The 253,105-nt window shown below is 34.7% G+C and overlaps 1 protein-coding gene and 1 long non-coding RNA gene across 4 annotated transcripts; one reads left to right on the top strand and one right to left on the bottom strand.

Moving 5' to 3' along the window:
• Positions 1–38,023: 38,023 nt before the first annotated feature.
• Positions 38,024–222,930, top strand: LOC141543285 (uncharacterized). The gene is made up of 4 exons (XR_012482401.1): positions 38,024–38,113; positions 40,884–40,992; positions 202,023–202,185; positions 222,815–222,930. It is a non-coding gene; the product is annotated as an uncharacterized LOC141543285 (long non-coding RNA).
• GPR85 (G protein-coupled receptor 85) lies at positions 218,572–222,868 on the bottom strand. 3 transcript variants are annotated; one of them, XM_074268267.1, is made up of 3 exons: positions 222,730–222,868; positions 222,460–222,573; positions 218,572–221,228 (listed from the first exon to the last, which is right to left on the bottom strand). In XM_074268267.1, exon 3 carries the CDS (start codon positions 221,055–221,057, stop codon positions 219,945–219,947), a length of 1,113 nt encoding a protein of 370 aa, XP_074124368.1. In that variant the 5' UTR covers positions 221,058–221,228; positions 222,460–222,573; positions 222,730–222,868; the 3' UTR covers positions 218,572–219,944. The 3 variants fall into 3 exon arrangements, with proteins under 3 accessions (XP_074124368.1, XP_074124369.1, XP_074124370.1); XM_074268268.1 differs by having other exon boundaries at positions 218,572–221,208; XM_074268269.1 differs by lacking the exon at positions 222,460–222,573 and having other exon boundaries at positions 222,730–222,854.
• Positions 222,931–253,105: the final 30,175 nt, after the last annotated feature.

The following is a 253,105-nucleotide window of genomic DNA, read 5'->3' as shown; positions in this document are numbered from 1 at the left end:
TATAGAAATATGTTTAAAAGAATTTATACATGAATCACGTTGCTTGCTGTTTTGTGGAGGAGGGAGTTAAAAGGGGGAGGGAGAAAAAATTTGGAACACAAAATCATACAAAAATGAGTGTGGAAAACTATTTTTACCTGTATTTAGAAAAATAAATACTATTAAGAAAAAATAAAATAATGTGGTCTTTCCTGTTAATAGCTGATAGAAGACCAATAATTAAAAATTTCCATTTGAATTCATTTGCCATGTAATTCAAGTCATCTACTTTGAGGAGATTGAGCTAGGAAAACATTTTTAAAGTTACTCAACATTGCTATCAGACTTTTATCCCCTGTTTAGTCTCTGATCTTTGTATTATCATGTGAAACTTGTAAAACTATTAGTTAAGGTTTAAATTTTCTTGTCTTTTAAGTTGATTCAAGAAAATTCCTAGTATTTAATTTTACTTGTTGAAAATGGGAGAAAATGTGAATTGGTGTGAATGCTTTATTGTCCTAAATTCCATGAATTTTTTTCTTCTTTATTTCCCCAGCCCAAAGCCCAGATTTAATAGTTGTCTAAATAATTATGAAGATCATTGAATTCTAGTAGTAAATGAATGGACTATCAAATAGACCTAAATAAATTGTAGCTGGCTTTATAAATAGGTTGAATAAAGGTTTTCTTATTTGGTATAAATTCAAAGATAAGCAGTAGATCCCTTTCCCCAAAATATCTTGCCTAATGCTATGAAGATAGCTTACTGTGGTGGGAAGATAACTGGATATGGTCTGAGAAAACTTAGGTTGAATACCAGATCTGCCATAATAAAGGCAATAACCTTTTGGCCTTGAACAGACCCACTTCATCTCCGTTGACATCAGTTTTCTCATTTGTAAAATAAACCTTCATTAGAATAATGTGCAAATTTCTTTCCAATAGTAGGTCTATGAAATTCTATTTATAGATTAGTTTCTTTTTACATCAGAAGATTTCACATTTTAAAAACTCCTTATTAAAGATATATATGGTCCAGAGATGGACATTCTTTCAGAACAAGATCTCAAGCCCTCAATTCAGCCTGGAATTGGATGCCACACTGAGGATTTAGAGTTATTAGAGGAGGGCTTCTTTGAGTACTAGTTTAATTCTGAGTCTTCAAAGGTCTGGGTTCCAAATTAATTCTCTAGTTAGATCAAGCCTTCTGACTTTGGTCAAGCCTATAATTTGCAGAGTTAAGCTCCTTAGAGCTAGAATATAACTTTTGTTTACTTATTCCTACTTTGTTACGAAGAAATTGAGACACAAAAAATATGATTTGCACAACGTCCAAAGCTATTTAATTGCAAAACTGAATAAAATCCAGATCTTAAGTAAAGATTATTATATCAAACTATTTCTCAGAATCAGCTGGCTTCCTCAAGCACTTCATTAAGGTCCATGGGTTTGGGCTAAGGTCTCCTCATAGTGACATTATAGAAGCCTATTTGTGCTAATGAACTTGCTTTCTAATCCACTATCTCCATCCAAATCCTGCTTCTCATCACCTCAGACAGGTCCTATTGCAGTAACTTCCAAATTGATCCCTTTGCTCCAACTCTTCACCACTCCAACATATCATACGTGTTGCTATCAAATCTTTCTAAAGACACCCTTTTACATGTCCTTCCCTATTACTATGTAAAACAAAATTTAAACTCAGGCTGTATTTTGAGGTCCTTCATAACTTGATCCTACTACTCCTTAGCTTTATCTCATATTATTTATTAAATGAATATTCCAAACAGACCGACGCACCACCTCCTAGTTAAATAATGCTTATTTGTACATCATATGCATTCTTCTCCCTCACATGGTCCCTTTGCATAGAATGGCCTTGTATTCGTCTCCATTTCCTTTCCTATTTAGCCTGTAAGATCCAAAGTCTAATTTCCCTTTTTCAAAGCTTTATCTTTCCAAAGCCCCAGTAAATTTGCTGTTTGTGTTGTCCTTAAACATTTAGCATATATCATGTTGTATCTTGAATGTTATTCATAATTTTATGTATATTTCTTAACTTCCCAACTAGATTTTTATGTCCCTTGAAGACTGAGAACATGTCTTGTAATTTTTTGTATGCCTGATGTCAAATACAGTGCTTTACACAAATGCTTGCTGTTATTGCTGCTGCTGCTGGAACATTGAAATATTTCAATACTGCCTAGAAAAGAGCAAGTATTGTACTACTGTTATAGAGACCCTGTATTAGTATCACTTAATTTTTTTTTATTTTTAGTTTATGGAATTAAACACACATTAATATAATATATTACAATAAAAATATGATTGTACATGAAGCTACATATCTATTCTATACAACTTGCTATGCCTTTTATATATATAATAGTTATGATATAAATTTATTTTTTCCCCTTACCTTCTTCCCTCCCTTACCACACCCTAGAGATAAAACAAACAAATGAAAAAACCTTACCCTTACCCCCTAAGGATGAGGCAGTGAACTTGAAATTTGAAAATTTGATTTGGAGTCCTGATTCTGTCACTGTTCTATCAGCTATATAATGGTGGACAAAATATTTGCCTTCTCTAAAACTCAGTTTGCTAATCTGTAAAATCAAAATAATAATCATTAGAGTATCTGCCTTAGTGGGTTGTTATAAGAAAATTAGATTATGGGGCAGCTAGGTGGTGCAGTGGATAGAGCACCAGCCTTGAATTCAGGAGGACGCAAGTTCAAATCTGGTCTCAGACACTTAACACTTCTTAGCTGTGTGACCCTGGGCAAGTCACTTAACCCCAGCCTGGGGGGGGGGAATTAGATTATAATACATATACAATTAATACATATAATATATACAATTGTGAAGGATTTTTTATCATGTATATATAAATATGTTTGTATCTATAAATAGTATTTATATACATATATGGGTACATAATTTTTAATTACATTTATCTGGACTATGAGTTTTGTTCCACATTTGTTATTTTTTTCTTTAGTCCATAGATTTTACTATTTGGGGTAATCTTTCTTACTTTGAAAGGCAGCATGGCACAGTGGACAGAGAGCTTGTCTCAAATCCACAAAGACCCAAGTTCAACTCCTATCCCTCACATATACTGACTGTCACTTTAGACTCTAACCAATCCACTTAATTTTTTAGTCCTCTAAGCAACTTTCCAAATTATAAATTGCCAACTTTCATTGATAGAGGGAATTTTCTCACCTCGGAGTTTCCTGTATCTATAAAACAACATGTCTATTGTTGCTTACTTTATATATTCCCTTTTTATGATCACTAAACCCAATGGAACATTAGTTTTAGGAGACAGTAGGTGACAGCAGTGGAGTGCTCTTGAAAATATGAAGATAAAATCAAATAGCAAGGAAATGGAGCAAAATATTCACTGAATAGTTTATTGACCCTGGTCTTGTTCATTTCAATAAATTTCTCCAAATTCGAGAAAAAAGAGTATGTCACCTTTTCTGAATCATATTATTTTTATCAATTGATAAGCATTTACAAAATATTCACTATATTCCAGGTACTGTGCTCCTTTTTTTTTTAAATCAATATAAACTTTTATTAATTTTTGTTTTCTTCTGACCTTTGTATAATTAATTCTGCTATTGCTGTGCCTAGGAAGGGTAGGAATTTCCTGTTACAATTAGAGTAAAAACTTGGAAAGGTAAAGAACTTACAAAGGAATAAAATGGTGCTGTAAAGCAATACATTCAAACTCCAAGCTTTTAACTTAAAGATGTGTCAGCAATTTCAAAAGTAGTTTCTTTTTAGGACACCACAGTGATTACGGTCTGAAGAAGTTTCTGAACTTTTAACTTAAGGTAATGAGCCAGTTAATAGGAGACTGGATTTTGTGTAGGAAGCAATTACACCGATTGATAGAAAACTTGAGAAAATGAGTGCAAGCTTTAATGAGATCGACAAAAAGGTCATGTGTCTGAAAGCTGGGATAGAAGAACAAGGTATAATGCTGGGAGAAAAATCATTAAAGACAATACTATGAAAACCAGTGAAAACAAAAATGAAGAATAATACCACTGAAGCTATCAGTGTAAAAGTTTACAGAGTTAATGTATGGAAACCTGTCTTGAGATCAGAGCCTATTTTTTAGTTGGTCTTAGTCTTTTTCTTCTCAGTAGCAAAAGGAAATGTTAGTATCTGGGGCTATAGGTGAAAGTTTCTCATTGCAAAACTGAATCAGTATAACCTAATTTGAGGGGAAGAGCTAACATGGATGGGTTTCATATTTTAGGAGAGGTTTCTAAGTTGTTGTTTTTTTAAAATATGTTTTCATATAAATAGCCAGACTAGTTTTTTGACCCAGTGTAGCTAGAACTGGAAACAGAAGACCTGAGTTTAAATTTCTGCTCTTTTATTTGCTACCTCTGTAGCAAACTCTCATTAAACATTGTAGCACTGGGTAAAAAATATAGATCTGAAATCATAGAATCCTGGATTAGGATTCCTGCTCTATTTCTTACGAGGGTTACAAAAATGGGTAAGTTATGGAGGCAGTTAGATGGCACAGGAGGTAGAGCTCTGATCCTGGAGTCTGGAGGACCTGTGTTCAAGTCCAGTCTCAGACATTTAGCACTTACTAGAAGTGTGACCTTGAGTTGTCATTTAACCTCAATTGCCTTACCAAAAAAATGGGTAAGTTATTTCTCTAGGTCTGTTTCTTTATCTCTAGAATAAGGGATTTTGACTAGAATTCTATTAAGATCCTTTTTAGTGCTAAAATTATGCTCAACTTTTATGCAAGGCAAGCTACTGGAATACAATGACACAAATCATGCAATCCTAGCCCTCAAGTAATTGATATTTCTCTACATGAGCATTGGGAACAGATTTGAAAGGGATAGGACTTAAAAAAAACAACCAGATAAATATAATGCAAAATAGGGAGGCATAGGAAAAAATATGTAATTTATATATTATTATATAAAGTGATGTAGGAAAATGTGAGAAAGGAAGGAATCAGAGGAGGCTAAAAAAAGAAGTAGCCTCTGATCTAAGCTTGAAAGAAAGATATAGTTTCTAAAAGGGGTCACTGATGATTAAGTTCTTTACAGAGGGACCAGCATGACTTGTCACAGGGTACAAAAGCTGGAGATTAGAGTAAGAATATGAGGAAATAGCAAATAATCTGGTTTGGCTGGAAATACAGAATATGTGAAGGCCTTTGACCTTCTATGTTTTCAAGTCTGCCCTAACATTAAATTCAAATCTTCCCTAATGACAACAATGACAGAGTTGCCTAGGGATGCAAAAGAAGAAAGACTAGAAAGTTTATCGTTATTAAAGGGTGTTGTGAAATAAGAGTGCAAGGTGAATGTCAGATTGTGGAGGGCCCTAAATGCCAAAATAAGGAGTTTGTATTTTATTCTTGAAGCAGTAAGAAGCTACTTGAGTTTTTGATGAAAAGGATTAACAAAGTCAAACCTGTCTCTCAGAAAAATTATTCTAGCCAACTGTATAGAGGATGAACTAAAGGTAGAAAAACTAACTGGTAATCTAGTACAGGCAAGAGGTGATGAAAATACGACTTGAATATTCAAGGATATATCATTAAACAATTAAAAGAGAATAGAAGAACACAATTTGTACAACTATGCCAGGAGGGAAAATTCTGAACTAGAGGAGGGATAGAAGTAATTATAAACGATACAAACTAAAATTTCATCACATAAAATTGAAAAGCTTATGTAGAAAGTTAATGTTGCCAAAACTAGAAGAGTGGCAATTAATTGGAGGCAAGTTCTTCCCAGTACCACCTAGGAGAAAGCAAGGTAAAATAGAAAGTGATGGAAATGGAATCAGAGGACCCAACTTTGAATTCTATATTTGCCATTTATGATTTGTGTGAAGTTGGGTAAAGCACTTAATTTGGGGGGGGCCTCAGTTTTCTCATCTGTAAAATGAAATGAATGATTAAACTCAATGACCATTAAGATTCCTTCCAGCTTTAAATCTATGACCTGTAATCCTTGATAAATTCTCACATTCAAGATACAGAGGAAATAGATACAAATATATAAGAACAAGAGATATATCCCAACAAATAAATGATCAAAATATATCTGCCTTTTATTAAGGCAGATACTGTATTAAACAATAGGAAAGGCAATAGGAATATCGACAATTTTCAGAATAGCAAATGTAAACAATCTACAACCATATAACAATGCTCTTAAATATTAATAATAAAAGGAATACAAAAACAATTTTGAGATCTTTACCTTATATCAATCAGATTAGCAAAGAAAAAAATAAAATGGTAAATGTTGAAGTGGCTGTGATAAGAAAGGCATTTTAACTAATGCATGGTTGTTAGAGGTATGAATTGGTCTAATCATTGTGGAAGACATTTTGGAATTATATGGAATAAGTAAATTAAAGTAACCATACCTTTTGACCCAGGTATGCTACTACTAGCCATAATAGTATGTCAAAGAAAGAGGGAAAGTAATAGAATGATATTGTGCCATTAAAAATGACAAATATAAATAATAGAGAAAAACTTGGGAAGATTTTTTTCAACTGATGTAAAGGGAAGTAAATAGAACTACTAGAAAAAAATATATGATAACCACTATGATTTAGAGGAAAACAAAACTGAAATACTTGGAAACTCTGGTTAGTACCTTGGTTTTATCATAACTGTTGGTGAATGAAGCATTTCTCAAGTTTCTAGTAATGAAGTAATAGACAATTGATACAGAATGAGACATTACTTTTAAAAATGGTCAATATGTTCTTTATTTTTTCTTACTGTGCTAATTTATTACAAAAGAGTGTCCTATTGGGGTGAAAGACAAATCATTGGGGTAAAAGGCAGTGATTTAAAAAAAAAGAAATGAATATCAATAAAACATTCAAAAAAAGAGAAAAAGGAGATGATGAGAATGATATATGATCAAAGAGAAGGCACCTTTATTTTATGTCATGAATGAATGAAAAAGTATTTACCTATATACCAAACCTTGGAATTACAAATAAAAATACCTCAAGGAGTATAATAGGAAGCAATATCTATGGAGCAAGTTGGGAACAAAGGACAAGTATTTTGATTTGGAAAGTTACAAGAATGGAGTAGAACTATAGGGAAGCAGATATATTTAAAAGATGTGGACCTTGAATTAGCAGGACTTGAAAATGATTAGATGTGGGAGATAATAAAGAACGAAGAATTTTAAAATAGCCCTATGATCTCAAACTTGGATGACATCTCAACAGTATAAAGTCTGGCAGAGATGCAGGTTTAAGGCTGCATATGGTGAGTTCAGTTCTGGACATATTGTGTGGAATCCATAACAATATACCTATAGAGAAATGCGGACTAGAGTTCAGAAGAGAGATTAGGATTGGATGTATTGATTTGTGAGTCATCTAAGTAGAAGTGAAAATTGAACTCGTGAAAATTGAACTCATGAAAATGGATAAGATCATCAAGAAGAAGTGGAGAGAGAGAGAGCAAGAAAAGAAGATCCTAAACAAAGACTTTCAAAAAATTTCTGAATGTTATTTTATTTTTCTAATTACATGAAAAGATAGTTTTCAACATTCATTTTTATAAGATTTTGAGTTCTGAATTTTTTCTCCCTCCCTTCTTTACCTCCTGTATCCAAGGAAATAGGTTTAAAATGGTTATACATGCATAATCTATATCAGATTGCTTGCTGCTGTATCCTGAAAGCAGCAAGCAATCTGATATAGATTATGCATGTATAACCATTTTAAACCTATTTCCTTGGAAAAGCAAACAAACAAAAAAAAATAATATGCTTCCATCTACAATTGGTTCTCTCAAGATGTGGATGGCATTTTTCCATCTCAATCTATATGAACTGTCTTGGATCACTATATTGCTGAGAAGAGCTAAGTCTAAAATATAACCAAATAATCTTGCTGTTACTGTATACAATATTCTCCTAGTCCTATTCACTTCATTCAGCATCCACTCATGTAAGTCTTTTCAGGCTTTTCTAAAATCAGCCTGCTCTTCATTTCTTACAGAACAATAATATTCCATCATATTCATATACCACAACTTCCTAAACAAAGCTTTAAAGAGACATCCAGGTTTAGGGCTTGGGAGCTGCATAATAAATTAATAAAAGAAATTAAAAAGGAACAGTCAGACCTGAAGGAATATAAAAATGTTCCTTTATATATAGGATATATCCAAGCATACTCTAATGTTTCAGAAAGTGGAATTTTAATCACATGTTAATTTAGTTTTAAAGCAAAGAAATAAAATGTAATTAAAATTAGGGTTTTTTAGTTTATTGAATTAAAACAATGTAGTTTATGATTGAAGTTGTTAAATGTTCACTTAAAAAATTATCTAAGTGCATACTCTAATGAAATGCTTTGCACAGGCCTATCAGTGGTAGGAGAACCACAGAAAGCCAGAGGAAGAGAAAGTATCTGAAAAGTAAGGGTGGTTAGTTTTCAAAAATCATAGAAAAATCCAAGAGTATAAGGCTTAAGAAAAAGCCATTGATTTAGCATATTAATAATAATGGCTGATCTCTGAAAGAATAGTTTCTGTTGAATAATTGAGAAGGAAACCAGATTATAATACTCCTATGAGTAGGAAGTAAGGAAGTAGAGCACTTTTTCTGAAAATTTGGCATTGAAAGTGAGGGAAAATATAGTATGATAGCTTGAAGGGATAGCAGGATCAAGGGAAAGATTTTTGTTTTTGTTTTTCTTTTAAAAATAGAGATCTGAATATGTTTTTAGATGGCATTGAAAGAGCCAATAGATAGGTAGAAATTGAAACTGAGGGTGAGAAAGAGGAGATATAATATATGGATCGATATTTCAAAGAAGACTGACTAGAGGGAATAGGATCAAGAACACAGAGTAGATAGCCTGAGAAAGAGGAAGGACTACTTCATCCTTTGAGACTTTTAAGTATAGGTTAAGTTCAAAAGAACTTTTGAGGTATGGTGTAGGGGAGGGAAGAGACTTCATGAATCATGGCTTCAATTTTCTCTTTTAAACAATACTTTATTGATGTTTTTTTTAAAAAGCAAAACTAAACAGGACAAATATCAGTATCACTTCCCAATGACTTGCCCCCACCTCCAAAAGAACATTCCCTTATAACAAATAAGAATAATTATATCTGTGGCATAAAACAAATTAAAATTAGGGCCATTAAACCCTTTTATAGCATATTGACTTAGGAAATCACATATTAGCATCATGTTAAAATTGTATTTTTATATTTTTTGCTAAATATTTTCCATTTACATTTTAATCTAGTTCAGGCTAGTTTAATCTTGGCACATATTTCATGGTTCTGACTTACATAAAACAAATGAACATACAGTTGTTCAGTTATTTTAGTCACATCCGACCCCACTTGGGGCTTTCTTGGCAAAGATACTGAAATTATTGCCCTTTTGTTCTCCAGCTCATTTTGTAGATTAAAAAAACTGAGGAACACAGTGTCACCCAGCTAGCTAAGTAAGTCTCTGAGGCCAGATTTGAACTCAAGAAGATGAGTGTTCTTGACTCCAGCCTGGTACTGTACTGCATGATCTAGTTGTCCTAAAGTGAACATATGGCTAGGTCTAAACATGTATGCATCATTCTGTAGCTATCTCTCACATCTCTCTTCTGAGTGGCAGGAAATCTACTTCACTGTCAGTCTTCTGAAATCATGAAAGACCATGGCATTGATCAGAATTTTGATGTTTTTCAGTATTATTTTCCTTCACATTTCTGATGTCATTCAGCACATTGTTTTCTTGGTAATATTTAACTTTGTTCTATGTTGGTTTAAAAAAAGCATCCCGTTTCTTTGAATTCTTCATATTTGACATTCCTTATGGCAGAGTAATATTCCATTTCATTTGTATAGTACAGTTTATTTAGTGACCCCAACCTGTTTAATGGGACCAGTTATGAAATCTTGAGAGCCCAAAATGTAGTAATAGTTGCATTGGGAGTCTAAGGATAGAAGAAGAGTCAAAGCAGTTACCGTGGGGAGTGTGATAAAAAGTCAATCAAAGAATAAAAGAATTGCTATGAATCAGTAACGATCCTGTTGGAATTAGATAACAAATTTCTAATCACTCTATCAATATGGTTGGAACTTCCTTCTGTATTGTTCAGAGGCTTTGAAATAGAAGTGGAAAGATAACAGAGATTAATTCAGGGTTGAGGATCAATACAATATAAACAGAAAAAGAAGAGATCAAGTGATTTAAAGGTAGAAAACAAAACTTTGTTGAACTGATGAACCATAGGATCAAGATTGAAGAGTGGAAAGTATGACAACCAATGGGATTAAGGAATTGGAGGGAAGGACAAAAGTAGGAAGATAAAGCAATGTGAGAAATGGAAGAACTGTACATTTTGATCAGAAAATTGCAGAATCCACGCTGTTGGAGGTAGAAGAATTTGGAGGGGATGATCAAGTTTACCTCTGTCATGGTAGAAGTAGCATGGAGATATAGATTATGGGATTTTAGGATGTTGGTGAACTGGGAAGCTGGGATGTTTACTAGTCTCTATACAGAATATACCATCTTCTGGCTTCATGCTCATCCTCATCACCTCTATCTTTTGAAAGCTCTACCTCTTTAGAACTTTCCTGGTTTGTTAATCTCACCTACCTTCCTCAACATTATGTATTTATTTTGTATATATCTTGTATTTAAAAGATATGTACTAACATTTGTATCCCCACCAGCAAAATGTAAACTCTTTGAAGACAAGGAACTGTCTTATTTTTGTGTTTGTACTCCCAGGACCTGGGACATGGTAAGAGCTTAATAAATGATAAATAGATTTGAATGTTTCAAAGTGAATATTCAGATAAACAAGGATGAAGGGAGAAGTTGGAGTAACCAGAAGTTTGTGAGCCAGGTACTAAATTTATTAAAATAAGGATTTACCTGGAAAATGAGGAGAGGAGTAAGACATAGACTTGACTTCCTTTCCCCTCCTCACCTCAACTGTTTTTAGTTTTTGCATGTCAGGTTTAAAAGAAAACAGATCTAAGGATAAAATATTATGGACTAAATAATAAGGTATAATTGAAAATGCTTGTTTGGAAAAGACTTGAACAAACTAGTTCTCATTACCTTATTAGATAATGTTTTAATGTTTTAACCTTTAAGCTAGAGCTGATAAGCAGCATAGATTAGTGGATAGTGTAATGGGGAGGGGAAAGGAACTGAGACATTGGGGAGTTTGTTTATGGAAAGGAAAAATGTGTTTTATGACAATGCCCTGCACTCCAATTTGGATCCTGAACAAATATTTTGCAGGTATTCAGTCTACTTATCACATGATAATGGGAGAGTGTTGATTAGTTATATAGGCTGAACTGGAATGAGCTCAAAAAGCACCAGTCAGCCAAGACTTTGTTGAGGAGAAATTGAGGGGGGGGGAAGTGAGGGGAAAAGAGAAAAAGAGAGAGAGAGAGAGAGAGAGAGAGAGAGAGAGAGAGAGAGAGAGAGAGAGAGAGAGAGAGAGAGAGAGAGAGAGAGAGAGAGAGAGAGAGAGAGAGAGAAGAGCAGAGACAGAGTGGGGGGGGGAAGAAGGGAGAAAAGGAGAGGGAGAGGGAAGGAGAGCACTTTGGCATCTTTCATCTCCCTATCAAGACTACTCTAATATAGCTCATGGCTACATTGTTGTTATTTCTGTTACTGTTATATCTTTTATTTTTCTCCTTTTAAGTGAAGGAAAAGAGAAATGATTGTAACCTTGTGAACTTTTGAGAGATCAGGAGAGTAAGCTACCAGAATCAAGATAAGAATTTTCTGGAAGTCAGTGGGTGAAGAAAAAAGTCTCAGGAATCCTACTTCTCCCAGTCAAGCAATGGACAAGATGCAGGGCCATCTATCCAGCCATCATACTGTATTTGAAGATAAATTTGGTAGGGCCTGTGCTAAGTACAACTTGCATTGTCTGAGTCCACTTTCCTCAGAGGCCAAAATCATATAGTATGTCCCTAGATGTTAGGGGGAATGCTTGTTCTTCCATTCTTGCTTTCTCTTCTCAGTTAATATAACTTTGTAAAAGTTAACTATATTAATTGATTTAATGGAATCAGACAGAAATCATAGGTAGTTAATGGGGTCATTAGAGAAGGCCTCCTACTTCAGGATGTATTTCTAGACCTTTAGAGGGATGCTTTGATCTGTGGTTGTGATTTGTCCTTCATTCTTGAAGAGGACCACGATATAAGGGAGGTGATTTAATAACATCTATGGAAAGTTCCCTACCTCAGTGAAATCACTGATCCAGACCTAAAAATGAAGGATGAAAAAAATTCTCAAACTAAGGATAACTACCTTGTTGCCAGTTAATACAAATGAGTTTTTATGAGTCACTATTTGCATTAAATCTTCTTTTATAATGAAAAGAATTGTAAAAAGAATATTATTATGCTTCGTTCTCTCTCACTGGACTACAGATCCATTCCACATCTGACCTCTCTCATTAAGAAAGCAAAGGTGAACCCTGTAGGTAAATCAGCTATTAACAGGAAACAGTATCTAGGCTTTATCATTTCATTTCACATACATGAGTAACAACTCTTTTGTAAGATTGGGACATTTTCTAGTTCCTTTGTGGTCTCTTCTGTTTAATATTGGCATTTAATTACATCCTGCACTCTTTGCAGTATTTTTCTTTGAGCATAATTGTTGTGTCCATGTGCTAATCTTATCCAGAAGTACTAAACCATTTGAATTCTACAAGTATTTCTGCATACGTGTAAATATAGATCTGTGAATGCATTACATAGTTGTTCTGTACCTCTCTCAAACACACACACGTTCTCTCTTTCTCATACACACACACACACACACACACACACACACACACACACACACACACACAAAGATGCATTTTGTAGAGAGGGGTAAATGGCCTTTTGTCAGGCATATTTTTGTGTTTTTAATGTATGATTCATCCTTGTCCATGGTAAGTACAGACCTAATGATGTCAGGGCTTGTTTGGAGAAGACAGAGATTGAGTTCTTTCTTTGTTGTGAATTTGCTGACTGAGTTCTGCTAAACTCCCTCTTACAGTTTGTTTGTTGTTTTTTTTTCCCCCTCAAAAGAGGTAGGGAGTAGAATCTTAGTAACATTTGAATGTTGAAATATGCCCTATTACAAATGAACCACTTTGAACAAATGGCCCAATGCAATTTATGCCAGTAATCTCTAACTTGCCCTGAAATGGGGAAATGAATAATTCAGGGTAATTCCAATAAGATACCAAGTTTTTCATTTCTCCACTTCTTGATTACTCATTTACAGATCATGTTAGTGGAATTTACCACCCACCAATGACTACTTAGGTTTAACCAGAAGTTCTGAGCTTACTAAGATAATTTGTTCTTATCTTATCATTGAGGAATGGACAGATATTAGGGGCAGACTTGATTCAGGCCATTACCCTGTTAGTTCAGGTTCAGTGTTGGAATGAAATGAGGTACTTGGTAGTTGTTCAACAGTTAATAAAAGGAGCCTTATTTAGTCCTAATGTACAAAAAAAAATTTCAATATTCAATATACTGTGATACTGATCTCAGGTAGATACAGCTCCCCTCAACTCCTAATGGAAATTAATCTTCTGATCAGTAGGGTAGAGGTGTAGTAACTCATGTGGCCACAGAATGCTAATCAGGTATAAAGGGCTCAAACACTACTTAGGTAGGCTTTGTTATATAAGCCACACAGTCAAAAGCTATAAGGAAGCTACACATAAAGGAAAAAAATTATTTTAGATTATTTAGTGGATTTTATGAAATATGATTCTGAAGAATTATTGAATGAGTCATAAGATCAAAAATTTAGAACTAGAAGGGAACTTAGAGGACATCTGATCCAACTGTCTCTTTTCCCAGCTGATGAAAATGAGGTCCAGAAAGTCTAACTCAAGATCACACAGGTAGTAAGTAGCAGGATGGATATTAACTACAGTTCTCTAACTCCAAATTTGGCATCTTTCTGCTGTACTACATTCCCACAACACCTGGAGAGGCAGTGTGGTGTTGTGGATAGAGAGCTGGCCTTGAAGCCAGGAAAAAAATTACATTAGAGTCCAGCCTTTAACATGTACTAGCTGTCTGATCCCAAGCAAGTCTTTCTTTCTTTCCTTTTTTTTTTTTTTTTAATTATTAAAGCTTTTTATTTTCAAAACATATGCACAGATAATTTTTCAACATTGATCCTTGCATAGCCTTGTGTTCCAAATTTTCCCTTCCTCCTCACTCCCTCCCTTAGATGGCAAGCAGTCCACTACATTTTAAAATGTTATACATGTTAAAATATGTTAAATCCAATATATGTAATCATATTTGTATAGTTATTTTGCTACACAAGAAAGATGAGATTAAAAAAAAAAGGAAAGAAAATAGGAAAACCAAATATAAACAAAGAACAACAAAAGAGTGAAAATGCTATGTTGTGAACCACATTTAATTGCCACAGTCCTCTCTCTGGGTGTAGATGGCTCTCTTCATTGTAAGATCATTGCAACTGGTTTGAATCATCTCATTGTTGAAGGGAGCCATGCCCATCAGAACTGATCATCACATAAACTTCTTATTGGTGTGTACAATGATCTCCTGGTTCTGCCCATTTCACTCAGCATAAATTCATGTAAGTCTCTCCAAACTTCTCTAAAATTATCCTGCCAGTCATTTCTTACAGAACAATAACATTCCATAACATTCATGTACCATAACTTATTCATCCATTCTCCAATTAATGGGCATCCACTCAGTTTCCAGTTTCTAGCCAATACAAAGAAGGCTGCCACAAACATTTTTGCACATGGGTCCCTTTCCCTCCTTTAAGAGCTCTTTAAGAGACCAATAGTAGCACTGCTGGATCAAAGGATATGGACAGTTTGATAACTTTTTGAGCATAGTTCCAGATCGCTCTCCAGAATGGTTGGATTCATTTACAATTCCATCAACAATGTATCAGTGTCCCAGTTTTCCCACATCCCCTCCAACATTCAACATTATCTTTTCCTGTCATCATAGCCAATCTGAAAGATGTATAGTGCTATCTCAGAGTTGTTTTAATTTGCATTTCTCTGATTAATAATGACTTGGAGCATCTTTTCATATGACTAGAAATAGTTTCAATTTCTTCATTTGAAAATTGTCTGTTCATATCCTTTGACCATTTATCAATTGGAGAATAGCTTGATTTCTTATAAATTAGAGTCAATTCTCTATATATTTTGGAAATGAGGCCTTTATCAGAACCTTTGACTGTAAAAATGTTTTCCCAGTTTATTGCTTCCCTTCTAATCTTGTCTGCATTAGTTTTGTTTGTACAAAACTTTTTAAACTTAATATAATTACAATTTTCTATTTTGTGATCTATAATGATGTCTAGTTCTTCTTTGGTCACAAATTCCCTCTTCTTCCAACAGGTCTGAGAGGTAAACTATCCTATGTTCTTCTAATTTATTTATAATCTCATTCTTTAAGTCTAAATAATGAACCATTTTGACCTTATCTTGATATACTGTGTTAAGAGTGGGTCAGCTCCTAGTTTCTGCCATACTATTTTCCAATTTTCCTAGCAGTTTTTGTCAAATAGTGAATTCTTATCCCAAAAGCTGGGGTCTTTGAGTTTGTCAAACACTAGATTGCTATAATTATTGACTATTTTGTCCTGTGAACCTAACCTATTCCACTGATCAACTAGTCTATTTCTTAGCCAATACCAAATGGTTTTGATGACTGCTGCAAAGCAAGTTTTTCAAAGCTTGTGGCAACTCAGTTTTGTAAGACTAAATTTCAGAAAAGGTCTTGCACTGGTAGAGTAAGTTTCCTTGTCTGAGAAGTTGCCTGTATCAGTGAAATCACAGGTCTCTAATCTCTATCTTTTATTCCCAGCTTCTAACAGAGGGCCTTATGCCAAATAGGCACTTAACACGTGTTTGAAAAAGGCAATTCCTGACAATGAAATGTAGTGTCTCAATCATGAACATAGTGTCATCATTCATCAGACTTCAAAATGTAACATCAGGATTATTTTGACATCAGGTAGAATCATGTGCCAACCAAGCACAATACTTCAGGGTATTAGTATAACTGGTATTAAAGTGGAAGTTTGCCTACTTTGAAATTTTTTTTTTGTAGTTTCCAGTGCAGCTACTCTGAATCTGCTGTTAGTTTTATTAACCAAAAAATGAACAATTCATTACAAAAATGTTATCTCATTTAATATTTATGATTGATTATGATTTAATTTCATAATGAAGCTTAGGCTGCTTTACTTAGGAAAAACTTTGATGTTAAAGTTGTGTTAATGTCTTTTTTTTAAACTGATAATGTCTTAGTCTCATAAAGAAAATCATCAAGTATCAAGAAAAAAGAAGCAGTTTAGTGACAAAAGAAAAATTTCATAATGATAACATCTGGATTGTTCTTTCTCTATCCATCCCAGCAACTACAGAATGCTTCCACCTCATTTGGGTTTTTCAATATCTAAAGATTCTGCTGGCAGGAAGATAGGCAGTTGCTTATGTGATAAGATTTGAAGATTTAAGTATGACAGACCTGTCCCAAAATATGTTTTTTTTTTTTGCAAATCTGCTATCCTTCCTATCCTTCAGTTACAGTCAATATTTAATGACCTTCTGGAAGAATACATTTTCAATTGATTAGAGTGAGTATGATAGCACATTAACTCAAATTCAGTTGGGGATTATTTTACCTCATTAACTGTAATGTTCTGGCTAGCTTTCTGGAGGTCCTCCGGAAGGGCCTTGGTCTCAGCATGATGGACACCATAAGAATGGTCAAGAATAGAGTCTAGATTCTTTATTCTGGCCTAGTCTTGATCTTAGTGCAGGAGCTGGTCAAAAATAGAATGTCTCTCTTCCAGTCCTTCCTAGCCCTTATATATCTTATTGTAATTATATCATTACATCATACTGATTATGTGTGCACTAAGAGAACCATTACATCACCATACTAAGTACTAATTATATGTGAACTAGAGAACAATCATCTCATCAATTCCACTGAGTTAACACCTTGTTTCAAGTATACTTCTCCAGAGTTCTGGCCCTCTATCTATATCTCTCGCTTTCTTTTGTTTAGAACATAAGTGGTCTCGACTTCCCTGACTTCTCAGGAAGAGAGGTGAAAATATCAAAAAGGAGGTGATCATGCCCTTCCTGACTTCTCAGGAAGGTGAGAACACCAAAGGGAAGTGAGAACACCAAAGGGAAAATGGGGAACCAAACCAGATATTGCTAACAGGTTTTCTCTGGGCTGAAGGGTCTTATACTCAACCCAGAGTTCCTCCACTATCTATGGCCCTTTACAATTAACATTACTTCCCAGTAGCACCCAGCAGAGGAAGGTCACCAGGGTGGGTGGGATATGAAGTAAAAAAATTTACTTGGGGTATAGTGGTAGACATAGAGAAAGTCCAAAACCTGCAGTGCTACATTTTGAGTGCCATGAGTAGCTAAAGGTTGGCATGAGGGCACTTTAAAAGTAGGGAATATACAAATATATACATATATGTAAATGTCTTTATATATATATATATGTATATATATATATATATATACACACATACATATTTATGTATATGTGTGTGAGTGTGTATATATGCACATGCATTAGAGTCCTTCAAGCCAAACTTTACAGAACATTTTTGCATATCAAAAGCCCTGCTTAAATGAGCCATTAATACTATATTTAGAATGTAACTTATAAATGTATTCATATTTTAAGGTCAGAACATATATGTTTATATACTCATATACAGATAGATAGATATACATATACATATAGATATAAAGAATAATGTATAATGTTAGGATTCATGGGTTTATTTTGTAGGTATTTTAGATTGAAACTAATAAAGAATTTGGAAAACTGATTTGAAAAAGTCACTTAGGTACCTATTTATATTTTTTTACTTTGCTTCAAAGTTTTAAGAAAAAAAATATTGATCATAGTAAAATAAGTATGTAGGGGAGTAGACTGAATCATTCAATCAATCACCCCATCTCACTAAACCCTGATTTCAATATTAGGACATAAAACATCTAAATTGAATTAATCAAACAGAGATGTTGATTATAGATATGTAAAAAGGTCTGCATATATCTACTGAATCAACCAATAAAATCAAAGGTTTCAGACTAAGTATGAAAGATTCTTGATTGATTTAAAGTCCTTGAAAGTCATTGTATGAGTACCACTGAAGTGGAAATATATTCATATTATTGAGGACTTGGTATCTCTGTGGTTCTTATATAAAATATCAAGTTAATTCAGAACCTATTCATTAGTGTATATGGTAGCTAAGTGGTAGAAGCCTTCTAATTAAGCCCAAGAGTGGATTGAGGAGGGGGAGAGGAAGAAGCCCCTTGGAACCAGAGAAGGATCTTTGATCCAGGTCTAAATATCAGTCTTTTCTCTACTCTTTGGCCAAAGTAGAACCTTATGAATTTTAGAGTTGGACTTCCCATCAGTGTCTTAGTTCTAACAGTATTTCAGAATAAAATGATGTAGTATCTGCTTTGGGAGCCACAGAAAATATGGGTAATACTGAGTAAAGGTGTATTTAAGACTCCACAAGGAATACAGCAATGAAGTCACACCATATCTAAGAGGAACATTGTGAATATCACAAAAAGGGAGCAAAAGACTTTTAGCTTCCAGGATCTGTGAATGATCCCATTTTCATATGTGCTGTAAGTTTAATCTCACTTTCCCCTGGTCTCTGTATATTTTAGTAGATGATTGTGTCACAGTCTTATGGGGGTATGGTTTTTTTTTTAATTTTATAATTATAAATTTTTGACAGTATATATGCATGAGTAATTTTTTTATAACATTATCCCTTGTATTCATTTTTCCAAATTATCCCCTCCCTCCCTCTATTCCCTCCTCTAGATGACAGGCAATCCCATACATTTTACATGTGTTACAATATAACCTAGATACAATATATGTGTGCAAATCCCATTTTCTTATTGAGCGTTAAGTATTAGATTCCGAAGGTATAAGTAACCTGGGTAGATAGACAGTAGTGCTAACAATTTACATTCATTTCCCAGTGTTCCTTCTCTGGGTGTAGTTGTTTCTGTCCATCATTGATCATCTGGAAGTGAGTTGGATCTTCTTTATGTTGAAGATATCCACTTCCATCAGAATAAATCCTCATACAGTATTGTTGTTGAAGTGTATAGTGATCTTCTGGTTCTATTCAGCATCAGTTCATGTAAATCTCTCCAAGCCTCTCTGTATTCCTCCTGCTGGTCATTTCTTACAGAACAATAATATTCCATAACCTTCATATACCATAATTTACCCAACCATTCTCCAATTGATGGACATCCATTCATCTTCCAGTTTCTGGCCACTACGAAAAGAGCTGCCACAAACATTTTGGCACATACAGGTCCCTTTCCCCTCCTCAGTATTTCTTTGGGATATAAGCCCAATAGCAGCAATGCTGGATCAAAGAGTATGCACAGTTTGATAACTTTTTGAGCATAATTCCAGATTGCTCTCCAGAATGGCTGGATTTTTTCACAACTCCACCAACAATGTATTAGTGTCCCAGTTTTCCCACATCCATGGGGGTATGTTTTAAACCAATTATTCTTATTATACCACTTTAATAAACCTATTTTATGAAAAGCTGATTAAATCTGGTTGATTACTTGCTATCAACTGATAATCACTGAAGAAAGGCATACTGATTGGGGTTCATGAGTTATACAGTTTTAGAAGTTCCAGCCCCATAGGAATACCTCTAGAAATTTGAGAAGATATGCATCAGCAGAATTTTGGGAATCTGACTTGTTAGTTTGAGTAGGGGATAGAACAGTAGTTCTAGAGCATGTACTACAATGAAATGATTTTAAAAATTTGTTAGAATCCTTCCAAATCTTAAGATGGATTCTTTTCATGTCAGGCCTGTCTCTGCCTTTCCCTATGCAAAGACAGATCCCATGAGGCCATTGCTTGGCAAGAAATTTTATGGATGCTATAGGCCAGAATGTCACTGCCCCTGGCTGGTCCAACACAGTTGATGAAGTCAGAAATTGCCTATGATTTTATGGCATGATCTTCAGGCCCTTCATCATGCCTGGTTACCCTCTGTTATGCTTCAGCTTGCCAATATCCTTTTTATGTTAGGGGACCAATAACTGAACTCCAGATGCAACCTCGTTCCTTATAATAACTCAAATTTTGAATATTTTAAGTTTTCTAAATCATTGAATGGTTTAGGTAGGTAATGTTAGGAATATTCTCTATATTTTATGGATGAAAGAACTGAGGCTCAGAGCTTCAGTCCAATTAAATTCACAATGTTTTTGAGCACCAAAATAGGTACCCTAAGGTACTATGCTGGGTGCTGGGAATAAAAAAAAATAAAAGGTACAATTCTTGTTTTTGGAGTTTACAATCTACTAGAAGCTTTTATAATACCTTGCCCGTGGTCTCACAGCCAGGATATCTTGAAGGCAGGATTTGAATCCAGGTCTCTTGACTTCAAATAAAGCACATGTTCCACTATATTAGCTGCTTTTATTTAAGGCAGCTTAATACACATGCACATTTTTGGCTGCAGTATTTTGACTGTTGACTTCTTCTGATGTTGAGATTCACTAATATCTCCCTGTCCTTCATCCTTGCCCTCTCTTTTTCTTACATAATTTAGCATTACTTTAATAATCCCTATACATATAAACACACACATATGTGCACATACTCACATATGTGTGTCTGCATTCCAAAAATCTCATATATAAGTATGTATGGACATAAAGGTGTATACAAGAACATGTATCTATATATGTGAAGTGGGATTTTGTGGTGCACAGGGGTCTCTATGTCCAAATGGAAGCATGGGTCTTGCAGGAATCTGTATGCTTCTGGGAGAAGGTATTCTGTATTTTCCTACCATGTGGATAGAAGCAGCTTCTTTCTATCCATTACATGGCCAGGACAGGCTGGAACAATCTGTCTCTTTCCTGCAGCATCTCACAAGCTCCTATTTACCTGAAGCTTAGACATCCTGCACTGATCTGAGTTCAAGAGGGAAAGGACTATCTTTCCTCCTCCTTCCCTTTGGGTCCTTTGACCCTGAGAAATGGGCTTGAGAGTTTGTTCGTTTGGTTTGGCCTTTTCAGTTCTAGGCCTGTGATAGGATGCTGGAGCTGGAGTTCCAGGAGAGATCTTGCTGTCAACCTCACAGGGAAGCCCTGAGAAGCCAGGTGTATCCTCACCAGAATAGAAAGCACCATTCGACCACATATTCTTGCTAATTGCTTCGCTTACATCCTTTAATAAAACTTATGTGAACATCACCTCATTGTGGAGGCTCTCCTATGCCTGGTCCAGTTACTATAGCCCATACAATCTTCCTAATTTGGTGCATATAGTTCTAATATAAGTTTTCATTGATTCTATATTGCCTATTAAATAAAATGTAAATGGCTCCTGGCACTCAAGCACTTCTACCAATGAATTCTAATTTATCTAGCAATTTGAGTGTCCAAAAGTGGAATGAATAGGTTTCCTTATAAGATGCTATTTGTTCATTAGTGGTGATTTTAAAGAACAGGGTAGGTAGTAAATTCTTGTTCCAGTATGGTTTAAAATAGGTAACTTCTTAGCTCCCTTCTCTCTCTGAAATCCTGCAATTCTATAATTCTGTGGGAAGAAGATGTAATCCAAGTTACTGCTGTTCTCCCTCTTTTGCCATGTTGGTACATGTTATTGTTCTCTCTAATAACTGCCTGCCTTGCATGTTCTCCCTTCCAGGGGAGGTGTGGCTTCTCCTTTTTGCCTGTGGTCTCCTTGTTTCTCTGCTGCCATGGCAACTGCCCAAAGTAGGCATTCTCTTTGATCAGTCACATGTGTACAAAGGAGAGGATTTCTTGTTTCTTACTCTTGGTTCATAGTATACAAGGGTGTGTATGAGGGATAGAAAAAGGGCCCAGTTTGGCAAGAGTACAAAGTTTGGAGCAGAATAGGATGAGATTAAAAAATAAGAAAAAAATTGTTTGAGATAGTATGGAAAGGTCAAAGGTGTGGGGAACTGTGCCATGTAATTCTTAAATGCCAACAAAGAAATTTAGAATTTACGCAGAAGGCAATATGGAGCTCTTGAAAAGTTTTGCATTTGCATAAAGAAGTCTCTGTATGAAGGTGATTCTTTTAATTGGTAAAAAGATGATTTTTCTTAAATTGGCAAAATGCTTGGATTTTGGTAATATGGGGAGAAGAAAGATTGGTAACTCTCAGGGAGGGAATTCCCCCTCACTCCAAATTAGCCTAAGGCATATGGGTGGGAGAGGGGGGAATTCTGGTAGACAATAATCTTATCACTTTTCTTTCTCTCTCCTCAAAAGGTTACCCTCCTAATTCAGGCTGTCATCACATCTTACCTGAACTATTTTAATATTTCCCTGCCTGTGACTTGGATTTATGTATCCTCTAGACTCTCTCTCTCTCTCCCCTATTTTATAAGCTTGTTTTTCTAGACTTTCACCCCTGCTTCAATCTTGTTTCCCAGCTTCCACCTACTTAAATTCTTATTATGCACTCCCTTGGTGTACTTATTCATTATAATTCTATGTGCAGTAATCAGGACTTAGTAGAAGTAGCTGAGCATGGTCAAGGTCTATAGGAGCTGCCAAAGTAATTTTCCTAAGATACAGGTCTGACCATGTCACTCCCTTTCTCAATAAACTCCAGTGATTCTCAGTAAACTCCTATTGCCTCTAGGATAAAATATAAAGTTCTTTGTTTGGCATATAAAGCCCTTCACAGCCTAGTCTTAACCTAGCTTTCCAGTCTACTTAGATATAATTTCAGTTCTCATACTTTATGGTCCATTCATAGTGACTTTCTAGCTTTTCCTCACACACAACACTTATTCTCTCATTTCTGTTCCTTTGCACTAATTATTCCTCATGCCTAGAATGCATTAATTCAACTCCACGTGCTAGAATTCTTTGTTTCTGATAAGATTCAGTTCAAATGTCATCTTTTCTACAAAGACTTCCAGTTACCTTTACCTCCTCCTAAAAATTTCTATATTCTCTCCAAAAATTACCTCTTATTATGGAGAGTATGCTTTGGTTGTCTCTCAGAGCCAGGCTTAGTATATTTGCCTCTCAGAGTGCTAGAGCACTCTAAAAGGATGAGGATATCTCTTTTCTATTGTCATCAGCTCAAGTCTCCACTGGCTGTGTTTTCCCCTTTGTTAGATTTTAGATTCTAGTGCCCCTATTTCAATTAACCACTTGACATTGGGTTACTTTTACAAAGGGGTATTTATTTCAAAGAGTATGAAAAAAATGTATAGACATTTCTTTGTTTACTGAGAATTAGTCTGATTACTCATCAGAGTCAATATACTGATGTTCAGATACTAGAGCTTACTCTTCTGACAGTTTGAAACTTCCAAGGTTGTATTCTTCTCATTTTATTTAGAAGAATAATAACAAATGAAAAGGCTGAGGACTGAAGTCTGTTTCCTGAGCCACATGAGGAAAGAAAGACCCTAGGCAGGCCTCATTGAGTGAAACTAAGGAGGAATAGGCCTTTTAAAATGCCTTTTCACTCAATTAGTGAACTTCTTCTTCAACACTTGGTTATTCAATAAGAACCATTTTTGCAATGTCCATGTATGTTCTACAGTCCAATGTACTTCCTCATGTTTCATCAAGATTCTCTTAGAAATTAGCTCAATAGTCTCTCCTTTTTTTTTTTTTACACATTAGCCCCTGATTACATTATTTTCTATTTTCAGCATATGCTTATTTATACATATTTTACAATTTAGTCTTCCTTAATAGAATATATCAGCAAGGATATTTGTTTTTGTATTACTAGCACATAGTAGTGCTTTATAAATGCTTGTTGATTGACTCCTTTCATAATTTTGTGATAGGGGTTAATTTGATAAGTTCCTCAAGTCAGTGATGAATTACAGAGCATAAACTTTCCAAGGAGTTACCTATGTGTTCTGGCACTTTGCAGAGTGGAGAAACAACTCCTTTGAGTGGTTTTCAGTCACTGATTTTAAGAGGATTTTTAAGTGAGAGTCAGGAGCATAGACTCATATTGAAAATGTCCCTTGCTCCTTCTTTCTATAAAAGAAAGCTAGTCACACTTTTCTGTGTTTCTTTCTCTTGGACTTTTAGATTGAAGCACAGCAGAAGGGGATATTCATTCTGGCAAGAAGATTCTCCTTTCTGCTCCCCTGCTTTATCAGATCAAGAATTGGAGATTTATGGCAGGAGTCAATAGCAGGAGTAAGCATGGGCTTACATGCTGTCTGAAAGATGGGTTCAAGTATAATGTTCTTGAACCAATACCTTTGGTATAGAAATGGGGAGATTTTGAATTCTCTGTGCAACATGATCAGACAGACAGGTGGCTAGATTGGCAGGCCTGGAGTTGGGAAGACATCTTCCTGAGCACAAATCTGGCCTCAGTCACTTGTAGCTATGTGGCTCTGGGCAATGCATTAATTCTGGCTACCTCACTTTCCCCATCTGTCAAATGAACCAAAAAAAGAAATGGCAAGAAAACCCCAAATGGGATTATGAAGAGTTTGGACATGATTTAAGACAATTGAATAATAACAAAACAGCACAATCCCAGAATCTAGTTCTCAGGCCAGAGAGAAAGATTTCCTGGATAGCATTGGCTTTGGGAGTTGTTAGTCGGTCAGCTAGAGTTAGAGAATTTATAATTTTAAGAGTTAAAGAAGAGGCTTATACAGTGGGATTTCTTCGGCAATGCACTTAGAAAGCAATTCAATTGCCAAGAGAATTCTGCCCTGCAGTTGTAGAACTAAAGTCATGTCTTAGTGGGGCCAGATATCTGGAGTTTCCTAAATCTTCAATTTCCATGAATTATTTGGTCAGTACAAGTCCTTAGGAAAGGGATTGGTTGTCCAGCATTTGCCAAAAGTATATGTCTTTCACGTAGGAAGAAGTCTGATAGATTATTTGATTGTTTTATATATTTTTCTGTATCTGGTTAGTCTTCTATGTGTCATTTGTATTTTATGCATTTTCTGAGGGGATGAAATAAAGACTGACCCATGCCTAATACCTTTGTGGTACACTGAATGCGACTGTGGGATTTGGGGACCTTGCTTTCCACATTTGAGGGAAATCTAAAGCCCAGTATAATTTTGGAGATTTCCTTGGAATAAAAAGTCCAGGGAATTACAGTGATAAGATCTGGCTCAGCCCTCCAGGATTGAACTTGGTTGGTATGAACCCAAAACCTTTAAGAAGCTTTGGGTCAAAGCCTTGGGCTTTCAAGACTACAAATTTTGTTGGGCTCAACTCATCCTTCTTTCTCTCCTGTTTACCCCAGCTCTTTTTCTTCAATTCCAAAATTGCTAGTAACAACAGCTTGGTTGGTAAATGACCTTTATCCCCTATTACATAGTGAATCTAAAACCTAATTCTGTTATATTAAAATTCAATATTCTAAAATTTTACTTCCTGAGTATTTCTTTCTTCAAATTCTGAAATATTGTTAGGAACCTGACTTAATTTCTATTTCCATAGATGTCAGTTTATCTTAGGCCAAAATTTACATCCTAGAAAAGATCTAGAAAAGCTCTTCTCCAAGCAGGAGAAATGAACTTAGTTACTCCCAATTCATTCTTCCCTACTATAGTTTAGATAGGATTAAAAAGGCATCCTCTGTGTGATTCATTTGGGAACTAAAGGATGTGGGAAAGTAATAGTTTAGTGCTCCCAGAGACAGAAATAAGGATCATATAGAGATTGAAAAAATGTCAATCTCCTTTAAATTCTTAATGACATGATGATATATAGTTGTTAATGCTACTGAATTAAATTTAAGATTATAAAATATGAGGGCAGAATATTATTCAGCTTTATATATCCTATTTTTAATACTATATTTAGTTTTTAGGAATTTAATCTCTTGGTCTTTGCTACTTTCTTCTTCCTTATCTTTTATTCTTCTTTGATTTCATAGATATATGAAACTTTTACTATGGGAATCCCATTCAGATGGCAATGCTGTAACTTAAGAGTTCCCTGGATCTTAGACAAATTAATTTGAATTGTCTAGGGTCATGTAGTTAGTATATGCCAAGGACAGAACTTGAATCTTAACTGAAAGGCCAGTCTTCTCTTGACTACACTAGTTATATCTTTAAAAAATAGTGATAAGTTGAAATTCATTTAAATGTTTGTTTTTGTTCATTTATATTCAACTTTATGTGACTCATTTGGGGTTTTCTTGGCAAAGATACTGTAATGGTTTGCCATTTCCTTCTCCAGCTCATTTTACAGATGAGGGAACTGAGGCAAATGTATTAAGTAACTTGCCCAGGTCACACAGTTATTAAGTATCTGAAGCTAGATTTGAACTTTGGTCTTCCTGATTCCAGGGCCAGCTTTCTATCCACTATATCACCTAGCTGCCTTCTTAAATATACCACAGATTAAAAAAAAAAAAAAGAAAAAAAAAAAAAAAAAGAAAAGAAAAGAAAAGAAAAAGGAAAAGGAAAAGATTAGGAATGGTGATATAAGCACCTAAAAAATTAGAACCAGAGAATTTGAGCTGGAAGGGACTTTATAAGTCATCTAATTGAATGCTTTCATTGTACAGATGAGGTTCAGTTTCTTAGGCCCTGATAATGACTTCTCCAAGTAGAAACATACAGCAGAAACAGGAGTTCAAATCCTGATTCACTAACTCCATATCTGGAGGAGGTAAGTATATCTTATCTGTTGTGGATTACTATTGTGTAACTATTTCTCAGGTGATGTAGATAGCTTTGCCATGCTAAAAATAGCTAACTGGTATCCAAATAGGATAATTTAAGTTAGATTAGGGAAGCTATTTTAACTGCCAACTCAGTATTTTATACAGTCAGCAAATTATGTCAGTGCTTCTTGGAGACAGATCAAAGGACCTAAACAAGCCTTTGGGTATTGCAAATTGAGAAACCAGTGGAATGCTTTACATATCCCCAGAGAAGGACTGATAGAATGCCAGGCAAAGAAACTTAGTTGGATGATGGATTCTGAACCTGACAATGATCTCAGACAGTAAAAGAGTCCAAGAAAGGATCTTTAATTCTGTTAAGTCTGAAAAAAAACAAAAAACAAATATCCATATTAGGGCATAGATTGGATCTTATGGCAGAGAACTCTAGGAGTGTTAATGACTGCAGGAAAGAAAGCAGTTAAATTCAACACATCTCCTGACTCATATATTCTTCCAATTGCATGTAGTGTTTTTCCCTGCTTTAAAAAAAGCAACACCATCATTAATTTATTATGAGTTGAAAGGTCAAAGTAAGGGAAAAAGTGATTGTTAACATGGAGAGCAAATTCCAGAACAGCAACTAAAGCTGGAGTTTTTGTATCTATTTTTGCACAATGAACAAATTTGGAGAAAACACCTTTGGGATAAAGCAGTGGTTCTCAAAGTGTGGTCCAGACAACACTGCACATCTCTGAAACCGTTTCAGAGGATTTACAAATTCAAAATTAGTTTTTATTTCTGATATGGCAAATATTTATAAATCTAACCCACATAAATAAAAACTCTTCTGACAGATTCTCAATAATTTTAGTAGTATAAAAATACTGAGAACAAGTTTGAGAACCACTGAGATAGATGTATCTTCCCGTAGTCCTCCTTATCTCTAACTGCTTCTTGTCCTCAGTGACTTGCAGTCACTGAGACAACCATTTCATATAGACAAAAGATAGAACCCCTTAAGATTTTGCACATTGGCAATTTGTTACTTAAATGATCCATTGGTTTGAGAGTATCTCAATTTTAGGCCCATGAGAAAAAGATAATCTTTTTTTGTTTAAAAAAAAAAAAAAAAAAAAAAAGATACAGAATGAGGAGTAGGAAGAAGCGGCTCCCTGCCATTATATATATTATCTGACAAGTGGTCATCCAACTTTTATGTACCTCAGATTGGAGAAATTTTATTACCTCCTAAAGCATCCAATTTAACTTGTGGATAAGTTTCCTTATTAGAAAGTTGTCTCTCACTCCCAGCCTGCATTTTGCTATTTGAAACTTCTACCCTCTCTACTCCCCACAAAAAAAACTTCTACTAAATCCATTTAATTCTGTTTTCTGAAGTCAAACAGAGTGAGTCTTTCTCTAAAAGTCTTTCTGCCCTTTAAATACTTGGAAAAAAAAACTCTCATGTTCCCTTCAGTTTTTAGGTCCTTTAACTAATATGCTCTTACTCTTCAAGAATGCAATGAATACAAGAATACATTTTTAAAATGAATATAATCTTTTTGAAATGAATTTTTTATTTTTCAAGTTAAAGAACCAAAAAAATTGGTTGTTTAAAGTACAAGTATCTGGTCTAAAAATGAACAAATGGACACTGTGGACTATCTTAAATAAGAATGGTCAACAGGAATGTATAAAATTATTTATTGAATTTTGTCAACTTAAATACAAAAAGATTGAAATGTCTTACAGAGGTTTATGTTCACTCTAACTCAGAATGTGATGTTGCAAAGAATATACACATGGATATAGAGATATATGTATATGAATATACATATAAATCTGTATGTAGACATATGTATATAGATGTACATATAAATCTGTATGTAGACATATGTATATAGATGTACATATAAATCTGTATGTAGACATATGTATATAGATGTACATATAAATCTGTATATATATAAAATCATAAGGAAATCTTACCATATTGCAGAAATCTATTTATCCCTTAATCTATTTTTAATCAATCTCTCATTTTATTGGAAATAGAAAGTGATAAATCTTACCAGGTCTCAGATTTTCTGAAAATTAGAATGGACCAATAGATGTCGATGACTCCATGAGCATGAGAAATATCAGAATAAAATCAAAAAATTGATTTTATAAACTTTTTAAACCTAAATAAAAATAAAAATAGAAAAATATTAGGTATCTGATATAAAAAACAACTCAACTGGATAAAAGTCAAATATAGTTAATTTAAGGATAATTAGACTCCTTCAAAGCCATGACAAAAAAAAAAAAAAAAAAAAAGGCTTAAGCACTATATTTAAGAAAATGCAAATGAAAATTGCCCAAATCTGTTAGACCTGGATTGCAAAATGAAGATAGAATCTATTGATTGCTTCCTGGAAAAATCTAAAAATATTCAGTTCTAGTAATGTCATAGCCAAAACCTAGAACTTCTACATCAAAGAGAAAACATTGGAAGGAGCCTGGAAGAAAAAGTTTGATTGCCAAAGAATCGAAGTCAGGATCACACAGGACCTGACAGTTTGAACAACAAATGGGAGGTGATCTTAGAATACAATATTTCTTTTTTTTTTTTTAATTAATAATTTTTATTATATATATATATTTATAATATTATCCCTTGTATTCATTTTTCCAAATTATCCCCCCCTCCCTCTATTCCCTCCCCCCGATGACAGGCAATCCCATACATTTTACATGAGAATACAATATTTCAAAAGACAAAATGTATAAGTTTACAACTAGAATAATTTAATCTGTAAACTGAATGTAATCCTGTGGAGATGGGTAAATTTGAAATGGAACAGAGACTTTCAAGTATTTCTGATGGAAAAACCAGAATCGGTTAAGAACTTTGAAATGCAGATGTGATATTAAAGAGAAACACCTTAGATCCATTCAGTTTCTTCTTCCGTTTTAGAGAGTTTATAGTAAATTTAAAGTTAAAAATAAAATAATAATCATACTGAACTCCCCACAAGGACAATGTCTACCATGTAGGCAAAGATTTGGCTCTTTGCTTTAATTAATATTTATTGATTAATATTAATATTGTTGAACCTCTGACCTCTTTGTGGTTGATGCAAAATTGAGATTATCACAAACAGTTGTGTGAAGAAGCAGTAGTGCACAGGACAGTATTTATCAATAAACAGACACCAGGAAAGAAATTGGGAGAATTAACAGATATTTTCTTAGAACTTCCCTTAGGCCTTGAGGAAGTAGGTATAATTGGCATAAGTCTGAGTTTTCTGCTTAACTTGCTTGTTAGGCCCATAGTTTACTCAATCTTTTTCCTTCACAGCTCAGTCTATGTTCTCTTTTCCCTTTCATCAATTATCCTTGTACTGATGAATCTTCCTAGTTCAGTTCATGATATTCTAACTTTGTGTTTTCTACGATCAGACTCTCTTGAGTTCTGAACAAGTTTCTTTGTTCTATATAAACCCACAAGATGCTAACAGATCCATAATCCAAATGGAATAGACTTTCTGTTGAAGTTGTCTTTGGACCTAATTTAAAAGTCTTTGATTGAATCAGGAAAGTATCCAGGCCTTGTTCACATTTAGTTCTAATTGACTGATTGATAATTTTCATCTGAGAAAGGTAATTACTTTTAAAGGGAATGAGATAATCAATGGACAAACCCACACACATGAGCAACTTACAACTTTGGTAAATGCAGGGTTTAGAAGACCTTTCTTTGTGGCTCTTTGTGGCCCAACTCTTTAGTGTCAGGGCCAGCTCTCTCTTGAGTCTGGAGCTGGCTGTTTTCTGCTACCAGAAATCTCCATTCTGGAAGCTCTTTCCTCCTTTAAAGATATAGATTAAGATGACTGGCGATGACCTTGGATGAAATGGGAGACCTTGGCCCTTTTAAGCTAAAGTCTTCAACTCTGAGTCTCAGTCTAACTGAGGCTGCACCCATTCAGTGATCAAGGCTAGGTAGAAAATTGAGGTAAAAAAACCTTCTCTTTAACCTAATCCTAAATAAATAAATAGATAGATAGATAGATAGATAGATAGATAGATAAATCTGGGAGGGGAATATTTTCAGGATTTCTGACCAAAGCAGAAATAATGCTATTTACATTCAATCTGAGTTAATCAGGATTCAAACAATGAACAAATGGGACTTGGCCCTATAGGACCTATTTGATGGCCAAGTAGAATCAGATTGGTTTTGGTTTAAGCCTGGTCCATAAGAAAGAAATCTAACCAGTAAAATCCAAGATATCTTGGAAGGGTTAAGAGATGAAAAAAGAGAAAAAAAAATGGTTTTAAGAGCATCCATAGGTAAGGATATGATACCCTATATGGTCAGAGAGAAGAAAGGAAGGAGTCTTCCAACTGACCAATTCCAGGCCAGCTTTATTCACAGAAATTGTTGTTTGTCCTTCATTCTCCCTATCTCTTTTAATTACATCTATTTTTGTTTTTGATTTTTCTTAGATCAGAATTGCTACCCCTGTTTTTTGTTTTTGCTTCAGCTGAAGCATTATAAATTCTGCTCCAGCCTTTTACCCTTAGTCTTTATGTATCTCTCTGTTTCAAATGTGTTTCTTGTAAACAACATATTGTAGGATTCTGTTTTTTAATCCACTCTGCTATTTGCTTCTGTTTTATGGGAGGGTTCATCCCATTCACATTCAGTTATTGTGTATTCACAGCTTTGTATTTCCCTCCATCCTATTTTCTCCCCTGTACATACTTTTATATTTTGAGCCAAAACTGATGAAATTAAGCTTCAGACAATGCTCATCTTCCTCCCTTCTTTCCCTCTATTGTAATAGGTTTTTGTGTCTCTTCATGTAATCTAATTTATCCTATTATACTTCCCCTTTCTCTTCTCCCAGTACAATCCTTTTTCATCCCTTAATGCATTTTTCTTTGATATCATCACGTCAGAGTCCATTGACAACAACACCCTTCATCTGTGTAAGCCCCCTCTAATTGTCCCAATACCAGATACACTTCTCAAGAATTATAGATATTTTCTTATCTAGGGAGGTAAACAGTTTAATTACTAAATCTTGAGGATTTTCCCTCCCAGATCCATTTATTTATTTAGCTGATTATTCATTTATTTAGTTTAGTTTTTTTGTTTGTTTGTTTTTGTTTTTGTTTTTTTAATGGGTGAAAGAAGAGATTCTTTGCCTCATTTGCTTCCTAGCCTTAATCACTGAATGGGTGCCTCAGTCAAACACCTGTTGAAGACCTTAGCTTAAAAAGGCCTAAGTCTCCCATCTCCAGTCATCCTGATCCATATCTGGCCATTGGACCCAGGTGGTTCTGGAGGGGAAAGTGAGACAGGGGACCTTGCACATCACTCTCTCATTTAAATCCAATTCACTTGCATGTTATGGCATCTCCTCCCTCATGTCATGGTCCTCTTTGATAATGTTGTTTGATAGCAACAATCCTCCTTTAAATGATTACCTTTCTATACTCATGTCTATGTGAATTGTGTATGTCTCTGATTTCTGCTGGATGTATTATCATTTATTGGTAGAGCAGTCTGCTTCAAAATGAAATGACCAATAAGAGCTAGGAGAGAAAGAGAGAGAAATGCTATCTCCTCTCCTCCAAGAGTGATGATCTTTCAGGGGTCAAGTTCTTTTTTCATTGCTGGCCTGAACTGACTCTCCATTTGCTGCATGGCTTACTTTTTAAAATATAAGCCCAAGGGACATGACTGATTATTTCAACCAATCACCAAATGTTTCCTGTGCTATGTCAGTTGCCTTCATCTGGTGTCAAAGGACCCATAATCTTCTCAAATTAAGTCCCTTCTTCATAACTGTTAATGAGCTTTTCTACAACCTCTTATCTTCTCCTTTATATAAATCTGGCACACACAAACACACACACACACACACACACACATATATGTATAGCATTTATACTATAGTATGTATAATATACATAAAATACTATAAGTATTATAAATATTTCATATTTCTAATATATATGTAGCATATTATATTTATATTAAAATAGAGATTATATACTAGAGACATATGTGTAATGTATAACAGATATTTTGATACTATATATGTATATATATATATATATATATATATGTATGTATATATGTAGACACACATATATGTGGAGAGTTAAAGAGAGAAAGTATGCCCCTTGGAGCAGCTAAGGATATATGGATATATGGATGCTGGAAAGGAATATTCACATATACATATGTATGTACATGGGTGTGTGTATATATATATATATATATATATATATATATATATATATATATATACACATATAATATTTATATACATATACACTCACACACACATATATGTGAATATATATATATATACATACATACATATATATATACATATATATATATATATATATATCAGTGATTCTATTGAACCAAAAGTTGACAACACAAAAGAGAAATATGGATATTTATAGCATTGTTACTGGAATTGTATCTTTTCCCTGAAAAGCTAGGAATTTATAACCACAGCTGGAACCTTGCACTTTTACAAATAGTCTGTGGGCAATGAAAAGCCTAATCTATTCCTCAGACTTTCAGAAATACTATTTCAAAATTTAAGTCAGATAGCATCTTTTAATTGGGACATTACCCTCTGCAAGTCTTCTTTATATCTTGCTTTCCAGATGACCTTTCTGCCTTCACCATGAACAAAGGAATAAAAAGAAGCTGGCTTAAGTATCAGGAAATATACTGATCATTGGGGAATGGTGGTCAAATTCCCTTCTTGTTTTTCTATTCCATCTCCACCAGAGGATCTGTGAATAAGAATAATAATTCTCAGTCATGAATGGCAAGCCAAATTTAGAGCCATGTGTGTTTATTCTTTATAGTACTATCACAGGAAGATTATCAGTCAGATCTGGAATGGATCATTACTAGGTGATCTAATTTGTAAAAACAAAATCATTTCACTTTATTGCACAAAAGGCAAAAGTTTTGAAAGAAACATTTTGGTTAGTTTTCATAGGGTGATATGATCATACATATTCTTCCTTCCCAGATGTGTTTCCCATTGTGTAGATTAGTCTAATATAATGTGGAAAAATCATAAGAGTTTTATGTTTATGAGTTAAATAATCCCAGGAGATGGCTTTGCTTTATATATTCTCATTCCTCATCTCAAGCCCTGACCAAGCCATAGAATTTCTGGGTAATTTTAAGTACATTTACAGACATAGTTGGAGCATTGCAAAATAGTTTTTCTAAATCATTTATTATTATAGACTATTAACCTAGTACATACTAAATAAACATTTAATTTGTATATATTAAAATAAATTCCTATGAAAAATAGCCATTTGACACTAAAAAAATTCCTTACTAAAATTAGCTTAAATATACAAATATAGACTGGAAACATGAAAAAAGTCTATTTAAAACAGACCATTTAAGAAATGACTTACTTGAGATATACTTAGCCAAGAAAAAGAAGTCCTTTGTCAGTGTGGATGAATTTCTCTTTCTTTCTAGAGTGCCCTCACTAGAATTAGAAAAGGGTGGAACCTGAAAGATACATTCTTAAATTTAAGTTTTATTATCCTGGTTTGAGGCCACAATTCATCCTTCTTTGCTTTTTGATTGTGATTTGATCAGTTGAGGTCAGATGATAAGGTGTTCTTTTTTCCCCTCTCACTGGTCACAGTTAAATACATACCAATGAAGTGTCCTGGCAGTTTCCCAGCATCATGTGAACCCCTTCCCATGGCTAACCCCATTGAGGCAGACACCAGTTCACATACTAGCTAAAAAGGAACTGAATTCTCTATTTGGACCAACTCTGCATCATTTTTGCCAAGGAATATAGAAAATTACCATGATTTGCCCTGTCAAGGAGGTTTAAGCAAGGACAAACAAAATCACTAGTAGCAGAATATAGCTACACTTGGCTTTTATGGAAGAAGACTGGAGGGGAAGGCTCCAGAAGCCTCCCAAGAAACCTGCTCACAGAGGGAAAGATTATACAGAAAAGAAACTTCCTCCCAGGGAAGGATTATAATTGAGAGACGACAGGACATTACAATTTTGGCGCCCAACGTGGGGCAAGGACTTATTCTGAGCCAGTTAGAGGAGCTAGCCGGGACCTTCACATGCTCTGATAGATTAATTTTGAAATTTTTATTTTGTATTCTGAAGCTATTTGGAATAGAATTTTCATTACACTTATTTTTTAGATTTTACTATTATATGGAAACATAATTATATTTATGGATACTTTATGTAACCTGCAATTTTGTTGAAGATATTATTTCAGTATCTTTACTGAGTCTCTATGATTTCTTTACTTTCATAGCATCCTCAAATGCAAATCATTTCATGTACTCTTTTTGCCCAACTTTATTTCTTTTAATTGTTCTCTAGTAATTGCTATTACTTACATTTCTAGAATTATATCAAATAATAGTGGTAAGAATATGCAAGCTTGTTTTATTCCTGTATATTTTGGAATTACATTATTATATACTCATTATAAAGGATGCTTGATATTTGGTTTTAGATATAGTTGCCTGATCCTTATAGGGTTGTTTTTTTTTTTTTTTAGCAGAAAAAAGTGTTTTGTACACTGTCAAAGACAATTTCCTCATATCTATTGACTCAATCTCATGGTCTTCAATATCTTTGTTTTATAGCAATTAATTATGTTTATTATTTTCTTAACATTATGACTATTTGGTGTTAAGATTTATTTCTGGCTACTATAAATCCAGTTTGGTAATAGTAAATTATTTCTTCAATTGTCTGACAATTTTTTGTTTACATATTTTGAAACTATTTTTGATGATATTGATCTATGATTCTTTGCTTTATTTTTCCCTTGTGATTTATGTTTTAAAATATCTGTCTAATAAAAGGAGTCAGTGCATCTTTGTCAAAAATTTTAAAATTAATGGTATAGAGAACTAAATTTAGAAGTTCTCTAGGGTTACCTGTGGTTCCCCCTTTCTTTTGTTTTTGGAGGAAGAATGAAAGAATCTAACATAGGACAACTTTCTTCAGTAGAAGGGAACAGCATCTGTGAGAACATGCCCCATCTGTGTTGCTATATGTGCTATAAGTCCCCCTGAGCATCCTCACTCTGCTCCAGCATCCCTGACAACTATCTTTGCTGCTTAATGTGGGACCTGATCTACCACTTTATGACTGTTGTTTTAACTATGCCTGTGGCAATCATCTGTACTTTTGAGTGCCAATGGCTTTGGCCATATTCCTGTAGTAGTGTTTATACTTTCATAAACATCTTTATCTCTATGAAAGGGAGTAGTTGATGGAGACTTTTCTCATTATCAATTGTCAATAAGATGATTTTTCTTTTCAAATCTGCTTTCCTCACCCTTAATTCCAACCAGATAGGAGTAATTAGAGACTTCCAGGATACTGCAGGTGAAAGCAGGCAGCCGACCAGAGTTATGGATGTTATTGGACCTGGTATAAGGAAAACATAACTTCAAATCTGGACTTAAACACTTACCAGCTGTGTAGCTCTGGGCAAGCCACTTAATTTGTTTGCCTCAATTTCCTCATGTGTAAAACTGAAGTAATAATAGAACCAGATTGTTGTGAGGATAAAATCATATGTATATATATATATATATATATATATATATATATTTTTTTTTTCTGCTGAGGTAATTGGGGTTAAGTAACTTGTCCAGGGACACACAGCTAGGAAGTGTTGAGTGTCTGAGGCCAGATTTGAACTCAGGTGCTCCTGACTGCAGGGCTGGTGCTCTATCCACTGCAGCACCTACCTGCCCCAGATAATATTTTAAGGAACTTTGCAAACCTTAAAGTATTACAGAAATACTTCTATAACAACAACTACTACTACTACCATCACTACTACTACTGCCACTACACCTCTTACCAGTGGTACTATTAATACTACTAATACAACTACATCATCTGTGTTCTATGCTATATTATTCCTAATGAAGTACTGATATGTTTTCGTAAGGATATTGATATGATTTCCAAAAGAAGGTGAATAAGATGATTAAGAGACATAAAACTATGTCAGGAACAGTTAAAGGAACTAGGTATACATCAGTTCTGATGGATGTGGCTCTTTTCAACAATGAGATGATTCCAATGCTAGTTCCAATGATTTTGGATTGAAGAAAGCCCTCTGCATCCAGAGAGAGAACTGTGGGAATTGAATGTGGTTCACAACATAATATTTTCACTCTTTTTGTTGTTTACTTGAATTTTTCTCTCTCTTTTTTTCCTTTTTGATCTGATTTTTTTGTGCAACAAGATAATTGTATAAATATGTATGTATATATTGGATTTAACATATATTTTAACATGTATAACATATATTGGATTACTTGCCATTTAGGGGAGGGGGTAGGAGGAAGGGGGGAAATTGGAACATAAGGTTTTGTAAGGGTCAATGTTGAAAAATTATCCATGCATTTGAAAATAAAAAACTTCAATAAAAAATATTTTTATCATTTCTTCCTTACGTCTTCCCTCTTAACTAAATATACCTAAACTAGGTATATTTAGTTAAGAGGGAAGACATAAGGAAGAAATGATAATTCAGCATGCTGAAGGGTTGTCACATGAAAGAAAGATTTTGCTCCTATCCAGTGTCTTAACTTGGATCAGAGGGGTAGAGTTATAGGAGGCAATGGAAGGGTCCCATCATCTCTGATCACCTTTAGCTTCTGACACATACTTGTCTGAGGGAAGGATGCTCTGAAGAGGACCTTGTGACAGATCACCATCTCCGAACCCCTCTGTGTGTCCTATGACCAAGGCTTCGGTCAGCTTTCAGCATGGCACAGTGCATGAAACTTCTCCAGGGATCACAGAAGACTAGGTAACATAAGGCACAGAGGGACACAGCCCAGGAGTCACAACAGCAACAATAACCTTGACACAGGGGGCTGCTATGTGCCAGTCACTGTGCTAAACACTTTACAATTATTATCTCATTTAATCTTCACAACTCTGGCAGGTAGGGACTTTGTGGCCCACACAATACAAATGGGCTAGTGGCAGTTGAAAATAAGGAGATGGAGTTAATTCAAGAGAGTTGCTTAAGGAGAGAAATCATGTTGTTTATATATTTTAAGACAGTATGTAACTATGAAAAACATTGTTATATAACCAGCCCTGGTTTCTGTTTTCTATGGTCTGACTCTCTGAAGCATGTTGTTAGTTTCTAGGGACACAATCTTATTTAAAGTTCACAATGCCCTGGTAATTGTGCCAGAATTTCAAGCTAAAATGCACTCTTGATCAGTTACTGAAGTTTCTAGCTTCCAGGGAGTTCTCTACAAGGTACTATTATTATTCTCTTTTTACAGATGAGGAAACTGAGGCAAACAGAAGTTAGGTAACTTGTCCTGGATCACACAGATAGTAGCTGTTGGAGGCAGGATTTGAACTCAGTCCCAATATTCTATTCACTGCCCACCAAAATGCCCTCTTTTTGTGGGGGAGGGGTTAAGGATAAAGAGTTCATTAATCAGAATTTGAAACACCAGTGAGGAGGTCTTGATTCCCTTTGCCTTTATGTAAGTAATATGGGAGTGAGGCTGATACTCTAATCAGTGCTGCTTCCTTTCCATTCTCTAGCTCAACTCTTCCTTTATTATTGTGGTAATTGGCACATTTTAAGACTATCTAAAAGAAATACTTCCTCATTTTAAAAACTGTCAAAAGTTGAAATGGGGTATTTTGGATTTAGTGAATTTTCCTTCCCTGAAGATCTTCAATTCAGGACTTTTTCTTAGCCAAGCATTAGCCAAGTAATTTTTCATGTTTCAGGGATACTCTAAACATAATTCACATTCTATATTGGGATTTCACTTGATAACTTCTGAGTTCCCTTTTAACTCTAAGGGTCAATAATTCTATGGCTGGATTCAGGATTCAGTTGTGGTAATAACTGGAAATGCGTCTGCACTGTTTTTTGTGATTTTGATGAGAACTTTGTAGGGAAAAGTGAGAATTATCTAATCAGACCAAAGCTTTGGGGTTCCACACAAATGACTTAACTCATGCTGATCTTTTTGCTTCCTTTCATTGTTCTTGGGCAATTATAATTGCATCAATAGGGGTGATGATAACTTGTGAGAGAGAAGAAAGAGCTGTTTAATTCTTACTTTGCTTCTATTTTCCCTCCAATCCAGAAGAATGACCTTTGAACTGAAAATGATAGAACAAAAATGGCTAATAACAGACTTGGATCAAAGATAATAAGGAGGTAGTAATAGAACATCTAGTTGCCCTTGATGAATTCAAGTTTCTTGGTCCATGTAATATTTGGAATATTGTGCAAAACAAAAGAGGTATCATCTAAATTGAAGTTATATTTTGTTTGCATTTTCATAAAAGAGAAGAGAAGAGAGCCTGCAAATTATAAATGAGTGAGATCAACTTCAACTCCACTTACAAGATAGGTAAGTTAGTCTAGCTAAAGCAACAAGGCACCTTGTAGGAGTGCCAAGAGACAATCAGTATGTGACAAGCAGATCAGACCATCATCATTAATGCCACTGACCAGAACTTCCTCCAAGATCCTGATGGAGACAGCCTAGGACTTTGAGCCCAAGAGTCTTTGGAATAGCAGTGATCTCTCCACCCCCAAACCACCAAATTTACTCTCAGCCTAGCCTTCACAACCACAAATTATTGTGGAGAGGGGGTCTATCTTCAGCAACAGCAATAATAATTGCTGAACAATTTCCACAAGGAATTATATGGTACCCGAGTCTTGGCACTAGAAGTGCTTCCCAGACTATCAGTCTTGCTTCTAGCCCAACCCTAAATGGGTAAGCAAATCCAGTAAGAGGGGGCCAACCATCCCAACCAATTACCATATGTAGGGCTGACAGACCAGCTTAAGAGCAAAGTGCCCTGAGGAAGACAGGATACTGCATGTGCCAGGCAAGTCAGACCACTAACACCACCTTGACCACTCTCTCCTCCCAGATCCTGTTGGAGATTCTCAGGACCTTTCACCCAAGAGAGTTTGGAATAGCATTTCTTTTATTCCAGTGGCCCTCAGCCATCATCCGGGGAAGCAACCCTTATCTAATTGCATCTTGGCAAATTGGTAGCATACTCATATTTATAGATTGCAAAAAGCTAGAAGAGATACTTAGTGTACTGGTTGACAGAGTCAAATTTCATAAAGATCTTGATATTTTAGGATATTGGGTTGAATCTAATAAGATGAAAATTTTGGTAGCAATCAATGTAATTGGGTCAAAAATTCAACTTCAAAAAAAATCAACTGTAGTAGTTTATCTGAAAAAGTTCTGGACTATAAAGTCAGAAGTTGATATAGTAGCCAAAAAAACAAAACAAAAAATAAATGTGATTTTTGGCTGTATTGAAAGAAGTTTGGGTTCCAGGCAGAAGAAAGTAAGAGATCCTCTGAACTCTGTACTAATGAGAACCACATCTAGAATATAATTTTCAATTCTGGGACCATAGCTTAAGAAAATATTGATAAACTGAAGAATATATAGTATAAGGCAACCAAAATTGTGAAATATCTTGAGTCCATGATACATGTGGGTGGATTGAAGAAACTAGTTATGTTTAGCCTAGAAAAGCCTTATAAGGGACATAATCTATTTGTTTCAGAGAACAGAAACAGGAATAATGGATGGCAGTTAAAAAGAGGTAAAATAAGGCTTGATGATATGTCAATCTTTTTAGTAATTAGAACTGTCCAAATAGGTTGCCTCAAGAAAATAGTGTTCCTTCTCCTTGAAGGAGAGGCTACATGATCATTAAATATGATATAGTAGGGATTTCTTTCATATTTAGGTTTGGTTATTCAATTTTCTTCCAACTCTAAATTTTGTTTAGATTCTGAATTCTAAAATCTAAATTTGCTCTGATTTTTTTCTCCCAACATGCTCTTATTTCTCTCTCCCAACATTATTCATAAAACAATGTGTATTAAAAATAAAAACTTGCTACAATAAAAAACAAAAACAAAAAATCTAAATTTAATAATAATGTGATATAAAAATCCTTCTGAAATTCTGATTTCATGCATTCTGAGTGGTGGGAAACATCTGATTTCCTTTAGATATGTCCACTAGACACACATGGGAAATGAAGTCAATAATGGACAAGAAGAATAAAGTCTTCAGGGCTTCAAATAGAGTGTTACTCCTATTCAACTCAACAATAGACAGGTAAAGTTTGTTGGGGAATTTGTCAACTTGGGCTTCTACAAAGTCAGACAATCTCTTTTACTAAAAATTGGTTACACTGGAAATTAAATACAATAAGTAGTTAAACTGAAAGGAAAGAACTTCATCAGAGTCTTTGGGGAAACTGCTAATAGCTAATATTCTAAATGGACAGATTTGATTTAAGTAACTTTCAACTCAGAGTGTAGGGCTAATCAACAGCATCCCAGGATGGATCAATGAAACTTAAACAAGCAATGAACTGTTAGGTTTCCTTATCTAGAAGGGTTATTGACATCTGTATGACTTCCCAGATCTGGTGGTATCAGAAACGTTACAAAAGACCTGAAAAGTCCCAAGTTGCAGGCCCAGTGGTCACAAGGTTATTGTGAAGGAGAGGAAAATTCTTGAATTGCTTAACCAGAATTATTTGAGGTAGATGATGGTCCTTGTTGATATGACTTGGTCAGTCTTAATCTTAGGTACGGACTGAGTAAGGGGTGAAGATAAAGGTAATGACACAAGGACATGGTTTTAAAGTTTAGGCAGTCAGAAACCTGAGAGATTCAAAGGCTTGTCAGTCTAAGTTCTTCCTCAAAACAAAAACTCCAGGAAGAATTTGCCAAAGGAGAAAGGGCTAGCCTAGCAGTGGCTGAAAAGGCTAAAGGATGTTGGATGTTTTGGAGTGAGACTATGGGTGAGATAAGATTGAAATCTGGCAAATTGGAAGCACAAGTAGTGAGGAGTTAATAACAGTTCTATGGTAACAACCTGGAAGACTGGAACAGAAATGATATATTAGGAAGAAGGGAGGTTTTGGGGAGAAAGACAATGAGTTCAATTTTATACATTAAATTGATAAATCTCTATATTTCTGCGTCATCCTGTTTGAAATATTCAGTGGACAATGGTTGATATTGAGCTGAACCTCAGAGGAAAAAAGTTGGGTTGATTATATCTACACATCTATATCAATACATCTCTGTAAATATAAATATATGAATATACACACAAATATATATCTGTTGTTGTTCAGTTCAGTCACATTTGACTTCTTATGATCTTAAGGAACATCTTATTCTTCTTAGCAAAGATATGGTTTGCCATTTCTTTCTCCAGTGGATTAAGGAAAACATCATATATACACATGGATCTACATACATGTTCATCCTTTATTCTCACATTTCCCTGAGGCTGGGGTTAAGTGACTTGCCCAGGGTCACACAGCTAGGAAGTGTTAAGTGTCTGAGAACAGATTTGAACTTGGGTCCTCCTGAATTCAGGGCAAGTACTCTATCCACTGCGCCACCTAGCTGCCCCCATCCTTTATTCTCAAAGAGAATAAGATAATTTCTGTATATGAACTGGGCATGAGTGAGAAAGAGTTTCATTCTTTCCTTTAGAGTATGGGTGGGGAAATTTTTTTTCTGCCATGGGCCATTTGTATATTTAGAATTTAATTTGTAGGTCATACAGAATTATCAACTTAAAGAACTCAGGCAGTGGTTGCCTTGGTACAGCCAGACCAAATGATTTTGTGGGCCTTATATGGCTCACAGACTGGACATTTCCCCACCCCTGCTCTAAAGATATCAAAATCTCTTAGCAAGACAAAGGTCAAGATGACTGCAATGGCCCACAATGCACTGAATGACCTTGGCCTTTCTAAATTTAGCACCAAGAAACTAGAGGAGAAAAGAAGATGGTCTAGGAAGGAGCCTTGAAGAATAACTGCAATTAGGTGTATGAATGATAAGGCAACATAGGAAACAGAGAGAGAGAGAAAAAAAATCAGAAGGACTCTCCACAGTTATTTGCCCAGTAGAAAAGCAGAGAACTAAACAGCATCAGTTAGAAATTACACATAGTAGAGCCAAATAAAGCAGAATTGGTGGGGATAATGTGATATCACCAGAAAACTTCAAAAGTTCTGTAATATTGCAAATATGAATTACTCTGTGTGGGTGTCATAGCTACATGGATTTCCTACCTTTATCCCCCTACATGTGTAGCCTGACCACATGTATTTCCTATGTAAATGCTATTTACAGTATACCCTAGATACAGCTTTTCCCTATAATATAATTCCTTATACATATTTTTGCCCATTCACATATATATCCTGATCATATCAGTTCCCATTGTGTGTCCCTCTCTATATGTTCCTTGATCTTATTCCCTACAAGTGTGTCTTTATTTATTTATTATCTTTTATTTATTTATTTTTAACACACATTGCTTTATGAATCGTGTTAGGAGAGAAAAATCAGTACAAAAGGGAAAAACCATGGAAGAAATTTTTTAAAGTGGGTTTGTTTTTTTTTTTTCCTCAGAGGCAATTGCAGGGTAAGTGACTTGCTCAGGGTCACACAGCTAAGCATTAAGTGTCTGAGGCTAGATCTGAAAAAAAAGTACGTGTTTTTACATGTGTGCAATGTTTACTTTTTCTCCTTATGATATGTGTGTATTTGTAAGAGAATATGACCCAGGTTTATAGGGAAAATGTTTTATTATTACTTTTTTTTGGAAAAGTGATATTCTTATATCAAATAAATGTCTTTATTTGGACCAATTTTATACTCTAACTACTAAAGGAAAGCTCCTGATTTTTGGGAGGCTCCTGAACTATTGTTTTGAGTAGATATGGGTTGACAAGGTTTCCTTTTATCTGAAGTGGCCACCTTTGGGAAACCTTCCCTGGGGAGGATGGGAAATGTTGCCAGATGCTCCATATGGATGAAACTGGATGAGGAAAAAAACAAAAGTGGAAATAAATTTATAAAGATTTATCTCTTTTCGTTGGAGGGGATGTGGGAAAACTGGGACACTAATACATTGCTGGTGGAGTTGTGAAAGAATCCAACCATTCTGGAGAGCAATTTGGAACTATGCCCCAAAAGTTATCAAACTGTGCATACCCTTTGACCCAGCCGTACTACTACTGGGCTTATATCCCAAAGAAATACTAAAGAGCAGAAAGGGATCTATATGTGCCAAAATGTTTGTGGCAGCTCTTTTCATAGTAGCTAGAAACTGGAAGATGAATGGATGTCCATCAGTTGGAGAATGGTTGGGTAAATTATGGTATATGAAGGTTATGGAATATTATTGCTCTGTAAGAAATGACCAGCAGGAGGAATACAGAGAGGCTTGGAGAGACTTACATGAACTGATGCTGAGTGAAATGAGCAGAACTAGAAGATCACTATACACTTCAACAACAATGCTGTATGAGGATGTATTCTGATGGAAGTGGAAATCTTCAACATAAAGAAGAGCCAACTCACTTCCAGTTGATCAATGATGGACAGAAATAACTACACTCAGAGAAGGAACACTGGGAAGTGAATGTAAATTGTTAGCACTAATATCTGTCTGCCCAGGTTACATGTACCTTCAGAATCTAATGCTTATTGTGCAACAAGAAAATGGTATTTACACACATGTATTGTATCTAGGTTATATTGTAACACATGTAAAATGTATGGGATTGCCTGTCATCGGGGGGAGGGCGTAAAGGGAGGGGGGGGATAATTTGGAAAAATGAATACAAGGGATAATATTATAAAAAATATATAATAAAATAAAAAAAAAGATTTATTTCTTTTCTCTATTAAAGACCAGTGAGCCACCACAACTGGGTGACATTATAATCTCTCATCTGTTAAAAGAGAAAATAGAACTCATGCTGAAGAAAACAAAAGGTTTAGAAAAAAAGGCTTAGACCAATGCAGACAAAATATGTTCTATTTTGAGGCAAAATAATTTTAAGAGTATTTATGGAATGATTCTCAAAATAAATGAAAGCAAGGAGGATATTAAAGGCTTAGAAGAGAGAAAGAGGGAGAGAAGGAGAGAGGCAGGGAGGGAGGGAGAGAGATAATGAAGAAAAAAGAGAAAGAATAAAGAAAAAAAAAAAAACCCAAACTTTATTATTACCAAAAAAACAAAGCTGAAAAATATCAATAACTATTGACTTGTAAGCCTACTTTACACAATATTTATGAGATCGATTTATACACATATCTAAGATATCCTTGAAAGTATGGGAAGGGTACAGATAATCTTTTTCAAATGATATTCTATACTGGACCACCTTTCACAGTCACCCCAAACTGATGAAAGAGTATAGAAGATAAAAGATATCTCTGTGTTTGTTGATTATTAAAAAAAAAAAAAAAAAAGATCTGACTGGGAGAACTGAGAATTTTTGTTGGCAGATAAAAAAGAATCAGCTGAAACAGATTAAAGATTCATGAAAGGAGGAGGAAGGGATAGCTATGGAAGCAAGTTCTGGGTAGGGCAGAAGAGAATGGATAGGGAGGAATTGTGGTACCTCTTCTGCTACCAAATTATGATGTTGATGAGATTTGGTGAAGTGAAAACACCCTGGATTTGGAATCAAAGAATCTAGATTTATATCCCAACTTTACCAATTACTCCTTGAGTGTTCACTTTACTCTTCTGGGATTTAGTTTCCTCATCTACAAAATGGAAGAGGGTTAGACTAATGATCTCTAAGGTTCTTTGTAGCTCACTCCAATATCAGATTAGAAACTTCGCACAAATCATAGTTGCAAAAATTTAGTTTAAGATATTTTTATTTTGAGTATGAACCACTTCATGGAATTCCCAATCCCTCTATTTTTATCCTTTTGCATTTTTTATTTCCTTCACAGGTTAATGGTATACTATTTCAAAGTCCAATTCTTTTTGGACAGTAAAGCAACTGTATGGACATGTATACATATATTGTATTTAATTTATATTTTAATATATTTAACATGTATTGGTCAACCTGCCATCTGGGGGAGAGGGTGGGGGGAAGGAGGAGAAAAATTTGGAACAAAAGGTTTTGGAATTGTCAATGCTGAAAAATTACCCATGCATATATCTTGTAAATAAAAAGCAAATATATATATATATATATATATATATATATATATATATATATATATATATATTTTTTTTTTTTTTTTTATTTTTTTTTATTTTAATTCACCATACTTCTACTAGGTGGCAGCTAGATAGAATGCTGGATTTGGAGTAAGGAAGAACTGTGTTTAAATCCTCTCTCAGACTTTAAGCTGTTAGACAAATTAACTTTTAAAAAATGATTATATTTATTTTTTCAGTTGAGTATTACTATGAAGATCTGCTATACTATAAATAATTTTCTGTAGAAGACTGCCTATATTATTTTCATGTTTTCCTCAAATGTACCATTCTCATAAAAAGAGTATAAAAATGGTAAACATATGGGTAATTAACTTTTTTTTTAACTTCCAAGTAATGATTAGCTTGATCATGAACTGATCCTCTCTTCTGCTCAAAAACTTTTAGCAACAGCTCATTTATCGAACTCCCATCACCTACTACTGAAGAGCCTCCTTGATGTGGTTCCAGTATACATTTCCAACCTGACTTCATATTTTATTCCTCCCCAGGTTGCACTACAACTTTCTGGAATTTCTCTACAATTCCATAATAACTTCTTTATCTGGGAAGTTCCCTTCACCCCTGGACCTCAAACATTGAAAGTACCTTGTGCTCCTGCTTTCTCTCCATATTGATTGAATCCTCTTTTAAGGAGGATGCAAATCAAGTCTTTCTTCATTTCTCTTGAGGCTGTACTCTATTTTCTCTATGGACTTTCTCTACTGTATCCTGGTGCAAATGATTATCTTGTCATCTCTTTTCTTATTACCATAACTTCCTGCATTAGACTGTAAGCTTCTTGAGGGCAGGGATTATTTTTGCTCATGAAAGTGCTTAATAGGAGGCAGCTAGGTGGCGCAGTGGATAGAGCACCAGCCTTGAATTCAGGAGGACCAAAGTTCAAATCTGATCTCAGACACTTAACACTTCCTAGCTGTGAGACCCTGGGCAAGTCACTTAACCCCAGCCTCAGGAAGGAAAAAAAAAAAAAAAAAAGGTGATTAATAAATGCTTGATTTGACTTTACTCCACTTACAATTGAGCCTGAATGGACTAAAGTAGTCTATTTCTTAATCTACTTTGGTACCATACTACAGTGAATTTATGCAGGTCATCTCTAGTCTATGGAAAGCCGTCCCTTGATCTTTGACTATTTAAATTTTTTTTTTTATTTTAAGGTTTAGTTCAAGTGTTTCCTTCTTCATAATTTTTTTTTATCTTCTTCAATCCCCCTTAGATCACATTGTCTACAAAATCTATCACCCTCATTCCATCAAGTTTGAAAAATAATTACTTAATTACTCAGTTCCAGAAGGGCAAAGACTTAATTGGTCTTTCTTCATTGTATCCCTAGAGTCTTCCATAATGCCTTGTATGTAATAGGTACTTAATAAATGTTTATGGATTGTGTAGTAGAATAGAAAGAGCACTGGTTCTGCAGGGGGTGGACTTGGGTTCAAATTTTGCTTTTGATGCTTACTTTAGATAAATCACATAAACTTCATAGACTCCCACTTTCTATTGGAAGTCTTCACCAATCCCTCTTATTTCCAATTCTTTCTCTCTGTTAATTATGCTCTATATATTTTGCTTTTTTTATATTTGTTTGAATGTTGTCTCTTCTATTTGACTGGAAGCTCCTTGAGAATAGGGACAGTTTTTTGCCTTTATATATATATATGTGTGTGTATGTGTGTGTGTGTGTGTGTGTGTGTGTGTACGTATGTATGTATGTATATGTATATATCCCCAATGTTTAATATAGTGCCTGGCACATTGTAGATACTTAATACATATTTATTGGTTGATTGAATGATTTCAGTTTCCTCATCTGTAAAAATAAAAGGGCTATATTAGATGACTTTTAAGAACTAATTAAATTGATTGTTTTTCAGAAAGGCTAGTATGGTTTTTTAATATTAATCTAGGTTATTTCTTTTTTTAAATAGTTTTTATTTACCAGATATATATATGCATGGGTAATTTTACAACATTGACAATTGCCAAACCTTTTGTTCTAATTTTTCCCCTCCTCCCCCTCCCCCAGATGGCAGGTTGACCAATACATGTTAAATATGTTAGAGTATAAATTAAATACAATATATGTATACATGTCCAAACAGTTGTTTTGCTGTACAAAAAGAATCGGACTTTGAAATAGTGTACAGTTAGCCTGTGAAGGAAATCCAAAATGCAGGTGGACAAAATTAGAGGGATTGGGAATTCTATGTAGTGGTTCATACTCATTTCCCAGAGTTCTTTGGCTGGGTGTAGCTGGTTCAGTTCATTACTGCTCTATTGGAACTGATTTGGTTCATCTCATTGTTGAAAATGGCCACACCCATCAGAATTGATCATCATATAGTATTGTTGTTGAAGTATACAACGATCTCCTGGTTCTGCTCATTTCATTCAGCATCAGTTCATGTAAGTCTCTCCAGGCCTTTCTTAAATCATCCTGTTGGTCATTTCTTACAGAACAATAATATTCCATAATATTCATATACCACAATTTATTCAGCCATTCTCCAATTGATGGGCATCAATCTAGGTTATTTCTAAAGAAGGGCACAGTTATTTCTCATTATGACTGTTAATTGAAATGTTAGGCTTTAGGAAATTAGGATGAGTTGTGTGTGTTTATATAACTATAAACCAATATATCTAAATGTATGCTAATTGGCATAATAGGATTTCATTGGATTAAGGAGTTCCTTGGGAGAAACCTTCTCTTCCTGTGAAGATAGGCACCTTTTTTTATAACTTATAATTGTAGAGAGTTACCTGGGATACTGAGAGGTTAAGGTATTTGTCCATGGTCACAAAGTCAATGATGGCAGAAAAGGAATTTGAACATTCAGTGTCTTCCTGAATTAGTTTAGCTCTCTATTTATTATGTAACACTGATGCTACCTTTTTTTAAATGAGTCTAAATATAATTATATGAAACCACAGGCTAATTAAGCAAATAAACCACATGATGGTGATAAAAATAAGCAAATGTTTTATATGTATACACATAGGTATGTGTATATATATAATATCTAGTTATATTAAAAAAAAACTTTTATTTTATTTATAATGTAAAGAATAAAACAAGCATTTCCATAACATAGCATAATTTTTAAAAGATGATTGCAAATTAAACTGCAAATTTATTATGTATTATTTTCTATTCCTTTAAAAAATGTAATAAAATTATCATGTAAAATTTCCCCTTCTTCCCCAGATGGCTATATGCATATTAATACACATATTTTTGTAAAATTATTTTGTATATACTTCTATTTATCAGTTCTTTTCTGGATATAGATATCATCTTTCATATGTCCTTTATTTTTAATTTGGATATTTATAGTAGTCAAAATTATTTAGACACTCAAAGTCATTCTTAAAACAACATTGCTATTACTGTATACATTGTTCTCTTGGTTCTGCTCATTGCTCTTCATTATTTTGTGCACATCTTTTCATATTTTTATCTTTATGAAAATAAGTAAATAAGTATACCAGTATTACTGTATCTATAGATTATTATATAGGGAGTTTCAATATACACACAGACATATGCAAATATATGTATATGTCTATGTGTGTGTGTGTGTGTGTGTGTGTGTGTGTGTATCACATACATACACCAATATATAATTAAATACTTGGACAGTGAAATTATACATACTTACTCTATGCCATATAAAAATGAAACAATCCTTGTTCTTAAGGAGCTTACATTCCATTAGGAAGAATAATATGTATACAAATATATGCAAATTATATTCAAAATTATTTCAGTGAAGAGGGTACTATAACTCATATAGGGAATCAAGAAAGTCCTCTTATAGAAGGTGGTACTGGAGATGAATCTTGAAAGGGGGAAGAAGGTTCCATGAAGTATAGGGGAAGAGTAACTTCATTCTAGATATAGGGGAATTACTTTTGCAAAGAGTTGGAGATGACTTGTTGTGTCTGCCCGTTTGGCAGTGTGTGCAGGGGACTAATGTGCCATTAGCCTACAAAGTTAGATTGAAGAACCAGATTGTGTAGAGTATCAAATAATGAAGAAAGGAATTTGTAATCCATCCTAAAGACAATAAGAAGGAATTGAACTTCTTTGCTTTGGAAAATCATTTTGGTAGTTGGGTGGAACATGAATTCAAAAAAGAGAGATTTGAGGTAGGGAGACAAATTAGGAAGATATTCAAGGATCAGGCAATGGGCAATGAGATCTGAACTAGGATGCTGAGTGTGAATGGGGAAAAAGGGACTGATGTGACAAAATTCTGGGCAGGCTGAGTCAGCAAGACTTGGTAACTACATATAGAATTTGCAGAATAGAAAAGCATTAAAGATGAGTATAATTTTGAATCTAAATGATTTGAAAGACTCATATTATTTTCAACACAAATAGGGAAGTTTAATAGATTATATTTATCACATTTGTAAGAATAATCTACATGTTTATGGATATACTAGAAGAAAGTTTAGGAGGTAAACAGGACAATAATAAAAATGGGCCTTTTTTTTCTTTTTGCAAATGACCCCCCTGGATCACATACTGATTGTTATATAGTTGCCTTCATGGTTTGAAGAAAAGAATACCCACTAAACCCCATACAGAGCAAAACCCCAGTAGAGCAAAAAATGCTGTATTCCTTTTTGCTTGTGTTTTAAGAGTTAATTGTTTTCTTTTAACACAGCTGTTTGTAATCTCCTAAATTTTCTTGTCAAAATTATGACAGATTTTTTTTTCTTTTCTTGTAACTTCTACAATAGGTTTTGCCCCCTGCTCTAAGATAATAGTAGCTTCTGTCAAGGTCACTTTCAGAATATTTATTAGCATCCACACTGAATATTTTGCCTATCCCTAGATAACAGCTCCCCCCCAATGTCAGCAACTGTATATCATCTTTAGATTAATTATGAGGGCCAGTCCATTATAGGTTTTCCCCTAGACAGCAGGTACTTACATATCAGGTCACTGAGGATCTTAAATATATGTCAAGGCCATATTTCCTTAAGTGCAGAGAAGACTACTCTAGAGCTAGACTCTGGGCCCTAGCCAATTAACATTCAAATAGACTATCCACAAGCTCAAGCAAGGGCTGCTTGTCAATTTCTGCTCTTAAATTTTCAAGAATACTTAAAGAGCAGAGGTCCCACTGAAAAGGACCAATAATAGCAGCTGATTTTTTTTTTTTTAATTATAAACAGGAATCTCAACTAGAGGCAAAGGATGTTGTAGTAGAGTGTTGGGCCTGGAATCAGGAAGATGAGTTCAAACATAGTCTTAGACACTACGTACTGGCTTTGTGATCCTCGCCACATTACTTAATCTCTATCTGCCTTGATTTTCTCAACTGGAAAATGGAATAATAACAGCATTTACCTCTCAAGATTGTTGTGAAGATCAAATGAGATCATATTTATTAAAAAATGTGCTTAGCATAGTGCCTGGCACATGGTTGTTATTGTTCAGTTATATCTGACTCTTTGTGACTCCATTTGGGGTTTTCCTGGCAAAGATACTGGAGTGGTTTGTCTTTCTTTCTGCTCATTTTACAGATGTGGAAACTGAGGCAAATAGTGCTAAGTGATTTGCCCAGGGTCATGCAATTGGTAAATGTCTGAAGCTAGATTAAACTAAGGAAGATGATTCTTCCTTGGCTCTAGGCCTGGCACTCTGTCCACTCTACCACTTAGCTGCACATAGTAGGTACTTTATAAATGCTTACTCTCTCAAATTAAATAGCTGTCAAAGACTTCCCTGTTGACCTTCATACAGAGACTGATGTTTATATCAGCATGGAGAAGACAGACAGAAGAACAGAAACTCTTCAAACCCAGAGACGCATGATAGCACTCACTGAAGAGACCTTAGAAGTCCTTTTTGCTCTTGGTACTTAACTCAAGATCAGTGTGGCTTCAATTCACCTCCTATAGTATTCCATATCCTTCAGTGGAACTCACTGGAATATAGATGAGCTGTTTGTTAGGTTTTACTTTCATTTTTTAGTGATATACGGATAATGTTTACCACCTACCTCTTCATTTAGGGACCATTTCTTGCTAAATGTTGGGAAATGGTATAGTTTCAAATTGCTTAACAGAAGGCGTAGACCAATCCAGAGTTCCACTGATGATGTATTAGTATGTCTTTCTCCCTTCAACAGTGATTATTTCCCTTTATTGTCATTTTTGACAATCTGACAGAGGAGAGGTAGAAGCTCAGAATCCTTTTAATTTGTATTTAATTTAATTATTAGTGATTTGGAGCATTTTTTCTTTTTCTTGTTAGCTTGTGTTTCTTCCTTTGAGAAGTGTCTGTTTATCTCCTTTGACCTTTTTTTTTTTTACTCGGTTTGGGATCCTTTTAAAAATTATATAACTTTTGAGAGTTCTCTTTTCCCAACCAAATCTACATATTTGTGCTTTCTTCCTGCTTTAATGTTTAAAAGCCAGCTTTCTTGTGTGAGAGATGGGATTTTCTTCAGGCTTAAGTGGGTTTTTTTGACAACCTGCTCCATTGTGCATCTCTGTGAGCTTTCCCTTAAAGGGTCACAGCATTTCTTTCCCTTGCCAAACACCTTTGCAGCTGTGTTAGGGAATATAGCATCTGCATTTCCCCGACAATAGGAAATGACTATATAAGTCTGGGAGAAACACAGATCAGCAATCTGGGGTCAGTTGCTTTCTCTTATATCCTTAGGGTAGCTTTGGTCAGCACTCTGGTACCTGCTCAGCTATAATATCTTTTAGATTGAAAACCCAACAGGGGAGGAACTATCAAAGTTGGGTCCCATGCTACTTCAGAACCAGGACACAGAGTTCATCTAAGGAGGCGTCTGTTGAGCGTTGACATGTTCTGCAGATTTGTTTGAGATCTGCTCCATGCTTCTGACTTTGCACAATCAAATTCAGTCTCCTAACACTAGGGGAGATTTGTCCAACAAAGAGCATCTTTGTGACAACTAAATACCAAGAGCTATACTCTGGGATATTTTAGACTCATTCTAACCAGAATTCCCATGATTGTCTTCCATCTGTTTCCAACGTGGCTGATATTTCTCTGTCTGTTGTTTAGCAGTGTGTGGACAACCTAAGGCAGATGTGTTCATTGAAAGTTAGACAAGGACAAATTCTAGATATTTTCCACTTAATAAGAATATAACTTTATTGTTTATATGCTCTGAACATTTTCCTGGACAAGAAACATTGTGTTCAAATATAATAAAAAATTATCTTGTATAGCTGTGCCTCTTGGAACTCAAGAGGATACATGTTAGTTAAATATTTGTTTGGGTGGAAAGGGGAAGTAGGCCACTCTATAAATGAGACTTCTGTGCTCCAGATTTTCTTTTTTCAGGAAAATCTGTTCTTATACGTTATAGAGGAGGAAAGAGTGGGATATGCATCAGCAACTTGTCACCTGTGTGACTTCTGGAACAGGAGGAAGGCTGTGCCTTCCCCTTGAATTAAATGAATTCTTTTATCTTGGGGATTTCTGATAATAGAAATACCAGGTAGAAAAATGATAGAATCTCATCTCCTCATGGCTGGTCCTTGACTGAGAACTTTCTAAGTTTTTGTGCTTTGATGCATGGATAGTAATTGATCCCCAACTTTACCTCAGCTTCATGCACATAACATGTAACACATTCACATAGTGTTCATATACTAAAGTCTATGCCCAGATGTTAGTCTCAGTCTAGTGTCCCTAGGATAATAGATTCATGTTTTGAATAGGAAGGGACTATAGTAATAATCTAGTCCAGTGGCTCTCTTCAACAATGAGATAATTCAAATAAGTTCCAATGATCTTGTGATGAAGAGAGCCATCCATACTCAGAGAAAGGACTGTGGGAACTCAGTGTGGTTCACAACATAGCATTTTCACTCTTTTTGGTTATTGTTTGCTTGCATTTTATTTTCTTTCTCATTTTATTCCTGGTTTAATTTGATTTTTCTTATTCAGGAAGATAATTGTGTAAATATGTATGCATATATTAGATTTAACTTATATTTCTTTCTGTCTCTCTCTCTTTTTAATTAAAGCTTTTTATTTACTAAACATATGGATGTGTAATTTTTCAATATTGACCCTTGCAAAGCCTTCTGTTCCAAATTATCCTCTTCTTTCCCCTACCTCCTCCCCTAGATAGCAGGTTGTCTAATACATGTTAAAATATATGTTAGGATTTAACATATTTAACCTTTAACAAGGTTTTGCAAGTATTAATGTCAAAAAATTATCCATGCATATGTTTTGAAAAATAAAAAACTTGAATAAAAAAAGAGAAAAAAACACAGTCCTACATTTCCTCGCACTGTTATTTTAAAGTGCATTTCTTGTTTTCCTCATCAAATTATAAGTTCTTTGATATTTAAAAAAATAATCTAGTCCAGTTTCTCTCATTTTACAAATGAAGAGACAGACCCATTAGGGTGAAGTGTCTTGCCCAAGGTCACATAGAGTTAATAAAGTCTACACACTGAATTTGTAAATCCACAATTTTCTTCTTTCTTGTTTGTTGCCTACAAGTAGAAAATTCCACCTTAATTTCTTCCCTACAGAAGCAAGGTAGTTTTTTCCCCTGTAGTACTCATCTCAGTAAATTATAAGTGATGTTTTATCTTCACATTCTCAGGGGGACTGTATTTCTCTTTTCTATATACATTTCTTTTAGATAAAATTGTACTTTTTTACAGTATTATTTTAGAAGGAAAGATATACCTTTAAAGTTAGATAGCTTAGCTTAACACACACAGCAGGAAGAAAGTACAAATGAAAAACTGAAAATAGTTAAAAAAAAAAATGATGGCATACTAGCCATCCCCTCTGGATAAGTGCTAAGCAGTGAAGAGAGGTGTGTGGAGAAGGAAAAGTAGGGGGAGGGTATTGAGAGGTAGTAGGAGGCAACATAAGATCCTTTGATGCTACAGAAACAGCAGGGCAAAGCTTTTAACTGATTGTTTAAGATAGAGGAATGAATGGAAGTAAGTCCAATTAATAATGTATTACTGAATACCATTCACCCAAGGTGCAAAGAGCTGATAAACTATGAAATATGTCTATATGACAAGCATTAGGCATATATAGTTTTTAAGTGTGGTATGTGCAGAAAGATGTTACATTCAGAGCTCAAAAGAGTGACCTGTTAATAGGAACCAATGACATTGGAGCCTGATCTAACAACCTAAAGGTAAGACTTGAAGGACTAGGTAATTTTTTTTAGTGAACACTGAGGTTCAGGGAGCGGAAAAGATTCTTCATAATCATCCAAGGGTATGATATTTTCTGTGTGTCTAAGGGGATTTTCCAGGGTCTATATGTTATTAATAGTTCCCAAAATCAGACTATGAAACTGAGTTCAAAATTCCTTTCATGCTGATATTCATCCCTCTCAGGGTTGTGTGTGTGTGTGTGTGTGTTTAAACCAGCAACGGATTTCCATCTCTTACATGCTTTTAAAGGCTGTCTCCATAGTGATGGCCAATGAGAGGTAAGCGTTTTGCAGGTTTCTTTCTCAGTGTATGTAGCACAGACATGGCTCTTTTTCTGTGTCCTTGTGCTTGCTCCCTCTACGCCATTACTGACTGCCTCCATGGCAACCACCAATGAGAACTTGCAAATATATCAGTGCACCCTCTATGCTTGCACCTCTCTGTGTGCCCTCCTGCACTCAATGGGATCATAAAGCATAGAGCAATAAATGGGCAGTCTGTTGGTTTTGTGAATCTTTGGCAATCTCCTTCTCTTTTCATCTCCTCAGGATATTTCCTAATACAATTGTAGTAAAGATTGTACCTGCCTGAGTTGGTTCTCTCTATTTGGTACACATTGCTTTTCTCTGATCTTGATTCCTTCAGTAAGAGAGATTTCACATTTTGGGGGACAGGACCCAGAGAGAATCAGTGTTCTGAGATGCTAAATCTGTGATTTGGGGTAGCCATTTAGGCTTAGGATATATTTTTCCTATTAAAGAGAAGTGATATAGAACCATGCAGACTTTTCTTTCCTCTCTCTCATTCTACATCTTAATTAACAATGAAACTACTTTGATATCTTGGATTTATTGCTTTTGTGTCATCATTACTACTATCATTTGGTGGCCACATGTTAGAATTAGGGTACTGAAAGGCACACATTATCTCTACAATGGAGAGGCTTATATTCTAATTGCTTAAGTCCACCATTATGAACATAATAGATTGCAAATCTTGAGGAAAGATTGGTTGGAGATATATCGTCGTCGTTGTCGTTATCATCATCATCATCATCATCACCTTGGTAATAACTAGCATTTATATAACACTTTAAAATTTGCAAAGTCCTTTAAGATATTATCTCATTTTGTTCTCACAATAACCCTGGAAAGGAAGTGCTATTTTATCCTTCTTTTACAGATGAGGAAACTGAGACAGAGGGTAAATGACTTTCCTAGGCTCACATACCCAGTAAGTTTCTGAGGTTAAATATGAATTTGGGTTTTCTTTACTCTAATTCCAAAACTCTATTCAATGTGCTACCTGATTTTCCTACAAAACTGAACCTATATCTTATATTTCTAGTTGACTGGGGATATGAGATATATATCTAGATGCAAATGATAGAACAGATACATGTATGCACATATATAACGACAGTTGATATTAAGGGAGATAATATATATGTGAAAATAGATAAAAAATAAAGAATATGTTTAATTACCTACAACAGTGCCAATTAATAGAACATGGAAATAATTATATTCCTAAACATAGAAATTTGGAGTATGAATAGATTTTTTTTTATCATGGCTTAAATTATTGATGGATATAATTGACTCTACTTATATATACAAATAGCTATATTCGATACAGAGTTCTAGGATCTTAAACTCACATGTAATAGTATTCTACCAACAATTATTTCAAAATTAAAACCTTTGATAAATCTGTACATTAATTCTTATTCAAAGTATTGTGACACTCCTGGGGATTAGGAATCCACACCTCTATGATATGTTGCGCAAACTGGGAGAACAACAATTTTTTTTTTGACAATCAAATGATAATATTTATTATGTAGAGAATTCAAATCCCAATTGTGCTAACAGAATCTTGGTAGACTTTATTTTTTTAAATTATTATTTATAATTTTTTTCACAGTATATATGCATGAGTAATTTTTTTAATAATATTATCTTTTGTATTCATTTTTCCAAATTATCCCTTCCCTCCCTCTGCTCCCTCCCCTTGATGACAGGCAATCCCATACATTTTACATATGTTACAATATAACCTAGATACAATATATGTGTGTAAATACCATTTTCTTGTTGCACATTAAGTATTAGATTCCGAAGGTATAAGTAACCTGGGTAGATAGACAGTAGTGCTAACAATTTGCATTCACTTCCCAGTGTTCCTTCTCTGGGTGTAGTTATTTCTGTCCATCACTGATCAACTGGAAGTGAGTTGGATCTTCTTTATGTTGAAGATTTCCACTTCCATCAGAATACATCCTCATACAGTATTGTTGTTGAAGTGTACAGTGATCTTCTGGTTCTGCTCATTTCACTCAGCATCAATTGATGTAAGTCTCTCCAGGCCTCTCTGTATTCCTCCTGCTGGTCATTTCTTACAGAACAATAATATTCCATAACCTTCATATACCATAATTTACCCAACCATTCTCCAATTGATGGACATCCATTCATCTTCCAGTTTCTAACTACTACAAAAAGAGCTGCCAAAAACATTTTGGCACATTCAGGTCCCTTTCCCCTCCTCAGTATTTCTTTGGGATATAAGCCCAATAGCAGCAGTGCTGGATCAAAGGGTATGCGCAGTTTGATAACTTTTTGGGCATAGGAGAACAACAAAATTTGAAAGATAAAAGAAACTCCTAAAATTTGAAGACTTAAAAAAATGTAAAATTTAATGTAGGTAAATAAGGACAAACAAGTTCATGTGAAGAGGAGATACACAAAAGAGAAAAGATATTGTGAACATTTTAAGAATCAGTTTGGAATTTGGCCAAATAGAAAACTATTCTGGTTTCCAAAAAGTATCTCTCTGCTTTCCAAATGGTTATTCTTATTGCACAAGACCTGCATATTGAAGAGTTTTGCCTTTCAGTTTTAATCCTCCTCTTTAGTCAAAAGAGTGACATCTCTGGCTAAAAGATATTATTGAAGAATGGGGCTTGGCTTTCTAGCCCATAGTTTAAGATACAGGAATGATGGGTTCTTGGCCAATGATGAAGTGCATCTAATCGGGCTTGAGATGAAAATATTTGCCTTGAAATGTGCTGATTTCATCAAGAGGTTTTTAAATTGAAAATCAAGGGAAAGGGGAGAGGGAAATGTCCAGATATAAACACTGAATTGAATAGTGAGGAGAATAACAGATATAAGAAAAAAAAGGGATGATACTAGTCTTATCCATTAACTCATAGAAGAAAATAACTGGAAAGAAATCTAGAAATGATATTCAAGATCTCAGATACAGAAATGTGCAGAGTAATATTAAACAGAATAAAACTGAGATTTTAATTTGAGGAGGAAAATATAAACAACTCCCTAGAAGTTTTCATTTATCAGTGTGGGAATCATTAATGGTGTACAACAATAGAAAAGCATTTCACATTTGAAAAGTACAAATGTGATAAAAGTACAGTGGGGAAGCATTTTCTGTAGAAGTGATACACAACTTTGTGGAAATCCATGAACCTAGGGGAAAAACTTCTAACAAATTTCACAAGCTGTGGTGCATAATTTAAATGGATTCCTGGCTCTTCTTTGAGCATTCTGTTACTGAATACTCACTTATTTGACCACCAAGGTCCCATGGCCACTGATATAGGCAGATCTAAGAAAAATGGTAAAGGGAATATGAGTGTTTTAAAGCATGGTTTGCATTCTGGAAGATCTGAGTTCAAATCAACAGGTGTTTGCACCTAGACAAGTCATTTAACTAGTGTCTATCTCAGTTTCTTCTTATAATAAAGCTGAGGTAATAATAGCACCTATTTCCTAGAATTGTTGTTGAGAACCTGATTCATTCATATTTTGTCAGATACTTACTAGGTATGTGAACCAGGAAAAGTAATTTATCCTCTGTTTGCCTCAGTTTCCTCATCTGTAGGATCTGTAGAAGGATAATAATAGCACTTACCTACCAGGATTATTATGAGAACAAAATGAGACAATATCTTAAAGGATTTTTGCAAGCTTTACTATATAAATGATAGATATTGCTAAGATGACAACGATGATGACGTATCTTCAACCAATCTTTCTTCAACAACTTCCCAGGGTACTAAAAAAGCTGGAAAATGTGATTGCTTAGCTACTTATTTGTTATAATAACTATTTATAAGTTCAAAGGAGATAACATTTGGTAAAGTTCTTTGTAAACCTTAAATCACTATATAAATGTTTACTTATTATTATTATCATCATCATTGACCAGTCTTTTGTTTTTTTCTTTAAGAATTTAAGCTGTTTATAATAGAAAACAATTCAAAAATAATTTGCTCATGGATACAGATAACATATGCTTTAAAAAAAACAAACAAACTTGATAGTGATCAGACTCCCTGGACTGGGGAAAGAACCTTCCTTGGCCTTCTCTTTTTCTTTCTTTTTTTTCTTTTAAAAACACATGGCTTAAACACTATAGCATGGTAGGCTAGACTTTCTGCTTATATTTGTATCATGATCAGAGATGATTTCTGATTTAGAGTAAAAAGAAAGCCTGACTACAAATACTAATGTGGATGCAAAGGGAACTCACTGGCCAATTCAGATTTTTAAAAGACATGAATAAAGGTTGGAAATGAGAACAAATCAAGGCTGAATATTAAAAGATATCATAATCTTATAAGAATTATGCTGCAAGTATTAAAATCCAAAATTGGGTGAAACTGGCAATAGATATTAAGGATAACAAAAAGAGTTTTTGTGTCTGTAGTAGTGTGGAGGGGTATGTTGGGGTCAAAAAGACAAATAGGGATTCTGATAATAGATGCTATGAGAAGACTGAACTTGACTCTTATTTTCCTTCTGTTGTTTCTTCAAAGGAAAATGATTTTTCATTTGGTAAGTCTATGGCAGAAATTGTTAACAGGGAGTAGAAAAACAAGATAAGTGAGGAGATGGACTGAGAGCATTGAAGTGACCTTGATATGTTCCAGTTACTAGGTCCTGATGGACTACATCCCAGGGTACTGAAATAGTTGGCAAATGTGAATGCCTAACTATTTATTTTTATAATAGCTATTTATAATAATATTAAGCTAATATGATAATATTTAAATGAGGAATGAGAGAGGTCATGTAAGATTGGAGCAGGACAAATGCACCATTTTTTTAAAATGGAAGAGAGTGGCATTTCTAAAGCATATATTAATGAAACATATTTCTCTTCCTGAAAAAAAAAATCTAGAACACATTATTAAAGTGATTAAGGTTTGTGAGTATATATAAATATGAAAACATTAACATGATTTCATCAAGAACAGATCATTTCATGCTTTTCTCACTTTCTTTTCTAAAAATTTTCAATGAAAAAATTCAAATAACATTTTCACTAAATTGGCATATTATGGAATACATCTTTTAGCTTGAATTCAATAAAGTATATGATAAAGTTTCTCATATTATCATTATGGACAAAATAGAGATTACACTAGATCTCACTTTCTTAAACTATGGTTTGTGACCCTATGTGGTATCTTGTAACTGAATGGGGGGGTCTGAAATTATGATTTATTATCAATAAATGTTTGATTTGTATACCTGTTTAACATTCAATATATCTAGAGTCACATAAAAATTTCTTGAGTGAAAAGAGGTCATGAATGGAAAGAGTTTAAGAAGCCATGCACTAGATGATAGTATAGATTGGTGAATTAAAAAGTGGACAAATAATTGAGCCCAAAGATTACTAATTACCAATGGCTTTATGTCAGGTTGGAGGGAGGTCTCTAATGGAGTTAGGTCTCTAATGGAGTTCTTGAGGATTGATCCTCAGCTACTGGTAATCCAACCATTTTAATAATAATTAAGATGAAATTAGGGCAGCTAGGCAGTGCAGCAGATAGAATGACAAGCCTAGAGTCAGGAAGATTTTCTTCCTGAGTTCAAATCAAGCCTCAGACACTATATAACCCTATGCAAGTCACAACTCTATTTTTCTTAGTTTTCTCATCTGTAGCATGAACTGGGGAAGGAAACAGCAAGCCATCCAGAATGTCATTGACAAGAAAACCCTAAATGGGATCATGAAGAATTGGATATGATTGAAAAGAGACTGAACAACAATCCCAAGATGAAAGTATAGATGGCATGCTAATTAAACTCTCAGATGATTCAAAGCTTGAAAGGATTGCTAGGATGTTGAGAAGCAGAGTTTAGATAACAAAAATATATTGATAAGCTAGAATAATGGGCTAAACCAAATAAGGTAAATAGAATTTGAAAAAAAAATATAAAAAAGTCTAGATTTGGGTTAAAAAATTAACTTTTCATGTGCAAGATGGGAGAAACATTGCAAGACCAATTATATGGGAAAGACGTAGGAATTTTAGTTATCAGTTAATACCACAAAAAGCTAATTCTAGGTGACATTATAAGAGACATTCTCTCCAAAACAATGAAGAGAGTAATCCTACTAGTAAGAAACAGTTGTGTTATATAGAGAGATCAAAAACTGCAGACAAGAATTTCAAGATATTTCCTTACTGATCCATAAATATATTCATTGCAAAACTTATTATGTGATTAGTTCTTGGAACCATGGCTACATCTACTCCTTTAGTAAATGCAGAAAAATTCGTGATCATTAGCAGCTAAAAATTACGGGTATTTTTTGTATTAAAATATAGAAATTTTAACTTCCTTCTAAATCAGGTATAAAGTTCACAGCCCAGGGTAAACACTGAGTATAGATGTGAGACAGATTAAAATGTAATTGGAAAATTATTCACATAATGAATAAAAATATAACATAGATAATATTAATTTGTGGTTTTCTAAGTCAATATATGGCCTGAAGGAAAAAAAATTCTAATTGATTTTGATAATGTTGTGGTGTATTTTACAATCCAATGACTGTAGCCTTCTTCCTCTCACTGCTGATTCTCCATCTCCTAACTCTGCTTTTGGACTGACTGTTTACCATGCTTGGAATGCTCTTTCCTGGCTTCTGGCTCCTATGGATCTCACTGTTTCCTTCAAGACTCAGCTTAAATTCAATCTTCTTCAAAAGAGCTTGCCCAGTCTCCTCCTTCCATTGCTGGTACTTTATCTCTGAGATTACCTCCCATTTACATCTTGCATATTTTATCTCTGTATAATTATCTTCATGGTATTTGTTCCCCAGCTTCTTAAACTGTGATTTGTGATCCCATATGGGGTCTCATAACTAATGGGGGAATGATGAAATTGTGATTTGTTATCAATGAATGCTTGATTTGTATACCAATTATATGTATCTCTCTCTTTCTCTCTCTCTCTCTCTCTCTCTCTCTCTCTCTCTCTCTCTATATATATATATATATATATATATATATACATATATATATATATATATACATATATATATATAGACATACATACACACATATATATGTACACACAGGTGTGTGTGTGTGTGTGTGTGTGTGTGTGTGTGTGTGTGTGTGTGTGTATAAAATATAGGTATACCTGGCTCACATAAAAATTTCTCAGGTGAAAAGGGGTCATGAGTGGAAAAAAGTCCAGGGTTTTCAAAGTATGTTCCAAAAACCTTCCAGGGAAATATGGGTTTGATGGGGTCAAAATGATTTCCATAATGGCATTAAATAAGTATATAATATATACTATATTATTATAATTATATATAACTATAATATTGCTATATTATATTACTAATATTATAATAATAAGATAATAAGATATAAAATATTATGACAAATAGTATGACAATATTGTTATAATCGGATAAATATCAATAAATATAACCCTTGTTAACAAAAATTTCTTTAGAGGTTCTCAATAATTTTTCAGAGAGTAAAGAACAAAAAGTTTAAGAGCTGCTGATCTAGTCTAGTTTCCTTCATTTTCGAGGTATAACAATAAGCAACTTTCCATACTTCTCAGAGGCAGTAATATAGCCTAGAATCCAGGTCTCCTGGCTTAAAATTCAGTGTTCTTTCTAATAGTGAATGTATGCTTATTGAGGGCAAGAAGTATTTCTTTTTTTTCTTCCTTTGTATTCCAACAACTTACCATAGTGGCAGACCTGAAGTAGGTCCTTAATAAATGCTTATTGATTGATATTAATAAAACAAATTCATCTTTATCAATCTACTATATTTAAGCATATTTTAAATGTTGTGAAGCATTTTTTTGTATATAAAGTGATAAGAAACTGAACCTGTTAGACACAGGCAACTTTTATGACTGCTCCAGGGTAAACAAACAGTAGAATGAAAGCAGGCTCATTTTCTTTTTGCTTTTGTTTTCACTATCAAGAAGGATGCTCTTCAGACTGGAAAGGACAGAAAAATGATTAAGAAGAAATCCTAAGGTTAGGGAAGTGATAATAAAAGAGCACCTGGCTGCTCTAAATGAGTTCAAGTCACCTGCTTTAGACAAATTACATCTTAGGGTATTGAAAAGGACTTCAAGGTGTGATTATTGAACTGCAGTTGATGATTTTTGAGAAATCACAAAGAATGAGACAGGTGCCACAGGACAGGAGGCCATAATATTTTTTATATTATCTGTGTTTTACATTTTAAGGACATTGACAAACTGGAGTATAAAAATCTGAGATAACAAAGATGCAGGTTTGGAAATGTTGGGTTAAAATCCTATCTCAAATGCTTAATAGATGCAAGTCTAGTCTCATTATATGACGATCCATGATTTTAGTCCTTTTTTGTGAAATAACCTGGTTAAGTGCCCAGTGGATAGAATATCAGACTGGGAATCAGTAAGACATCTTTCTGAGTTAAAATCTGGCCTCAGGCACTACTGCATAACCCTATATATATATATATACCATAAGGTAAGATACTTAATCCTGTTTGCCTCGGTTTCCTCATTCATAAAATGATCTGGAGAAAGAAATAGCAAACTACTCCAATATCTTTGCCAAGAAAATCTCAAAAGGGGTCAGGAAGAGTTGGACAGGGTAGAAAATAACTGAACAATAGCAATTTGTGAAATGGCAATATTAAGAGCATTGACCACAGAGGGTTGTGATCAAATGAAATAACATATCAAGTAATTTGCTGTGTTAATGACAGTTATTATTCTGTACATAGAAGGAATACTTTTTAAAATTTTATTTTGACTTAAATTTATTTATATTTTTTCTTTTTACTTTAATTTATAGATATGTCTCTGCATGCATTTATACTCTAAGAAGTATAACAAATAGCACAAAATAAAAAGTAGGAGGTAATATTCAGTGAAACCAACCAGTAAATTAACACAATATAACACAAAATAGGGAATGTAGAAGGAACATTTGAATAGTGAGGGGACTTGAAATGATGTCACATTATGCTGAGTTTTGTAATTTGGGATGATGATTAACCTTAAGAACAGAAGAATTTGGGTGGAAGGGGAAGATTGAAATATAATTAGAGACTTCAACTGTGTGAATGGGTGACAAGTGACAGGAGAATTGAACTTATTCTACTTGGCAGAACTCTACCTAGTATAGGGTAACTAGAGTTTTATCTCAGGATGTTGACATCTGGGCGTGCTTTCTCTGTAGTCCTTGTTCCCATATTTCCTCTGCTGATGTTATAACGTATGATGTATATATACCCCTTCTTCCTCACCTCGTCCTTGGCTACCTCTTCCTTAAAATCTCACCTTTTTTCTAATTCTCACTTCCCTCCACAGTCACACCATCTATTTTCTGCCTTTTTCTGCTTCTATCTTTCCTTTCCCCAAGCTGTTTTGCATGGTATGGGGCTGCAGCTAAACTTTCTGGTTGATCTGCTCAGCCCCTTTCTCTTTTGGTTCAATTGTCCCTAATCAAAGCAAAATGACCCCTACATCCCTATCCCCAACCACATTTATTCTAAGCATCTGAATTTCTATTTTTCTCTGCTTCTTTTACCCTGGAGGACAGAACTGGGAAGAAGTTATAGTGAGACAGATTTAATCTCAATATTAGGGCTATCCAAAAACAGTACTATAGACTATCCAAGGAGATAGTGAGTTCCTTGTCACTGGAAGCATTCTAATAGAGATTAAATGATCATTTGTCTGATGATATTATAACAAATAAAGGATATTATTAAGAATGTTTTAGGTTGAGGACAAACTAAATAATCTATAAAACTTTTCTCGCCTCTAAGATTCTGTGATCCTAAATTTTAAAATCTGAGCTTTATTTGGCATGCCTTTTTGCCTGTCTGAATTTGGCCATATCTAACTATTTCAGCAATTCTGGAAATTTTTGATGACAAGATTTTTGTTGTCGCAATATATTTTTCATGAGTAGATAATCAGATACCCGAGGTCTGGTACTATATGCTCAGTGAAAGAAGTCACATGCAACTAAAGATTTCTTAACCAATTCCATGAATCCATCTGTGAAATACTTCCATTAACAGCTTAGCGCCTCACATTGACTTTCCAAAAGTTCCTCTAATGCCCTTCAGAGCATTTCATTTGATTGTGAGTTAAGTTCCTCCAGAAGACTGCAGTTTCCTCTTTTGCATTTGATCTCCTTTGAGCAATGGAATAATTTTGACCAAACCTATTGCTAAAGCAGATACAATATGATCTAGATTGGTTTAACAACTACCTGAAACTTTGTATTGATTATTATTATTATTTTTTACTGCTTCATATTCCTAAGCCATAGCTGTATTTCAGCAATCCCACACATGTCTGAAAATTTTTCTTCTCTAATTTTATTTTCCACCTCCTGCAATGTCAGATTACCAACTGTGGAGCATTTGCAATCATTCTCTAGTTTTCTTTCTTTGCCAACTGTCATTACATGGTAATTGGCCAATAGTAGCTTTTCTCTACCAGCCCATCTTACTTGCAGGTGTTAGGTTCTATCTCAATTTTATGTAGGTTATTAAACTGTCAGATAAAAACGAGTAACTTTTCTGTTGTTAAAAAAAAAAAATGTTCTTTTCTTATTGCTCAGTTCTTACCATGTATCCTCATTTATCCCTATTGTGTTTCTTTTAACTATGGATGAACTGAAGTTATATGAGACCAGAAATCTTTTAGAGTTTATCCCCTTAGTGTAATTATCCCAAACAAATGGAAAGTCATTTAGAATAGCTAATAATAGCATTATTAGCACTAAGGTATATTAGACTGTAATGTTTTATTTTCTCTATTCTTTTCTTTCCCCTGTACATTTGAGATGTTTATCTCATTGGATCATAAGAAAATATAATTCTTGGGTATTATTCTGTAGAAAAAAAAAGATTGTTCCACACTCAAGCTCACTGCCTTTAGAATTCTTCTCTAAGGTAAGAGGATTAGGTCTTTCCTACTTGTCTCTCAGTGAAGTCAGAATAGCTCATAAAAATCCAAAGGAAGATGATCTCTTTTTCTTTGGAACTGAGTATACTAATCCCAAAGCAATTCCAGTTTTGGGATATTGCTATATTAAACTGGATTTTTTAGTTTGGACAATAATAATCTTGCATATTAAATACATTTGGTACAAAATTTCAAGGAATATAACCATTAAAATAAGACTAATCCAAAGATCTAGACAGAGGGATTTATGATGGATTAGTAGTGAACTATTCCATCCTTGTTGATTAGAGGAATTGTTGGAGATTATTTTCAGTTCATTTGGTTTTTTCAATTATACATGCCTCTTGGTGGCCCTATTTGAGGTTTTATTGGCAAATATACTGGAATGGTTTTGCCATTTTCTTCTTGAGCTCATTTCACAGATGAGGAAACTGAGGCAAACAGGATTAAATGACTTGTCTAGAATCACATAGCTAATAAGTGTTTGAGGTCAGATTAGAATTTTGGAAGATAACTCTTCCTGATTCCAGGCCTGGAATTTCTTTCCACTATACTACCTACCTGGCACTGAGATTGCTTACTATATGTAACCAGAAGTCCTAAATTCATGTGTGTGCAATTCATGGTGAGAGCTGATTATTAAATTATCACTTTAGAAAGCTGGAAACTACAAATTAGGGATTGTGATTTTGTTGATTGTTTAGATTTAAGAAAGTGATGGAAAATGTTAATATTGCTGATTGAATTTAAAAGTATATTATATGTATAAACCTTTCTTCTCCTCTAAGTAGATCTAGTAATTAAATATTTATCATCATATCCCTGCCTTGGCTCCATTCTCTGAGCTTACAAAAAGTGGGCTTGATATTGAAACATTTCCCCTCAAATCATGCTCATCTTATATACAAACTACATATATAACTAGAATTGTGAAATTCAATCTGAATTAATTTTCTGTATTTTATTTGCTTTTATTAATGCTTATAGCCCCTTGAGTTCTCATCATAACAACAACAACAAAGGTTTATATGAATATAATATAACTTAGTAAATACAGACTGTTTTATGTGACTATCCTTGAGTTCCATACACTTGCAGATGTTTCCCTGCTATCATTTTTACAGACTGCTTCAATATGAAGTTGCAGTTCTAACAAAATGGAGTAGAATTGCTATCCTTGAAATGTTTCATAAAAGGAGCAGCCATTTTCAAATTTCATTCTAAAATAAAAACACTTTCCATTGTACCAATATAGAGAAGAGGAAGCATTTTGTTTAGAAACAAAAATGTTTTATCAATACTAAAACATTTTTATTTATTTATTTTTTGCAATGTTGTCTATTCTCTTTTGTCTGGATAAGTATGTTTAGTATACCTGAACAATCAGTGTGGAAAAATGAAACTTATTTTTCTTAATACACACTCATTTCAACATTTGTGGAATCATCATACAGTTATATTAAAGAAGGAATGTATAAATTTAAAAAAAAAATCACACTCTCTTTAGCTTGTGTAGTTCATGTCTAGGTGTCCAAAACAAAATTCCTCCAGAACCTATCCATGTACTCAAAGTAAATCAATATACATATATTTCATCCCAGAGCTTTTATTTCTCCTTACAGAAAATACAAAAGACCTAAAAGCTCACAGAAAAATGCAGGAAAACAAAGTGATAGGAACAGTTCATAAACAAACACTATAATTTTCTTTTCTTTCTTGTGATTCCCATTTTCTACTAAGTTCCTCAGACTTAACAGTATTTGGTTATTTCAATTCTCCTTAGAAGGAAATTGGACTTGGGACTTCTATTTAGGCAAGATGCCAATACTTTCTGAAGGCTTTGATTCTCAATTTGAGGTTGCCAGATAGTCATCTCCCATTCCCCTATATGCACGTTGTTTATCCTTCATTCTTGAAGAGAACCATGACAGGGGAGGTGATGTCATGACATAAGAGTGAACTGTATTTAACTGAGGGAGGGCTGGGCAAGGTCACTTGCCTCACTATGCCCTCTGGGTCAGTGGCCAGATATAGACCAGGACAACTGGAGATGGCCCTCCTTATAATGCCTACCATCTCAGTAAATCACTGTTACCCTGGGAAGCAAAGTCCAGATCTTGTTCTTTTGTGTTATGATTTTATTTCCTTACTTAGCATGGGAAGCTACATGTAGCATATAAGTACACATCTCCTTTTTGCCTCCTTTCTTTCTAGAAATCTTCATTTCTATTATGTATTAAGGGATTATATCTCTGTGCAGAAAAGTCCATATCAGGTTTCTAGTTTCTGGTTTTTGTACTGTGCTAAGAAAAGGGAGGATAAGAGACTAAAAGCAGCTAACAACTGGGGATGCACAAACTTCCCTCTTAGACTGCAAAGGTTGAAGCACATGCATTTTGCCATGTGCCTCCATTATAAGGCAACCATCAATCGCCTTACTGTGCTGTCAATAGAGAAGAGTCCCATAAATGTCCAATAAAAAATTATAGATTCCTCTCAAGAGTGTGAAATCAGTCAATTCCACATGGTGGAGTAGCTCTTATCAATGAAACCTACCCTCAAGGAAACACAAAGTGGCTTGTCTGTGTCCACTAAAAGACAGCCCAAAATTACAACAAAGACTTACTCCCTTTGTGTTAATTTGAAACCAGGCTATCATCACAGATTATATTTGGGAAACTGTTTATCAAAAGTGGGCAGTTAGGTGGTACATTAAATAGAGCCTGGAGTCATGAATATTCCTCTTCATGAGTTCAAATCTGACTTCTTACTAGTTGTGTTATCCTGGGTAAATCACTTAATCCTATTTGCCTCAATTTTCTCATTTGTAAAAAAAAAAAAAAAAGTTGTAGAATGCAGAGACAAACCACTCTAGTATTTGTGTCAAGAAAAACCCTAAATGGGGTCACAATGAGTCAGACATGACTAAACAATAAAAAACTTTATTAAAAATAAATTTAATAGCCTACATGATAAGTGGATTTTTTGTGACAAAAAGAAAGAAGGAAAAAGATGCAAAATCTTATAAATTCAATGTGAATTGAATTGTTTTTAATAAGTGATTCCAATAGACTCATATTTCTACACATTAGACCTTTCTTTTCTTTTAACCAAATCCTAAGTTTCTATCTTTATTGGATTATCAATCTTTAGAAATTTTGAGTTTCTAGAAAGACATAGTTTTTTTAATCCCTTTTTCAGATATGATCATTTGTTCATCATTTAGCCTTTTTAGGTTGCTTAAGCTAGTTTACCTTTCTAGGTTTCTTTTTTTTTGGGGGGGGGGTGAGGAACAGAAAGGGAAAGAAGGTTTATATTTCAGAGATTTTACTAAGATTTTCTGAACAGAATTATTTAGAAGTCATAAATTCTATTAATGATATATTCCCAATACCATCCTCACTACCCTCCTCCCTCAGGGTTAAGCTTAGTTTTATAGGATAGCTTATTCTTACATATAGGACTTTTTCTTTTGGTCTTTTGACATAGCACATTTTATTATATCTTTCTGTTTTCATTTTTAATAGATAATTTTATATGATTCTGACTGTGCTTCTGATATATATTTCCACAAGTTTTGTCAACTCTTTGAATATAGTTGGTAAGAGAGAAGGATTATCCCAATTTTAAATCTGGTCACTAGAAGTTTTATACTTGGATTTAAAAAAAAAATCTCCTAAAAATTAATAAATAAAAGAATAAGAAAAAAAAATCACGCACACACACATATATGTGAAAGAATAGAAATGGTTAGAGATGAAAAAGATCTGGATTTTATAGTGGATGGCAAGCTTAATATGAATCAGCTTGCTCAACAGATTCATCAATAAAATATGAATAATATTGCTTTATGTAATATTCCTTCTCTCTTCCTTGATTTTATGGAGGAAGTAATGGAAAACAGCACAATAACCATAGAGCTTCTTGCTAGAGATGGTAGGCAATTTCATTTATTCTGTTGTGCGATGGGTTGTTATGATCAAATGGATCAGAGGTCTTCACTAGCTATCAGACAGTCCAAATGGGGAAGATCCCATTTGTCTCATTTCCAGCTTATGTCAAATCCTTCATTTTATATTGTTTAAATACCAGACTGAGTTTGTATTTTATCTTTGAAGACAATAGGGAGTGGGCCAAATTGCCTCTCTCATTTTTTTCTGCTCAAGGGAGAACCAAAAATGAACATTGATGAGAACTCTTGGGTCTATGTTCATTCTCTGGGAGTGCCTTCTGGTATTTAGAAAAACTTCTAGTTTGAAGCAGATTGGTTGATGTTTTGTATGTTTTATTGGGCAACTGGATGGCACAATGGATAAAATACCAAGCTTGCAGTCAGTAAGGCTCATCTTCCTAAATTCAAATCTGGTTTCAGACACTTATTAGCTGGGAAAATAATTTAACCCTTTTTTGTTTCCGTTTCCTCATCTGTAAAAGGAACTGAGGGAGGTAATGGCATATCACTCAAGTATCTTCACCAAGAAAATCCCAAATGCAGGTTAAGAATTAGGGCTGTAAAAATGGAGTGAGATAGTCCTTGCCCTTAAAGAGTTTGCATTTTTATTAAGGGGACTGTAATAGCTTATACAGATAAATTGACAGATTATTCACAGTGCTAATACTGAATGGTGGGGGAGAGTCACTAACATTTGGGGGAGAATCCTTAAAGGATTCTTGCAGGAAATCCAACTTGAGCTGAGCCTCAAAGGGAGTTAGGAATTCTAAGAAGTAGAAGCAAGAAGTGAGAGTGTTCTAAGCCTAAGGAAATAGGGGTAGTTTGTACAAAGGAATGAAGGTTGAAGGTGGATCCTTCTCCAGCTCCTTTGATAGCTGAGGAAATTGAAGCAAAAAGGATTCAGTGATTCGTCCAAGATCACACAACTATTAAGTGTCCTAACACTTTCTTAAGTCTAAACAATCAACAGAACAATAAATCAATCCCTAATTTGTGAGATGTAAATGAAAATTTATTTGAAAATTTAGTATTTGCCTCTGGTTGAAGCTATTCCAGGATAATGCTGCCAGTGTCTCTGTACCAAAAGTACAGATGCTGGGCGATTGCAGGATGACCATAATGTGTGAATGAGGTCTCTTGCTAAGCTCTACTTACACAGCCTCAATGCTCCCCTGATACACCACAAACCAAGTAAACACCATTTACAATTCCTGATGCTATTTTTACAGAAAACAAAAGGAAAAGCTATGGGAAAGAAAAAATTTCCCTTGTTGGATGAAAGGTCAAGAGTGGTCAAAAAATAATATTTAAAAAAGCAGAACTAGCTTTGCAAAAGAAAATCCCTATTTCTATCCATGATTAATTAGAAGGCAAATCAGCTACTACCAAAAGATACAACTGAGAATTTAGGTCAAAGACATCCATGATTTGAGCTTCCACAACCAAATCATTAGCAAAATATAAAATGTTTCTCAAAGATAAAGAATAGTTTGCTTTTCCAAATGTCACTGTTAAATAATTTCACTTCTAGGCCCCAAGCAGTAAAAAGTTTCTTTTGTATTGGAAAAGATGTATATGCATTTTTCCATTAGAAATAGTATTCTTCCTAAAAGAGTTATAAATAAACAGGCTGCTGGGCCTAGGATCTGGGATCTAGAGGGCTTAGTTTGAATTAATGCTTGAAAATTATTAAAATTATGGGCAGCTAGATAGTGCAGTGGGTAAAACACTGAACCTGGAGTCAGGAACTCAAATATGGCCTCTACTGCAGATTAAACTTGAAAGCATATCATGCATATTTTTTTTTCAGGAGTAGAAGGTTATTAAATATCTACTAGCACATCCCTGGCTCTTGGTCATTTGTTCCACCAATGTTAACAAAAAATTGTCGTTTAGTCAATTAATTGTGATCCCATTTAGGGTTTCCTTGGCAAAGATACTGGAGTGATTTTGCCATTTCTTTTTCCAGTTCATTTTACAGATGAGGAAACTGAGGCAGTGTTCATTGATTTGCCTGGGTTCTTACAATTAGGAAGTGTTTGAGATTATATTTAAACTCAAATTCTTCTTATTCCAGGGTCAACATCTATCCATTATATCACCTAGTTGCCCCCAAAGCAAACAATAGAGAAAAAAGAATAGGGTCCTTAGAACACTGGGTAAGAAGCCTTGAGGAAATGGGGAAATTTCCTTCCTGGGTGCTTATATCTGAGTTCCTTCTTTGTTATGTGTGGTCTTAGGGAAGTTTTATGCTTTGAGCTGAAAGATCTGGGTGTTAATGACTGTTATCAGTGATAGGTGGATCCTAGAAAAATATTCTTAACCCTACCCTGTTCTTTAAGGCATGTCTGCCTCAGGGTTGCAGGGATCTGACTAGGACCTTCTAAATAAATAAAATACAGAGATGCCCTGTAGTGGGCAGAGAATTCTATCCTATGATACTTTGATTTGCGGAAATGGTCCAGAAGACCCTCAACTAATTTCAAAATATGTCTTGTCAATGAATTTTATTTCATTTCATTTATTTATTTGTCAGTGAATTTTAGAATCAGAAGGCATCTTGGCATTATCCAATCCAGAGCATTTTATAGATGGAAAACTGAGGTCTATAGAGATTGCCTACAAAGGTCAAAACACTCATGTTATAGCCAAGATTCAAATCCAGGTCTTCTGACTCCAAATTCTATGTTCTTTTCACTTTAAGAGACAACTGTGGAATTAGGTTTTTTTCCTCTCTCACTGTAATGGGTTGTTTTGACCTGTTTAGTCTTTAATTTAGCAGGGGAGAGATATGAACCCTTTAAAATACTAGGGGGAAAGACCCACAAATATAGATTAAAAATAAAAGCAATGCAAAATAAACAAAAAAAAAACACTGCTGAATAGCAGATGGGTCAGATTGCCTTTGGGCGTAGATTCACATCTGAACTATAACTTATATATACTTAAATATTTAAATAGATAAAGGGTATAAATGCTGGAAAAACTAGATTTCTAGTAATAGTTCTTCAAGAAAGGCTCATTTTTCTATTGAAAATTATAACAATTTAGCTAATTATACCCACATGCTACTTTATTATCTTCTATGGAGTTTTTGCTTACAAATGCAGCTGTATGTAATTCATAAGCTGCTGAATTCATAAGTTTTCTCTTTGTTCTTATTTTGTTCTAATTTACAGTCTTTCCATGAGTCTTGGTGTAGGAATGAGGTAGAGTGACTAGAGTACTGGAGCATCAACTCCCATCCCCCCAAAACCCTTCTTTCCCCTCATCCCCCAAATCCCCAGCAAGTGTTAAATTAATCTTTCTATTAATGTGGTTAATTTAGTGCCATACTTCATTGATATATAACTATAATGCTTAGTGGGTTTTTTTTTAGATGGATTATGAACATTCTCTAGGAAATAAAATTTTATGTACTTGAAAATGAAAGTAACAGAACATTGGATTCATAAGAGATCTAAATGATCATCTAGTCTAGTCTTTTCATTGTACTATTAAGGAAACAGACCCAGAAAAAAATCAACTGGCTTGACCAAAGTCACACAATTAGTCAATAGAAAATCTGGAAGAAAACCCCAGGACTCCCAATCTTGTGTCCATTTTCCCCCTCCATACTGAAATTCTTGTTTCGATTTTCTGGCCTGATCTCTGCTTTCCATGCTCCACACTGATGCTGAGACGATATTGCCCCCAAAACTAATGTAAAGCAACAGAATAACCTGGGTCTCCTTCTTTCTCTAAGCATGTTGGAGTTGTTAAAAGTTTGTTGGTCTGGATGCATGCATGTGCCATGCAATAAGTGTGGGTTACACTTAGCAGTTTTACCTTGGACCCTCCTCTTACTGATTTTACCAGTCCCTTTGGGTTCAATGGTTGAAGCAAATGACAGAGGAGATAGAGTTCCAAGCCTGGAGTCAGGAAGATCTCCATTTTCTTTTTTGTAAAAAAGGGGAAGAAACATTTATGAAGCACCTACTGTGTGCCAGACACTTTATAAATACTATCTCATTTGTTCCTCATAACAATCCAGGGAGGTAGGTGCTATTCTGATCTCCAATTTATAGTTGAGGAAACTGAGGGAGAGGTTAAGTGACCAGAATCATACAACTATTAAGTGTCTGAGATAACATTTGAACTCAAGTTTTCCTTTCTTCAAGCCCCATGCTTTATCCAGGGTACCACTTTCCTACCTCTAAAATATCACTTACCTCCTGGGGTCTTTTGGAGGATGAAATGAGATAATATTTGAAAAGCTCTTCACAAACCTTAAAATACTAAATAAATGCTAGCTGTTAATATATTTTTTTGCAGAAAGACTTCCAAAATCTTACATTACTTTCTCAGCTCTCTTCTGATAGGTTGACAATTACCTGTTGGACAGTTGAAGCACCCTGTATGTCCCATCAATATCTCAAATTCAAAATCTACAAAATAGATATTTTTTTATATCTACCTCCCTTTTCTCCCCTGCTCCCTCCACCCCACTCCCACCACCACATCCACATCTATATCTCCTTCCAAATGTCTCTTTTAATGTAGTTCATGTAGTGCTGGCCTGAACCAGGGTAGTGGCTATAGGAGTGGAGAGAAGAAACAAATGAGAAGGATATCTAGAAAGTTTACCAATGGATTGGAGGTATGGGGATGAGGGACTGGAGAAGGAATGGGAAATGGAGATAGGAAATGCTGAAGTTGTGAATCTGATGTTGAAAACATCTCAACTATTATTGTGGTTTCCTTACTAGGCTCTCTTGCTTCTATTCTCTCCCTTTTTAAAGACATCCTTCATACAGTGTCTTAATTAATATTCCTAAAGCAGAGAGATGTATAATCATGGCACTCTCTCACAAATCTTCAGTGGCTCCCTATTACCTCAAGGGTAAATTACAGATTCTCTAACTTGATATTTCCATCCTCCAAAACCTAACTTTTCCCTTTCTTTTCAGACTTTTTTTCTTATTATAATCAGACTTATTATTCCTATTTATTTTTATTGTTCTGGCCAAACTTGCTATTCTTGATGTAAAATTTTCTCTCAGCTCTGAACCTTTGCAAAAGTTTAGATGTGCTGGTAAATGTTTAACAACTGGCTGTTGGGGGGGCAGATAAACCCATGATACACTTTTACTTTTAAGATTAATTATCATTACTAAGATCTTTTCCATTATTTTCTTCAGTCTAGACAAACAACATGACAATCAGTTGGGCTCTGATTTGTAGCATTTGTCAATTTTTACCTTTGAAAAGCTCAATTCAAAAAATTAACAGTCAGTTATGTTTGTCCCTCCAGTGACACTCCAGTGTACCACTCTCTCCATTCCTTCCATCTTCAATTCCTTTAAATTAGTCTTAAATATATTCAAGGTTCCTTTTACGTAATCCCTCCGGCATGAGACCTTTTCTAATATGCCTTGTAAGGCTTTCTTCTCTTCCTCTTCCTCCAAGTTACTCAATTTACTTTTTATATATTCTGTAATTTCTTACTTCTCTGCCTTTTATGCCCACAAAATCATAAGTTTCTTGAATGTATCAAATATATCATTTTTTTTCCTTTGTATTTCTGGGGTATAGCACTGCATCAGTCATAAAGGAAGTGCTTAGTTAATTGAATAGAAGGCAATGCTTCTGTTCCACCTCCTGCAGGATCTGTAGTGCTCTTTTTCCCGAAATAACTTTATATTTAATTACCTTTATATGTGCTGTATTTCCTTGATAGAATTAGGTACTTTGAGAGTAGGGATTATTTCATTTTTGAAATGGTTTTGTATCCCCAATGCACTGTATTTTGTTTGGATTAGACAGGTATACAATAGACACTAAATACATTGAATTGGATTACATGAATGAGTAAAAGTAAACATAAGATATAAATTGAAAAGTTATTTATCTTCACCCTACTTCAGAAGCCAGTTAGAATAGAGGACCATGCCCTGATTTGAGGAAGACCCAAATCTGACCTCAGACACTTAATACTTAATTATATAATATATAATACATATATATAATAATATATATGTGATCCTGGGCAAGTCACTTAACCCCAATTGCCTCAGGGAAAAAAGAAAAGAAAGTTGATAGGATTATTCTATTGCCCAGCCCCAGGGTATTAAGACTCAAGCAATCCCTCTCTTAACTTTGCTCCTGGTCACCCAAGGGCCTAAAAGTGCCTAGTGATGGGAAATCAAACCCTTCTAAAGCTGAGCAAGCTGCCACTGCAGTGCTGGCGGGTGGATGGAGGGACCTCCGCTGTTGCCCCAGCCCCAAGCTTCCCATTACTCTCTCTCCTCCAGCTCACCCTCTTCCCAGCATCCACCTCCCAGATGTCCTGGCCCCTGAATGAAGGACAAACAATAACAATCTCTATGGAATCCGGAGAAGAGACCTGCAGGGTGTGTCACTCCTTCCTCCCAATAAATGCCCAAATAGATGCCCTGGCTTAATCTGGAGATGGCTTGGATCTGAATTCTTTCAGAGATGCCACCACAATCCCCACCCACCTTTTTGGTGTGACCTGACCGAGCACTTTGCCTCCCATCCAATCTGCCTGCAGACCCTTACAAACTATTATCCTAGGCAAGAGGCTTGACCTCTGTTTGCCTCAGTTCCCTTGACTGTGAAATGGGGATAATAATAGTATCTATCTTGTAGGTTTGTTGTAAAGACCAAAGGCATGGTATTTGGAAAAACTACCTAGCCTGGAATATCAGAGGTGTCATGTAAATGCGCATTCTCTTCTCTACCCCATAGTCTAATTAAAATTCTCTTTCTTAACTATTGAGTGTCTGGGTGAGGGACTCATTTCATGCTGGCCCGAACCAGGCTCCTTTTCTAACCTTTGGTATAATCAACATGAGGTTGCAGAGTGGATCATATTTGAGAGGGAGACAAGGATGCTACAAATAGGGAGGGTCCATGGATTGTGTTGCTGGAGATCTCCTCCACGTCCACAAGGCTTTATGAAAAGGGAGTGTAGGAACTGGGAAGAGATCCCCTCAGAGCAGTTAGTTCCATGGATATTCAGAGGGGCTGTCTGGGAGGACCAAGCCCAGCACTCCCTCCTTGTTGTTGGCTGTCCCACACAAGTTGGGTTGGCAGCAGGATGAGACTAAAAGTAAATTGGCCCATTGCATTCAGCAACTAGAGTCAGAGCTGTTGGCTTTTAAGAGCCAAGCAATGAAGGCCAATGGAGCTTGTAACAAGAATGTAAGTGAAAGCAGCTCAGCTGATGGGGTGGGGACCAACAGGCTGAAACCAGGAACTTCTGGGCTTCTGGGAAGGAAGTGCAAGTCTACAATTCAGAGATTTCATTGCATCACGCTGAGATCAGAGCTGTAAGACAGTAGAATAAGATGGTGAGACAGGAAGAGTGAGGCGAAATTAGGGAACAGTTGGTTAAAAAAAAAAAAAAGCCCTGGGTTATTTTATTATTGCTTCTGAGAGGATCGTGACTTCTTTCACCGAGGGAGTAGGGACTGGTGGGCTTTCCATGCTAAGAAAGTAGGGAAGTTGCAAAAGAAGTTCAAATACCCATCTGATGAATCATTGGGACTGTGGCTGCTGACTCTCTAAGAAGCTGAGATAAGCTTGGGGGAGACAACTAATATTGCAAGGCCAGTTGAATCAATAACTTCCTCCACATTGAAGCTATCTTTTGTCCCTTTTTAGGAAGGCACGGTTCCAAGATTTCTTATGAGAATACCATGATCAAAATTTATATTCTTTTGTATAAAGCACCAGCAGGTAAAGGTATGATACTCTAAGTGGCTCAGAGTGAACAGAAATAGCAATTGTTTCTGTTTTGGCCAGAAACCCTAAGGTTCTTCCCTTCCCAGACTGATTTTTTTTTTTTTTTTTTTTTTTTGAGTAGGTAGAAGAGGCCATTTTTTGCTTCTTTTCTTACCTGAACTTAATCACTGATGGGCCTGCTCAGTCAAACTGAGACTTATTAAAAACCTTTGCTTAAAAAGGCCAATGTCATATTGCTTTCCATTTAGGAGAGAGGTTGAGAGGAAGGAAGGGAAAAAAATTTGGAGCACAAAGTTTTGCAAGAAGGAATGTTGAAAATTATCCATGCATATGTTTTGAAAATAAAAAGCTTTAATAAAAATAGAGAAATTAAGAAATTAAATTAAAAGGCCAGCCAATAGCTCCTACTGTATCTAGCACCATCTCCATTTATCCTAGCTTATATTTAGCCACCGGATTCAGATGACTCCTGAGGAGAAAGTGAGGCAGATGACTTTGCCCAGCAAGGCACTAAAATCCAATTCCTTTTCATGTCATAGCATCCTTCCTTGATGTCATGGTGTTATGTCCTGAATTATTAAATTTATAGCCCCATTCCTTTTTCCTTGCCATTAGGACTGGGAAAAATTGAGTCACAAAAAACCTCAAAGCTCTGGCCACTTTACATTCATATCATAAAACTTCAGGTGCCTTATCTAAATCCATGCTAGAATAATTCCCCTTCCATTTGAGTATAGCCTTTCATCTGTCTCCAGCCCTCAATCTTCTTATCTTAACATATATCCTGTCAGGACTAAATCATGATCCTTTCCTGGAACTATGGCTTGTCTGCTTACCCAGTATTTCCCCCCTCCCTCACCCCCCCATCTGTCTTTGTTTCCCCTATAGCTAAAACACTGTAAAAATTTCCTGACTTAATTGCTTGCTACTGAATGCTTTGGTTAAGAGCCCTATACAGCGGGCTAGCCCAAAACTCACAGTCTAAACTCCACATTAAAAAGATTAAAAACCAATTTCTGTCTTGCCTCAGTTTCTCTGACATTATAAAGATTCCCTTAGAGAACAAAGGAAAAACTTAAGAACAAGGTGGCTAGAATAGAAGCTACATATAAGAGATTCCATAAAGATTCACTCCCATTGCAGCTTACTCTCCATGGGTATTTATTAGAGGGGAAATGAAATTCCTAAAGGAAATATGGAATGGGATATATATAAGTTCTGGTATGAGAAACTACACTCTGATTTACCTGTCTTAGGGACAATTAGATCCTGCCTTCTGGATGAAACCTCCCCTGAATGGCTTTAGATTTTAGTTAGTATTCTTCCTTTTCCCTTTGCAGGGCCTCCTACCTACCTTCAGACACACATTTTAGGTGTGGGCTAATTAACTGGTGACATTTGAACAGGCTGTCAGAGAGTTATGGTCTGGGACAATTCTTGTCAGACAAAAGAGTGCAATAGAAAAGAGGAGGAAGCTCTGAGCTAGGAGGACAAAGGTGATAACACTCTTTCCCTGAGGAAGCTTGGTGTAACTATTGAAACACAGAGTTGATAAGAATGCAATGGATGGCAGCCCATGGGGGTGCTAGGAATATTACTGGGACATCCAGCACTAGAGAGTTAGAAGCCTTTCTGTTCCGTCTGAGCCTCAGGAACCGTTCCCCCAAAGCCTCTGCTCCATTTTAGATTTAAGGAGAAAGCAAACAAAGTAGAAGAGGGTGGGATATTTTGAGATTGTGGGAGTTTGTATTTGTGTGAGTCCTTTCCAGAATCTCAATGCACATTACTGTGCATTGGGCCAAATGTAAACCTCTTGATTTGTCTCAACAATTTTGTGTGGTTAATACCAATCTAGAATGGTAATGTGGGTGTTGGTGGTAGATGTAAGTGAGAAGGGGTGTTTGAAATAGTTCTCCTCTGGTATCAATCAATAAGCTTTTACTATTGAGTGCCTTACTTACAAGTTGGAGACAGGTAAGTGGTACGATGGTTATGATGTAATATAACAGTGATGTTGTGGTCCCCTGATTTTAGGAGGGCTTCTGTTCTAACAATAAGTCTCCTTATTTCTTAAGTTCTAAATCTTCTGGCTTTGGAGTCTGCCTCAGGAAACCCCCACACCCAATCTGTCTGATTCTGACCACTCCTCAGATAGCTTCTGGCCTCCGGATATAGTCCCACAGATCAAACTCCTGAGACAATAGTGAATAGACCACTCCTCAATTCATTGCTGACTGGTAATCTTGTCAGTAAGAAGAAGCAACTCAGGGAGACCACCCTTCCGTCCTACCTATGGGTCATAGAATTAGCATGTCAATGATAGCGAGTTTGCTTCTGTTTCTTTGCTGAATTCTCTTGGAATTCAGTCTGCTTGTAATGGTATTACATTTACAATAAACTTTGCCCCTTGACAAGGAAATGGATTCAAGACTGCAAATTCCTTTGAGACACCTTGTGACCCCCAAACTTTTGGGGTCCCCTTCTCAACCTCAACAGAGCTCAGGAAGCCAAATTCAAATCTTGTCTCAGACACTTATTAACTATGTGACTCTAGGCAAGTCTCTTAGCACTATTTGCCTCAATTTCCTCACCTGAATAATGAGAAGGAAATGGCAAATCACTCCAATATCTTTGCCAATAAAACCTCAAATGAGGTCATGAAGAGTCACATATGACCGAAAGGACTACTAAAAAACAGGAATATGTAACAGATACAGTGCTAAATGCTGAACATAAAAGAAAGACAAAAAATTGTGTGCCCTCCAGGAGATGAAAAAAGCTGGACTAATTTTTTCATACCAACTCATCTTAACAATGTTGTATGACCCGTGAAGAATGCAGAAGGAAACTGAAAGTTTGCAAAGCCAAACTCATCAACACAACTGTTCCTGACTTTGTCAGTGCCATAGACCAGTTAGCCCAGACCCTTGATGAGTGTCTAGCATTTCTCTCTTTTGGTCTTTCTTACTCTCTAGGGCCTGTGATTTTGGAGGTTTCTATTTTTAAAAAACAGACTGGGTGGTGATTTTGTCAGACACCAAGAGTTAACCAGAATAAATGACTTTTAGGCTTCTGAGCATCAAGTTGTCCAAAGTAGCCATTCACAATACTACCTTTGAAAAACTGCACTTAGTTGTTATGAAATAGATGACACAGGGTTATATTGTCTTCATTTGTCTTGAAATGTCTATTATACTTTGGTTGGATGCTTCTTTTGTGTGTGTTTGTGTTTTAAAATGTAGGTAGTATTGTTATTTTTATAATTTTGGTTTGACCTAACTATGATGAATGCTTCTCTGTGGGGAGCCGGCTGTAAGTCCTTTGGAAGGCTGAAGCAAATCGAGGCTGCTTGAAGGACTTTAGGAGACTTGGCAAGGCCACTTTCCCAGCTGATAATTCATATCTGAGCTTTTTCAGATTATTTACTGACAGTTGACATGACCTGAGTGCATGTTGAGACAAGATGCTTTAAAAAATGAAAATAAATAACAGGATGGACTTTAATTAATAGAACAATGAAATGTCATAGCCTTAGTTATACTTTCTGTGGTTTTCTGGCATTTGTGTAATGTATGACAAAGAAAAATATGCTTATAGTGGGCTATAAAAGGGAAGATGTAAGAAATAAAGTTAGTGCAAGATGTAAGCTTGAACTCACCTGGCCCTACTCATATTTATTTTATTCACTGATTTGTCCAGCACTCACTCCAGTTGCTGGCACTGCAATCAAGGTAGAGCCATCATAAGAATAGCGGAGATTAGGGAGTGGGGCTATTGCAAATATGGACTTGAAGGTTGCTGATGCTGGGGATATGTCCATAGGGTTTCTGGGATGAGTAGATTAATCCTGTTAAAGTGCCCTTCTTTCGACAGTCAGAGTACCCATCTCAGTAAACCTTAAACTATCCCAACTGGTGAAATAGATTGCTTACCTCATCTTAGGGCAAGAAGTTTGCTTCGGTTCATCAATAGCCAGATTATTGTGCTCCTCACTACGAGGTCAGGCGCTATACCCAACTCCCAGAAACCATATCCATGATAAATAAAAGCTTCTCTAGGATGGAGAAGGATTCAATGATTCAAAATCTTGGATCCAGTCTCAGAAAAACACACTTGATAATAATGGATTGATTTTAATGCACAGTTCTGGCTTATTCTTTAGAGCCTTTCTATGTTCTTTTCCATTTCACAGTTTCCTAGGCCTCAAGTTCCTTGTTCTCCTTCTTAAGTAGGGCTTCCTTTTTTTCTGGGATGTCTAGAGAATTCCTTCCCAGAAAGGGTTTGGGTGACCAAGGAATGGTATTGTTGGGTGGTACCTTACACTGGGGAGGGATTAGTCACTATATTACTAAGGTAAATGTGTATTTGCCTGAAAGAAAGAGGATTCCCTAGCTGACTTGGTAGTAATTTTGATTCAATGGATAAAAATGAAGGAGAATATTTATTTAGCCGCTTTGGGAAAAGGGGGTGATTCTTCCTCAGGAGTCTTTCTGGGGGCAAAAATTTGTCATCGCTCTTTCATGCAGCTTCCAGGGAAAGGGGGTAAGCTAGGGAATATTGGGTAGATGGCTGTATGGAGAAATGCTTGGTATCAACCTAGATCCCCAGACAGTTAATAGGTAAGATACTCTCTTATGCACTGTATTGAAGAATCTGACTATGGAAGGCAGTTTCTCTCCAAGGTAAATGCTGGAATATTCTTATTAAATTCCTTTTCTGTGTAACAGCTTTCATTAAAAATAGAATGGCCTATGAATGCCAATGTCATCCCAACACTGAACCCAAACTAATGGGGTAGTAGCCTGAATCAGGTCTGCTCTCTCTCCATTTGCTGTCTCTGAACAAGTAAGGAAAATTGGAATTTCACCCATTAAGATAATATGAAAGATCTTCTTAAAAAAAAAAAATAAAGCAAAGCTATATGCTTAAATGAAGTAGATCTCCCTTTAGTCTTCTCTTCTTAAGCATGAATAATTTTAAGTTTTTTCATATCAGCATGCTTTTGCCTTCATTATTTGTTCCAAGCATATTATATTCTTAGTTTGGAATTCCCTTTCTCATTTGAATGTTAGCTTTACTCTCTCTCTTGGGACGAATTGGTCTTTTTTATTTTGTTTATTTTGTGTCTTAGTGGCTTTTAAAGCTACCATGCCTGAAGTAGATTGATTGTGTTGCTGTTCTGTGTTATTTTTTAAATCTAGGTATCCAAAGGAGACCCCCCCCAAAATCAATGATATGGATAAAATATGTGATGAAGATGATACTGGAGAATGATTGTTGGAAACAGAAAAGGTTTGGTAGTGATAAAATACAGCCAGTTGAATGAGTCAGTCTTGTACCTGATTTATTTAGGCACAAGAACAAATCAGGCCCAAATCTGACAAATATGTAAATTATACAATAACAAATGGGCTTAACATTTTACTTTAATTTATACTAACAATAAGCCACACAATCAATACATTGAAACAGTTTAAAGACTGAAATAAAAGGGCCCTTCTTGATAGCAAATACATGGAATCATAATAGAATGTATGTCAGTAGAATATAAACTTCTTGAGGAAAAAAGCAGTATGGTTTTTATCTTTGTTTCTTCAGTATTTAGCAGTGTGCCTTGCACTGTGTAGGAATAGGAACTGATAGGAACTGATAGGGATGGGTGGTTTCGTTACAATGGGAAATCCCAATTAAGGAAACTGTCTCAACCAATATGAATCAGGTAGAACTTAATCCTGGATCTGTCTGCTTTGAAGGCCAGTTGTCCATCCACTCACCAGGCTGCCTTTTACATAATGGGTACTTATTAATACCTATCAAATTAAACTGGACTAAGAATAAAGTAAGGGTGACTAACAAGAAGATGTGACATTAGAGCAAATTTGGTAAGGTACTTTTTGCCAATTACAAAAAAATCGAGGGGATTATAGTGAATAGTCATCATTGTCCCAGAACTGTCATTTTTAAAGGTGGAGGGATATGGGAAACTTCCGTCAGCAACATTTTGAATTAATTTAAGTTTGAATTTGGTGGCCCACCACTACTTCTCCTTCCAGTACCCTTTCATGGGACCCCTACTCCTTTTTCCTGCAGATTTCTGAAAAGTTTACTCTTCTAGTTAATTTTTGCTCCTGAAAGACCTGATCATATGGAGGAGGGTCTGTGATCTTAGCTCATGATAATTGAAAATATGTTATTCCTAGTAAGGATTTTTGAATTTTAATTAGGAATTGTGGAGGATCAAAAAGAATGAAATTTAACATGAAATATTGACACTCTGACAGCTGTAGTAGAAATAGTTTTGAAGGAGCTATCATTTTTAGGTACCTTCATATCACACATTTCAGAGAGGAAGTGAATTTGTGAAGAAGGGCCTTCCAGAAATGGATAGGATACTAATAATTAGGAAAGTACCAGAAAATTTGTGGTTTTTCAATTATCTTGAATTCTTACTTAAAGTGAAGGGCTGATTTATTTAAGTAGAGTGCCAGTGCCTTTGGCAATCTTTTACTGGGACATAGGAACCCAGACAATGAAAATTAAGAGGCAGTGTGGTACAGTAGTAAGTGCACCGACTCTGCAGTCCAAGCACTAGGCTCATAAACCACCTCTGACATTTAGCAAAGTCCTTAGTGTACTTAGGTAAGTTATTTAATCAGCCTGGGGCTCAGTTTTGTCGCCTGAAAAACTAGAGAATTGGATATAGGGTCCCTTCCAATTCTTAGTCTGACTCAGATCCTGGCAACCCAACAGCAAGCAATTCTCTGAGTAAACGGCTGGTAGTATGTTAGCTGGGAGAGTTTTACTTCTCTTGCCAGCAGCCATAATGTCTCTATCCAGGTGATACATGACATTTCTGTGCTGAATGCTGTGTGACAGTGCCCTGGAAACATTCAAAGATTTGAGTACATCCTTAATGATTCCTTTTCGAAGACAGAGCCAACTCTAAGCACAGCTGGATGGGTGTATGGTTTGATTCAAATTGAATTGGTGTGTGGAGCATTTAGAGTGGAAACTCCTTCCAACGTTGCAGATTGGTAATTTATCTCTAATTTATAGTCTTTATTTATCTCTAATTTATAGTCTTATTTAAGAAAATGCCATTGGCAGGAATTGAACTGGTCTTCTAGATGTTAAGGCTGTTTGTTTAACTGCTGTATAATGCCTTCTCTCTTAGCATCTTTTTTCCCCAAAGATCTATCATCTTTGCTGCAGTATACCAAACTCCCACATTAGAGTTACCGATTTCTTTCAGGTATTGTGTTACCCAAGTATTATGGTGAAATATTCAATTACATTTGTCCAGGAGAGATAATACATTAAGCATTTTTTCAACTATTAACACAAATTAGTAAACTAGATTAGCTAACTAGTCACTGAATACAGCTCCAGATGAAGGAACAGAATGGGAGGATAAACTTTGGTTGTGGGAGGAAGGGAATAGGAAATGTGACTGAATATTTCAAGATGGCATTGGATAGGCAAATAGGAAAGATATAGTATTGATGGGAAAGATTATTTTTTTGAGAGGCTTTACCTATTTTACACATTTGCCATTCATGTTTAAAAAAGCATGTTTTTAAATTTCCCTTTAATTTCAATGTGCTTTCCTTTCTTAGATACTTAGCTCAGATATTGAATTTTTGGTTGCTGGGTCATTGAGAAAAAACTCTTGTGCATTGGTTTTTTTTAATTATAACTTTTTATTTACCAGATATATGCATGGGTAATTTTACAGCGTTGACAATTGCCAAACCTTTTGTTTTAATTTTTCCCCTCCTTCCCCCCACTCCTTCCCCAGATGGCAGGTTGACCAATACATGTTAAATAGTGCATTGATTTTTGTAGTAGCTTTCACTACATACTATTTGAAAAAATTATGGATTCAGAATTCTGGGGAGAGTGAAGAGAGTCAGAAAAAAGAAAGACAGAGCATAGTTGTTATAATTGGTCCATTCTTCCTTCTCTATGTGGTTTATAGGGTCATAGATTTGGAACTGGAAGGGATTTTAGCAGCTACTCAACTATTCAATTAGCTTTAGTGGTTCCTTTTTGCCTCCACAATCAAATATAAACTTTTGGTTTGGATCTTTAAAGTCTTTTGTAACATGGTCCCTTTTTTTCTGTACAATTTTGTTAACTTTCTTCTTCTAGGTATACTCTCTGAGTCAATGACACTGGTCTCCTGGTTGCTTCTTAAACACTACACTCTCAACTCTGACCATTTTCATTGCCTATTCTCCTATGCATAGAATTTGACTTCCCTAGATTCTTCCTGTCTCAGTTAAAATCTCATCATCTGCAAGAAGCCTTTCTCAATCCTCTTTAGTGTTTGTGTCTCCTCTTCCTCCTCCTCCTCCTTCTTCTTCCAATTGGGGTTAAGTGACTTGCCTAGGGTCACACAGCTAGGAAGTGTTAAGTTTCTGAGGCCACATTTGAACTCAGGTCCTCCTGACTTTAGGGGCTCTATCTGTGATACCATCTAGCTGCCCCCATTTTTTCTTCTCCTTTTTTTTTTTTTAAATATCATCTGTATTCTTGCCAGCATTTTTTCTAACTTTTTAATTTAATATTTTCCCCAGCTACATTTTAAAGAATTTTTACATTTGTTTTTAAGCCATCCATTTAAAAAATACATTATACATATTATTATATACACTATTACAACAAATATGAACATTTTCAATATAAAGATGAATACAAAAGACTACATAAGAAACTATCTCTATAATAAGCAACTTTCTTTTTTAAAAAGAAAATCTAATTCTAATGTAGTAAAGTAATTCCAAAACTTGCTCTGCTTGTGTTCCCTTATGAACTTTCTTTTAATCTCTTCAGTGTATTTTAATAATTATTCATTGATGATCTTTTCTTCCTTTTTTCTTTTAGTGTTTGTAACGTGCTCTCCTGGCAGTTACAATTACTAGTCTGTCCTAGACCCACCAGAGTACCTTTGACCACTGACCTTTGCAGTGTGAACTCTACCCGGCTCGCCTCCTCTGAGGCCTTCAAAGGTCTCTGGCCACAATCTCTTGAATCTATAGCTTAATATCCAGTAGCGCACTCAAGAACAGCCATGTGTAATCTTAAAAGCCTTTATTATACCTACTCACATAATGCCCTAACTGATGCCCTGACTTGTTGGTTCCCGAGTGAACACCTGGTCAGAAGACCCATGTGTTCACTACCAAAACCCTTACCTCTTTTGGCTATCCATCTTGGCTTGGCCACCCAGGCTAGGGAGCCAGGGTGAAGAGCGCCAGGTTAAAGAGGGACCGCCTGCTGCCTGCAGTGGGCTTATATAGGGCCTGTGAGGTCACACACACAGCCAATCAGCGAGAGAGTCACCCATTACGAAGCAATCTCAATATGGCCAGGATCCCGCCCAAGGGCAGTCCTAATATCCACAGAAATTACTTCCGGGCCTCAATCTCCCGATTTGCTGTGGCGCCCATTTAAAGGGCCCTTACAAGTGTTACTATCAGTCTTTCCTTATTCCTCCATTCTTTCTCTTCCCAAAATAATAAAAGCATTTTTGAAACAAGCATAATTAATAAAATATGTAAACACACTGATATGTCTGAAATGTATGTCCTATTGCTCACTTCTAGTCCACCACCTCTCTGCTGAGAAGTGGGAAGTATCTTTCATTTGCAGTGTTTTGGAGTCATAGCTAGTCATTGCATTGATAATAGTTTTTAAATCTTTCAGAGTTGTTTTCCTTTACAATATTCTAGTTATTACACAAATTGTTTTCCTGGTTCTGCTCAATTCATTCTATATCAGTTCATACCAGTCCTCCTATGGTTTTTTAACTCTGTCCTTTTCAGCATTTCTTATGGTGCAGTAAGATTCTATTAGATTCATATTTCATTCACATTTCTAACTTGTATAGCCATTCCCTAATTGATGGGCACCCAAATCATTTCAGTTCTTTGCTATAATTCAACTCTCTAATTTCATAAATAAGGAAAGTGTCTCTTTTGGGGTGGATATAATAGGGATATACTGTGGTCGTTAGGAGTTGTTTTGCTAACAAGTATTTGGGGAAGGAGCCTCCTCACTTTATATAGATAAGTTCTGGTGTGGCAGATGCCCTCGTTACTTCCCTTTAGATCCAAATGCAGATGCCAGAGTTGGATCAGGCACAACTAGGGATCTTTTCACTTGGGATAAATACAGATTGAGTGGGTACATATGGTACAGAGAACAGTACTAAGACTGATGGTATTGCTAGCACTCTGCTGAATTTGCTATATGAATTATGACAGTATTTTATGTATATCCTAATTTAAAAAAAAAAAAAAACTGCACCTGTTTTTTCATTGGTATCAGGATTTCCTGTTCCAGAACTGCTCTCTGTCAATGTAAACTGGCATCTAATCTGCAATTTAACGTCTTAGAAAGTTGTCTGGGGCCAGTGATTTTAAATGACTGGCCAACAGTCCCACAGACACATCTGTTAGAAGTGGAGACATGTCTTCTTGATGCTGAAGTCAGGTCTCTATCCAGTAAGTCACACTGCCTTTCTCTCTCCCTCCATGCACCAAAATGGCACAAGAGAATAGAATAAATCATGTCATCAGAGAGATATATGACCAAAAAAAGGAGTGGGTTGGTCACATGACAAGAATAAGGGATAACAAATAGCCTATGTATTTCATGAGTTTTCCCATAAGGCCAAAAGGAAGGACTCCTCACATTGGAGATACCTTGAATGGAAGATTTATAGGAGGAAACATGTCACTTGTACAAGATGAAAAGACAGAGATGAATTGTGATGTTCATAATTAGGAGATACACCGAAATGTCCCAAATTACTAAGCCACAAAGAAAGTACCAACATGCATTGGCAGAGGAAGCTTTCTTACCTAGGAAATGAGTTTATTTTATTAGAAAAGAGAATTCTCAATCCTGACAACTGAATTAAATGTATGATCATAGCAGTAAGTCTAATAGTAGTAGTGTTAAATAACGTAAACACATTGATAGTACCTTTGCTCTAAGATATTCAAAACACCAAAAGTATTCATAATGGAAATAGTAACTGAGATAATATTTAAGTGAAGAAACTGTTAGATGGACTAGCAAGTTTTCTATTCATTTGCTTGAAACTCTTAGGATCAAAATTTGTCAATATGGATATTATCCAAAATGGAGAAATCAGTTTGGTTTGAAATTAGTATTTGTCTTTGTAAACATTTTAGCTTGACTTTGATTAATATACCTATTAGCATTATCTCATTTCCATGTATATTTGCCTCAGGTTTTTAGAAAAAACCAACCAAGACAATCATCTCGATCATCCTAAAACTGGAGACACAACTTCTGTCTCCCTCTTTGAGGACTTTTAAATAAACATTAATTATAACAGTGCCAATCTAGTCATGTCTCATGACATAATCTCTGAAAACCTGTCATTATCCATCAACATATTCTACAAAATCTTTGCAGTGTTGAATATTGCTCTGTGCGGGCACTTCTTGCCTCTGAAAAGATACTAACCAGGTGAGATACACTTCTGGAGCACAAAATTAGATGTAGAAAATCAGACTTTATGGTTAATTTTTCGGGCTTTATATATTGGCTACAATATGGCAGAAGCAGCTAAATGCTTATCTGATGAGACATCTCTTCCCTTATAATATGATGATATAAACTCAATATTGCTTTTGGTGCTTTATTCAATATCCTGCAATTTCTTTGTGCTCTTTCTGCTTCGTATGCAGGTTTCTTAAGTATTCCAATAAATTACTGAAATATGTAGGATTTAGTAGTAATGTATTGTGGAAACATTGGTGGACTCCAAAAGAGTCATGTTACTCTTTATATTCTTAGAATACTATTATCTGAGAAACTGAAATTGAGGTTTATCCAAAGGGCAATGGAGAAGTGCATACATAATGGATGTAGGTAGGCTGAAACATATGATAAGCAAGCACTCTATGAAGGTGAGACCATGTAAAGCAAGTAATTGAAGAAACATGTGAATTTAAAAAAATAGGTTGATCTTATTGCAAAAGTGAAGATCAATAATGAATAGTCTGAGTGCTCCATGAGTACCCTAGCTCTGGCAAGGGAAAATGAAAAGTCCTGGTACGTTGGGTGGTTCCCCCATGGTGAACTTAATGAAAGGCAATGGATAGAAGGCCCATCTATATGGGATGAGCAAGTCAGGCTGGATTACAGTGTGTATCACTGGAGGGAATGCTTTCATTGAGCAGATCAAAGGTTCATTTGAGTACTGAATATTTAGTTATTTTTCACAGAACTCTTTTGAGGATTATCAGGGATAAAGTCATCTCTATTTTCTAGATGAAAAATCAGAAAGAGACAAGTTAAGTGAATCATCCAAGATTAAAGGAATCAATGCAAAATGCTGACTAGAATGTGAAAAAAAAAACCTAGGTTCTTATTTAAATCTTGTTCATGATAAATGAGAGCATTAAAAATATATGTAACAGTGAGTTCTCTGGTTCTTACTGCCTTAGGGCCAGGTGCATTATATTTCACTCCCCCCTAGGATTCTCTAGTACCTTTGAGGGACTTGGGACTCAAGCCCTTTTGATTGTGTTTCCCAAATTTTAGAGATAACCTTATTAAATTATGAGCTTCTTGAGAACAGGATTTATTTTTTGCCTTTTTTTTTAATCCTCAGAGTTTGGCCCAAATATTTGGTACACAGTAGATGTCAAATGACTAGTAGGTGCTTCAGGTAACTACATGACTTTGTAGATAAATTACCAGGGCTAGAATTAGGAGAATTTGACCTCAGACACTTACTATGTGATTTTTGGTAAGTCACTTAATCTCTACCTCAGTTTCCTGCTTTGTAAAATGGAGATATCAGAACTTCCCAGGGTGGTAGTAAGAATCAAATGAGATAATAATTATAAAGCACTTAGCACAATACCAGGCATGTAGTAAGCACCATATAAATGTTAGCTGCTATCATTATTGTCATTATGAACAAATATTTATGTTGAGCTGTCTCATTTAATCTTTATAGGTAAACACTTTATAGGCAGTTTAATTTTTACCAAGAAATTTACTTCAAAAGTAAAGCAAGATAATACACATCCCCTCAATGTCTCAGAAACAAAATCCACCCTACTTCCTCTCATTCTCGGGGGGAGAAAGGTCATTAGGTTCATAGTTTAGCTTAGTTTCTATACAACATAAATCCCACCATGTTCCAAGTTCAAAGCCATCTCGGCCTTATATCCCAGGATTCTGGTGTCTTTAGTTTCTATACAACATAAATCCCACCATGTTCCAAGTTCAAAGCCTTCCTGGCCTTATATCCTAGGATTCTGGTATCTTTAAGGTTATTCTGCTCTGCTGACAGCAGTATTTGTCTGGATTTCCAGGCTCCAAGTTTGTCATGGTTCTACTTCCTGGGTCTGGGGACTCTATTCCCTGTACACAGAACTAAAAAGAACAAACAAAACAGACTAAACTCCCAAGTCCATTTTTTTGAGCCACAGGGCCTAAGGTGAGGGAAGGTAGTCTTTTTCCTATCCAGTATATTTATTACATGATGACAGTGAACAAGAATTTTACCCTTGGTTGCTACTAGAGAAAAAGATGTCCTAGACTGACAGTTTTAAAGGTGTAGCAATTCTGGCTACATAGCTAATGGGAAAAGGCAGTTTCTAGGTCCATGATGAATACATGCAAAATACCTTCTCCCAGAAGGAGATTCCTGACAACTCCTATATGGGTACTTCCATTTTAGATGATCTGAACATGTACCAAAGCTCCTTTACATTCACATTTTTTTACTTTACTGAAAGTTTTGCTTTCATAATGCATTAATTCCTGAATATACTTCTCCATCCCTCCCTTCCAAAAGAATCTTCTCTTGAAACTAAAAAAATTATGTTATATAAAAATTATATTATATTATAAAAATCCTTATGCTTAAAACAAGTAACACAGAAATGATATCTGGTAGTATATGTACCATTTCATATCCATAAACTCCCCTCCCTCTCCAAATCTCTATCTTTTGGGGAGAGATTAGGCTCAAAACTTAATCTCAGTCCTTATATAGGACTGGTCTTATCAAATTCATGCCCCAAAGTAAAATCACTCTGTCATTCTGCTAGACTGGGGTCCAGAAAGTCACTGCCAGAAATTGTTCATTTCTTCTTCAGGAACAGATGCTATACTGGCTATAAAATCGGGCTTGAGTTCTGAATCCTGGCTTCCCTGGCTTGCTTTCCTGGCCCTCAAAATTCCCAAATTAGACACTCCACTCCCTGTACCTAGATTGAAAAAAGATGAATGAAAAGATCTAAGAGGCTCTATTTCTCAGGGGCTATCTGGCCTAGGGAGGAGGAGGGGGAGTCACCAAGGCCCCTGACTCTCACTAGGATGAAGTCATGCTCTTAGAAGGCCATTAAAAATAGTGAATCCAAAGGTAACTGAAGCCGATCTGGGCCTTTCTGAAGAGTCTGACAATTCTGGCTAATTAACCAGTAGACTGAGATTTCTCCCTATGAGATCAAAGGCCAACTGAAGTCACTTAAAGAATGACCACACATGTTCTAAGGCACTTCTCTTATATGTTATCACTATGCTATTGGAAGCAATTCCATGTGTATATCTGAACTAGCTGATGGGGTTTACACATATGTCTGAATCTCATTACAGTAATACCACAATGTTCAGTTTAGTTTTATTTTATTGCTTTTTTTTTCTGTTTACATATTCACTGTGTATATTATTTTCCTGGTTCAGCTTAGAAAAATCTGCTTCATTGCATTTAAGTTTTCACTGAATTTGTAATAGTCATTATATATAATTATATAAAATATAATATTTTCAGTTCTTTATACATAATATTTCTGCTTGAACTTTGAGGAGGAGTGGAAAGTTTTCCCTGGAATTTTTCTCAGCTATTGTTCTGAATCTTGATCTACCTGACTTTCCAGAAAGGAGCAGCCCTGATGAGAGTCACTATTCCTGAACATCAAGTTGCTTTATATATAAGCATGTATGTTCACATACATATATATGCATACATATACATTGTCATATACATACAGGTATATGTATATACATACACATACACATATATATATATGTGTGTATATATATATGTATACACATACATATGTATTTCTATTATTTGCATCTCTTTAGGCTTTATAGTGGTAGAGCTTTCAATGATTTCCTACAAAAACCATCTTTGTCTATCTGACTCTGTCTCTCTCCCTTTCTGTCTCTGTCTTTCATTGCCTCTATCTCTCTTTCTCCATCTCTCTTTCTAACACTAACATTTTCTAGTGATAATTGTGGTTGTAAATCATGGATCATCACAATCTCAGAAGATTCATCATTGTAGGAAAGTGACCCAAAGATCAATAGAAAACTGCATGGTTGGGACAAATAGGTTGTGCTATATTATAAAGGGTGAATCGCATATATATCACAACATAAAAGGAATCGTTGCCACATGTAATGAAAAAAGGTCCAATACCAGATATATTCATTAAAGTGAATACTTGTAATATTCATAATATCTACAAAATTGTAAATGAATTGGAAGACTTTCAGCACATTGGGTAGATCTTCTGTGGAGAATGCATGAAATAATATGGACAAGGATCAGAGAAAATGGAAAGGCATGGATGAGCTGCAGCTATCTACCTCAGTAGAGGAAGGATGCACATCAGTAAGTTCCCACTAGATCTGTAGAAGCCTCACAAAATTTTTCTTTATTTTCTGACACTGTCAATGTTTTAATCTCTATGGACTATAGACTGAAAAGTATTTGGCAAAGAAGTGGCAGTAGAAATATATCAAGAAGGAAATTCATATCCTTTTTTTCTCCCAGAAAGTAGTAGAAATGAGCTTAAAAACTGGTTCAAAATCAGCTTCTCCTCATTTTCTTATTTATATAAATCATATGCTTATTTTACTTGTAACCTCTGAGTTAGCTTTGACTTTATTCTTGTCTCTTTCATATTTACAAAAAAATCTTGTTAAATTTTTTTCATAATGCCCCTGGCTTCCAGTTCTTCCTATCCATTCCTATTGTTTTCATCATGGTTTAAAGTCCTTACTTCTCTGACTACACTATTTGTAATAGCTTCCTAACTGCTATCATCAGAGCATAGGAGTAGGTCTATGTGACTTTAGAGGTCATTTAATCGAAGGCTTCCATTTTATAGATGAAGAAACTGAGGCCAGAAATGCTGGAGGCTTTTAGGAAAATAGATATACTCTTGGTAGGGCTGTGAACTACTCCAACCATTCTGGAAAGCAATTTGGAACCCATTCTCTCAAAAGTATTAAGTTGTGAATACCTTTTGACCAAGTAATATTCCTACCAGCATGTACAAAATATTTATACCAACTCTTTTTCTTTTTCTTTTTTTCTTTTTCTTTTTTTTTTGTGGTGGCAAAGAATTGAAAAAGTGAGGGGATGCTCATCAGTTGAGACATAACTGAACAAGTTTTGCTATATGAATACAATGGGATACTATTCTGTAAGAAAAACCCAGAGAGGTTATATAGCATGCCCAAGGTCACATAGTTGGGAAACCCAATTTTCTGATTCAAAGACCAGCATTCTTTCCACTATTCTAGGTGTCTTTTCTTTATCCCTAATAGTAGTCTTCTAATTTTTCCTATATATCTCCACCCACTTAATGTTTCAAAGTAAAATTTTTTTTGATCCAAACTTGGACTTTCTTTCTTTTTTCTTTTTTTTTTTTTTTTATTAATTTTATAATTATAATTTTTTTGAAAGTGCATATGCATGGGTAATTTTTTTTTTTACAACATTATCCCTTGTATTCACTTTTCCAAAATTTCCCCTCCCTCCCTCTGTTCCCTCCCCTAGATGATCGGCAATCCCATACATATTGAATGTGTAATGGTATATCCTAGATACAATATATGTGTGTAAAACCAAATTTCTTGTTGCACGGTAAGAATTGGATTCCAAAGGTATAAGTAACCTGGGTAGAAAGACTCAAAGTAAATTTTTAATTATATTCCTTCTTTGCTCAAAAACCTTTAGTAGCTCTCAATTGTCTACAAAGTGCTTAGCTTAGCATTTAGGGCTTTCTACAATCTGGTCTCAATCTGCCCTTCCAGAGTTGTCTTCTATGACTGCCCTAGACAGACTTTCCACTCCAGACAAAATGAATCTATCCATTGAACTCTTAATATGCATTCTCACCTTTGACCTTTTATGTGTACTGTACTTCTCACCTACCTACCAATTTAAATCCTACATGTCCTTTAGATCCTAATTGAAATTATATCTGCTTTGACTACTTTAGCTGGAAATCATATTTCTTAATTTTGAAATATGACAATTATTCTTGCCTACTTGGTATTATCTTATGTTTTATCTTCTTAACTATATTATAAAATCACATTTCTTTGAACTTTTTTATGTGTTTTAACTGCTCATTTATTTGAGCATTCATTTAAAGAATGGGTGCATTTTGTATAGGTGGGTGGAGTTTCCTTCTTCTTGCTTCTTCCTAGAATAAACCTTCTGTCCTTCTGAGCAAATTTTTGTGACTGCAAGAAGGGCACTTAAAAAAAAAAAAAAGCTTTTTATTTTTAAAGCATATGCATAGATGATTTTCAACATTCACTTTGCAAAACCTTGTGTTCCAATTTTTTTTTCTTCCTCCTTTCCCCTTTCCCCCTTCCTTAGATGTCAAGTAATCCAATATATGTTAAACATATGCAATTCAACAAGGACACTTTTGAAAAACATTCTGAGGGTCTTGACCAGAGGAAAAAGAATAATACTTTCTTCAAATATCAAGTTTTCAGATTTTGTTGTCTGGTTTGGATATAACTAGGTTGAACTGCATAGAACTGCGAAGTTTTACTTAATTTTGCTTGGTCAGTATCATTGAAGAAATGACCTTCCTTATAAAAACAGCCTGAGGATAATTTGGAAATAATTTGTTGTGTATAATATAAATTATTGGTGACCTTTTAGTGTGTAATCACCAGAAAACAACACTTTGATGTGCTAAGCTGGTTGATATTAAGAGTGATTTTCATTAGAAAATCTATTTGAAGCTTTAGTTATAGTCATAGAAAGGAAGAAAAACTTACATGGAAGGCTGGCCTTGGAATCAGGAATAAATCAGCAAGCATTTATTAATCACCTAATTTGTGCCAGTCCCTATTACAAAGATATAAATAATAATCCTCAGTCCCTCCCATCAAAAAACTAGAAGAAAATTTAAATTTTTTGAAATCTCCTCTGTGTCAACTCTCTCCTCCCCAATCACTTGTCTAAGGCAGTAAGACAGTGACTGACTTGCAGATGTGAATAAACTTTCTACATCAAAAGACCCTCACTGATGAAAATTCCCAGTGTAGGAACAAATTTCCACTCACTGCACCCTCCCAAAAAAGAAATCATACTCACAGATGTTAATGAGCTGATTACCTAAAGAAATTTAAGTATTTCAATTCAAAATATGGTCACCTAATCATAATAGTAGTTGTAGGAATAGTAATAATGGCACATTTATATACCACCTAATAAGTGCTGGACAATGTACTTTACAAATATCATTTCAGGTCAGCTTCACAATAATCCTGAAGGTGGGTTCCCTAATGATCCCCATTTTACATAGAGGTAGACCATTACCATCAATGGTAATTGATAGACCATATAGCTAATATAGGATAAGATTTGAACTCATTATCTTCCTTATTCCATGCCCAATGCTCTATTTACTGTATGACGTCACCTAAAAAGAGACTGCTGCCTTATCTAAAGGGAAATATCAAAGGCTCATAACTCTAAAGTTAGAAGACTTTTTAGAGGTAAATCATTTATTTATTTATTTTCTGTATGATAATTTTTAAAAATTTAATAATAGCTTTTTATTTTCAAAATACTAGAAATACTTCAGTTCAACTCTTCTTTTTACAAATGAGTAACTCAAAGCTCTGTGAAGTTAAATGACTCACCCGAGATTACACTGGTAGGAATCATGAGAGACAAGATTTGAATTCTGGTCCTCTGACTCCAGAATCAAGTTTCTTTCACACTGTATTTTGCTAAATGGGAAGATTTTGCATTTGACCTAGATTTTTAAAGTAGAAGAGGAAAAAAAGTGTAGATTCAGTGAAAATATCTTAGAGCTTAAAAATGTAAAACAGTTTAATATCAACAAAAGAAACACCTGGTAAAGAAAATGAGCCCTAAATTAAAATATGTGTGATGGGGGAAATCCAAAATTAAATTACTTACAATAAAAACATGCAGAAATCCAACTGATGAAATAAAGTGATCAAAAGAACAAAACTCCACTATCATTATTTTGATATATTATGAACAAAAACAATGGTATAGGAAAAATATGCTGATGTATATAGTTAGAAGTGACATGTTGATTATTTGTTGTTTTTAAAATTTTTTTTGATTATTTGTAATTTTTTTTTAAAGGTAAAGTAATTTCTCCTATCCATATAATTCTCTTTTCAGGAGCAATCTTCTCTAAAACTTATATAATCATATAAGAAAAGTAAATTTCTTTCTATTAACATACTTAAGTAATGCAACTCTAAGGAAGCAGTTTCTTTTTTTTTTTTTTTTTATATATATATATATATTTTATAATATTATCCCTTGTATTCATTTTTCCAAATTACCCCCCCTCCCTTATTCCCTCCCCCCGACGACAGGCAATACCATACATTTTACATGTGTTACAATATAGTCTAAGTACAATACATGTGTGTGAATATCATTTTCTTGTTGCACAATAAACATTAGAATCCGAAGGTACATGCAACCTGGGCAGACAGATATTAGTGCTAACAATTTACATTCCCCTCCCAGTGTTTCTTCTCTGGGTGTATCTACCCCTGTCCATCATTGATCAACTGGAAGTGAGTTGGATTTTCTTTATGTTGAAGATTTCCACTTCCATCAGAATACATCCTCATACAGTATCGTTGTTGAAGTATACAGTGATCTTCTGGTTCTGCTCATTTCACTCAGCATCAGTTGATTTAAGTCTCTCCAACCCTCTCTGTATTCCTCCTGCTGGTCATTTCTTACTGAGCAATAATATTTCATAACTTTCATATACCACAATTTACCCAACCATTCTCCAACTGAAGGACATCCATTCATCTTCCAGTTTCTAGCTACAACAAAAAGAGCTGCCACAAACATTTTGGCACATATATGTCTCTTTCCGCTCTTTAGTATTTCTTTGGGATATAATCCCAGTAGTAGCACTGCTGGGTCAAAGGGTATGCACAGTTTGATAACTTTTTGGGCATAATTCCAGATTGCTCTCCAGAATGGCTGGATTCTTTCACAACTCCACCAGCAATGTATTAGTGTCCCAATTTCCCCACATCCCCTCCAACATTTGTCATTATTTGTTCCTGTCATCTTAGCCAATCTGACAGGTGTGTAGTGGTATCTCAGAGTGGTCTTAATTTGCATTTCTCTGATCAGTAGTGATTTGGAACACTCTTTCATGTGAGTGGATATAGTTTCAATTTCTTCCTCTGAGAATTGTCTGTTCATATCCTTTGACCATTTATCAATTGGAGAATGGTTTGGTTTCTTATAAATTATGGTCAGTTCTCTATATATTTTGGAAATGAGACCTTTGTCAGAACCTTTGTTTTTAAAAATATTTTCCCAATTTGTTACTTCCCTTCTAATCTTGTTTGCATTAGTATTATTTGTACAGAAACTTTTTAGTTTGATGTAATCAAAATCTTCTATTTTGTGATCAATAATGATCTCTAGTTCTCCTCTGGTCATAAATTCCTTCCTCCTCCACAAGTCTGAGAGGTAGATTATCCTCTGTTCCTCTAATCTATTTATTATCTCCCTCTTTATGCCTAAATCATGGACCCATTTTGATCTTATCTTGGTATATGGTGTTAAGTGTGGATCCATATCTAATTTCTGCCATACTAATTTCCAGTTTTCCCAACAGTTTTTTCCGAATAATGAATTTTTATCCCTAATGTTGGAATCTTTGGGTTTGTCAAAGATTAGATTGCTATAGATGTACCCTTTTTTGTCCTTTGTATCTAATCTGTTCCACTGATCTACCGGTCTATTTCTTAGCCAATACCAAATGGTTTTGGTGACTGCTGCTATATAATATAGCTTTAGATCAGGTACACTTAGACCACCTTCCTCTGAGTTTTTTTTCATTAGTTCCCTTGCAATTCTTGACCTTTTATTCTTCCATATGAATTTTGTTGTTATTTTTTCTAGGTCATTAAAATAGTTTCTTGGGAGTCTGATTGGTATAGCACTAAATAAATAGATTAGTTTGGGGAGTATTGTCATCTTTATTATATTCGCTCGGCCTATCCAAGAGCACTGAATGTCTTTCCAATTATTTAAATCTGATTTTATTTTTGTGGCAAGTGTTTTGTAATTTTTCTCATATAATTCCTGACTTTTCTTTGGTAGATGGATTCCCAAATATTTTATATTATCAACATTTGTTTGGAATGGAATTTCTCTTTGTATCTCTTGCTGTTGCATTTTGTTAGTGATATATAAAAATGCCGAGGATTTATGTGGATTTATTTTGTATCCTGCCACTTTGCTGAAATTTTGAATTATTTCTAGTAGCTTTTTAGCAGAGTCTTTGGGGTTCTCTAAGTATACCATCATGTCATCTGCAAAAAGTGATAGTTTAATTTCCTCATTTCCTACTCTAATTCCTTGAATCTCTTTCTCGGCTCTTATTGCCGAGGCTAGCGTTTCTAGTACTATATTGAATAGTAATGGTGATAGTGGGCAACCTTGTTTCACTCCTGATCTTACTGGGAAAGGTTGCAGTTTATTTCTATTGCATATTATGCTTACTGACGGTCTTAAATATATACTCCTGATTATTCTAAGGAATAATCCATTTATTCCTATACTCTCAAGAGTTTTTAGTAGGAATGGATGTTGGATTTTGTCAAATGCTTTTTCTGCATCTATTGAGATGATCATATGGTTCTTATTAATTTGATTATTAATATGGTCAATTATATTAATAGTTTTCCTAATATTAAACCAGCCCTGCATTCCTGGAATAAATCCTACTTGATCATAGTGTATTATCTTGGAGATGATTTTCTGAAGTCTTTTTGCTAATATCTTATTTAAGATTTTAGCATCAATATTCATTAAGGAGATTGGTCTATAATTTTCTTTCTCAGTTTTCGATCTACCAGGTTTAGGTATCAGTACCATGTCTGTGTCATAAAAGGAATTTGGTAGGACTCCTTCATCCCCTATTTTTTCAAATAATTTATATAACATTGGGGCTAATTGTTCTTTAAATGTTTGGTAGAATTCACATGTGAATCCATCTGGCCCTGGGGATTTTTAAGGAAGCAGTTTCTTGAGAGATAAGAAACCAATAGGTAGGCTGCAAAGTATTTAGGATTCTGGGCCTGGAATTGGAAGGACTTCCTAATTGAAAATCTGGCCTTAGACACTTACTAGCTGTGTGGCCCTAAGCAAGTCACTTAACCCTGTTTGTCTTAGTTACTCAATTATAAAATGAGCTAGAGAAGAAAGCAACAAATCATTCCAATGTTTTTGTGATAAAAACTCCAAATAAAAACGTGAAGATTCACAACTGAAAAATTAACCACAAAAAGAAACCAGGTATCAGCTACCATGGATGCTTTCCTTGACTCTGTGTGCAAATATACCTAGGAGAAAGCACAAAGTAAATGAAAGGTAGATTAAAGTACAATACAAATGAAATATTTATGAACATGGTAGTGACAATAAGTGGCTAAAAGTAAAGAGGAGCCTAATTTACATACTACCTTTCCTCTAAAGAATACAGAGAGTGAAGGGTAGTACCTGGGCAATTATCTCTCCAAGGTGAGGCTTCCAATATAGCTTGTCCCTGTTCAAAGTGGAGTTAATAGCTCATGAACCTCACCAGTGTTTGTATTTTTTCTGTCGGAGGAAATAATTCAAACCAAAAATACTTAATAAAAAATAGAGTAAAAATATGTATAATATATTTCTAAGTCATTTATTTTAAAGCAATTCCTTGGTATAAATATAATTTTATCATTCATTAAAGATGAAAGCATAATTGCCATACTAATGAGATGAATGGGCTTATTTATTTTTACATAAAAAGTTCACTCTTGGATATCTTTTACTCCAGCTAAATTTTTTTGTGACCCTTACATTCAGTTATGTGACCCCATATGGGATTACATCCCACAGTTTAAGAAGCTTTATCCCAATTCATATCTTTCTCCCTTTTCTCTCCTCTGTCTAATAATGTTTCACACAGCTATTTGTTTGATATTCCTAAAGCATTAGTATGGCCATATCATCCTCCTGTTCAAGAAGTTCCAGTGACTTCTTGCCTCTAGGATAAAAATACTAACTCCTTTGACATTTAAAGCCCATAACAATCTTGTTCCAACCTTCCTTTCCAGGCTTAGTGTACAGTATGTTCCTCATATACAATATTTAAATTTCTGTCTCCTGGCCTTTGCTCAGGGTGTCTCCCTTCCAGGAATGCCTTCTTTTCACCTCTTCCTCAAAGGAGTTCTTGTTCAAAGATCAGATCAAATGCCATTTCCCATGGAAAGCCTATCCTGGTTCTCCTAGTCTGAGAAATGTTGAACTAAGTCAGTCAGCAAACTATGACATATAGGCCAAATTCTGCCTACTGCCCGTATTCTACAGCCTGAAAGCTAAAAATGGTTTTTACATTTTTAATTAAATAGTACAAAAATAGGCAGCAGATGGAGTTGGCCCTTGGACTGTAGTTTGCTGACTCCTGAATTAACAGTATTTATTAAGCCGCTGCTATATGCCAGGAAATGTGCTACGTGCTGTGGACAGTAATTTCCTTTTCTTTATACATATAGTAGGTTGAAATTCCTTTCTCTACTTCCAAACACATGGATATAAGGTTCAAACCTTTGTTATTTATGAAGTAGTTTTTGTAATTTAAATGTCTTTCTTTCTCTTCTAGTTTTCTTCTTCTAGGGCCTACAAAATATATGGAGTACTTCACTTCTATACAAACTTACTATCTGAAAAAGGTTGGATAAATTCAGTCACATTTGGGTAACACTGACATATGGAAGCTTAAAGTCCACCTCTCCTAAGGACATTTGCATTTTAATAGGATTCCAAGCCTGGATGAAGCTTTTTTTTTTTTTTTTTTTTTTTTTTAACTAGTGGTACTAGTCCCATGTGTTTCATTAGTGAATAGAATTGACACACTTTGCAATGACTCTATCTCTGAAGTGGATCTGGGACAGAGGATAAAAGACACTAGCACTGGGACCTCTCCAATTACTCCAGTCACTTTTCCCAGATATTCAGCTCAGTCCCATAGTGTCCCCACATCAGCTTCATGTTCACATAACCTTAGTATCTTAAGGGGACAGCTTGAAGTTTCATATTGTTGAATGTTGTTGAGGAGCTAGGATTTAGCAGCTACTCTTGATACTTCCAGTAAAAATAAGGCTTCACAGAGGGTTAATCAAGCATCTGTTTTAGCTCTTGAAGAAAATGATCTTTCCCTCCTTAAATTTCCCTAACTAACTTCCCTAACTAACCTCTCTACTCTCATCACATTCTACCTTGTACAAGTTGAATTTGTGAAATGTTATATTCTCTATCTCTGAGATTTTAGCTTATTCTGGGGATCTCAGGATTGGAGAAGGTTTCTTACAAGTCATTTAGTTCAACCCCCAACCTGAAAAAGAATTTTTTTCTAAAACATACTTGACAAGTGATCATCCAGAGTTCTTTGTTTAATGACCTTTTTGAGAGGAAACACAGTACCCAAGAGGTCATTCTGTGAAAGGTACGCTGGATCAAATCCTGGCTCCTACTATCCCTTACTATCTCTATGGCCTTTTGAACAAATTATTAAGTCTCTCTAGTTCTCCGTAAAATTAAGGAGTTTGACCAGGAGTTATCTAAGGTAACTTCCAGCTCATAATGTGTAATGTTAATTTTGCGTCTTTTAAGGAAGAAATCTCGCTAGTTGTTTTTATTTTATTTTTAGTTGTGCCTGGGCCAGCACATGGCAGGCCCTGATAAATGAGTGTTGAATTGAAATAAATAGAATAGAATTGAAATTTATACTTGTGAAACCAGGTTTCTCCATGAAGTTCTGGGCTCGAAATTTTACATTGTAGATTTCCTTAAAGCCCAGGATAGCCATATCCCTCTTTCAGTGGGATTTTAAGGTTTAATTGATTGGCACTTGTAAAGTGTGCCCCATCTAATTTTTGAGTTTGTAGTCTTAGCTTTCTAGAATTGAGTTAATTTCCTCCCAAGAGATGTCTTACAATTTCCTTAAATGTTAGCTCTAACCTAGTACTCTTACTGTTTAAAATCATGACAGTTAAAAGTTAATAGGTTTCTAACAAGCTATTCTGAGCATAAACATAGTTTGCTTGTGTTCTCCCATCCTTTTTTCCATGCTCTATTCTGAATTGAGATTGAATTAACTTAAAGGTGAAAAAGAATATAAATCTTTTCTTTGAAGTTGTTTTAGGCTTGGTAATGTCAATGTTAAGCCCCAGGTACATTTAAAAAATTTTTCCTGAATTTCAAAATGTCACAAAATCTCAGTATTCTAACTAATCTGGATCTTAGAAGCCATTTAGTTCAATCTACTAATTTAAAGATGGGGAAAACAATGTCAGAGGGAAAGGAAGGGAAGAAGGAAGAAAGGAAGGAAACAAGTATTTTTAAGCAACTGCTATGTATCAGGCTTTGTGTTAAGTGTTTTTATAAACATTATCTCTTTTAATTCTTACAACAAAACTGAAAATAGGTGCTATATGTTCCATTTTACAATTGTGAAAATGAAGGCAGATTGAGGTTAAATGATTTGTCCATTATCATATAGCTAGTAGGTATCTGAAGCTAGATTTGAACTCCTGACTCATAGCCCACCTCTCTATCCACTATCCTACCAAGCTGACTCTAGAGAGGAAATAGGACTATATTAAGGTCATATATTAAATGACAGAGTTGAGACCCAAATCTATGCTTTCTGACTACCTTCTTCACTCTTTCCATTATGCTAAGCTTCTTCTTTTATGGAATTTCTGTTTTCATTTAAAAAGTTCATTTTCTGAACTTAAAGGTACATTGTTGATGTTGCTCAGTTGTTTTTAGTCACATCCAATTTTTTGTGACCACATTTGCTCTTTTGCAAAGATACTAGAGTGGTTTGTCATTTCCTTCTCTAACTCATTTTACAGATGAGGAAACTGAGTTGAATAGGGTTAAGTGACTTGTCCAGTGTCAAGCCTCTGAGGTCAGATTTGAGCTCAGGAAGGTGAGTCTTCCTGGCTCCAGTCCCAGGACTCTATCTACTCTATCAATTAGCTGTCCCTGAAGGTCCATATTGAAGGTTAAAGGCGTATTTTTTTTAATTGAAATCAGACAGGCAGATGCATTTATTTATTCAACAAAATATTTATTGAGTAACCAACATAGTGAAAACTTTGTTCTAAGTATTGTGGGGAATAGAATAAGCTAATCTCTTTAAGGCTTATTTCTGAATTTTAAATCTATTCAGAGAGGTTTGTTAGGAATCATATTCTTTAGGCTAAAATTAATCATTTTGGCTTTTGAAATCAGGAACCCTATTCTCTCATTTATTGAGTAATCAAGCTAGTCCAAATCTGGGGAATGCAGAAAGCATTGTATAATTCTATGCTTTTGTCTAGTGTCTTGCCTTAAGCACAATCAGAAATTTAAGTTTCAGTTCTAACTCCATTTTCCTGAGGCTTTTAAATGAAGTAGGGATGAAGTTTATCAGTATTTCTTTATACTCAAATGGATCTTTGCTCTGAGTGGTCCTTACAGAACATTTTAATAGGGAAGACAATACACAAAAGTTAGCTGAAAAGCAGAAAGGGAGTGAGGAAAGCCACCTTGAAATCTGCTATTCTATGAAGTTGAAACTAAGCAAAGGAGGATGGAGAGTTATCTGGAAGATTTTGAAAGTTTGGAATCCATCACAAAGGAAGGCTTTGGGAGTTTCCAGCCCTCCAATCATAGGGGATAGTAAACTGAGAGAGTTGAAGTGTTTCAGGAACAAAAAATTACTGCTAGGTGGTACAATGGAGAGAGTGCTGGGCCTGGAGTCAGGAAGGCTCATCTTCCTGAATTAAAATCTGGACTTTAGCTGTGTGACCCTGGGCAAATCACTTAACTCTGTTTACCTCAGTTTCCTCATCTGTAATATGAGTTGGAAAGGAAAATGGCAAATCACTCAAGAGTCCTTGCCAAGAAAAGCCCAAATAGGGTCAAGAAAAGTAGGACTGAAAAAAAAATTCAATTACAACAATCAAAAAATTGAATCAATCTGCATGTTGATGAGATTTCAAGTGATTTATTTATTCTAAGAGGAAGGGATGATGTTCCCTGGAGTCAAAATCAAACAAAACTGCTGAATGAGAATGGAGATAAAGTGCTTTAAGACAATTTGAGAAGTCAAATCATTTTCATATAAGGATATGAAAGAGGTTTTGTTGAGGTGATTGTACCTTGTCCAAGTCTTAAAGAAAGAGTCTTAACAAAGAGAGATGAGAAACAAATAGGTTGCAGGCATAGAGAAATGACCTATGCTAATTTAGAGGGAGTGAAGAGCATAAAAAATGACAGAAGAAAGCTAGCAGTTCAGTTTGTCTGGGACAAGGACTAAGAGAAGGGAAATAAAGTGAAATAATGTTGACAAAATAGTTCAAAGATAGGATGTGAATGGCCTTCAATGCCAGAATAAAAGTTTGTATTTTAACTTATAGGACATAGAGAGCCACCAAAGACACACCTACCCCAAACACAACAATGCACCATTATTTTGAATCAATATATCCTTCAATAACATAAAATGATTGTAGCATTAGGATGGTTTTTGCAAAATATGATTGTAATTATACTGAGAAAATATCTCTTATTCAACAACTTGTTATTCTTTTTATTTTTAAGGAGAAGAAATGGTGAAAGAGAAACTTTCTTGCTTTCTTTTTAACATTTAAAAAATTTTAATGGACACTTTTAATCTTAAAAAATGTTTACATGAGAATTTACTTAATAACATTCAATAGGCATATGAGAAATTTTATTAGAATCATAAACTATCATCTCAGAAGGATTATCACAGAAATCTTTTTTTAAAGAATAGATTTTTATTTTCAAAATATATGCAAAAATAGTTTTTAACATTCATCCTTGTAAAACCTTGTGTTCTAATTTTTTTTCTCCCTCCTTGCCTCTACCCCCTCTCCTAGATAGCAAGTAATCCAATATATGCTAAACATGTGCAATTCTTCCAGATTTCCACAATTATCATGCTGCATAAGAAAGATCAAAAAGGGAAAATTTTTTTTAAAAATGAAAGCAAACAGCAACAAAAAGGTGGAAATACCATGTGATCCATTTTCAGTCCCAATAATCTTCTCTCTGAGTGCAGATGGCTCTCTTCATCACAAGAACTTTGGAACTGGCCTGAATCATCTTGAAGTTGAAAAGAGCCACGTCTATCAAAATTGATCATCATATAATCTTCTTGTTGCTGTGTACAATGTTCTCTGATTCTACTCACTTCATTTAGCATCAGTACATGTAAATCTCTCCAGACCTTTCTGAAATCATCCTGCTGATTATTTCTTCTAGAACAATTCATATACCATAACTTATTCAGCCATTCTCCTACTGATGGGCATGCACTCAGTTTTCACTTCCTTGCTATTATAAAAAGGGTTGCTAGAAACATTTTTGTACATGTGGGTCCTTTCCCTTTTTTATGATCTCCTTGGGACATAGTCCCAGTAAAGACACTGCTGGATCAGAGGGCATGTACAGTTTGATAGCCCTTTGGGTATAATACTTTTTAAACTTTTTGAGTATGGTTCCAAATTGCTCTCCAGAACTGTTGCATCAGTTCACACTCCATCAACAATATATTAGTGTCCCAGTTTTCCCACATCCCCTCCCACATTTATCATTGTCTTTTCTTGTGATCTTAGCCAATCTGAGAGGTGTGTAATGGTACTTAAGAGTAGTCTTGAGTAGTCTTAATTTGCATTTTTCTGATCAATAGTGATTTAGAACATTTTTTTCATATGACTAGAAATGACTAATTTCTTCATCTGCAAATTGTCTGTTCATATCCTTTGACCATTTATCAAATGAAGAATGGCTTGTATTCTTATAAATTGAGTCAAGTCTCCCTGTATTTTAGAAATGAGACTTTTATCCGAACCCTTGGATGTACAATTTCCCCCCAGTTTTCTGCTTCCTTTCTAATCTTGTATGCATTGATTTTGCTTGTATAAAAATTTTTAAACTTAATATAGTCAAAATTATTAATTTTGCATTTTATAGTGTATTCTAGTTCTTCTTTGGCCACAAATTCTTTCCTTCTCCACAGGTCTAAGAGGTGGACTCTCTTATCTTCTTCTAATTTGCTTATGGCATCACTCTTTATGTCTAAATCATGAACTTATTCCAACCTTATCTTGATATAGAGCGTTAGGTGTTGATCAGTGTCTAGTTTCTGCCATACTATTTTCCAATTTTCCCAGCAATTTTTGTCAAATAGTGAGTTCTTATCCAAGGTGCTGGGGTCTTTGGATTTATCAAACACTAGATTATTATAGTCTTTGACTGTTGTATCTTGTGAATCTAACCTATTCCACTGATCAACTACTTTATTTTTTAATAAATACCAAATGGTTTTTATGACTGCTGCTTTATAATATAGTTTTAGGTCTGGTACAGATAGGCCACCTTCATTTGCATTTTTTCTCACTTAATTTCCTTGAAATTCTTGACTTTTTGTTCTTCCAGATGAAATTTATTATTATTTTTTCTATTCTGTAAAATAATTTATTTGGTTTGATTTGTATAGCACTGAATAAGTAGATTGTTAGGTATAATTGTTATTTTTATTATATTAGCTCAGCCTACCCATGAGCAGTTGATATTCTTTCAGTTGTTTAGATCTGACTTTACTTGTGTGGTAAATGTTTTGAAATTTTGTTCATATAGTTCCTGACTTTGTCTTGGCAGGTAGACTCCCAAATATTTTATATTATCAACAGTTAATTTAAGTGGAATTTCTCTGGGTATTTCTTGCTGCTGGACTTTGTTGGTAACATATAAAAATGCATATGATTGATGTGGATTTATTTTGTATCCTGCAGCTTTGCTAAAGTTGTGGATTGTTTCTAATAGTTTTTTAGTTGATTCTCTAGGATTCTCTAAGTATACCATCGAATCATCTGCAAAGAGTGATAATTTGATTTCATTACCTACTCTAATTCCTTCCATTTCCTTTTCTTCTCTTATTGCCAAAGTTAATATTTCTAATACAATATTGAATACTAATGGTGATCGTGGGCAACCTTGTTTCACCTCTGATTTTATTGGGAATGGTTCTAGTTCATTCCCATTACATATGATGCTTGCTGATGGTTTTAGATAGATGTTACTGATCATTTTAAGGAAAACTCTATTTATTTAAGGAAAACTCTAGTGTTGTTAATAGGAATGGGTGTTGGATTTTGTCAAATGCTTTTTCTTCATCTATTGAGATAATCATATGATTTCTGTAAGTTTGGTTATTGATAAAATCTAATTATGCTAATACTTTTCCTGATATTCAACCAGCCTTGCATGCCTGGTATAAATTCTACTTGGTCATACTGTATTATTTTGGTGATAATTATCTGCAATCTCTTTGCTAATATTTTGTGTGAGATTTTTGCATCAATATTCATTAGGGAGATTGGTCTATAATCTTCTTTCTCTGTTTTGACCCTACCTGGTTTAGGCATCAGCACCATGTCTATGTCATAAAAAGCATTTGGTAGGACTCCTTTCCCTATTTTTCCAAATAGTTTGCATAGTATTAGGATTAATTGTTCTTTAAAGGTTTGGTAGAATTCATTTGTAAATCCATCTGGCCCTGGAGATTTTTTGTCAGGGAGCTGATTAATATCTTGTTCAATTTCTTTTTCTAAAATGATACTATTTAAGTACTTTATTTTCTCCTATACTAATCTGGGCAATCTATATTTTTGAAGGTATCCATCCATTTCACTTAGATTATCAGATTCATTGGGATATAGTTGGACAATATAGTTTCTAATTATTGCTCTACTTTCCTCTTCATTGTTGTAAAGTTCACTCTTTTCATTTTTGATACTAACAATTTGATTTTCTTCTTTTTTTTTTCTAATCAAATTAACTAAAGGTTTATCTATTTTATTGATTTTTTCATAAAACCAACTCTCGGTTTTGTTTATTAGGTCAATAGTTTCCTTACTTTCAATTTTATTAATCTCCCCTTTCTTGTTTACTTTTACAATTATTGTAGAAAATTGTATGACTTGAAATAGGTAGTTATTTTTTGTATTAATTTAAATATAATATAGTTAATAAAAGGCTGGTATTAGAGTAAGGCAAACTTGGATTCTGCTTCTCCCACAGAATTGTTGAATGACCATGGGAGAGTCAATTAACCATTCTCTCTTAAGTTATAGTGGAGCTGCTAATCAACACATGTGGAAGGAATTTCTACTGTGGAATTTTCTTAGACATCATATATCTAGACCAAAAAGAAAAGTTAATAGTCATTGATATTACTCTCACTAATTATATAATCCTCAACCAACTCCCATTTTTATACTAGAGATTACCTATGTGAGAAATATCTTGCTATTAATTTTATACCTTTGTTGCTATCCTAATAATATGTTTCAATATGCTTTGGTGTTTTTTTTACTTTTATGTTTCTCTGACTATGTTTTATGTTATGTTCCTGTTACAACAGTGTCTATTTGTTAATTGTCTTGTATATTGCAATTGCTTATATAGTTATTCCTTCTACATCATGGCAGTTAGGGGTACAATCCAAAAATATGCATAAAATGTTTTGGCCCTCCTTTTAAAGCAGAGAAATCTGTATTACTGTGGTATTAAAAGATAAAATATGTTGATAACATACATTACTATACATCTATTTTATGCATTTCTAAGTTTCTAAACTTTTTTCTGTGTTGTCTTCTGGCTTTTGCTTGTCTGCAGCTTCCACAAAAGTCTTCCCAAATTTCATTTGATTTCTTATGCTGTCCAGTGCTATGCTGAAACCACAATGGAGAATGAAACAAGAGGAAGGGATAACTGTAGTTACACTATATTTTGTATTAATCGGGTGGTGGTAGTGGTTGTCAGCTAGCTTTGCTTTATTAATTATCCATGGTCATTGCTATGTACTATGGATATACAAGTCCTTTTAAAATGTGCTCGAGTTATATCAAAGCTGGTTATATTGCAATCACAGTATCCTCCTAGGTAATCCTCTGTACAGATCATTCTCACTTTTTAAAAGTTTGTATTATACAAATGAGCAGCTACAGCAGTACAGGTGTCGCCCCAAGCCAAGCATCCTCTGCTTTCTACACTAAAGCTATGATTATGGTGGGATGCCAGGCATTGAAGCCCCTTTGATTGCAAAGATCCAGTGTACAGAGGCAGGGGGCAATGCTGACTTCCCTGAGAGGAGGGGGAAAGTCTCTGGTTGGTACCAAATATAAAGTGCTTTATCTCTTGCATGTAGCATCTAGGTGGTACAGTGGATGGAGCGCTAGTCCTGGAGTCAGAAGAATCTGAATTCAAATTTGATCTCAGACACTTACTGTGACATTAGACAAGACACTTAACCACATTTGTCTAAATTTTTCATCTGTAAAATGAGCTGGGTAAGGATATAGCAAAACCACTTCAGTATCTTTTCCAAGAAAATATCAAATAGAATCAGAGAGAGTTGGAAAGATTGAAATGACTCAACAACTAATTCATGTGTTATTGTACATTTTGTTAATTTTGGTTTCAGTGTACCAAAGGTTGACTACTTAGGATGCCAGGAAATTTACCCTAGTTTTAAGGAACCAATGTGTACTTATTCTGTAATATAGTGTATAGACTTGTATTTATACTGTAGTTATAGTTAATTACAGGACTTTGGATTTTTGTAAGGAACTGAAAACAATGGAGTTGTGGAATTGGGGTGTAGGAGACAGGGCAATCTCTTCAGATCTCTTTGGGTTCTGTAGTGACTTTGAGTGCATCTGGTTTTTAGCTTTGAGAGAGAAGATGAATGATACTAGCGCCTTGTCAGGTTGCTGAAGTGAGGATACAATTCTAAGAAGCTGATGTGAGACAATCTCAGTCTCCATCATTTCATGGAATGAGTCTCTATCTCACAGTCTCCCACTTTATTATACTAGAGATTTGGGGGAATTTCCCTTCTGGTGAGTGCAAGGACTATTCTCTCTTGGTTGAGTTGAATTATCTCATTCTCAGTGGAAAATTTCCATCATGTGAATTGACTGCCAAATATTATATATATATATATATATATATATATATATATATATATATATATATACTCTGATTTCTGTTTTATTATTAACTTAATTATTTATTATTAACTGTATTATTATTAATATTAATGGATTTTTTTGCATAAAAAAGTAATTATTGAAAACCATTTTTGCAAAATTTAAAGTTACAAATTAAATGGTCTTTTGTGAATCTGGTCATGAAAAAAAAGAGTGAGTCAGACATTGTAACAAAATACTTAAATGGCTTGTCTGAACCAGTTGTGGTAGACCTTGAGAGAAAGTTGTTTTAACAGCTGAAGAAGCTGACTCAATCTCTTTATAATCCATGATATTAGGGGAACAAATACATATTGAGAAATTGCTGGAGAAAAAAACCAACCACAACACTTTTTAAAGTCAGTAAGCAAGTGTTTTTAAAGCTACAGTGGCACTTCTGAAATGGGTTAGGAAGATTGTTAAGTATACCTATATATCCCACCTTACCTTTGAAGTCTTAGGGGTGATTTAAGCCTTGTAATGTCTGACCTGTGCTATACTTCCATATGGGTTCATCCAAAAGACAATTTCTAGATACATTCGTATGTAAACTTTGTACATACAAATATAAATATATATGCATATATATGTACATATATTTAAGTATATCACTTAAAACCAATTCATTTGCATGTCAAGACATTGCCCCCCCCATTTGTCTTTTTAAAGAACAAAGGACCAAAAAAACCTGTTTTTGTTTGCATGTCTGTCTCACTATATATATATATATATGCAAAAATATACATCCACACATATATTTTGTATATACTGAAAAATAGCAAAGATTATAGGATACAATATGTTTTACTTTCTGGCCACTAACTCTAAGCCATGCTCTTATAACACCTCACTTTTTAATAACTCTTTTTATGTGTTGTCTTTCTCTATTAGAATTTATATCTCTAGTGCTAAGCTCAATATCTGGCACATATTGAGCACTAAATAAAGGCTTTTTTTTTTTTTTGGTTCCTTCCTTCCTTCTTCCTTCCTTCCTTCCTTCCTTCCTTCCTTCCTTCCTTTCTTTCTTCCTTCCTTCCTTTCTCATTTCCTCCCTCCCTCTATCCCTCTTTCTCTCTGTTTGTTTCTTTCCATATATATTTATCTATTAGACAGGATAAGAATGGTGAAGAAATTTAACTTTTCCTAGTAATCCAAGGCTGAAACTGGGAGACTACTAACCCCAAACGGTGATGGTTTGTTAATTTGTCTTTTTGGAGCAATGAAATAGTCAAACAGCAAGTTAAAAAAAAGGAAGATAAGCAACGACCTACATAACTCTCCAAATGGTTCATTAACCTCAGAATAACTGAGTTGATTGTACCTGAGAAACCACAGAGTAGAACTCTTCCCTTATTAGAAAAGAACTATAATTCTACAAAGTGTTTGCTTCTTTTCCCTTTTAAATGAAGTCATGACAATTTATATTGTCCTTTTGAAATAAGCACTGTCCTTTTCCAAGGAGTCACGTATCCCATCAGGTTGCCATGACTCAGAAGTTTGTAGCAACTGGCTACAAAGTTTATGATACCTTCTCTTTAATATTCTTAATGACAATAAATCTTCATCCCAGCGGTTGTAGTATTTTTTTAAATCAGCAAAAGACATTCAGAGTCAATTTTGGTAAATAAGGTAAGTGCTTCAAAATTGAGTAATGAAAAAAAAATACCTAGGGCATGATCTGACTCCAAAATAAATTAGTTGGGTGTGTATGTGTATGTGTGCTTATATACATGTGTGTATGGTTTAGAAATTGGCTTTAAAGGCAGTTTTACAAGAAGAATTCAATTTAAGTAACTATATAAAATTACAAGTACATAGCTTTTCACACCAATCATTGTAGAGGACAAAATTCAATTAAAAGTAAGAATCCTATTTATATTTACTTGAAAAATCTATTTCATTATTTTAAAATCATGGCTCATATGTGGTAGTTGTAAATGAAACATGTGGCTCAAGAAATCAGATATTTGCTCATGTTGAAATGGTATCCATCCATATACTCAAAATGATAGAATAATCAGAGCAGAGTCAGCAATCATGTGTCTCTGAAACTGTATCTTGAAAAACAGCAATAAATTCAGAACACGTGAGTTCCCATCAGACTGCTTCAAAAGAACACAAATCCAAATCAAAGGAACTTAAGATGGTTTCAAGAAAAATTGAACATCATGTCCATCGACAAAGGATGACCAATCTCAGCTAGGATGCAAGAGAATAAAGATAAAAGCAAAGCTGATGATGTGGAATTGAGTCTTAATTAATTTGGCCCAACCAGTACTGAATGTTCAAAACTGAAAAAGAAAATGGACTTGGGGTTTTTAAGTGCATTTCATATTCAATATGAGTCTTTGATGTTATATGGAATTTTTTAAAAAGGCAACACTCTCTCCTCCACCAACAATCACAACAACCTAATATAATCTAAAGTTTCATTGACAACAATAAACAACATTAGCTGATGTAGCATATAATAATGTGAAATGTAATGTAATATACATATATTACAAAGTACTATATATAATAATGTAATACATAATATATTACAAAATACTATATATAATAATGTAATATGCAATATAATATATATTACAAAGTTCTCTCTATATAATGTAATATATGTGTATATTACAAAGTACTATATATGCATTATTGTATTCATCCTTACAACAGTCAAATATAATTCTTATTATCTCCATTTTCCTTATGTGAACTAAAGTTTTGAGAAGTTAAATGGTCCCATAACTAGATTATTAGGATTTGTACTTAAGCTTCTGTAGACTGCAGTCTTGTGCTCCTTCCAGTTGTCTGAGCATTCTGGCAATTATGGAAGTGTATTCTCTAGAATAAAGAAGGTGAGGATAATGCTATACTCTGTCCTGGTGTAAAGACATTTTTCTAACTTTCTGTCATGTGTCAGCTTGGGTTACCTTACAAAGGTAAAACATCTCAATATATGAAACACTGAACAAAGACCCCAAGACTCTTCTGCTTGGCTGAACTTATTCTTTCAGAAATTACTAAAATAGATAACGGAATATTCCTGAAGTTTACATAATAACTTTACATGCCTTTTGTATAAATATATACAAATGTGTATGTATATGCATACATGTATATTTGCACATATATACACATACACAAATACATCCACAATTTTAATCTTTTATTAAATCCTTTAATTGTGCTTTGTTAAACATTTTGTTTTTATATTTGCTGTTCTTGCATTCCTAAACTATGAGGCCCCTGTCTAAACTATAAGGAATTATAGATATTTAGATGAGCATAATCATTGTGGAAAGAAAGATTTTTAAATTTGAGATTGAACCAATAATAGGATTTCATAAACTTCAACCTAAGGATGTGAGAACAGGTAACTGTGTCTCTATGGCATATGATAAATTTGCAAAGTCAGCATTGGAATGAATCAAAATGTTTCACTTTCTTTTCATTTCCCTTTTCTTCATTTACATTCCCCTTTTCATCTCTCCCAGGTATTTCAACCAACTTTAATGCTCAAAGATTCTGAAGTATAAATTTTGGAACAGAAGTAACAGATTAAATCTTATCTCCCCACCAATTAAAATGAAATAAATGTCAAAGTGAGATTGAGAACTGAAAAATTATGTAATACATCTGAAAGAAAGTTCTCCTAAGCTATGAGAAAGGCATAGCCATCCCACAAACTTATCCACAGCCCCTGGTATATTATATATATTTAAATTTAAATATTTTATAGAGCTGGATAAGAATATACTCCATATGGAAACATATAGCAGGACAATAGTTACTTTATTTTTAATTCTTGCTCTTACATCCTTTAATGAATCTCAGTAGGATCTATAAGATTGTATAATAAGATGCCTTTTCAATTTTCTGCCATTCTGGCAGGCTTATCACATAACTAACCATTTAGAGAACATTTGCTACTAAATAGTGGAGAACAGAGAGGAGAGTTTCCTCTCCTCTCCAAACTCTGAAAATTAGCTCTTTAAACTCATGATATACCTGGTTGTGCTACATCTTTCTCAGTGTGAATGCCACATTTAGGAGAAAGATTTAGTTGGAATACATTGGAAATTGGGCAACCCCTTACTTTGGACTATTTTTCATTTTGTTTTTGTATTTATAGTGCCTCAGCACAATGCCTTACAAATGGTTTGGTCTAGACATGAATTACATCACTATAAGGAACTCCAGACATGAAAGCGCTCTCCACCAGTGAACTCAGCCACTCATTGTAATTAAGTATTAGAGACTAAGTGGTTAATGGATTTATTCATTGTTTTATAGCCAGAATGGGTAAGGAAAAAAGTACTCTTTCTGACTCTAAACTTCTTATCATAATATGTTCATTGCACATAAAAATGCATAATAAATGCTAAATTCTTGTTGAATTGGATTGGCATTACATCATAAAATGATCATTTGAAAGAATTGGAGATGTTTTTTAGCTAGAAGAAGAAAATATTTAGGGGAGACATTATTGTTGTCTTCAAACATTTGAAATGTCATGTGGAAGAGAAATTAAACTTAATCTACTTTCAGAAGATTAAACTGTCAGCAGGCTGCAGAATGTATTGGAGAATGAATTGTAGGCACTATTGAAAGTGTGTGTGTGTGTATAGATAGAATTTTTTTTGCAAGGGTACTTAAGTTGGATTTTTACATTATGCCAAAGACTACTTCTCACTAATATTAAATTCAGTCTAAGAAGTACTTATTTAACACCTACTATGTGCCAGATACTATAACAGAACTAGAGATACACAGATAAAAAAAACAAATAAATCCCAAAACAACTCATTATAGTCCCTGTCATCAAAAGGGTTGCAGAGATACACATGAAAGAAAATAAGTGTAATACAATGTAAAATGCTATAAGGACAAGAAGAGATACAGGAAAAAAATTTTTTTTTCTTCAATATTTTAAATATCTTATTTTCCTTGCTGTGGTCATTCTGTTCACAGATAACATTATATGCCATCATTACCATTTAGTAATGTTTTTAACAGAACTGATCTATCAGAGTTCTTTGCTCCCCACAAATGCAACATGAATTAGTCTAGTTTTCCCCCCTGAAAGAAGGCAAAGGTATTCCTAGAACTTCACTCACCCAGGAGGCCAAAGATTAACATTCACTTCCTTTGATATAATTTCTTGGAAGTCTCTGGCCATAAGCAGAATTGCTTTCTGGACATCTGAGAGCATTAAAAGGCCCTCCCTTTTGGAATTAAGGTCCTTCAGATTTAAGAACTATCCTGAGAACATGTGAATCATTGTATCCTATTCTACTGAATAGTAACTTTTCCATGTCATGAAAGGAAGGACTATTTTTATCCAAGCTAAGTGCTAGAATATTTTTGTTAAATAAACTTTTTTTTTGTTAACTGTTGAATGACCTATGAATTTCTCATTTTGTTGTAAGAGTACATGAATCAATAAATTACTGACCTGAGTTAGGCTCATCCATAAAAATGAACTTTGAAAATTGTTGTAACCAAATATTTATCAGGTAGCAGATAATCAGGTTTTAAACTTCTCTGAACTTAGGAAGCATTATCCTCAGTAAATAGATGTACTGCTTATCACTGGGCCCATGCAAAAGCTTTTCCAATTTAGTAGACTCTGTCATATGTTAGGGTCTGTAAACTTAGCTTTCCATAACCCAAGGAAATCTTTGTGCCAAAACAAAGCTTTGAAATAGGACTTGGATAAGAGGTACTATAGCATACAATAAAAAGAAAATGAAAGGAAAAAAATTAGAAGAGGAATAATCACTTTTATTTGGAGAGAGCAGAGAAGGCTTCCTGAAAATGGCTTTGAAAGGAAAGGCTTTCAATAGACAGAAATAAAAAAGAGATTATGACTGTTATAAATAAGTTTATGAGTCATTTGCATAGAACTGATCATTAAAGCTATAGGAATCAATGAGATCATCGAGAGAGGACAGAAGGAGAGAAAAAATTAGTCTTGAGAACAGAGCCTTGAGGGGTATCTATATTGAATAGGTATTGGGGAATTCTCTCCACTGAGAGGAAAAGAACCTCCTGGAAGAGGTTCACCTGTTAGCCAGAGTCCAATGACTGTAGGTCAAAGATAAGAAGCCAAACCTAAAGCAAACACATTTATTGGTGTATTAAGGAAGATTGCTATCTCACTGTGGCAGCTTTAAGCCTCCTAGGATACAGATTTGGTTTTTATAATCTTTTAGGCCTACTTAGAGTGCACAGCCAATCAGTAATATTCTGTGGCAAGTTGGAATAGAAAAACAAAGCATTTCACAGAAGAGGGATGGGTAGAAAAAGGGCATCAGGCAAGGAAGAAAAGAAGAATTTTTGAAATGTAATTATCAAGATTTATATAAGAAAACATTCCTTGTTCAAGGTCAGGATGAAAAAGTGAAGTTAGTGAAAGACTATTCTTTCTAGATGCTTTTCAGTGATGGGGAAGAAAAGTAAATTATTGCTTGAAGGCAAAGACATCTTTTGTTATTGTTCTTTTTGTTATTTTAGGGCAGGAGGGACCTGAGTATATTTGTAGGTAGAAGAGAAGGACCCACCAGGTTAAAGATGAGAGAGGAGGAATGATGAATGGGGCAAAGTTAGGAAAGACATAAGAAATATTAGGATCATGGGTAAAAAATTGGATGTTAGCCTTGTCAAGAAAGAAAACCATCTCATTGTCTAAGACTGGAGGATAAGAAGTTGAGTTCAGAGGTTGCTCTCCATTTATTTCATCAGCAACGAGTAAGGGTGGAGTTTGAAATTTGAGAAGAAGAGAAAAGAGTGGATTATGTGATGGAAAATCAATAAAGTTAATAAAAGGAATATTATGCAAATGAAAGGGTCTATTTAAGATAACCTGCCATTGGAAAGAGGCACTACCAAGTCAGAATATATAATTAAGAATAGCACAATCAAGATTTATACCTGATATTCTAATTCTAAATCCAAAGTCCTATGACATACTGCTTCCCTAGGAGCAAATTAAAATTAGGCAATTGTTTTTAGCTTTCTCATTGTCAGGATTTAATTACCATGTACCCTTTCCTTTGAATGACTCTTGTTACCTCTTTCCACAACACTGCTGAGTAGCAGCTCATCTTTGTAGTGACTGACCTTCAAAGTTTCCAGCTAGTTTTCAACAGGAGATTGACCCCAAATTTCTCTGGGTTCAGGTTTTTCCTTTTATCTGCCCCATTTGGCTCAGATGTCTCCTGCCAGTATCACTGCACTGTTTAACTTTCCTCAGATACTCAGATTTGGATGTGCTTATAATATCCTACTGATGTAATGCCATTGCACTTGGCTGTGTCCTTTGTCCCAACCCAGAACCCTGTAACAACAGATAGTAAACTTGTCTCCTCTAAACTTTTGTCACAGAGGACAGTTGGCCTGCTAGTCTGTGTCAGTGGTTTTAAGGGGATAGCAAATAGCCCGACCAAACTGCCCTTTTATTAGTCTCTACTGAGGCTCGTGGCTAACATCCTGAGTCTCCCCTTCCTCCAAGAGGATTTTTATACTGAGCTCCTTTGGTTTGATTTTCATGGAAATTTTTTGGTAGTATTTACTTGTGTTTTCTTAGGCCACATCTAAGCAGTTATTGAAATAACTATTTTGGGTTGATTCTATTTTTTTTTTCTTTAGGTGGGGGAAGTGACATTATGTAGAGATGTGTGTGTGTGTGTATAGTGGTTCTTATTGTCCTTTCTTTACCAGTTTCTTTGTATCAATAGTATAAATGATTTTCTACCTACCCGAAATTGTTTATCTCCTCCTCAATTTTTACCTAGAGTATTTTGTTTTAATAATAAATTAATAATTAAAATAATTCATATTATATCATTTCATTTTAGAATAACATATAGAATAATTTAATAACTTTATTCATCAAACTTCTCATCTTGAATTTTATGTACTTAGGTTTATGTAATATTTTCTCCCCAATTCTACAAACTCAGAGTTCCTTTAGGCTTATTTTTATCTTTGTGATGAACTTTAGCTCCTGAACCTCTGGCACTTTGCTCTTGAGGCTCACAAGGTGGAAGTTCCATCCAACACTCTTTCACTTAAGAGAAGGAGAGAGTAGACACAACAAAGAGAGAAGCCATAGCAGGGCCAAATGCTCATGGCTATGGTCCAGTGAAGGAGTGGAAGATGAGAGACTATCACTTCTCTGGTACTCAGAGGCCCATAGAACTTCTCCCTGAATGCAGCCAAGTGGGAAATCATTCAGTTAGTTTATAAGCATTCTCAGTTCTGGTTCAGCAGTCAATCAGAAGGCTTCTCTTCACAAGGTAAGTGGATCCTAAATAATACCTGACATGCTCTGAAGTCCACGTAAGGACTCCATCAGCGAGCTTCTGCACAAAATCATAAGGAGTGGGCTTTCTTTGGCTGGTCCAACCCCCCCCCCCCTTACAGTCATGTACTTACTACTAGGACTGGTCAAGTTGGTCAGTTCTATCAACCTAGTCAATTTATGACCTACAGATATGGAAAACACACATAAAGCACAGATGGGAGGACAGTAGTCACATGCCATGCATGAATAGAACCTTAACTTATCAGTGGAATAGATGGCTCTCTTGACATTTAACTTACCTATTATAAATATCCATCCACCCATGCCTGCCTAATTGTGGAGCTCTTATTCAAGTCCCACAGAGAATCCACCAAGTGAATTGAGAGTATTTTTCACATTTTCTTGACACTATGTGGGTACCAAGGAACATTCAGGCATTCTCTTGTTTGTCTTTTGTTCTTGATATGTGATCAATACACAATTTTGCCATTCATACATTTCTCTGTGACATTCTTCAGACTCTTTAATGTAATTTCTCATTTACAACATATAAACCTGTTTATACACATATGCATTTATACACACACACATATATTATTTTTAAAACAGCAAAAATTCCAATGTTAAATTAGCCACCAGAGGGAGTCATATGAATACAATAACAACATATTGATAAAGGCAAAGGGAAGATTATTAAATTAATTAGGTAAGAGGTATAAAGATCCAACAAAGCTCATTTGTTCTTATCCACTGAGATGCCCATCCCCAGTGTAACTGAACGTGAAACATAACCATGGGAATTGACTCTAAAAATCACACTCTACTGCTGAAAGCCAAATAGACAGGTTGCCTTAATCACTTATGTAGATGAAAGATAGGGTAAAAATAAACTAGCAGGAGCTTTCCAACTTTCATCCCTGGGAGCCTAATGTTGTGCTGAAAGGGAAAATCAGACTGTGCTGTCTTTCTTGTTCCAAGCATCATTATCAACGATTACTAAGATACTATCAAAATTCCTGGAATCCACAGCTTAGTCAACAATTGTGTTGATGATTCATAAAGCAGATTACATTCTACCATTGTGTTCACTCTGCTGGACTGCCTGAGCAAGTGACTGCTCTGGAAGCAAAGGGCAAATGATGTGTAAAAAATTATATGTTATTCTTTTTTATTTCTAGATCTTTTCTACTTGAACTTTGCTGTGATTTCTTTCATGGAAAATGGGAAAAAAAGGCTGGAATCTTTCACAATTAAGTGTCTGGTGCAACAGTGCCAAACCTTGATATATTTTCTGCTTAGTGCCTGGGTTAGTTATTTAGCAGACATCACTTGTCATGCTTCCTATGTGAGCAGAGCACCAGTATCTAAGGACAGTCAGCTTTAGATCCTGTGTAGTAATGGATCATGGGAAAGTGATTCACTAGCTATGAGACCCTGAGGCTCCTCCTCACCTGGAAGAGGCTAGTTCTCTAATGACTTTTCTACCTTCCCACAGCCATCCAGCTCTATTCTCACTTGCCCTGAAAATTTCTGTGAATGCCAATAAGGGATTTATACCCTCTTTGTGGGTATAATGGCCAGATATCAGATTCGAGGCAAAGTTCAGTGGCTTGTTCAAATAAGAGAAAATTATCAAATTATCTTATATAAGTATATATGCATATATCTTTTTGACAAAAACTGTGATTTCTTTGATTAAGGAAACTTTCAAGAAGAACACTCCTTTACCAATGCAAATCAGTTTCTTTTTTTCACTCACTCTCTTAAAGAAGTGCCTGGGTTAAATGACTTGTCTCAACTCATATAGGCAATATGCATCAGAGACAAGACCTGAGAAAGGTGTTTTCTATGCCAAATCCAGCTTTCTGCCTAAAATGCTACCCTGCCTCAATGCATATAATTATAAGCATATAGTATATGTATATACACAGAACACATAGACACACACATATATTACATAAGTTTTATATTATATATGCATTATTTCCACATGTAAGTATACCCACGTGCACATATTTATTGCATACAAGTATTCATATATACATGTATATGCATACATGCATACACATATACATTCACACATTGTATACATTTTGTGTACATATATATTTATAATTTATACTCATATATACACCTACACATATAATTTATATACATACACAAATATATATATATATGTACAAATGCATATACATCAATATATTTAATGTATATATGTATTTATATGTATAAATATATTTATATACACATGTATGGCTATGTGTGTATGTGAACACACATACTGTCTCTGTCTTATTATGTCTCTCTGTCTCCATCTCTTTCTCTGTTTCTCTGTCTCTGTCTCTCTCTGTTGTTGTTCAGTTGTACCTGACTCTTCATGGTCCCATTTGGGGTTTCTTGGCAAAGATACTGCAGTGGGCTGCCGTTTCTCTCTCCAGTGCAAGACAAACAGAGGTGAATTGCCTTGCCCATAATCACATAGTTAGTGAATGTCTGAGGCTAGATTTGAATTCAGATTTTCCTGACTCCAGGCCCAGTGATCTGTGCACTGAGCCACCTAGTTGCCTCAAGTATGAATACTACACCTACATATATATGAATATACAACATCCAGCATACAGTGCATACCTGTATACTGCATACACACATGTATGTGTGGGCATGGTGGTAAAAAAGCTGCTTTCCGAAGAGTTGACTGAATTCGATATTTGGCCAATATGTCTATGAGAGAGAGAGCACAAAGCATAGTAAATGGAAGTCTGCCTTTAAAATCAGTAAGACTCAGTTCTATATCCTGCCTTTGACACCTATACGGTATAAGACCTTGGATAAAACATTATTTTCAGTGCCTGATGCAACTATGTCATAATATTCATTGCTTATCTGCATTGGTGGGTGGAGTTTCTTTACCTGGTATTCCCTAAAGTTGATTAAATCAATTCTAGACTAAATATATGTGTCTCTCTGTATATAGACATGCATGTATACATACACACATGTGCATATACGTATACATATTTAACAATAAGATTCTATAGCCTTAACTAACACATCATTGGGGACCCCAAAAAAGTTTTATGTTATGCTTTTATCTGAAGATTTGTCCAAAATGAATAAGTGAAAAAAAAAGCATTTATTAAGGTTTATTATGTGCCAGACACTGTGCCGAGTGGTAAGGATACAGAAACAGTCTCTTTTCTCAAGAACTTACTTTATAAAAGAATGAGACAATATACATAGAAGCGGTGGCCATCAGTGCTGCCCTTTGACAGCTTTGAAAGATAACAGTAGTAACTCCTCCAGAGTCCCAAACACTGACCTGCAGTCCCCCTTAGACCCACCAGACCTGAGGCAAAGACATCACTTCCAACTTCTGATTTTAAAATTAGTGCTTCTCTGGGCCTTATCTGAGAACCTGGTGCCTCTGGTGATTACTGGACAGCCAAGAAAGGAATATCCTAGAAATCCTGACTAGCCTAGGCCTCTTGGCTTAATCTTTAGGGGACTGATAATCAATCAATAAACATTTGTTAAGTGTCAGGAACTATGCTAAGCACGAGAAATTTGGAGAGGAATGATCTCAGCAACCCCGAGGTCCACACTGATTCCCATCACCTTTCCTGGATTCTTTCAAGGGGGAGTATCTTCCCAGATGACCTCTCCCTAAGATTGAAGAGGGGGAATGGGTGACTCTATCCCTGTGCTCTTCCTGAACTCCTCCTAGATCTGCCTAATACAGATATCAGTTCTGAGATCTCAGCTTGGTAGCTAGGAGTCCTACCCACTTGTGGAGGTAGAGCTAAGACTAAGCAACAGCCAGCTATGTCACTTACCATCCTTTTGAGAATGGGGAGGGAAATTAGGGAGATATGATTTGAAGCTCTGTCTCCTTCACCTGGAAATGTTGGATACTTTTCACAGTGCACTAATTGAATAATAAACAAGTAAATAATTACCTCTTCTCTACCATTATTCTAAATGTTCATTGATAAATCAGTATATCTTAAATGACCTCTTGGATTTTGTAATACATTTTAAAATCAAAATGTTTATATAAATGAGGGCCTTAAACATCCAAAGAGAGGCCCTGGTAAATAAAGAAGGGAATTTTGGTCTGGAAATTACAGAATTGTGAGTTGAATTATAGAGCATCCAACTGACATAGTTAAATGAGCTTAATGTAAAATGAGTTAATTATTATTAATATTGTTAATTTTAATCTGATTGCTGGGCCTAGAAGAAGAGGTAGAAAGCAAGGTACAGCACTGCAGATGGCAAGATGACCAGGAAGATGCAAAAAATATAGCCAGCAGTAGATGGCTGAGATAAATGGCTAAATGGGATGAGAAGCATAGTTTGGACTTCTCTAAGATGACTCTAAACTCCTAAGCAAATTTTCATTCGTGTAGTTCCTTCTATCATTAAATATAAGTATGATTTTCATCCCCCCCTACTACCCATTAATCAAGACAGGATATGAGTTCTAAAGCTGAATAGATTAATTTCCTCAGTGAGTGGAACGTAGATTTATTTTATGGTTCTGAAGGTATTCATCTAGGTAGAAAGAGGAGGGGAGGTGGTGAGTTATGGTGATGGTAGCAAGATGGTTAGGATGAGATATGAAATATAACTCAATAACTCCCTATATTTTGGGTATTTTAAGTATTCTATATTCCCTGTATAGAATATAGTATTAAGTATATATATATATATATATATATATATATATGTATATATATATATGCATATATATACACACATATGTGTTTGTATATATATGTGTGTGTGTGTGTGTGTGTGTGTGTGTGTGTGTGTGTGTGTAAATAGCATTAACATTGAAAAGAAATCTTTAGACAAAAGCAAACTTATAATGCTGTGGGGTTTCCAACTATTTAAAATGATAAATGTGCATGTGATGAGTATGACAAAAGTTGCTGATTTGTAGTTTTATTTGATAAGGTGAATTTGTATTTTTCTATTCTTTTTCATGATACTTCAGAACATTATTTGTAATAAAAGATTTGACTATTATCCAGAAAATTTGATTGTTCCAGTCATTTTATCTCATGTTCATAGATGTTATCATTTTGATCCCTTTGGGAGTAAATAGATTATACCAGTTGTCATTATGATCAAGTCTTGAACAATGAATTAGATCATGAATGTTCCATTTATTGTTTGACCTGGTTTACTGACCTGCAAATGATTGATTCATAGGATCATAAATTTCAGTAGGAAGAAATCTCAGAACTCATCTAAGTCCAAATACAGTCTTAGACACCTCGTTGTGGTATGATCCTTGGCTTGTCACAATCTTTGTCTGCTCTGTTTTCCTTAAAAATGAGAATAGTAATAGCACCTACCTCTCAATGTTGTTGTGATGCTTAAGTGAGATTTTTGTAAAGAGCTTAGCACAGCATCTGGCACATAATAGGCACTTAATAAATACCTTTCCCCCTTCTTTCCTTTCTTTGTTCCTTTGTTTCTTTCTACTTTCCTTTCTTCTTCTGTCCATTATGTGTCAGGCAGGCATGTGGTGGACAAATGATCCTTTAGAAGCTTACTTTATAAATGAGGGAGACAACACATGTATACATATACATACTTACATAGAGGTACATCCACATAAATTAACATACATTATATACACACACATATATATATTATATAAACATACATATGAAGTAGATATAAAATAATTGGTGAATGGAGGGGCAGAACTATGGGGCATAAGAAAAAACTTCCTGAGCAAGTAACTTACTTAAGTTCCAAGGGACAAAACAGGGATTCTAAGATATAAAGATAAGTGAATTCTAGGGATAGAGGGAAAGACCAAATAAAGACAGAAGGTGGGGGTAAATTATATGAGACACATAAGAAAGCCAGTTTGTCTGGGCTGTAATTCATGTGAAGGGGATTTATTTTATTTATGTACAGAAAAGAAAACGTGTCAAACTTAAATAGAAATGGAGGCCATTAATCGGTACATAAAGATCTCTGTGGGCTTCATATTTACTTAGAAAAACACACATGTTTGTATATTTCTTTTTTTATTAATACATCAACATCTTCAAATCAGACAGGAAGCACATTTTAATCTGGTTCAAGCTGTACTCAGGAGTGGTGGGGACCATGGGCCATGTGTTTGGTACCTATGGTACATAAGGTTCTGATCTTGGTATACAGAAGACCTGGATTAAATCTGTCTTTGACACATATAAATTCTGTAATCCCAGGCAAGTTGAAATTCCTATGACTCCCAGGCAACTCCCCAAGACCTACCCACTAAGATTTAGGTCTATGTTGGCAGGGGGAATTCCCCAAACCCAAGTATTCACCTAGATAAATGAAGAAAAATATGAGAGCCATTTTTACTTACTATGAAAACAAAATTATTCCTGTCACTATTTCTGTTGATAAAGCCAAGCTTTGTGCCTTCAAACTTGTGAATGAACAGAGAGTTCTAAATAATTTTAAAAAGTAGTTATTTGCTTTCATCACTTCATGGCAAATGTGTGACAAACACATTGACAAGAAAGCCATCTATAATGAAGTGGTATTGATCTGTTGGCTACTAGCACTCTGGTTTCTTTCAGATATTAAGAATAATATTTTGTTCATCATTGTAATCTTGGAATTTCTCAGATTTATGAATTGAAAAAAAAAAAAAAAAAGAAAGGCTAATTTGGTTACAATCTCCTTTATCCCTAAAGGAAAAGGACACCTTGTCTTTGTCCTGTTTTTATATTGATCAAAATTTTGGAACAGTCTTCATGCTTTCATTTTGAGAAAGTTATTTTTTCAGCTGCTAAGGCAATATTCTTCAAGTTAATATTGACATAAACCTTATTTTGCCCAGGGAGGTGAGAAATTTACAGAAAAGAGCTATGCTGTGTATTTTTAAAAATTACTTGATAAAACTGTAGGGTAGTGAGCTCTAGTGAAATCCATTAAAGAGCTGCTGATGCCGGGGAATCCACAGCTCTGTTAAGAAAAGAATATTAAGCAGCTCATAAGTGGCACAGAGATGTGACTTCTTTTTTTTTTCCCTCCTCTTAAACAAGGGACTCCTTTCAAAGAAAAGGAAAGAAAGAATGAGAAGAAACTGAGCAGAATGAAGCTATTATGCTTTCATATAATTTGAAAAGCTGAGGACTTTTTTTTTATTCCTATTCACCCAAAAATGTGTCCTTTGCCATAATGAAATCCTAGGAAAATTAGAAAGGGGAGTTATGTTATGATCACCATATCTTCTAAATTCACTATCCCATTATTTCACATCTCATCTATTTATTATAAGCTTCTATTTTTGAAATACTTAAAAAATCACCTGATTCAAATGATACAAAAAAAAGCTCACTATTTTATAGAAAATACTATAACTTGATAGTAGATTTCTTAAGAAAGTTACTAGATCTAGCAATACAGAAAATTTACTGAGGAATGACAGGAGAAGCAACCTCCAGTGTTGCTGGGTGGATAAGGTATTGGATTTAGCTTTGTGAAGATCCAGGTTCAAATCTTATCTCATACATGTAATAGCTAAATAACCTTGGACAAATCACTTAGTTACTCTGTACCTTACTTTTCTTATCTGTAAATGAGAGGACTTGACTCTGAGCACTTTAAGATCTTTTCCAGATATAAATCTAGGGAACTAATATTTTTGAAGAAAAAAGTAATTCTTGCTTTAAATTTGGTTTTCTCTATAATATGGTACTGATGGTTCTGGGGAAAGAGCCAATATGAACAAAATACATCTTTTCCACATTGTCTTTCCTGTCTGTGTTGTTGGTACTTAACTCACTGCTTGGCACATTGTAAGTGCTTAATGATTAATTATTATTAGCAATTAATACTAAATAGATAAATTTCCCATTAGACTGTAAACTCCTTAAGGTCAGGGACTGTCTTTTATCTTTTTAAATATACCCTTGTATCTTTTTTTGTGTACTTAACCTATTACTGAATTTATTAAGTAAGCACTTAACAAATACATGCATGTTAAATCAAATGATGACTTGCTGTCTTTGGTATGAGAAAATGATGCTATTGACTTAAAGCTGTAAAATATATTCCTGGAATTGTTTTTCTCATGGTGTTTTAGAGTCATAGTAATCTAGATAAATTATTTTCCCTATTTCCCTTATTACCCAATATTTGTATTTGGAAAATGGCCAGCTAGAGCTAAGGTGGATGGCTCTGTCCATGAAACTAAGCAAACAAAGCTCACGTATCACTTTTAATTTGTTAGGACAAGTGGAGCTAATTTACTCATTTATGTGAATATTGTTTATCCCTTCTCCTTTGGAGATGAAAGAATGCTCTGAATAAGATGACTTCTTTTTCCTTGGAAATTAAATTATACTCTAGAAATCAAAGTATATTCTTTTGCATATAGAAGTATTAAGCAATAGACAATAATTTGTTTTCTTTATGCATATTGGAAACTTGACTTGCATGTCAAAGTCATACCACAATGAATCTTATAAGGTCCCTTCAAACAGGTACATTAATTCTAGCTTCCCTTGTTGATTCCAGCAATCATATTAGTTTTACTTTTTATTTTTGTTGCTTCCCAGGGTAAGGCAAAAAGTCCTTCGTGTTTAAGCTAATAGATATGGTAGATGACATTTTCTATAACATCTATATTTGTACCTTTGTCCACTAATTTTGTTCCTGACATATGTGTATGTCTGTAAGAGTCTCTGCTGCATATCTATGAAATATATAAAGTGCCTTATACATAAGTAAATGTTTAATAGATACTTGTTGATTAACAACAATAGCTATTTATTATATAATGCTTTGTGTTTTGCAAAGAACTTTAGGAATATTATCCTATTTTATCCTTACAACAACACTGGGAGATAGGTTATTATCCCAATTTCATAAATGAGGAGAATTAGGTAGAGGGAACCAATGGATTGTTTGGGAACAAGATTTATTATGAAATGAGATACATTTTCTCCTTCTATCATGAGTTGGTGGAAGAAATTTCCCTGCTGATAGTTCAGGTAAACTTGGGGGAAGGGCTTGTTTGAATTTATATAGAGTAAAGTGAGTGGAACAAAGAATGTTTTATATAATAACAACAATACTATAAAGAAAAGCAACTTCAAGAAACTTTGTGATGATCTACCATTTCAGAACTCATGAGGAAGTGGTAAACTTCAGGTAATAAACTCAGGTTACAGATCAACACATATACTTTTTGAACATGGCCAATAAAAGAATACATTTTGCTTGATTATGCAAATTCATAACAAGATTTGGTTTTTCTTCCTTTTTTTCTCCCATGGAGGAAAGGTATATAGAGAGAAGGAAGCTGAGAGAACAAATTAATCTATGGAATGAATTGATCTAAGAAACAGAGTTTAAGATAGTTGAAGCAAATACTATTTTAAGTATTTTTGTTGAGAATAATTCCTCCATGTTAGTATTAAGATTTATTGCTAAGATGCCACAGTCTTTTCTCCGAGCCTTGGTCCTACATTATCAATTGCCTATTGGATACTTTGAATTGGATGTCCTGGAAACATTTTAAACTCAGCATATCTCAACAAACTGAACTCATTATCTTTTCTGCTAAGCTCTCCTTTCTTCCAGGGCTCTCTATTTCTATTCAAAGCACCACCATATCCTCATAGCCTTCTGAGTCTATAATATCAGCATTTTCCTTGATCTTACCCCATCTATCCAATCAGATGCCATTTCTATCTCTAATAACATCTCTTGGACCTGACCTCCTCTCTGTACACACATTATAAAGCTACACTTTAATTTTGCTCTTTATACCCTCCCCTTGATTTTTTTAAAAAAGTGATCTTTTGTACAAATAATGTACAAATCTTGGATCTTGATCGTATGTACAAATGAGCATAAATATGCTCCAAAGAATCTTTATTCAGCTAGACCAAACATTTGTCCTGAGCCTAATAAAAATATATCCAGAATATCCATATAAGTGATGTGTATTAAGATTATTTACTTCAACTTGATGAAACCAGTGCATGCTGCCAGAAACATTGGAACCATACTTCTGAATCAGGTGATGTCAGTTGGGGCAGATGTAGCATGAGTTGGATCACTGGCCACATTTGAATGGGGGCTTTAAGAGAGCTGTTAGCTATCCGTGTTGCCTATAGCAAAAATATGGGACAAAAAGTCAGCCTTTGATTATTACAAGAAACATCTGATTGGTCTTTCCATCTTGTCTCTTTCTACTTCAGTCCAAATGATTTCCCTGAAGTGCAGGTCTAATACTTCCCTAGTCAATCAACTTTAAGGACTTTTTTTTTTTTTTTTTTTTGTCGCTAGGACAAAATGGAAATTTTTATGCTTTAAAAGGCCCTTACAACATGAGCCCCGACTATATTTCATTGGATAAAACATTATCTTCCACATTCTGTAATCCAATCAATTGGCTTTTTGTTCCTATATGATGCTTTGTCTTTATATTGCTATTTGTTTCCCATTCCTGAAATATACTCCTACCACAGAGAGGTGGGAAATGGAGGGTTGTGCTTGAGGAATACAAAGAAGGCAAATTTTACTGAGATATATTATATTCAGGATACTATGAAGTCTTTATAACCTTGTTCAGGTACTATCTTTTACACAGAATCTTCCCTACTAGTGCCTTTCCTTCTAAACTACTTCTGTATTTATTCTATTTAAGCTACTTTTCATTTAATCTATTTAGAATTATTCTGCATGTTCCTATAGATGTACTTGATGTCACTTGACTTAGATTGTAAACTCCTTATGACTAGATAGGGTTTCATCTTATGTGCTTATATCTCCAGAACCTAACACAGTATCTGTTACTGTGTTAACAGTATTAGGGACAAAATAAATATTTTTGGATTGATTATTAGTTTATGGATGCTCCAAAAGAAATTTTTTAGATTATATTTAAAATATTTCCCATAGGTAAATTTAACAATTTAAAAAATAGACAACTTGCTTTTTTCTTAAGCTATGGTGAGAATATCTAGATATGTATATAGCATAGATGGAACCTGAAGACTGAAAAACCCACATCATTAATAGACTCATAGATAAACCAGCAGTTTGGAAAAAGTCTACCTTATTAATAGCATTATAGATTTAGAACTGGCAGGGACATTAGACATCATCTAGTTAAGTTTTTCATTTTATAGATGAAGGAACTGAGAAGTGAAGTGATTTACCAAAGAAGCCATGACTTTATTAGAATTAATGCCAGGGTTTAAGTTCATGTCAACTGCTCTGAATCCAGTGGTCATTCTACTATTCCATTCTGCCTCTCATTCTTAACTAATAAATAATAACAATAGTCATTAACCAAATTTTCTTATACCCGACTATGTGAAATGATAATCTTTAATTTTTTTGGATATGTACATTATATATATGTGAGGATATATGTATTCATACACATATGTATATATATACATGCACAAATTATAGAAACATATGTATAGATATATAAATTTATTTACATGTGTATCAACATATAGATATTTTGATATAAATATAGTATATAAACACCTGAAACCTCTGTAGGGTTGCTCCAATGGAAATAATTGATACCTCTAATTTTGAACATTTGAATAGGCTGTTTTCCTATTCCTAGGATACTTTTACTTTTCCCTTTTTTGTTTAGAATCTTTAGATTCTCCTTTTTTTCATTGGTATTAATTCCTTCCTCTTCAAAATAGCATGTATTTGTGATATCTCAGTATGTACATATATATAAATGTATGTGGACATGTTGTGTTCCTCTAGTTATGTTATTGAGTCATTTCAAACAAGCACAACTCTTCCCTACTCTGGAAAAACAAAACAATTTTGTTTAACTTCTATTAAGGCAGGGACTTTTTTGTTGTTTTTGCTCTGTCTGAATGGTCCCTTTGCTTAGCATGGTACCATGTATGTAGTAGGTGTAGTTAAATTACCCTTTTGATGAGGTCCTGGGTCACTAGGTAGGTTGACAGAGGAAGCCTGAAGTTCTGATTAGAATACCCTGAGGTAAGCAGGAATCAGCTCAACTTTTCAGGCCCAACCCTACTTTACTGTATTCAATCAGTTATAAAACCACTGAGGTTATATTTCCCCTGTAAATCTGCCCACGTAGTCCATGCCATCTTTGTGGAATCCCTTTTGGCTTAGCTTGCCACAGCATTCTGCCTCCTATGTCTCTTTCCATCCCCTCTCCCATGGTGTCTTTCTCCTTGTTATGATTCATTCTTTTAGGATGCTTAACTCGTCTATGGATTTAACCTGCCAGTCCATGGTGTACTTCCACCTGATGGCCTACTCCCTTTCTCCTGATTAATTGTGGATTCCACTAGGGAAGTGTCTTTTTCATTGCTAATTGTAAAAAAACAAACAAACAAACAACAACAACAAAAAACCAAACCCTTTCCTTGCTATTTGTTCTCCCAATTCTATTCCATATTTACCACTCCTTGTGTCTTTTTTATCTCTTCATTTTGTCTGTTACTTTTTCTCATAAATAAGCCCACCTTTTGCCAAAGAGAAAGGCCATACCCATGTATAGTACTTAGCACAGCACTGTGCGTAAATCCTTAATATGTACTTTTTCATTCCTTCATGTATATATTGTCTCCTCCAGGAGAATGGAAGCTCCTTTTGGGCCAGAGATTTTTTTCCCTTTTGTCCAGCTCAGGGCCCCTGAGTTTAAGCATTCCTAGAATAGCAATAACCCCAGATCACTGCCTCATATTCTAACATAGTGCCTGGCACCTATAAGGTAAATAATAAATACTTATTTACAGTCGGCATTTAATACTTGTTGGAATTAGATTACATTAAAAGAAAAAGCCTTTTTACTATAACAGAGTGTTATTGACCCCAGACAATTAGTATATAATAAGATATCAGATTCAGGAGAAGGGACTATCTAAGAGGGAGACTAGGCTAGTCAGTGGATGCTATATTTTGTCCTATGTAAGAATATTAAACTATGGAGTATCTGTTCCCTTTGTAGATGTATATCATGACTACCCTCCAACGCCATCCCAAAGCCATCATCCAATGAATCCTCTAAACTCCCTTATATTTGACACTTTGACTCTTGCTCCTTTTGCTGATCCTAACAATTTCTCACTCATTTCAGGAGCTTCCACTCTAGGGAAATCAGCTAGTTGCTACAGAAGATGCAGAATGTGCCAACAGGGAAGGCTTAAATGTAACATTCAGTTCCTAATGTTTTTTGGAAACTGTATCTGATGTGCATCTGATATGGATAAGAGATGTTTGCAAAAATACACATTTCCCAGCCTAAGTAAACCTTGAATTAAATATTCCTTCACAGTTAGAGTGGGATTAATAAAGGGAGATTAGTGGCAGGCCCTCTGAAGAAGCAGTAGATTTTTCCTTAATTCTTTTGGCACAACAAAGTAATGGATTAAGTTCACTACATTAATTTAAGATGAAGAAAAAGACACTGACAAAGTCACATAGGATTATTTTTTTTCTGGCATGAGAAGGGTTTTCCTCTGTTAATAGCTTTAATCATGACTAATGGCTGACACCCATTACACCTTGCTTTGGAATAGTAAAAGAGACAGGTCAAAGATTTCACTTGAACTTTGCTTTTTAAACAGGACCTAGAACAGTGCTATGATCTATCATTGAATATTAGCTCTTTCATCCTCAGTGCAGGATGTACTAAGTAAATTTAGATATAGATTGCATCCCGATTTAGTCTGGAAACAGAGATGTCTCATCTTGTGCCATTTAGATCTGTTAAATCAGTTCTGAACTATTGTGGATTTCTGAGTAAAACCACCCCCAAAAAATTCTTATTTCTTCTCTGAATCTTTGGAATGTGAAAATATGGACTAAATCTCTTAAGGAATTTGCTTCTAGCATTTGATATTTATTTGTGTACCTATATATCCTAAACCTGATAGAAAAGTAAAGAATATGTTGTTGTTCAAACACTTGTGAGTCATGTCTGACTCTTCACAACCCCATTTGAGATTTCTTGACAAAAATACTGGAGTGGTTTGTTATTTCCTTCTCCAGATCATTCTGCAGATGAGAAAACTGAGACAAACAGGGATAAGTGACTCGCCCAGGATCGCACAACTAGTAAGTGTTTGAAACTGGTTGTGAACTCAGGTCTCAACTTGAAATCAAGACAACATGTTCTAATTCCCTCATTGTCTTTTGCCTCACATAGCCACTATTCCAGTTCAGGATCCTGCCCCTTATCAGCTGGAATATATCAAATGATTTCTCTAATCTCTAATTTCAGTTTCTCCCCATTCCAATGCACCCTCCACAGAATTAGCAAAGGGATTTTCCTTTTTTTTTTTTTTTCTTTTCTTTTTTTCCCCCTGAGGCTGGGGTTAAGTGACTTACCTAGGGTCACACAGCTAGGAAGTGTTAAGTGTCTGAGACCAGATTTGAACTCGGGTCCTCCTGAATTCAGGGCTGATGCTCTATCCACTGTGCCACCTAGCTGCCCCAGGATTTTCCTAAAGTACACTCTATCACCAGTCTGTCTATGTCACTCTCTTATTCCATAAACTCTAGTAGTTCTATATTATACTTAAGATCAAAAAACTTCTCCATTTGATGTTCAAAATTCTTTCTCAATGCTCCTTTCTAGACCTATTACATGCTTTTCTCCTTTATACATGTTACATACAATCCAGGCAAAGTAAGGTTTTTTGCTGTTTCCCAAGCTTTACATGCCATTTCTTAGCTCTGCCTTTTTATTGGTTGTTCTCAACTCAACTCCCTCCATCCCCATCCCTTGAATGCCCCTCTTTTATCTCCCATCTCTCAGAATTGCAAGTTTTCTTCAAGACTTAGTTTCTCCATGATGCCCTTTGTGGTGTCCCAACTGCTATTCCTTTCTCTGTATCCTCCTGGCTCTGCCCTAATTATCTTATTTTGTATCTATCATATATTTCTCCTGATATCAGTCAGTCAACAAGTATTTATTAGGCACTTATTATGTCTACTAAGATATAAGACACAAAGAAAGTCCCTGTCCTCAAGAAGTTTACTTTTTTGTGGGAGAAAACACTCAGGAGCCACAAACGTACACGATACATAAGAGTAAATTAGAAATAATCTTAGAGGAAAAGTCATCTCCCTTGGCTAAATTGTAAGCTCCTCAAAGACAGAAATCGGTTTGCACTTGATCTTGGAGCCTAGCACAGTGCCTATTTAATAATTACTTGTTAGTTGATTGAAGTTTGGTTGGAATGGAAGGATCCCAGAAAAGTTAATATTGAAGGTGTGGGACTAACGCCAGTATCCTTAACATTCAAGTGTGAGGTTGGCAGGAAACAAGATGCTGCAAGTTACAAAGGAGGAAGTTTGTTTTGTCAAGTAAGGCACAAATGTGTAATAAGGTTACAGGGACACTCAGAGTCTCTGGACCACTTGGAAATACGTGTGGTCAGTTAGTTGTCAAGATATGGTGCTTTCAGGCATTCTGAGAAACACTATACATGGCTGGTAACTTTTATGCACCCAGACAGATCAGGAAGCACCTGGAAGAGCCCAGAAGGGTGTGTAAGAGAGGAAATTGCCTGACTGTCAGGATAGCTGGGGCCAAAGCATTGTGAGAACACTGGTCCTATTACAGGAAGGCTAATAATTTACTTTATACAGTATTTTAGTTATATTATCTCATATGATCTTCAGAACAACACTATACAGTGCGGGTTTATGTGAGGCAACTATGTTAATTCTAAATCTATGATCCTGTTATTATTCCTATTTTAGAGTAAACCTAGTGTGATTGAGGTCAAGGGAGGGGTTTGCCCATGGTGACATGGCAAATTAGTGGCAAGCCTAGGACTTCTTTATTTTCTACACTGAAAATGATTCTATAGCTATCAGGAAAGGGGCTGCTATTATTTGGCATTGATTTTTGTCTCCCTCTTCCTGACTTTTCTATTTCTATTAATTATGTTATCATTCTCCTAGTCACCCAGACTTAAAACCTCTGTCACCTTTGACTTTTCTCTCTTCCATATCCTCCATTATCTAGTCAGATCCTGAGCTCTGCTGATCACAAGGTCTCTGCATCAATCCCTCCCTTTTAATTTCTCCTGCTACCAACCTGTCAGAAAAGGCTAACAGACCCGAGAGGCCCTTAATTCAGGCTAGATTATTGGAATAGTTTTAAAATTGGTTTCTCTGGCTCCGGGTTCTTCTTGTCCTAATATTTCAATGAATACTGTTCAATTAGATTCTTCTTCTAAAAATGCTGTATTTTTCATGGCATCTTTTGTTCAAAAATCTTTAGATGGATCTCTCTTTTCTTTTTTTTTTGTCTGCAGGATAAAGTTCAAGGTCTTGTTACTCAGTAATCATCCCTCTTTGGTCCCAAATCATCTTTCTAGTGTTGTTCTCTCTGTGTCTCTCTATCTCTGTCTCTGTCTCTCTCTGTCTCTCTGTCTCTCTGAATTCCCCATTTCTATATCTATTTTCCTACCAAAGTGATGTGCTTACTGGCTTCAAAACCACAGCCTATGCTTCCTTATTTCCTCACCTTTACTCAAGCCATTCTTCTTTCCTGGATTCTTTCCCACTATTCTCAAAAACCTTAGTTGGAATCCCAATTCTGCTACTTACTACGTATTTTTCTGGTTATATATGTACATTAATTTTAAAAATATACATTTTGGGGGGCAGCTAGGTGGTACAGTGGATAGCGCACTAGCCCTGAAGTCAGGAGGACCTGAGTTCAAATTTGACTTCAGATACTTAACACTTCCTAGCTGTGTGACCCTGGACAAGTCATTTAATCCCAATTACCTCAGCAAAAAAACAAAACCATTTCTTTATGAACCATGTCGGAAAAGGAAAATCATAACAAAAGGGAAAAACTATGAGAGAAAAAAAAAACAGAAGAAAAAAGTTAATAAACAGAAAAAAGTAAACAAACAGAAAAAAAAAGAACAAAAGAAAAAAGTGAACTTGGTTTCTTTACAAAGTGAGACTAAATATCTTATGAGGTCTCTTCTAGGTCCAAATCCTTGATCCTATGTATGATCTTTAGTCTTTTAAGCACAATCCAAGTCTCTTATCCACCATGAAGTCTTTTCAGATCACTCACAATAATCTTTCTCCTTTGAATACCTTATATTTACCATCTGTACTTTTCATTTTGCTTTTGTCAGACACTATTTTGTATGACAGAAAGAAAAAGGATTTGAAGACAGTGCAGCTGGTTATAAATCTTTGCACCAAGCTAACTGCTTATACTTGGATCGGTTTCTTAATATCTCAGAGACTCAGTTTTCTCGTTTTTAAAAATGAAATAATAATACCTGCACCACTTATCATATAGAATTATTGTGAGGAAAGTACTTTAATTGTTTTTAATTGGAGGATTTATTTTCCTTAAAAGACACACACATATATATGTATACATTTTTGTGTGTGTACATACATATATATATATATGTATATATCACAAGGCAGATTCATATAATGTCTCTCTGCATTTTGTAGATGAGAATATTAAAGCCCATATAAATGGTGGTATTTGCCTAAGGTAATAAACCTCAATAAACATCATTTCTTTGAGGGATAGAATAACCTAGAGGAATAAGTGCTGGACCTAGCATCAGGAGAATTGTTTTCAAATCCTGGCTCTGATACTTGAGTTGTGTTATCATGGTCAAAACACTTGATGCCTTTCACCCTTAAATTCCTCATCTGTAAGATAAAAATGATTCATATATTATCTGTTCATTTTCCTGGTTACTGTTAGTAAAGTGCTTTTAAGTTCTAAAATGCTGTAAAATTATGAATTATAATTGGAGTCACATATTTCTAACTGTTCACTCAGAACCAGAGCTCTGTTCTAACGTGGACCCAGTTTTGAGTTTGAAAAAATTATCAGTAAGACTGTGGCTCATTTGATCCCATTCCGATAGTCAACACAAGACCCTTCATTTTTTTTTTATTTTATTTTTTTTTTTTGCTGAGGCAATTGGGGCTAAGTGACTTGCCCCCAGGGTCAACTAGGAAGTGTTATGTGTCTGAGGTCAGATTTGAACTCAGGTTCTCCTGACTTCAGGTCTGGTGCTCTATCCACAGAGCCAACTAGCTGCCCTGGAACCTCCATATTTAATTGATTTCTGGGGTATTAAATTAGCTCATCTGCTAGCAATGAATGCCACCAAGAAGTAATTTTCAGCACAAAATGTCTTTATTATAAAGCCCCTAAAAGGGACATAAACAAAACTTGACTGAATTTAGTGAGTTCTAAACAATATGGATAACATTAGTAATAGAAATCCTCTAATCATGGGCAGTGGTAGAGGATAGTATCACTGTCTCATCTTAATAACAGTTCTACCTATCTCTGGTTTCCAAGCACCAAATCCAAGTTCACTTCAGCTCTACTCAAGCTTATTTCCATCTCTGTTGGAGCCAGGTTGTAGAAGCTCCTACAATCTTAGACTGCTTCACCTATTTTTTTAATACTGGCCTCAAAGTCACTGCCACTTTTATATTTTTGGTTAGCAAAATAAGTCTTAGATCCAAGCTGGTGGTCTCCTTTTTTCAGCAATCTCACTCTCCTCCAATCACCTCCAAAGTCCTAGTCCAGGGTACCATGAGAAAATAAGTTTTTGCTTTCCTTCAATTAATAGCCATGTCTCAGAGCCAGAACACTCTGGGGAGTCCTTTCTCCAATGGGCATGTCATTGGAATGTTATTTAACATTCCGCTTATGATTGATTTTGAATGAGGAAAGTATGTGATGAAGGAATTTGGTCTAGGTTTTAGCATTTACCATTTTAATCTTGATGGTAAGGAAACTCCATTCTTTCGATATAATTGTAGCAAATTAGATGTATTCTTTCTAGAAAAAAGCAACTATAAAAATCCAGGTGGACTTATTCGCTCAGAGTCATCTTAATGCTATGTCTCTATGGTATAATTAATGTTTATAGGTGCTATTTTGGTGGGATCAACTAGCTAAGTGAGGCTGAAGAATGCTGACTGCCTGAATTTTAATCATGAACTATTTTAATTTATAATTACTGTACAGTTATGATCATAAGCTCTTTTCATTTCTGCAAGGGGAAATATAAGGGTTTTTAAGGCATGGCACAGACAGTTTTAATATAGGTGACATCAAGCAGAGAATTCTAAGAGTACATCTCCAGCTAAATCATATTATATGGTGGCAACAGATGAACACAAATTAGGGTTGAAGCTGCTATCCCTTCCAGACAATAGGCTGTGATGTCCCTGATGATGCAGTAATATTCTATAGAGGTAGAAGATCAATTGCAGTATTATAATGCAGAGGTAAAGTGTTGTAATATGAAGAGGAGGTTAGAATTATCATATTACAAATGACACATCGATCCTTACAATTCTGAATGTCATTTAGTCTTCCTGAGCCTTAATTTTTATTTCTGTACTACTTAGGCAATGAATTTGGCACTAGCCCCTTAGGATAACTTAGACTTGTTTGCTATGATTAATGAGTAACACTTTCTGAAATTATATACTTTACCATTTTAGGAGTGATTATAATATCAAATGCAAAAGAATAGGTACTGTATTAACACTCAATTAGAAATCAAGAGACCTAGGTTCTAGTCGGGGCTTTATCATTCATGAATTATATGAAATTAATGAAGTCACGAAAACTCTTAGCCTCAGTTTATTCATCTGTAAATTGTGGGAGTTGAATTTTAAAAATTCTAAAGCTTCTTTTTTAGGGTTAGTTAAGGGAAGTTAAGTGGTAAAATGGATAGAGCACTGGGTTTGGAATCAAGAAGACTCATCTTGATGAATTTGAATCTGGTCTCAGATAGTTGTGATCCTGGGGGGAAGTTGGGGAAGGAAATGACAAACCATTCTAGTGTCTTTGCCAAGAAAACTCCAAAATAGAATCACAAAAAGTTGGACATGACTGAACAGCAACAAAGCTTTTCCCATCTTTAACAGTCTATGATTTTGTATAATCTAAAGAAAAAAACCAAACCGCAAATCCCAAAACTTGAAGATTAAAGCCATTGTCATAGAAATTACGTGTTATTTTTCTTCATTTAAGAATAATTTTCCTTAGAACAGAAATGTGTGTTATAAGGAACAATTCTGTTCTAAGGAACAATCATTCAATAATAGATGTTTAGAAGATGTTTTAATGCTCACTGAGTACAATTTGTCTTTCTGTTTTACATATTAAAAAACACTTAAGCCTCCTAAAGGGAAGGTACTTGCCAAATGTAACAATACTAGTTAATTTGCAGAACCAGAATTTGAACTCAAGTTTCATGACCTGTTTTCTTTCCCTCCCATTCCCGACCTGTGTTGTTTCCCTGTGTCACAATGATATTTTGATTTAGCTCAGGAGAGTCATCAGAACTTGATGTGTTACTCAGCTTATGTTGTCTGTTGAGCAGAAATTCCATTAGGGACCAGTAGTTCATTACATGGAATCTAATATTCCCAAAGGGAGAAAAGGGGATAAAATTTCATTTGATTTGGTCTTGATTTATTTCAGTCGTACCTTCTTTAGCATGAAAGTAATCCACACAGCTATAGAAGCATGATGTTAAAGCCAACTTTATTGATAGGTATTCTAGCTGGAAATGTGTTGTCAAGTTGTATAATTTTGTATGAAGTTATAACTCGAAACATTCTGCTCCATTTTATATGAAGATGAAAGCCCATTTCCCCCTCTATATTTTCTTTACAAACCAGGAGCACAGTAAAATATACAACACAGAACTCTTCTTCACAGCCCAGCAATTCTTTAAAACCCCTTTTGATTGGCAAAATAAATCACAGAGTGGTAGGGCTATAAGAAAACTCAGAGATCATCTAGTTTAGAGGTATCACTCTAGACAGGCAAAACTCTCCCAAGAGTGAAACCTGAACCAAATTAAAATGCAATTGAGAAATAACAAAATAAAATGAAAATAAATAAAAAGATAATACAATATAATGTCAATTTATAATTTTCTTAAGCTAGTGTGGTCTGCAGGGATTAATTTCTATTTGATTTTGATAACATTGATCTGATATAATTCCTTCATTCTATGATGGAAGAGACTGAGCACCAAAAAGAGAAAGAATAGATTACTTTTCATACCAATTCTGTGAAGGGAGGGAATATTACTATTATTGCCCACACTTTGTAGATGAGGAAACCAAGGTTCACAATGGTGATTTACTGGTCTAGTACTATACACACACACAATAAATATGCAGGATTTTGTCTTCTTTACTATATCACAATCTGTGTTTGTGTATTTCCCCCTGAGAATGATGTCAATATAGAGCATTATCACAATGAGTCACTTTCCATCCTTTCCCCTGAAATTACTTGAATTTATTTTTTGTATATTTTGTATGGTTCCATCTGCCTTCATGTTGTTAGCCCATAACACACCAAAAATTCCCTGATTATAAGGACTGTCATGTTCTTCTTAATATCCCTATCTTGTGCCCAAGAATAGTACTATATATATATATATATATATATATATACACACACACATACACTAATACATATATATATGTATTTATATATATGTGGTAGGCATTTCATAATTATTTTTGATCAGTTAAATAAATATTAATCACATGTTTATTTTTAGTTACAATAATTACACTGAATATCATGGGATATTGGCACTTTAAGAAATCATGTTATGAAAAATGATATATTTCAGCCATCTAATGAATTTGAACTTTCTTATATAGTATATTTCATACTATTTAGTTTCAGCTTTACAAATCTGCTGCCTGAGAGAGCAGCTAGGCAATACATATGGTTTCAGCAGAGGAAATACATAAATTTAACTTTAATAGGATGGCTAACACACTAATAGCCTCCAGAGATAGAGTGGTTTGTGGTTTTATTTTCTAATTCAAAGGAGGATATATATATTGGTATCTGGCCCAGCATTTCTAACCAAAAAAAAAAAAAAAAAAAAAAATCCATCATAGGACATTGCAGAGAAACTTGAGGCAAAGGAGAGCAGATTTCATTTTATTTGCTTCTCAATGCTACATGTCTACTGTTATGATAGCATTTTTAAAATGGAAAATGAACAATTACAGTGTATGGGAAGAGTAGCTATGACAATGACTTAACTCACAATTATTTATATAGTGCTTTAAGATTTACAAAATGCTTGATGTACATTATCTAATTTGTTCACAATGTTCTTGTGATGTAGATGCTCTCATATCCCCCATTTTCCAGAGGAGAAAGCAGAGGCTCATAGAGTTTTAGTGAGTCTTCTGGATCTCTCCAGCCACTGAGTGTCAGGTACCTCTGTGGAAGTTGTTTTAGGGTTGAATATGCACGCATAAAATTAATTATAGCATTGTTCTATGATTATAGTAGTAGAGCTGAAAGTGTCATTTGAGATCATCTGACCTTGCCTAATTTGTGTCATGGTGCCCTGGTGAAGTTCATGGGCCTTTTAGAATAGCGTGTATAAATGATTGGATTGGAAAGGAAGCCAAAGTATAGTTACCAAAGTATATATTTTCTAAGTTCATGAATTTCAGGGGATCCAGTTCAACCTTCTCATTTTACCAGTGAAACAACTGAGACCCGGAGATGATAAGTGATGTGCCCAAATTAGAAAAACAGATAACTAGCAACGATCAGATTTGAACCCAGATGTTCTTCTAAGTTCAGTTCCCTTAGCACTCTCTTTGTGCTTTGGCTATTTTACAGTACATGGAGACCATAGAATAATTGTTAAGCTGCCAAGATTGTCCAGCTTGGCTGCTCTCTGATCTGGTTTGGTTGACAGGAGGCTTGCAATGCAACACAAATGAATGAAAGAATTCTGCTCTTTAGATTATTTAATCAGTATAGATAGCTAACCAGCATATTTCAGGCCTAAAGAATTCCTTCTGTGGTCTAAAATAAACCAGACTGCCTAATTCTCTCGACACCTCCCTTGGCCACTTAGCAATATGCAGGTATAGTCTGAATCATGGTGAAACAATTCTGTTTGGTGTTATTACCTGCCTACTTAGCCACTCCTCTGGACATAAATAGCATACTCAAACCGGTTAAATAGCACTATTCTCAGGTCCCAGGATATGGGACAGTGTTATTGTGAGATATGGTTTTGTTACTTTTAGCAATTAATCTCATTGGAAAGCCTCCAGTTTGGGTCTACCACACACTGGCACAGTGTTATAGCAAGGTTCCAGTGAATTAACAAAAGGAATTGTGTAGTAGAGCAAAGATTGTGCACATTGACTCACCAAAGTCAATATACACACTCAAAATTTTCTTTCCTTTAACTTGGATATCAGCTCCCTGCATCCCCCTTCTAGTGCCATTTCCCTCTGTTTGACCTAAATAGTGCTGCATAGAAATTAGTCACTCAGCCTTAGTTTATACTAAGGCATGTTCAACTTTGTACATTCTTGCAAAATATATTTATGGAGCATTGTGCAGCAATTTGCACTGTGGCAAATTCCATTGTGTTAGCTCATTTTTCATCTTTATGAGTGATAATGAAGAAGTCATTTCAAGCCATGTCATCCACAAGATGGAATCGAGCATTTTTGGTGATGTTTTTAATAGCTTAGAAAACATTCAAATGAATACAGAGAAGAAATCATTTGTTATGATCAGGGGTAGGACAAACCATCTTGCCAAATGAGGAAAGTTACAAGAGGCAATTGGAAGAAAATATGCAAATTAGATTTCCTCCATAGTACATCCGGAAACAAATTTGTCATGAATTATTAAATTTTATGTATCACCTCACTTCACTATTTATTTGTTTCTTATGTTCAGTTCTTTTTAACAGAAAGTAATAGGACAGTGTTAGAGTAAAAATCCTGTTATCTCCTGAGGAGAAGGAATATTTTCTTCCAATTATGGGTGCACATATATATGTACATTTATTTTTGTTTTACATATATAAATATGTGCATAGATATGAACCCTGTTCATCATGGGATAAAGCAAAAACAAAAAGCCTTTTTCTTTTTATTACTATCCTTACACAGAAATGATGTAAGATTTAATGTCTTGAACATTAAGCATTGTACTTGGCATAATATGCCAATAGAATATAAGGTCTTTGAGGACAGGGAGGCTTTTTTTAGCTCCATTTCTTTTGTTGTTATTTTTAATCCAGTTTCCATTGGTACTTAGTCAAGCTAGCATTTATGGAGCACCTGCTATGTGCCAACTACTATGGTCCATTGAAGATCTGTTGATGAGACATCTGGAATCAATAGTTAGTCCATTTCTTCCCCCATAATATCTAATAAAAAGTATTTTGTGGATATTTAATTAAAAAAATTAGATTGAATATCTGATTTTCATCAAAATGGGAAAAAAACAAAAACCAACAAATCTGTATTTAGCGGGTAATCCTAATGTTCCAAAATTTCTAATAAGTGATGTAATTAGAAATAAACCTGTGATATAGAAAGAAGGCTAAGTAGGTATAATGTCAGATATTTGTTACAGCTAAGAGAAATTTTAAAAGACCTTTAAGTGCCCTTTCTGGTCAGCTTATGGGTAGGGACTTTTTTTTTCTAATTCATTCTTTTTAATCTATCTTTAAAAAAAAAAGAAATACAAAATTATCTTTTTATAGAATATGACATTGCAATTTTTAGTCTCATTCTTACAAGTTGGTACTAAGTATTGTTATTTAATTTTCACGTTTCTAAATTATTTTTGTGTCTTTAAAATTGTTCCCCAATTCTTTTGGTATAGATTCTCAACATTGATGCATCATTGAATGCTTACCCCCTCTTTCAACTTGCTATGAATAAAGAGAAAATGAAGAATTGTTGCTATGCTTTAATCTGTGATCTCATCACTGGGCCACTCTGTCTACCCTGAATAATTCACAGTCCATTCCCCATTTCATCCTCATCTATTTTCTCCCATTAATCCATTAACCTCCTCTCTGCCCTCCATCAAAGAATCTACCCAGAAGAGTAGAGTACTTCTTTTAGAATTCTTAACCTGGGGGTACATAACAATGGACACCCATGTGGGTTGTCCACTAATTGCTCTTAACTTTTCCTATGTTACTAGGTTAATATCCTTTACGAATACTCAGCTATAGCAATTCCAAACACTTTATTAGTAATATGTTACAGCTGTTCATACTCAACAACACACTTCCCTTTCCTTTATCTTTCTGGGAGGGACAACTTCAATTCTTTAGAAACTTTAGGTTGGGACACCATGTAGTCCCAGGAAAAGCCTACTGAGTCTGAAATAAGAGGACCTAATTTCAAAGTCTCCTTCTAACAGCATATTGTGATCTTAGCTAAATTACTTTGTTTCCCTAAGCCTCAGATGTCTCGTGTAAAATGGAATGGAATCAGATTTCACTTACTCTTCTAGATCTATAATTGTATGAAGAAGATTGATGCTTAAAAAATAAAGATAGGTCTTTGTTTCAGAGTTGCTTGGGGTTTTTAGGAGTTTGACATATTTTTTCAATTGTATTTATTTTTATCCTGAACTTAACAAGCATCAGATGAAATAAGAATGAAGAGGATTATACATGAAATTGCAAATTTCTATTATGTAAAGCAATTTCCCAAATGTGATTCAGCCCATTTTCCTCCTATACAATTCTGGGTTCAATCATCATTAGTCCAGAGGTTCTCTATCAAGTTGCAGAGGTTGACTATCAAGTTGCATATCTGATAGCTAGGTGGAAGAGTGGCTAGAATGATGCACTTGAAGGTGGAATATTCAAATTTTATCACAGATACTTGCCAGCTATTGGTCCTTGAGCAATTCATTTAATTTCTCTCACCCTCATTTTCTTCATCTGTAAAATGAGGAAAATAAGAGCACCTACCTCCCAGAATTGTTTGGGGACCAAATGAATTATCATAAGAAAAGCACCTTAAATTCTATATAAATTTAGTTCTCTTCTTCATAGTATTAATATTAATATTATATCATAGCTATATATCAATAGCCATGGTGGACAATAAGCTTTCTTTGTTTTTTCCTGTATTAACAGTTAGGCTGAATTCTTTTTAGTGATGATGGACCTCATTTAGGAGTTCTGCCATATTTTGAGGTTGTACAAAGACCAGATATGGTGGAAAAAAACATTATAATTCCTCATCTAACATGCTACCATTTAGATCTTGTATGTGCAGGGGGCAATGATTTCCAACTTCAGCAATCCAGGAATATTCTGTTATGTAACAGGATGCTGGGAAATTCTCAGCACAAAATCAATTTTGTTTCACTTGTTCAAAAAAGCAAGCAAGCAAGCACTTTTTGGGTAGTTGGTGGGAGTGTCAAGAAATCAAGTAAATAATAATGCTAAGATGTCACAGCTCCAAAAAGGTTGCTGTTATAGGGAGTGGGCTGCTTTCTGTTTTCCTCAAGGGAAGCAGGTTTTTAATAGACATGTGGAGGGAATCCTATGGTGAATCCTTTTGTAAAGTACAAAATCCTATTGTAGAACAAAACTCTACACTTTCTCACCACCCACTCACTCACTCATCAGCTCTTTGCAATCTGGTTTCTGTTCCCACCTTTCTACTAAAACAGTTCTTCCCAAGGTCACCTATTACTTTCAATTGCCAATTCAATTCAATTCAACAAACCTGCTAAAGTGTCTACTGTGTCTTTTCTTTAAATATTATTTTATTGAAATCATTTATTTTTCCCATTATCTTCATTTTTAAATAGATCCTTCTTTCCTCCTTTACCAAGTCAGTCAGTCTTTGTAACAAGAAATAAAAAATAAAATGTGGGAGAAAACAGCTCAATGACATATCAGTTACATCTGATGGCATATACAATATTCCACATCTATACAGTCCCCAGCTGTGCAAAGTGATTGAGTTGCTTTTTCTCAACTCTTATCTGGCCAGACTTAGTCTTTGCATAGCAATCTTACTATATTTTTTAATCAGTTTTCACCCCTTTTGATCTTTCTGTATCACTTAAAAATTTTAGTGCTTGAGCAATCATTCCCTAGATAAATTCCATGACAAGTAGATCATCCAATCTTGTTTAGCTATATATTATACTTTTGGACATCCCTAATTTATATATATATATATATATATATATATATATCAGGACAAAATTTAATATTCCAGTGATGCTCTGACTAGCGTTGAGAAGGACTATTACCTCCCTACCTTATGCCTCTCTTAGTGTAGCTTAGAATTTCATTAACTTTTTGGTAGCTATGTTATTGACTCATTCCAAATAAGTAGAACTCTTCTCTACTGACCCAGCTGCTTTCTTAAGATATTTTTTCTATTTCTATTCTTTTTACTTCCTGAATGAGAGATTTTTATTTTGCTGTTTTGTTTTCTTACCATCTACTCCTTAACCCATTTCAATCTGACTAAGGCCATTGGTGATCTTCGAGTTACTATTTCAATGATTTATTTTTTCCTCAATTATTGTTTTCCTTGTCCAGTCTAGAGCATTTGAAACTTTATCTTTTCTTCTGGTCTCTCTGTTACTGTACTGTCCTGATCACAGTATATAATATATGTAATTTACTCAGTAGAGTTCTAGGTACATAAGCAGGTGCTTCTTAAATGCTTGCTTCTTCTTTCTCCTTCCCTTTTTATCTTTCTTTTTTTTTTTGTCAGTTCAGTTTAATTCAGTTCACTTGTTCTCAAAACATCTTTTTCCTTCTGCTTGCTTCCTTTCATTTTCTTCAAAGTTCAGTCCTTGAGCTTTTACTTTTCTCTCTTTGAGCTCTCCCTAATTCTATGAGTCCAGTCTCAATCCTGTTTTTAGCCAATCTAATATCTTAACCTGTTAGGATTCTTACAAGGTGCTAAGTCACTGGAATGGATAATTATCTAATTTAGCATGGTTGATCTGATCCTACAAGGAGATGTTATGGGCCAGAACTTGAAACAAGGTACTGAGTGGAATTGAAGAGATAATGGTTAAATCTAATTTAGCATTGATTTAATCCTACAACAAATAATGGTTTCCTAGTGATGAAATGATTGGTGTGCAGCATATAAGCAAGAAGCTCTCAGGGCCAGGGGGGACTTCGGAGGAGAGGACTTCGGGAGATTCAGAGTCAAGATTAATTCCCACTTCCACCTTTGTGCTGACTGGAGACATTGGGAGGACGAGAGGCTGAAGCAAGCTGGAAAGAGGAAAAGAGTCAGGACTTTGAAGGACACAATAAAGGATCTGGACTTTTACTCCTGGCTGCATTTGAACTGAACTGAAACTAAGGCTGCCTCCAGAAGCTCCCTGCTCCCAAAGAACAATTACAATTCAGAGAAGAGATCATCACATTAACCATTTGTTGCAGATTTATATTTGCATGTCCTACGCTCATCTCAAATTCAATATAGCTAAAAATCAAACATATCATCTCCCTCAAACTGCCAATTTCTTTCCCTTTCTTATTACTGAACCATCTCCTCTTTTGTCAAAGGCAAAAGTTTAAAATCTTGGAATTCTCTTACAATCTTAACTTTCCCTTTTCTTAGTTAGTCAGGCAACAAATCCTGTTCTTTTTTGTTTGTTTCACATATTGGGTCTTTCCCTTTCATTCTTAGCACTGTAACTCTAGATCATACCCTTATGATGTCATGTTGGAATCATTACAGTAGTTATACAATTGATCTCCTTGCATGCAACTTTCCCCCTTCCAATATAGCGTGTCCATCACCACCAAAATAATCTTCCTAAAATGCTGTGTTCATCACTGTCTTCTTTGTGCAGAAATCTCTAATGATTCTTCATTGCTGATAGGATAAAAATTAAGTCTTTGACATTCAAGGTCCTCAAAAATTTATCAACAATTTATTTTTATAACTTTATTTTCTCCTAAACCCCAACTTGGTCACTTTGTTCTTTTTAGACTTGTTTCTTACTGTCTTTAAATATGCCTTGCTTTTTCACAGTTCCTCTCCTTTGTTCCAGATGTTCTCTCAACTTGTACCTTTTATCCTACTTACCTAATCATATTCTACCCCTTCTTCAAATTCAAGGTCTACCTTCTTCATATATCCTTCTCTAATCAATGTAGGCTATAGTGACATCTCCCTCTTCCATATTCCTTTAGCACTTTCTTTATCCTATATACTCATTTTGTAGTTACCATTTACTACTTTGTATAGTAATTGCCTATACATTGATTTTGTCTTCCCAATTGGAAACTAAAATTCTCAAGAGCAAGGACCATGATTTATGCTTTTTATTCCTACACTACCTAGGACAGTGCCATACCCACTTTACACATTAAATACTTGGTATCTAAAAGAATGTATATGACAATACTTTCTGCGTTTATCATTAAGAATTAATTTAATTTAAAAAGAGTTAATTTTATATATTTTTTTGCCTTGAGCAAATACCATACCATAGTAACTCAATACTATCAGAATAAAATAATGAAAGAATCCCCAAAACAGTGATGTATAAGAATTGGTGAGCATGATTATTATATGTCCTTGTCTGTAGAAAGAAAAATATACCTTTTGTTTACTTTATTGGGTAACTTTCATCTTTCTTTTCTTTCCCATCCTCTTCCTTCTTCATTCCTCATCTTCCATCTTCCTTTTTCAAATTGGATTTCTCCATCTTGTCCAGGCTGGAAATCTAGTAGCTATTCATGGGCCATCACTGATTGGCATGAGATCTTTGACTTCCTCTGTTTCTGACAAGGGCCAATTTGTCCTTTCTTAGGCAATCTAGTGGCTCTTTACTCTTAGGGGCTTTCCATATTGTTTCCAACATATTGGGCAGCATGTCAGCTGACATAATTGTCAGTTAGACACCTGGTTAGCTGAGCATTCTGCAACTCAGAACTCTTAAGCTTAAGTAATCCACTAGTCTCAGCCTTCTCCAAAACAAAGATTACAAGTGTTCATCATCACCATGCCTAGCTCTTGATGGATATTCTAGCAAAGAACACTATACCTGATATATGCTGACTGGTGAATAGGGAGAGTACTCATGTTGTAGACATTAAATATACAACTGTCACTTCAATTTTTTCTCATTCCAAAGAATGTATTCCTTTGGAATTTAATTTTGCCTGGGAGAAGAACACTAACAATTGAATTTATAGCTATGACAGCATTTTATTGTGATCCCCCAGTGAGTCTATATTTTTAGGAGAAAATATATGCTGCATCCATAATAATAACTTATATTAACATGCTTTTTTGAGAATTACAAAGCACTTTACCTTCCTTGTGCCTTTTTAATCTCATGACCATCTTATGACAGAAATAGCAAAAATATTCTTTTATTATTTTTTATCATATTTATTATTAATTTTATTATTAGTTATGGGGAAATGGGAGATTCAGAAAACTTAAATAATTTGCTGACAATATTATGGCTAGTAAATGGCAGAAATCAGATTTTTACTAAGGCTTTTTGGCTTCAAGACCAGGGTACTATTCCTATCAAACCATATTAGAGTTCATGATGTGTATCTTGATGTAGCAGGTTTGGGTCCAAGTGAGAATGGAACTCTTATCAAATTGTTCTCAAAAAATGAAGACTATAAAATTTAATATAGTGAAGTTAGCAATTAAGAGATCAGTGGTAACCTTGGAAAGAACTCTTTTCATTTGAGTGGTTGTATAAGAAGCCAGATTGTAAGAAAAGGGAAGTCAACAGGAAATGAAGAAGTGCAGACAACAAATGAAGACAATTTAATTTTAGGAGTTTGGACATTTAGAAAAGAATATGTATAGAATAATAGCTTGAGGAAATGGGGAAATCCAGAATTTTAAAAAATATGGGTGGCCTTGCTCTTTCCCTTCTCTCAAGATGGTAGGTGAAAAACCCTAAAATGAACCAAAGGAAAAGAAAATCAAAGAAGAAAAAAAGGAAGAGAACAAAAATAAAGGTGTGACTGAAAAAGTGGTGAGAAAGCTTGAAAGCAGTGCAGTCAGAACCCAGTACTGGAATTACACTCCAGATCTGCAATGTATTCCCTGTGAGCCATGTACAAGTGGAAATATGCTGAAGTAAAAACCTGGATTAAAAGGGAAAAGGAGAGAGAAGGTGCCTTTTACTATCTCGAAGTCAGTTGGTGGTGATAAGAATAGAGGAACCTGGGTGGTAAAGAGTAGTAAAATATTTAGATATTACCTTACTGAGGATGTGCCTAGAAAGCTGCTAAGTCATGGCAAAAAGCCCTTTTACCAGCATATGAGGAGACCAAGCTAGTATCACCCTGGACACAGTGCTGATTATGTTCACTGGCTGCCACACAAGCAACAAGTGGTTTTCCTGAAGCAACTAAGAGTGGCTGGCTATTGGTGACCAGACTCTGACCATTAACAGTGTTTTTCTGTGAAAGACACATCGGAAATTTGCCATTGCCACCTCTACCAGGTTAACCTTTCTAGTGTAAAAATTCCAAATCATCTTATTGATCCTTATTTCAAAAAGAGACCCAGAAAAAAGAGAAATATGAGATTACAGAAAAGTAAGTCTGATGCAAGTCTGATCAGAAAACTCTCAGGTCCTACCCCAAATCAAGAAAATTCCTTAGCTCTGTGAATATCTATATTCTGTATTCTGTATTTTTCATCTCCAGTGAAGTTTATCCTCACAAACTGGTATTTTAAATACTTTGCAGAGGATTCCTTCTTATTAAAATGGTTGGAATAAAAAATGTAGGTGACCTCTTATTTATAGGTAAGAGAAAGAAAACACTAGGTAAGAAGTGACTGAAAATGAAAAAGAATGACTGAAGAGGTATACTTACAGCATGACCATGAAATCAGGATAGTAGGTACTTAATAAATGTTTATCCTTTTAGGTACTTAATAAATGTTTATCTTTGTAGAATAGAATTTAATAAAATATCAAATGACTCAATGAGTTAGAATTCTTCCAAAGAATCTTGAGTGAGAGAAATACCATGAAATATTGGAAAGAATACTGTCAAAAAAAGACCTGTTTTCAGTCTCATCTCTGACACTATATATTAATAGGCAAGTCACTTAACTAACTTCTCTGAGCCTCAATTTCCTCTATGTGTAAAATGGAGATAATAATCCCTGTGGTGACCTATTTCATAGTGTTATTATGAGAATCAAGTGAATTGCTGTATTTAATATGCTGAGTGGAAACTCAAAGGAGGTCAATGACAGAAAGAAAAGTCTCATACAACAAAATATTCATAGCAGCATCCATTATAGTATGAAAAAAACCTGACTGGAAACAAAACAGTTTTTAGAACGACTAGTCAATTTTAATATGTGAATAAAATAGGATACATTTATACTATAAGATTTGGTGAGCATGATAAATCCAGAAAAACATAGAAAGAGTTATGTGCAGAGATACAAAGAGAAGAAAATAGGAACAAAGTAAAACATATATAACTACAATGATATAAATGAAACCATACCTAAAAGACAAATTAATTTGTTTTAATTACCATGAATAATCTTGTTGTTGGGGGACAGACAGAAGATGTAACATAGTCCCCTCTTCTTTGAATCAAGAGTTCAGAACGTTGGTACATGTTGTCATACTTGGTTGCTTTGTTGGTCAGCTATACTTAACTCTTTTTTCTTTGTTATAACAAAAAATGTAATGTTGGTATGGAAGAAGAATATTGATAAATAACTCTGGTGTAAAAAAAGACATAAGTAACCTATGGAGGGAAAATAATGTTTAAGACTTACCTCAAGATAACCAAGTTAGAGAAAGTATAACAGATTAACTCTTTACAACTCCTTTAGTAAGTCTGAAAAAAAAAAGAGCCCTGGGCTGAGGAATGATCAAAAAATCCAAAAACAAATTGCAATATATATATATATATATATATATATATATATATATATATATATTGCCAACTCAAGTCCCCCAGAAGGGGCAGCTAGGAACTTGGAGGTATTAAGGAAGATGAAGGTTATGGCAAGAAAAATGAAAAGCCTGTTTTTTGTTAGATTTTCTGTAGAAGACTTCCAGGGTATGGACCGGAGGTGAACCAGGGAAACCTGAAAATGTGCTGGAAAGGAGGGAGACAGGAGCCTGGACCAGGATACAGCCCAACATCCCTGGAGCCTACAAATGTATTATTTTGATCCTAAAGGAGGGCTCAGAAATTTACAATAGAGTCAATGATCAAGATCCATAATTGATGAAACTGTTACTATACTGACTTTCCCAGGCAGACTGATCCAGTAGATTAGTCTTTGTAGATTGGCCCAGCACATTTATAGATCTGCCTCCCACCATCCCACCCAGTGCCCTGTCACTTTTGAAGTTCTTGAAAAACATTGTACTCATACATATTATCTATAATGGTACATGTCAGGACCAAAGAGTATCCCAATCAAATGAATTAATGGGAGAGAAATGCAAAGAAAGGTAGCCAAAACTATATTATAGAGCAGCAATCCTTAAAAATCATTTGGTACTGGTTCAGAAATAGAGTGGTGAATGAATAGAATAGGTTAGGTACACATGGCACAATAATTAATAACTATAATAATGTATTGTTTGATAAATCCAAAGACTCCAGCTTCTAAGATAAAAACTTGCTATCTTGGAAAAAAATTGTTGGAAAAACTTGAAAATAGTATGGCAGAAATTAAATGTAGACCAATATCTCATATCATATATATTAAAACAAGTTTGAAATGAGTTCATGATTTAGACATAAAGAATACTATTAGGAAATTAGAAGAGTGAGGGAAAGTTTACTTGTCAGATATTTGAAGAAATTTGTGACCAAACAAAAAAATAGAGAACATTATGAAATGCAAAATGCATAATTTTGATTACATCCAATTAATTAGAAAGTTTTTGCACCAACAAAACCAATATAACCAAGATTAGGGAAGCTGGAAAACAATTTTTATGACTGGTGTTTCTGATAAAGGCCTTATTTCTAAAATATAGAGATAACTGTGTCATATTTATAACAATACAAGTTATTCTCCAATTGACAAATGGTCAAAGGATATGAACAGACAATTTTCAGATGAAGAAACTAAAGCCATCTATAGTCACATGAAAAAATGCTCTAAATCACTATTGATTGGAGAAATAGAAATGAAAACAATTCTACCATACCCCTTCATATCTATTAGATTGACTAAGATGACAGGAAAAAATAATGATAAATGTTGGATGAAATGTGGGATACTAATTTGCTTTTGGTGGGTTGTGAACTGATTTAGCCATTCTGAAGAGCAATTTGGAACTATGCCCAAAGGGCTATAAAACTGTACATATCCTTTGATCCAGAAGATACATGCTGAGTCTGTATCCCACAGAGGGGAAAGGACCCAAATGTTCAAAAATGTTTACAGTAGCTCTTTAAAAAAAAAATTCTGATTATTATGTATATTAACTTTTAAAATATACATTTCTTTGTTGTTATTTTTTCTAGGTCATTAAAATAGTTTTTTGGGAGTCTGATTGGTTATAGCGCTAAATAAATAGATTAGTTTAGGTAGTATTGTCATCTTTATTATATTTGCTTGCCCAATCCAAGAGCATTTAATATTTTTCTAATTGGTTAGATCTAACTTTATTTGTATGGAAAGTGTTTTGTAGTTTTGCTCATATGGTTTCTGATTTTCCCTGGGCAGATAGATGCTTAAATATTGAATATACATTTCTTTACAATTAACTATAATTAGAAAAATTCTGATCATAATATATATTAACTTTTAAAATATAAATTTCTTTATGAATCATGTTGAAAGAGAAAAAATCAGAACAAAAGGGTAAAACCACAAGAAAAAAAAACTGAAAAAAAGAAATGAACATCTCCATAGTTCTCTTTCTGGATGCAGTTGGCACTTTTTATCCAAAGTTTATTGGGATTACCTTGGATCTCTGAACTCCTGAGAAGAACCAAGCCTTTCTCAATTGAGTGCTGAGTTCTTTTTGGGGCAGCAAAAAAAAAAAAAAAAAAAAAAAAAAAAAAAAATTGGAAAAGAAGTAGATGCCCATCAATTAGGTAGTGGCTTAATAAGTTATGGCATATGAATTTTATGGAATATTATAACTCTATAAGAAATGATGAGCAGAATGATTTCAGAAAGGCCTGGAGAGACTTACATGAATTGATGATGAGTGAAATGAGCAGAAGCAGGAGATTATTGTACGCAGTAACAGCAAGAATATGTATTGATCAACTATTATAGACAGCTCTTCTCAGCAATGTAGTGATCCAGAACAATTGCATTCCATGGAGATAGAAAATGCCATTCATATCCAGAAAGAGAACTATGGAGACTGAATATGGATTGAAGAATAATATTTCACCTTTTTTATTTGCTTTTTTTTTCTCCTAGGTTTTTCTCTTTTGGTCTAATTTTTCTTGCTCAAGATAACAATTATGGAATTATGTTTAGAAGGATTGTGCATGTTTGATCTATATTGAATTGCTTGCTGTTTTGGGGAGTAAGGATGTTAAGAGAAAGAGAAAGAGAATCAGAACTCAAAATCTTACAAAAATGAATGTTGAAAATTATCTTTATATGAAATTGGAAAGATAAACTACTATTAAGTAAAAAAAATGCAATAGAAAATTTTAAAAAATAGAACATTCAACCATTCCTTTCAGATATACACAGAGCCTAGTCCCTACACAAAATCTTAATTCAGAAAGTAAGGCAAGAGAAAAGGGCAGATGGAATCAAATAACAATGATACAAAACATCATAGAGCCATGATGTTCAGGAAACAAACTCAAAAGATAAGAATAATTCCTCATCACTGACACATCAAAAAAAAATTCACAGATGTTCCACAAGTTTTGGTGGAATGCCTAGAAGAAATGAAACAAGAATTAAAAATTGTAAAATGATTTGTAAATCTTAAGGAACTAAGTAAATGCCAATTTGTGCTTCTGAGACAAATAATGTTATGGACATCGCATGACAGCATGTTGATAAAACTAGGCATTTAGCTTTCTAGGTTTTGATTGTAGCTTTATTTTTTGTTACTATATAATCATATACTAATTCAATTCCATATCTGTTTAATATGTGCAAGGTTTAAAACAGAAAAGGCTATGTGGCCAAATAAAGAGATCAGTTATGGAGTGAAGAAGACTGATTCAAGTCTTGTTTCTGGTACATTCTGATACATGGGAAATTCATTTAACTTATCAGTTCCTCAAACACCTCTCTAACCAAATGGCCAAACCAGGCCATCTTCATTCTAGCCATCCACCTCATCTTCCTTCCACCAGAATCTGGTCTTTGCCTTCGAGAGTCTGAGTTCTGTTGTATAAACTTCTGACTCATTTTGCCTGTGTGTGAGCCATTTTATCATTTTCCAGTCATTTCCAAACCATGCTACCTTAGGCATTCTCACTTTCCTCCACCCCCAGATTCCCTTTGTGTATTGTTTTTCTCTATTAGGAAAAAAAAAAACCAAAAATCAAAAACCTCTTTGGGGATAGGCATTGTTTTTTTGTTTGCATTTATATCTTCAGTTGTTAAACACACAGGGTCTAGAAGCACTTAAATGCTTTTTCCCTCATAAGGACACTAGGGAAATACTGATGTTTTTAGGAGGAAGTATTTAAAAATGCTGAAGTGATTCCTGGGCTTATTCAGACTTATTCCTATTCTTACTCTTATTCTTAGAGATCAAAATGAGGCATCATGGTTTAATGAAAAAGAACACGGATAAACAAGAGGCTCAAAAAAGAGAGTTTCATGGCAGAGTAAGGAAGACGTCAGTTCAAATCCTGCCTTTCCTACTTATTAGCTGTCTGATCATGGGTGAATCATTTAATCTTTCAGCCTGTAAAATGAAAGGGTCAACAAGATGATCTCCAAGGTTCCTTCTAGTCCTAAATTTATAATAGATTAGATATTAGTTTTGAGTTGTGTTATGGATAAGTCATTTAATCCTTCTTAGTCTACATTTACTCGTTTGCAAAACGGGTGTCTTATTTACCTTGTATATTTATTTTTTAAAATTTTAAATAGTATTTTATTTTTCCAATACATGCAAAGATAGTTTTCAACATTCACCTTTTCAAAACCTTGTGTTCCAAATTTTCTTCCTCTCCCCTTCCTAACACAGCAAGCAATATAAGTTAAACATGTGCAATTCTTCTAAATATAATTCCATATCCATCATGCTGTGTAATAAAAATCGAATCAAAAGGAAAAAAAAACACAAGAAAAAAAAAGCCCAAGCAAACAAACTATAACAACAAAAAAGTTGAAAATCCTATGCTTTGATCCACAATGTCTCCATAGTTCTCTCTGTGGATGCTTATACAGCTATTTTTAAGGAAAATGTTTTGTAAACATTAAACTGCTATATAAAGGTAAGGTATTATAACTATTATTATTATTATTATCTTGTGCCTTCAGGTCCTTAGGTTGACAAAACTTAGCCTCAACCCTCAAATTGTTCTAACCTTTTGGGGTCCTACAGAAGATGCTATTCCAGACTATTCCTTTTACATCTATTTCAGATTGAAGTACAATGCCTATTTTACCCTTCTTCAGTCCCATATTCCTAGTATTGTGGATTGAGAACCTTCATTTAGACAAAAGTAAAAGTATATCTTCATTGCCTAAAACTTCAGATATTAAAAAATACCTCTTATTAAATGTTGTCTAAGTGCTATTTATTAGAAGGATGAAAGATGTCTCGTGTAGATATTAGTTGCAGTGAAAATCAAACTATTGCTTGTTTGTTATAAAAGAAATAGCTATAAAAGAAGTATTATCTCTATTGGCACCTGTGCTTTTTTTTACCTTTTTTTGTTCCTAAAAGAAGCATGCTTCTAAGTTTTATTGTTAAAAAAAAAAAAATTGAATGGAATTTAGGCATGTAGGCCAGATAGGATTATCTTCTTAATGATGGTAAGGTGAATAACTTTTAATAGGATTTATTCTCATGAGGTTGGAGTTAGAGAGGAAGAAATATATCAGCTATTTATACAAAATGTCCTCAAAGTGATTTTTAAGGGTTCAGAGAAACACTAGAATTCCATATCCACAGATAACACTAGTTTAAAAAAATGGTTAAAAGCCTGCCATTTGAAAAAAAGCAATGATATCTTTTTAGTGACTATTCTTTGCTAGATAAAGGACTTCAGGTCTGTCTTGATTAGTTTCTATATAATTTTGATCCTAGCTTCATGGAATGTGAGGAACTAACATAATAATGATGATATCTTCACATACAAGGTCTTGAAATGGGTGAGGAAGGTGAAAAACTCAAGTGTTTTTTTTTCTTTTGTTTGATGTGAATGCAGAAAAACTATCCTGGAAGCATATATATGTAGACATAAGTTTATCTCTCTCTCTATGTATGAATATCTATATATGTGTCATATATGGGTATATACATACATATCTATATGCACACATATCCATGCATACACATATTTATTTATTTCAGATTGCATGACAAAGCACAAAATGTATTTTCTCTCTTGGTTGATAAAGTAACTGTGATGAATTATCTGAGCTATAACTGTGTTATACAAAAATGTAAATATATCAAAAAAAATATATATATATATATCAAAAAATCACCTTATGAAGATAAGTAAGGGATATCTGGGTTTAGAGCAGAAAAAGTCATTGAAACAAAAACTACATTATTTGCTGGGAAAGATATATGTCTGTGGTACAGATTGATCATATCAAGAAAACTTAGAGGAAAGAGAATAAAGATGGAGTAAGTGGAGAAAAGTTTAGGGGTTTATGATCATGCAGTGAAAAGTTTCAAGCAAGACCAATTCTGAGAGTAGTTTTAGCTTAGTGTAGGACTTTATGTAAAACAAGCAAGAACTGAATTGGTGATGGTTGTAATCCAGAGTTGACCAGACATAGGCCTGGCCCTTTATCAACCAGAAGTTCAATTAGGTTGTTGAAACTTTGAATATGAAATTTGCATATGAAATTTCTCTTTGGAATTCCAAATTTGGGGGTGAGGCTTCAATTCTAAATCACTCTAAAAAGAAAAGGAAATGAAACCAAACTCATTTGGGAAAGAAGTCAAGATTGTTTTCTATTGTTTTACTATTAATTTTTGTCCTAATTAAATATTTTGCAGTTTCAGCTCTGTTCTTTGCCTGATTCTTTTGTATGGTGAGCAGCCCAGTTTGAGAAATGATAGTTTTATAATAAGAATCAACTGCCAGGGTCAGCATAATTTGTACCAGAGAAGAGATGACTTCAAACAGGAAATGGTGAATGAATCTAGTAAGAGGAGAATTATTAAAGAAAGGGATCTGCTTGGGATAAAGGAATCAATGGCAACTTAATGCAAGGGGAATGTTGCTAAAGGACACATTTGAAAGATTGGACTTTAGAATAGGGGAGGATTGAAATAGGAGAGGTATTCAGAATAGAGGAGATCAAAAATTACTGGAAATGCAGAAAAAAATATATAAAGCAATCATTTTAGAATATTAGGTAACAACAATAGGAAAGCAAATCAATGAGATTTCATTGTGGAAGAGAAAATGATTCCTAAAGTATGGGAAGAAAGTAAATGAAATCTTGAAGGATTGAGATTGGGAGGTTGTAGAAAATACTGGATTGGGAATTAGGATTCCAGGCTCAATTTTGTCACTAACTTGCATCTTCTTGGAAAAGTTTCCTAATCATCTGGGCTCAATTTCCTTATAAATAAAAAACAAAACAAAACAAACAAACAAACAAAAAAATTGGAGTCAGAAGACTTAGATTCAAATTCTGGTTCTGCTATTTCATTCCTTAAGTCTATGACTTTAAGGAAGTAATTTCATTTCTTTGCCCCCAGGTTTTATTTTATTTTTTTTTAATTTTATTTCATTTTTTTTAATCAGTAAAAGGATGGGGTTGAACTTAGATGAGATGACCTCTAAGATGAAGTTCTAAATTCTGTTAACCTATGAAGACTAGATGATTTATCATGTACTTTCCAGTTTAAAAAATTTATGATTCTATTAATGGGGTCAAAGGAGCTAGTTGTCTGAGGTGAAATAGGCTGGAATGAGAAAGTAGATTTGAGAGTTAAGCCAAAGTAAATTGGATTCTGTTATTAACCATTTTTTGTCTATTACTTACCTGCATATTGTTCAAATCTTTTCCCTATTTCCCATTCCCATTTCTCTCAGAAGAATGCACTAGAATTGGAGGAATCTGTAATGAGAACTGTTACCAGATCCAGTCTCTTTGAATTGTACTAGCTAAGTTTATTTCTAGTATGTTCTCTTTAGAGAAGTGGGACAATATGCCATCACAGTCCTGGAGTTGGCTTGCCCTTCAATTGTCTTGCACTATTGGCAGTCTGGTAGGGGTGATACAAATCTTGAGATTAACTGCAGTTGGTTTTGGAGCTCATTGGAAGACATTTACAATGCCTTCTTTTGGGCTAACTTAAGTTTTTCTCATGGCTTCCATGGTGAAAATGCCTAAAGAGTCCACAATTTTCTCTGTCAACTTTTAAGGATAATGATGGGAAACATCAGTTGTCTTTTGGTTGTGTTTGTCAGTTTTTTTGGACTCAGTGCTATAAATTTTCATGAGACCATTCATGAGCCCCCTTGGTGGAAAATTGGGGAAGCTGCACTTGTTTGGGTGGTATCCTTAATGGATAAGGTTGCCCCTATGTTGGCGGATTTATATTTATAGATTTGATTTATAAATAAAAAATAAATTTAAAAAAATCCCCACTTTCAAAGAGAATTATCAGTTCTGGACTGAATTGTTGGTTGTTTTGGGATAGTAGTATTTGAGTTGAAAACGGGGATATGTCGGTAAATATTTAACAACTAGCTCTGGGCAGAAAAAGTACATATGGCAACTTTTAAGTTAAATCTTCATTATTAATTCTCTCCAGCATTTTCCTAAATTTAGACAATCAACAACAATAAAAAAATAAAGCAAGCCTTAATTTGTAGCATTTGGAAATTTCCAAGGTATTTGGCAATTTTCAAGGTTCACCATGAAAATTTAACAATTGTCTTTCCAATGCCCAAGCTAGCTCTAGCATACCCTTAGTTCAGAGAGCCCTTGGCAGCCAATTTATTTCATAGGAAATAGTAAGCTCAGGTTTTGGTTTTAGGTACTAATTAATCAACAAACATTTGTTAAGGACCTGCTACCCATAATGGAAGTGAGTAGCCTTTTTTAATGGCAGTAAAAAAAATCCCCATTCATTTAACATATAAATATGTGACAAACATCATGTTAATTCTTAATGATACAATAAAAGTAAAACAATTCTATCCTGACAGAGCTTACATTCTAGTGGGACTTTGGGAGCAGGGGGAAGGGAGAAGAGACAATATATACATATATGGAAAAATACAGAAATAAATATGAGGTAATTTGAGTAGGAAAGCATTAGTAACTAGTGCGATAAGGAAAAGCTGATTAGATAGATACAGTGACTGCTAACTAGATCAGAAGAACAGAGAAGATAAACAAGTATCAAAAACAATCTAGTTTGATAACAGTATTATCAGTGAAGAATTCCCTATGTAACAATAACTGTTGGCAAAATTAGAAAACATTTTAGCAAAAATAAGGCTTAAACCAACATCTTCCACCATATAATATGTTAATCTAAAAGTTGACATACAACCTACACAAAAGTGACACAAAAAGTGACACTATTAAAAAAAATTGAAAAGACTTGAGATTCATTTCTTTCACAACTATGAGACTAGTGGGGGATTTCTTAACCAAAGGACAGAGAAGATCACAAATAATAAAATAATGATTATATGAAATTGGAAAAGTTTTCACACAAATAAAATTATTATAGCCAGAATAAGAAGAAAATTGGACATTGTCAATTAGGGAAAAATCTTTGACGAATTATTCAGAAGGAGTTTGATATCTAAAATCTGTCTATGGAACACAATTATATATGAAAAAAAGACATTTCCAAATGAATAGTCAAAGGATTTTAATAAATAGTTTTCAAAAGAAGAAATGCATACTCTGAACAATGATTTGAAAGGTAGCTCCAAATAATTAAACAGAGCAGCAAATCAAAACAAATCTGACGTTTTGCTTCATACACAGCAAACTGTCAAAGATTTTTTTAAAAATGGAACTAATCGTGGTGGGGCTAGAGGAAGACAGCTATCAGGTATCAATCATTGCACCCCCTAATGCTTAGTGTAGTGTCTTGCACATAAGCAATTAATAATAAGTATTTTCTCATTAAAAAAATAAAAAAGAGAGGAAACAGGGTAGGGATTTTGAACTAAGCATTAGGGAATAGAAATCCCTTCGTGGGAGGTGGAAAGTACAAAATATAATGTAACTTTGGTATAATGTAACTCCTTTGGAAATTGGGTATTACAGGTCAGATCAGCTATATCTTTTCTTCCACAGGATAGTTTCTATTCCCTAATCACTGCTCTTGACTTTATTTCTCTGGAGAACTTTCTCTGGGAAAAGAGAAAAAAATAAAAAAGTGAATAAAAATATGAGACCAGTCTAGTTTTTTTCCAGAACGGAAAAATAAAGCTCTGTCTTGTTTTTTGAGCTTGGGACAAATTAAAAAAAAAAAAAAAAAAAAAAAAAGAAGTGAATAAAAATCTGGAACCAGTTTAGTTGTTATGCCTTTTGAGAAGAATAAAAAATATTAATAACCAAGACTATAAGATTCTTGCTTGATTTGGTTATGACCCCAGTAAGATCAAGCCTGGGAACCTTTAGATAAGAGTTTGGACCCTAGCCTTTCAATTTTTCTGTATATTAATACCAAACACTATTTATATATCTTGTAGTACCCCTGTTCAAAAATAAAGAAGTATGGAGTTCAACAGCATTTAGAATTAAACTTTCATATCAAATGGGCCTACTTTGATACTAATTAAGACAACAAGTAAACAACTTTAAAGAATAAAATGGAAGGATGGAGGAAAGAGTAGGAAGGGGAAAAAAAATGCCTGAATTTTTGGCCAGGGGAAAATTTGCCAACAATCATACACTTTCCACACTGCAATCATAGCTGTCTTATTGGTACAAATAAGGTGATATGTCAAAAACATGTCCAGAGTGAGTCTGGGGCATCTTAGAGCTGGTGAGTTTTTACAATCATGAGTGGAACTCTAGGCCAAGACCTGGAGTGCTTGCTGAGAAGTGAAGAAGCCAAAGATAGGAAATGGAGCCATTGCTTATGTATATTAAGGAGTCTATCCATTTGAATGTCACTTGGAACTGGGAGGAGGTAGCACCAATATAAATTTTCAAGGAATTAAATGAGAAGCTCTTGGGTAGGTAGGAAATTTTTTCTAGATAACTTGGCAGGTTTGTTATACATGTTATCTAGCTCAATAATGGACTGGAGGAGCAAAGGCTGATGAGAGTAATGAGCTCAACCAGCTGGAGGTCAGATAGCAGATTATGTTTTAGAAGCATTTCTGGTCAGCCAGTGTAGGTGGTCCTGAGACTGAGACAGGAAGGACAAACCTTTATGATAACCTCTAATCATATCCCTTAGTACAGCTTAGTAGTCAATCAATCAAACAACAAACATTTATTACCACAAGTCCTGGCAAATAGTAAGTGTTGGGGGTGGTAGCCCCCTTTGATATTTCTTGTTTAATCTCCAACTTCCTTTGGGCTAGTTTTGGTTTTCAGCCCCCATTCTAATGATCTGAAATTCCTTTCTGGGGAGAGACTGAAGGAGATAACAACAGAATTTTTCTTATTTACAATAATAAGAAAATTCCTGTCTTATTTACAACAGAGAATTCTTGTATTGTTGACAAATATCTCTGGAACCTCTTGATACCATCTCTGTGCAAACATTGTTTTGATGACTCTAGTCATCATGTACGTATATAAGGAAGGCTGAAAAATGAAATCTTTGCATTTGGTGTATAACAGCCAATGCCTGTCAACTGACGTCGCCCTTTCAGGCAGTTTGGGTCTTCCTGAAGGCCAAATGCCTGTCTATCCCTTTACTATCAATAAAGACTTTCCATACAGCATTAAGTAGCAAATTCATTTGCTGCTGACCCCGCCCTTGGTTACTTTGGGGAAGGAAGGAGAAAGAGAGAGAGAAAAGGAACTGACCCATCTCGGTTTATACCTCAGTTTATCCCTCATCAGTGAGCACTTAGTAAATGTTCTGTCCAGCCATCTAACTCTGTCTCTCTGTCCATCCATCTATCCATCTAGCAGGTTATCTTTTTATCTATTACCTACTAAGCACCACTGTGTTCCAGATACTGAATTAGGGCTGAGGATAAAAAGACAATGAAACAATTCTTATTTTCAAGGAGCTTACATTCTAATGGGGGAGATAAGAAGAAGCTATGTAATTACAAACAGAAAAAATACAAAATAATACAACTTAATATTTAATATTTGTTGAATTGAATTGAGAAGCCAAGCAATATTTGGAAGTAGATCAATAGGGTTGAGTCTTCTAGGGAGCTCAGTCTGTCAGGACTATACTGGGTTAACTTAGCTTGTGTATTTAGTATAGTGGCCCTCACTAACTATTCTGCTGGTGAAGTTAGCACTAATCTATGCGGGATCAAGGCAATCATTTCCCCCAGGGAAGTGGATTTTAGATCTCCTTTTATGATTCCATCCTAAGGACAAGAGCCTATCTCAAGGACCCCCAAAGTCATGGCTTAAGTCATTGAACTGGAGCCCAGTGTAGAGTTCACTAGTATTTTTTCATCCCTGAGGAAGGGGTGCATATCAGGAGTTATGCAGGGTATAAAGCGGAAAACCAAGGTGAACAAATTTTTTTTTTAAAAAGGCATTTACCTAGCCCCAACTGGTTAAAGACCCTTCCTATAATTATTTTATAGAGATAACTTTCTAGTACCCCAATTTAATCCTGTTCATATCTGACCTTTTCATATGTCTTCTTTCTAATTTTTGCTTCTTTTTTTTACTGTAAAAGAACAGATTGTTGGTGCTAAGAGGTCTTTGGAGATCTTTTTGCTAAGAAGCCCTTGACCTTTTTATGCTGTGGACTCCTTTGATGAAGATCCTTCTCAGAACAATATTTTTATATGCATGAAATAAAACATGGAGGATTCTATGAGAAACCAATTATATTGAAATGAAATTATCAAAATATTTTTTTAAAGCTGGCCTAATCCTTAATTTGATCAATTTGACAGCATTGTAAAGTGTGGTAGGGAGAGTGATATCCAGTGAGGTTAGAAAGCTAATTCAGAACTGGTTGTGAAGGACTTTAAAAGCTTAACAAAAGAGTTTATGTTTGATCCTTGCATCAGCAATGTCACTGGAGTTTATTTGCCCAAGACAAATAACTTTTTTGAGACCTCCTCATTTCCATTTCTTTCTCCCTTTATTTTTGTCTTTTTTTCATTCCCCACAACCCCACGCAGATTTTCCCTTTATTTTCATTCTTTCCTATTCTCTTAAGCCAACCACACACTCTTGTGCTCCTGCTGTTTATATTCTTTATTTTTTGTTGCTTCCATATATTAGGGATCTGGAAATTTACTATGACACAGAAAAGGAGAAACTTCAGAATGTTTTTATGTTTTAAGATTCAGTCAAGCCAATGTCAGTAATTTGCCTTCACTGGATGATTAGTAGGGGAAGCAGAGTAATATGTCTTGGAAAATCTTAAGTGTTTATAAAAATAGCTGGGTCATTTGTGATTGAGATATTTGTTGTTTATATCCAAATATTGCTGAAAGCTTTCACTCAAGTGGGTTAACATTTCTCCTTTTTATGTTACTTTGCATTCTTTACAAATAAAGTTGAAGTCTCAAAGGGTGTGGCCATGTAGAACACCATCTATCAATCAATAAGATTTTATTATGTCCTTGAAATGTCCTATTATGTCCTGGAAAATGTCAAGACAAAAAATGAAATAATCCACTCCTTCAAAAAGCTTATGTTTAATGGGGAAGACAAATACAAATAAGTATATACAGAATAAATTTTAAGCTATTAACTACAAAATTGTTTGGAAGGGAGGCATTAGCAATTAGCAAGATCAGGAAGCATTCAATGTAGAGAGTGATGATTGGATTTCATCTTAAAGGAAGAGAGATACTATATGGTGGAACTAAAGAGGAAGACCATTCCAAGCATGGATAATGCAAAGGTATGATGAAAAGTGATAAGACTGTCACATGCGATGAACAGAAAGATCAATTTGGCTGGACTGTAAAATGTGGGAGGGAGAGTAGTATCCAGTGAAGCTAGAAATTTAGATTCAGAACAGATTGTGAAGTATATAAAAGCTTAACAGAAGAGTTTTTGTTTGATTCTTGGACTGGCAATACCACTGGAGTTGATGAGGAGGGTGATATGGTTAGAACTATGCTTAAGGAAAATCATTTTGTCAATAGTGTAGGCTGGAGTGAAGAGAGACAAGTTAGAAATACCAACTAGGAGACTATTGCAATGATCTCGGTAAGAGCTCTTGAAGATCTGAAGTAAAGTGGTAGTAGCTATGTGAGTGGAAAGAAGTCAGAAAAAAAATATATTTTGAAGGTAAAAATAACAGATTTGGCCACAGATAGGGGATAAGAGAGTGTTAGGAGTCACTTAGATAATGTTAAGGTTATAAAGTTGGAAAACTAGAAGAATGTGGTATCTTCAACAGAAAAGGGAAAAGTCATTGGCATGTAAATGATAATTAAATCCATGGCAACTGACAAGATTGACAAGAGAGATTGTAGAGAGATAAGGGCCTGGCATAGGACTTTAATGAATACTGACAAGTAGGTGATGTGATACACATGATGAACCACTAAAGGAGATGAGAGAAGGATTGATCAGATAGATAAAAAGAAAACCCGGCAAGAATAGCAACACAAAAACCCAGACCAGAGAGAAGATCCAGAAGAAGAGGGTTGTCAATAGTGCCAAAAGTCAATAGTGCTTGCAAAGGTTGAAATTTAAAAAAAAATTTTTGAAAATTTTAAATAATATTTTATTTTTCCAAATATATGTAATGATAGATCTCAATATTCATTTTTGTAAGACTTTGTGTTCCAAAGTTTTATCCCTCTTTCCTTTACTTCCTCCCTCCCCAAAAGCAATTTGATATAGGTTAAATATGTGTAAATCTTTCAATAATATTTTCATATTTGTCAGGTTGTGCAAGAACAGTCAGTTCAAAAAGGGAAAAAACTACAAGGAAGAAAAAAAAAAAAAAAGTGAAAATACTATTCTTCGATCCACCAGTCTCCAGTGTTTTCTCTCTCTGGATGCAGATGTCATTTTCCATCCCAAGTCTATTGGAATTGCCTTGAATCACCTCATTGTTGAGAAGAGTCAAGTTCATTACCGTTGATCATCATATAATTATGTACAATGTTCTCTTGTTTCTACTCAATTCACTCAGCATCAGCTCATATCACTCTTTCTAGGCTTTTATGAAATCATCCTTTTGGTCACTTCTCATAGAACAATAATGTTACATTACATTCATATGCCACAACTTATTCAGGCAATCCCCAATTGATGAGCATCCAATAAATTTTCAGTTGAAAGATCAGAACTGAGGAAAAAACAAAAACTAAGACTTGGCGAATAAGAAATCACTGGTAATATTGGAGAGAAATGTTTCATTTGAATGATGAGGTTGAAAGCTACATTGCAAAGGAATTGTTCTTTATCCTTCATTCTCTGAGGGTCATGCCATGAGGGAGATAGTGCTATGAAATGCAAGAGAAATCAAAGGGAAAAGAATGGAAGAAGGAGCTCATATGAAATGATCTTAATTTTCTCAGTAAAATGTAGAATATATATGGTAGGCAGGGTGTATATTTATGAAGTAAATAGACTGGCCAATAAATGATAGGGATAGATGTCTGATCTTGGATCAAGCTCCTTCTATCTCCAAAGGAATGTAATTTCTAATTTTTCAGAGAGGAGGAGGGCTGCCCTGCTAGCCACTTAATGACAAAAGTGGCAGGCAGGATTCAGGAATCTATCCTTTACTGTCTGATGTACAAGAAGAATATCAGGATAGAATTACATTTTTGTACCATGTAACCAGGATCTTTAAAACAAGGGTTTCAAAATAAATCTACCTCATTGTAAAATGATCCAACCATTCTGGAGAGCAATTTAGAATTATGCTCAAAGAGTTATAAACCTATGCATTCTCTTTGATTCAGCAGTGACGCATTACTGGGTCTGATTGTATTCTAAAGAGATCATAAAAGATGGGAAAGGACCCATGTGTGCAAAAATGTTTGTAGCAATGCTTTCTGTAATTGCAAGGAATTGGAAATTGAGTAGATGCCCATTATTTGGGCAATGGTTGAATAAGTTATGGTATATGAATTTACTGGAATATTATTGTTGTATAAGAAATAATGGGCAGGCTGATTTCAGAAAAGCCTGGACTTACATGAACTGATGCTGAGTGAAGTGAGCAGAATCAGAACACTGATCACAGTAGAAGCCATGTGATGTTCAACTGTGGTGAACTTGACTCTTCTCAGCAATGTGGTGATCCAAGTCATTCCAATGGACTTTAGATGGAAAATCCCATCTTATTTAGAGAGAGAACTATGGAGATTGAATGTGGATTGAAGTGTGCTTCACCTTTTGTTTGCTTTTTCTTTCTCATGTCTTTTCTTCTTTTTGTCTGATTTTTCTTATATAATATGACAAATATGGAAATATGTTTAAAAGGATTGCATATATTTAACCTAAATAAGTAAATAAAAAATAAATCCCCCTTTCCTTGTTTGCTCTTCAGGGGAGGACAACACCCTACTATCACTAATTTTGCTCCTTCTTAATTCTTTTCTTCAACTCTCCCAACAGTTTCTCCCAATGCAAAGAAATTCCTCCACTTATGCAAGCTTGAAATCTTGGGGATTCAAATGTCTCTGTGTCAATCAGAAATCATGTCTAACTTTGTACTCAGTGTCAGGATCACAGGAACAAATCAGAAAACTTCCTCAGACTTGGGTTTTATGGGGGCAAGAACTGAAGTTTTCTTGCAGTTGAGGTGAGAAATGTGGGAAACTTAAGAAGGAAGTAGGTACTGAATTCCCTCTGTGGGGAGTAAGATAGGGAATCAACTAGGGAGAAATAAAAAATGTTTGCCTTACTGAAATGAGACCTTAATTAAAGTTAGATAACATGAAATATATGCTGAGTCAAACTGGTTCTATAACATATTTCAGCTCCATTCAACATTCTATGAAAGGAGTAGCAGAGGTGTGCCCTGGGAATAATCTAGGGCTAAGATTTCATAAAAAATGAATACAGACAGGTCAAAGGGGCAATGGTTTCAGTGATAGGGTTGAAATTAGAAAGAGAAGAAAAGGAAATCAGAGCAGACTTCAGAAAACAGTGACAGATTAAAAAATTGGAGTTCTTGGTGAGAGACAAGTCTGCCTTCTCTGACCAAGAGCTGCCATTTCTCCTGAATCTACCTTCCTTTCTGCCAGAAGAAGGTGTCTTCTTCACCAGAAGACAAAGTACAGCAAGGGCAACATCGTGACAAGGAAGAATGTTGTTTTCCTGCTCCATAAATCTTTCTGCTCAGGCTATTTCCACTTTCCACTTCAGGCCCATTTTGCATGGCAAAATGATAGAAGTTTGGGTTGGAAAGAATCTTAAATCATTTTCAGAAAATCTGCATGCAAGTAATTTGATGCATAGGAAATCTCCACAATAAATGAATGATTCATTTCAATTATGGAGAAAGATAGTTCATTTTTCAAGACCCTATCAAGATGAAACTACATGGATTTGTTAAGAGATTATTTTCCCACCTACAATTCTGAGTAATAGGACAAGGACTTGTTGACAATTATTTTGAATGATAAAGGTCACTACTTTTTCATCTTATTTTAGAAAGCATAATATAACATCCTTTCTTCAGCAAGAATCTCTAAAGGTAATGCCTTCTAGAGATAAAGGCTTCTAAAGATAAAAGCCTCTAAGATAAGGCCTTCTTCGTAATCCAGAAGATTTTCTTTAGAGCAGAGGTTCTTAATCTGGGATTTGTGAACTTAAAAAAAAATTTTTTTGTAGCTATTAATATAATTGGCTTCCTTTGTTAGTCTTACATGTTTTATTTTATGTATTTTAAAACATTATTGTGAGAAAAGATCCAGAGGCTTCACTAGACTGCCAAAAAAGGCTCAGGGCATGAAAAAGGTTAAATCCCTGATTTACAGAAATAGTTTTCTAACTGGAAATTGCAATTAGGAATATAGAAATCCTCAAAGGGGACCTTTGAGATAGAGTCTTAGCCTTCTGAGAGGTTAGGGAAAATATTGCAAATGTTCTCTTTTGAAAAAGGTAACTGCAGACCACACCATCCAGTCTGAATTTCTCAAGTCATCATGAGCATTGTATTTGGGTCAGCAGCTCTGGGATTTTTGAAAATATCAAGGGATGCTGAAGGAGAAGAAAGAGATTACAACTTTTGTGGATATCCTTAAGAGTGACATGTATGACTTCAGAGTCAATATCCCAACATTCAGGATGTGACAAAATAAGTATCTTCTGACTTTAACTTTCTACCAAATCAGAACATACATATTGAAATGAATATCCCTTTAGTGTATACTATTTTATTTAATTTTTTTCAGATGACTTTTGTTTTAATATTATAGTCTTTTTTTAAATATAGACTCTGAAATGAGCTCTCCCTTGTAAGAAGGAAAATAATTAAGCAAAACTAACCAACATATGGTGATTCATATATCATGTTCACCGGTAGTTTTCTACCTCTCTTCTAAAAGGAAAAAAAATTTTCATAAAATTTTCTTCTGTGCCAATATTGATCACTGTGATTATTTAGAGTTTGATTTTATTTTAGTGTTCTTTTTATTTACATTATTGCAATCATTGTATATAAAAGTATATTTGTATTCCTCACAATTGTCAGTACTTAGAATACAATAACATTCCATCATAATTTGTTTGGTAATTCCTCAATTGCTGGTCACATAATGTGAAACTCTGAATATATATATGTAATATAAAATGCATGAATATATATATATATAATATAAAATACATGAATATATATATATATTTAATATAAAATGCATGAATATATATATGTAAGGACACGGTTCCCGCAAAACAAGAGAAGGGAATTGTAAGGGCCCTTTAAATGGGCAGGCACAGCGCAACAGGAGATTGAGTGGCCCAGAAGTATTCTCTGTGGATATAGGACTGCCCTGTGGGTGGGATCCTGGACATATTGAGATGGCTTCGTAATAGGTGATGGCTCTCTCTCTGGTTGGCTGTGTGTGTGACCTCACAGGCCCTTTATAAGCCCACTGAAGACAGCAGTCGCTCTCTTTAACCTGGCTCAGCCTGGGGTAGCTGAGCCACGCTGATGGATAGCCAAGAGAGGTAAGGAGTTTGGTAGTGAACACGTGGATCTTCAGACCAGGTGTTCACTAGGGAACTAACAAGTCAGGGCATTAAGCCAGGGCATTATGTGAGTAGGTATAATAAAGGCTTTTAAGATTACACGTGGCTGTTCTTGAGCGTGCTACCGGTTATTAAACTATAGATTCAAGAAATCATGGCCAGAGACCTCTGAAGGCCTCAGAGGAGGCGAGCCGGGTAGAGTTGACACTGCAAAGGTCAGTGGTCAAAGGTACTCTGTTGAGCCTAGGGCAGACTAGTAATGCCAGGAGGGCATGTTACATATATATATATATATATTTATAAAATATATGTATGTATATGTATATATATAGTCATTATATATATATAAAATGCTTGTATATATATATATATATATATATATATATATATATATATATATATATTTAGTAGTGGGATATCTGAGTCAAAGGTAAGGGACAAGCTTAGTAATTTTTTTCACCTAATTCTAAATTGTTTTCCAGAATAGGTACACCTGTTGCACACCTTCTGAAGATTTACAAAGGTCAAATTTTTCTTCACTAGATTTTAGCTTTGACTTAATATTGCTGCCCAAATGAGAGGCATACGGGTGGCTGTCATAATGAATGGATCATAAAATAATAAAACATCCTATTCAAAATGGAAATACAATGGAAACAAGTTCCCCTCCTTCACAGTACTAATAATTGGCATCCTGGAGAAGCCACTGAAATTTAATTTACATATTTTACTATCTTATTTTTAATTACCATTTTTTATTTATAAAGAAGCAATGTAGTACAGAAGATAAAAAGGTGGTCTTGAAGACAGAAAAACTAGTACTCAAGTTGTGTCTTTAACTTTCATTGGCCCTATGATCCTGGAAAAATCACTTAATATCTCAGTGCTGTGGTCAGTCTTCTTTCATCAGAAGCTGCAGAAAAAAAGATATCAATTTGCTTTGGTAGAGGGAATTTCTTTACTTGTGAATTTCCTATTTTAATGAAATCACACCTTTAGTCCTTATTTTCTACAAAGGGCAAACCATTTCAGTTTTATAGCTTACCATTTGAATTCAGGAAAACACAACTTTTTGCTGATTTCTTCAGAACTCCAAAACATAAAAAAGTGTTGTTTTTTTCCTCCCCCAGATTAGTCATTATGAGTAGTGTCAGTTTTTCTCAAACGATGAGGTTGGGGAATTTTTGGAAACTGAATCTTCCAGGCCTAGTAGTCTATTCTAGAGAAGCATTTCATATATAGGACCATTTGTCTTTGGTAATTTTCAGCACCTGACACGCTTTCAGTATGGCTCATCAACTTTGTATTGATTGCATGGTGGCCTGAGGATGAACTCTTCTTTTAGCTTTGCAGAAAGAAGACTGGAATCCAGGACAGAATTATGATAAATTATCTTTTTACAAATCTGTTCTCCTTCACATTATCCCTACCATTCAACTTTGTATTTAAATAAGTGTTAGTTGACAATGTAGCTTTGGAGAAATAAGAATGGGCCTAAGACTACATTGAGAAATTGAATTCAAATTGACTTTTTTTCTTTTCCTAGCTTGGAAATAGTCATACTGGAAATGGGGTGCAATGGGAATGGGAGCTTTGATACTGGAAGAAATTCAACATCAAATTGAATCTCTTCATTTTACAAAAACTGAGGCAGGCCCAGAGGAATGAAGTGGCTCACCTATACACAGTGAATTAACAGGAATCTGAATTGTGTTGAATATATAGAGTAAACATGAAAAAATGCAGTCATTTAAATTTTTTTTTTTATCTTATATGCTTCTTAGCATGTTTCATTGGGAGCTACATCAGAAGCAGCTTAAGAATGGATTTGGCCTGGTGCAACAGGGTGTAAAAATATCTAAAGGAAAATGAATTTGGCAAATAGTGTCAACTTTTTTGTGGAATTCAGAATCTTAATGTTCTCCACTGCTATGAATTTTTCAGCTTGATTTTCAGATTATGTGTCTTCTCTTGTTCCTTGAACCTTCTTTTGATTCAGATATTGATTTCTGCTTTTGGTCTGGACATTCCCTTCAATTTTTCCTCTCAGTACTCTAACAAACTCTGATCTTTACACACACACACACACACACACACACACACACACACACACACACACACATACCTGGGTCTTTCCTAGTTCCCTGTTCTGGAAGATACCAGTTTGAACCAAGGAAGGCTCTCAATCCTAGCATATGGTAGGTTCTGCCCTAGGTAATATCCTATAACAACTCACAGAGAGTTATAAGATTTGCAAAGTGTTTTACATACACAATCTTATCTGACTTGTATAATAATAATAATAATAATAATAATAATAATAATAATAATAACTAGCAGTATGTAATTTTAAGTGCCAGGCATGCAAGTGTCTTGCAATTATTGTCTCATTTGAGCTTACAACAGGATAGGTAATATTATTATCCCCATTTTGCAGATGGGGAAACTGAGGCAAACAGAGGCTAATTAATTTGTCCAGGATTTCATAGTAGTGAGAACCTGAAGCTATATTTGAACTCAGGCTTTTTAATTCTATGCCCAGAGTTCTATCCACTGTACCACTCAGCTTCCTCCTATAGGAACAATATATAATAACCTTTAGAGATAGGTGCTATGAGTATATTCTCCTTATAAATAAAGTAATTAAGGCTAATAAAGGTCGATTGACTTAAACAAGGTCATCTAGCTAGTAAATAACAGTATTATCTCAGGAAAAGGCCAATCTACTTTCTGCCTATAATCCTGATTCTCTTTCATTTTCATATGATTACCATATAAATCCTTAGCTCCTATCGTCTCCTTTCTTTTCTTTTGAATTGTCATGGATAATTTGTAATTATTGGGTTCACAACAAGTTATGGCTATCTCACCTAACTGAATTTTCACTGGTATAGGCTTTGAAAATTTCCTATGTTGGTTTCCCTGACAATGTACTATTCTTGTTTCTATTATTATTTGATCTCTCCATTTCTATTTCTCACCAGTCCTACTTTTATTCTAATGGATATGGGCATTTCCCAATGCTCTGCCTTTGGTTCTCTTTTCTTTTCCATCTATACTTTCCCTTATTGATATCATTTATTTACATCGTATCAACTATTGATTTAATAGGAATGATTCTGAATTTGTATTTTGAGATCTAGGTTTCTCCTCAGTCTCTAGCCCTCCATTTCTAATTATCTGCTGGACATCTCCACTTAAATGTTCTACTCACATTTCAAAATTAAAATGTCTAAAACTGAACTCATTGTCATTCTTAAAAATCTTCACCTTCTCATGACTCATTATCATCCTTCATTTTTTTGGACTAAAAACAAATTATCCTCGATTCCTTTCATTCTCTTTCTTCATAAATCCATTTGGTGATTGAGTCCTCTCATTTTTTCCCTTTTCAATGTTGTTTAAATCAGTCTCTTCTCTATTTTCACTAATACAATACTAGTTCAATTCTTCATCTTAAGTCTCTCTGTTTCCAATGTTTTCCTTCTCCAATTCAACTTACACACTGTCCCTGGACTTATCTTCCTAAAGAATACTATGTCATTACTCTGGTTAAAAAAAAAGAAATTCAATGATTCTCTATTGCCAACTGAACAAAGTCCAAATTCAGTAAAGAATTTAGGTCTTGCTATAATCTGGTTCCACTCTAACTTTCTAGTTTTTTCTCTAATGTATTTACTTTGTGTTCCAAGCAAGATGAACTTCTTGCCATTCCCTAAACAACTAAGTGCTTTCTTGCTTACATACCTTTGCAGGTATAATTCTCCTTCTTTAGCATTCTGTTTCTCCACCTATGACTATCAGATTCTTACCCAAGGTTCATGTTGCCAACCTTTTCATTCATTTGAATTCATGTAGCATGTACATATACACACATATTTTATTGATATTTTTTCTTTAAATTAAAATCATTTCTCATCTCTAAATTGACGCTGCTACTGGGACAAAAAAAACTAAAGAGATAATCTGATCTAGAAACCTTGACATCATATTCATTATTCTCTCTTATCAGTCCACTTCTCTGTTGTAAGAAAAGAGATATGTTTTATTATCTCTTATCCAGGAGCTTTATTGTTTTTTTCCATTTCTTATAGTGCAAAGTCTATTTAGAATTTTTAAAATTTGCATTATTATAATTATTGTGTATATTTTTTCTTGGTTCTGCTGTTTTCATTTTATATTACTTTATATAAATCTCCCCTCGTTCTCTTAATTCCTTTTATTTATAATTTATACAATGTTTATTCTAGTCATTCTCTAATAAATAGACATTTTAAAACTTCTGTAATGAAATATGTACTACTTTTCATTAAAGTTATTATGTATATGTTGTGTATATACAATGGGTGATACAGTGGATAGAGTGCCAGGTCTGGAGTCAGGAAGATCTGAGTCCAAATCTGTCCTTAAATGCTTACAAGTTTTGTGGACCCTGGCAAGTCATTTAACCCTGTTTGTCCCAATTTTTCATCTGTAAAATGAGCTGGAGAAGGAAATAGCAAACTACTCTAGTATCTTTACCAAAAAAACAAAACAAAAAAAACCCCAAACCCAAATTGAGGTTCAGGTTCAGACATGACTGAACAACAACATCCCTACTTGCAGATTTTTTGAAGGTAGAGAACATATTTTATTTATCCTGATGTCCCCACCAACATATAGCAACTGCCTCCCCATAGGAAATACTTAACTGTCTGATGAATTAATGAATGAAAGTATCCAAATAATTCATTGCTCTTTAACTTTTCCACTTAATAGCCACTAAATATTTGAAAGAAAGGTATTGTGAAGTGCAAAGAGTGCTGAGAATCTTTTTCTAGAAGCTCTACTACCCTGTATTTAAGTTTTCCTTACTATGTCTTCTCTCTTATTCAGGGGGATATTGTGAAGATAAATGATAACACTGGTCTGTTGTTTTCTTTTTGTGCAGAAGAGTAAAGTTGTTCAGAGCTGCCAAAAGCACCTTTTTAGTGTGTATGTCTGTGACACATTTTGTAGATTTATTAGGAATACTATATATTGTTCCCAATGGATTTTCATTGTAGACTTTCTTTGCCTTTATCCTGCCAGTGACAAGATACATTATCAAAATCCTGACAAATGCAAAGAAAAAAACTGAGAGGATAAATTCTGGACCTCTCTGTTCTGTAGCCACAAAAGCAACAGTGTATAAAAGTCTGTCCAGAACACAAAAACATAAGGATGCCAAGTACTTTGCTTCATTCACTGTAGGCTTTCTAATGAAGTGATATCTACAATACAAAAATAATCTTTTATCTGACAAGAATGCCAAGGATCAGCATACGTATTTCTAAGACTATATGAAAAAGCCCATTCTATTCCAAGCAGTCTTCCTCTCTTAGTAAGATCTGAATTCTTGATCCACTTCAATTCAATTTAATTCACAAAGTCTCAGGGGTGGAAGAGATAAACTTCAGAAATAATATAGTGCAATCTAGACTTAAAAAAAAAAATCTAGACTCTGGAACATCCTTGATAAATGTTCATCTTACTTCCATTTGAATATCCAGTAACAGGAAATCCACTGTCTCCTGAAGTTGCTCATTCCATTTTTTGGAGAGGTGATTTTCCCCCCCATAAATGAGCTTTATGCTAAAGCAACAGATGAAGAATTAGACCTGTAGTCAAGGTGATTTTAGTTCAAATCCAGCCTCAGACACTTACAAGCTCTGTGACTATGGAGAAGTCTCTTTATCTCTATTGACTTGAGTTTTCTCATCTGTAAAATGGGGATAATATCAGCACTTACCTCACAGAGTTGTTGTCAGATAATACAATATTTGTAAAGTGCTTTGCAAACCCTAAAGTCCTATATAAATGTTTGCTATTGTTATTATTATTATTATTTATCATCTATCTCATTATAACTTCTGCACTTTCTAACTACTACTACTATCTTGGGGTCAAGTAAAAAAGTCTAGGTGGCCCAGTGCCCTGGAATCACAGCATGAGCCTCACATCAGAAAGATCTGAATTTAAATTTGGCATCAAATATTTGCTGGCTGTGTGATCCTTGGCAAACTTAACTCTGTTTGCCTCAGTTTCCTCATCTTTAAAATGATCAAGAGAAGAAAATGGTAAATCACTCCAATGTCTTTGCTAAGAAAACACCAATTGGGGTCACAAAAATAGGACATGACTAAAACAACTGAATAACAACAAAAAAGTCTAATACCTCTTTCTCATTACAAACCTTCAGATACTTAAAGGCAGTTGTCATATCTGTATTTCTTCTTCAGACAAAATCATCTTGGTTTCTTTTATTGATCTATGACTCTCCTCATAATTCTTCTCTAGACACACTTTACTTTGTTAATGGCATTCCCTAAAATGTAGCACCCCAAATTGAACACAATATCCTTGATAGGCTTTGGTAGAAAGCAATGGAAACATCAATATGATTGTTGTGCACCATATTTCCATTGCTACATTTTAAGCTTACATTAGCACTTTTGGCATATTAAACTATTTACTCTAATTGATCTTCCTCTTCACTAAGCCTGCAAGTATTTTTTCACATGAACTATTGTCTAGTCATGACTTTTCCATTCCACACTTTCACAATTGATTTTCTGAACAAAGATCTATGCTCTAATAAGCATGTTCTTATTAAAACTTTGTTCCTACTAAATGTCATTTTATTAATCTAAGTCCATCATTTAAGACTATTCAGGTCATTTAGTACACTAGTTCAAGATGTTCATGATCCTTTTCGGTTTTGTATCATCTCTAGCTTAGATAAAAATGCCATTTAAACTTTTTTTTCCAAGTCATTGAAGTTGAATAGAAAAAAGCCAATGATAAACTCCTAGCAATTTCACTATAGAGCTACTTCCATGACTATACCAATCCAGTCATTCAACTAGTACTGTCATTTGTTTAGCTTTTATCTGTTCATCCTGTCTGAATGATAGACTTTATAAAGTGACTCTTTGATGTGTAGGTAATTTATATCTTTCAGTTTTTTCTGATCTACCTTTCTAGTAATTCTGTCAAAAAAAAAAAGGAATGAGGTTAGTCTGGTAGGATGTACTCTTGATAAGCTTATACTGTCTCTTAATGATAACTACCTTTTATAAAATCTCACAACACTTTAATGATATGTTCTAGAATTTTGATAGAAATTTAAGTTTGAGAAATCTTCAAAGACAGTGTTTTCTCACTCTCAATCTTATGGAACTTCCTGCATTTCCCATAATTCATCACAAGTCAATGACATTAATTCAGAAATCCCATCTAACAATTCTTTTGATAGGAGAGGGAAAAGAAGGGAATCAGTATTTAAATAGTACTATCTCCCAGGTGCTGAATTATTTTTTTGCTTGGTTTTACAAATATTCCAGTGTCTTGGGATGTAATTCATTTGGGTCATGTGGACTAGTGACTTAAATTTCTTGAGAATAATTAGGTTTTCTCTTACCATCTTTTCATTTCTCATTGGCTTCACCTCCATGCTAATTATTTTCATTCTATCCCTCTAAATCTGAAGATTATTCTTCTTTGTAATTAAAAAAAAAACACAAGTAAAATAAAAGTTGAATAATATTATTTTGTGCCTATAGTATATATTATTATCACTGTTATTATTATTCCATCAATCAGGAATTGCAGTTTTATCTCTTCTTCACCATAGCATGTTCTTCACTATTTTCATCATAGCATTTTTTAAATCACTTAAAAAACCCATTTTCTGTTATTTATTCATTATGTAGCATTTTGAGAATTAGCACACTTATCACTATTCTTATGTATTATATTTTTAAAAATTATCTTTATTTATTATCATCTTTTCTTACTTTTTACCTTTTCTATATACCTCTTTAATAACTATATTGGTCTGTAGGTTCCCTGTGCAGTCACCCTGGATTCTGGACAGATGCCCCTTTTATCCCTAATTGGCTTTGTTAAAAAATCATTCTTGAAAAGATTCTATCCTTCTGGGGCTGAATTTTGCAGAATTTTAGGCCACGAAATGTTATTTATTCTTTCTCAGAGCTATGACTTTTATTTATTGTCCCTTTCTTGATTATGATTTTCTCTGAATTATTGGTTCTTTCTACTGATACTTTTACTGTATCTTACTACTCTTTATGATGAACTATGTAGCAGTTGCATCTCTTTTGAATTTTCAGATTTAAACTCTTCTAATCAGATCTGCAAGGCTTTAAGAAAATGTACTTTGACTGAACTTCTTTAGATCAACAATACAAAAGAATTAGCTTTGATCCAGAAATCCTAAACTGTCTTCTTAACCACCAGTTCTGCCTTTCTCTTAAAATTTCTCTGCATATTATTTATCTGCATTTTGTACATGAGGAAATTGAAACACAGTGAGGACCCTTTGCAATTAATAAGTTAGCCTGAATCAGAATCCAGATTCCTTTCCAATGCATGCCCTTTTCTTTTACATCTTGTACTTACTACTTACATTACAGAGATACAGAAAATATTCTTTAAAGGAAGATTGCATATTTTAGAATCCTTAGAGACGGGTAGTGTATCAGAATTAGGCATGTCATAGTGATTGAGAACTGGTCTCTGGCTCACTGACTCTTCAAATTATTTTAACCAGCCTTCTTCTCTCCTTGAACCTTACATGAGGTAGGATGGTGCCAGACCCAATAGAAGAGCATATCTCTCCTAGGTACTGAATAAGCACTAATTGATGATGATGGAAAAGCTAGCCTGAGCTCTTTCTGTTTTCCAGCACCTGGCTGGGAATTTTTCTCATTTGTTATTTGTTCTAATTAGAATCTGTCATCTAGTTTTGATGATTGTTCTTTTTTTATTGCCGATATTAACCCTTGTGACCCTCAGCATGTCACATTCCTTTTCTTAATAACCTACTTGCATTTTAAAAGACTTTCTAATTTAACTTCAATTTAACACAATCAATTTTTCAAACACTGGTTTCTTCAAATGATATATTGAAATATACACAGGTGTGTACCAAATCAAAACTGTCCATTCTTTCACAACAGGGATTCTTTCATTCTTTGTATTTAAACATGCCTTGCTTTTGTATTACATATGTCTAGTACCTAATACAATGCCTGACACATAAATGGTGCTTAATAAATATTAGTTGATTTATATATAGAATAGAAATATAGAAATATCTAGAATAACAAAACCAACAAATTTATAATAAGCAATAATTTTATTAATATATTGTCAATATAATTATTGATGATATTGATAATAAGCAATGAATAAAATAAATAAATTACAAAACCAATAATTTGCATGATTTAAGTTTACAAAAGGATTTAACATCTGGTTCTTATAAAAAGCAAGCTCCCTTAATGAGTGATAGTGCAATTTAAATAATAAAATATGACCTATCCATAACTTCAGAAATAAATTTATTGTATAAGGTGAAGAACACTTCCTTCCCAGGAACACCACATATCTCCACATAAATATTGTCTCTCTTTTTCCCTTTTTCTCTCCCCCACCCTTTTTCTTTCCCTCTCTCCTCCCTTCCTCTGTCTCTCTGTCTCTCTCTCTGTCTTTGTCTCTCTCTATCTCTATCTCTCCCTCTTTCTCTCCCATACTTTAGAGTGGAATCAACATGTTGTAGTGGAATGAACTAGAATCCCAGTCTGAAAAACTTGGTTTTGAGTTCTGAGTCTAAAAACTGACTATAACTTTGACTAACTTGCTGAAGTTCTTGGAGCCTTCACATATTTATCCATAAAATGGGGATTATAATTCTTGCACCATACATAATGCAATATAAATACTATTTAACTCATAAGTCTGCTGTTTAAAAAAAAAAGCACTTTTTAAAAAATACTTCACAAAAGTAAGAAGTGGTAAGAGAATGTTTTGTCTTGAGTCTTACACCCCAAAGAGAAATGTTTTTGTTCTTTGTTTCTGAAGAAAATCAATGACTCATGGATGATGATGGTGTGAATTGGACTTCAGCAATGCAGAGTTGTGCAGTCATCAGCCTTATTCTCTTCTGAGTCACTGAAATCCAGGGGCAGGACAAAAGTCAAGATGACCGGTGATGGTCCAGGATTCAGTGGGTGACTTTGGCACTTAGACACTCTGGTGCCTACTGCAGCTACCTTCATGGCTATTTGAACAAATGGTTCTCATTTGCTAATTCTGACGGAGAAAGTCTTCACATGCTTTGGGTAGACATTGCCCTACATCACCAACAGAGGTTTGAGGCTTGTTGTTTACCTTTAACCTGGTTTATCATGTCTGCCAAGATGGTTTAGAAAGGTGTGGTAGCCACTATATGTGTTACAACTTCTTGGAGTCCCAGGTAAACACTGAATCAAGTGGACATTAAAGATGGATGAGCAGCTTTGAAGCTCTCCCACCAGAGGTTCCAGTCCTCCCTGAATACCCCAGAAAGCTGTGTTGACAGCGAATGCTAAGGACAAGAAAAGGATTTTTTAGCCATGTTGGGGTCAAGACAAAGATGAAATTGTTATGCTAATGAATGAAGCTGAGAAAACCTGACTACTAGACTTTGTTAAGGATAGTACAAAAATGGGAACTGAAAATCAAATTATGTGGGGAAATGGTCAGGCAGTATCTAGTTGCTCTCAATATGTTCAAGTCACAAGACTTGGGTGAGCTGTACTCTAAGGTACCATAGGAACTGACATATTATTGCATTTTTATTGGAGAATTTTGAAAACTGACAGACAATGGGATAGGTTGCGTAGGACTGGGTGGAAAAGGGCAAATATATGTGGTCCTAATTTTCAGTCCGTGGAAAACAATAGACTTATCAAACAATATATGCATTTTAATTTCTTTTCTTGAAAATATAATGTGTCTAGAACACATTATTAAGGGAGTGGTTAAATTGAAACAATGATCATTAAATGCCAGTACAGAATCATCAAGAATAATTCACACTGGATTAATCTCATGTGCTTTTTTTTGATAGGGAAATAGAACAAAAGATTGATATGAACATAGTACATTAAGATTTTGGCATAGCATTTCACAAACTCTTTCATATTATTCATGTGGACAAAATAAAAATATATGGATTAGGTGATAGAACAGTTAGGTGGATTTGGAACTAGCTGAGTGATCAGAACCAAAGAGTAGTCATTAATGGGTTGATAACAAACTTGGAAAGAAGCCACTTATGAAAAGCTCTAGGAATTTGTCTTTGGCATTGTACAATATTTTTATCAATGACTTCAACAGAGAATTGACAGTGCCAAGCACATAATAGGTGCTTAATAATTGCTTATCGATTTACGATTGAAGATGTAGATGGAATGCTTGTCAAATTTGAAGATGAAAAAGTCCTTAGAGAAATTAGTTAATAAGTTGGATGTCAGGGTCTAGGTTGAAAAATATTTCAACTGTATAGATTTATGGCTTGAATAAAAGATGAAATTCAATAAGAATAAATGTGAAATGCTATAATTGGGTTTTTCAAATCATTTATAATCTATAGTGCCTATTATAGATATATATATTACTGCTGTACTAATGAATAGATTTTAATGTCTAACTACTTTTCATAAACTGGACAATAAACATTTTTAAACGAATTTTATTTTTCATGTATGGATTGTTTGATCTTTTTTGACTAATCATGGATCTAATCATTTTCTAGATACTTGATGATATTAGCTTAATAGCATCTACAGGCAGAAGAATCTTGAAGATTTTACTTGAAAGAGAATCAATTCCTTTCTTTTTAGACTTCTAGAACATTTTTCATGACAATGATGAAGATTCCCTGTTCTATATGTTATTTGATATTAATAATCTAAGGGTCATTAAACTGAATTATCTCCATGGTTTCATTTATCAAGGAATCTTGTATGCCTTAAAACTATGAAATACTTCTTGTTGTAGGAAAGATTTTCTTGTTGTAGGAAAGATTTTAAAACTATTTTAATCTACTGAACTAAATACTTTTTTAAAAAATCAATTAACATGGTGGGATTTTGGATCCACTGCATTTTTTAGTTAATTTTTAAACTAACGATGTGTGATCTACTGTAGAAAATTCTTTGCAAAAGTTTTCTTATTCCCTTTGTGTATTTTCATTTTAGGTTACTCTTGATCAGTGTTTAGAACATAAAGATTTTATATGAGAAAGTTGATATATAGATCAGTGATAATCAAGTCTTCTCTACTGCCTTTTTAGGTGTCGATAGTATATGTGATTTTCACCCCACCCCTGGGGAGAAGGGTATGTATTTGCTTCACTGAGATATATTATAAAATGATGCTCTTTCATGGTTGTATCAACTTTAACACAAGTTTACTCTATCTACTTTCTCTGGTTTAGATGTTTTCCTTAATTTTTTTAAAGTATTATTTCTAAAAATGATGTAGATTATCTGGGGGTGAGATAACTATTCTATAATCTTGCTTCTTTTTTTTTTTTTTTTTACTAATCTTCACTATTTTGTGAGTGATACTATTTATAAGCTTCAGATGCCCTTCTTCAAAATGACTTTATGTTGCAAAGTAAGTTTTCCTTTGCTACTATCCATCTCCTGTTTGTTGGAAAAGGCAATTTTGGGTGTTTTTTTTTTACCTACTTGTTGTAATGATTGCTTTTCACCATTTAAACTACTGAAGAAAATGTTGTTAAGCTGAAACAATGTCTTCTTCCTGATCTATCTTGGGGCATTTGGGGGACATAAAGAGCCTGTGTATTTGAAGAAGTTATTAATTATATAATTTCTTCTCATTTTATTCTTTTAATTTAATATTGATTTTGACTTCTGCTAGGGTTTGTCAATAATGTGGTTCCACACAATAACTGATTTTGATATTACTTCCCTAGCAGTATAACTTTGGAAAGTTACCACAGTGCCTAACACATAGTAAGAATTATATAGATGTTAACTGTCAATATTATTGTTATTGTTGCTATTTTCCATCCTCTTGAACCTCAATTTTCTTATCGTTCAAATAAGGTGGTTTCTAAATCTGGTGATGTTTAGGGTTCCTTCTACATCTAAATTTATTATTCTAACAATTATTCCATCTGTCAAGGTATAAATAATTTTATTTTTGTGATCTTGTTCAACATTTACCATATCCATACCTTCTCTTTTAAAAGAAAGGGTTAATGATATATAGGCAAGAGATTTCAATTTAGTTTATAAGCCTTTAACCTCTTTAAACCTAAAGCTTATTTTCCAAAATTTTTTTTGTCATTCTCTCCTGTGTCCACCTCTGCAGTGTGGTCATTGAATATTAAAGTATAGAACACATTGACTTAGTTTGGGAATCATTGATAAGTTCTTCATAGAATTTCTCAACCATTTGGCATTATGTAGTGTGTAAAGTTCTGGGACATGGATTCAGGAAGATTTAGATGTGAATATTCACTTGAACACTAACTAGTTATATGATTCTGGGTAAGGCACCTAACCTCTCTAGGTTTCAGTTTGAAAATTTGTTAAATGAACTTGTGACCTCCAAGGTCTTCCAAAAGATTATTTTACCATTCTTTAAAAACAGGTATTACTGTATAAATTGCAATTATCTTCATAGAACTTTTTTTGGTTTTGTTCATCATAGGCTCTGAAAGATAAAATGACCATGTATCCTGTAAAATAATGTTTTTCATTGCTTTTGTGTTAAAATCATCATTTGACTGAACAACATATTGTGAATATCAAACTCTAATTAGGATATTTGTTGTAAAAATGTCCCCCCAAAATCATTTCCATTTTGGTTGCCTTTGATTAACAACAACAAAAAAATCAACATTGTATAATCAAAATGACCTCTTTTATCTTTTGTGGTTCCTTCTTTCCTTTATGGTTAAAATTTCTTCCTCTAGCCAGAGCTGTGAAAAGGGAAAGGTAATGCATATGTGTTTATTAAGAACATACTGTGTGCCAGGTACTTTGCTTCATGCTTTACAAATATTAACTCTTTTGATCTTCACAATAACCTTATAAGATAGGTCCTATTGTTGGGGGGTGGTAGCCCCCTTTGATATTCCTTGTTTAATCTCCAACTTCCTTTGGGCTAGTTTAGGTTTTCAGCCCCCATTCTAATAATCTGAAATTCCTTTTTGGGGAGAGACAGAAGGAGATAACAATAGAGAATTCCTGTCTTATTTACAAATATTTCTGGAACCTCTTGGATAACATCTCTGTGCAAACATTGTTTTGATGACTCTAGTTATGTATATAAGGTTGAAAAATGATATCTTTGCATTTGATGTATACCAGCCAATGCCCGTCAACTGATGTCCCCTTGCAGGCAGTCTGGTCTTCCTGAAGGCCAAATGCCTGTCTATCCCTTTACTATCAATAAAAACTTTGTTTTCATACAGCATTGAGTAGCAAATTCATTTGCTACTGACCCCACCCTTGGTTACTTTGGGGAAGGAAGGAGAGAGAGAGAGAAAAGGAACTGACCCATCTTGGTTTAGAACCTCAGTTTACTCCTCATCACTATTATTATCCCCATTTTACATCTGGAGAAATGAAGCTGACACTTTTGCCCAGACTCACAGAGAATAGTAAGTGTATGAAACTGAATATGATCTTCTGTACTCCAACTACCTAGCTACGTAGAAAGGTATCCAATCTGGTACTGGTATTTTATTCCACTCATTTCAGGATGCATTTCAGCTTTATTTTCAAGTCCTTAAGACATTTCCTTTGTCACCTATCTACAACTTCTAATATTTCATGTCTTGTGATCTTTTTATTTTCTGTCTTCAAGGAGTAATAATTTGGATATTTTCTCCATCACTGTAGATTAGATTAACTCTACACTCTAGAAAACTCTTTCCCCCTAAGTGTTTTTTTTAACTGGCTCTGTGATTTCATAGTCTTAGAGAATTGTCTGGGTGCAATGAAAAGTCAATTTACTTGTGCAGTTTCACACAGTCAGTAGATGCAACAGTTTTTTTGTTTTTTGACTCCATGACTACCTATTTATCCATTCATTCATTATATCATATTGACTTTCCATTCTTCTTGAGTTATTCATTGAATTGCAATGAATAAAAGCTTCATTCTGTGGCTAAGCTTCTGATGATGAGCCTTGTCAAAATGAGCAAGGAGAGTCCTTAGATAATATGCATATTTTGTTGTAGGGATTGTAATTGATTATTTTACAATTTGGAAGCATCTAGCAGAGTTTGTACTCTGTTAATTTAGCCTTCAAGAACCCAGGGTCATCTTAACTCAATGAGGCATCCAGCAGAACTTCATAGAAGCTTTTCTTTGGATTACCATTTTTAATTCTATAAAGCACTTCTTTATTTCATGTGTAAGAACTCAGCAGCCTCATATTCAATTCAACAAATGTTCAAAAAGTATCTATTATGTGCAAAGAGCACTAAGCTGGACTCTGGGGAAAATAAAGTTTAGATAAGACATAGTTTTCTTCTTTAAAAAATCACTCTAGTAGGAGAATAAGGCTCATATGCAGATAAGTATACTACAACAAAATAATGCAGAATAAATACATCAGAGAGATTCAGGAATGCATTGTGTGAGACCTGATGAAGTAAGGAGAAATCATTATTGAATGATGAGATAAGAGGAAATTTTATGGAGGAAGAAGCTTTTGAGTTGAAATTGAAAAACGAGAAGAATTAAACAGGTAAGGAGAACAATATGAACAAATGGAAGGAATCATGAAAATACAGGATATATTCAAGGGACAGAGTAAATCATTTTAATTAGGATATATAATATGTATTGAGGTATAGAAGCTTGAAAAGTTTTGGGAGATTGCAGAGGACCTCAAATTATTGGTAAAGGACTCTGCATTTTATTCAGTAGGCAATAGGAAGCAAAGAGATGACATGGTCTGATTTGTATGGAAGTGCTTGTTCCTGTTGTTATTTGTCCTTCATTCTCAAAAAGGATTTTGACATCAGAGAAATGATTCCATGACATGCAAGTGAATTGGATTTAAGTGAGGGAGGCTGTATACCTGTCTAACTTTTTCCTCCAGAGCCATCTGGGTCCAGTGGCAAGACAGAGATCAGAACAATTGAAGATGGCCCTGGATGTAATAGGAGACCTTGACTTTTTTAAGCTAAGGTTTTTAACAAGTCTCAACTGACTGAGGTAATCAGGGATTAAGAGTAAGTAAGAAATGAGGCAGAGAATGACCTTTTTTAAACCATCAAAAAAAAAAAAAAAATCATTCTGAGAGGGGAAGACCCTCAGGGTTTCTGTCCAAAACAGAAACAATTGCTATTTACAGTCACTCTGAACCAATCAGGGCCTAAACAGTGACCAAATGGAGCTTGGCCTGGAACCCATAGCAAAGGGATTTCATGATCCGATTAATATAGAAGTACTTATGGTTAGTCTGACAGAAAATAGACCTATGGGAGTAGGGGGAAAATGAAAAGAGGAAGACCTTTTATCAGACCAAACGCAGATATGTGCTAATGTTGGCCTGTCCTAGGCTGGTAGAAATGGGAACAAAGAGAAGGGGAGAAATGTAAGAAATTTTTTTGTTTTTGTTTTTGTTTTTTTAATCATTTGTGAGCCAATTGAGAATTGAGGCAGAGGAAGGAATAAAATATAACTGCATAGTTCTGAACATGGAGGCTAAGTGGTACAGGGATTAAAGTAGAACACATGAAATTAGAAAATTTTGAATTTAGATTTTGCTTCAAATATTTACTTGCTATGTAACCTTGACAAATAATTTAACCCTTTTCTGCTTCAGTTATTTGATTTGCAAAATGGGTATAACAATGACTACAGTTATTATGAGGATTACATAAGATAACATACATAAAGTACTTTGCAAACCTTAAAATTTGATAAAAGTACAACCTATTATTAGAAATGGGGAAATAAGAAGGAAAAGCAAGTTTAGGGGGAAAGTCTGGTTTTGGACCCATTTGAGTTTGAGGAGGTGGTATAAACATCATGTAAATAGTTGATGATTAGGAATAGCTAGTTGGTAAAGTGGATAGAGTACCAGCCCTGAAGTCAGGAGGACCTGAGTTCAAATTTGACCTCAGACATTAATACTTCCTAGCTATGTGACCCTGGCAAGTTTCTTAACAACAAAATAATATTTATAACTACTGATGCTGAATTTTAAATGATGGAGACAAGCATTTTAGGGAACTTATCTAGAATGACCTCAAACTGCTCAGGGAAGTTGGAGGATATATAAGGTTCACAACTAGGAGCTTGGAAGATTGTGGAGTACTCAAATTGGGGGAGGACAATTAAGGATTAATACAGAAAGTCTTATGAAAGCATCTTTTCATTTGTTGGTCAGTAAATGTCATTTATAATGCAATGTGCATTGTTGTTCAGTAATTTCAGTTGTGTCCAACTCTTTGTGACTCCATTTAGGGGTTTTTTTTGGCAAAGGTACTAGAGTAATTTGGCATTTCCTTCTCCAGCTTATTTTACAGATGAGGAAATTGAAGCAAACAGGGTAAATGTCTATAGCTATAGTTAAAATCTGAGGCCGGATGTGAACTTAAATCTTCCTGACGCTAGGTGTAGTGCTCTATCCACTGTGCCCCCTGCCTGTTTCATTGCTCAACAATATGCAAACAGTATGTCTAACTGCCTTAGAACCATATGGACTAGTATATTGCAAATGATTTCTTTTCAGGAATTGTAGTCTCTTTCCTCCTTCCAATCCATTATTTTGCTTAAGTTTTGTATTTATCATAAACATAATTTGGTAAGTTGATTTAGAATGATAATTGCTGAGGTTCCTTGTAAAGAATATAACCATAATTGCTAGTATTTGTAGTGTTTTAAGATTTACAAAACTCTGTATATTTGTTATCTCAATTGATCCTTCTAACAACCTTGCAAGAGATGTGCTGTTATTATCCTTATTTTACAGGTAAGGAAACTGAGGCTGAAAGAGATTAAATTATTTTCTTAGACTCACATAGTGAAGCTGTCAAGATTTGAATTCCACTCTGCCTGACTCCAAGAACAGAACTCTATTCCTCATATCACTTAGCAGCAAGTTTCATTCAAAATTGTTTGTAGTGAATAATTGGCTCTGTGTGCAGATACAACCATATAGCTTACCTTACATTATTATAGTCAATTACTGTGATAATTCATGAATAATTATGGTATAATGTAATAAATAATAATTAATTATAGTCAGTCAAGCAATGATTCAATAAGCATTTATTAGATGCAGACATTGTCCTAAGCACTAGGGGTATGTTTTTGGATTCCTTAAGAACTATAATTTTATTTATCAAAGATCAAGGGATATTAGGAATGTAATCCATGAGGGAGAAAAAGATCAAGAGACTTTGCTGTCATTCAGTTGTGTCCAACTCTTTGTGACTTGATGAACTATAGTACGCCAAGCCCTTCTATCCTCTATTATCTCTCAAAATCTGTCCAAGCTCATGTCTGCTGCTTCCATGACAGTATCTATCTACCCCATCCTCTCCTGTCCCCTCCTTTAGCTTTCAATTTTTCCAGCATCAGAGTCCTTTTCAGTGAGTCCCATCTTCTCATTATGTGGCCAAAGCATTTAAGCTTTAGCTTTAGTATTTGTCCTTCCAAGAATTAATTTATTTAAGAACTGACTGATTTGATCTCTTTATTATCTAAGGGACTCTCAAAAGACTAGTCTCAAAAAGAGACCAGTGAATATTTATTTAAAATAGTGAGGTTTTTTGCAAGATAATTGGGGTTAAGTGACTTGCCCAGAGCAGACTTGAACTCAGGTTCTCTTGACTTCAGGGCCAGGACTCTATCCACTGTACTATCTAGGTGCTCCTAATGAACATATGTTAATAACAGAGGGATTAATTGATTTTTTTTCTTATTCAAATGTTTCTGTTGTTAGCTACAATCACTTTTTAAGATACATTAGATTAAGGATAATTCCTTTTGATAAGATATTCATATTGTATTCAATAACTATAATCACCTTTATAAATACTTTATGTTAGAGATAAATCATTTTGATACTTTATTCATTGTGATCTAGGATTTTCCAGTTTAAAAAATATTAAGATGTATAAGACTGTTTACATGCACAAACCAGTTCATGTAATCTTGAATTCCTTGGCTTTTGGAGGGTGGTGATTAGATCATTAAGAACTGATCTTCATTTTGTCTTTTGACACAGTTAAGAAAACAACTAAAATGTCCAAGAGGGAGCCATTAAAAGTTGATTTACATGGTTTCTACATGCAAATAACATTAGTCAAGAATTGGATTTAAACATCACTAGCCATTTTGGTGTGAATTTACATATGTAATGCAGGTAAATTTGTATGGTCCATTCCAGGTTTTTGCCATCATTTTTAATTTCATTCTGAATGCGTGGGGCAAAACTAGCTGTATGGATTTAATTTTGTTATGATTTGGTAATAAATATAGAAACAAAATGACATTAATTGGTCATAGCAAAATATGTCTTGTTTTACTTTGTTTTCTTTATGCATATGTTTTATTATGTAATTAGCTTGAAATAAAAATCAGTGAATTAGTAAATTTAGTTCATGGGAATGATTCCAGGTTGACAACCTTTGAGTGGTGTCAGGTGGACACAGACTTTGGAAACACTTTTTGTAAAGAGAACAGAGAAGCATGAAATAATATAATGCTATAAGAAATTACAAGCAAAAAAACCTGGGAAGATTTGTATGAACTAATGCAATGTGAAATGGGTAGAACCAGGAGATCATTGTATATATAGCAATAGTAATCTTGTAAAAGATTACTATGAATGACAGCTATTCTTAGCAAGACAATGATCTAAGATAATTTTTTTTTGGAGGCAATTGGGGTTAAGTGACTTGCTCAGGATCACACAGCCAGGAAAGTATTAAGTTTCTGAGGTCACATCAGGTCATTCTGACTTTAAGGCTGGTGCTCTATTCACTGAACCACCTACCTGCCCTGAAAATCTGAGACAATTCTGAAAAACTTACTATGGAAAATGTTATCTACTTCCTAAGAAAGATCTGTTAAAGTCTGAATGAAGATCAAAGCATACTTTAATTTTTTTTTCTTTTTTCTTTGATCTTTTGCAACATGGCTAATGTGGAAATCTTTTTGCATGACTGCACATATATAATCTATATCTATATCTAATTTATATCTCTCTATATATAATCTGTGCTTCCTCAAGGAGAGTGCAAGGGAGGCAGGGAAAGAATTTGGAATTAACAAAAAAAAAAAAAAAAACTTTAAATGAATGTTAATTTTTTTTACATATAATTGAGGAAAAGTAAAATAAAAAAATGAATAGAGAGGGAGATGTAGCCACTATTTAGGAAGTATAGCTAGCAGTATTGTTCTACAATTAGGAATGATGGAATTAGGTCCATGATCAGATATTCAAGGCTCAAAATCTCACTGCTTATTAAAAGTGACATTACATTGGAAACATACCATCTAGCCTTAAATGGGATTTTAAAGATTATCTTGTTCAACATTCATATTTTACTGAGGAGAACCAGAGAGACTAAGGAAGTTGTCACATAGTTGGCAAGTGTCAAAGTGATTGAACTAGTGCCCATGTCTTCAGGCTCCTAAATCTGTATTTTTTTTCCCATTGTACCAACTAGCTTTTACTTTTTATTTCCTAGTGGAAGGAAGAAAAAAAGCAAGCTATTTTCTGATATATTTTGATCTTAAAAATTTGGAAATTAAATGCAATAGCATAAACCCTTGAAGTTCTCCTCTTGTCCAGATTAAGTAAAAGCTTTTTGGCAATTTATAGTCTTCTCCTCCTGGAACATCCCTTTGCCCTTTTCTTCATTTGGTGAATTTCTTCCAGGCCTCCATTTTGGGGATAGACTCAGGCTGGTCATGCTTCACTCACTTCCCATTTTGCTTTTCTCTCTGGACTTTGCCACCATGACTCCATGAGGTACCTTTTTCTTCACTTTTACCTTCCTTTTATGTCTTATTTTTTTCGTTAGAATACATGCTCTTTGAGGACAGGACTGTCTTTATTTTTGCTTGTATTTGTTGTATCCTCAGTGCTTAACCCAATGTCTGACACAGAGTAAGCACTTGTCACTTGTTTGCTACTATGATGATGGTTTTACCTATAACTCATTTCCATATAGTCTTTGCCATCTGGTGATTAGCACATTAGAAAGGAAAATATTTGCACCTAATTTAAATGTTCTAATTAACAGTCATTATTATTTTTAATATAATCCAATTGCAATGCAAACATTACAGCAAATAATTAGAGCAAACCAAGAGTCAGACAAATCCAAGACATATAACAACTTTGGTGATTTCTTTCATATAAATAATGTTTTAGATCACTGACATTTCTTGTTGTGCATCTGAATCTTTATGGTCATTTCTCTTGTGAAAAGAAATTTCCCTTTATTTGTTCAGAGAAGCTATAATTGTATTTATAAATAATATAATTTTGTCCTACCATCTCATTTAAGATATAGAAATGTATTTTATATCTTTTACAAATTGGCAGCATGGTATAATGGATAAAGGGCTGACTCAAGAGATGAGGAGCCAGGGGTTCAAGAGCCTCTAACATTTACTATGTAACCTAACTATGTGCCCCAAACAACTTCTACAATCAAAATATGTAGTCTTTGTTTGGGAAGTGACATATTTGAAAAAAAATTGAGAACATCAGCACAATATTTATATTTTTAAAAAGACTATAAATTTTCTGTGAATTTCTGATTTGCATCACTTCTCCATAAAATCAAAGGCTTGAACCAAAGAAAAAACAAGAAGAAACTATTTCTTCTACCAGTAAAGATAAAGAATATTTTCTATAACAATAGTCTTAGTGACATCATTGTATCTAACCATACACATTTTTGAGCTATTACATAGATATCATCCAATGGTGAAAAGGCAAAATATTTTCTGATGCATTTTTCCCCTTAGAAATTTGGAAATCAAATACAGAAGTATTTCTCAAATAGAAGTAGGTCCCTGCAAGCCCTATTATTGATTTAGAAATTACTAATTAACATTTATTTTATATTGCATTTTTATTATTTTGTTAAATATTTCCTAGTTATAACGCATTGTAACTGGTTCCAAATGCATTGGAGAGTTTTGTGAGTAGCAAGTTTGACACTTCTTATTTTAGTACCATTCACTCATTTTACAAAAGAGGAAAGTAAGACCCCAAAGAGATGGAATGACCTCTTAAGTGACTTACTAGTTGTTCACACAACTAGTAAGATCATAGAGTGGAAAATCTGAACTTCCAAACAAAAAGGGGGAAATGGCATTACATTTCATTTCTTTTGCTTAAATGGGGGGAAAAAAATCTTGCTTTATGGCCTGACAAAAGAGTAATGTTGGTAATATTTATATTCAGTAGTCTTTCTCCATTTTGCTTTCTCTATTCCCCAATTCTACTTTCTCTATGAATGGCCCATTGGTTTACTTGCTAGGGATTTGCATTCTTGGCCTACTGTTCTCATGCATTACCTGAATACCTAGAACTCACCTTGACCACTTTAGACAATATTGCACTCTTTTCCCCTCCATGACTTGTTGTTTCATGTTTCTCCCTATTATCTCCCTATCTCGCCCATTAAAGCCTCTATGACTAATATTTTCCCCCCTCATAGCTAGACTCCCTATATTTTCCAAGATGTTCATATGCTAACTTGATAAACAGACCTGGTTGGAGAAGAGAAAAGAATCCAAGAACTGTCACCTCTCTCTGTATTGATGTGGATACCTTTTTTTTTTTTTTTTTTTTTTTTTTAACAATGAAGACTGAAATCCATGAATATATATAAAAGATCACATAAAGTGATTTTTGTTAATGTCTTCCATAAGTTCACCATAAAAGACAGAATTTTCCCCAGATCTAGTGACAGTCATTGGTACTAATTGAGAATTCAAACTATGTTATTTCTTTTGCACACGATGATTACACTTAATATGATCACACATTTCTGAACTAAAATATCTTTTATCCCACTACTTGTGCATTAGTCATCATTGTAAATATACCTAGAACCCATTATGCACATTTCCACTATCTTTGGATCACCTACAACTTTGATTCTTTGGGAACTGTGGTATTCTTATGATGTACAACTACATCAAAGAAAAAATTATATAAGGACATAAAGAAATCATTAGGCTTTTTTGAGCAGCTCAGCTCTCTCCTAGTCTGATCATATCTAGAATTCTGTCTTCAATTCTGGGTGAAACAGTTTAGGAAAGGCATTGATAGTTAGAATTAATCCATATGAACACAACCAAGATGGTGAGGGATCTCAAGAAGATCAATTAAAGTAAGGGAAGATGTTTAGGTTGGAAGAAGAAAACTTTGGAGAGATACGGTAACCATATTAAAATGTTTGAAGAGCCCGTGGAAAAATCATTAGACTTTTTCTGCTAATCCTCCCAGGGCAAAAGTGAGAGTAATGGGTAGAAGTTATTAAAACTCAGATTTAGGTGTGATATAAAGAAAAACTGCCTAACAATTGAAATTTTATCAAAGTGGGATGAACTGCTTTGGGTTATAGTATATTGCTTTTCATTAAAGGTCTTCAAGCAGAAGCTGGATGACAGCTTAAGTATGCTGTAGAGGACTCCTGAAGTCCTTTGCAACTTTGGGATTTTGTAATTCTCTGAATACTGGTGTTAAAAATATAGTTTTTGTTTAAGGGGATACTATGGCATGGTAGAGAACTATTCAATTTACCAAATACAATTATACCAAATTCATTGCCTACCTTCAATATCTATGTAAAATATATGTAGCAATCAATAAAATCAATGAATTATGCAATTTCATTCTGAAAAACTGGATTTGTTTCAATCATTTGTTTTTTCCTTTGTGGATAGTTGTTCTCAAATAGCATGTATATTTTAGCAGTAACCAGGGGAATTAAACCACATGTCAGGTAGAAGAATGATAACTTTTGGTAGGCAGCCTTTGTGGCATTCTTCAAAGAACACAATTTAAATAGATCTTTATGTAAATCTACCTCTCTTTATGGTATCTGAAGAAAATGTTCTCTTTTAGCCACTTTTAATAATTTTCTTTATTGTAAGTCACTTCCTTATTGAATTCCTACTCCCCCCATAAATAATCGGTCTCACATAAATCTGTTATTAGTCTAAATTACCTAAGTTTTCTTAAACTTTCAACCCTCCCAAACTGACAGTTCCTTTCCCAGTTTAATTCCTAAAATCTCAATAAAAGATTACTAGCTTCCTGAGTTCCTCAGATATAATGACCAATCTCTTCCATCTGTTTTGCTATAATTCATTAATTTGTAAATTATTTTAAACGATCATAATGACATGATTCAAAGATTCCTCTTTACCCTTGTCTTCTAGTCATACAGACATATACTATATATGTGTGTCTGTGTGTGTCTCTCTCTGTTTCTCTCTATCTCTGTCTCTCTCTCTCTCTCTCTGTTTCTCTGTGTTTTCTTTCTTTCTGTCTCTGTCTCTCTCTCTCCTTTTTCTGTCTCCATCCATTTCTTCTCTCTCTGTTTCTGTTTCTCTTCTCTTTCTGTCTCTCTCTCTCCTTTCTTTGTTTCTTTGTCTCTCTCGTTTCTATCTCTGTCTCTCTCTCTGTGTTTCTGTTTCTACCTATGTCTCTGTCCTTCTCTCTCCTCTCTCTGTCTCCTTCCATTTCTCCTCTCTCTTTGTTTCTCTCTCTCGCCTCTCTTTCTGTCTCTGTATTTCAGTCTCTCTCCTTTCTGTTTCTCTATTTCTATGTCTCTTTCTGTTTCTCTCTCTCTTTGTCTCTGTCTCCATCTCTCTGTCTCTCACTACCCATCTATCTGCATAACTATATACATATAGCTGTTGAAAATCTCCACTCACTGAGGCAGAGTACTCATGTTCCTTTGATAACTTTGTAATCTGTATTAACTAAGGGAACAGTCCTTGTACCAGTGGAACTTATGCTCTAGCTCACTGACCTTGTGATTGTTTTATTCACTGAGAGCCTGGGATACAATTCCGTCAGAATTCAATCTTATGGGAGATTTCTGCCTGGGAACCTTCATCAGACTTGGATGCTTTAGCATCATTATGTGTGTTCATTTTCAGCCTCAGGCAGGTTTCATTCTGCTATTAACTCATCCCTGACATGGCATTTATGACTGAGATAAATGACTTTATACTTCCATATTTTTATATCCCATATTATTTACAACAGTTGTTTGCATTACTCATCTCACCATGCTATTTATTTCAACAATAGGGATCAAGATCTTTTGTGGTGTTTTCTCCTTTGTTTCCTTTGTGGGGTGTGAGAGTGAGTCATGGGGCTCCAGAGGGCAGTGTTGGGTTGGTATCTCTACCATTCCTGTGGGTTTCTTACGGTTGAATGCCATCCATTTGCAGGCAGACTTGCAGAAATGGCTTTACTCTGTTAGTCCACAGTGGCCTTGACCACTTAGTTTTTATGACTTCAGCATTTATGCAGAAAAAAAAAAATCTAGCAACTGTACTAGCCCACACTTGGCTATTAATATTTAGGTACCATCTAATGACCTTGAGGGAAAAATTATTTTTTCAGTGAATCACATGGCATTGTTGAATATATCTACTTTTTAAGGTATTTCTTTGTTCTGGAATAATAGGTACCAGAAACTTTTCAAATCTCTTTGAATTTCAAGCACTGACTGCTCTTTATAGTTGGTCAAATTGAAGAAATATGTATGTTTACTCTAAAAAGCAAAATCAATAGAGTAATATTTGTTTTAGTCACCATCACTCACAATAATCATTTGGATCTCGCTTGGCTCTACACTAAAAGTTTGACTTAAGGGAGAAAAATGACCCTGAACTAAAGGTTTGACTTGAGGGAGAAAAATAGCCCTGCTAAGAAGTAAAGGCAGGTTTAGTATTGTCTGACCAATTTTTTTTTCTTTGTTCTTTTTGGTTAGAGGAGTACTTGTAATGGGGTAAGAATATGGGGGATAGCAGGTATTTATGAATCCATTCTACTTGTCTGGTAGTCTCATATGTCTTTACATAAAAATACTAAATGATACTAAATGTAATAAATGATCTTTATATCTATCTAGGTATCTGTCATGTAGATATATATCTGTTTCACTGCTTATTGAGCTTCTTCCATTGTATCACTGTAATCCTGGAAAGTGTTGAATGGTTGAGTAGAGATCACTTACTATCCTTGAATACACATCCATGCTAATAGATTTACATTCAAGTGTAAATTCTATTACTATACAACATATTAAAATTCAATGAATTACTTAACCTCACTAACTCTTAACTTTCCTTATCTGTAAAATAAGTGTTTTGGGCTGGATGATTTCTATATTCCCTTCCAACTCTGATGGATAATAATTCTGTGTGACTCTGGGCAAGTCACTTCACCATTTGCCTCAGGTTCCTCATCTGTAAAATGAGCTAGAGAAGGAAATGGCAAACCACTCCAGTATCTCTGCCAAGAAAACCCCAAATGGGGTCATGAAGAGTTGGATCCAACTGAACAACAATAAAATAATAATATTCCTCTAAGGGAACAGCTATGACTATCATGGAAAAAGTTTCTTCAGGTCACATTGTTTTAATTTTTAAAAATCTTTCTCCAAAAGCTAAGAAAGAATCCACATTTTTGTGTCCTTTCCTTGTATGTTCAAAACTCTCCATTCCAATGCCAACCAGGTTTGCAAATTTTTTTTTTCTCTTCAATGGACATTTAGTTCCCCAAGCCAAGCAATTTTCACAGATGAATACTCTTGCCATGGTACTGATACCTGAAGCCTACTCAAGGAGCCAAAGGGCTAAGAAACAGAATGACTTAACTGAATCACTGTCATAAAAACCATGGACCACCCTGATGAGAACTACTCTGAGCCTTGGTTGCTGCTGGCTTGGCCCTCTTTGAGGAGCCTGTTATCTAACAGAAGCAGCTTTATGATCTGACTCACCTGCCACAGGCATTATGATGCCCACGACTCAATCAGTCTTGGCAAGGTAGAATGTTTGCTTCCCTTATTTAGGAAGCAAATTGCTTCCAGCTATCTCCAGGGAGGATCATTTTAATATCATAATTTAAAGGGGAAAGCTAGGGAATTCTTTTGAAATGACAGAGCTTGATGGGATTTCTCTTTGTTGTTTTTAAGGCCAAAATCCTTTTTCAGAGGCAAGATCATTAACTCTCCAGACTAAGATTTATAAATATCTAGACTTATAAATTTATGTAATGTTAGACTGTAAGGGACCTCAGGGATAATGGGCCTACCTTATCTGTAATCACAACACAGTTAGCAAAGATTTTAAAATCATGGAGCCATCCCTTCTTTAACCTTCAGGGGAAAGAAAAAAAGCATAAAACCAGATTCATTTAGATGGAGATGGTGTTTAGGCTTTTTTTGAAATATCTTTGAAGTAGAGATGGACAGTGCTTTCTTTGAACTAGAGAATAGGTTTATCACTACAGAATAGTTTATTTTGCTTGCAATGGTCACATTTCTTAGAAAACTAGATGACATAGTGGATTGAATGCTAGATTTAGAGTTAAGAAGACCTGAATTTGAATCCTGCCACATGGATGTATATATATATATATATATATATATGTACATATATATATATATATATACATACACATACATATGTTTGTGTGTATACATATGTTAGTGTGTATATGAACAGATACACACATAAATGTGTATATGTATATATGTGTATCTATACTCATCTTCCTGAGTTAAAATTCAGTCTCAGACACTTACTAGCTGTGTGATCCTAGACAAGTCCCTTAATCCTGTTTACCTCAGTGTCTTCATATACATATACACATATATAATGAGCTGATGAAGAAAATGACAAACTACTCCAGTATCTTTGCCAAAAAGCAATCCCAAATGGGGTCATAATGGGTTAGAAATTATTGAACAACAAAATTTGCAAACCTTAAAACTAAAGTTTGCAAACCCTAAATGCTAATTTTTCTAATTATTGTTCATAGCATTTTCTGTCACTTTAATTGACTATTTATTGCTTGATTTCAACTTTAGTGCTATATCCATTATAGCTATGCTATACACCACGCTATGCTGACATACCATTAAGATTTATTAGCTATAGAACTTGGGAGAGATAAAAGTTAGAATCAGTGTTTCCAAAGATTGCTTTAAGGTTATACACAGAAATTTTGTTCATAACATTTTTGTTCCCTAATATTATAATGAGAGTCAAGTCTTGGAGTCAGAAAGGTCTCTGTTTGGGGATGAGAGGCAGATGGGAACTAGAGATATCTTACCCCTGTCCATCTCCTTCATTCTTCGTATGTCAAAGGAGATTCTATGGCATCCCAGCCAGATTTCCTGGGATTATAGGATCATAAATTTGGAGCTGACAGGGATTTAAGAATCTAATTCTGCTAATGTTTTCAATTTTAGAAGAGGAAACTAAAGCACAAAGTTATGAGAATGAAGCCAACATAAGTATTTCTCTTGCTCCCCAGGTAAGTTAGGTCACTTAGGGGCTGTTATTCACTTCCATAACAGATGCTGACAACAGGGAGACAGAAATATTAGAGTTTTTATTATTTCCAGGCAGGACCGGATAATCTAGTTAGATGAGTGCCAGATATGGAGATGAATTAAATAGAGAGTTCTAGGCAAGTTAAGTAGAGGCTCTGACTAAAAATGACAAAGTTAGTTTTGAAATTATTAGGATTGCTAGTTCTTTTTGTGGTGTCAAAGAACTGGAAAATGAGTAGATGCCCATCAATTGAGGAATGGCTGAATAAGTTATGGTATTGAAAGTAATGGAATGTCATTGTTCTATAAGAAATGATGAACTGATTTTAGAAAGGCCTGGAAAGATTTACATGAATTGATGCTGAGTGAAACAAGCAGAACCAGGAAAACATTGTACACAGTAACAGCAAGAACGTGCAATAATCAACTTTGAAAAGCTTGATTCTTCTCTGTGGTTCAGTAATCCAAGGCAATCCCAATGAACTTTGGATGGAAAATGCCATCTGCATCCAAAGAGAGAACTAAGGAGACTGAATGTAAATCAACACATACTATGCTCATTTTTCCCCTATTTTTCTTCTGTTTTTTTTTTCCTCTTGTGATTTTTCTCTTTTGTTCTTATTTTTCTCTCCCAAATGATTCAAAAGGAAATATGTAGGGAAAAAAAGGTTGTTTTTTTTTTTCTAGGTAACTAGGGGAAATTAATATTAAAAAAAAAAAAGAAATTAAGATTGCTAATAAATTTGCTTTTCTAAGTAGTTAGAATGTTGTTCTTTCAGTGCTCCTTTCACTTGCTATATCTCCCTTCTATCTTGTCTTTCCATTATATTTCTTCAGCCCCTCTGAAAGTATTTCTCCTTTCTCATAATCCCCTCCTCGTCACCCTTCTTCATTTACACTACCTCATTCACTCATTGGTAAGGGAGAATCAAAACAGATTGAGGAAAGTTTAAAGAGTTTCTTATCAATATAAGGGACTTTCCTCTATATCAAGTCTGAAGACTGTATGTCAAAAAAAAAAAAAAAAAAAAAAAAAAAAAAGAAATGCTCTTAGTGTGCTCTACATTGCCCTCAGCTAATTCCTTCCAAATTCTAGGGCAGTATTAGGACCCCATTAATTGCTTCCAAAGATTCAAAGTCCTTCAAGACATGTCTGGAGGAAGTCATTTAGGTTCCTAGATAAAGTGATTGTCTCAGAATAGTTCTGGATTCTCAGGCCACTGGAAGGCCAGGATTTAAAGGTTTCCTTTATCCTATTTTTGACATGTTATTAGCTGTATCCCTGGGCAAGTCATCTAATATAGGACTTCTTGTACTTTTTCTACTTGTGACTTGGGATATAAAGTTATATAAAATAGGCATACAAATCAAACATTCACTACTAATAAATCATAATTTTGTGACCACTATATTCATTTATGAGAACCCCATTGAATCAATGGAGGACATTTCTCCAACTTCAATTCCCTATACTCAAAGTTTGAGCCAAGAAAAAAATATTTTGAATGTCTAAAAGTATTTGCCAAATAATTAATATGCATGTATTTCAGGATAACATTTATCTTTTTTTCCCCCAAGTTTGAGATTCTATTCTATAGGGAAAGCAAGAAATCCAACTATTCAGTTTTGTTATTACTGACAAATAAGCATGGCTTTTAGTTCTCTGACAACATAATGAAATTATTGGTCTGCTGCATTCTTGTACTCAATTGACATTCACATCACCTAAACTTGTCTTTTAGAATAATAATGACAGTGTGAGTAATAATTTAATAAAATAGTAAATACTTTCTGAAAACACAAAAATTTAGCAGCACTTAAGTTGTCTTTAACAGCTTACAATCTAATCAAAATTAAATAAAATTATTTTAAAGCATCTTTGGCTATACCTTAAAAATTAATTGCTGATAGATTCTATGATTCTAGTAGATTTATATTCATATTATTTCAAAAGAGAGTTATTCTGTGCATACTCTTTGGTCCAGCAGTACTACTATTGGGCTTATATCTCAAAGAAATACTAAAGAAGGGAAAGGGACCTGTATGTGCCAAAATGTTTGTGGCAGCCCTTTTTGTAGTGGCTAGAAGCTGGAAGATGAATGGATGCCCATCAATTGGAGAATGGTTGGGTAAACTATGGTATATGAAGGTTATAGAATATTATTGTTCTGTAAGAAATGACCAGCAGGATGGCTTGGAGAGACTTACATCAACTGATGCTGAGTGAAATGAGCAGAACCAGGAGATCATTATACACTTCAACAATGATACTGTATGAGGATGTATTCTGATGGAAGTGGATATCTTCAACATAAAGAAGATCTAATTCAGTTCCAGTTGATAAATGATGGACAGAATCAGCTACACCCAGAGAAGGAACACTGAGAAATGAGTGTAAACTGTTTGCATTTTTGTCTTTCTTCCCAGGTTATTTTTACCTTCTGAATCCAATTCTTCCTGTACAACAAGAAATTCGGTTCTGCACACATATATTGTATCTAGGATATACTATAACACATTTAACATGTATGGGACTGCCTGCCATCTAGGGGAGGGAGTGGAGAGAAGGAGGGGAAAATTCGGAACAGAGGTGAGTACAAGGGATAATGTTGTAAAAAATTACCCATGCATATGTACTGTCAAAAAAAATTATAATTATAAAATTAATTTAAAAAAACAAAAGAGAGTTATTATGGCATAGAGCAGGGCTTAAACTTTTTCCACTACCCCTTTTCACCTGAGAAATTTTTACATGATTCAATTATTTAAGTATATAAAATAGGTAAACAAATCAAATATTTACTGATAATAAATCATAATATTATGATCCCCGTATGGGGTCACAGCCCACAGTTTAAGAAACTTTGGCATAGAGGATAATAAGCAGCTGTTAGAGTTGGGAAGAGGGCACATACTAGTGAATGTATAAAGGTCAAATCACTAAACATCTCAGGATACCATTCCGTCACTACTACCACTACCACCACCACTTCTCCTCCTCCTTCTCCTCCTCCTCCTCCTCAACACACAAACACACACACCTCTCTAAGACTTAATTGCAGAGGAGTTGCTGTCCTGTAGTTCTTTCTTTCTTTTTAAACTTAATTTATTTTATTCACAACTTAAGAAATAAAAAATAATTTCCATAACATAGTAGAGAATAAGGGAGGAAAAAAAGATAATTGCACATAAAACTGCAAATCTATTAGATACAACTTGCTATTCCTTTTAAATATTTGATAAAGTTATCATGTAGTGGTGGTATTTCTATACTGGCAGTTACCTACATGAATAAAATTACAAGTTGGGATGAAAATCAATTGCATCAAAAAAGGAATTGTAAAATTACTGAGTCATGCTAAGTTGTAGTAGAACTGGTCATAACAACACTAACTACTGACTTTATATAGTCCTTTAAAGTTTGCAAAGTTATTTGTTCAATCATTTTCAACTCTTTGTTGACCCTATTTGGGGTTTTCTTGGCAAAGGTACTGTAATGCTTTTCCATTCTTTCTCCAACTCATTTTACAGATTACAAATCTGAGACAAACACGGTTAAGTGATTTGCCCAAGATCATGCAGCTAGGAAGAAGCCAGATTTGAACTCAGGAAAGAGTCTTCTTCCTGACTATAGGTCTAGCACTTTATTTACTGTGTCAATTAGCTGCCCCAAAATTTGCAAAGTAGTTTATCATAATCAAATCAGTACTTCCATTGCTACTGTAAGAGGCATGTCAATTTATAACTTAATGTCCCCTTTTACCATCCCTTTAATTGTCCAAGGAAGATACCTCTTCAAGGCCATCACTTCCCAATATGTGTTATCTCCTTCTATAGAAAATGTAAGGAAGCATAGAAATTGTCTTCACTTTTGTGTTGTATCTCCAGTGCTTAGTTCAATGAATGGCACATAAGGGTTTAGAAAGGCTTTTTTCTTTCTTTCCTTCTTTCAAGGCAAAAAACAACCCAGTGAAGTATGTAGCAAAAATATTATCATTCCCATTTTATGGATAAGGAAACTGAATCTCCATGGAGTTAAGTAACTTGCTCATCATCTTAGCTAGTAAATGTTTGAAATATTTTTCAATTTCTGTATTTTGAGGAGTTTGGAAAATTATATTTACCTTAGAACACATTTTACAGATTGTTTTAATTTACTGAAAAATTACACTAAATTAGGTTATTATCTGCTTATACTTTACAAGCTTTTATATTGATTCTGGTCCCTTTCCTCACCATTGTAAATGTGTCATCTCCCCCCTCTCCCATCTTTCTCTTTCTATTTTTGTCTCTGCCTTTGTCTCTCTTTCTTACACTCTTTGTGTGTGTGTCTGTGTGTGTGTATGTATATATATATATATATATGTATGTATGTATGTGTGTGTGTCTGTGTGTGTATGTATATATATATGTATGTGTGTGTATGTATATATATATATATATATGTATGTGTGTGTGTGTGTGTGTGTATAAACATGTTGCCATTGTGGCTAGCTTGATTTATAAATGTATATGTTTGCAATTTCCATTAGTAAGTTCTATTTATTATGCTCAGAGAGGCATGGATGGTTTAAACAGTTACTCACAGCATAATAAAAGGAGAAAACTAAGCTAAAGAGAGATATTTCAAAAGGAGAATACATTTCTTTGGATAGTTCAAACCTTAACAGAGATATAACTAAGTTTTATTATCAAGGGCCTATTCTTTATTGCTTACTGCAGAGCTTTGATAAATGTATGCAAATAGTTAACTCCATTACATGGGTCAGCTGTTTGGAATTTGTATGGCTCTGGTTATAAGGGATAGAGTGGATAGATCAGCATAAATTTATCCCTACAGCTGATAAAACTCAAGCACATCTTACCAAAGGCAGTTCAGTAGAGTACTTTGAATTATTTCATTTGTAAAAGAGAATGCATTTATAGAAAGTGATTACCTAGGTCCCTTCTTAAACACCCCCTTGCTTGCCTTTAGTCAAATCAACAAGCATTCATTAAGTACCTAGTATGTGCCAAGCACTGTGCTAAGAGCTAAAGATATAAAAAAAAGTGAAAACATTTCCTTCCTTCAAGGAGGTCACAGAAAGAGAGTATGCAAACAACTATGGCCAAATAAGCTCCAATTTGGAGGTGATCACAGAGAAATCACTGAAACTGACGGGGAGTACATGTTGGGGAATAAAGTCTAAGGATTTTGGAAAGGCAGGAAAAGACCAGGTTATGAAGGCTTCTCAATGCCTGAATGCCAGACAAAGGATTTTACATTGGATCTTGGAGGTGATAGGGAGCCTCTGGAGTTTATTGAAAAGAGTTGGGGCAAGGAGATGATTGAGACCAGTTCCAATGACCTTGTGATGAAGAGAGCCATCTACACCCAGAGAGAGGACAGTGAGAACTGAGTGTGGGCCACAACTAGTGTTTTCAATCTTTTTTGTTGTTGTTTGGTTGCATTTTGTTTCCTTTCTCATTTTTTCCTTTTTGATCTGATTTTTCTTGTGCAGCAAGATAATTATATAAATATGTATGCATATATTGGATCTAACATATTTCTACCACGTTTAATATATGTTGGATTACTTGCCATCTTGAGGAGAGGGTGGAGAGGAGGGGAAATTTTGGAACATAAGGTTTTGCAAGGGTTAATGTCGAAGAATTATCCATATGAAAACAAAAAGCTTAAAAAAAAAAAAGAAAAAGAAAAGGGTTGGGGGACAGTGATATGATCAGATCTTTCGTTAGATCAATTTGGACTAGAGAAAGACATAAGGTAGAGGAACCAGCAGCAAGACTATTACAGTAGTTCATACATTTGATTTCTCCACTGTATGGAGTGGATGATAATCAGGGATTCCCAGGAGAGAAATGTAAGTTAGCCCATTTTACTACTTTTTAGTAATAGTAGTAAATCTAGGGAAAGCGATTTAAGTAAATCTCTTTGATGATTTTTTAAAAAGGAAAAAAAAAAAGACTTTCAATGGACATGCTAGTCATACTATCCCTGCCCCCTATTGCCCCAAATAATTGAGAATTATTTAATAAGCATCTATTCTATTTTTAGGGCTCAGAAAAGTGAGAGGAAAAATACAAAAGAGCAGCATAACAGGAATTATGCCCTCCAACAGTCTTGTTGGCAAGCCAAGATATACTCAAATGAAAACAATTAGGGAACAATATTACATTTAGTGCATTACTAAGTGATAAATTGTGTCATACAGACTATTGGTGCTATAGGAATTCAGAGAAAGAAGAGATCAATGTAGACTAGAGTAATCACAGGAAGGATTTTAGCTGAGCCTTGAAAGATGAGTTGAATTTAAATAGGGAAGGAGGTAGAGAAAGGCCTTTGCCTTGTGTATAATTTGTATGTGGAATGATAAGCAGACTCACCAGATATGTATAGGTAATGTAGCTAAATAATTAAATAAGTATGGTAGAACTAAGTCAGATTATAGAGGACCTTAAATATCAGGCTGAGGAGCTTTGATCCTATAAGCAATAGAAAAATAACTTCATTCATTCAAATATTTTCTGCATCATATAAAGTGCTGAGGCAGATATAAAGATAAACAATAAACCCCTGCCCATAAGGAGCTTACATTTGAGTGGATTCATGAACAAAGGATTAACAATGAAAAAGTTGTTTTGCCTTTGATCTATAGTGTAGCTCATTGAAGATAAGAAGATACTCATACTTTTCTAAACTGTTTAAAACATCTACTCCATGAAACATTTGCTTTCTACCTCTAATCATGGCAACAAAACTGACTACCTTTCCCCCATCTTCCCATTTATTTAACCCTTCTGCATTCCTTGGCATTTGATTCTCTGTATCTTATGGCTATGTGCATTTATTTGCATTTCTAATCTCTTCAAAGGACTGAAAGTGCCTCAAAGATGAACACAGGGAAGTATTCAGTCCTTGATGTGGATTGACTGACTAAAAACATATTGCTTCTACCTCGTAAAACTATGATAGTCTTTTATATTTATCAAAATCCATTTTATTAAATAAGGACAATGGAGATTGGTTTTAGAACCATACATGACATGAACATACACGTATACACACAACACAGATAAAGATATTATGCTAAATGCCAATGCACAAGGGTAATATATCTTTTAGCAAGAGATTTACAGTACTTAAAATTTTTTTTTCTTGATAAAATCTTACCATTTCTTTCCCTAAAATGATAGAATTTGATGCCTAGGATAGAAAAAAGAAACAATGGGAGCTGTGTCACGGCAGACAGCCCACAGCCTTCTAGACAAACCAGATCATCTGCAGTAATAGCACCACATAAAAGGACTTGGGTCTTTTCCACATCAGTGAATCAGGTGGCATTATTTTCAAAAGCATGGGTACAGTAATTTTATTTAGTGCTCAGTAGACATTTAGAACTCTCACAACAATGAAAAATGTGAAAATTTCCTCTGTATCCTGGGAGGCATGAACATTTTCCCATGTTACATCCCTTAAAGAATTTATAACTCACTGCTTTTGGATTTGAAGTCACAAAACCTGGATTCACTTGCTTAGTCAAGTCATTTAATATTTCTGGACCTCAGTTACCTAATATGTAAAAAGAAAACATTAGACTAAGTGGCTTCTAAGGTCCCTTCCACTTCTGATTCTACACTCTACTCTTTCCCTCTTTAAAAGTAAGCAAATCAAGAGTCCTGAAAGCAATGAGAGACCACATAAAGGAATTTGCTAAGCAGTTATCTGCAAATGAAGTTTCTTCCTTATTGCTACATATTTCTAAAGCTGTATGTCTAAATAAAGACTGCTTTTGTTGGGGTAGCCTTCTTTTTCATCTAAGATTTAAATGTGATTAAAAAAGAAAAAAAATAAGAGAGAAATCTCATCAGATGGTCTTGTTTTATTTCTGAGTAATAGCAAAACACTCCTGCACTGGGATGATATTAAAAGCCAGTGTTTTCATGCATGAAAGGCATAGCAAAGGCAAGCACAGAAAGGGAGCTAAATACACTGGAAAGGAAATAGGCCTCTTCTGAGGTCCTTGGGGCCGATCAACAGGCACTCAATAAACTTGTGTGGATAGACTGACTCATAACCATATTCTCTGGAAAGATGGAAGGTCTTTCTTAGCTTAACTGTTTGCTTCATCCCTTTTAACAAGAGGGAACCAGGAAAGGTTTTTGTGTTTTCCTGAAAGAAATCCCATGAATTATTTATAGCTGATGGAACATAAAAAGGAAGAACAGTATACAAATATACATCATTTGGGCGTTTGAAACGAAAGCAGAGCACCAAGTCAAACCGATTCAAATGAAAACTGCTACTTGAAGTTAACATACAAGCAGAGAAGACCTACCAAAAGACTACTTAAATATGCAAGATGGTTCTATTCTCAAGGCACTAAAATCAATAAACTGAGAAAATAGACTATAAAGCCTAAAACCATTAGATTAGTACCTAATTAGCTGAAAGGGTATTCAAGTCTAGTCTCAGACACTTAATAACTGTGTTATCCTGGGCAAGTCATTTAACTTCTATTTGCTTCCATTTCTTCATCTGTAAAATGAAGATAATGATAACAGCTACCTATTGGGGTTATTGTGAGGATCAAATGAGATAATAATTATAAAGCACTTAGCATGGTACCTGGCACATAGTAAGTCCTATCTAAATTTTGGCTACTATTATAATGAGAAAGATGTTATCGATGCATTTGTGTCAAATTCAGAGAAACAAAACTAGTGATATTTAGTGTTTTCATTCACTGGATGATGTAGAAAAAGGACCTGCTCATTAAAGCTGCAGGTAGAGTTAGAGTGAGACAGGAGAAGCACATCAGTTAAATAAGAGCAGTCAAGAATGAAGTACAAGAAGCACAGATGTCTACTTACTGGAAAGAAAAACCAGTTATCCAAAAGCAAGGTGAAGAAAGTTCAGGAGGAGGAGAAAGTGGCAGAAGTCCTGGTGGATAACAAGCTGACCATGAGTCAGCCAGGAAGTATAGTAGTTAGAAAATTGCCAAGACTTAGGATATATTTGCAGAATCATGAGGTCATTCCCCTATTAGAACCAGCATTAATCAAGCTCCTACTGTGTCCTAAGATCTCTAGATAAAGAAGAATGTTAAGAACTTGGGGAAGGTGCTGAGGAGAACCACTGGAAAATGTCAATTTGAACCAAAAATACTGAACCTGAAGGAACAGAGTCTAGTAATAGGTTATATGAAGAAATCTGTATGTATAAGATGGTAACTAGACATTCTTTAATCTCTACTTATAAAAGGAAACATAATGGAAGCCTAGAACATTTAGCAATAAATAATTAAATATTAGCATATATAATAGCATAAAATTTGTTTGTTATAAGAAAATATTTCTGTATGGTAAGGGTTATTTAACTTTTTAAATAGGTTTCTGAAAAAATAGGCACATTTCTTTAGAGCTATTTTAAAATATAGGATACTTTTCCTTTTATAGAATAGTTCTTTAAAAAGTTAAGGAAATGGATTGAAAGATCCCTTGGAGAAATCACTTAATTTTAATTTCCTCATCTGTAAAATCTGAAGTTTGGAGAGATAATTTCTGAAGTATTTTCTAGGTCAAAACCAAAATGATTTTTAAAAATTCCTTACTATTTCAGGTCCTATTTTTCAATAGGAAAAAAATAAAGATGGCAGTTTGACATGGGGGAAGGGAATTAGAATGAATTTTAGATGAGTAGGATTCTTGTATTGCATTGATGCTAATGAGGTACATGGCTTTGGACCAATACCTATATCTTTCTAGCCCTTGATTTTGTTATCCATAAAATGGAGTATTTGGACAACACTATCTCTAAATCTAAACTGATCTTGGTATGGTGGCTCACTCCTATAATCCCAGCTACTGGGAAGACTGAAGCTGGTGTATTTCTTGAGCTCAAGTGTTCTGTGTTGTAGTGGATTATGTCAATTGGCTGTCAGCACTAAGATTTTTGTATGGCAAATATTTGGGTATAGGACCTAAAACAGCTTAAAGAGAGGGTGAGCTGGCCCAGATTGGAAGTAGAGCAAGTTAAAGTTGTCATGTCTGTTAGTAGTAGAATGGGCCCATAATTAATATAGAAGGTACATCATATTTTCTTCTTAGAACATATGTAACATTTGAAATAGGATAGCAAAAAGAGAAAGACCTATATTTTCTTGCTTTCATGACTTAGAGGCACTTTCAACTTGGATAATTCTGTGTCGTGGAAACTAGAGAATAGATATTTCTTATTTCAAGAAGTTACATATATTCTAAGAAGAAAACATGATGAATCTACTTCAAGAAGTGACATATATTCTAAGAAGAAAACATGACGCATCTTATGTATTATCTATACTTTTTTGTAGGGTGGGCAATTTTTTGCTGTCTTTAGGAGAAATTTTTCCATTAAAATTCTCTTTCAATGCTTTGCTTTGTCATGATATGAAGAAAACTTTGGGTTGGACCCAGCTTATAAGAGCTTGAGAGCTGATTGTTAACTTTTCAGCATGAACACTTATACCACAAAAAATGGCAAAAGTTGTAAGTAAAGGCTTGGTTTATTGTTCTTCCATATTTAAGAAAATGCTGTCGGTATAGATTAACCTTAAGTGTATTGTATATACTTCCTCCCCATCCCCCCCCTAGCACCAGTTGTTGAACATTTACTAACACATCCCTACCTTGGATTCTCAAAAATGTTGACAAAGGTGTGAAGACTTCAAATATGGACAAATGATGATCTTGTGTTTGTTGTCTGAAGACCAGTCTTAGCTAGATTTGGTGAGATTCATCGGGGTGATCAATTTTTCTGCCACAGAAATTCTCAAAGATAATCTACTAGGCTGCAGAGGTGTTGTGATCTATATTGGTGAAGAAATCATATCAAAGACATCATGAATTTTTGGCATAAAAATGAATTTGTGAGGAACACACTTTATAAATTGTAAAAGGGCTATAAAAATGTAAACTAGTCAATCAATCAGTCAATCAATTAATCAGCAAGCATTTATTAAATACCTACTATGTGCCAGACCCTGTCCTAGGTGCTGAGGATACAAAGATAAATATGAAAAAAATTCTCTGCCCTCAAAGAGCTTCCATTCTATTGGGGGCAGGGAGAGGACAAGAACATGCATGCATATAAGTTAATACAAAATGTTTACAACCTTAATACAAGGTAACATCAGCTAGAGGTGGAAGGAGGAGGCACTAGCAGCTGGAGGGGTAAGAAAAGGCCTCATTTTGTAGTTCTTTGAAGAAAGCTGGGGTTTCTAGGAAGGAAAGGTGAGGAGGTAGTGCACTCTAGTTATGGAGGATAGCCAGGGCAAAGGCACAAAGATGGAATGTTGAGTCTGAAGAACAGAAAACAGGCTAATTTACCTGGAAGGCAAAGTATGTGAAGGGAAGCACTAAATACTAATTCCAGAAAGGCAGGCTGGAGCCAGAATTTAAAGCCAGACTTTACATATCAAACAGAAGCATTTGTGTTTTATTTAAAAGGCAATAGGGAGCCATTAGAGCTTTCTGAGCAGGAGAGAAACATTGTCAGATCTCTTTTAGGGATATCATTCCATGCATCTGTGAAGATCATAGATTGGAGAAGGGAGAAAATTGAAGCAAGGAAACCAATTAGGATTCTATTACAATAGCTCATTTAAGAGGTAATAAGTTCCTAGAGTGGCAGCTCTGAGTGGAAAGAAAGGGATGGATGAGAGAGATTAGTATTCTTTATTAATACTATTAGTTATTAGTATTATTATTTCTAGCCAGCCATTCGTTTTTGTTTCAAAAATATAAAAATGAACAATTGTTATCATTTTTATCTCAAGTAGTACATCTTATGTTAGTAATTCAGACACTTTTGAGATTCTAATGAGCTTCACCCCATAGCATTTTGGAATATGTGTATTGTATCCTTATATGCAAAAAACAAACAAACAAACAAACAAACAAAAAAACGTAGCAAACATCTTTTCAAGAAAAATATTCTTCCAGTGATGCTGGAAGATCTCCAGCAAGATTCACAAGACTATGCATCCTGGAATGCTGCAATAGGCAAAGAATAAAAATTACAGGTGACCCAAAAGTTAATAAAGAGACACACAGTGGATATGAGTAGGCTGTACCAGTTTACTAATGAGCATTGCATGCGAAGAAGTATCATAAGAATGGTTGGAAAAGGACGCAGGCTGGTCTATGAAGTGATTGGAGGAATGACATGGACAACCCTGGGGTTATACTGGCATTCACAGAAAGGTTAAAAAAAAAAAAAAAAAAAAAAAACTAGTAGTGTATAAGCTCCATGAAGGTAGGGAGTGTTTCTTTTTCTTTTTTTTCTTTTTTTTTTTATATATATGCCCAGAATAGGGAGATTAACATAGTAGCAAATAAAAATGGTCTATTGCCTTAAGACCCTCTGTTTCAGATTTCAAAATGTATCATAAATAGTTTCTTATCATTAGATTCCCATCTATGACTGTAACCCCAGAGCCTTAACTACTCTTCATCTGTCTTGTTATAGTACAGACATGCCAGATCATATCTGATAGAATTGCTGCAAAAAGAAAATGAGATACTTTGTAATCCTAAAGCAAAGATTCTTAATTTTTTTGCCTTGTGGAACCCATGGGCAGTTTGGTGAAACAGATTAACCCCTTCTCAGATTGCTTTTAAATGCATTAAAATAAAACATACAGGATTACACAGGAAACTAATTATATTGAAATATAATTATTAAATTTTTTTTAAAGTTCACAGACTCCATGGTAAGAATACAGTACCTTGCTTATAGCAAGTCCTTCACATATTGCTTATTGAATTGAATTGAGGAAGGAATCCAAAATATTGAATAAATGTTCTAATGGAGGATTTCTAGAAGTTGTAAACAACACATATAGATTATAATCTATCATTTGAGGATATTTCCACATCAATGGGACCAAGAATCCATTACAGTATACACTCTAATAGCTTCAACATGAAATGAAGCATTTTTTCCATCATCTTAAAAAAAAAAAAAAACCTTTAATAAACCAGGATTTACATTATAATCAGCCCAACCTTTATTTTTTATACTAAGGAAAGGGTAGTTTCGTGGGCACAAAGGGGAGGGATTACATTTCAGAGAACATTTGCATTTTGCTCTGTTGAAGGTGGCTATCCCCATAATTTGCAACCTTTCTTATGGTGACCACCATTAAATTTTCCAGGGGGGCTGCTTATAACACTTCTAGGTGTTAGGAGCTTGACTTTGCCCTTTGCAAATGAGTTTGACCTCCAAACCAATTTTAGAAAGGATTGGAATTGCTCAGAAAATTTCTCTACTAATTGAACAGACATTGTCTCTCCACACAGATACATGTTTGGCGCCTGACTTTAATTTCCAGTCAAATTGGAGAAAGGGATTATATAATTCTTTGCCCCTTTTATAGTACCATTAATATAGAGTTAGCAGAAAATGGAAGGTCATCCTTTTGGTGACAGATTAATCAAAAGGACTTCGTATTTATATAATTCATTGGCAAAACTAAAGATTTGGTTTAAAGCCTTTTCTTATTAGACTGTATACTCTCAAGCTATTGTGCTGTCCATTTTAAACTTTTAGAGACTAGCCTACATTTGCCTCTTCTGCCTCCTACTCAGACATTTATCTCTCAAACTTCTGTAGTCTTGCTTTCATCCCTAATATGGTATGAAAACTACTCCTTTCCTAGCTCATCAATTACCTCTTAGTTGTAAAACACAGTTGTAACTCCTCATCTTACTTAATCTTTTTTGCTGTTTGACAATGCTGGCCACCTTCTTATTCTAGTTATTCTTTCATTCAGAGTTCTATTATACTTCTCTGTCTTGGTTTTCTGCCTGTGTGTTTCATCCAAGTCAGTTTTCTTGGATGATTTTTCTTTTTTCTCCTAATTTCTAAGTGCCTCCACTTAGCTCTCCTCTCTTCTCTCTCCTGGTAATATTATACATTCCCATGGATTCAATTATTTCCTTGATGAAAATAACAGCCAACTCACCATTTCTAGTCTTTCTCCTCCTTGACTTTTGATCCTCCATCTCTCAATCCCTTCTGCTGTCAACACCTAGAAGTCCCATCAAGAACTCCAAAACTGAATTCATCATTCAGTGCTCAGAAACTAAGGTCACTATTTTTGTTGCTGATAATCATGATTCCTCTAGTCAGACCATATAACTCATAATCACATTTGGCTTTTTCTTCTCTTTTGCTTCTCACATCCAATCACTTATCAAGATCTGTGGTGGTTTTGTTCTGCAATCCACGGTTCACACTGTGACCAAAGTAATCTTTCAAACGCAATGGTCAGAACACATCACTGTCTTGCTTAAAGTTTTAAATGGCTCCCCACTGATCATGGAACAAAATATAAATGCCTTAATTTGCCCTTCAAGGACTTTAACAATATGACTCCAACTTGCTTTTTAATCTTATTTCACAGGTACTTCTCCTGATCATTCTCAATTCTAACTCATTTAAATTACTTATTCATCATTTCTGGGCATCTTATTAGCTATCCTCAGTCTGTACATTTAATATGGAATAGGTTCCCTCTTTTCCTTCCTCTCAACCTACTGAAAACTTCCTTGTTCCTCATGGCTTAAATCAGGCACCACCTTCTCCATGACACTTTCCAGAGCTGCTTCAACTAAAAAATGATCTGACCATTTTTCAATCTCTATTACCACTTTGTCTTCTCCTTAATCATATTACCAATGGCATCATAGTTATTTGTATGCACATCTCATCTCTCTATTAAACTGTAAGTTTTATGAAAACAAGGATCATGTAATTTTCATCTCTGTATCCCTAGTACCTTAGCATAATGCCTTGTACATAGCACATAATAAATGTTTGTTGAATTTAATTGGAAGATTTTTTTAAAAAATTTATTATAACTGTCTGGATACTAGAATTATAGATCAGGGTTAAAAGATTTATCCAGAAAGCTTTCTCCACATCATTTTTATTATCAACAAATCTCTATTACCTGAAACTTATGTCTTTTTCAACAAACTAGTCTGACTATTTTGATGAATGGCCAAAAAAATCACAGTTGAGTCAGATGAGCTAAATTATTCATTTATACACATCCTTCTGGCTAGTCATGAAAGCCTTCAATATATTTTAAAAACTGTATTATTTCACTATCAGTATGTTTCAGAAAGAAATAGAAAAGACCCAGAAACTAATATGAACATTTTCAGCAAATGAACCATTTTCATAATAGATTCCTGCAATTTCAATTCAAACCATGTATCTGTATAATGCCCCCAAAATGCCAAAGCAAAATTCATGACACAGAGGGAAAAACCCTTTCTAGGATGCTGGATCCAGAAATAACCTGCAATACTGGAAAACATTTACTTGGATAAATGTATTTAGGTATTATTTATAAAATTTAACATTTATCATCTTACCTGCTTTTTCTTCTTCCTCATACAGAATTAATGAATTCTATAACAGCCACTCTGTTCTAGTTAGAATGAAAGCTATTGTTACAAATGAAATGGGGTAAAATATAGAGGAAAGCAAATTCATTTCATGGTGACTACATAGAAATGCTGAGTTTTATTGTGTTCCCCTCTGAATTACTGATCAGAATAACAAAAATTTAAAAAGAACCCATGGAAAGACTATTCATTACTACAAAGCTTCTGATTTATCATGAGCATATCCCCTCCAAAACAATGATTATTTATAACATGGAAATTAATCCACTTCCCTACACCAGCACCATAAATACCCCTGTATTTTCAATATAATCATACTTTGGAGACCAGAGTAGATTTTTGTTTGTTTGTTTGTTTTGGAGAGGGGAAGTTAGAGCAAAGTTACTAAGAACCTAAACTAAGGGCTAGCTTTAAAAAAGCAAAAACAAAAATAAACATTCATGAGGTGGCTATTTTTTATTACTCCAAACTACTAAACCAATAATTGTTCCTGCCATTGTTCACATCATAGAAATAAAGACATATACCATATTGCCACCAGAGGGGATTTCTTCTAGGAACCTCTTTCCATTCTCTACAATCTGGTCAACTCTTAGCCATCCCAAATACAATCTGGTTGCCCTGTTTAACTACTAATACACCAGGAATTTCAGGGCTTACAATCCTGATAGACTTGAGAGTAAATATGAAGGTGAAGGGGGTGGAGTTGGGGAAAGAAAGACAAATTTACACCTCAGTTAAGTGTTGCAAGAGACTTAACTACTCTTAAAGCTTGACAGACAAGACTGGGAGTGTAAGGTTCTCTTGGCTCTGCTGTACTTCTTTCACACAACTGGCAAAAATGATTGAAAATCAATAGTTGCTGATTTCCCATTCATTCATTCATTCATTCATTGCAATTTTAAAGGCCTGCATTGTGCAATTCCCCTAGTCATACCATAATTGGTTGCCTAACTGGTGTGTGAATGGATGGTTCAAGGTTTCTTTGAGTGGAAGAGAAACTGTTTTGAAAGGGATTTCAGGGAGCCCTAAGGGGACATGGGAGATAAGGCATTGAAAAGAATCCAAGGAAAGTGGGAGGAAAGACTGACTCATATCCATGAATACCGTGTCTGTTATTCAAGTATAAGTTAATCAGATTTTACCCAAGAGAGCAGAAACAAAAGAATGAGCAGACAAGATTATTGATTAGCAAGCACAAATCAATCTCCATGGTAAATTGAGTCAGGGCAAAGCAACTACAACCAAAATACAATAAGCTGAAATTGAACAAAGTGGGAACAGTTTGGAAATTCAGATATTCCCTTTGTTTGGAAATTCAGGTGTTCAACCCATGTTTTCCATCTCCAAGCCATTCACTTTGCATGGCATAGTCATCACATTTTGAGAATTCAAGCATGGCATATGCCTCAGTAAATCAATGGATAAGATTCCATGGCCACAGACTACACCCCTACTGTCAGCCAGTTATCTCACAAATATAGACCACTGGGCACAAAGTGTGTGGGTAGATCAATGCAAACTAATCATTGCTACTAGAAATTCAAAGCACAGACTCTACAGATGGTGAGTTAGTATATGTGGCACAGCACATCATTACTGTTGACAACATGTGCCTTTTGCATTGAGCAGTTAGGAAGCATTGGGGCTATATCTATAAGATGCCCTGATTAGATCATTTTCATGTTAAATCAGTTACTTCCAACTGTCACAATAGTTGAGCTTTCAATTGGAAGGCCAGTCGATCTGAATATGTCATTAAGAAACCAAAAATAGACCAGTCATTTGTATTCTGGTAACTTTAGTTAGCTCAGAGGGAAGGGATAGAGACTGAATTTGTGATTTTATTGGTATAGAGAATTCCCAAGTAAGGAGACTCCCTCTACCAATGCAAGTTAGCACATGCTCTATAACTTATGGTCTGAAAGAGTTGCCCACAACACTTAGGCATGAAATGATCTATCCAGGGTTATACAGTCAGGATGTCACAGGTAAAACTGGAACTCAGGTCTCCCTGGCTTATCCATTATGTCACATTGCCTTTCACAGTGATTTTGATGACTTAAAAACAATGTTGACTGGGAACCAGTTCATTGCTCAGAATCTGATCTGCAATAGTAATCTAGTTATATGTATCTTCAAGTAACAATTAGGCAGTTTAAACCACATCATATTTAAGTGGCTTCCATTTTACCAAGACTTTCAGGACAATTTGATTTATAATTTTCTTATGTTTACCTATGAAATATTTTTGTATGTGGGAAGGAAAATATATTAGAAATTATCCCTTTGCTCTTCTACTCTTAAACTGTTCTCTTCCATGAAATGGATACTAATGTCCTAACATCTTGTCTCCACAGACCTTCAAAGAGGCAGCTATGGAGTTGAAGTTGTTAATGATTATTAGAAGTCTTTCTGCTTAAGGTGTACCATAGCTGTAATCATTGTAATTTTTCCCAATGAAGATTGTTTTGAAATTGAATATAATTAAAATAACGTTTCTTTGGCAAAAAGTCCTCCATTATGATTTAGATCATGATATTAATAATTCTCATCCCAATGAGAGAAGCAGCATGGTATGTTAGTTAGGGAGCCAATCTCCAAGTGAGGAAGACAAAGGAACAAATTCGGACACATGTTGGCTGTTTGTTCCTGAGCAAATCACTTCACTTCTAAGAGATCTGAACAACTCTTTAAAACTTTAAATTACTAAGAAGGTGCTGACCTGGATTGGTAGAGGCGGTTTCCTCACTGGGGACAGCCCTGTGCCAATGAAATCCCAGGTCTATTTCATGCACAAATGAAGCACATTATTTATATGTTAAGATTCATTTCACTGTAGTGTATTCATTTTAGCCACAGATCCAATCAACTTTGATATAAAGAGAAAATGAGGTCAAACAGACTGTTCACTAAATCATTGCTTGAATTCTTTGCACTTATATGATCTGATTGGTTTCATATATCATTCTAGATTATCATGAACTTTTCTGAATTTTAGTGATGTCTTTTGTTTTTTCCTTATATTTAAATGAGTTTTGTGGATACAAAAATACTATACAACAAAAGGGGCCAGCACCACATTATTTCTAGTTATATTGCCAGAAAATGATTTAAATTTGTCAGATATTTACTGTAGATTGTGCTTCTTATAGGCTGCAAATTCATGGTACTAAACTGTAACTACTTTTCACAATTAAAATATGGTGCTTATTTGTTGGTTTGCACCTTCAAATAAAAATGGCCTTTTAAAGAACAAGAATAAGGGTTGATTATGCTAAACCCTACAACAATGTAATTGAAGATATTATTTATCAGATTTGTGCTCCCCATCATTCATATATTTTATACTTTGAAAGTATGACAACTACAGAAAATAATAAACACACCTACAATCTCCCTAGTTTGTGCTTCCTAACAAAACTTTTTTTAAGGTAAATTTTTAAAGGTAAATTGGAAAAAAAAAAAAAAGTAAAATTTTATTCCAAGAAAATTAACAGGCTACACAGGTAAATTTTGGCAAATGCAACTTTATATTGAAATTCACACATCTGTATCTTAAAGAATGAGACTCACAGACTCTAATGTATTTCTAAAATACCAGAAATCATATTATAAGCTTTCACAAGTTAAAACTTAAATAATTTAAAACGACCAATACACCCAATGTGCAGAAAGTATAAACAAGACTGTGCCTTCAGTAGAATAAATGCTCCACAAATTGTGCAAGATATCATACTAAGCTGCGGTCTCCCCATGACAGCTGACTCAAAATATAAACATACATCAACTGCCTGTGTTTCTCAGAACAAACTAGAATGGGCAGCACACCTTAAAAAAAAAAAAAAATAAATAAATAAAAATAAAGATTCACATTTATCCCAATGATGTGCACCCTAATTTTTCAAACCATGGGAGAAAAAGGAAAGAGAGGATTAAGTGATCTTTCATGCACTCCCAGATGACTGACCAGAATTACGGATTCAATTTTCCTTGCCTATTTGCTCCAATGATAAATAAAATGGAATATACTAGATAACCCTTTAAGGCAACATGTGTTTGGTCTGTATTATTCTGACTGCTCAATTAAGACTCGATATTACCATTAATGTTGCCTACCAGACAGATATCTAGTATTTGCAAAATAGAAAATGAATTGAGTAAACCTTTTTACCAAATCAACAAAAAACTACATAACAGAGTCCAGTGCTAGTAATTTTACCAGTAAGAAAAATGGCATTTAGAAACAGTAACATATTTGAGGGTGGGGGTGGGGCGGGAAGTAAACTCAAAGTGGAACCAAAATCCTGCTTTTGGAATGGTCCCCAAAACTTACAAGGCAAACAGATTTTTAAGTGTGATAATCCAATAATGCATGGCACATCTTTAGTTGATTACAGTACTTTAAGTCCCCCAGTAATTAGTCTTTGCAAAAACAATAAGAGTATGAAATGTTTCAAAGTCTTCAAACTTCTAAAATTAGTTTTTTTTTTAATCAACACATTTACCTCATGTCAACTTAATTTATTAAGATGTCCAATGCTAATCTTTTTTGATGGTCTTATCTTATGTAGTGATATACACAGCATTTAGCACTGATACTTAGCACCTGCTACTTTCAGGATCTAGATTTCAACCACATTGAGAAATTTAGGGCAGTGGTTCAGTCCTTTCTTAATTACAAACCTTCACCAATGGTCAGCAGGAACGCTTTTAGATTTAAAATTGGATTATAGGTGAACTAATGCAAAGACTGCAGAATGTTGCCCAAATCCTTACAACTGCTGATCCCATTCTTGCTTTTCTTCTCAAGATATGGCTACAGGCCACAATTGCTTAGCAGAGAAGGGTAGTGTTTCACAAGGCTAAAGATTTACAGATGCTCCCTCATATAACACAGTAAGGTTCCCTTGGTAACCTGGATTTTCTGCAGTAAAGAAGGGTTGTGCTGAAACAGCGCCTCAGCTCCCTGTTGGAGAAAATGCAGACAAAAGGATTGATTCCTGCTTGGGCAAAACTCATCCAGACAGCTGCTGTTAGAAATCCCCCTGGAACTACGGGCCCTCTTGCAAAAACTCTCCAGTAACAGGCCACCAGGTAGGGGCCCCACAAGGCGAGGAAGAGGAAAGTCATGATGTAGAACATTCTGCTGATTCTCTTTTCCATTTTGAACTCGTCTAAGACCAGCAGCCTTCTTCTGCCTGTGGTGTTTGCATTTTGCCTAATGCCCAACAGGGTGGGTGGTGTGGGACCCCTTCCAAATCCTGCCAGCCAATTAGCAGCTGCTTGACCGCTGGCTCCTGGGCCATGAAAAGTCCAGTTCTGGCTGACTGCTGCTACAAACTGGACTGGCTTCATTTTCCTTCGATCGTGGACAAAAAATATCAGCTTGAGGTAGACAAGCTGTGTGGCTAGGAGTATGAGGGCAAGGAGCAGCATAAATCCCAAGGAATCATTAGCCCTGAAGGAACGATGTTGAAAGGTGCATTGATCCTCCTCCCTAATGAATGAATAAGTGCCCACATCTAAAACTGGGGGGAATGCCATGGCTACAGAGAGGGTCCACACCATACAGATGACCGCCAGACAAGTCCAAAAGGTCAGCCTTTTTGTATAGAAGCGGTGGTGAGCTATAGCTAGGTACCTGGTGACGCTGATGCAGAACAGCATGAAAGCAGTGTGGAAGCAGGACAAAACCCCCAGGAAGGCGATCACTTTGCAAGTCAGAGTCCCATAAGTCCAGGTAGAGCCATTTTTAACAGAGGTGAATACAAATGGGAAACAAATTGCAGATCTGAGAATATCTGAGCAGCAAAGATCCAACAGGAAGTAGTAAGGAGCTCTATGCAAGGTCTTATCTTTGACTAGCAAAATGGAGATCAGAAGGTTACCCACCACGCTGACTCCTATTATGAAACCCAGGGAAGTCAGTTTCAGAAAGGCGGTTAAAGGAGAGAGATTTTGCAAAATGTTGTCAGCTGCATGGCTATAGTTCGCCATAGATGGATGGATGCTAAGGATATTGCCTCAGTCAAGTCTCATGATCTATATATAAGAACAAGGAAGAAATAGATCCATACATCTTACTGCCACTGTAATCCACAAAAAAGAACTGATTTGGTGTCTAGTCATACATCCTCTTTTCTTCCATCTGATTTGCCATTAGAATATCTGAAAAAAAATTGAGCTATCAGTTCTTAAGTTAACAAGCAATGATGTCAAAAAGTACTAACGTTAAGCCATTAATTTATGGGAAAGCAAATGAAGTTGTAAAATGTAGTACTCTTTTTTTTTGTTTTACATGCTGTGATTTTTTTTTTTGGGGGGGAGGCAAACATTTGAGGTACCTAGGTATCAGCTGCATGCTAGTGTTCGGTTTGCTTGAGATTTCAAAGGATTGGCTTTGTTTATGATTTCTTAGGTAATCTAGTTCAGAAATGGTCTCTGTGTTATGGAAAAGGTACATTTTACTTAAATACCTTTGAGATATTAAAAATGAAAAATTCCTAATTTTAAATGGTGTCAACCTAGGAATTAATCACGGCATGTAAAATTAAACCTACTGAGACTGCCAATATAAAAGACACGGAGAGAAAGGAGCTTTATCTCCGTATGTCTGAGGTCTTAATATTTGTCAGTGTTTTACAGATAGCTACTCTGTTGATATGGATCACACCCAAAGAACCCCTGCAAAATTTATGTATTTTAAGCAAAGCCCTTCAAGCACACGAATCAGAAACAATCGTTTCTACATATTGTCTAGGCAGAAGAGTATTGCTCTTCCTCCTAAACCATGATTTCATCCATTAGAATTTAGAATGAATAGAGACCGGTCCTAGGAGGACACAAGAGTGATGTGATTTAGTCTTTTGTCGTTCCCCTCCCCCATCCCCTCCCCCACCTTTTTGGCGAGAATTTTTTTTCTCTTTTAAACCCACAAGATTCTTAGTTATGATTAATGTAAATATTGGCTAAGGAAACACACCCAGAGGAATAAAGCACTTCCCTTTGTAAGCCTCGGCCGCCCGGGTTCAAATGCATATCTCGGGTAATTAAGCCTCTCCCATTTACACCGCTATCCCCAGCTCCAAACAACAAGTAGCTATATTTTAAAGCAAAAAGCAGATCATCTACGGGGTACCCAGATGCTGGGTTTGGGGCCATGCCAGGGAAGCCAGGTTTTTCAGTGATTCCCCCCACTAAAAGCGTGCTCCCTCTGCTACTCTTCTACCGCCCAGACTAAGCCACCAAAAACCCTGACAAAAGCTGCGTCGGACGGTTTTAATTTCCCCACTGGCGTGTGCTCGGGTAAACACCGACAGCACCGGGCACATTACGAAACCCGAAATCCGCCAGCCCTGGATTTAGACTAGGTACATGCACATGCACACACGGTACATACACGGAGATGGAAGAGAAATCGCTTCTGTGTTGCAAGGGAGCAGTTCTTGGTGGTTCGCAGCCCAGTTTCCCTCAGTCGTGAAATGCTCTCCAGACAAGGAGCTCCCAATAAGCCCTGTTGAAGATGCATTGTCTGTGTGTACTTCCATTATGCAGTTTATTGTCAAAAACCACAGGGAGGTATCTCTGCCCGTGAACCTGCAGCTCCATCACCATCGAACCCCCCCTCCCCACCAACCCCCCCAACTTAACTAAGAACATATCCTCCTACCTGTTGGTATTGGATATCCCGACAGACTATAGCTTCTTCTTTCTATAAATTGCTGATTTTTTTTTTTTTTTTTTTTTTGCCTTAGTACCTTGACTGAGGATCTAGTCAGTGGCTCCAACAGCGCCTGCGCGTTGGAGCCTCCTTGAGCTACTAGCCTCGTCCTCCCCTGTCGCAGCGGCACAATCTCTCCCAGTAACGCAGGAGCCCCAGCAGCGGCAGCACCAGCAGCAGCAGCAGCAGGGGCAGCAGCACCAGCAGCAGAAATAGCAGCAGCAGCAGAAACAGCAGAGGTGGCGGCAGCAGCAGCAGCAGCACGAGCAGCAGCAGAGGCAGCAGCCACCGCCTCAATGAGGGCAGCCGCAGCAGCAAACCGTTATCATTGCTAGCGGGATTTATCGAGGATCCTGTCCGGTCCTCCTGGGAATAGAAAGGATCTGGCCCCTCTTGTTGTGGCTTCTGAACTTTTTCTTTGCCTTCATTCAGAGTGAGGGCCTGGGAAGAACTCATTATGCTCTTCTCTCCTTCCCCATCACCGCACTGTAGTACTTTGCAATGCATTAGGTCCTGCGACCAGTGCCCGTCCCCTTCCTCCCCAGCTTCCCTGCACTCCTCCTCCCTTCTTCCTCCTCCCCTTCCCCCCTCCCGATTTTTTTTTTCTCTCTTTCCTTCTTTGGGTATCAGAGCTTCTCTTAGTTTCTTTCTCAAATGATTCCCAAGCTGATCCTTGAATTTGCAAGCTAGCAGAAAGAGTAGTATATATAGAGAGGGGAGCGGGGAAAAAACATAATTTTATTTTAATTGGGAAGAAGGGAAATCGGTTAGCACAAGTTACCCCTGTCCTTGTTAATCATCTGTATACGCAGATATGTATATTACTTGGAAGAAACTGAACACACCCCGCCCCCCGCCCTCCTGCCAAGCCGCATAACATATGGTACCCATTCTACCTTGATAAATATGACTAAAATGAACAGCCTTGGGAAGATTTTGAAATGGCATTTCTTTCTCCTTCTGGAGATAAATATGCTTCCCCCTTTTTCTTCCTTTTCTTTTTTCTTTTTCTTTCTTTCTTTTTTGGCTCTCTTGAAAGTACAGTTGTTGTATGTGAGAAAGCTTTCCCCGCCTTTGTGAATACAGATGAAGAATACCAGAAGATAAGAAACAAAGTTACAGCTACCTAAGGTTATGATGAGATCACAGAAACTGCATAATCGGACATTTAGGTGCAACTAAGGTTCCCGAAGCTATGCATTTCCTTATTCACCATTTCCCAGGTATACTTTGTTTCTTAGATATCACAATATTTTTAAACAACAACAAAGAACCCCATCGGACATACTTTCATTAATTCCCACTGCAAACCGTCTGCCTCTCTTCCTGCATGCTTATTGCTTTATAATATTCTGCTAATGAAACACAGAAAAAAATAAAGATCTTCTCTACGGTAATAATTTGATCTCTAGGCAGCTATAAAATAGCTCTTTGCTGGGTGGTGAGACAGTGACATTCGGGAGAACTCAGGCCAATCAGCGCACAGATAATGTGAGTTGATTTGCATATCACATTCCTATTGGATACACTGCAGTAAAGGTTTCTCTCCCCCTCCCCACCCCTTAAAGCTTAAAAATGAATACTTCACTTCATGATGTCACAGCCATTACACAAAGCCCTATATTGGTAAGATGACGATGATGTAACACTTTTATGATTGCGCTTGGATTTTCTCATCTTATTAAATGCATGGGGAATATTTGACCTAAAAAAGACATACAGCCTGTTGTTTTGGAGTCCAGTTATTGTAAAAACATCACAATAAGCCTAAAAAAATGTTAGAAGAACCTGGAGACATTTTTATTAAAAAAAAAAAAAAAAAAAAAAACAACAGCAACAAACGCCCCTCCCCTCAAATGGCTTAAGAGTATTATGTATTCTCTCTCTCTTTTGTGGAGATATGTTGTAAATTCACATTTTGTGAAAATGTAAATGATCACACTTCAACTTACATACTTTATCCTTTGTAGTTCAAAACACCTTTAGTATAGTCAATATGGTTTTTATATCCATGGAAATTAAACAGGAAATCAAGAATCTTTCCCCAAGGGATTCACTGTTGGCCTAATAGTGTAGGGGGCATCTTTGCAAAGTTGATTAGCTTTCTTAGGCACTTAAGGTTGATAGGCTAGGAGAGGAAAACAAAAACAAAAAACAATTTTGAAGTGGCCTAAAAAAGATTAAAAAAAAAAAAAAAAAAGCATTTCACTAAGGGAGAACTTTAAATGCCCTCCTCAAAAATGAGTCTCTAATGCATGTGTTAAAATTTCACAATTCCAGGTATTACTATGAAGAGTACTTTAGTTCAGTAACCTATTAACTATTAACATCAAGGGAGGCATAAAATGGAAAGGAGAAAAGTGAGAAACTTAGGCTGCCCAAGGGAATATAAATGGGATTTAAGACTTAGGAAAATACAGACATTAAGACTTCATATGTGCAATTTCTTCCAATTTTCGCTTTTTTTTTGGTTTATTTATTTTTTGTTGTTGTTGATTTGCTGAGACAATTGGGGTTGAGTGACTTGTCCAGGGTCACACAGACAGGAAATATTAAATGTCTGAGGTCAAATTTGAACTCAGGTCCGCCTGAATTCAGGGCTGTTGATCTATCCATTACATCAATTAGCTGCCCCAATTTCTTTCATTTTCAGATGAGGAAACAGTGTCAGAGAGATTGAGGTAATTGCCCAGAGACAATTATGTAGGGAATGAGTGGAGGAATTGGGATAGGAACCCAAGGTCTTTGATTCTCAATCTAGCAGGCTTTTCTACCTCACCCAAATTTTAAATTTGTAAAATATTTAATCACTGGGCATGTGGCTAAACCTGTATGGATCTCAGTTTCTTCATCTCTAAAATGAGAGATTGAACCAGATGAATATTAAGGTCCCTTCCAGCCCTAGATTGATGATCTAATAATGCTTTTACCAAACCTGGTGCTCAAAAATAATAACAAGGCTACAAGGGTGAGTAATTTATATAAAATGGAAAAGAATTGGAACTATTCATTGAGTGATTCTCTCCATCTATGCCTCAATTTCTCCAGCTGTTAAACTAGAACATCATCTTTGTATTTTCTAAAAGGGGCTAAAGAAATTAATGAAATATTTTCTGTGTGTCCATTAACCCTAATGGACTTATCCTGCCTAAAGAAATGCTATATTTTTTTTTTTAATGACACTTCTTAAAGATGGGTTAAATGGGCTGGTGGGGGGGGGACCCACAACCAACCAACTAAAACCTTGAGGGATGGGGTACAAAAAAAAACCCAACCAACTAATCAAAACTTTGGTTTGGAAGATTTTAGAGTTTGATATTTTGATATAATGGAACAGTTGTTATATTGAACATGATTCAGGAAGGGTGATGTATTTTGCTTGATTTGTTGTTTTTTTTTTTTGTAATAAATATGTAGGTAGAATTTCAGCACGAAAAACAAGTTAGCATTTTGTAGATAATAGAACAACAATTCAAATTTTTGCCAAGTGATTCACAGTCCCATGATATGGGAATAACAGAGATTTGGACTGTGCTTTATTTGTATGAAAAGGTGCATCAGAAAATGAAATATTCTTAGAATGTGTTGAGAATCATAGGCCATAAAGAAACATTTTAATAAATAACTTTTACCTTTTTCAGTTGTTCTCAAATCTACCTCAATTATCCAGCTCTAAAAGATAAAAATGTCTTTGTTCTCAGTTCTTGCCAAAACCTCACAGAGATATTTAAGAAGTCATCATTGGTAATATGCTTGAGTTAACTTGTATTTACCAGTTCTTTGGGTCACTTGCAATTTTCATTATTCTGAGATTATGATGGTTTGTTATACATAGCCATTAAAAAAAAAAAAAAAACAAAAACCTGACACTTAAGAAATGTACTTTTATAGCAGCAAGTAGTTTAAAGTTATTAAAATCTTTGAATTCCATATTTTTGCAAAAGCAACTAAGATCAGAATATTCAATTTTGGATTCATCTGGTTGTATAGCTGAAGATACTAGTTATGTGGTAGTGGAAAAATCACTCAACATCTCACCCAGTCTGTAATATCACTGATGAAGGGAATCCTCTCCACTTACTAATTACTAAATTTTCTACCAATTTCTTTTCTTTTAACATTTCTGACCTCAGGTCCCTGAGTCTAGAATTATACAATTATGATAAGAGGCTTTGGTCAGGTCTTCCCTACTATTTTTCTATTATACTACTATCTCTCTGCTTCTCTATCTCTCTGTCTCTCACAAGTATTATACACACATATACATATGCATATGTACATAAACAACCAAAATGAAATTTTCATCTACTCTTTTTTCCTAATTTGGATGGTTATATGCTAGTTTCTTTTGAATTGCTATGGATTTCAGTGAGAATGCTTCTTAGGTCTCTAGTATAATGTGATTTTTGAAAAGAAAAATTTGAAGAATCTTATCAAAAAAGACAATCCTCTGTATATGACATTCTCCTTTGTTCTAACCAGTTGATGATCTAACTCATATAAACAGCTGATTCTAAATTGACTGCTATACCATAACCATCATTTCCTATTGATTAAAATAGAGTCATATTCATCTGTGTATGTTTTTGTTCAGTGATTAACAAGAGTAATAGCTTCTGAAATGAAAATAGTACCTCTTGTATTTATATAGTGTCTGTCACTTTTGGAGGCCTTTAAAATGGGGTGAATCTCAGTCTCCCTTGGGGGTTTAAAATTGGGGCCTTGTCTAAAATGAAAATGAGGATTTTTCCCCCACTAATGGCTTACAAATCATTTAGTTTTCATAAAGAAATCCCAGTGTGACAGAATATCTTTGATTCTTCATCCTTCAATGCAAGTATTTGATCAGAATATATATGATCATCAGAAATGATAATGCTGCTGTTAGTAACTATGTTGGAGAGACAAAACTGGTGAAATAATGAGCATATGTATATTTATATTCTTTGAATGATTGGAAAACAAGATATCCTGTGCTGGGGGATGAGTCCAGAAAGAATGCTATACTAATTGACTAATTAAATATTTGGGTTAATTTTGAGTAATATATATATATGCATATTATCTATTTGTACCTACAGATATAGATGTTTAATTGACTGAATATTTGGGTTAATATATACATATTCACATATATAAAATGAATTTATCTCTGTATATATGTTTACACATATACATAGACTTCTACTTTTCAATAAACTGAAATATAGTGAAATATATAGCTAGAATATAGTGATTATATATGTATATATGTATGTGTGTACATATAGATATATGTCATATATCTCTATATATCACATAATAAAGATCTTTGACGGATCTTTGATGTTTCACAAAGTATTTCAGGGTTATCATGAGAGAAAGAACTGTGTAAAAAAGTCTAGAGTTCATCTACTTCTAATGTTTACTAACTCTGTGACACTGGGTTAGGCATTCATCAGTTTCCTATATGTAAAATTGGATAATAATCCTTATAATGAAGGAAATTCTTATATTCCTATGCCAAGCCCTTGGTAGGAGGATGCTGTTATGAAACTCTTTTGCAAATCTTAAAGTATTATATAAGTATGACTTATTATTTTTCATTATCTAATTATTTTATATATAATTTATTTTATTTTATATATAATCATATAAACATATAATAAAATAATTTTATATATAATTTATATTATTTTACACATAATTTATTATTTAATTTTTATCTTTTTTTCAGATGAGAAGAAAAAAAAATGGTCAAGATACAAATGGTACTGGAAAAAGACATCATCCTGAGATTTTTTTTTTATGTTATTTATTCCTCCCTGGATTTTCCTCTTGCCTCTATGGACTTCTCCCCCATGTCATGGCAACTTTCTTATCTTGATTGATCTTTTGATTGGTCTGTTCCTCCCAGAACTTCCATTTTTGGGAGAGCATCCAGGCTAACCACATTCTCCTAGGGAGAAATCTATGGGAGAATCTTCTAACTCTATGGATTTTCTCCATGGATACCTTATCCCCTAACTTTCATGCTACTCTCAACTGCTTTTTTCATTCTTTGTTTCTCATCTTATCACATTTAGAAGACAAGCTTCTTGAGGGTAGATAAGGACTATCTTTCTCTCTGCTTATATTTATATTCTTAAGGCTTAGCACAGTCCTGTAATAAATAACACTTAATAAATGCTTGTAAACTTCTTGTTATTAACTATATTTAACAGTCTATGAAATGTTACATTCATGGATAAAATAACTTTTTTTGGTACTTAAAATTTAGGATGTCAGATCATTCTCTGCAGACTCACTGAAACCATCTTAGGGCAATAATAGTAGAAGACTGAATTAATTAATTAATTAGATTAATTAATCTATCAACCAATAAGTATTTATTAAGTTTCCATGGTATACCACATCTTTTTTTCTACATTATATTGCATTTGTCTTCTAAGTCTTTACATTTTGAAAGATTTTTGTTCCATGTTACTTGGAGATTATAAGTATTTTGTATAACAACATGAAATGTTTTTAAATTTTTATGAATCAATGTTATCTGAATGATTATGAGCAACAATATGTTATGTAATCATGACCTGATTCTAGTGCAGTTTGTTGATTAAGTTTCTATGGTATTTTTAGTATGTGGATTTCTCATCTATCAGTCTATGGAAGATAATAAACTACCTGATAATGACTTGCTAGGTTTCTGGTAGGTGATAGATTTTTAAAGTCTGGAGTGATGTATTATATGATTTCTGCCTTTTCTTGCATAATCTACATTGATCGCTAAATTCAGGCTCCTTACAGATAACTCTGGTTATTTAATGCTAGTGATTTAGTCTTGACTTGTCATCATAAATTCTTCTGTTTCTAATTCAGATCGTCAGGTTTCAATCATTGGTTTGAAGATTCTTGTCAATGTATTATTGACTGAATACACATGGCTACTATTCATGGTTGCCCTTTTGATTCCATTCTTGGAACTTTATTATTTTATAGGCTCCATTAGGAGAGAAAAAATAACTTTTGCATATATTCTGGGTATACAAATCTATTGATTTGTACCTGTTATAAGCTTTTAATATTGCTTGGTGAAGAAATGTCTTTGTGTTCCAAAAGTATTTTTCTAGTTTTTCCCCCTCATTAATCTAAGAATACTTATCAATCTTTTTTTTTTCTCCTTTTTGATATCAACATATTAATTTTTCTATAGTTGTGCATTGAAGTGATGGGTCCTGTGTTTTATTACTGTTGTTACTATTCTTCAGGCTTCTATTAGGATATGTTAGGATAGCAAGGACAATTTCTAAACCTGTCCTTTTAAAAACTATGTATAATGATATTTTGTAGTTGTTGATTGCTTTAAACATATCCTCTTGATTTAGCTTTGATTTCAGAATGAATTCATCAAGTCTTTTAACATATCTACCTATAGCCTTCTCCTTGTTATTTTTATATACTTAATGTGTCTTGGTTGGAGAAGACCAAAGTATATTCAAGTATTAACTTCATTCTTTGACTCAATCTGAATTCTGGATTTAAGCTCAAATCCTTTAGTTTCTGTTTTTCTTTCATGTACATTAAGAACTTTAGCCTTATCAAGTCCAAATGATATTTGGATATTATTAGAGAAATAAGCTATGAGATGAAAGAGGTATTTGATTAATATATAGTCATATTTTATATAATCATATCATATATAAACATATAATCATATCAAATTAACATATAATTTGGTGAAGCCATATAACTTGACATAAGTAATATATATAAAAAGTTAATTTGATATTTTGGTTTGACTCAATGTGGAAGCCATATTTAAAACATGATAATGTATTTTGGTTTAGACTGTTCCTGAAATTCTACATTTTATGAGTTGTTCTTGGCATTATTGTGTTGGTGATATGTTTTAAATAGATAACACAGATCATAGATTTAGAATTGTAAAAATCTTAGAGACACATAAATCCAACTGCTTTTATTTCACAAGTGAGGAAAGCCTCTGTGGCCCAGAGAAGTCAATAACTTGTCTAACATCAAAATAAGGGAGAGAAGTGGGTTTTGACAGGCTCTCTCTCACTCCATATCTAGTATTTCTTCCATCATTCTATAGTCTTGGACAATTTTCCATGTGGACATTAACTACCTTAGCATTCTCATTAAACTTGGCTCTATTTTGCATATTTTGTAATTTTATTTTTTTGTAGTTTTATATTCATAGCCTACTTATAAATAAGACATAAATGTAGAACTGAGTCAAGGTTTTGCAGTAGTCAATGAAAAATGTTATAGTGCTTGGGAAATGGTGAAAAACACTTTGGCTGATACTCCCTTCCTCCTGCTTCCCCACCTCGTGTAGGCAAAGATTATATACTTAAAGACTAAGTGTTAGGATTACTAAGTGAGAACTAAGGTTGTCTGGATGGTGACAAGGTGAGAATTCAGGTTTTCTGGACAATTACAAGGTGAGAACTCAGGTTGACTTGATAGAGGGGGCAAGCTCATTGGCTGGGGTGGTTCTTCCCAGAAGCCCTTGCATTATCCCACGCCCATTCTCTGGGAGGATAAAAAGAGACAGCACTGGGTGCAGAGAGCAGATCGGCCTGGAGAAGGATAAGAGCTGGAGGAGATTCAGAGCCAGGATTCAAGAAGAAAGACTCTGAATTGCATCAGGCTTGACGGGGCTCTCTGCAGGAAGGGAAGTCACTTCTTTGGACAAGAGTTAACAGCAACTGCCTGGAGACAACGGTTCGTTACAGGAAGAAGAATCTATCTGAGAGATTTGAGTAGAAGACACAGCAGATCTCTTCCCAGAGAGTGATCCGACAGCTTCTAGAGACGACAGCTCGTTACAACTAAGTATTATGCCCATCTTCTACCCTCGAATCTCTTGCTAGATGTGCACAATTAAGTTAAGCTCTGTATATCAACATTTCTCATTCTTCAATCTTTATTAGGAAATTTAGAAAATACTCTTTTTTTTTTTTTAAATTAAAGCTTCTAATTTTCAAAATATATGCACAGGTAATTTTCAACATTCACTCTTGTAAAACTTTGTGTTCCAAAATATTGTTCCCTCCCTTCCCCCCACCTTAGAGGGCAATTTATCCAATATATGTTAAACATGTGCAGTTCCTCTATACATATTTCCACAATTATCATGCTACACATGAAAAATCAAATCAAAAGGAAAAAAAAATGAGAAAGAAAACAAAATGCAAGCAAACAACAACAAAAAGTGATATTATGTTTTGAAACACACTTAGTCCTCTCTCTGAATCTCTCCATCACAAGATCATTGGAATTGGCCTGAATCACCTCCTTGTTGAAAAGAGTCCATCAGAATTGATCATTGTATAGTCTTCTTGCTGCCATGTATAATGATCTCCTGGTTCTGCTCATTTCACTTAGCATCAGTTCATATAAGTCTCTCCAGGCTTCTCTGAAATCATTCTGCTTATAGTTTCTTACAGAACAATAATATTCCATAACTTATTCAGTCATTCTCCAATTGATGGGCATCCACTCAGTTTCCAATTTCTAGCCACTACAAACATTTTTACACATGTGGGTCTCTTTTCCTCCTTTAAGATCTCTTTGGGATATAAGTCCAATAGTAACACTGCTGGGTCAAAGGGTATACACAGTTTGATAGCTTTTTGAGCATAGTTCCAAATTGCTCTCCAGAATGGTTGGATCATTTCACAGTTCCACCAACAATGTATCATTGTCCCAGTTTTCCTACACTCCCTCCAACATTCATCATTATTTTTTCTTGTCATCTTAGTCAATCTGAGAGATGTGTAGTGGTATTTCAAAGTTGTCTTAATTTGTATTTATCTGCTGAATAGTGCTTTGGAGCATTTTTGCATGTGATTAGAAATGGTTTTAACTTCTTCATCTGAAAATTGTGTGTTTATGTCCTTTGACCATTTATCAATTGGAAAATGGCTTGAATTCCCATAAATTTGAATAAATTCTCTATATACTTTAGAAATGAAGCCTTTATCAGAACTCTTGGATGTAAGATTTTTTTCCCCAGTTTATTGCTTCCCTTCTAATCTTGTCTGCATTGGATTTGTTTGTACCAAACCTTTTTAACTTAATATAATTGAAATTATCCAGTTTTGCATTCCATAATGTATTCTAGTTCTTCTTTGGCCACAAATTTTCTTCCTTCTCCACAGATCTGAAAGGTAGACTATCCTTTGTTCTTCTAATTTGCTTATGTCCAAATCATGAAACCATTTAGACTTTATCTTGGATAGGATGTTAGATGTGGGTCAGTACCTAGTTTCTGCCATACTAATTTCCAATTTTCCCAGCAACTTTTTGTCAAATACTGAGTTCTTATCCCAGAAGCTGGGGCCTTTGGGTTTATCAAACATTAGATTACTATTGTCATTGACTATTTTGTCCTGTGAATCTAATCTATTCAGATGATTGACTGTTCTATTTCTTAGCCAATACCAAATGGTTTTTGATAACCATTGCTTTATAATAGTTTTAGGTCTGCAACAGCCAAGCCACCTTCATAGAAAATACTCTTTATTTTCTTGGTCTTAACTGCACTACTATCATTCTCTTTGTATTAGAGGACTGTCTCCTATTGCTGCCAGTCAGCTCATTTTCTAAATAAATTTGAGTCCAAAGGGACTCTGGATCTTCAGCCATAGTTCAAAAACTATTGCACACATTTCACTCTGGAAACTACCCAACTTTATACTGGAGGGAAATGAGGTCTATAGACCAAGATTGTTCCTTGTTGGCATCAGATCTTCAGTCTCTCTTTGTGAGTAATAAGAGTTCCGTTAACTATTATCAGCCCAAACCCTCTTGAACTTATTATAAAGTTCTTGACAGCTTGTTCAATTTTAATTATTGAATAATAAATTGATTCTTATGCCCCTGACACTTTTTGGCATATACTTTCTGCTTCTTGACCAATATGTCATTTTCTTATAAGTTCTTAAAGATTTCTCTGTGATAGAAAGATCATCAACATCATCAACTTCATCATTATCATCATCTTATGGGTAACCATTATATTGTATAATATCGTAGGAAAGAATTCTGCTATGTTGCTTGGTTTTCTGGTGTAAAATAATAACATATTTAAATAGTACTTAAAGTTTTGCAAAGTGACTTAATTCCATTATTTCATTTGAGATCACAAGACCCCTGTGAAGTAGACACTACAAACATTATCAACTCCATTTTACAGATGAGGAAACTGAGGCTGACAGTTTAATTATTTTCTTATAGTCCCATAGCTAGCAAATGTCAGAAATGGCAGTGTATTCATACCTTAATATATAAAATATAAATGTGATATCATCATCCTAATAATTAAATGATAACAACTAGAGAGTAATATATGGAATTTGGTTTTTCATAATTCCATGAGGAAGTTATCAACAATCATTTTTACTTGGCCAGAGATCAATTCTTTAAAAATTGTCCCTATTAAAAGTTTGCTTGATAACACTGGAAATTTGTTATGTCCACTGTGATATTGAATATCATCATGATTTTTTTATTCATCAGTCAGCCAATATGCATTTATTAACTGCCTACTATATGCCAAGCACTGTGATAAGTGTTGGAGATACAAAGTTTAAAAAAAATTATTTGCTCTCCTCGAACCCACAATCTTATGGGGGAAGTTGGAGATAACATACATGCAACAGTGAATGTAGGCATGAACTTGAAGTCAGAGACACCTCAGTTCAAGCCCTGTCTTTGATATATGCTAGCTTTGAAAAGTTGAGTACAAAGAAGATACTGAATTCCATTCACCTTAAAATCCCTTATGTGAAGGTAATCATAAGTCTAGTCTTATTTACATGGTGAAGGATATGATTTATTTATTTCTTATATTAATAATCATTTATTGAATTGGGACCAGGATTTTTTTTTTCTTCAGAAACCTGTAGTTTGTTCAGTTTCTGAAAAATATCATTTATGGATGAGATTGTCCAAATCTCTGGGATAAGCAGAAGATCCCTCCAATTAGAGAATTTTTCAAAGAATTTAATCTAATCCTGATAAAGTCCTACCTATTGTGTTCTGGTCTGACATGTCAATGTTTAAAGTCATGTCACCTGGCCCTTTTTAGAATAGATTCACGTCTTATTATAATATTCATTCTCTCATTACTTGTTGGCCAATCATAGTGAATTGTCATCCTTAGGAACATCCATTCTTTCAAGGTTATATAAGTATTGATTGAGTTCCATAAAGCATTCAATTGTCCCTGATCCCTTTTATTAATTATCTGCTGGCATGATTAATAAAATGATTAGTTGCCCCAAAACTGTCCCTTGAAATTTTTATGTCACAATAAATAGCATCTCCAACTTAGTGTTTCTCTTTTTTCTGTCTTTCTTCCTCTCTCTTCACATCCACACAAATATATATTATATATAAATATGCATACACACACATATATGTGTATATTTAGAATAATGCTATGACTAATTTGCAGAGAAGATTTTGGTTGAAATTGGTAAAAGAAATGTCCTCAACTGGGAATTCCTCATACCAAGGAAATCAAGGTTCTAGTCCCAGTCTGTCTTAATCCCTATATATATAGCATCTCTTTGCTTTTTTTTTTTTTTAATATTGTACTTTAAAGCTACTTTATAATAAATTAATGCCTTACATTCTGATCATGAGCAGAGCCAAGAGTAGATGGTTTAAGCTTTTAGCTCTTAACTCAGTGTCTAAATTCTCTCCCTTGTGACACATTAGCTGGTTCTTTTAACTGGCCATGAGATCACTGGATGGTTTATTACCAGAAAGGTAGAAAAGAATTTTCACTGTGTTCTGCAATGAATTATGCTTTACAATATCAAAAAATAGAGCATAATGACTGTGAATAGAAATTTAAAAATCATAAAATCATCGATGTTGTCAGTTCTGATTATCCAGTTTATAGATTATCTATTATTTTTTCCATTTCTGTCTCCTTTTTTCTGCTTTGGGCCATTTCTGCCAGAATGTGGAAAGATGGAAAGAAAATGAGTTGAAACATATATCAGCCACTTCAGTTATTTGATAGAAAGGATAGGTATAGGGTGATTTTAGTACTAAGTAAAATCAGAATTTATGGTTTAATCCACACATTTTATTTATCAAACAACCTCTCCTTTTTTCCATTATCATTTGTAAGTTATAGTTGACTGCGGGAAATTTGGTGAGATTTTTTTTTTTTTTTGGTTCAGATCTGTGGTATGGTATGAAGAACTACTAATATAGAATTAATAATAATCTATCTTCATCAATTCAGATTAGCAATTTGTGGACAACTTAATATTTTAGTGAATTGCTTGTGGTACTGACAAGTTAGATGACTCATCCATCATCACAGACATGTGATGTGACATGAGAAGCAGGACTTGAAACCAGACTGTTCCTGAGTTAACCTTAAACTTTTTAGTCAACATCCTATTTCTCATAGGAAGTTGCAAAATTTAAATAGGACTAATTCATCTGCTTATAGAATGAAAAAACAAAACAAAACAAAACAACTTATGGGCCAAGTACTTTTGAGGTCTATAAGATAGAAGGATGAAGAGAGTAGAGGTGAGAGGGCTTGTGATTCCTGGAATAAGGGATTTATCTGAATGACCAGTGCTTTCTTTGAATGACTTGGAAAACAAAAGCTGCAGCAGACTTGGAGAAGACAGGAATGAATGGCATTGGGTAGATACCATTTCATTGCACAGAATCTTTTTGAGGGTGGCTCCATGTTTTATCTGGTCCAAGGTCCCAGTAGTCTCTATTGGCAGACAATATTGATTTATAACAGTGGCTTCTGGCACTGTTATAGTTAATGGGTCATTAATCATTTTCACATGGTGCAGAGAAACTATAGAATACATTCATAATGAAAAATGTGAAGACTTTATTTTGGAATAGAGGATCAAAAATCCAAATGCCCCATATCTGTAAATAGATCCAATTTGTATTGCTGGATACTGCCCCATTGTGTCTTTGGGTCTGCTATCTGCTGTGTAAGAACAAAACAAGTAAATTAGTAGAGTTGAAAATGAATGAATAAAAAACTATTTATTAAGTAGGTACTTTGTGCCAAGCACTATGCTTAGACACTAATAAAACTACAAAGTATGCATTCTAAATAGGGAGACTCAACTAATATAGGGGAATACTGGCCAGAGAAAGAGATTTAATTTAGAGAATCACAGGACAGTGAAAAGAACCCTAAGAAAGTATGCCATGCTTTTTCCAGAAGTAATGGTATGTGTGATTACTAATAGTGCAGATGGCAAGATGTCCGGGATTTCCTAGAGAACGTTAAAGTGAGAGGTGAAACATGGTCTGGAACAGATATAATGGGCTGGACTTTGCAGCCACTTACTAATTAGGACAGCTCATCTATTTGGTGGGATTCCATAGCTGAGTGGATTAACTTCCCTGGATAGGAGATTTATGGTCTCTTCTGGTCTGGTTGGGAGGCTGCTGTGGGAACAGAGATGAATGATCTTACACTAAGCTTTTTGGTGCTTAGAGCACATGTTCTTCATGTAAAAGTTCTTAATCTTGCTGTTCACTCGTGTTCCACTTGATCCCATTTATGGTTTCTTGGCAAAGATACAGGAGTGGTTTGCCCTTCCTTCTCCAGATTATATTATAGATAAAGGAACGGAGGCAAACAGAGTTAAGGGACTTGCCCAGGATCAAACAACCAAGAAGTGTCTGAGGACAAATTTGAATTTAGGAAAATGAGTGAGTGCTTCTGATGTTAAGCCCATTGTTCTAATTATTGTTCCACCTAGCTGACCTTTTTAAATAATGATGGGGAGGTGATCCTGAGTTCTCTGAACATGGCATCCAAAGCAGGTTCTGACAAGTCCTGTCCAACAAAAAAGCTCTCAAGTAGAGAGTCTAGTGAAGGACTACACATCTATTGTTTGAGGACCAACCAACAAAATCTGGAGAGTCCCATTAGCAGAAAGGTTGATTACAAGCTGAGGAACTTTTCAGCTGCAGCTATTGTCAAAGATGATATGCTAAGTTGTGATCTCCTTGTGTAAGGTGTGAAAGGAGTATTTATACTAGCAAAATAATTGATCCTGGAAGTATTAAGGGGTGTATCTATTTGATGAAGTTATGAGAAAAGTGTACTAGCTGACCCTTTTATAATGTATAAAAATAATTGAGCAGTGATGACACAGTGCCAGTGTTAGACCTGATACTAAGAACTTATTCATCATTTTGGTGAAAACTCTGGATGTTTTCATGTTCTTGAGATAAAAGTTAAAGTGAAAGTTTAGGGTTAGACCAGAATCTCCTCAAGTTACTTTGGGAATTATGGATAGGGAAGAGTAAGAAAAGAAGTAGAAAGTACCATGACTGCTGTCATCTTGTCATTTTATCTTTTGTGATGTCTTGTTACATGAACGGGACATTGAACTTCTGACAACCATAGGCACTTTGATCCAAAACAATAATGATTAAGGCTTTTCTAGGGGATTTCTTCCAAAAGACATATACCTTTAGATAGATAAACAAATGTGTATCAGTGACTGATTTGCCCTTTGTTTAATTTTATCTTCTTCCTAAATGATGCTGTGGTACATTAGAAACAACACTATATTTAAGTTAGAAGAAAAGCTGGGTTTGAATCCCATTTCTAAAACTTCTTGTTTGACTGTGGGTAAATCATTTAACCCCTCTAAGTCCCAATTTCCTTATTTGGTCGTTTGGATAATTAACATCGATAGTACTTTCCTCAAAGAGTTATGATGAATGAGCTGTCATAAGAGTCTCACTCAATTCTGGAATCTTTACTACTCTAAGTTTAATGTGAGGTTTGTTTTGTTTTTTCACAGTCATAATTATGCACACCACCAGGCAAGAGCTGTAAGTAAAATAACAAAGCATTTAATCAATGCATAACAAAATACAATGATATAACAACAACAAGGGGGGAAGAACTGATTTTAGAAATAAGGGCAGATCAAGGGGGAAGATAATGTATTCAATTTTAGTCATGTGGAGTGTGAGATATGAATGGGGTATCTGGGTGGAGATGTACTGTAAAGTTCTTGAATTGTGAGGGTCTGGTCGTCTCTCAGTTGCAATCCTTCTCTGGGAGGAGGTTTCTTTTCTGTATAATCTTTTCCTCTATGAGCAGGTTTCTTGGGAGGCCTCTGGAGCCTCCAGCCAGCCTCTTCTTCTTCCTGAATCCTGGCTCTGAATCTGCTCCAGCTCCTGTCCTTCCCCAGTCCAGACTACTAGTCCAGGCCCAATGTTGCCTCTTTTATCCTTCCAGAGAATGGGTGTGGGATAGTGCAAGAGCTTCTGGGAAGAAGTACTCCAACCAATGAGCTTGCTTCTCTTAGAATCTGAGTCAGAGAGCTATCAAGTCAACCTGAGTTCTCACCTTGTAATTGTCCAGACAAACTGAATTCTCACCTTGTCATTGTCCAGGCAACCTGAGTTCTCACCTAGTAATCCTAATAAGGTACAATTAAAAAATGAGAGACTGGAGTTCTGTGGAGAAGTTGGAAGTGGGACTCATAATCATAATTAATTTGGAGGTCACAGGCATAAAACCTTTAATTGAAACCATCATTGAAGAAAATGTAAAAGAGAATAGAAGGGAGTTTTGAACTGAACTTTGGGGAATGCTCATTAAGTTCTAGGAGGGAAGAAAAGAACCAATGTAGGAGGGGGAATTGGAAAGAAAGAACACAGTACCTCAGAAATCACAAAAGGAAAAAAGATCAAGTTGGGTAACAGTTTTAAAAGTGACAGAAAAGTCAAGAGATATAAGACCTGAACAAAGGCCACTGAATTTGGCAAACAGAGGCCATTTGTAGTCTTAGAATAAATGTTTTTAATAGAGTAAACAGGACAGAAATCAGATTGCAAAAGGTTAAATGGTAAGTGAATAATAAGGACATGGAAGCAACAAATACAAGCTACTATTTCTAGAAGTTTGGCTCTGAAAGAGAAAGATGGAATGATGGCTTGAATGGTTAGAAGGGTCAAACTATTTTTTTTTTTTCAATTCGGGGAGATAGGAATCACACTACCATCCCCATCAACCTCCTTCCAATATGACACATTTAAATAATGACAGAATTCAAAAACAATTTTAGTTCAATCCACAAAATCTTTGAAGAACTGGCTTGACATATTTGGGTTGGTGATAATATTGATTTATAGCTCCACATCACAGTCCTGTTTTTAAAAATCTAACTACCTTCCACTTAAATTACTGATGGTTGCATTAAAAAAAAAAAAAAAAAAAATGAAAACTACTACCTAGCTTTGGCCTGCATAAAACCATTTTTATTCATAGATAATAAATAAACTTACAAAATAAATTATGTTACAATCATACAAAATATTATTTTTTAAAAAATAATTGGAAAAAACCCAGACAGTTATCCTACTTTACCAAAATATATACTTCTTAAAACAGGACATAGCCCTGGGGAACCCTGATCAGTTTAGTTTCCATCCCCCTAGATAAAATCGATAAGGAGTAAAAGAATAGCAACAGACAATGATACTGCACAATTTGCATATGAAAAGGTCAGGAAACTTATCTGGGGATAGGTGGTGGCTACGGATTACTTTGGCACTCTTTTTCTAGTGTCACAGCTCTTTTACTGATGTAGGAAAATATGAGAATTTTTAAAATTGGGGAACTGACCCTAGTGAGTCTATTAATAATGCAGAAATGATGATTTTTGCATTTATAAAGTGCTTAAAGGCTTGTAAAGTTCTTTAAATATCTTCAGTTATTTGATCTGCAAAGCAACCTGTGGGGAATGTTCAATTATTATCTGTGTTACAGATAAGGAAATAAGCTAGCAAAGATTAAGTGACTTGCTAGTAAGTATCTAAGGTAGTATTCAAATTTAGGGCTTTGTAAATCCAGGTCCACTTAGATTTTCACCTTTATCTTAGTTCTCTTGGAGAGTTCAGTGCAGGGGTTAAGGGAGAGAATTTCTCTCTCTTCCCCCTTCATTGGCAATGGCATCTTGAAATAGAATGAATTCTAATAGTAGAGTCTAGTCATGTTCAGTTGGCAGAAGTCAAAAGATCTGAGATTTTGTTTTGGAAATGGCAGTCCACAATGTTCAGACTTCAGTTTATTCTAGAGCAAGGGTTCTGTAACTCTCTGAAAATGTGAAGAGAGAAAGAAAGAAAGGAAGGAAGGAAGGGAGGAAGGGAGAGGAAAAGGGAGGGAGGGAGAAAGGGAAGGAGGGAGAAAGGAAGAAAGGAAGGAAGAAAGGAAGGAAGAAAGGAAGGAAGGAAGGAAGGAAGGAAGGAAGGAAGGAAGGAAGGAAGGAAGGAAGGAAGGAAGGAAGGAAGGAAGACCAATATCTCATCTAAGTCTAGAAATGGAAATGGTAGAGACCTTGGCCAAACACTAGAATCATATACCCAGTCTTCAAGCAGGCCCTGAGGGCTTGTGTTCTTTCCATTGGTGCTAGAGCTAAAAGTTGCTTTGGCCATAGATATTCCTGTGTGTGTACCTTTCTACTTGTGAACTCTATTTTTTCCCACTAATTTATATGTATTTTTGAGAGTGCTATAGGTTTATGGGAAAAAACTTTTTTTATTTTGTCATTTTAGTAAATGTTTTTAATTTGATCTAATAATTGTTGACTACTGAAAGATAAAACACATTAGTAGTTTGCGTTTTTAATTTTATGATTTATAATTTTAGGATTATGAACCTGCAGAGTACCTTGAACATGAAGTAACTATATGATTTTGGAAGATGAGATTAAAGGTATGATACATACAAACACACACATGTATACTATATACATATATATGTGTATATATATTTATGTATATGTATATATATACACACATAAAATATATACATACATATATACACGCACCTGACATTACACACACACACACACACACACATATATATATATATATACATATACATATATATGTATAATATATTTATATAAGTTACTAGAGTTTTAAAATATATTAAGATTTTGGAATACCTTTTGGGGTACTTGTAGCACTGTACAACATATATGTATCTATATATATTTAGATATGTATATTTGCATGTCTATGCTTATGTGTGTGGTATTAAAACTTAAAAACCCACTAAGACTTTTAGATACCCTATAATTGTAGCACCCACTTGTTCTACCCTCCCCAACTTGCATAGTTGTCTCATGGGAGAGTGTAAGTTACTCTCTGGTTCCATATTTCTAAAACCAAAGCTTGTAAGTATCTGTACATACATATATGCATGTATATATATTAATAAAACATCACATAATTAATTAAATGCAAGCATCTCATTAAATAATTATGACAAAACAAAGTTTTAAAACTTCAATACTTTCAGGTGACTAATGTGGATATTTCTCCCACCATCACAGATTGTAGCCTTTGTACACTGTCTCATCATGTGCAATTCTTTTCTTCTGTCTTTCAGAAAACTTGCCATAGAAGGTCTACTCACCCAATGCTCTGGAGGCCTTCTGCTTCTCTTAAGATAATCATGGAAAACAATTATTATTGTTTTTGTTGTTGTTCATTTGTGTCTGACTCTTTGTGACTCCATTTGGGATTTTCTTGACTAGGATACCGGAGTAGTTTGCTATTTCCTTTTCCTTTTCATTTGACAAATGAGGAAAGTGAGGCAAGCAGAGTTAGGTGACTTGTCCAAAGTCACACATTGATAAGTATCTGAGACCAGATCTGACCGAGGGAAGAAAAGTCTTCCAAACCCCATGCTCTACCCACTGTGCTACATAGCTACCCCAAATCTTTAAAATTTAAAAATTGCAGAAGGGTTAATGATCTGCATTAGTGAGGGGAGTTCTCCAAACCAGAATTCCCTCTCCTGATGAAATTCCTAGTCTAGAATAGAAAAACTAAAAGTAAAATCAAAACTAAGTATAGCACCAATACTCAGATTGTCTGTCTTTTAATCTCCTTTCTTGCTACAATGAGCTCCACAAAATATTACTCTCATACTTCATCCCTGTATGGAGATGAACCTGGGCTTTTAAAGGTAATGCCTGAGCAGAAGTTCTGGCAGATTCTATTGAACCATAAAATACAAGCTCAGGTATCAAAACATGTATGAAAAGTAAATAAATTCTAGAATATCATTAAACATTTTAAAATATTTATTTGTTTATTCATTTAATTCATTTATTTATTTATACACACACACACACACACACACACACAAAATATTACTTGCAATAGTTGGGATCCTTGTCTTCTTCTAACTGTTCTTCTTGATTTGAATTTTCTTCTTTGGTGTAGAGGATTATGCTTTCTAAGATTCACCACTACTGATTGTTTTGTATATTTCATGGTTGCTATTAAAATAGAAGAAAATTTGGAGTATTCCCCTATATAGAATACTTTGTAGATTGCAAAACATTGAAATAGAACTAAGGATCCCAAGTGATCTCTAAACTGCAATGAGTAGCCACAATGAATGGACAAAATTCCTTTTGAGAAGCAGCATGGTATATTGGATGAGGTAGTGGATTTGGAATAAGGAATCCCTAGTTTTAAATACTGCTGCTGATACTTACTATGTAACTTTGGATAAATCAGTTGATCTCTGAGATTCAGTTTTTGCTTAGATATAATGGGGTTAATAATATCTACTTCACAAGATTGTCTCAAGGTTGAGACTCAGATGAGATCATATCAATAAAGCAGTTGGCAAACTTATAAATGTTATTTCAATGTCAGTTATTATCTATCAATTGGCAGATATCCATTTCCTTCTATATTACAGGAATTGTGCTCCATGATGCAAGAGGAAGACATAATTGAAACTGTCTCTGCCCTCAAGGGACTTACATTCTAAATATACAGATAATATGAACATGCATGTAAATATATATGAAAAATGCAAAATAAAGACCATGGTAATTTTTGTGGAAGACATGATTAATTGGAAGAATCATGAAAGTACTCATATGTAGGAGACAATGTTTGGGTGAAATGTTGAACTATTTCTGTAGAGAGGTGAGCAATAGGATTTTCCTCAGTTAGTCAATCAATAAACATTTATTGTGTCACATGCTAAGCTGGAGTTATCTGCTGAGTTTAACTTGATGAGCTTATGGAGAAAGGAGCCTTTTATGAGGACTTTTGAAAGAATCACCCTATAGAGATACAATTACCCATTGCTATCCTTTTGAGAAGTCTAAATAGCATTTGGGCAACTAGATGGCTGAATAGATTAGAGGGCCAGACCTGATGTCAGTTAGACTCAGTTTCATGAATTCAAAGTTTGGCCTCAGACACTTAGTAGCTGGGCAAATAACCTTATTTGCCTCGGCTTCCTCATTTGTAAAATGAGCTAGAGAAGGAAAATGGTAAACCTTTGCAAAGTATCTTTGCAAATGGGCTCAGGAAGAACTAACTTTTGCAAGGTAAATTGATTGGTTTGGAGCCATCCTTGACACTCCTGGAGAACAGTTTTTAACGATAGAGATTCTATACAAGATTAATTGATTTTCTCAGACTTTTGTGAGGGCTTTCTCTTATACGAGGGTGTATCCTTTTGCACAGACTTATAAAAAGATATGACAGGCTGTCTTTTCCACTTCAATCTTTCTTTTGGATAGGTCCTAAGAGGGTAACATATTAGAAGGAGGTGTCCACCTGCTCTAAAGCCACCAATGACATCTTTGGAGTGCCATTTGGTACACATGTGTTTGTCCATATTGCCTGAGAGGGCAGTACATGGACAGTGCCATTTATTATCCCTAGTCTGTTAGAGGAGGAATGATTTCTGGGCCAGGATAGCTTCAGGGAGACAACCTCTTGTGCATAACTTGTCAATTCAAGAGTCTGATGAAATAGTCATTTATTGCTAAAAGGAGAATTTTCTGAGCTGTTTACCTTTTGGAGAGTCACATTTATGTCTCTCAGTGCTAGGAAGAATAGGACCAAGGAATGAACATGAAAGAGCATAGGACCTGAACTTAGCATTCTGGTATCAGAATGAATTATTCAGTTTTGTCACTGCAGTGGAAAGTTGGTGTTGGGAAGGGGAAGAGAATTGCCTATCTAGACTCCATTCCTTCTAGAGGACTATATAAAACTTTAGAAGGTTTTGCGTTTAAAGAGGGACTCCAGAATGTTGTCTAGTAGCTTCATTTTCTATTTTTTTTTCTGAGGGGAATACAAAACATAGAATGACACTTAGGGACTTTGGGATCTTGTAAAGCAGTGGTAGCCACTGGAGGAGATTACATTGATAATTTATGGGCTCAATGATTGGCAATTTCATTGCCCATACACAGTCACAGAGTATTATAAGTAAGTGCAGCTTCATGGAAGAAGCAGTCCTTCCTGGGTAAAGAACAGAACACAGACAGAAGGGCAATAACCACATCTCTCCCCTGTTAGAAGCACCAAAAATGTTGCAAATTACCAAAACTAGTTCTGAAAACTGAGGCAAAAAAAGCTTGAAGCTTGAGAAAGTGCTTCCCTACTCTCAGATGAGCACAGCTCAATTTTAACATAAAGTTCAAAGTCAAGACACAGGCTTGGAAAAGCAGAAAATAACAAGAACAACAAAAGAACTTGACTACAAAAAACTACTCATAGTGGCAGAGAAGACCAAGACAAATTTAAAAGATGTGAAATGTGAAAACAGCTACAAAATAAAGCCTCAAAGAAAAATGCTAGTTGGACCCAAGGCCAGCAAGAATTTCTGAATGAATTAAAGAGATGAGTGAGAGAAGAAAAATTGGGAAAAGAAATGAGAATGATGCAAGAAAATTATGAAAAGAGAATTAATGGCTTGGAAAAAGAGATACAAAAATATTTTTTAAAAAATCTTAAAAAATCAGAATTGGCCTCATGGTAAGAAGCATCAAATTGACCAAACAAAAGTACTCCTTTAAAAACAAAATAGTCCAAATGGAAAAAGATGTACAAAAATTCACTGAAGAAAAAGAACTTTAAAAGCAGAATTAGACAAATGGAAAAAAAAATGATACAAAAATTCACTAAAGAAAATAGTCTTTAAACATTGAAATTGGGCAAGTAGAAGCTCATTCCATGATACATCAAGAAACAATTTTTTTAAAAAGTCAAAAGAATGGAAAAATATGGAACATCTCACTGTGAAAACAACTGACCTGGAAAATAAATCAAGGAAAGCTAATTAAAGAATTATTGGACTACCTGAAAGCCAAAAAAAAATTAATAATAATAATAATAATAATCTAGATATCACATTTCATGTCAAAATCAATCAGTCAAAGAGAAACAGGTCAAATATCATAGAGTCCCATTTAGGATCATAAAAGATTTAGCAACATCCACATTAAAGGAGCAGAGGGCTTGGAAAATATTGCAGAAGGCAAAGGAACCAGGATTACAATCAAGAATGATTTTTTCTTCCAAAGGATTATGCTCAGTTTTGCTGGTTAAATCACCTGAGCATAATCCTTTGGAAGAAAAAATGATTATTTTATAAAATAGAAGATTTTTAAGTACTTCTGATGAAAAAACTGAACTTGAATAAAAAATATGAAATTCAAACAGAAGACTCAAAAGAAAGTAAATATGAAATCATATGGGACTCAAAAATGTAAACTGTATATATTCCTGTATAGGAAGATGATGCATGTTAACTTTTGAGAACTTTATTATTAGCAGGGCAGTTAGAAGTCTACACACATAAGGGCTAATTATTGCTGGGTGATCTCCAAAAAAAGGAAGAGGGATGTAACTGGGACAAGAAGCAGGGAGAAGTAGAATAAGGAAATTTTTCTTACATAAAAGAGGTACATGAAGAAGACCTTTATAGTGGAGGAGGAAGTGGGAGGATGGCAGGCAATGCTTGAACCTTGGTCTAAATGGAATTGATTCAAAGATGGATATTTAATTGGGTATAGAAGCAGATCTCATCCAATACAGAAAAAGTAGAGAGAATAGATTAGAGACAGTAGTCAGAAGCAAAACAGACTTTGAGGAGGGATGTATGTAGACTTCTAACTGCCCTACTAATAATAAAGTTCTCAAAAATTAACATGTATCATCTTATATAGGAATATAAATAGTTTACATTTTTGAGTCCCTTTTGATTTCATGTTTGCAGTATAGCAAATGTGATCTCCAATGAAATAAAAGCAAAAATAGACCTAACTAAAAAAGATAATGAAAGAAACTATAATGTGCTAAAAGATAAAGTAATACTATAAAACAAAATATAAGGGCAAATTTCTCTGATGCCTCATTTCTCAAATATATAGGGAACTGTATAAAATGTATACATATATTTGTATACATTTGTATAAAAATAATAGTTATTCTCCAATTGATTAAAAAGTCAAATATTTTGAACAGAAAGTTTTCAGAAGAAGAAATAAAAGTCATCTAAGGTCACATGAAAAAGTGCTCTAAATCACTCTTAATTAAAGAAATGCAAATGGAAACAATCTGAGGAATAACTTTATATGTATCAGAAATAAATGCTGGAGGGGATGAAGGAAAATCTGGCTGGTGAAGTAGTGAACTTGATCAATCATTCTGGAGAGCAATTTGGAACTATGCTCAAATGACTACAAAACTATGAATATACTTTGACCCAATAATACCACTAATAGGTCTGTCCCTTAAAGAGATTAAAGAGATCAACAAAAAAAGGAAAAGGGGATATATGCACTGAAATATTTATAGCAGTTCTTTTTGTAGTGGCAAAAATTCTAAATCAAGGACATGCTAATCAATGGGGAGTGACTGAACAATTTATGGCATGTGACTGTGATGGAGGACTATTATGCTATTATGCTGTGGAAAATGATGAGGGGAGTAATTTCAGGGGAAAAAAATGACAAGACTTATGTGAACTGATGCAAAGGAAGTGAGAAGAGCCGGGAGATTATGGTACACAGCAACAGCAATATTATAATGATAATCATCTGTGAAAATATAACTACTCTATTCAGTACAGTGGTTCAAGACAATTCCCAAGTATTCATGATGAAAAAGTAGGCAAAGATCTCTGATGACCATAGGTGGGTGATAGAACTACTGGTTTGAGAAAAGTGTTAAAGAGATATATGAGGGAATCCATAAGAGGAACAAATAGTTGAAGAGCAAAAGTTAAGGCCCAGTTGAAGTTACACAACAGAAATCTATAATGGTTCAGGTGCAATCAAATCTTTAAATGCAATTTGATTTTATCCCCAAATTCTGCAAGTATAGTAACAGCTTTTTGAATAATAAGAAAGTTCTTTGCATAAATAGTCTAATATCACCACTGCTTTTTTGGGGGAGTGTTAATAGATGGAGTAGAATCAGGTCACAGAAGGACCCTGGCTTCTTAATTAGGAGCAAATTAGGGTGCTAGGTGGTGAAGTGGCTTAAATTTTTTCCATTTGTAATTCCTTTTTACCCAAGAAAATTTTATATGACCCTGAGCATATAGATTAAAAAATAGATATATAAATCAAAATGTATTGATAATAAATAAATTTCAGGATCCCCACATTCAGTTATGAGACTCCATATGGAGTTGCGAATCAAGTTTAAGAAGCTGGGGAGTACTGTACCTGAAGTTAAAAAGACTTGAATTGAAATCCAATCTGAGATACTAGCTGTGCAACCCTGGGAAAATCAACTTCTGTCTGCCTTAGTTTATTCATCTATAATGGGGGTGATAATAATAGTACTTATTGCTCAATGTTGTTGTGAAGATGAGATGAAATAATGTTTACAAAGTATTTTGTAAACCTTAAAGTATTATATAAATTCCAGTTATTATTATTAAAAACTCTTTCTTTATGTGTAAAGATTATATCTACTTCACTAGAAGCTCCCTTCTGAAGAGCAGTACTGAAGCTATTTTACGCTAATATCATACTGAAAAAAAACAAAAAAAAAAAACAAGATAGCAATCATTTTAAGAGATGGGAACTCGTGAAATACCCATATTTTTACTGTTATCATTTTCTTTGAGTGGTATTCTACCTAACTTAAAAATTATTTCCATGCTACCTAACTTTGAACATATCATCAAAATGTATAGACTGCTAGTTTACATTGGATAATTTTCCTGTAAATCCTTTAATGCAAGTTTAAAGCAAAAATTTTAGCAAAATTAATGATTTTAGTGATTGATTTTGAAGTCTTTCTGCATTTTTTATTCCCCTCCCCTTTTCCATTTCTTCTCTCCAAGAGAAAGTTCCTCCAGTGTTTTGCCCTTCACAGCTCTAACAGTCCAGTGATGTGCCCAGCCTTACCCTTCTGCCCCATGACTGTCTCTTTTTCACACTTTCCCTCTACTTTTTCCTTAGAAGGAATCATAATCAGTTAGAAGCTCTGAGTGAAAGGACATGCAAGGTAGGAGGTTTTCATTCATTTGAATTTTAGAACCCTAGAATGTCAAAGCTAGAAAAAGCCTTAGAAATCATCTGGTTCAACCTCTTCATTTTCCAAAGTGGAAATGGATGCATAAGGAGGTTAGGTCCTGCCAGTTTACACAGAATGATTTTCCTGTAAATCCTTTAACACGAGGTTAAAGTAAAATGATCCTGATGTTCCTTCAGCCTCCAAATCTAGGATCCTAGATATCATTTTTATTGATTATTCTTATTGCAACTATTATTAATAAAAACAGATGGATAGAGTATGCTATATATTATTTAGTTATTTTGGTGGTGGTTGTTGTTTTTAATGTGAAACTATTCTAGAAAATCACTGATCATACGATAGTCCTAGCTTTCTGTGCTTCCCTTGAACATTGGTTTTTCTTATTTTCTCTTGCACAATATCCTATTGGGAACATGGGGCTTTACTAGCATATGCAGATGAATGATGATTCAGGAGAGAGTAAACTCTTGGAGGACATATCCAGTTTAGTAGTTGCTCTGTGTATTTCCAGAAGCATGCCTCATACATAACTGCATTTAATAAATACTTGCTTAATTGAGCTAAATTGAATCAGTCTTTACTCCTTTACTAAGTTGGATCCTATTTCCTTACAGAGACTTCTTTCTTATTATAACTAGGATATGGGTCCTATTGTTTCCCAGGCTTTCAGGACTGCTATTATAGGTGATGGTAATAATTTTACATGGTGAAATCACCTCCCTGCTAGGAGGATTATAGGTATGAAGAGAAACCTGAAAGTTTATCTGACTTGTCTAGTCCTGCCTCCAGTGAAACACACACACACACACACACACACACACACACACAGAGCTGGTTAAAGGGTCTAATACCCATGGGTGTGCTAATGCCAGCTGGAACAAGCAGATTGTTAAATTTTCAGGGTGAGTAGGAACAGTTCATGGATAGAGCCTTGGACCCAAGCCCAAACCAGGAAGTTTCAACTTCCTGAGTTCAAATCTGGCCTTGGACACTTACTAATACTGACTCTGGCCAAGTCACTTAACTGGGTTTGCCTTAGTTCCTCACATGTAAAATGAGCTGGAAATGGCAAATCACTTTAGTATCTTTACTAAGAAAAACAAAATGGAGTCATGAAGAGTTGGATACAATTGAAATGACTGAATAACATTTACACCATGGAAACTGGCAAGTGCTACAAATCAGGGCATAATTTGTTGTATTTTTGATTGGTTAGACTTTAAAAACCAATGGAAAACATACTGATTAAATTTTAAAAGTGGGTCATGAATATTTTTCAGAACTATTTGTTAAACATTTGCAGCCCACCAGTGGAGAAGTCTCATATCTTTTTCATAACTATATATTGAATTGGTCTGCCTATTATTTTCCCATCACCCCTTTTATTTATAACCAGATTTAATTCCAGAAATTTTCTCTTTCCAAAATTTCAAACCCATTTTCAGTAAATGAAGATTGAGAAACTCTAAAAGAATGTGCCACTTTCTGAAAGCAATTTTTAAAAAATTTTAAAAGAATTCTGGAAATGCTTGTGAATAAAATATCTGAAACACACACACACACACATATACACACAACAGACACATATACATCCCATGTGTATGTTTATGTTATATACGCACATCAAACCAGCATAGAGGATTGAGAATTAGCCATGAAGCCAGGAGGACCATATCTTTTGATAATCATGACAAAGATGATAATCATTTCGATATCTCTGACAACTTTGGACTTTGTAAATCATGGCAAGTTGCAATTCCTCAGTGTTCAAGACAACTCTCTAAGACCATAAATTACATAATAGATGTTGATCTGCTTTGGTAGGAGTTTCCTTACCTGGGAATGCTGGGATTTCCACGAAATCATAGGGTTAGCATTTCCAAGGGAAGCCATATTCAGTTCTAGTGTTAAAATATCAGGCCCATTATGGAAAGAATGTGCATTTTAAATCAAAAGACTTCTGAGGATCCTTCTAGAGCTATGATTCTATAATAATAATCAAACAATTATAATAGTTGGCAAAGTGCTTTAAGGTTTATAAAGTACTTTAACATCTCATTTTATCAAACGATTTGCTCAGAGACATGGATAATAAGTGACAGGTTAGATTTGCCTTCCTAACTCCAGGTCTAGTATTTTCTCCATTATGCTATCTATATGACTTTCATTCATAGCTGGTATATGGAAATTATGCACTTCCACTAAAGAGAGAAAAAAAGAGAAATAAGGACGGGGTCAAGAGACCAGCCAACAACAGACCATGCAGGATGGGGGGTGATCAGTGGCCAGCTGACTTCCTAGCCCAGGCAGAGTGATACCGTCTCATTCCCTTCATGCTGAAGATGCAGACAGGTTGTAGGATTGAGGTATCACAGTATGTTTTCTGCGGTGGCTACAGCTGTCACACCGAATAAAATGTGAGCTTTTACCATCCATTGTGATAGCATCATCTGAGAGTTGTCTTGTGCTGACAACCGCTCTCTGAAAACATGCAGGAAATAATGTATCATGGGCAATACGGAGAATGAATATAAATGGGCAAGTGCATCGGAACCCATGGTCACAGACTGCTTTGTATCGGGCACGCCCCAGTCTGCCCTGGTGTGAGCCCTGGCAGTAACCTAGGGAACAGCCCTTTGTTAGTATACAAAAGTTAGTTGATTCCATGTGTGTGCCACAAATAGCCCAATCAATTGATTGGTTAATCAACAGGCATATACTTAAGCACCTGCTACATTATGTTAGTTACTAGGGATGGGGAAAAAACAACCTCCAAACCTTAGTCCCTCAAGGAGCTTATATTCTATAGAGCTTATGGTCTATAGATATCATATATATTTATTTCCTTATTCAGTATATTCTTTATATACAGAATAAATACAAGGAATGTCTGTGGAGGATTAATAGCAGCTAGGGAGAATTAAGAAAGGTCTTATGTAGGTGGCAGAGTGTGAACTGAACTGGGAAGAACTGAGGGAGTCTAAGAAAGGGAGAGGAGATGTGTATGTTCTTAAGTGGTTGGGTTGGAACTTCTAGGACTATAATGTGCACATCATCAAATTTATAGTGGAGACTATTCATATGGATAAATAAAGCATGCAAATACATATTAAATAATAAAAATTGAACTGCAAAAATAATGTATAAACAATGCCTTACGAGTAACTCTAATTTAACCAAATAATAAAATTTATCAACAGTTTTTAGGCCTCCTTGAGTCTCTCTTTGACCTCATTAGTCCTGCTGGGTCATTCAGCTATCACAATGGAAATGGAGCTTCTTCAGCTATGGGAACCAAGAGCCCCTTCAGAAATCAAGTCTAAGGACAATTCTTCTGGACTACTTCCCAAATGCAAGACAGACTTCTCTAAAGTAAGATATCAGGAGATGTCTTTTTCTTTGGTTACGCTTCACTGGGATGTATTGAATCAACAGAACACCCTAGGGATTCAACCAATCAAATTAAAATGATGACGGATCTTTAAGTGACCATTGTTTAAATCATGGTGGCAACTGGGCAAGACAGAGTGCAAGACAAAGTCCTAAAACATTCCTCCAAGATAAGAATGGATTAAACACTGGACTTAGAGTCAGGAAGATCTGAATTTTAATGCTGCTTTAGACACATACTAGCTGTGTCATCATAGGCGGTCACTAAGTAGTCTTATCAACTTCAATTATCTTCTCTACCATTAAAAAAGGAATATTAAATAGCAAGTACTCCACTGGATTATGGGGATTAAATGAGATAACATATCCATCCATACACACACCAGTATGTTTTTATATATAGGTGTGTATATAGATATCTATGTATATATACATACATGAGAGAGAAAGAGAGACAGACTGAGAGAGAGAGGTAGAGAGAGAGAGAGACAGAGAGAATTCTTCAGTCATGTCTGACTTTTTATGACACCATGGACCATATTGTCCATGGGTTTTTGTTTTT

The sequence above is a fragment of the Sminthopsis crassicaudata genome, chromosome 5 (genome assembly GCF_048593235.1).
Source record: "Sminthopsis crassicaudata isolate SCR6 chromosome 5, ASM4859323v1, whole genome shotgun sequence".
NCBI classification, from domain to species: Eukaryota; Metazoa; Chordata; class Mammalia; order Dasyuromorphia; family Dasyuridae; genus Sminthopsis; species Sminthopsis crassicaudata.
This window is presented reverse-complemented; position numbering and strand designations above follow the sequence as displayed.

Excerpts from the sequence above, each read along its gene's own strand:
- GPR85 (XM_074268267.1), bottom strand. The coding sequence starts at position 221,057 with ATGGCGAACTATAGCCATGCAGCTGACAACATTTTGCAAAATCTCTCT.